General features: G+C 39.4%; 3 protein-coding genes and 1 long non-coding RNA gene across 8 annotated transcripts in view; 3 read left to right on the forward strand and 1 right to left on the reverse strand.

The window, feature by feature from the left end:
- Positions 1 to 22,550, forward strand: part of ccdc28b (coiled-coil domain containing 28B) — a 94,949-nt gene extending 72,399 nt beyond the window's left edge. For 2 of the 3 annotated variants that reach the window (XM_028819083.2, XM_051936351.1), the window contains exons 4-7: positions 9,914 to 10,068; positions 10,164 to 10,186; positions 10,359 to 10,415; positions 21,611 to 22,550. In XM_028819083.2, coding sequence (XP_028674916.1) covers positions 9,914 to 10,068; positions 10,164 to 10,186; positions 10,359 to 10,413 — 233 coding nt within the window. In that variant the 3' untranslated portion in view covers positions 10,414 to 10,415; positions 21,611 to 22,550. Of the gene's footprint in view, positions 1 to 9,913; positions 10,069 to 10,163; positions 10,187 to 10,358; positions 10,416 to 19,199; positions 19,296 to 21,610 lie in introns of all 3 variants that reach the window. The other variant, XR_007936673.1, reaches the window with a different exon arrangement.
- A 9,245-nt stretch (positions 22,551 to 31,795) lies between these two features.
- On the forward strand, positions 31,796 to 34,326 carry LOC127530164 (uncharacterized). Of its 2 annotated transcripts, XR_007936679.1 has the most exons (4): positions 31,796 to 32,205; positions 32,879 to 32,967; positions 33,048 to 33,209; positions 33,679 to 34,314. It is a non-coding gene; the product is annotated as an uncharacterized LOC127530164 (long non-coding RNA). The 2 variants fall into 2 exon arrangements; XR_007936678.1 differs by having other exon boundaries at positions 33,048 to 34,326.
- A 2,121-nt stretch (positions 34,327 to 36,447) lies between these two features.
- Positions 36,448 to 176,127, forward strand: pabpc4 (poly(A) binding protein, cytoplasmic 4 (inducible form)). 2 transcript variants are annotated; one of them, XM_028818810.2, is made up of 14 exons: positions 36,448 to 36,844; positions 88,197 to 88,390; positions 92,581 to 92,696; positions 96,403 to 96,542; positions 129,840 to 129,934; positions 137,130 to 137,267; positions 152,681 to 152,776; positions 152,861 to 153,130; positions 153,325 to 153,412; positions 153,745 to 153,867; positions 166,565 to 166,704; positions 166,808 to 166,901; positions 167,139 to 167,269; positions 175,894 to 176,127. In XM_028818810.2, exons 1-14 carry the CDS (start codon positions 36,649 to 36,651, stop codon positions 175,984 to 175,986), a joined length of 1,914 nt encoding a protein of 637 aa, XP_028674643.1. In that variant the 5' UTR covers positions 36,448 to 36,648; the 3' UTR covers positions 175,987 to 176,127. The 2 variants fall into 2 exon arrangements, with proteins under 2 accessions (XP_028674643.1, XP_051792289.1); XM_051936329.1 differs by lacking the exon at positions 36,448 to 36,844 and adding an exon at positions 85,147 to 85,165.
- Positions 176,128 to 212,681: 36,554 nt separating this feature from the next.
- LOC114664820 (E3 ubiquitin-protein ligase RNF19B-like) lies at positions 212,682 to 229,416 on the reverse strand. Its single transcript, XM_028819105.2, has 2 exons — positions 229,251 to 229,416; positions 212,682 to 214,935 (listed from the first exon to the last, which is right to left on the reverse strand). Exons 1-2 carry the CDS (start codon positions 229,289 to 229,291, stop codon positions 214,521 to 214,523), a joined length of 456 nt encoding a protein of 151 aa, XP_028674938.1. The 5' UTR covers positions 229,292 to 229,416; the 3' UTR covers positions 212,682 to 214,520.
- Positions 229,417 to 230,000: the final 584 nt, after the last annotated feature.

A 230,000-nucleotide genomic window follows, 5' to 3' on the forward strand; every position in this document is an offset into this window, starting at 1 on the left:
TACAAGTAAGACATTTTGTTAGTGAATCAGGGTCATCAGGTGCTATTGATAAATACAGCTGTGTGTCATCAGCATAGCTGTGGTACCTCACGTTGTGCCCCAAGATAATCTGACATAACGTAAGCATGTAGAGTGAGAAAAGCAGCGGACCCAGGATAGAGCCTTGTGGAACACCATATAGGATATCATGTGTCTCTTCGTTAGTTGTGGTAATTACAACTCAAAATTTTCTTCCTGCCAGGTAGGATTCAAACCAATTTACGACACTGCCAGAGAGGCCCACCCATTGACTAAGGTAATTTCTAAGAATGTTGTGATCAATGGTGTCAAGTGCGGCACTCAGATCTGGAAGGATGAGAACAGATAAATGGCCTCTGTCTGCATTTACCCGCAAGTCATTTACTACTTTAACGAGTGCAGTTTCTGTGCTGTGATTTGTTCTAAAACATGACTGAAATTTATCAAGAATAGCATGTTTATTGAGGTGGTCATTTAGCTGCATAATGACTGCCTTCTCTAGAATTTTACTTAAGAAAGGCAGGTTAGAAATGGGTCTAAAACTTTCAAAAGCAGAAGGGTCAAGATTATTTTTCTTGAGTAGGGATTTAACTACAGTAGTTTTAAGACAGTCTGGGAAGACCCCTGTATCTAATGACGAATTTACTATGTCAAGAATATCATCAATTAGCACGCCGATACTTCTTTGAAAAAACTTGTTGGTATTGAGTCAATGACGCAGGTGGAGGGTTTCAATTGAGAAATTATTCTATGTAAATCAGGTAAATCTATCCTGGTGAAAGAATTTAATTTGTTTATAACGGAATACTGGGGCTTAGGAGAATCTGCAGTGTTGGGGAGATATACTATGTTATTTCTAATATCATTAATTTTTTGATTGAAAAATACAGCAATAGCCTCACAGGTTTTACTGGAAGTATTTTGGAGGCATTCCTTTGCGTTACCTGGGTTTAGCAGATGATCAATCGTAGAGAATAAGACTCTGGGATTACTAGCATTGTTATTTATAATCTTAGAGAAAAAGCAGGGCCTCTCAAGACGGACTGTGTTATTGTATTCTGTTATTTTAACCTTCAATATTTCATAGTGGATAGTTAGTTTAGTTTTCCTCCATTTATGCTCAGCTCTACGGCATGTTCTCTTCAAATCAGACACTCTTTGGGTCTTCCATGGTATAACAATGCTAGAAGATTTTTTAACTGTCTTTTCAGGTGCAACTATGTCAACAGCAGCTCTCACCTTAGTATTAAATTTTTCCACCTTACTATTTACATTATCCTCGCTATTGTAGTTAGCACTATAAACGGACTGATTGCTTTGAATGTTTGTAAGTTTTAAAGCTGCTGATGAATCAAAGAAGCGTTTTTTAACAATATGCTTCTCATGAATGTTTTCTATCATTCTTTCTATATTAAATAGTAAAAGAAAATGGTCTAATAGATCAATATCAATGACCTGCTTTACATCAACTTTTAGTCCTTTAGTAATTACTTAGTCTAACGTATGACCTGCTTTATGTGTACGCTGATTAACAAGCTGTCTCAAATCAAAAGAGTCCAGGAGGTTCATGAATTCTTTTACTTTTTGGTCACACTGATTATCGATATGAAAGTTAAAGTCGCCGACTATTAAGAACGTGTCATAGTTTGTAATTAAAATTGACATTAAGTCTGAGAATTCTTCAAAGAAAGATGCGTTAAATTTAGGAGGTCTATACACGGATAATACTAGAACGTGAGAATCTCCATGAATAAAAATGGCGGGATACTCAAAGGTCTTGAATTTACCAAAAACTGACATCTTTACACTTTAACCGGCTCGAGTAAATGTTTGCTAAAACACCACCCTTCTTTCCCTGGCGATACGCACGATTAAAACTGTAATGCGGAGGTGCAGATTCGATTAGAACAGCCGCGCCATTTGAGCTAAGCCATGTTTCACTTAGTGCAATAAAATCAATTTTTCAATCACTAATAAGATCGTTGATAAAAAACGTCTTCTTAGTTAAAGCTCTAACATTTAATAGTGCCATATTTAATGTTTCGGATGGACAGAGCTGAATTCTATGTGCATTATTGGTATTTGGAACAGGAACTTAAGTTATTTTTGATGGCGCCGCTATGTGTGTATTTTTTATTTAATCTATAATCTGTTTTTATAGTTTTAATACATTGTTCATTTAAAGTAGTAATTGTAATTAAATTATTGGTGTTTATGCCACACTGCCCAGATTTCTTTCGTGCATTGAGATTGGTTATTAGAGTATTAATGTTGTGCACTTTTACGTAAGACTTTGTTAAGCAATTATCATGTCCTAGCAAAGCATTAGCATTTCGGAAAGGGTTAAAAGTAGAAATGGACAGTCAGGAGAGACGAATTACTTTAGCGATGTTTTCGGAGAGGACCCGGGCGCCGAATCTATTCGGATGCAGGCCATCACGCTTGAAGAAACATGGCCTTTCCCAGAAGAGGTCCTAGTTGTCAATGAACCCGATGTCTTGATTCTTGCAGATGCCTTTCAACCAGTTGTTTAATCCCAGCAGACGACTGTAGTATTCATTTGATTGTCTAACGAGAGGTAGTACACCCGAAATGAAGATCTTTGCCGATGGGGTCCTCTCCTTTGTGTCTTTAATTAGTGCTGCGAAGTCAGCCTTGAGAATCTCCGATTGTCGGTGCCTCACGTCGTTTATGCCAGCGTATAATACAATGGATCCCACTGCCCTGTTCTTGTGCTTCTCGTAGATTGTCGGCGCACGTCTCCTCACATCTCGGACACAAGCACTGGGAAAACAAGAAACAAAAGATTTCCGATTAGGGCATGCGATATTGAGATTTCTTACAATCGAATCACCTATCATGATTACATCACCCGGGGTTGAAGGCAAACTGGGGACCCGGAGAGGGTCAAACCGGTTCTGGGTCAAGATGCTCGCCTGTGTCGATGGAGGTGTTCTAGCCTTGAACCCCCGCCTGCATACTGAAACACGCCAAGGTCTTCATCGGTGTCGTCGTTGCTCCAACGAGGCGCAGGGGTGAAGCTTACTTGTCCTTGGAGGTGAGCAGCACAACGCGGGGTAGATGTTACTGAAACCTGCCGTGTTACGTCGATTTCAGATGACGAGGATGGTTTTTCCAGAAGCTGAGCCTTCAAATCCCTAAGGTACCTTTGTCTGGACAGGAGTTTCTGGATCTGTTTGTCGAGAGCCTGGAGTTCTTCTATGACGACGGCAAAGCGATTCATTTCACTGTTGGCCATTGTCTGCTTCTGCTTCCGCTTCCGCTTTGTGCCCTAGGAAAGAAAAGAGACGGAGAGGTTATCCCGTCTCCCAGCCACTCGGGTCCCCAACAATGAGGTTCTTACGAGCCGGATCACCCTCGAGGAAATGCCACATGGCCATTGTGCCATAACTGACACTCCATCACAATGCAGGTAATGTGCCTCATTTGGGACTCCATGAGCAACCGCTCATTCAACACAAAGTCAAACCAACAGTACCCAAGGATTTTCTGGAGAGACACTGTACTAAAGGAGTCCAGTCTTTGTCTCATATTGCAAGACAGGAAGCACCAGGATTCTAAAGACTTGGACCTTTTGCATAAATATCGGGAGTGCCACACACCCCTTTCCAGCGACCTCATGACCCCCCAAGCTCTTCAAATCCGTCTACTGACTTCATAGGAAGTGTCACCAGAGACATGAATGTCACTGCCAAGGTAAGTAAACCTCTTGACAAGGTCGACACTCTCTCCGCAAACAGACACAATGCTGATGGCCGTGCCCAAGGGGTCATTAAAGGCCTGTCTCTTGGGTTTTTATCCAGGACACTCGCAAGCACAGAAACTCAGACTTCTCGCTCAGTCTCTCGAGTGCCCCGATAAGAGCCTCCATTGACTCCGCGAGGATCACAGCATCATCAGCAAAGTCAAGATCCGTGAATCTTTCTTCACCAACAGATGCCGCACAGCTGCTTGACCCCACAACCTTGCCCAACACCCAGTTCATACAAGCATTGAACAGAGTAGGAGCAAGAACACACCCCTGATGAACCCCAGAATCAACTGGGAAAAACACAGAGGTTCTGCCTCCACTCTGCAAAGCACTGAGTGCAGCCTGGTCTTGGAGTCTGGCCAAGTCCCGGCTCATTTTCCTAGTAGGTGGTAACCTACTGGACCTAAGCTGGATCCTAAGAGTAGCAAGAACACTGACAGTACCAGTTTACAGGCCGGCCATGATATCTAGCAATCTCGAGGGGATCCCATGAACCCTCAGGATGTCCCACAGGGCAGCTCAATCAACTGAGTTGACCGCTACATGAAAATCGACAAAGGCTACAAAGAAACTCTGCCGATATTTGCGTTTGTGCTCCATGAGAACCCTCAGTGCCAGGATGCAGTCGATGGTAGACTTCTTAGGTGTAAAACTAGACTGTTCCGGTCGCTAGTAGGTGAGTAAGTGATCATGGATCCTATTGAGGACGACCCTAGCAAGGACCTTACCTGGCACTGAGAGCAGTGTTATTCCCCTTTAGTTGCTGTAATCCAGGTGATCACCCTTCCAATTTCCAGATAGTGACGACAAGTCCCGTTTTCCAGTCAGTTGGGATGATGCCAGTCTCCCAAATGGAAGCAAAGTTTGCTTGCAATGCCAGGAGGACAGCCTTAACAACCAGCCTGGAGAAGTTCACCCGGGATGCCACAGATCCCTGACTGCGACTTTCTGAGGAACAGATTCGGATGTGCATAATGCTTTGATTTCTCTGTAAGCAGGACGTGGGTCGCTAGACCACTGGTGGTGTATCGCTTGCTCACAGATTCATCTAACAAACACCTCTTTATCTGCCCTCAGAGCCCTCGCTGCTGTCCTTCTCAGTTCCCGGTACAGACCAGAGTTGCCATGTAGCTGTGCACTGTGATTCCTCTTGATGATATCCAGGGGGCCCTGCGAGATGAAACATCTCCTTCTGGGAACACCGGTAACACCAACACAACCCTCAGCAAGCTTCAGGGTCTTGTCACGGAAGGTCTCCCACATAACATTAGGATCGGCAGTCGTACCCAAATCTGCAAGTTCCTCACACAAACTGCGTGCAGACTCATTAGAAACAGCCTGGTCTTGGAGTCTGGCCAAGTCCTGGCTGATTTTCCTAGTAGGTGGTAACCTACTGGACCTAAGCTGGATCCTAAGAGTAGCAACAACAAGTCTGTGGTCAGAATTCACAAACTGGGCACTTCTGTAAGCCCTGCAGTTTTGCAAGAGCCTCCAGCATTTGCCCACGAGGATGTGATCGATCTCCTTCACCACACCACCAGTATTGGAGTACCAAAGTCAAGGAACATGGAGCCACTTTCACCACGGTCACCAGACCCATGGAGACCGAGACAATCCTCATTGACAGCCCTGTCAGTGCCAGTGGCTACACTGAAGTCACCCATGACCAGAGGAGTGTCACCTCGTGGGCACCCATCAACCACCGAGCGAAGCTGCGAATAAAATGTCTCACTCGCTGAGACATCACTCACCACAGTCGGAGCATACACTGAGACAACAGACAAGGCACCCAAGGAGTGCCGTAATTTGTTGAAAGGAGTGACATCGGACATCATCGGAAGAAGCCAATCCGCTACAGCAACAGCTACTCCCAGCTACAGCTATCATAGCGACCAGACCAATAAAAGGTGTATCCACCTACAGAGATCTGGCCAGTCCTCGGACTGCGCATCTCAGAGAGTGCCACCACTGAAATGCGGAGTTTATGCAGCTCCTCTGACAGCAAAGGAAGATGATCATCTTGCCAGAGAGACAAGACATTTCATGCACCCACCCGTGTGGGCCGCCTCAAATTGGGACCCGAGTGCTGCCATGCAGCGGGCGACACCTCAGCACCACACCAGTTCCTATCCCCAACAGAATGGTTTCGACTCTTCCTGGGATGGGGCTCCTGAGGGCTTTCCCCCATCCCCTTCATGATGCAAGCAGCCTTCCTATGTGCAGCTGCATCAGAGCTTCTCAGAGCTGTTTGAAGTTTTTTTATGGTGGCTGGAGTGCCAATCCTTCCACCAACCCCTAAGATTTTCCTGCAGGTTGGAGGACCGCTTGCAGGGCTGGATGCAGTTCAACGTCATACCCAGGACAAATATTAATTAATATACATATACAGTAGAGTCTCACTTATCCGACATAAACGGGCCGGCAGAACGTCGGATAAGTGAAAATGTCGGATAATGGGAGGTGTTAAGAAAAAGCCTATTAAACGTCAAACTATGTTATAATTTTACACATTACGAGCCTAATACAGTGGAACCTCAGTTCACGAACATCTCTGAACAAGTACAAATCGGGTTATGACCAAAAAGTTTGCCAAACTTTTGCCTCTGTGCACGACCACACACTCGGTATAGGAACAAGCCAGTTTCCCTTTCGGTTTGTGCGCGCCAATGATTTCCGCACGTGTTCAGTCTCTCCCTGTGCATTCCCTGTGCAGCATTAGAGAGAGAGTGCGAAAGAGAGACACAAACAGACACATGCATGCGCAAGAGAGCGAGACATACACGCATGCACACACGAAAGAGAGACACACGCACATACGCATGCACGCACACACGCACACACGCGAGAGAGATGCACGCACACACACACATACACGAGAGAGAGAGAGAGACGCACGCACGCACACACACACACACACACACACGAGAGAGACGCACGCACACACATGTGCACGAGAGAGAGACGCATACGCACACACATACACACACACACATGAGAGAGACACATGTGCACACATGCACACACACACACACACACGTGAGAGACACGCACGCCAGAGAGGAACAGCCACATAATCCACTGTCAATCATGTTTTACAACAAAACAACAGAAAAATGTAACTGAAAAAATGAACTTAGCAACAAAAAATAGACTATACTCATGCTCAGAACTTGCAGTTCTTGCTGCCGATTGATGCGTTTTTTTTTTTGTTTTGTTTTTTTGCGGTGGGACGTCGGATAATACAGAATGTTGGATAAGCGAAGGTTGGATAAGCGAGACTCTACTGTGTATATATATACATTTATTTATATATATATATATATATATATATATATATATATGTGTGTATGTATATATATATGTGTATGTATATATGTGTAAAAATATATGTAAGTTTGTAATCAGGTAATTAAGTGTCACATATTTCCAATGTCATTTTCCAGTTGTTAATCAGTCAGTACTTCCAGTGCTCATCTTAAAAGTATACAGTCAAATATATGTTTATTTTCCATATCAGTTACTGCTTACTTCCTCACTGATGCTAGTTATAAAATGCAAATATCAAGAACAAGTAAATACATGTAACAGGTGACAAATGTGGTGGAATAAAAACCAAAAAAAAAAAAACAACCTTCTAAAGGGGAATAAAGCTTTAAAATTTCTTACACAGTTCTTTAGCATCAACCAAAAAAAAAAGTTTTTCAGAGGAAAATTTGTTTTTTAATTAACTCATAACACAAACCTCTAAGCACTTCCACTTGCAAGGTTGATGTCAACATGTCTCAGTCTTGAATCTCTCACTCCGATATGTATGTGTATAGACATTTTATTTTTGTGTCAGAGCCTGTTGTAAGGAGCCTTTTAATAATAAATATTGTGTCAAATGGAAGCTTTATTGTAAAATTTGAGATTAATTTATAGTTTTGAGCAGAAAAATCAAGGAGGAATATTTTATGTGCAGTCCTCCACAGCTTTGAATGAGAAAAGATCAAGAAAAGATCATTGTGATCAAGCACATCTATTATTTTATTTGTGTGTTTCCAAAAAGTTACTGAAAGCGTGATTTCCAACAGTTGAATTATCGTGTGCAGTATACTTCACAGCCGTCTGTGTTAATCTCTCCTTTTTGTTGGTGAAAAAATGCTCACTGGTTACAAACAGTTATGAAACTGTTGGTGCATGATCTTGACTAATGTTACCTAGTCCAAAGTTTTTTGTTTTTTTTTTTGGGGTCAAGTGGGAGTCAACTGTCAGGGCCTGAGACTCTAGCCAGTATCACTCCAACCAGTTGCTTAATTAGGCTCTGACTCTTGTTGTTAATTAAACCCATTCTTTAATTCCATTCCTTATTGCTGCTCTCATTGTGCAATAGCATACATTTCTGAAATTGTTGATTTTCTCTTTTCTAAGAGCACTGTTAAAATGTTTTGGGGAATGTGGAAGAAAACCCCCCGAAGAAGACAGGACAAGTTCAAACAATTAGATTGTTATTCAGTCACAGATGAGTATCTGGATTCTACGTTGCAAGGCAGAAAAGTAAAGTTACATTTTTTTCTATTGGCTTTTTATAATTTTTTCTTCCTCCCCCTTCCCCTTATTTATAACAAAAAAAACATAATATCATTTACTTAAGCATTTCATTTTATTATGCTAATGGCCATCTGTTCTTATTTTTTTCTCTTGTCAGATAGACCCTAAAGAAGGAAAGGTCATCTTTCCTGTGTCAAATAGACGCGTTCCTAAAGAAACTGGAAATTTTCCTATGTCAGCTTACTGTGCCGTCTTATGACAGACACCTGTATGAATAACCTGCCATTTTAGCAAAACGGCTTTGTCAGCTACGGGGTCTGAGTCTGCAAGAGCAAGTCAAATACAATTAATTCACAAGAAGTTAATTAGGAGCAAAAGCAGGTCACTAATTAAGAAAAGGGTTAGAATGAAAACCTGCAGACACTGAGGCCCTCCAGGACCAGAGTTTGGCACCCTTGGTCTAATAATTTATTAAAACATATGTTAATAATAGAGTTGTAAATTTTATCTGTTTGTACTGCTATGCTATCTGATGACTTAATCACAATTGATTGTAAAAATTACATTATTTTTCAGTTTTTGTTAACATGAACTTGGCATGTTGGCATGAACCTCTGGCATTTTACAATGTACCTTTCTGGTTTTTCAGTGGAGTTGAGCTACTTAAATTTCTGTAAAAACAGTAAAAATGGGTGTGGTCTAAAACACCTGGTAGTGTATATATACAGTGATGTTCAGAAAGTATTCAGACCCTTCACTTTCTGCACATTTTATTGTGTTGTAGATTGAATTTTAAATGGATACATTTGCCATTTTTCCTCACCAATCTACTCTAAATAGCTCATGAAGACAAACTGAAAACATGTTTTCAGAAAGGTTTTCAAATGTATTAATTGATCCTTCCTTATCCTCCCTCCAAAACCGCTACTGCCACTCTGATCTTACATGGCTCCTTCAATTCAGCTCAAGTTATCTTATTTCTTTAACATGCCCTGCCTGCACATTTATATCACTAGTTCTGTCACACACAGCTCAATTGGGGTCAGAGGCACCACTTATTCCAACTCCATGAGGTGAATCCAAGCTAGGGGCAAGAGAATTAAAGCAGCGGGGAGGGGCTCATAAATTCTGTCCTTTAAGTGCTTGATTCTACCAACCCTCCCTTGTCACTCACTTACACTCATATACACAAACACACTGTGCAGCTTCTCAGGAAAGCCTGTCTTGTTCTGCAAGGGTAGCGCTGCCAGGTTCGCATGACAACACCACAATTTTTCTTCCAGAAACACCACTGTTTTAATTATTTATTTACAGTCAATCATAAATGACATCTTGAAGGTTTTTCTGTTTAGGAATGCTCCTTGAAACCATGATTTTGCCTGTTGAATATGACAACCTCCTTATATGAGGAGGAGTTAAATAATAATATTCAACAATCCATTTTGTTCAACCCACTTTTCCTGGGCATAGTCATGGGAAAGCTGGAGCCTATCATGTTCATTGAATTCTGCAGGTAGTTCTTGTGCATTTTTTTCTGTACAGATGGTATCAAAATAGCAAATAATCACCTCTGCCCTATTTTTATTATTCTAGGAAAGGTCTGCTCATTTGAACAGCTGGAGCATGTGAGAGAAATGCAAGAAAAACTTGCCAGATTGCATTTTAGCTTGGACAGTCACATGGAGGAGTTATCTGATGACCAAAAAAAGTCTGCATCAGACCGCAACCTTGAGCATCTGCTGTGTAATGTAAGTTGACTGAATGGGCCTTAAGGTTCCCTTTTTCCATACATAAAGTTGCCTTTCTATTGAATTTACATTGACCTTCTTTGTTTTTTCTTTAGCTGGAAGAGCTTAGTAGTTCAATGTATCCTTTTTCAAGTAAATAATATTTTGATTTAATAACTAATATACATTAAGACTTTACTAAAGGTTGAATTGATTATAATTTAATGATAAAACAAAGTCAGACTTTACTATAAGTTAAGAACAGATATGTAATGCACTTTAAACACATGGCTCCTTAACTTTTATTTCAGTCAGAAACTTCATTTGGCTGAAAACCAGGATCTCTTAAGGGCTTCTGCCAACTAGAGGTAGTTTGAGGGATATAAAGCACTTTGGCAAAAAAGTCCCTCTCTCCAAGCTGTTCACAAGAGTTTTAGAAATAGACTTGGGGATTTAAAAGAAAAACTTGGCAAATGATGATTCCACTGTAATGGAACAAACATGACTGGTACAAGAAATTCAGCTAGAAATATTGATAGTTCAAAAGAGGAAAACATCTGTTTTTTGTACAGTTTCTTGGTAAAAGCAGAGATATCTTTGGAAATGGAAATTATATTAAATATATTAATGTAGCAGGTATTACACATATTTATATATTGTTCATGCTAGTGTCCTTAGGAAACTTGAGAGGAAGCTTTTTTCTTTAAGAATAAAACTTACAGATTTTTTTTTTTTCATTTTGTGTGTCAGCCCATGCACAGTACAGGAATGTAATTGGCATTATATGCAAACCAAGATAATACAAAGTTCCATTATATATCCAAGGCAACTGGTGAAACAAACAAAGCAACATTTTAAATTAAATGGAGCAAAAAATATCACCAATTTTCAGCTACTGTATGGTGGTATAAAATGCCTTCCTACTTCGCTGACTTTGTCAGTGTACTATAAAATAATTAAAGGATTTACAAACAGAATTATGGAATTAACCATGTTTAGTGAACACAAAGTGAACAAGGAAGATCAATTTAGAAGCTTCTTTTGGAAAAGTGGGTTGTTTACTGAATTTGTTAGAACATCTTTTGTATAAATTACAAGTACTATTACAAGTACTATATTCTAAGGTTATATTAATTCAGTCATTTTGCTAAAAATAAAGGTTAATACAGCTTTTTGTTTAATTAGGTGTCACAGACTTTATTTTACTCTTCAGCAGTGAGGTTGATACACTTCTCCAGTACCATTTAATTTTATTTCCTGTTTTTGTTTTAACTTTAAATGTCATCTTTCTTCAGCAAATGTTTAATACATTTTTCATATATTGTAAAAGTTGTGCAAAAAAGCACAATTTCTGATTTTATTACTACATTAATATGCGTAATATAACTATATAGGATAAAGTGTTTTAGCATTGCAGCATGGGCAGTTTCTGATAATAGTGTAACTGAACAGTAATTTAAGTGTTAATTGACTACAACAAAGTGTTATATAAGGGAACTAGGAACCTAATAGCTTCTTCAGGAAGTACAAATGAAACATAGTGTCGATGGTGTTCTGGCCATAGATGGGAAGCTGGTGCATTTTTTTTAAAACAACAAGTTTTAGCAAACAAAGAGGAAAAATTTTGAGGCTGCTCTGAGTCCATAACCACTGCCAAAGCTGTGCTTGGTCAACTAAGATTTGACTTAGATTGACTTAGTTTGTCATGATGGAAATAGGAGTTTCACTTAAATATATATTTAGCTAACACACAAGTATGATGTGTTGGAATGGACCAATGTGCAAGAGGAAACAACACAGATGAAAGAAAAAAGATAAAATTGTTTTCTTATTTTGTTGAAGAGAGTGGTCCTTAGAGAGAATGAAACCTTAACACAGGTAGCAGCTTTTAATAAACATTGCAACTGTATAGTAAATGAGACTGTTCAACGCGACGAAGAAAGCATAGATGATTATGAGTAGGGATTATATATGGCACCAATGAATCTCCCATAAGATAGGGCTTATTAGGTGAAGAATACCTTGCTTTAAAAAATGTACAGATTTGCAGAGCTCTCCTATAAATAATGTAAAAATAATTGAAGGTGCTTCACCGCAAAAAAAAAAAAAAAAATACATGCACACTTGCAACAGACTGTGTGATTCAGTTGGGAAGATACATGCTATAGATAAAACAGCTGTCAAAAGGCAGGCCCAGCATATGACAAAATGTACAAAAAGTGGAATTTTGCTGTAAAATGCAAGTGTAGAACTACTACACTTTATTACAACTGTAGTACTATTTAGCCAGTGAATGTTGTAGTACAAAATTCAGGTAAAGCAAAACAGCCATTTATGTTGATGCTCCAAGAAGAAAAGCTAGTCCTGCTCCAACAAAACTGTGAAACTACTTGTAATATTATTCAGGTTGAGTAATGCTTAGTAGTTCAGTGTACTTGTCATGTATAACAGAAGTATTGTGAAGTGAACTTAAACTGAAAACCCAAAAAACATGGAATTGTATAGACAGAATTTATAGTGGGTGAGGACAAAGCAGTAATGTCTTTGCTGTGAAATAAAGCCATGCAGGTAATGAACTTAGGGAAAGTTCATCTCTAGAATATTCCAGTAATTGGTGACACTGTACAACAAAAGATAAAACTGAAGGACCTTGGAAATGGAAAACATTACAAAGGAATATTCTGATGTATTAAAAGGTGATGACTTGTTTGGAGGGATAATCCAAAACCAAAACTGCCAAAGAGACATGTACCGGTGTCTGTGATGGTTGCACTAGAGATGAAGCATGGGCTGGATCAATAGTTTGGTTCTAGTAAAGAAACTAATTTGGAAACTCTGAATTTGTGTAGATCCAAAACCACTAAACAGAACATTAAAACTAAGACACTTATCACCACCTATAATTATATATAAGGCAAACATTTTTTAAATTTCTGAATTTTGGCATGTGAAACTTGATGACGACTCCAGTTATCTAACCATATTTGCTACTTCATGTGACTGATTCATGCTGCTGAGGATGTCCATGGAACAAGTCCAGCTGGCTCGAAGGTCTGAAGTAATGCATGCAGTATTGGGCAGAATACTCTAAAAGAGTACTTAATTACTGAATACAGCACATAACGTGTTCAGATTTCTATTTTGAATGAATACTCAAAGTGTAATTTATTCTTAATACTTTAATAATACTTTTTGAATACTTTCAAAAAAATTTGTAAAAAAATAAAAATACTATAAGAGCTAACCATATTAAATTAAAATTGTGACCTGAAAATGCACTTCAACAGTCAGAAAACACAGAGGCTCTGTTTTTACTGTTCATCAAAATCAAGGGAAACCAACTTTTTCAGGAAACTTTTATTAACAAAAGTTTAATATTGAAAAAAATAATGACTAAACTTAAAGTGTATTTTAGCCATTTCATATTCTTGAGTTGTATTCTTTTAAAAAGCAAAGTCAGGTTTTGCATACTTCACGTAGCATACTTACTCTTAATTTCTGGTGTCTGCTGTAATAAGAGGTGAGTACGCACATATGTTAACTTCCGGATTTTGTTCCAGAAAGCAGGATAAGTGTTAAATCTGATTAAAGCAAATCCATTCCAGAAAACCAGGATTTAGCCAAGCCCATGTTTCTGGAACAGATTATGTCATAATTATGTCATCCGTGAGGCCAAAGATGCAGATAACTCTCTAATTCTGCTTTTTGGAATGAGAACTATTTAAGAAGCAGGAAAAACTGACAAAATGTTGAATATGTTGTGTCCCTTCCTGAATGAGCAATTGACAAAGGAGCGTAACTCCTTTGGCAAATTCTGTTCAGAGACCTGCCTGGACATTCTGGCATGCCCAGAGAAGTGTTTTCATGAATGTTGTTGTTCTACATCCAAGGCAACCTTCTAAAATGTGGCATGTTAACATGTGTCCTCACATTAATACAAATCATGGATATTTCCATTTTTTTTGGGCAGTTTCTTATGCAGCTAACTTTGATGCAACATCTGCACACACACATGCACATACACAAGGCCTGTTTTCCTGAAACAGAAATAACCACCATTAAAGACGAATTCTATAGATTCACTTGATATATTCAGAAAATCATTCTAATTGCCTGTTTGGCACCCCATAGGCACTGTATAATAGATATATAAAAAAACATCTAAGGGGCTAGATATACAGATAGATAGGAAGGAAAGGCACTATATGATAGGCAGACAGGGAAGCTGCTATATAATAATAAAATTACTGTTATTACTATATAGATAGACAGGGAGTTCTGGCAAGCAGAGCGGCGAAGGTTAAAAAAAAAAAAAAAAAAGCATTTTCTCCCCTGCAGGGATTCGAACTCGGGCCTCTGAGGCACGGCAAGCCTGTTGCGCTCTGAGTCAGCAAATCTTACTGGTACACCATGGAAGCTGTCATATCATTCTTGAACCTTTTGTGAAAGTGTTTATTTGATCTTTGGGCTTCAGGTGTCACACATTTTATAGTTATTGCCTACATTTGGTAACATCTATCTATATATCTAGCCCCTTAGCTGTTTTTTTATATATCTATTATACAGTGCCTATGGGGTGCTAAACAGGCAATTACAATGATTTTCTGAATATATAAAGTCATTCCGGAATATATAAAGTGAAGCTGTCATATCATTTTTTAACCTTTTGTGAAAGTGTATTTGATCTTTGGGCTTCAGGCGTCACACATTTTGTAGTTTATGCCTACATTTTGTAACATTTATTACTAAAATATGAAAAAGTTTCTGTTTTAACAATGTGTTTACACAGATTACTGTAGAAACGGTACACACATGAAATGCGTGTGTTCCAAATAACGATCTATTATTTCCACTCTAAAACTCCACTTCACTCCTAGATAATCTATCAAGGCATGAGCTGGGAGAAGTTCGTGCACGTTCTAAGTCGGTAGGGTGGCCAGAATCATCAGTGTGTCACAAACCATTTTACATTTTCTCTGTGTCTATAGTGCTACTACTTAAAACATCATATAATTACTTAACTGCTACTTGTTAAAGCACAAACAAATATAACACAAAAACAAACACTTTTAGAAAACTGAGTAAAGGGAACAAAACTTAATGAAAGAGTTTAGTTCACCTAAAAAGCAAAGAGAAGAAAAAGCCAAAAGTGGTATGTTGCAAACTGTTATGCATCTACAGTGCTGCTGTTTCCAGTACAAAAGAGAGAGAGATGGAGAGGGAGTGAGCAAGCACTATCCTTACCAATAGAAAACATTAAGTGCCAAATTTCCAAAATGCTTGAATGTGAAATTAACCAGTTACACACACAATACATGTTTCAAATGAACAAGATATGAGACAAACAATGCTAAAACAACGAATGCTGGAGAAACACTGAGGATCTGTAAAATGCTGGGAGGCTATAGCGGGATATGCCATTGCCTACATATCACTTCATTCTCATGCATTCATGCAAACTATTTTTTTTTTTTTTTTTTTTTTTTTTAATATGTTTGATCCACAGTTGATTGAATCTGCGGATACAGAGATGTCCTTTAAAAGTATTCAGTAATCAATTCCATAAAGTAATTATATTCTTGAATACATCTTTAAAACGTATCATGAGCTGAATCCAGAATACCCACCACATATGGGGGTTTAGTACTAACACCAAGGGATTATGCACAAATTGAAAATGAACTATACAATACAATGTAATGTATTTTTGTGTAGCCTAAAATCACACAAGAAGTGCCACAATGGGCTTTAACAGGCGCTGCCATTTGACTGTCCCCCAGCCTTAACTCTCAAAGAAGGCAAGGAAAAATTCCCAAAATAAAACCCTTGTAGGAAAAAAATGGAAGAAACCTTGGGAAAGGCAGTTCAAGAGAGACCCCTTTCCAGGTAGGTTGGGCGTTCAGTGGGTGTCAAAAAAAAAAAAGTGTGTAAACACAATACAATATACAGAACAGAACACAAGTAATCGTCAATACAATATAATAGTACAATAGAAATGTTACAAGTACAGAGCAGAATTCAACAGTAGATGATATCACATAATACAATTTGGATTTGTTCAAAGTCCTGGAGACCTCGGCCATCAAGCTGCTTCCCCCTATTACCCATTCCACAGCTGAGACAGAGCTAGGCCAGCCAATCTGATGAAAGGATGCCTCTACCTGATGATTCCTGCAATCCTCCATCAGAGATGACTTTACCTTAGGCAGGTAAAACAACTGGGCAGTAGAGCAGTGGCTGCAAGTGCCACATTTGAGTACTGAGAAGAGAATCAGAAAAGGTGAGTGTTAGTAACAAATTTTAACTGTCATATTACTTATGCTTTAGTGCTAATGACTAACAACAGAGAATGCAGTATGTACAGTAAATCAGCAGCTTTAGTTAGAATATGCTAAACTGAAGTTGTGTGTATTCAGCTGGGATTTGAAAGCTGAGACTGAAGGGGCATTTCTTATCATAGTAGGCACACCATTCCACAGTTTAGGGGCCCTGTAACTAAAAGCTCAACCTCCCACTGTTATTTTATAAATCCTTGGAATCATAAGCAGACTGACATCCTGATATCTTAATGTATGTTTTGGTTTGTAAGTCATGATAAGTTCAGATAAATAAGCCAGACCTTGGCTATTTAAAACTTTATATGTTAAAAGGAGGATTTTGAAATCTGCCCTAAACTTAACTGGGAGCCAGTGTAAGGATATAAGAACCGGACTTATGTGTTCATATTTTCTTGTTCTGGTAATAATTCTTGAAGCAGCATTTTGGATTAAATGGAAGCTGTATAAAGAACAGTTTGAACATCCAGTGACCACCACATTGCAGTAGTCAATCCTATTAGGAATAAATGCATTAATTAATTTCTCAGTATCCCGCATATTTAGAAAATGCCTTAATTTACTAACATTGTTAAGTTTTGTAATATGTACTTTAAATGACATGCTAGAGTCAAAGATAACAGCTAGATTGTGGGCTGATTCAGTAAAACTAATGTTGATTCCAACTGAGTTAAATAATGATGAAATATTGTTGTGATCAGCATCTTTCCCTCCAATAATTAACATCTCTGTTTTGTCTGCGTTTAAAGACAAGTTGTTCTCATCCACCCACTCCTTTAACTCACCAACACATCTAATTAAAGACAACATTGGAGAAACATTATTTGGTCTAAAAGAAACGTATAACTAGGTGTCATCTGCATACGAGTGAAAAATTAACATTATGTTTTCTAATGACTGATCCCAGTGGAAGCAAGTAAAGTGTAGACCAACTGAAACAGATACACTAAGGTTATAATTCACTAGTACGATATGAAAAGAATGTATAAGAGAGAAATATTTTAAATGTGAATTGTCTCTGTTGCCAATTTGCTTATTAGGGCCCTTAAATTTAGTTATTCCTGGTTTACTGAGGAAAAATTAAAACTTTACATGTGATGTCTGCATTTCAAAAACTGAAGATTTTCCACTCCAGAACAAGACTTTATTTATATGTCTCTGTTACTGGGTTGCATGCATTGCACTCTTTTTCTGATTGGTTGTGGGTTTATGCCTTGCAAAGTACTGGCATACTGTCTACCATTTTTTCTTTTTGCCTTATATCCTTTGCTGCTGCAGTAATCACTGGATCCCTGTGACAAGAAACTGGAGGGGAATAAGTTTTCCCTTCGGCACATGGAGGATTACTTAGAACATCTGTTCAGTTTTTATCAGTTGATTGCTTAACCTCTTCCTCAATAACTATTACTAGTTGACTGGAGCATGTACGTGTATAATGTTGCTCCAACTGCAGCTGGCAATATATTTGTGAAATAACGCAGTGCTTTTTTTAAACCCAGCTCAAGAGGAAAAGGAATTGGAATAAAATAGAACAGAATTTAATTCCAATAAGTTCCATAAAATTCTGCTTGAGTTAATTTGTCTTGATTTGTTAAATATTATACATCAGATTTTATGAATATAGGATGGAGTGGTAGATCTGAGGCTAAGGATATACAGGTTATGCTGGTATCCAGAAGGTTGCCGCTTCGAATCCCCATCACTGCCAAAAGAGATCCTACTCTGCTGGGCCCTTGAGCAAGACCCTTAACCTGTAATTGCTCCAGGGGTGCTGTACAATTGCTGACCCTGCGCTCTGACCCCAAGGGGTATGCAAAAACTAACAAATTCCTAATACAAGAAATTGTATAAAGTGAAATAAAGAACAAAAACAAAAAACAAAACCAACACATTCAGGCATAATGTATGAATTACATGTTATTCAAGATCATTTTTCAAGTCATTTTCATTTCTACAAGAAGGAAATGTAAATGTCTTATTTGCTTTATCTACACTCTGCAATAACTTTCCACAAAAAAAAAAAAAAAAATACTGTTTTTTTAACTTGACTAGAATAATGACCCCTAATATCAGGCAGATATGCTAAGTTCATGATCTTAGAGTTTAAAAATGTCCAACTGGACTGAAGGGGGTCTGAATACTTTCCATACCCACTGTATGTTAAAGGTGTGATACTTGTAATTCACTGTGTGTGTTAGTAAAATCTGATTGCTTGTATTGTGACATTCCCTCTGTTTTGAGGAAGTGATTTGTGTGTGAACTCTGTACAGAAATATTAATATAGAGATTTGGAGTCCCTATTAAATTGAAAGTGGATAAACACTCTGAAATATCTGGAAAGACCACAGTGAAGGATAATTTTAGCGAACCAATTCCAACAACTTCAGTTATGTCTGTAACCATTGTACAATACCTGTACTTTAAAACATTAGGACAATCTCAGACAAGAACAGGCCATTTAGCCCAACAAAGCTCACCAGTCCTGTCCATTTAATTCTTCTAAAATAACACCAAGTCTAGTTTTATTAGTATCTAAAGTCCTACTATGTACCACACTACTTGGTAACGTATTCCATGTGTCTGTGATTCTCTGTGTAAAGAAAAAGTTCCTAAAGTCTGTGCAAAATTTACCCTTAACACATTTCCAACTGTGTCCCTGTACTCTTGATGAACTCATTTTAAAAGTAACAGTCTCGATCCACTGTACTAATTCCCTTCACAATTTTAAACACTTCAGTCATGTCTCCCCTTATATCATTTGCTTAGACTGAAAAGACTCGGCTCTTTTAATCTTTCCTCATTATACATCCCCTATAGCCCTGGAATCAGCCTAGTTCCTCTGCTTTGGACGTTATCCAGCACTGCTATGTCCTTTTTGTAGCCTGGAGACCAAAACTGTACACAGCACTCCAGGTGAGATCTAACCAGTATGTTTTAAAGCTTCAGCATAAACTCTTTGGACTTGTACTCTACACATCATACTATGTAACACATTCTTCAGCCTTCTTAATGGCTTTTGAACACTGTCTGGCAGCTGATAATGTCGAGTCCACTATGACTCCTAAATCCTTCTCATAAGGTGCACTTTGAATGTGAATTCAAACTTAACACTTCTACTTCCTACATATAATGCTTTACAATTACTTACATTAAATTTCATCTGCCAAAAATCTGCCAAGGCCTGTATGCTGTCCAAGTCTCTTTGTAATGATTCAGTGAATTCTAGATTATTTGCCAATCCACCTAGCTTGGTATTATCTGCAAACTTAACAAGTGTGTTACTTATATTCCTATCCAAATCATTTATAAATATTAAAAATAGCAGCTGCCTTTGCGTTCAAGGTAATGGAACACCACTTTTAACATTAGCCAATTCTGATAGTGCTCCTCACACCATAACCCTCTGCTGAGCTAATTTTGCAGTCAACTACAAACATCTCTCTGAACTCCCACTTCTTTTAGTTTGATGCCTGACCTCTCATGCGGCACCTAATCAAATGCTTTCTGAAAGTCAAGGTAAATAATGTCTCATGCTCCACTTTGATCATATCCTTTTGTTACTTCCCCATAGATTTCCAGCATTTTGATAAAACATGACATTTCTCTTCTGAACCCATGCTGTCTGTTCAGTAAAACTCATGTTCATGCTGTGTGCTTTTGAATCTTTTCCTTAATAATTCCTTCCACTAATTTACCTATGATGCACATTGTGCTTACTGCCCTTTAGCTACTTGGATGCACCTGATCACCCTTTTCATATAACAGGATAATATTTGCCATTTTTCAGTTTTTCAGAATTTCCCCAGTGCACAGTCACTTCCTAGAAATATGCGTCAAGGGTTTATATATGTACTCACTAACCTTCTTAAGAATTCTAGAGTAAATATTATCTGGTCCTGGAGATTTGTTTGATTTCAGCCTATTTAATGCTGGGAAGTTATCTATTTCCTCATATGTGAAGACTTTAGAAAAATGTGAGTTTTGAGTATCTCCTGCTAATACTCTGTATTTTTGTTTCACCTTTATTATTCATGATGCACTTCACCTCCTTCTTGACAGTTCTTTTGCTAATAAAATACTGAAAGAATCTCTTTGTGTCATCTTTCTCCTTATCTTCTATATTCCTCTTTAACTGCCTTATAGCTTCCCTAATAATGTTCTTAAAGGTTGCCCTGATCTTCTCATACCCCCTAAAATTCACATTGAAGTTTTTAGTCTTATGCACATTGTATGGCTGTTTGTTCCTTTGCAGCTTCTTTTTCAACTCTATATTAACCCACTGCGAGTTTTTTTTTCTTCTGATTTCAAATATAATAATGTAACTGTCCTGCATTATATGTAAAATGTTAGTCGAGCAGCTATGGAGCAGGTTTACAATCGACACACTTAAAGGCTTATTATCCCAGTCCATCCATCTTAAACTTTGATGTATCTTGTCAAAATGTTCCCTAACAAAGTTTAACTTAATAATTTTGGTCTTTGCATCCGTGCCTTTCCAAAGCACATAGAATTGTACTATATTATGGTCACTTGACCCTATTGGTTCAATCGCCTCTACACCCTCAATTCTATCCTGATTATTACAAAATGCTAAATCTAGACAGGCTTCTCCTTGCATTGGTGCTTTAACATAATGTTAAAAAAAAAAGTCAATAATTACTTCTAAAAATTCCTGTTCTTGTGTGTAGCTATTTGCAAGGTTAGCCCAGCTAATACTCGCATAGTTAAAGTCCTCCACGGCTATAATATTCCCTTGTAAAGTTGCCTTTTTAATATTACTAAAAAGATGTGCATTGAAATTACTGTCTGCATTAGGTAGTCTATAACATACTCTTAACATAAGGTCTGTTTCCCTAATGCCTTTCAGATAAAGCCAGATGTTCCCACTAAGATGGGGGGCTCATCGTCCAATTGAAGCAGACTTGTGTTTAAATTTAATTTGACATAAACAGCAACTCCACTTCATTTTCTGTTCTGGCTGTCTTTCCTTAATAAGTGTATCCCTCTATGTTATACTCATCCACATCCTTGCTATTTAACCAAAGATGTTTCTGTTATTGAAGTAATACCATAATTATGCTCAGCTAAATACAACTTTAACTCACCCATTTTATTTCTGATACTTCTGGCATTATTGCAAGCTATTTTAAATGTTTTGGGTTGTGTATTAGAATTTACATTACTATGTATTTTTATTTTTAAACTGTTGTGTGTTCCTTTATGTACAGTTCTAAACCTGGCCTGCCCACCCTTCCCCAGTCCTAGTTTAAATAATCCTTGAATAACCTACTCATATGCTTCCCTAACACATCTGTTCCAAAAGGAGTCCCAATGTCCCATAAACCTATACCCTATACCAAGATTTGAGGCATACATTAAGCCTTCTGATATCTTCAGTCTCATCTCGTCTGATGTGTGATACAGACAGAACTTCAGAGAAGAATACCTTATCAGTTCTGGTCCTCAGCCTGGCACCTCACTTCTTTAAATTTGGATTGCAGAACTGACAGACTACACATATATATTTAATTTGTTCCAACATGGACAATGACAACTGGATCCACCCCTGCTGTGGCCAAGAGCCTATCAACCCTTCCAGGGAGGTTCCCCACCTGTACACCCGGAAGGCAACACACTGTGCAAGACTCTCTGTCTTTGGAGCAAACCTGCACTTCAATCTAATGACTGAGTCCACAACTATCATAACCTCTATCTTTCTGGGATTGGTTTTTCATGCCTGCCTACCACCTTAGAATTTTCAGAGGCACCATCCAGTTCCTCAAGGACCTGAAAACTGTTTGACTTTTCCATTTCTGGGGTTGGATGGATCCAACAGAGCAATTTCAAACATTAAAAGGCATCTTCAGGTGTGTGCTTGTAGAACTAGACATTTTAAAAATAGAGATTAACACATCTAGACTTTTAATCAGTTTTGTTGTTTGGTTACTTGCAATACAGATAAATTTGTTTCTATAGAATTTTCTTTTTTTGTAGTCATATATTTTATATGATATTGTGTATGAGTCTGGTAAACTTGCATAATTTCAAAGAACATCTCTGGCATTTGTGTTCCACCTTTTCAATGCTGCAAAAACAATTTCCAAAAGTGTGCTTTTCCAGTTGCCATTGTATTGTAGAATGAAAGAATGTAATTTTCTTTAAACATTACTCATATTTTGTGTTAAATTTGTGGAACCTTTTTGACTGCTTCTATCAAGACTAACAATTTTTGAGCCATAAGTATATATGAGTCAGTAACCCATTAATTACAATTGCACCTGTGGAATCATTTTGTGTTGCTGGCAAGATATCTAGGTCTAAGTGAGGCAATTTTAGTGATGTGAAATCTGATGATTGATTACTGTAGTGATGATTTGGTACAATAAAAACTAAAACTACATGAATGAAAAAACATTAATGTATCTGTGAAAGTAACTTATTAGTATTTTATGGTTTGAGACATCATATATCAGAAGGAAGCAAGGCAGTACCAATTAACACCACTTTATTTAGAAGCTTAAATTTATAAAAAAATATATTTTTGTAATTCAGCCACCACTGGGCAGTCTACCTAACATAAATGTATTTGAGCATTGTAAGAAACTTAAGTATCCTTACTGGGTTTTTTTAGGGTTTGTCTTGGATGACTTGTGAGAAGTTGGGGTATATGTTTTCATTCAGATATCACAGGTGGCTATACAGTGCTTTGATCAGACGCTGGTGGTACCACAGAAGATCCGGACTCTCTTCTCTGCAATCAGTTTCTGTTCCTCCCTTACCACATATTCTTATACTTCTAGACCTTTAAGGCCATTTTCTTTCTATGAACCAGTATAAATTCTTACTGTATGTTTGAGTCTACTTGCTTCTAGATGTCTGCATTTTATAATGTAATTCCTTTGGATTTGTCCACATTACAAGTCAATGAAACATTTACCATGTCCATTTGTGCCTGGGATTTATACTTGGGATTTGTGCTGGTAAAACCTTCACAGGAAGACATCTGAACCACCTCATTTGACTCTTTTCAATATGGAGGGTCAGTGTCTCTACTCCAAGCCCCCTGGGATGTCTGCGCTTCTCTTCCTATCTCTAAAAGAGAGCCCAGCCACCCTGCTGAGAAAGCTCATTTTAGCCACTTGTACCTGTGAACTCATTCTTTCAGTCATTACCCAAAGACCATAGGTAAGGGTAGGGATGTAGATAAATTGGTAAATTGAGAGCTTTGCCTTTTGGCTCAGCTCTTTCTTCATCACTACAAATCGGTGTATTGACCACATTACAGATCTTGCCGCCCCAGCCATCTGTTGAATTCAACATCCCTTTTACCCTCCCTCGTGATCAAGATCCTGAGGTACTTAAACTTCTCTACATGAGGCAGTAACTCACCTCTACCTCGCAGAGGACAGTCCACATTTTATCTACTGAAGACCATGACATCCGATTTGGAGGTGCTGATTCTCCAATTAGTCCCTGCCTCTTCACACTCAGTTGCAAATCATCCCAGTGTGTGTTGGAGTTCATAGCCCAATGAAGCCAACAGTATCATGTCATGTACAAAAAGCATTGATGCAATTCTAAGGCCATCTTCCCCTCCGAGACTTGATATCCTGTCCATGAAAATCACAAACAGGATAGGAGACAAAGTACAGCCCTGGCAGAGTCCTACATCCACTGGGGACAGTGCTGATACTTTTCAGAGTATGCAGGCACAGCTCTCACTGTGATTATACAGGGACCAAATATCCCTTATTAAGGGCCCCAGAATCCCATACTCTCCAAGCACCAAAAAGAGAATCCCTCAAAGAACACTGTTATATGCCTTCTCTAAGTCCACAAAACACATGTAGACCAATTTGACATACTCCCATGCCCCCTCTAAGATCCTCATGCTGACCCACTCTTCCACGGCCTAGACAGAATCTGCATTGCTCCTCTAGGATCTGAGGTTCCACAACTGGGCAGAGTCTCCTTTCCAGTACCCTGGCATAAGCTTTTTCAGGGAAGCAGAGGAGTGTTATCCCCCGATAGTTGGAGCACACCCTCTGGTCCCCATTTTTAAAAATGGGGACCACCACACCAGTCTGCCACTCCTTCTGATGACCATGCAGCATTGGAAAAGAGTTTCAGCTATGACACCCCAACAATGTGTTTCTCAGCAGGTCTAATTCAACCCTGGGGCCTTGCCCCTGTGGAGTTGCTTAACTACCTCAGGGGCCCCCTGAGGAAAATGAGCGTTGATCTCCCATTAGCTTTTGGCTCTGTCTCCACCACAGAGGGCATTTCCATCAGGTTCAGGAGCTCCTCAAAGTATTCCTTCCACCACCAAACTACATTATCAGTCCAAGTCAGCACTTCTTGACCCTTGCTGAGAACAGCCTGGGTGAAACTGTATCATCCCTTTTTGAGTCGCTTGATGGTTTGCCAGAACCTCTTTAAGCCTGAGCAATAGTTTTTTCTATGGTCTCTCTGAACTCCTACTACACCTGGGTTTTTTCTTCCCTGAGTAATAGGACTGCAGCCACTTTGGCTCATCGGTATACCTCTGCTGCTTCGAAGGGTCTCTTGTGCTAACCATACACAGCAGACCTCCTTCTGCAACCTGATGGCACCCCTCACCTTCAGTGTTCACCACTGGGTCTTTGTATTGCCACCTTAAGAAGCACCTATAGCCTTCAGGACACAGGTCTTGGCAGCCACTTCCACATTGGGGACTTTGAACAAGGCTTATTCAGGATGCTGGAAAAGCTCTTTCGGAGGTTGAAGATGAAAGTCTTCTGATAAGGGGCCTTCCAGGTTTGTCCAGACACCTCCCCCACCGTGAGACCCAACTCACTACCAGGTGGTGATCAGTTGACAGCTCTGCCCCTCTGTTCATCTGAGTGTCCAGAACATACGGGTGTAAATCTGATGATACAATTATAAAATTGATCATAGATCTTTGACCAAAGGTGATGCTGTACTAAGTATACTTATGTTCAAACATGCTGTTCATTATTAGAACATTAGAACAATCTAGATGAGAACAGGCCATTCAGCCCAACAAAGCTTGCCAGACCTATCCACTTATTTCTTCCAAAAAAACATTAAGTCGAGTTTTGAAAGTTCCTAAACTCTTACTGTCCACCACACTACTTGGCAGCTTATTCCAAGTTTTCTTTGTGTAAAGAAAAACTTCCTGATGTTTGTGTGAAATTTACCCTTAACAAGTTTCCAACTGTGTCCACATGTTCTTGATGAACTCATTTTAAAATAACAGTCTTGATCCACTGTACTAATTCACTTTATAATTTTAAACACTTCAATCATGTCACCTCTTAATCTTCTTTTGCTTAAACTGTATAGGCTCAGCTCTTTTAATCTTTCCTCATAATTCAACCCCTGTAGCCCTGGAATCAGCCTAGACACTCTTCTCTGGACCTTTTCTAGCGCTGCTATGTCCTCTTTTGTAGCCTGGAGACTAAAACTGCACACAGTACTCCACAAGAGGCCTCACCAGTGCATTATAAAGCTTTACTATAACCTCCTTGGACTTGTACTCCACACATTGTGCTATATAACCTAACATTCTGTTAGCCTTCTTTAATGGCTTCTGAACACTGTTGGGAAGTCGATAGCTTAGAGTCCAATATGACTCCTAAATCCTTCTCATAAGGTGTAGTCTCGCTTTTTCTGACCGCCCATTATAAATTCAAACCTAACATTTTTACTTCCTATGTGTAATACTTTACATTTACTGACATTAATCTGCCCACGTCTGTATGCTATCCAAGTCCTTCTTTAATGATATAACGAATTCCAAATTATCTGCTAATACACCTATCTTGGTATCATCTGCAAATTTCACCAGCTTGTTACTTATATTCCTATCTAAATCATATATATATATATATATAGTGGAGTGAAAAACTATTTGCCCCCTTCCTGATTTCTTATTCTTTTGCATGTTTGTCACACAAAATGTTTCTGATCATCAAACACATTTAACCATTAGTCAAATATAACACAAGTAAACACAAAATGCAGTTTTTAAATGATGGTTTTTATTATTTAGGGAGAAAAAAAATTCAAACCTACATGGCCCTGTGAGAAAAAGTAATTGCCCCCTTGTTAAAAAATAACCTAACTGTGGTGTATCACACCTGAGTTCAATTTCCGTAGCCACCCCCAGGCCTGATTACTGCCACACCTGTTTCAATCAAGAAATCACTTAAATAGGAGCTGCCTGACACAGAGAAGTAGACCAAAAGCACCTCAAAAGCTAGACATCATGCCAAGATCCAAAGAAATTCAGGAACAAATGAGAACAGAAGTAATTGAGATCTATCAGTCTGGTAAAGGTTATAAAGCCATTTCTAAAGCTTTGGGACTCCAGCGAACCACAGTGAGAGCCATTATCCACAAATGGCAAAAACATGGAACAGTGATGAACCTTCCCAGGAGTGGCCGGCCGACCAAAATTACCCCAAGAGCGCAGAGACGACTCATCCGAGAGGTCACAAAAGACCCCAGGACAACGTCTAAAGAACTGCAGGCCTCACTTGCCTCAATTAAGGTCAGTGTTCACGACTCCACCATAAGAAAGAGACTGGGCAAAAACAGCCTGCATGGCAGATTTCCAAGACGCAAACCACTGTTAAGCAAAAAGAACATTAGGGCTCGTCTCAATTGTGCTAAGAAACATCCCAATGATTGCCAAGACTTTTGGGAAAATACCTTGTGGACTGATGAGACAAAAGTTGAACTTTTTGGAAGGCAAATGTCCCGTTACATCTGGCGTAAAAGGAACACAGCATTTCAGAAAATGAACATCATACCAACAGTAAAATATGGTGGTGGTAGTGTGATGGTCTGGGGTTGTTTTGCTGCTTCAGGACCTGGAAGGCTTGCTGTGATAGATGGAACCATGAATTCTACTGTCTACCAAAAAATCCTGAAGGAGAATGTCCGGCCATCTGTTCGTCAACTCAAGCTGAAGCGATCTTGGGTGCTGCAACAGGACAATGACCTAAAACACACCAGCAAATCCACCTCTAAATGGCTGAAGAAAAACAAAATGAAGACTTTGGAGTGGCCTAGTCAAAGTCCTGACCTGAATCCAATTGAGATGCTATGGCATGACCTTAAAAAGGCGGTTCATGCTAGAAAACCCTCAAATAAAGCTGAATTACAACAATTTTGCAAAGGTGAGTGGGCCAAAATTCCTCCAGAGCGCTGTAATAGACTCATTGCAAGTTATTGCAAACGCTTGATTGCAGTTATTGCTGCTAAGAGTGGCCCAACCAGTTATTAGGTTCAGGGGGCAATTACTTTTTCACACAGGGCCATGTAGGTTTGGATTTTTATTTCTCCCTAAATAATAAAAACCACCATTTACAAACTGCATTTTGTGTTTACTTGTGTTATATTTGACTAATGGTTAAATGTGTTTGATGATCAGAAGCATTTTGTGTGACAAACATGCAAAAGAATAAGAAATCAGGAAGGGGGCAAATAGTTTTTCACTCCACTGTATATGCCCCCTGTGGAACACCACTCTTAACATCAGCCAATTCTGATGAGGTTCCACGCACCATCACCCTCTGCTTCCTGTGTCTGAGCCAATTCCACACCCATGTAAAAACATTACACTGAACTCCCACTTCTTTTAGTTTGATGCCCAACCTGTCATGTAGCATCTTATCTAATGTTTTCTGAAAGTCAAGATAAATAATATCATATGCTTCACTTTGATCATATCCTTTTGTTGTCTCCTCATAGAATTACAACATATTAGTAAAACATGACCTCCCTCTTCTGAACCCATGCTGACTGTTCAGAATAACTCCTGTCCTTGCCAGGTGTTGCTCAATCTTCTCCTTAATAATTCCTTCCATTAATTTTCCTGTGATGCATGTTAAGCTTACTGGCCTATAGTTGCTTGGATCTGCCCTGCCACCCTCTTTATATAATGGGATGATATTTGCCATTTTCCAGTCCTTTGGAATCTTTCCAGTGTGCAGTGACTTCCTAAAAATATGCGTCAGGGGTTTATATATGTACTTACAAGCCTCCTTAAGAATTTGAGGGTAAATCTTATCTTTTACCTTATCTGCTCTATTCCTCTCCAACTGTCTTTTTGCCTCCCTGATATGCTTCTTAATGGTTGCCCTCATGTCCTCATATGCTCTACGATTCACTTTGCAGTCATTAGTCTTATATGCCGTATAAAGCAGTTTTTTTTCCTGTGCAGCTTCTTTTTTAAATCTTTGTTAATCCACTGTGGAGTTTTTAAAAATTTCCTATTAATTCCAAATTTAGGTATGTATTTGTCCTGCATTACATGTACAACAGTTTTAAACCTGTTCCGCTGCTCCTTGACTGTCACCACACTTTAAAGCTTATCCCAGTCTATCCTACTTAGACTGTCTAACACAGGAGTGCAATAACAAAAGACTGCTATTGATAAGATCAGGTAGGCCGTTCCTCCCAATCTCCGGGGGCCTCGTGTATAAACGGTGCATATGCACAAAAATGTTGCGTACTCCCATTTCCACACTCAAACCGCGATGTATAAAAGCCAAACTTGCCGTAAAGCCACGCACATTTTCACGCTAGCTCAAACCCTGGCATACGCAAGTTCCACGCTCGGTTTTGCAAACTGGCGGAACCCAGCGTCAAAGCAGTGCTTTTGTTCCAGTGTGGTTTCCCTTTCTTTTTTTGATCCACATCCCTGACGTGGTTTTATCAAATACACTGAAATTAACTGCATATTGTTTATTAGTTTGAGGCATCTGATTGTAATTAACCTGTAACAATATAATGGTCCACGGAATGGCCAAACTATTCCAAATACCATAGCTGCTTTAGCATTGTTACTCTCACTGCACCTTCTTCTTCTTCTTCTTTCAGCTGCTCCCGTTAGGAGTTGCCACAGCGGATCATCTTCCATATTACTCTCACTGCACCACTCAGCAGTATTTATATCACTGTATCTGAGTGTGGAATCACAGCTCTACAGCAGCTGATCGGAAAGTGAGTTATCGGTATACAGCATCTAGCACACACTGCCTCATCCATGCTGCCTATTTGAACTGCTTGCATACGGCAAACGCTTCAGAGCCTTTCCTGTACAGACCTCACGGTTCAGAAACAGTTTCATCCCAAGAACTATAAACACACTCAATCAGTCTATCAAGTGCTCCTTGTAGAACTGTTTGTACTTATTAGTACAATCACCTCACTGTAAACTTGCGATACAGTTATAATATTGCACAACCTGAGCCACTTTATAAAGCGCGTATTTACATATGATGACGATATCATTTTTAAGATGAAATGCAGCAAAATATGTTTATTACATTATACAGATAAAATGTTAACATTAGTTAAATAATCTATATTGTTAACAATTAAACATGTGAGGAAACAGTATTGCAGTGCTAGCTAGTTCAGGTATTGTTCCTGCCTCATGCTGTATTATTGCCAGGCCTGGCGCTACACTGGAAGGATAGATGGATAGAATAATTAAACATGTACTACGAAGATATTTCAATGTTCCTTAAATGTTTCAAAGAATTGGCGTTCTAAGCTTACAGATGGCTTAGCATCTATTACAGAGCTGATTGTGTGGCGATTGGTTACTTGAAGAAAGAAAAGGAACGACAGGAATTGGAGGTTAATATGTTTGAAAGAGACAGTACTGCTGCAATAAATTACTTCATCGAAGGTCGTGCACAGCGCAGCAAGCATCTTGCGTGAGGCAGGAACAATCTCTGGACAGGGCACCAGCTCATCACTATCACTGTGCCACAGTGTTCCCATGTTTAATAACATGAAAATGATATCAAGTATACATCTCAGTATTTTAATTATTCAGAGAGCTGTAATATCACGAATGTAATGGATTCTGTGTCCTGTCGGAGGAAGAGAAAGCCCGTTTAAGAATCACATAGTGATTCACACACACAGAGCACATAGAAGAACACATACAAAACAAAGCATTTAACCTGCTAATTTAGTTATGATGGTATTTGAGAAACTAGTAAATTAAATGATTTAAAGATGAAGTTTATGTTGTTCTACTTTAACGACAAAATAAACTACGTGATTAAAATGGAAATTTCGAGATTAAAGTTGACATTTCAAGCTTTTTTCTCACTGTGTCCCTCTTGTTTACTGGGACAAACTCCAACATGCCATTGACCAGACAAGGGCTGAAAAAGAGGTCCACTCCTGTCTACGCCTTTACCCCTGGGCAACTCCTGAGTAAAAGAGATTCCAGACTTTTTCTAGGTGGATATGAGCCCAACTATACCTAGTTGTTACTGCTCTGCCTCACACACCAAACACCCAGTTCGTTCTCTCCAAAACAGGTGTGGACCTTGTCAGGTCAAAACCTAAATGCAGAACCATAAGGAGTCACAGTTTGTCTGTGGAAGAACAGGTCTTCATTGCTGTGTGCTTCTATGCATCTGGATCTTTCTACCAAGTAGTTGGTAATAGTATAGGAGTGGAGAAATCAACTGTGAGTGATGTGGTGAAAGCTGTGTCAATCACTTTGGCCAGCCCGTCCATCAGTTGTTTCATTTCCAAAGGATGATCAGATTCCCCAGACCAAACACAGGTTCTTTCTTTTAGGGAACATTCATATACATATATTGTATTTACTCATTGTATATACAAGCATCTTATGAGAGAGAGTGGGAGTACCTCAATAGAAACTTGTATGTGATGCTGAAGTCATGATCACAAACTGTATTGTGAAGTGGCCTGGATCTGTCTATGATGTGCCTATCCTGAGGGAAAGTGGTCTATACAGACAGCTCCAGACCAACCAATCAGATGGCATAATATTAGGAGACAGCACCTATCCAATCCTACCATGGCCAATGACCCCTTTTCTTGCACCAAACACATCTGAGCAGGCATGCTTCAACATTGCAGAACAAGATGTGCTATTGAGCGTTTAAATGGAGTTCTGAAGAGGTGCTTTGCATGCCTTAACTACCTGCAAGTGGGACCACAAGGAGTGTACAGCATAATTCTTGCGTGTATTGTCTGCACAATATTGCTAACAATTGCAATGTCCCTTTCTGTGATGATGTTTATGAGCCACCTGAGTCTGCTGCAAACTCAGACACACCTCCTGCTTTCTCTCAGAATGGGGGACTGACTGAACATACAATAAGGGATGCTATTGTTAGAAACTATTTTTCGTTTTGTCATTGTAATTAATATAAAGTGTCAAATGAAAGTTCAAATTAAATATTTTTCGTTTGATTTTGACAGCTATTTAAAGGATTATTTTAGGGGAACTAAATGTTTTTTTTTTAAACCTTTCTATACTGAAAGGTGTGTCGCTACCCGATCTGCGGTGCCTACCCGATTTGCGCACGCATGCGCAGAGCTTAACTAGTAGACCCGCACGATCTGCGTTTTTTTTACTTTGCGACATGAGTCCCCATCCGATTTGTCTCGCGCACGCGCTCTCTGCTTAATTAAAATTCATTTCACGACGCTGCCCGATTTGTTCTGCGCATGTCGAATGTTTTACGACACACGAGAAAAAAAGTTACCACGGGATTTTAATTTCTCGGTCTGCATTAACAAATAGAACTTCCGCCATTCGAGTGAGAAGGAGAAAGAAGAACGCTGTAAAGAATAGGAGCATATTGATTTTTTCTCCTGGCAGAAGAATATTTTTCACTTCTTGAAAAAATGAAGACTTTTCAATTTTACAACGATTTGAAAGAATATCTTTTACGGGAAGAATTTAGCAACAATTTAACGGTCAGAGAGCGAAGTGAAATATGACGTGTGTCCGTGAATTTTATGATTAAAGGTACTGTATTTAATGTTTATTGAATGCTTTTCAATTTTTGAGAATATAGTATATACTGTAATATAATCTAGATATATTTAGGATTATCTGACGTTTTGTTTAATAATTGGAATGTTACAAAATTTACCGTTTTAAATAGGCTGTTGATTTCAATGAACGCGCATGAATATTTTGAAATATGCAAAACTTTTAATAAATTGTGTTATTAAAAAAACTGCTCAGGTGGACTTTACTGTTATTTACTGATTTATACTTGATTAATGGATTAGTAGGTTTTCTGTTTTTGGGAATATGAAAAACTGAACTGCCTAGATGTATCTCAGATCAGGTGTCTAAATTTTACAATTCTTTTAAAGAGAGAAGTAAATTGGTATCCACTAACGAATGTTAAAATGTGTTTTTTCTTATGCAACTCCCCAACATTAGACCACAATATCTTAGTCTGTGTGTGAATCCTCGCAATCCCAGTAACTGTTGTGTTTTTCTCATTGTATGAGTTTCAATAGAAACAAAACCAGGCTGTTTCATTTGCAAAATAAAGCACACATTCTTAGGGGTATTATGCTTTGTTACTGGGTAATTGGTGTATGCCTTCACTTATAATGTGATGTGGTCATACTTCAGTTACATGCAAGCAATTTTTGTATTCTGTTTCTTTCTTAATTTTGGATAGTCCATCATCCGTGCCCTGGCTGCTCTACAGGGTGTATCAGGACAGGAGGCAGAAGACTTATTTCTTGGTGGCCCAGAATACAGTATCAGGTAAAAGTCAAGTCTATGAATGTTTGAAGTAAGTGTATAAATATTACTTGTTTATTATATTTATATTTTACTTGCCTTAGTGAAGTGGAAGAATTTAACCGAAAGATAGGGCAGCAATTAAAGAAGGAGGGAATGCTGTGATATCTGTTGGAATAGAAGATGATGCTACTGCCCAGTGCTTCCAGAATCCTTCATTTGAGTCTTGGGTCTGAATCTACTGCGCCATTGCCAAGTATTCTGGGGTAATGTATCTTGTTTTGTTTACATTTTGTTTTTCTCCATATTCCAAGCTCATTTACTTGACCTTAGCTTGAATAAACTGGATGGCTGTCTCCTTCACAATTGATTTTAAAGTACTATACTATTCATTACATAAAAAGCTCTGAACAATTTAGTCCCTTCCAGTATTTGGTACTGTCTCTCCCCCAGCACTCCTCAGTGTAATCTTTAATCCAGAACCACTAATTTGCTTATGAAAGAACTGGTGAAGAAGCTTGCACATGTATACCAAAAATATAGAATGCCGGCTATAAATGAAAAACCTTTCAAAATACTTTTAAAACTCCATTTTTAAACTTCACCTCTGCTTAATTTCCACTTCTATCAGTTTATGATTTACTTCTGGTTTATGAATGGAACTGCATACACTTTGAAAGACTTACACCAGATAATAACCATTGTTTTTTTTGCTGTTTTCTTTTTTTTGTCCAGTGATGCCCTTTGCCATGCACCCTGGTCAAGTCTTGTGCAACTGACTGTGGTGCTGAAGAGAGAAGATTTCTGAAGACCCTCTTGAAGTGGAGCTGCAATTGGATTAACACCACAACAGTATGCTGGCTGAGAATGTCCACAGGGGCCTGGGGAGGCTGTGACCTTGTGACCCTGAGACGTTGTTTTGTCAATCATCCTGAGCAACTAGACCTTTTTTTGTTCTTCAACAGGGCCATCTGATATATTTAAGGAGATGTACTTTTTAATTGCATATATATTTTTTCGCTTTCATAAAGTTATATTTGTTAATCAGTTTAGCAGTTTGGGCTTTATTAGTATTAAAATATGTTAGAGAAGTTATTTGTGGAATAATTTTAATGATCAAAATAGCAAAACAATGTAACTTTAAATTTTCTGTGCTCTGGGTAAAATATGTTAAAGCTATGTGGTGATTTTTTACTTTTTTTTTTTTTTTGTACATTTGACAAATGTTTTTTTTAGATGCATTGTTGTCACATTGTTCACTTTTGTTGTTCTCATAACATTTATTCAATAAAATTTGCATGAAAAGTGTATTTCCTTTTTCATTATTCAGTTATTAACTCACATTTAAGACACTATATGGGTGAATAAAAGCCATTTAAATTTGAGTACAAGACGAGCAATAGTATCACAGAAAATGGTGCTGGGGTTGTGCTTTATGTGGGTTAGACATGAAATGAAGATTTCTTTTTCTTGAAAAAGACTTTATGCAATCCACTAGTATCACCACAATAAAGTTTTGATGCCCTATGACGTGTATTTCATTAATAATAATATGTAAAGTTATTTTTAAAGAGTTTTTCCAGGGATGAAAAGTGCATCAACAGTTCATTTTTACATATATACACACTTATTTTGACTAACTGCATGAAAGCCTGGTACAACAGCTGCACCAAACCTGCCAAAAAAGCCCTGTAGTGGATCATAAAAACATCACAAGACGTTCAATGGAACTGAACTGCCATCACTTGATCATCGATACAAGATTCCTTGTGTAAGAAGGGCTAAAAACATCATCAAGGAGAACACTCATCTTGGACAGAACTTGTCTGAGCTTCTCCCATCTGGCATGCATTTCAGATATATAAATGCAAAGAAGTTATATTATTATCAATCTGTATGCTACAAATACACAAAAAAAAACTTTTTTCCAACTGCTATAAACTTATTGAACTCGTATATCTCCTCAATCTGAAATCGTTTTCATTGATCATGTACAATTAATGTAGTGTAGGTAATCTATACTGCTGTGCATTTATGCAATAATAATCCATCCTGGTTACTTTTAACATTTTATATGGCATCTTGCCAATATTTTGAACATATTTTGTATGATTACTTAGTTTTTAGTTCATACTTTATTTATTGCATAGTTGTATATCTGAACTATTTCACATTGGAATTTAAATGCAACGTGAAGTTGACACGAGTAATTTCGTTGCGTTACTCAATGACAATAAAGTACTTGAATACATCTATTTTTAAAACTGTCATTTATTTTTTATATGTAGACTCTAATAACATATGCAATGGTTAAATACTTCTTTGTACAATGGGAACTGAAAAATGAAGTGCTATGTAAACTAAACGAAGCGATCTCAGTAATAAAGAATTAACGTTTATAACGAGGAGTACGACAAGCTTAATTCAGCCCTGAAAACAGAACGTACAATGAATACTTAATAATATTATCGTTATGGTCAACTACTACGGCATTTAAACGAAAATACTGTACTGCCCGTTGTGTATCGACATGCGCAGTTGAGAGCGATCCGTGCCGTAAAGCGAAAGGTTTAGTATATATTTTTTTTATTATTAAGCGCATGCGGAGTGTGTTATTGCATACGTATTGAACGAAAACGTCATCGCTCACTTTACGTTGCTGCCCAATCTGTTTAACGCATGCGTGAACACTTTACGGCATGCTAGGTTTTCAATACGCCTGCGCGCGCAAATCTGGTAGCCTAATTTCACCTTTAAGTCTTTATCACAGTAATGGTAAAGAAATCAGGTGCAAAATATAAATAAATAAATGTATATATACTACGTGACATACATGTTGTATATTTGACCAATTTAAACTCAATTTAAATTGTATTTTTGTTCCTGAAAGCCACCCTGAATCCATCCAATGTCGAGGATCAAAAATAATCCTGATTTTTTTGGATCAAAATTTCAGAATCCCACTAAAAAAATTGGACAACGCAAATTGAGGGTGTGATCCAGATTAAGAACAACATTAGATTATGTGATCTAATCCGACATCAGGATCCGTTTCCGTTTTTTAACAACCCATTTTCAATATTTGATCCAAAATCCGATCGGTTATATATATATATATATATATATATATATATATATATATATATATATATATATATATATATATATATATATATATAATATAAACATATACAATATTATATTACAAAACATGAATGACATTCCTACTAAGCTTGCACAATATGCTAACTTATTTATGGCTGTATTGTCACGTATAATTCTGCAAAAATAAACCGAAAAAGTGCTCCTCCTCAGCTGCTCAATAGGTGGTGCCGCGCCATCAGCTTCTCATTAGTTTTGGACTTTCGGCTGCTACACGCTGCTGAACCTCGTTGGCTTCTGTTTCCTCCGGCTTCAGTATAAAGTGTCCATGCTTTCCAGGACTGTCCTTTTCTTCCGACGGCAGTGGAGTGGAAAGGACATGATGCAAACTAGCAAAAACCCATGAAAGACTGGCGCTTTAAAAAAAAAAAAAAAAAGGTTCTCGAAAGTCGCAAACGTGAATTGTTCTGTGAACATCAAGTTGGTACACCGAAAAGTTACTACCGGACGCCAAGCATTTTCTCTTATGGTTCGCCTCGCTGCCTAGCAATCTTGATGGAAGCATGAGCGTTCTCGACAAAATCGTCTAAGAAGTTGAGCGTCATGAATTCCACCGCCACTGCCACTTATCCCATGGCCTCCCTGTATGTTGGGGACCTGCACTCCGACATCACAGAGGCCATGCTATACGAGAAGTTCAGCCCCGCCGGCCCAGTGCTTTCTATCCGAGTGTGTCGCGACATGATAACTCGCCGCTCACTCGGCTACGCGTACGTGAACTTCCAGCAGCCAGCTGACGGTGAGGGGGCATGGAGGTTTTGCTTTGTATTGTGAAAGGGAATTAATCCATTCTTATTGTATAGCCGAGTATTAACTCAGAGTTGTGCATGTTTTTAGAGTAGTGCACGGGTTTTCCAAAATCGAACGGATTGGAATTGATGCATCTCACTTTGCTTTGCGTTACCGTTTTATTGTGCATGGACTTACAATATGAGCAGTGGGGAACCACGTGCCGCATCATGTCCGGCACATTTTATGGCAGAAGCTTGGGAAAAATGGGTGCTTTTGGAAATTGCATATGTTTTGTACACACAATTCCTACGTTAGTCTGCAGTAGATGACCAGGAATACATTTTGTTTCCCTGTCAGTAGGCCAACGCGCACCGAATTACAGGTTTGATCTAAAGTATAAAAAGTGGATGTATCTATAGTACAACAACTCTTCGAGATATATCAAACTGCTTTCAGTGCTCAATGGCAGCTAATCTACGAACTGTCAACAAAGATGAAGAATGTTTTGGACTTCAGTTATTTATGTACTTAGAGTTTACAATTCTTTTCAGGGCCTACTTCATCTCAGTACAATTTGTTTTTCCTTATACATTTGATGATAGTTGGATATTGAAAGTGTAGCAAAATGTATTACTAATAATAGATGTGTAAACTTTTAATGTTTTGAACATTTGTAAGTAGCTGCAGGAGACTACATCAAAATCCATGGGTATTAAATAATAATTTTATTTATATAGCGCCTAAATGTTGGTGTTAGGCAGATAGTTACCTCTGTTTAATGTACATTTATGGTTAAAACATTGATTTGAATTGCTTCATTTATGTCATTTTTAGGAAAGAGGTCAGCATTTGACATGTAACATTGGCAGCATAAAGTGTCTCACTCCACATCAGTTCAGCTTTTGAGTTAATAATCTTTAATGCAGTTACTAACCTCTTCATGTCAGGTTCAGTTTTTGAAGGTTACCCTTCTGGCCTCCTGTGTTGATTTTTCCAACTGGCTTGTTAATCAGAATGGCCATTTGAAATATACAGTCCTCAATTTTAGCATACACACCAGAATTAAGTCTCATGGCCATTATGTTTGGGAGGATACTTATTTTGATGGCTTGTTTTAAAGTTCATTTGAGTTAATGTTTCCTGTTAATGTACCTGCGAGTTTGCTTTCTTTTGGCGAAATAGATTAGCTACACCAGTAATCATTTTAGCTTCATCTAAGGCCTCTTGAGCAACACTTAGGATTATTAAGAATTAGCAGTAATTTTGATACTTTGAGAAGATAAGTTTGGTTTATGATATGGTCCTTATAGCATTGCATTGTTCCAACTGGTCATTGTGGTTTTCCTTTGGAGAATGATTTTGTAAGTTCCGTTCTCTGTGTATGCGCTTGTACAGACAAGGCTGACCTGAGTATTTAGACTGGCCCATTTTTGCTAGCCAAGCATGAGGAATATCATCTTTATTTAGCTTTATCTGTTTTTTATTTACTCTTCTAGAAGCATATTACATTCCTGATACAATTAGTGTGTATATGTGTGTATATATATGTTTGTGTGTAATATATATAATATAGTAATGTATATAAAACTTAGCCGATGAGGACTTGCAGTAACTTTTTATTTATTTTTTTTTTTTTCTTTCTTGTAGTATGTATTATTTTTAGAAGTTAAACGTGATGCCTTTTGGAGATGTGGCCTGAACTATCCTTTGATGCATTGTGTGCATTTCACTAAAACCAATGTGAGTGAGTGAGTGAGTGAGTATATATGTATGTGTGTGTGTGTGTGTGTGTGTGTGTGTATATATATGTGTATATGTATGTATGTATGTATGTATATATGTATATATATATATGTGTGTGTGTGTGTGTGTATATGTATGTATGTATGTATGTATGTATGTATGTATGTATGTATGTATATATATATATATATGTGTATATATATATATATAATATTATTAAGCGAGTTTAATTGACCCAACTTTAATTTGTTTATAAAACATGTATATACATGGATTGTAATAGTATCCATATGAAATTGTGTCCAAAATAATAAATTGGGTGTGAGTTGAATGGTTATTGAATCACCTTCAGGGCAGTGCACTGAACAAACAGCCATTTGCTGTATGTGCCCTGTTGATGTCTGCAGGTTATATACAGAGAATTCCATGCTTGTTAAGCATATGTTATAATAGGGATAATTTGTGCTATGATTAATAGTAGCTTTTGGCTACTATTAAAATACGAAGAAAGCATGCATTTAAATAATGCATTACTATTCCAGCTCCGCATTTTGATTGATCTAGTCAGTAGATGTTTTGGCTGACAATTCTGTTGATTAACATGCTATAATATAATATTCACCTCCTGTTTTTGCCAGGAGATGCCTGAGAAGGACCCCTCAATCTTATAAATAGACACAGGTTTCAGGCAGACCATAGCATGCTAGCCTAGAAATAGGTCAATGCCTGACTTACACCTAGAGATGTCACCATTGACCCCCCAGTATTTGGTAGAATACTCTTGGTGTTTTTATTTCAACCATATATATATATATATATATATATATATATATATATATATATATATTTAAAAAAAAAAAAAAAAAAAAAAAAAATCTACCCCAAGAAAAAAATCTTTCAAAAAATAAGTGTAATTAATCATTATTTTCCTAGGTCATCTGGGCCACATGTTCTCAACTGTGGTCATAGGGCTGCTGCAGGCTTAATATAGTGCAGCCAAAAGCTTCTGTAGTCATGGCAGAGGATAAGATTTCATTTTGCTGCAGACTGACTTAACAAATTGTAGGATAATGCAAGCAGTTGGGACAATCTCACTACTGAAATGTAGGATGCTCCGATACATTGCTATGTTTACTTTAAACAGAGCAATTTAATTAATTATGACTGGCCCATTCACATTTATGAGACAGTATTTGTTTTTGGTCAAAATCCTTTAAACATGTTACATGGAAGTTTTGTATGTTAAATCTTTTTGGTAGCCATTTATTTTGTTATAAGGTTCTTGCTCCAACTCCTTTGCAATTTGCTATAGTTTATTTTACTTTATTTACTACTTGCATAAACTAACATTGAAACATTGTATTCATTACCAGCTTGTAACTATAGTATTTTTTAAATTTTGTAAACAAAGTTAACCATTTATACGGTTATCTCGAACTTCTGGGTTAGATTTACTGTAGGCTATATTGTTTTCAAAAGGCACTTTCCATTGGAAAACTGTTTTCAATTTAGTTTTAATTTACAGACAATTGAGAGAAATTGTTTTAAAATTTCAAAGTACCATAACACTTAGTTTTTATTATTAGAGTAATAATTACATCTGATGGTTTTATGAAAAGCTATTTTATTAATTTGAGCAAGATGCCTAAGGCTGAGTTTCTGCTGTTCATAAATAGTGTGGGCAGATGCTCCATATGTTACCCTAAATTATGGAGAAACTATTTGACTGATGGGTAATGCCAAATTGACAGATCTGCCTTGTGTATGTTTACATAATTACATTTGAGCAGTTAAAAGACTGAATAGACACAAGTTTGCAAACAGTTTAGCAAGGAATTAATTGCATTGTTCATTTATGCCTCTTTTTTAAATTTGGATATTCTGTCTAATGGTCATTTTCAAATCATTCTTCTGAAGTGAAGATTTACACAGATGAAAGTGTAACCAAATAAGTAAAAAGAATGTCGTTGTAGTAATTACCAGTGATCAGTAGTTATTTTGATTCCTTTTTAAACTGAATACTAGTCAAGATGACATAGGTAAAGGGCCTGCTGTATACTGTCATATGCTGTAAAATGTCAGGAGTTGTTACTCGTGGAGTGAAATTAAGACAGGTGGTGGTGTTGTTATTTCTCAAATGAGCAGAATGAAACTGGGAGAAGTGTTCCTTCAAATATGGTCATCTGAGGATTGGGATTTATGATGAGCCCAATGTAAATAAGATTAATTAAATCCCAGAATGATTTTGGAAAGTCTTGGTTTGGATGGTATGTGTGATTTCATTTTTTAGCTCAATTAAATAGTGTAACACACTGAAGATGAATTGATTCTATCCATGATACATTTCCATTCATTACCTGAAAATGTAATTAGGTTTGTGTTCCCAGTGCAGCTTCAAATGATGTAGTCATTTTTTTCTTTTCTATTAAAGAGCTGTACTATGCTGTACAATTTGTGAATTACATTCCTTATAGGAATGAGTACTTTGTGGTGAAGCCTTTGTGGTTGATAAAGATGAAAGAGTAGGAAAGTTAATTTTGTTGCTTTGATTAAAATCTTGGACTATAATGGAAGAATCTTTTGTGAGAGGTTATATTTAGAGCATAGTTGTTGAAATGATACAAATATTAACTGTATATGTCAATCATTCTAGATACCAAACGTATCATGAATTTAAATTAAGTATTAAGGGTGTATTAAGGAATGAAGAATAGTCATCCTTTCTCAAGGTGTGACTGAAGGTACACTTTTTTATTTCACTTGGACTAGTACCAGATGTTTAGTGAAGACTGAACCATCAGATTTTAACTTTGTTTACATATTTTGTATATATGGGCATGCAGAGTTTTAAGTTTAAAATTACATTTATACGACTTCCTCTTCAGTTATAAATTTAGATGTAGCCAATCTACATATAAAGGTTTAAAGTTGGCTGGCCAGGAATACTGAAAATTTGTCAAAGCCTCTCCCCCTGCTACAGTAGGTCTCTGAGGAATTTATTTGGATGGATGTTTTTGCATTCTGAATAAACAATGCTATAGAGGCCAGTGCGGGGATGGATTCAGTTGTCATTCTCCATGTTGGAAGAAATGACATACATAAGGATAGTCTGTCAGTTCTGTAATACAAATTTAAAGAGTTGGGAGCCAGGCTGAGGAGCAGAACTAACAAGATAGACTCTGAAGTGCTGCCTGTGCCACGCACCAGTCCAGGTAAGAGTGGGGAGATTATAAGGCTTAACAAATGGCTCAAATCTTGGTGCAGGTTATAAGGGTATAGGTTTATGGGACATAAGGACACCTTTTGGAACATTTCGGAATTGTTCCACCATGACAGGTCACATCTGAACTGGAGGAGCACCAATGTGTTTGGGAGTATGTTAGTCAATGGTTGTTTAAGCTAGGGAATGGAGTGGGGTTTAGGGAGTTCAGGACAGCCAGGATTAGAACTGTACATGGAGAAACAAACAATAGTGTAAAAATAAAAATGCATAGTAATGTAAATTCTAACCCAGTGTTTTAAATGTAAAAGTAAAATGAGTAACAACATTAAAAATTGCTTGCCTTAATTTTAGAAGTATCAAAAATAAAACAAGTGAGTTGAAGTTGAATGTGGAGGAGCATAATTATGATATTATAGCAATAATGGAAACCTGGCTAAATATCAAAGATGGGGATGAGTATACATGGAAGGATACACATTTTTTCGTAAGGGTAGGCTGAACAGAAAAGGAGGTGGGGTTGCTATTCATGTCAAACAGAATTCAAATGCAAGCCCTCTTCAGTTAGATGCTGAGCCTCATCTTAGTGAGGACATGTAGCTTTGCCTGGAAAGTATTAGGGAAAGAGGTCTTATTTTAGAAGTGTGTTATAGACCGCCCCATGCAAACAGTAATTTCGGTGCACATCTTTTTAGTACTATTAAAAGGGCAAGTTTATAGGGGGATAATCGGTCAGGGGGGAGTAACTACCTAAAATATTAATTGGAATAACCTTGCAAATAGCAGAGCAGAAGAGCAGGAGTTTTTAGAAGTAATCGGTGACTGTTTTTTAATACAGTATGTTAAAGCACCAACCTGTGGTGAAGCCTGTCTAGATTGGCTATTTTGTAATAATCAGGATAGAATTGAGGGTGTAGAGGTGATTTAACCACTAGGTTCAAGTGACCTTAATACAGGGTGGCCCGCCTCCACAGAGTGTGCAAAGAGTGTACATGAACATGCTGAAACGGGCACAGAGATGTATTGATGCACTTTCAGCATCTTCTGTAAATGTGAATACCAAATTTGATCACTTTTCTCTTCACCACATAATGCAGTCGTCTTGGTGGAGGCCAGCCACTTTTTCATGAGCCACCCTGTATAATACAATTCTTACTGTTTTGGAAGAGTGCAGATATGACTAAAACTGTAAGTTTAATTTTGGTAGGGTAAATTCTGAGCAGTTATGGCAAATTCTAAGGAGGATAGACTGGGATAAGCGTTTAAGTGCAGAGATAGTTGAGGAGCAGTGGAATAGGTTGTGGAATATGGCCCGGACACAGACAGGCAGACACGTTTAAATCACCCCACACACGTTTATTTTGGGTCTCCATTACACACAAGTTACTCACAATACCCCACAGTCCAGGCCAATCACTAATGCCTTCTCTCTCTGTCTCTTCAGACCGCCTCCTTCTCTCCTTTAAGCAACCTTGTCCTCTCTTCCACCCGACTCAAGTCCATCTCTGAAGGGAGGCGGCCCCTTTAAATAAGCACCCGGATGTGCTCCAGGTATGTTCCCGGCAATCTCCCACCAACACGCCCCAGTGTGGCGGAAGTTCCAGCTGTCTCCCCGGAAGCACTCCGGGTGTCCCTGTTCCTCTTCCCCCCCAGCACTTCCTGGTGTGGCGGAAGTGCTGCGGTCCAGGGTCCTCCAGGTATTGGGGGTCCCCCTGGCGGTGACCACAGGCCCCTACAGGGTCGAGCTTCCCAGCTCTGTACCTGTGGCCCCCAATACAACCAGGGTGGACGCCCTCTCGCGTTCTGGAGGAGGAATGAGCCCTCCTCCTGTCCTCCTGGGTGTCCCAGCCGGGCACCACAAGGTTTAAAAATGTTTATTTTAGCATGTAATGCAGGACAGGTACATGCCTAAATTTGGAATTATTAGGAAATTTAAAAAAGCTCTGCAGTAGGTTAATAGAATTAAAAAAAGAAGCTGCAAAGGAAAAAACCGCTGAATAATGCATATAAGACTAATAACTCCAATGTGAATTGTAGGGCGTATGAGAACATGAGGGCAACAATTAAGAAGGATGTTAGGGAGGCTCAAAGACAGAGAGGAATATAGTATATAAGATGAAAGAAAACCCAAAGGAGATTCTATTAGTATTTTTAGTAGTTAAAGAACAAACAAGGAGGAGGTGAAGTGCATCAGGAATAGTTAAAGGGAATTTAAAAAAAAAATATGGACAGTGAAATGGTGAATACTCCAAACTCGCATTTTTCTGAGGTCTTCACAAGTGAGGAAGTAGATAATCTCACAATGGTAAATGGGAGTACTAAGGAGGTACTGAATGATTTAGAAATTGTGGAGGTAGAGGTACTGCTTAGATCAGGGGTACCCAACTCCAGTCCTGGAGGGCCGCAGTGGATGCAGGTTTTCACTCTAACCCTTTTTTTAATTATTGTCCTGTTTTTGCTGCTAATTAACTTCTTTTGAGTTCATTTTATTTGACTTGCTCTTGAAGACTCAGACCCCTCAATTGTTTCTTTTTCCTTAATTAGCAGCCAAACAATAATGAGATACAAAATGAACCAAAACAGGACCAGCAAACTGTGACCATTATACAATATCTGAAAATAAGGAAAGGTGAAGGTCTCAGGAATGCTGATCTGCTCTTAGAAAAGAGAAAATCCACAATTTCGGAAATGTCTGCTATTGTACAATGAGAGCATGGAATTAAAGAACGGGTTTAATTAACGACCAGTGTTCTCCCCAGAAATTGTTTCTAGCCGGGTGGCATGAAAAAGTAGCCGGATGGGGAAAATTAAATGTGCACTATTTTTATTAGTTATTATTATTTCCAATGTTGAATATGACTTCCTTTTTTAAGGTTTGACACTTCCATCCATTTTCCAACCCGCTGAATCCGAACACAGGGTCACGGGGGTCTGCTGGAGCCAATCCCAGCCAACACAGGGCACAAGGCAGGAAACAATCCTGGGCAGGGTGCCAACCCACCGCAGAGGTTTGACACTTGTGTCAGAATATTTTTTATTAAATTTAAGAAGTATCCAATTCAGGATCCTGCAACCCTAGCAAACATTTTAAATAACAATTGTTATGATATAAACCAAGAGACCCAAGTATTTTCGCTGTTGGGAAGAAAAGTGAAAACAATGAAAAAAATTTAAAAATATTCTTCAAAGCCAACTTGCATATGCAGAAGGTGTCTTCAGTTAAATATTTATTCTTCTTTTCTTCCTAGAAAAGGAACAACCCATTTCTTTACAGCGTTCCAACAGCTTTTCAAACAACGTTGTATGTTGCAGCTAATTTTGTGCCAACCAATACATGGATCTTAAAGCTCCCACAAAGGCATCGCTCTGTAAGTTATTTTAACACAGATAGAAATTTCAATTTGACTGATTCCAGTTTGCTCTAGTACACACTTTCCTAAAAGGTCATCAGAAGACTCAATGTGCGTTTTACTTTTTTCATGGTCCAGCAAGCTTTCTTTTTGAATTCTTGTGCATGGCACGTTCACTCAAGGTAACTCCCTCCTTGGGGGATGTTTGTTTGAATATTTCATGCACAATGAGCACCACATGACATTTTCTTTGATAATTAGCCAATCAAAATCTTTAAACCATTGTTTGTTTATGTCGGATAAGCCGTGCCTAGATTTATCAATTGGCAGAGTGTGTGCTGAAGAGATTTCCCCTGATGGATCAGCTTCTGCAATGTCTTTGTTTGAAATTGCCACATGAGGAGTTGACGCTGCACCTTCATTAGTTTGTGGTGTCTCTTTTCAGAAATAACTGAGCAGTGTTGTTTTCTGAACACTTTTTTTGCTCATGTTGGTAAAACGTTTGGAAAAAATTTAAAGTGCCTATGAATAAGACTTTTGAATGGGAAAGTGAAAGCCTGTTGGATATTCAATGCACACTTGCCCTATGGCAGGGTCACTTTAACAAAACTCCAAAAGCGTATAAATACTATGTCGAGAATAAAGTTGACTTGTTGACTTTATTCTCGACATTTCCACTTTATTCTCGCCATTTATTTTGTCATTAAAGTAGAAAGTCATAAACTAAACTTCATCTTAAAATTGATGTTTAATTTACTAGATTTTCTCAAACCCCGTCACAAGGTAGTGTTGTGCATTAAATGCTTTGTGTTAAGTTTTCCCCGACCGAGTTGTTAATCACTACACACTTCTTAAACGGACTCCCACTTGCACTGAGGAGGCACCGGGAGGGATCGGCGCACAGAATATTCACTTCATGATATTCCTGCTCTCTGAACATTTACAATGCTAAGATGTACTTGATATTTTCATGATGAAATGTATTAAACATGCACGGTAGTGTTGTAGCGGGGCCACATAGTGTTTAAATGTCAGTACTGCGTGCGTCTCGTTTTATTGTCCCGTTTACTGTTTATGTGCATCAGTTAATGCCGTCCCCAAAAAAAGGGGACGGATGATGGAAGGAGACCACAGCCGCAATCCTGGAAAACACCTGTTTTCAATCAATCAATCCCAGCCGTCACGGGACTATATAAGCCAGCAGGAGGAGAAGGAAAGGGAGGAGAGAAGGAGATTTTATTCACCATCACGACCACGAGCAACCTGTACCAGTCATTGTCCACATCGCGCTTGCCAATCCAGTTTGTTTTTCCATCAGCCGGATTTATTTCAAGGACCTCACCACGAGAGACCCCGGGGTAGGACTTAATCATCCACCACACACACAAGGATTCACGGTGAGGCTGTTCCATTTTTTCCGGGGAGAATCAAACATCGCAATATCACTAATTCAGTCATCCGCTTTCAGGACAGTTTCTTTATTACCGGACTCACGTTCTCATTCATTTTCAGTTTGTCCTTCATTGTCGTTATTCGTGTTGTGTGTTTATTTGTTACAGGGACAAGGGAGGGTTTTTTGTTGTGTGTGTGTGTATATATATATATATATATATATATATATATATATATATATATATATATATATATATATATATATATATATATATATAATACAGTGGTGTGAAAAACTATTTGCCCCCTTCCTGATTTCTTATTCTTTTGCATGTTTGTCACACAAAATGTTTCTGATCATCAAACACATTTAACCATTAGTCAAATATAACACAAGTAAACACAAAATGCAGTTTTTAAATGATGGTTTTTATTATTTAGGGAGAAAAAACATCCAAACCTACATGGCCCTGTGTGAAAAAGTAATTGCCCCCTTGTTAAAAAATAACCTAACTGTGGTGTATCACACCTGAGTTCAATTTCCGTAGCCACCCCCAGGCCTGATTACTGCCACACCTGTTTCAATCAAGAAATCACTTAAATAGGAGCTGCCTGACACAGAGAAGTAGACCAAAAGCACCTCAAAAGCTAGACATCATGCCAAGATCCAAAGAAATTCAGGAACAAATGAGAACAGAAGTAATTGAGATCTATCAGTCTGGTAAAGGTTATAAAGCCATTTCTAAAGCTTTGGGACTCCAGCGAACCACAGTGAGAGCCATTATCCACAAATGGCAAAAACATGGAACAGTGGTGAACCTTCCCAGGAGTGGCCGGCCGACCAAAATTACCCCAAGAGCGCAGAGACGACTCATCCGAGAGGTCACAAAAGACCCCAGGACAACGTCTAAAGAACTGCAGGCCTCACTTGCCTCAATTAAGGTCAGTGTTCACGACTCCACCATAAGAAAGAGACTGGGCAAAAACGGCCTGCATGGCAGATGTCCAAGACGCAAACCACTGTTAAGCAAAAAGAACATTAGGGCTCGTCTCAATTTTGCTAAGAAACATCTCAATGATTGCCAAGACTTTTGGGAAAATACCTTGTGGACTGATGAGACAAAAGTTGAACTTTTTGGAAGGCAAATGTCCCGTTACATCTGGCGTAAAAGGAACACAGCATTTCAGAAAAAGAACATCATACCAACAGTAAAATATGGTGGTGGTAGTGTGATGGTCTGGGGTTGTTTTGCTGCTTCAGGACCTGGAAGGCTTGCTGTGATAGATGGAACCATGAATTCTACTGTCTACCAAAAAATCCTGAAGGAGAATGTCCGGCCATCTGTTCGTCAACTCAAGCTGAAGCGATCTTGGGTGCTGCAACAGGACAATGACCCAAAACACACCAGCAAATCCACCTCTGAATGGCTGAAGAAAAACAAAATGAAGACTTTGGAGTGGCCTAGTCAAAGTCCTGACCTGAATCCAATTGAGATGCTATGGCATGACCTTAAAAAGGCGGTTCATGCTAGAAAACCCTCAAATAAAGCTGAATTACAACAATTTTGCAAAGATGAGTGGGCCAAAATTCCTCCAGAGCGCTGTAAAAGACTCATTGCAAGTTATCGCAAACGCTTGATTGCAGTTATTGCTGCTAAGGGTGGCCCAACCAGTTATTAGGTTCAGGGGGCAATTACTTTTTCACACAGGGCCATGTAGGTTTGGATTTTTTTTTCTCCCTAAATAATAAAAACCACCATTTACAAACTGCATTTTGTGTTTACTTGTGTTATATTTGACTAATGGTTAAATGTGTTTGATGATCAGAAACATTTTGTGTGACAAACATGCAAAAGAATAAGAAATCAGGAAGGGGGCAAATAGTTTTTCACACCACTGTATATATGTGTGTGTATATATATATATATATATATATATATATATATATATATATATATATATATATATATATATATATATATATATATATATATATATATATATATATAATATATTTGGTGTCTTGTTATTGCTGGGGTGGAGGGATATTTATATTTATATATGTTTCTATTTCATTTCACTTAATACATATAATCTGTTTAATTTTACATCCTGTTTTTGTGCTCATATTTTTCACCGTCGATTGTGGGGGGGGGGGAAAGTTTAATTGGTAAGAAGTACGGCTTGATAGTTAGATTATTTCTCAGTTAATTATCCAAGCCACTGGTCTTGGAGGTGTAGCTGCCGGCTGGGTAAAAGGGGTCGGCCGTTACATAAAGTGGTGCCCACTCTGAGGAATCTAAATAAATATCTATCGCTGTCTGCCTTTAAACATTTTCCCCATTTAACATGTCTATAGTGCGTGCCGAGCAGGACGACACCATTGCTTCACCGCGGTGTGATGATGGAGTAGCCGGGGCGCGGCACGTCACGGTCAGAGCGTGTTCAGCAGTGCAGGAGGTTTTTCTTCCGGAAGACTATGAATCTGAACTGGAGGACAAGCTGCGATCCATGGTGCAACTGCCTTCGCAATCCATCCGGGACTTCGCCTATGAATATCGGGCTTTGTGTTTGAAGTGGCGGCCGGCTATGTCTGAAGAAGAGGTGGTCCGCCGCATCCTTAATGCCTGTAACCCGCGGTTAGCTGGGGGTCTCGGGGGGTGGGTTGTGGGGTCGGTGGAAGACCTGGTGAAGGTGGGCTCGCAAGTGGAACGGGACTGGGGAAACTCAAAAACGTACTGGAATAAAGTACAAGCCAGTACACGAGAAACCCAGCCCCTAAAACCCCAGCGAGCCAAACCTTGCCGGTCGGAAGCCGATCTCGCCATCATGCAAGCAAGTACGTCCCTCCTGATCGTCCCAGTGAAGCTGCGGGGGTGGCAGGTAGATGCGGTGGTGGATACAGGGAGCCATCACACCTTAATCCGCTCAAGCATGTGGAAGAAGATTAGCCGACCGACAGACAACTTAACATCTGCCCCGTCTGTCCGATTTGTATTGGCAGATGGGAGTGAATACAGAGCCCTGGGCAAAGTCCCCTTGAGGTACAGTGTACTTTCCACCACCTGGGAGATGGATACGTATGTCCTGGATGACCGGCACCTGTCCGTCCCGTTACTCCTTGGGCTGGACTCTTTAACCACCATGAGGATGACCATCCATCTCAGTCCCAGGGGGTATACGGTGCCAGGGGAAGGGGTATGCGACTTCATTCATAAATCCAAAGAAGATCTGGGCTCGGAATTCATTGGCTTCTACGCGGCAGTGAGGAGTGACGTAAGCACCTCGGCGGCAGCCCCTGTGGAGGAACAGCCCGAAGAGGTGAGGCCGGTGCTGAAGAAGTGGGCCGAGGTGTGGACTGAGAAATTAGGAGTCGCCCATGGAGTTACCCACGTGATCCACACCTCGGACGAAGTTCCAATAAGGCACCGAGCTTACCGTGTTTCTCCACTAAAAAAGGGCATAATTAAAGAACATCTTGATCAAATGCTCGCCGAGGGAATAATCGAACCATCTTCCTCCTCCTGGGCGTCCCCTGTGGTCCTCGTGAAGAAGACGGATGACACCTATCGTTTCTGCGTGGACTACAGGGGGGTTAACGGGAAGACGAGCCTGGACGCATATCCCATGCCCCTGGTTCATGAGATTCTGGAGTCACTGCATGGAGCTGCAGTTTTCAGCACACTAGACCTCCGCAGTGGCTATTGGCAGGTGCCGATGGACGAGGGGAGTAAGAAGAAGATGGCAGTCATCACCCCTGAAGGCTTGTTCCAGTTCAAAGTCATGCCTTTTGGGCTTAAAAATGCTGGGGCCACCTTCCAGCGGCTCATGGAGCAAGTCCTGAGGGGGTTGATAGGCAAGATCTGCTTTGTATACATCGACAACGTCATAATTTACTCCCCTTCTATTAAACAACATCTCCAGGACCTGGACACCATCTTCCAACGATTACATCAAGCACACCTTACGCTGAACACGAAGAAGTGTACCTTCATTCAACCCCACATACGCTTCCTCGGGCACATTCTTTCATCTGAGGGGGTCGCTGTAGACCCCGAGAAGACCTTAGCCATCCGAGACTACCCCACGCCCACGGATTTGAAATCTTTGCAACGTTTCCTTGGGTTAGTGGGGTGGTATCACAAGTTCATTCCCCGGATGGCTGATATAGCGGCTCCCTTGAACAACCTAAGAAAAAAAGATGTCCCGTGGGAGTGGACAGCAGAGTGCCAGGACGCGGTCGAGCAACTAAAGAGCCACCTTCAAGAGCCGCCCGTTCTGGCCCAGCCAGATCCGCAGCTCACTTTCCAGGTACAAACCGATGCCAGCAACCTGGGGCTTGGCGCCGTGCTCACTCAGAAAATCCATCAGGCTGAACACGTCATCGCTTACGCCTCTCGAGCCTTGCACGGCGCTGAGCTCAATTATTCGACAGCTGAAAAAGAGTGTTTGGCTGTCGTGTGGGCTGTGGAAAAATGGAGACACTATCTGGAGGGGGTTGAATTTGAAGTGTACACCGACCATCACGCTCTGACCTGGGTATTTAATCACCCGAAGACCTCCTCCCATCTAACCAGGTGGGTGTTACGCCTCCAGAACTTTACTTTCAAGGTGACCTATCGGAAGGGCTGTGGCAATATTGTGCCTGATGCTCTGTCCAGGGTGTCAGAGCCACCGGGGATGGTGTGTTTGGCAGAGGCAAAGAAGATGATCCTCCCTCTGCCAAGAAGCCTGGAAGACCTGGCTCAAGCACAAGCCACCAGTCCGTTCTGCCAGAGCATCAGGGAGGGACTGGAACAGCAGCGTACCGACCGGGTACACTTTGTGGACCTCCAGGGGGTTCTGTACAGGACCACTCCATCCTCCCTTGGGGGGTCTGCAACACCAACTAGTCGTCCCGGAAGGGCTCATCCCCGACTTTTTAACTTACTACCATGACAGTCCTTTAGGTGGTCACCTTGGAAGGACAAAAACTTTATTAAAGATCCTGGGGGTTGTGTGGTGGCCGTCTGTCCGGAAAGACATTTGCCACCACGTGAAGAAGTGCAGCACCTGCCAGCAGCTCAAAAACCCACCTGGTAAACCGGCAGGATTTCTGCAATCGACAATCACGAATGGACCGGGGGAGACTTTGGGAGTCGACCTGATGGGGCCTTTTCCTGTTACCAGCTCGAGGAAGACCGTCCTGATGGTGGTAGTGCTGCTCCCCAGGTGTACATTCAGTGTAGAGAACTTTATGGCAGGTGTGATGAGGCTCCAAAAAACTGGATGTATGAATGGGTTCGTGATCTGGTGGTTGGAGACACGAACACAGAATTCAATGGATGTTCTTCTGAGCGGGCTTTCTTTACTGCATGCGTGCTGTCTCTATCTGACGTACCAAAACCCTAATTCCTATCCTTCCTTTTTCTTTCTCCACATAACCAATAACCACACGATGACACAAAGCATTGCATGAGCTACATAATTTATGACGGGGTTTGAGAAAATCTAGTAAATTAAATATTCATTTTAAGATGTTTAGTTTACGATGTTCTACTTTAACTAGGGGGCTCTACCCCCTGCTCGCTTCGCTCGCCATCCCCTGGTGTTGGGTAATTACAAATAGCGTGATGTAGGTATGAGATATAGCATAGTGTGAAGGTGTAGATGACGCATATAGGAAGCAAAGAATAAAGTGCATGGCACAGTGTAAAGATTTATTAGAAAATTTCCTTGTACACAACATTAGTAGTAAAGATGGTGTCTTGTCCTTGAATGAGTTTTCGTTGGCATGGATCATTTATAACCTTAACTATAACGTCAGATGAACGTCGAACTCGTGAGAAGGCCACATAAAGTTGTCCATGTCCAAAAATGGGCTCAGAGAGGTAGATGCCAACCTTATACATGGTTTGTCCTTGTGATTTTGTTGATGGTCATGGCAAATGCAGGTTTAATGGGGAACTGTCAGCGTTTAAGTGTAAAAGGTAATTCTAGGTCAGAACTTGTAAGGTCAATTCTAGGAATCAGAACAGTATTGTTAGCATGTGATCCTGTAAGAACTTTTGCTTCAATAACATTGTGTGTCATGGTGTTGACGACTAAACGTGTACCATTGCATAAACCTTGTTTAGTGTTAAGGTTTCTTAATAGCATGATTATTGTTCCGATATTAAGGTTAAGATTGTGTTGTGGTAATCTGGCTGGGTTAATAGTGTTCAAATATTGTAAGGGGAAATTAAGATGGTCATTGTCGTCATCAGAGTCAACTTTGTCAGAGCTTAGAAAGCCGTGCCTCTCCAGGAAGTAATGCAATGACTTGGTTATTTATGTGATCAACATTAATATTTTTTGGACATAATATAGTCCGTTGTGTTTAAAAGGGGTATTTGGTCTAATGAGATTGTTGTTCCAAATATCTCCGTAACTAAGTCGTCGCAGATAAAGGCTTGAGGAATTGTAATATCTGGGTGAAGTCCATCTGTATTGGTGAGTGTCCCATCTCCCAGTTGTAATAACCAATTGTTATATTCTGGATCTGGACATCGCATGTTTTGTAGCAATTGTATCTTTTGAAAGCAATGCCAAATGTCTGCGTATTTTAAGGTGGACTGAACAATAGCTGAACGCATGGCATGTGGAACAATAGCTAAGCACTGTCTAAAATCTCCTAATAAAAGTACCTTTCCCCCAAAGGGAATATTATTATTCATCAACTTTTGTAGAAGTTTATCAATGGTGTTGAGTAAGTGACTGGATGCCATTGTACATTCATCTATAATTAACAGTTTTGCAAGACAGATGTCACGTGTATTGTTACTGTTCATTTTCATAGTGGATACTGATGTTTCTGTGATTGGGACCGGTATTTTGAATAAGGAGTGACATGCGTTTTTGGAGCCGAGACATTTTTTCTTCCGCGGTTTCAGAAGCGCGTTGTAGGCGCCGGCGTGTATTGTTTTTTTTTCATGCGGGTTCGTGTTTGTGGTCCCGTTACTCGAGCCGTATCGTTTTGTACCCGTGATCGTGAATTCATGACTTGTTTGTTCTTTATCGTTAGTAATATGGATAAGTAATAAGGAGGATCGCACTCACTGTTAATATGGAGCCTTTTCTGTGGTTGTACGGTTAATAGTGCATCATTGTAATGAGATTCACCTATGCTGTATAGTTTGAACGTGTTTAGATTACGTATGTTTAATACGGACTGTTCGTTTCTTCGTATTATTACCCATCAGGTGTCGCGCCTGTATATGTATTGTAGTCCGGTCTCTTGTTGTTTATGTATGACGTCGTTTGTCGGCGTGTGTCTTTTTAGAAGTGCGTGGAATGTGCTGTATAGTCTGTACGTTGATTTCAGATGCGAGTTGTAGGCGAATGTTTCTATCGTAGTATCTGCCGTTTTCCGAAACACATCTCTTTCTGTAATATGTTGGGTTTGATGTGTGACCCTTTGAGGACTCCGTAGATGGGTGACCGTGTGTGGAGTCCGTAGTCTGTCCCGTTTCACTTTGGGGTGTGTGTCTGACTCCTCATTCTTGTATGATATGGGCGCGTTGCCTCATTTCTTATTTCTGTTAGTGGAGGGGTGCTTTGTGTCTCATTTATGTTAGTGTGAGAAATCCGTAGTCTGTCCCGTTTCGTGTGCTATGGGCTTTGTGTGGCGCTTGCGTGTGACTCCTTGTTTTTGTGTGCTAGGGGCGTGTTGCCTCATTATTTATTTCTGTTAGTGGAGGGGGGCTTTGTGTGTCGTGGGTCTGAATCCTCCTTTTTGTGTACGTCCCGTTTCGTGTGCTATGGGCTTCGTGTGGCGCTGTGTGCCATGGGTTTGTGTGGCGCCTGCATCTGACTCTTTTTGTTTTTTTTGTTTTTTTTTTTTGTGTGCTATGGGCGCGGCGCCTCATTTCTTATTTTCCGTTGCTTGGAGGGGGGCTTTGTGTGGCGCCTGCGCACTACAGTGATCCCTCGCTATATCGCACTTCGCCTTTCGCGGCTTCACTCTATCGCGGATTTTATATGTAAGCATATTTAAATATATATCGCGGATTTTTTGCTGGTTCGCGGATTTCTGCGGACAATGGGTCTTTTAATTTCTGGTACATGCTTCCTCAGTTGGTTTGCCCAGTTGATTTCATACAAGGGACGCTATTGGCAGATGGCTGAGAAGCTACCCAACTTACTTTTCTCTGTCTCTCTCTTGCGCTGACTTTCTCTGATCCTGACGTAGGGGGCGTGAGCAGGGGGGCTGTTTGCACACCTAAACGATACGGACGCTCGTCTAAAAATGCTGAAAGATTATCTTCACGTTGGCTACCTTCTGTGCAGCTGCTTCGTGAAGCGACATGCTGCACGGTGCTTCGCATACTTAAACGCTCGAAGGGCACGTATTTTTTTTTTATCTGTCTCTCTCTCTCTCTCTCTGCTCCTGACGGAGGGGGTGTGAGCTGCCACCTTCAACAGCTTTGTGCCGCGGTGCTTCGCATACTTAAAAGCCAAACAGCCCTATTGATTTGTTTGCTCCTTTGAAGAGGAAGATATGTTTGCACTCTTTTAATTGTGAGACGGAACTGTCATCTGTCTTGTCATGGAGCACAGTTTAAACTTTTGTAAAAGAGACAAATGTTTGTTTGCAGTGTTTGAATAACGTTCCTGTCTCTCTACAACCTCCTGTGTTTCTGCGCAAATCTGTGACCCAAGCATGACAATATAAAAATAACCATATAAACATACGATTTCTACTTCGCGGATTTTCTTATTTCGCGGGTGGCTCTGGAACGCAACCCCCGCGATGGAGGAGGGATTACTGTACGTCTTGCGTCCACGGCCCATGTCCCTGCGTCCATATCCGGTTTACCATTCTCGTTTAGTAATATGGATGACAAACTACGAGAATAAAGTCAACATGTCGACTTTATTCTCGCCGTTTATCTCGAGATTAAAGTGGAAATGTCAACTTTATTCTCGACATAAGTTTAGCAACACTACACAGACTGCACTGACGCTGAGAACAGAGACGTCACTTCCTGACGCCCTTTTTCTGATGTATGACAGGCTGGTTCCACGAGTCTTTTTTTTTTTTTTTTTTTTTATTTTTATTTTATCAGTCCTCTCACCCGCCCACCTCCACATCCTCTTCACTTGTGAAGTGCCGCCCAGCTCCTGCTATTAGCATGTACAGCCTCCTCTCGCCTGCCCACCTCTCCATACTCCTTGCTACTGTAATTAAACTGCACTGCCCCCGCTATTACCATGTACACCCCCCTCTCAAAAGCCCACCTTCCCATACTCTTGGCTTGTAAACTCCGCTCCACCTCGACCCCGCTATTAGCTTTAGCTCAGAGTGATCGGCAACATCCCGTCCCGCGCCTCTCCCCTCGCAACTTGCGATGCTACTTCCAAAATATTTGCCCATACACCCGCTCATCCCTTGCCATCTCTGTGAGATGACAGCCGTAGATCTAATGATCTGCAATGTCATGCGAGATGACAGCCGGGCGCTCAACTAAAGATACTAGGGAGAACACTGACGACCTGTCTCAGTGCCTCATTAAGCAACTGGTTGGGGTGAAATTGGTTGGAGTTTGAGGCCCTGACTTAGCTGGTCTTCTGTTGGCTCACTCACTTCACATTTCACTTCTGTTTTGAGTGACATTTAAGGAAAGAAATTAATCAATTCAGAGGAACGATGAAGAAATTCAGCGAAACATCTCTTAAAAACCAAGTAAATTAAAATTAATTCAAAAGTTAATTAGCAAAAACATCACTAATTAAGAAAAGGGTTTGAATGAAAACCTGCAGCCACTGCGGCCCTCCAGGACTGGAGTTGGGTACCCCTGGCATAGATTAATATGCTGAAATTAAACAAATCTCTAGGACCAGATAATATTTACTATGAGAGACAAAATGAGAAAAAAATCCAGAAAATCACATTGTCTGATTTTAAAGAATTTATTTGCAAATTATGGTGGGAAAAAAAGTATTTGGTCACCTACAAACAAACAAGATTTCTGGCTCTCACAGACCTGTAACGTCTTCTGTAAGAGGCTCCTCTGTCCTCCACCCGTTACCTATATTAATGGCACCTGTTTGAACTCGTTATCAATATAAAAGACACCTGTCCCCAAACTCCACTATGGCCAAGACCAAAGAGCTGTCAAAGGACACCAGAAACAAAATTGTAGACCTGCACCAGGCTGGGAAGACTGAATCTGCAATAGGTAAGCAGCTTGGTGTGAAGAAATCAGCTGTGGGAGCAATTATTAGAAAATGGAAGACATACAAGACCACTGATGATCTCCCTCGATCTGGGGCTCCATGCAAGATCTCACCCCGTGGGATCAAAATGATCACAAGAACGGTGAGCAAAAATCCCAGAACCACACAGGGGGACCAAGTGAATGACCTGCAGAGAGCTGGGACCAAAGTAACAAAGGCTACCATCAGTAACACACTACGCCGCCAGGGACTCAAATCCTGCAGTGCCAGACGTGTCCCCCTGCTTAAGCCAGTACATGTGCAGGCCCGTCTGAAGTTTGCTAGAGAGCATTTGGATGATCCAGAAGAGGATTGTTAGAATGTCATATGGTCAGATGAAAAAAACTCTACTCGTCGTGTTTGGAGGAGAAAGAATGCTGAGTTGCATCCAAAGAACACCATACCTACTGTAAAGCATGGGGGTGGAAACATCATGCTTTGGGGCTGTTTTTCTGCAAAGGGACCAAGACGACTGATCTGTTTAAAGGAAAGAATGAATGGGGCCATGTTTCGTCAGATTTTGAGTGAAAACCTCCTTCCATCAGCAAGGGCATTGAAGATGAAACGTGGCTGGGTCTTTCAGCATGACAATGATCCCAAACACACCGCCCGGGTAACGAAGGAGTGGCTTCGTAAGAAGCATTTCAAGGTCCTGGAGTGGCCTAGCCAGTCTCCAGATCTCAACCCCATAGAAAATCTTTGGAGGGAGTTGAAAGTCCATGTTGCCCAGCGTCAGCCCCAAAACATCACTGCTGTAGAGGAGATCTGCATGGAGGAATGGGCCAAAATACCAGCAACAGTGTGTGAAAACCTTGTGAAGACTTACAGAAAACGTTTGACCTCTGTCATTGCCAACAAAGGGTATATAACAAAGTATTGAGATGAACTTTTGTTATTGACCAAATACTTTTTTCCACCATAATTTGCAAATAAATTCTTCAAAAATCAGACAATGTGATTTTTCTGGATTTTTTTTTTCTCATTTTGTCTCTCATAGTTGAGGTATACCTATGATGAAAATTACAGGCCTCATCTTTTTAAGTGGGACAACTTGCACAATTGGTGGCTGACTAAATACTTTTTTGCCCCACTGTAAATGATTTGGATAGGAATATAAGTAACAAGCTGGTTAAGTTTGCAGATGATACCAAGATAGGTTGAGTGGCAGATAATCTGGAATCTATTGAATCCTTACAGAGAGAGCAAATTTGTGGCAGATGAAATTTTAATGTAAGTAAAGTATTACAGGTAGGAAGTAAAAATGTTTGGTTTGAATACACAATGGCAGGTCTGAAAATCAAGAGTACACCTTATGAGAAGGATTTAGGAGTCATAATGGACTCAACACTATCAACTTCCCAGACAGTGTTCAGAAGCTATTAAGATGTTTAACAATGTTAGGGTATATAGCACAATGTGTATAGTACAAGTCCAAGGAGGTTATGCTCAAGCTTTATAACACACTGGTGAGGCTTCATCTGAAGTACTCTGTACAGTTTTGGTCTCAAGGCTACAAAAAGGACATGGCGGCATCAGCACTAGAAGAAAAAGTCCAGAGAACAGTGACTAGGCTGATTGCAAGGCTTCAGGGGTTGAATTATGAAGAAAGATTAAAAGAGCAAATCCTTGTCAGTTTAAGCAAAAGAAGATTAAGAGGTGGCATGATTGAAGTGTTTAAAGGTATGAAGGGAATTGGTACAGTGGAGAGAGACTGTTTTAAAATGAGTTCATCAAGAACATGGGCACATGGTTAGAAACTTGTTAAGGGCAAATTTCATACAAACATTACAAGGTTTTTCTTATTCCAAGTGTCAGTGATTCTTTGTGTAAAGATACCAAGTAGTGTGGTAGACCGTAGGACGTTAGGGACTTTCAAGACCTGACCTAATGGTTTTTTAATTTTTACTTTTTTCTTTTAGAAGTAAATGGATACTACAGGCTCCGCAATGTTATCTTGTAGAATTTTCTATCAAATAAAAAATATGTATCTACAAATAAATGCACATGAATTTAGGTTTGTTTTGATAATATTGTTTCTTCTAACTAATGCTTTTTTATGATTTCTTTTATTTCTAAACAAATTATTACAACAGAGTACAGCTCAATTAAACAAATGGAAATAACATTGAAAGTACAATATCACGAAGCATTAACTAGCTATAAATTCAGCATTTGACTACCTTCCCATAAAGAAAGCTGCAGTACATTAATAAAGAAGCCAATCTAAAATGTTTTGTGATATACTAGCTTTTTTGATACTCAATTCCAGCAGTGTTCTGGAGCATATGTATTGCTGTTTAAACTGTTCTGCAAATATTAACTCAAAGGTTTACAAACTTGATACGAGACTGTGAAGAACTGTTCAGAGGAAACATATCCATCCATCCATCCATTTTCCAACCCACTGAATCCGAACACAGGGTCACGGGGGTCTGCTGGAGCCAATCCCAGCCAACACAGAGCACAAGGCAGGAACAAATCCTGGGCAGGGTGCCGACCCACTGCAGGGGACACAAACACACCCGCACATCCTAGGGCCAATTTAGAATCGCCAATGCACCTAACCTGCATGTCTTTGGATTCATTTATATTAAAAACATGTGGAAGCCATAATTGAGAGTTAATTATATAAAGCAACATACCATCTGCATAAAGGGATATTTTTTATTTCCATGCCTAAGCAGTCCCAGAATTTCCATCTAATTACAAAAATAAGGGTGTTTGCTCTATTGCAAAGTAGTGGGAAAATCTGGGTTTATATTAATGCAAACCAAGGCTTTCAGGTTAGATTGTAATTTAATAAATGTGGATATACTAAAGCCAAATCAGATCAGTTAAGAGGATACACATGGTCATATGACCTCACGTAATGTATATTCTACATTCTAGAGCAGAACAGCTGAAGATTCTGATGATGAGGAAATATATAAAATAAATTACAGGTCACCAGTTTGAGGTTGATTGTCCATCACTGATTAAACCTGCTTTTATTGTGTCAGATAAGGAAGAATAGTACTTGATCACTCTGTTTGCAAGAACCATGACCAGTACCTTAACTACAGCTTGTAAAAATAGATTGGTGTGTAATATTTAAAGTTTAGATTTGTTTTTTACAATGTAACATTCACATTTATATCACCTAAAGGGACATGTACATCTTTGTGAGTAATAGTTTGCAGTAACATTTTTTTATAACATTAAGTAAATCCATCTAGACGCATAATTTTTGAATTTGGTATAGATGTTATGAGTTTGAGAGTTTGGAGAACAGTTAATCTCATTTAGGGATAACACTAGGCAATACTAAAGAATATAATAAGGTCCAATGGCTGGGAGGACAGGAAAGAAAAACCGCTGCAGTGGTTCCCAAACTCGATCCTGGGGACCCACTGTGGCTGCAGGTTTTTGTTCCAACCAGATTCACAATCGGTGATAGTAATCGATAACAACTGATCCCATTTAATTATCTGGTCTTTTTTACTCTTATTCTGCATTCAGAAAACTACAACAATATGGTTTTTACATTTGGAAGACATCTAGAAATATTTCTGTTTTTTTCTCAAGCTATAAATGCTTAAGTCTCTCTTGTTGTTTTCCTATTATTTTCCACTTTTCCTGTGTAGTTTGCTTCCTTCATTTAACCCTAATAGTGACAATTAACAACCAGCACAGCAGACACCCAGGATAATGAAAGCAGCAATGACTTCAGTGTCAGACTAGCTAATTAGTAAATAATCAATTAAATAACCAGAACACCCGGAAAAGCAGAATGAAAATTAGGTTGTAAATACTGTTAATGACTTAAAAAACCTACATATTCCCCATATAACTGCTTATTGCATTTTAATAAAAATCCACCAAACTTAGTTTCTAATTTTTACATTGACTTCAAAACCCAGAAACTAGGAAATAATGACTCACTTAATTAGGCTAAGAGTCCAATGAAAAACAGAAGTTGGTTGGAACAAAAACCTGCAGACACAGTGGGTCCCCAGGATCGAGTTTGGGAACCCCCTGCTCTACCGGGCTGGAGAAAAAAACAAAATCTGCAGGAGCTACAAGGTCAGGAGACGACCCAGCCCCCACTGAGCATTCTACCTAACATAAATGATCTAAATCAGTCCTCATGGTTTTCAGGCTTCACACAAAAAGAATTTGTTGATAATGGTCATGTGGACATCTGGGGTACTGCCTTCAATCCATCAATGTAGGGACTGCATGGTGCCTTGATCCGGTGGTGATGGTGCAGCTCACCACCACAGGAAAAAACGGAAGAAGTACATCAGAGAAGAGTAGGGATTAGTATGCATTGCAGAGCCATGATAAAAATGATACTGTAATTCAATGCATATATAGTTTATCATGGTAACACTAAAATGTAGCTATGAGAAAGCCATGATAAATTTTAACATAGCAGGTCTCACTACCATCCTGTAGACCTTCCCTTTCACTCTTGCTGATACCTGTCTGTCACAAATTACTCCTGACACTCTTCTCCACCCATTTCACCCTGCCTTCACTCTTTTTCACTTCTCTTCCATAATCCCCATTACTCTGTACTGTTGATCCCAAGTATTTAAACTCATTCACCTTCACTAGCTCTACTCCCTGCATCCTCACCATTCCACTTATCTCCCTCTCATTTACACACATGTATTCTGTCTTGTTCCTACTGACCTTTATTCCTCTCCTATCTAGAGCATATCTACAACTCTCCAGGGTCTCCTCAACCTGTTCCCTACTCTCGCTACAGATCACAATGTCATCAGCAAACATCATAGTCCACAAAGACTCCTGTTTAGTCTCGTATGTCAGCCTCTCCATCACCATTGCTTAGTTCTAATATTATTAATTCTGTCATGTTCAACTGTAATAGTAGAAGACGGGCAACAGCAAGTTCTTAGTAAAGACAATAACACACCTCTCAAGATGTTTTGCAAAGCATCTGGCAAATAAGGTTTTGAACCTTGCAGTAATATAAGAAAATCAACAACCGTACCGGTCTTTCATAGCCTCTGGCCATTTTGCCTCCCCTAATGATATATTGGACAACAATTTAGTGTTCTACCTCGTAATGTGCACAACAATGACAATTCTTATAGTATACCAAAAGTTACAAGTATCACTCTGCTGTTTGTTTCCATTAGTGTTAGCATTTTAGTTATGCTTCCCACTTGTATAATAATTCTAAAACTGATGCATTAAGGCAGTAAGCAATATTGCTGCAAAAAAAAAAAAAAATCAATAATAATAAAAAGTAGGACTGCTGATTAATTGCTATTAACATGTGCGATTAATGCATAGAAGATTTCTTTAATTTTTTTAATGCAACACCTAAATACATCCATTTAGTCCAGTCACTCTGACTGCTTTTGCATATTGTTAATGAAGCAGTGACAAATTAATCCAAGTCTTTTAATAATTGTAGTAGATCACTGGCACTTAATTACTTTCCTTTGTTGTTTTTTGAAAATGATTTTCATAATGATCTACATACACCAGAAGAACCAGCCAGAAAGACAATGTGAATGAATGAAGTATCATCAGAGTCTGAAGATAAGCTACTGATCCCCTTCTCCTCCTCCACTAAATCAGTTGTTGAGTGATAGACTTGAGGATCAAATTGACATTGACTTTTTCCACTACAGTGGTGGAAGTTACAGACGGAAAAGTACCCAGCACTGGCTAATTTAGTTGGAATTTATTTACCACCACCTGCCACTACTGTCCCTTGCAGTGTTGGGGATAATGCAGTAAAAGCTATGTGCATTACATTGATTACTTTTTAAAGTAAAAATAACTTGGCCTCCTTTGCATTAACCCTGAGGGTTACTCTGGCATGGAATTCTTTGCTTACAGTAAATCTTGGGTTGGGCTTGGGGTAAGCCTGAATAACTCTTGGGACAGTTTTCTACTTGCATCTAGTGGATAAAACAACACCTTGCTGCAAAAAAAGTGAATATTTCTATGCTTTTCCACACTTTATGTTAATATGTCACAAAAGCAGTAACTAGCCCAGAGTAGTAGCAGGCTACAGAACTCTTAAGCTTGTGATCAATAATGGATTATAATGATTTACACATGAACCTACTGCCAGTTTGTATTAGAGACGGGTGGTGAGTTCACATTTTAGGTAGTTTGCTAAAAGAACATATTTGAATGTGTGAAAACAGAAAAGTCTCCCCACACACTTGGCTTGAGAAACAGCTGCTGGCAACAAATATTATGGATTGTTTTATAAATATTTTTGTCCATTCATGCATGCATTGGTTTCATAGAATAGTCAGGTGAACATGAGAAAGATTTAAATGAGAACAGGATATTCAACCCAATAGAACTCACCAGTCCTATGCACATAGTTCCTCCAAAATAACATCAAGTTGAGTTTTGATGGCCCCTAAAGTCATACTGTCTACCAAACTACTTAGTAACATATTTTTTTCACTTATTCCATATGTCTGTGGTTCTCTGTGTGAAGGAAAACTTCCTAATTTTTGTGTGAAATAAACTGAATCTGAAAAAGCTTTGACTTGTACTCAAAAAATGTGCTATATAGCTTAACATTTGTGAGCCTTCTTAATGGCTTCCCAACACTGTTGACGTTGATATTGAGGAGTCCAGTATGAATCCTAAATCCTTCTCATAAGATGAGAACCACCCATTGTGTATTTAAATGTAACATGTTTACTTCATACGTGTAATACTTAACATTTACTGACATTACATTTTATCTGCCCAAGGCTGTATGCTGTTCAAGTCCTACTGTAAAGATTCACCGGAATGTAGAATATCTGCCAGTCCTTCTGCCTTGGTATCATCTTCAAACTTAACCACCTTGTTATTTATATTGCTATACAAATAATTTTTATATATTTAAATAATAGTGGCCCTAGCACTGACTCCTGCAGGGACACCAGTCTTAATTTCACCTGATTCTGATAAAGTTCTTCACACCAGCAACCTCTGTTTCCTATGTTTTAGCCATCTACACACAACACCCTGAACTTCCACATCTTTTAGTTTGATGTCCAACCTCTCATGTGGGATCTTCAAGATACTGTAAATAACATTGTATGCTCCACTCTGATTGTATCCTTTTGTTGCTTCCTCATAGAATTCCAGCATGTTAGTAAACCATGACCACCCTCATCTGAACTCATGTTGACTGTTCAGTAAAACCGTCTGCTCTGGCCATGTGTTGCTCAATTTTATCCTTAATGATTCCTTCCATTTAATTGTGATGCCTGTTAAGCTTATTGTCAGACAGTTAACCTGGATCAGCTTGGTCACCCTTTTTTATATTATGAGATACTGTTTGCGATTTTTCAGTAATTTGGAATTTCCCCAGTGTGCAGTAACTTCCTAAAAATGTACATCAAGGGTTTAAATATGCATTCACTTACTTCCTTATAAACTCAAGAATACATATTATCTCGTCAAGATGATATGTTTGATTTCAGTCTATTTAATCTAAGCAGTACTTCTCCCTCCACAATGTCCAAATCATTTAGTAACATCTTCATAGTTCCTGTTACTGCTGGGAGGTTATCTGCGTCCTCACATATGAATACCTGAGAAAAATGCAAGTATAGAACATCTGCTATTGCACTGTCTGTGTATTTTAATTCCCCTTTACTATTCCACATCACATCATCACTTTCGTGACAAGAACCTGAAGGTTGCTGAGGGTTGTGTTGGTGTTACCGGTGTTCCCAGAAGGAGGTGTTTCATCTCACAGGGCACCCTGGATATCATCGAGAAGAGTGGCAGCGCACGGCTAAATGGCAACTCTGGTCTGTACCGGGAACTGAGAAATACGGCTGCGAGGGCAGATAAGGAGGCGTTTGTTAGAGGAATCTGTGAGCAAGTGAGACACCATCTGTGGTCTAGTGACCCACGTCCTGCTTACAGAGGAATTGAAGCATTATGTACATCTGAATCTGTTCCAAAAAAGAGTCGCAGTTAGGATGGCTGATGGAACAGTCCTTACAAATGACACTGCAGTTGTGACCTGCTGGGCTGGCTATTTTGAGCGGTTGTTCAAAGCTGATCCTTCGGCTAGGATGTTGGATATTTCTGGGTCCACAGTTCTTGAAGCTGATCCTCCAGTGAGCTGTGAACCACCCAATCTCACTGAGATTGCACAGGTGGTGAACCAGCTGTGTTATCCGGAGTGAACTTCTCCAGGCTGGTGGTAAGGCTGTCCTCCTGGCATTGCAAGCAATCTTTTATTCCATTTGGGAGACTGACATCATCCCAACTGACTGGAAAATGGGACTTGTCGTCCCTATCTGGCAAATGAAGGGTGATCGCCTGGATTGCATCACACTACAGGGGGATACACTGCTCTCAGTGCTGGGTAAGGTCCTTGCTAGGGTCATCCTCAATAGGATCCATGATCACTTGCTCACCTACCAGCGACCAGAACAGTCTGGTTTTATGCCTAAGAAGTCTACCATCAACTACATCCTGGCACTGAGGGTTCTCATGGAGCGCAAACGCGAAAATTGGCAGAGTTTGCAACCTTTGTTGATTTTCGCAAAGCGTTCAACTCAGTTGATCGAGCTGCCCTGTGGGACATCCTGAGGGTTCGTGGGATCCCCTCGAGGTTGCTGGATATCATGACCGGCTTGTACACTGGTACTGTGAGTGCGGTGCAGAGTGGAGGCAGGACCTCTGCGTTTTTCCCAGTTGATTCTAGGGTTCGTCAGGGGTGTGTTCTTGCTCCTACTCTGTTCAGTGCTTGTATGGACTGCGTGTTGGGTAAGGTTGTGGGGACCAGCGGCTGTAGGGCATCTGTTGGTGAAGAAAGATTCACGGATCTTGACTTTGCTGATGATGCTGTGATCTTCGCGGAGTCAATGGAGGCTCTGATCGGGGTGCTCGAGAGACTGAGTGAGGAGTCTGAGTGTCTGGGCTTGCGAGTGTCCTGGATAAAAACCAAGATCCAGGCCTTTAATGACCTCTTGGGCACAGCCATCAGCAGTGTGTCTGTTTGCGGAGAGAGTGTTGACCTTGTTGAGAGGTTTACTTACCTTGGCAGTGACATTCATGTCTCTGGTGACTATTCCTATGAAGTCAGTAGACGGATTGGGAGAGCATGGGGGGTCTGGGGGTCTTGAGGTCACTGGAAAGAGGTGTGTGGTGCTCCCAATATCTATGCAAAAGGACGAAGGTCCAAGTCTTTAGAGCCCTGGTGCTTCCAGTATTGCTATATGGTTGTGAGACATGGACGCTATCCAGTGACCTGAGACGAAGACTGCACTCCTTTGGTACTGTGTCTTTTTGGAGAATCCTTGGGTACCGTTGGTTTGACTTTGTTTCGAATGAGCAGTTGCTCGTGGAGTCCCGAATGAGGCACATTACCTGCATTGTGAGGGAGTGTCAGTTACGGCACTACGGCCATGTGGCACATGTCCCAGAAGGTGACCTGGCTCGTAAGATCCACATTGTTGGGGACCCGAGTGGCTGGACCAGGCCAAGGGGTCGCCCATATAACACCTGGCTGCAGCAGATAGAGGGTCATTTCCGGAGGGTGGGACTGGACTGGTCTGCCTTGGGGGTTGCAAACCGGGATACCGAGTTGTTTTGTTGTGTAGTGGGCGCAGCAACGCCTTGTACCAGTACATGCTTTCCAACTTGACTTGACTATTCCTGATGCACCTTACCACCTCTTTGGCTGTTCCAATTCTATATATCTGAAATATATAGAATATTATATCTGAAATATTGAAAGAATCTCTTCTGGTCATCTTTTGCCTTATCTGTAATATTTGAAACTGCCTTTTAGCTTCCCTAATATCCTTCTTAATGGTTGGCGTCATGCTGTTATGCACCCTACGATTTGCAATAGAGTTATCAGTCATATAACTTTTTTCCTTTGCAGCTTCTTTTTTATCTCCATTTTTAAACCTCTTCCTCTGCTGCTTAACTGTCTCCACACTTAAAAGCTAAACCCAGTTTAACCCTTGTAGACTTTGATCTGTTCAAAATTTACCCTACCAAAGTTAAACTTAGTTTTAGTCTTTGTATCCACACTCTTCCAAAACACTGAGAGTTGCCTTATATTATGATCACTTTACCCTAGAGGTACAATTCTGTCCTGATTATTACTAAATACTAAAATATTAAATAGACACATATTGAAATTGCTGTCTGCTTTGGGGTGGCTGTGGCACTCTATCCAGATGAATCCAGATGTCCTCACTAAGATGTGGTTTATCATCCAAGTGAAGAAGGCTTCTGCATTACATAAATGAGAGCCCCACCTCTGTTTTTTGTTGTGTCTAACCTTCCTAAAAATGTGTACCTATCTATGTTATACTTATATATTTCTTTGTGACCGAGACCCACCCATCCCTACCTGTCTGGTCTGGAATCTCTTCACATGTAACCATAGAGGTGCAGTGGTTCCCATCCCTTTATATGCCTGCACCTCTAGATAATGTTTGATTTATGTTTGCACCCACTACAAAAGTAATATCACTTTTGAAGCTGAAATCAAATTTCTAATTTTTGAACCACTTAATACAATACAATACAATAAATTTTTGTATAGCCCAAAATCACACAAGAAGTGCCGCAATGGTCTTTAACAGGCCCTGCCTCTTGACAGCCCCTCAGCCTTGACTCTCTAAGAAGACAAGGAAAAATTCCCAAAAAAAACCTTGTAGGGAAAAATGGAAGAAACCTTGGGAAAGGCAGTTCAAAGAGAGACCCCTTTCCAGGTAGGTTGGGCATGCAGTTGGTGTCAAAAGAAGGGGGTCAATACAATACAATACACAGAGCAGAACAAATCCTCAATACAGTATAAAAATAAAAATTTTAGAAGTATGGAGCAGAATTTAACAGACGATGATATCACATAATAATAAGATTTGGATATGTTTAGAGTCCTGGAGAACTCATCCATTAAGCTGCCTCCCCCATTTGGCCATTCCACGGCTGAAACAGCGCTGGGCCAGCCAATCAGATGAAAGGACCCGTCTTTGCCATGATTCCTGCGATCCTCCATCAGGGATGACTTTACCTTAGGCAGGCAAAACAACTTGGCAGGTGGGCCGTGGCCACATTTGAGTACCGAGAAGAGAAACAGAATAGGTGAGGGTTAGTATCCAATTATAACTATCATGTACTAATTATAACTATCATGCACACAGTACTGTGGATAAACAAACTGAACTGAAAAAAAGCTTTTAACTGAATGCATAAAATTTAAATATAATTAAATATAATATAATAGCAATTCACCTCTAGAAATCACAATAATCTTGTAAATGTGTCCGCCGTGAAACGTAGACACTTGATTGATGATCCGTAGTTGGGGTATGCCGCGAAGCATCAAGTGCCACTAGGAAATGACACATGATCAACAATTGAGGGTTTTGGGGAATTGGAGACCCCCATGAAGCAGTGGATGCTGGAGCACCGCTGTGTACTTAAACACAGTCGACTGAGCCTTGTCCAATATTAAAATTCTTTGCTTGTAAATTTTTCTTTACAGTGCAATTGATATATAGTGGTCATGTGAGGAATGACAATTCCACAGAATAAATGCTGGGGAGCCTGCCCGGTTGACCCTGTTTACAATGTCTTTTAAGATAAAACAAAACGGGTGATCAATGGCACAAGTAACAGAAATACGTTTAACAAAATATGCTCTCTTGGACTTACCATGACAAGGGTTTTCTCTCTTTCCTTTGTTCAGCTAGGTAGTTTGGTCGTGCTTGGTCATCTTAATGACCCCTCCTTCCAGCTGAGATTTTATGAGCCGGATATCAAAAGGGGCAGGGTCAATGGCCTTTGCCTTCACTGGGCGTCTTCTATATATATACTTGGGGGTTCTCCCCTGCTCGCTTCCCTTGCCAAACCCCCATCCCCGACCCCCCTGCCAGCAGCCACATCACGTTTCTGCCGTTCGTGTTGTGAAGAGGGGGGCTGATGGCACAACAAGGAAATGTGGTAGCTCCTCTGAAACCCCCTCTTGAACGGTGATACAATGGGAAACAAATACAGTTTTTATTTTTAACTCCTCTTTGCTCAATCAGCTGCTGGATTGCTTCTGCTGCCATGCCGCCTGATTTCCATCTCACACTTCTAACATTTTAAAGCCTGTACAGCAGCTGTCCTACTCTTTGTCTTTTATTTCCGGCCCCAGGTGTGGTTAAATCTGATAGCACAAAGTCTTGTCTCGCAGGACGTGAGTTCTTGATATTTTTTAGTTTATAATTTAAAAACATAATCTGAAAATGTAACAACATTAATTTTCAATAAAGTCTGAAAAGAATGATACCAAACATTAGAACATTAGACCATTAGAACACTCTAGACGAGAACAGTCCATTCAGCCCAACAAAGCTCGCCAGTACTATCCACTTATTTCTTCCAAGAAAACATCAAGTCGAGTTTTGAAAGACCCTAACGTCTTACTGTCTACCACACTACTTGGTAGCTTATTCCAAGTTTCTATCGTTCTTTGTGTAAAGAAAAACTTCCTAATGTTTGTGCGAAATTTACCCTTAACAAGTTTCCAACTGTGTCCCCGTGTTCTTGATGAACTCATTTTAAAATAACAGTCTCGATCCACTGCACTAATTCCCTTCATAATTTTAAACACTTCAATCATGTCACCTCTTAATCTTCTTTTGCTTAAACTGTAAAGGCTCAGCTCTTTTAATCTTTCCTCATAATTCAACCCCTGTAGCCCTGGAATCAGCCTAGTCGCTCTTCTCTAGACCTTTTCTAGCACTGCTATGTCCTTTTTGTAGCCTGGAGACCAAAACTGCACACAGTACTCAAGATGAGGCCTCACCAGTGCATTATAAAGGTTGAGCATAACCTCCTTGGACACATATATGTGTAGGTTTTAAAGTGTTCTTAAGCTTCTAATAAATTATATTTTTTCCCAAAAAATATAGGCTCACAACACAAAAAAAAAAAAAATCCAACCTTTAATTGAAGAGCATTTAATCATTTAGGAACAAAATCCCACATTAAGTAATACATTTTTTACATGAAATCATGTGTGCCACAATTATTGGCACCCCTAACAATTCCTATAAAATACATGTAATTGAAGCATTTTTGTATTTTCTAGTTTAGTTTTTAAAGTTGATCAGATTAAATTGGAACTTTTAATTAGTAATTAATGACTCCCTGTGTCCCTGGGGTATAAATATGACGTGACACAGAGTCCTATTGTTCTTAGCCACTCTTCAACATGGGAAAGACAAGAGAACATGCCGTTCAAGTAAGGCAGATGTGTGTCGACCTTCATAAGTAAGGTAATGGCTACAAGAAAATAGCTACTCGCCTAAACCTGCCTGTATCTACAGTCAGAGGAATAATAAAGAAGAAGAAAACAACGGGAACAGTGACAAACAAGGCTGGACGAGGACCCAAGTTTATCTTGCCACCACGCACAGTGAGGAGGATGGTAAGAGAAGTAAAACATTCTCCAAAGCTCACTGTTAGAGAACTGCACCAAATAGTGGTATCTTGGGGGTCACAAAGTCTCCATGACAACCATAAGACGCTATCTCCATGCCAACAAGCTGTTTGGGAGACATGCAAGGAAAAAGCCTTTTCTCACCTCCAATCACAAACGTAAACGTCTGGAGTTTGCTAAGCGGTACTGGGGCTTCAACTGGGACCGTGTGCTTTGGTCAGATGAGACTAAAATTGAGCTTTTTGGCAACAAACATTCTAAGTGGGTCTGGCGTGAATCCAAGAATGAGTATGCGGAAAAGCACCTCATGCCCACTGTAAAGTATGGTGGAGGATCTGTGATTTTGTGGAGGTATTTCTCTTCCAAAGGACCTGGGAACCTTGTTAGGGTGCATGGCATCATGAACTCCTTGAAATACCAGGACATTTTAAATCAAAGTCTGGTGGCCTCTGCCAGAAAGCTGAAGATGGGTTGTCATTGGGTCTTCCAGCAGGATAATGACCCTAAACATATGGCAAAATCTACACAAAAATGGCTCAGAAAGCACAAAATCAAGCTCCTTCCATGGCCATCTCAGTCCCCAGACCTCAACCCCACTGAAAACCTGTGGGGTGAGCTGAAGAGGAGAGTGCATAAGAAAGAACCCAGGACTCTGGGCGATCTAGAAAGACTGTGCAAAGAGGAATGGTCAAAAATCCCTGTCTCTGTATTCTCCAACCTTGTGAAATGTTATAGGAGAAGATTAGGTGCCGTCTTGTTGACAAAAGGGGGTTGTACGAAATATTAACAGCAAGGGTGCCAATAATTGTGGCACACATAATTTCATGTAAAAAATGTATTTCTTAATGTGGATTTTTTTTTCCCCAATGAATAAACATACTTCAATTAAAGGTTGGATTTTTCTCCTTTTTGTGTTGTGAGCCTTTATTTTTTGGGAAAAAAACACAATTTATTAGAAGCCTAAGAACACATCTTAATCAGGGGTGCCAATAATTGTGGAGGGTGCTATATATATATATATATATATATATATATATATATATATATATATATATATATATATATATATATATATTGTGACAGATAGGGGCCCATGGTGAGGTCTGCGGTAGGAGTGACGGATGCATTCAAGGTGGAGGTAGGATTACATCAGGGATCGGCTCTGAGCCCTTTCTTATTTGCAATGGATGGACAGGTTGACAGACGAGATTGGACAGGAGTCCCCGTGGACTATGATTTTTGCTAATGACATTGTGATCTGTAGCAATAGTAGGGAGCAGGTTGAGGAGACGCTGGAGAGGTGGAGATATGCTCTAGAGAGGAGAGGAATGAAGGTCAGTAGGAACAAGACAGAATACATGTGTGTAAATGAGAGCCAGGTCAGTGGAATGTTGAGGATGCAAGGAGGTGGATGAGTTTAAATACATGGAATCAACAGTACAGAGTAAATGGGATTGTAGAGGCGAGATTGCGTTGGTTTGGACATGTGCAGAGGAGAGATGCTGAGTATATTGGGAGGAGGATGCTAAGGATAGAGATGCCAGGCACGAGGAAAAGAGGAAAGCCTAAGAGAAGGTTTATGGATGTGGTGAGAGAGGACATGCAGCTGATGGGTGTAACAGAACAAGATGCATACATAGAACAGTTCCATTTGTAGCATCAGATGTAGTGTCGGACCCTGAAGGGAGATATGTGATGGTCATGGGCAACTTATATAACAGTAAAATGATTTTAACCCTTTGCGGTCATTAGGCCAGAAAACTGGCCTTAGTAAAAAGTGCGCTATAGGTCGTCAGGCCACCGCTGGTGGCCCTGCAAGTTTCTGACCGATTTTCACAGTCGCCTGGTCGAGAAAAGTAGCCTGTGTTATTCCTACGTGCTTGAAAAAAATAACTGCTGTAATTATTGGCGTTTTTTCAATAATTAATTACGACTAATGTAGCGTGACGTTGAAAATTAAATACGACTGCAAAGGGTTAATAAATGTTTATGCACCCAATGTTGATGATAAGGAATTCATGCAAAATCTATTTGCATCCATTCCCAATGTGAACACTCATAAAATTATAATGCCTGGGGACTTTAATTGTGTTTTAAATCCACTCTTAGATAGGACTCCTGTGACAGGGGGGACGACATCTAATACTGCAAAGATAATTACACAGTTTTTGAATGATCACAACTTATCAGACCCCTGGAGGTTTCTTAACCCAAACTCAAGAACATATTCGTTCTACTCACCAGTGCATTATAGCTACTCAAGAATTGATTATTTTTTTATAGATAATAATTTCCTGCCTACAATTAAATCATGCAAATATGACCCAATTGTTATCTCTGACCATGCCCCTCTAGTCTTGGAGCTAAAATCAATAAGCCCCTCATACTCACCTCGCAGATGGCGTCTTAACCCTCTTTTATTGGCAGACGAGAACTGCACAGAATTTATATCCAAACAAATCAGCTTCTTCCTAGAGACAAACACGTCCATAGAGGTTTCTGCAGGAACACTCTGGGAAACTCTAAAGGCCTTCTTAAGAGGACAGATTATTTCATATCTTTCCCACAGAAATAAATTAGAAACCAAGAAAGTGTCAGAGCTAAGAAATGAAATTACTAGAATAGATGAAGAACAAGCCAGGCGTCCAAATGAAGTTCTCCACAGGAAAAGGCAGGCCCTACATACAGAACTTAACATCTTAACAACTAAAGAAACTGAACAACTTATTTATAAGTCTAGACAGCATTACTATGAACACGGAGAAAAAGCTAATAAGCTTTTAGCTCAACAAATTCATAAACAAGAAGTTCACAATGCAATACCAGTAATCACCAACAAGAATGGAGAAGAAATCATCAACCATAATAAAATAATGCACACATTTAGAGATTACTATAAGTCTTTATATTCCACTGAGCCCAAAGAAGACAACACACAATCTAATGCATTTCTGGATAATTCACAAATACCACAAATAGATGCTTTAAGTACTGAGGAACTGGATAAACCTCTAACGCTAACAGAATTACTAGACGCTATAAAGTCACTACAAAGCGGGAAATCATCAGGCCCTGATGGTTACCCCATAGAGTTTTATAAGAAATTCTCCACTCAGCTAGCTCCACTCTTATTGGCAACATTTACAGAAGCTAGAGACAACCAAATACTACCTCAAACATTTCAACAAGCATTAATCACCGTCTTTCCTAAACAAAATAAGGACTTGTTACAATGTGCATCATATAGACCAGTTTCACTCCTGAATAATGATGTTAAGATACTCTCAAAAATCCTAGCTAGAAGGATGGAGAAAGTGCTGCCCTCGGTAATATCGCAAGATCAAACTGGATTTATTAAAGGCCGACACCTATCTTCAAATCTCCGACGCTTGTTTAATGTTATATATTCACCAACAAAATCAAACACCCCAGAGATATTACTATCATTAGACGCAGAAAAGGCATTTGACATGATCGAATGGAATTACCTTTTCACTGCATTGGAGAAATTTGGGTTTGGCCCGAATATTTGTGCTTGGATCAAACTACTGTATACCAATCCAGAAGCTTCAGTTTGTATTAATAACATTTGCTCAGACTACTTTAAACTAGAACGTGGTACCAGACAAGGATGTCCCTTGTCGCCACTGTTGTTTGCAATCGCTATTGAACCACTGGCGGTTCACTGCCGAAATTCTTATCAGATAAAGGGGATTGTCAGAGAAGGACTGGAACAGAAAATTTCTCTATATGCAGATGATATGGTCTTATATATATCAGACCCAGAAAACACTGTCCCCGCTGTTTTAACAGCACTAACAGAATTTCAAAAGATATCTGGTCTTAGAATTAATCTGAATAAAAGTATTCTCTTTCCAGTGAATTCACAAGCATATAATATTAGATTAGACACCCTACCTTTTACCATAGCAGATCAGTTTAAATACCATGGGGTAAATATCACAAGTAAACATAAAGCTCTTTATCAACAAAATTTTGGCGTCTGTATGGAAAAAATTAAGCAAGACTTGCATAGATGGTCAACCCTTCATCTCACTCTAGCCGGAAGAATTAACATTGTTAAGATGAATATCCTTCCTAAACTTCTCTTTTTATTTCAAAACATTTCAATATATATCAATAAATCGTTTTTTAAACAGTTAGATTCAATAATAACCTCATTCATTTGGAACTCAAAACACCCACGTATCCGAAGAGCAACCCTACAAAGACCTCAGGCAGAAGGTGGCATGGCTTTACCTAATTTTCAGTTTTATTACTGGGCAGCAAACATATAAGCCATAAAAACCTGGACACAAATAAATGAACATACACAGGCATGGTCCGCAATAGAAGTAAAATCCTGTAGTACTTCTTTATATTCTCTGCTCTGCTCTCCAATAAATGCAAGTTATCGCAAATATACTAATAACCCAATTGTGCTTTACTCACTCAGAATATGGAACCAAATTAGGAAGCATTTTAAGATGGAAAATCTTTTATCAGTGGCACCTCTGCAAGAGAACCACCTCTTTCAACCTTCACAAGTATATCCAGTTTTTAATACCTGGAAAAGTTTTGGGATTAAAATGCTCAGAGATCTTTATATAGACAACATATTTACATCTTTTGAACAATTACGTTCAAAATTCAACCTCCCAGCTACACATTTCTTTTACTATCTTCAAATTAGAAATTTTGTTAAACAGAAATTGCCCGATTTCCCCCACCTTGCACCCTCCATAATGCTGGAAAAAATACTGCTCAATTTTGAGGAAACAAACACTATTTCCGCAATATATAAAATCTTATTAGAGTCCCTACCTTTCAAAGATCCAAGAGGACATTGGGAAGAAGATCTCTTAATCAATATATCAGAAAAGGAGTGGAAGGTAGCAAAGCAGAGAATTCACTCGAGTTCTATATGCGCAAAGCATAGAATTATTCAACTAAAAATTATATATCGAGCCCATCTATCTCGCTTAAAACTGTCCAAAATGTTTCCAGGGCAGGATCCAACCTGCGAGCGCTGCAACCAAGCTCCTGCCTCACTGGGTCACATGTTTTGGGCCTGCACTAAACTAACATCATTTTGGACAAAAACTTTTAAGTGCCTCTCCGACAGCCTTGATATCACAATTCCTCCTAACCCATTAACAGCTGTGTTCAGTGTTCTTCCAGATGGACTTGAATTGGAGAAGGACAAGCAAGCTGTGATTGCATTCACTACACTTTTGGCACGCAGACTTATTTTGCTAAATTGGAAGAATCCTAATTCTCCTCTTATAAGTCAGTGGGAAACCGATGTTTTATATTATTTGAAAGTGGAAAAAATCAAATTTTCAGTTAGAGGATCTGTACAACATTTTTTCAAAACATGGCAGGATTTAATCAATATTATTTTAGAATAAGAGAAATAACTATTATTGCATTTAACTCCCTTCTCCATCTCTTATTTACATAGATATTTACTTCTCCCTTTCTTTTGTTTAATGTTGCCTTATTAAAAAGCCTAAAGCAATTTTCCTTTAGCTAAGCTCTCCTTCTCAGGGGTGGGGTTTGATTAGTCTTCAAATTTGTTAGGTTATAAATTGATCCGTTTGTATGGAATGATTACAATGAAAATTAATAAAATAAAAATATAAAAAAAAAAGAACAAGATGCAGAGGACAGAAACATATGGAAGAAGATGATCCGCTGTGGCAACCCCTAACGGGAGCAGCCGAAAGAAGATGAATAATTTGGTGAAAGTGAAATCCACAAACACTAAGTGAAATATCCGAATCTACAATAATCTGTTCGGGTTTGCATCATTCAATGCTCAAAACATAGATTTACACGATTCAGGACCATGTGCTATGAGAATCTGTGGTCCCGCAACAATTAAAGCTACTACAAGTTTAATTTCAAAGAAACCACAATTCGGTCAGGTTTATACTTATGATCATGGAGAAGCGATGCAACATAGAATCAAAAGAGTTAAATGATCGGACATATTAGAAATTCTACAGCCAATAATGGATAAAAATCCATACGTTCAAAAGTATTGCACTTTACACAAAATTTATCTGAAAAACACGGACAAATAATTTTTCTTGGATTTCTATATGAATATGAGAGCTCACGCTCGCATATATAATAAACCAACATTTGACGAGGCGGCACAGTGGCGTAGTGGTAGCACTGCTGCCTTGCAGTAAGGAGACCTGGGTTTACTTCCCGGGTCCTCCCTGCATGGAGTTTGCATGTTCTCCCCGTGTCTGCGTGGGTTTCCTCCCACAGTCCAAAGACATGCAGGTTAGGTGCATTGGTGATCCTAAATTGTCTCTAATGTGTGCTTGGTGTGTGGGTGGGTGTGTGTGTGTGTGTGTGCCCTGCGGTTGGCTGGCACCCTGCCCAGGGATTTGTTCCTGCCTTGTGCCCTGTGTTGGCTGGGTTTGGTTCCAGCAGACCCCCGTCACCCTGTATTAGGATATAGCGGGTTGAATGATGACTGACTGACATTTGATGAATTGTCAGCAATAATAGTTTTGAAAGATGGAGATATCAAAGACAGAGTTGATATTCATGTTTATCCAAAAGCACAGCACGATTCGTTGCAAGTGGCAAATCCGGGAAATGACTAGCACAGGGGTTGGCAAGCAAAGTGAGCAGGGGGCAGAGCCCCCTAGTATATACAGTATATATATAATATATATTTGTCAATCAATATGGCTATAATAACGACAACTCTCGGCAGTTTAACCTAATTTTTCACATTAATTTCAATATAACTGGTCCAGCCTTCTTACCTCCTTTATATTGAGCAGTGCTGAGAGTTCTAAAAGTTAGGTTCGTGTTTTTCACTACATGTACATACTTTAGGGTGTAAGGTTGGTGTTATTAATGTTGATCAGAGTCTGCCCTGTAGAATTTCACATACTATGAATTTTTTCAGCTTCCACAAAGACATGATGTTAACTAGTGACTGTAAATTTGCAATGTGCAAATGCAAGTCTTGGTTTATGGGTGAGTAGATTCTGTCATGGACTGATGCTCTTCCTTGCATCCAGTGCTGTTGGGATAATCTCTGGTTTCATGTGACTTAATTGGATTAAGTATGTTTAAAAATGTTATATAATGGTTACCCAGTGTGCAAAATATAGCTGGCTAAACCTATATACACCTCTTTTTGGAATGTATAAAACTGCATTATTTATCTATTTATTTATCACATTTTCTTTCATTTAAAAACCTCTAGTACAGTGCTGTACCTTCATACAGTACTATGTTGTGACAAGGCATGTTTGTGTTGTTATTAAAAGTGGTTCCATGCTTTGTAATGAATGATATTTTATTTGACGCTTGAGAATGTTAGTGTAATAATGATTACAACGATTTAATGATGATTTTAAAATTCCACTCTGTAGGCTACTGGTTAAATAGCTGGGACAGTTTTGAAAGTTAATCTTTTAGGTAATATTCTGTGTTCATAAGAAATACTTATGACAACTTTAAAATCACTTTTTCCTGACTGATGAGGATGACAAAACCCCCATTATGATATACTTTTCAACTTGTCTTGATTTTTAATTATACAAAACATTGAGCGTTTGTGGGGTTCCTCCCTATTTGTGGCCTTGTTAAATCACTCCAATATCATAAAGAGTAAACCAATAGGTGTCTTCAGCAAAAACTATAAGAAAGATTTAAAGTTGTGCATGCCACATCAGCTGACCCAAGGGGATACGAGGGGATAAAATGACTTATTTTCACAAAACCTCATTATCCCTATTACAGCCACTCCCAGAAGGTTAAAAGTGACAAATTTCAAAAATAACCATGTAGGGTATCATTTTAGACTGTGTCTAGATCACTAATTGTAGCTGTGTTTGAGGAAAGTTTCCAAAAGGTTCAAAATAGTTCAAATGCATCTACCAGACAGACATTCTAGCACTAGTATGATTCGTCATGCAAAAAATACTCCACAGTCCAAGTATCTTCATTTTTACGGATTTTAGTAAAATTCAAAGCAAACGGTTCACATAAAAATCGAGAAAAAGGTTGATAATACACACAAAAGTAAAGTAAAACAGGGTAACTTTATGATATTCTGCTTAAATATCTATGTTAATATTCTTCAGATTTCTATGCATTGTACTATGCATTGGACGGTCATAAAACTATATGCCCTTAATGTCTATATGACCGTTCATGTTTCTTTCTAGTTGTCTAACTTCAATCTATGAGGTATTCTTCTGTCACAAAGAGTTAAGATTACGAACATTCTATTTTCTATATCCTATAAGGGGTTAAACTAAATCTTCCATTATCAGTGTTAAGCTATATTATATTCAAGTTTAAGCTAAGCAAACTTAGGGAAATTTACCATTAACATTAACTTAAAGGATTTGGCTCTTACACTGATTATGAACTTGTTATTTTTCATCCTTGACTAAGGATCCGGGCATCTATGGACCTGTGTCTGAAGGTAAAATTTGACAAATGCCTATTACAATAGACAATATTTAGACTTTAAACATTTAAATTGAAGCTTACACTTTAATAATACTTGAGTATTATAAAATATTTAATGCAACTATTTCTGTTTATTATATACAGTACTTTTACCAAATAATGAAAGTCTTTATACATATTATGAACACACTGATTTAAGGTGACATACACCATTTCAGACTATTATAGCAAAAAAAATTCATTTTGCAAAGTTTGTGCATACAATTGGAATACTATAATTTGTATTATGCAACACAAGTAACATGTTTTTTTTTTCTTTTTTCCATGGGCATTTTTCACATCATTTGCCACTGTTCAGTATTGGCTTCTATATATCATAAACATTATGCATGAAAAGAGAAGATTACAAGCTTTACTTAGCCAATACTACATAATATTCATACAGTAAGTGTTTGCAAAAGACAAATCTTTTTTTCAAACAGAAATAAATTGTTTTAGCCCCTCTGTCCAAAAGCAGATCAGCAATAGCCTGCACGAAAGGCAGCTGCAAGTAACAAATAATAGTGTGTATTGAATATAAATCTGTAGCAAAATATAGATCTAGATGCCACTTCCCCAGTCAAAACTAAGAGGCATATCCCTGCCCAAGAATATCAAATGCAGTATTTTGCATACCTTTCCCAAAAGATTAATAATTAAGGTAGACATGAAACTTTGAAATATATAGGGTTCCCATATCTTCATTTCCAGTTCTATTACAGAAGTATTAACAATGTTGTTTTCCTCAGCTTAATTGTTAACTAGCCATAGTTCAGCAGTTAATTAATAGGCAGAGATTGCTAGACTCCATTTATGTAGTCTTGCTGGTGTCAGGCATATAATATATATACATTTGGAGACAAACATGAGTGAATTTTGTCCCAGGTGGGAACAATTAGATGTCTCGCTGAATGTCACATTTCTGAAAAATCCAATGCCTCATGAAGCTTGCGCTCAGAGAAGGATCAGGGATTTTGACCTGCAAAGAGCAGTAGAGCCCTTGTTAACCTGATCTGATTGAGAACAAGCTTCTGATTATGATAAACTGTTTAAAGTCGAAAAGTCTCCTAAAAAACCCTATTAAATATATAAGTGCATGTCATGTGTACAGAGAGAGCACATTGCATATTTAAAAGTAAACATAACCTGTTGCAAGGAAAAAACCTTTCTATAACATCAGAGTATACATTGGTATTTGAAGACATCAATTGACTTGACAAATGTGAATATGTCATTTCAGGTACTGTGTGTGCTCTCTAATAGCCAGTATCCCTTGGTGGATTATACCCAGCAAAAGAAATGTCTCCATGATTTTTTAGTAAGTTTTTAATCCTTTATTCACCATATACAATTTCTTGTATTAGGAATTGGTCTTTTTTTGCAAACGCCAACTTACTCTCTTATGACACATTGAGCTCTGCCATCAGAGCGTGGGTTCAACTATTTGTACAGTGTCCCTGGAACAATTGCAGGTTAAGGGCTTTATTCAGGGGCCCAACAGCATAGCATTGCTTCTGTCACTAACAAGATTTGAACAAGCATAATAAAGAACGTTTGGCAGAAAGGTTATGCTTTGGGTTTTGATTTCTGTTCCTTCAGTTTCTGTTTTTTGTGCTGTCATCATGTTAGCGTCTCCTGGTGTATTGGAGGTCATAGTAATCCTTGGGACTTTGTTCTTATGAATAATGAAGAGCCACAGGAGATGCAGATTTCAGTACTCAAAACACCCAAATCAACAAATCTGCCTAATGACACCAGTTAAGACCAGCACAGACGAGTTTGTACAGCATACACCTTTTGACTGTATGTCTAAACTAGTAACTAAAGGAGGTTAACATTACTATCTAATTGGAAATGCAAACATGCCATGCCAGAATATAGCCGTAACATTTTACTTCTTCACATGTATACACATAGACCACAATGCTTATCTAAACCAATTTAGTGGTGCAGCAGTCAAAGTAACAGAAAGATATCATAGAAGACAGAAGTTCTTCTCAAATGTGTGAAACCAAATAGCTATAGTGGTCTGCATGTTTGTGTGTGTTTGTGTGTCTCCTCTGTTGCAGCACTCATTACAATGCAAAAATTAATTATTAAGCTTCAGTTACCATGTGCTAATGAGCTCCTAAATGGTTAAAAAGGAATTTTAGCTTTTAATTGTCTCTTAGCATCAAGTCTTTTGTTCATTTTGTTTTTACCTGCTGCCTGAAACCTGAGCGGTTTAAAATGCACAGAGAAATTGGGGGTGTTTTTTTTTAGGAAGAAGGCCCACGGGCATTGCCTTTGCAGTGGCAGATTTCTCTGCTATTCACTGCAAACATTTTAATGTGTTGCCCCCAGACGTGTATTCTTGTTTGAGAAACCATGATTCTGATTTCTTTAACCAGTAATTATAATACATAGATTTTCTCCTGGAACACTTGTAACACTTTCCTTAAAATAGGAACAAAATTACAGTAATAACTATATTAGTGCAGCATACAATATTATGTTTACCTTTGAATATACAGTATGCCCAGTCATTCCCTAAATAAATTACCCTAAAAAGTAAGTAGAACATGCAGGTCTTGAGATCTGAGTCCCACAATTCCCCCTAGGGAAAAAGGCTGCAATACTGTATGTTGCAGATGTTCTAAACAAAATCCCCATTTTGAGTAGACTGAAAATCCCAAAAAGCTGAGATACCGCTACATTGGAGAAGAGCAAAATTTCAATTAATAAAAATTAACTTTAACTTTGTATAAATGCTTTAATGAAAAGATGGCAAAATAAGTGGGTCCATTATTATTGCAAATTAATATTGTGGATTTTTTCCTAAATGGAAACTAATGAATGCATTATGTAACATCTTGTAAGTTTGCAATGTATATTTTAATTTGGTTCAACCCTAAATATCAATGTATCAAATGCCAGATTCTATGAACAATGAACATAATATATCAGCTAATTTAATGCAGTGAAATATGACAAAAACCATGTATATAAAGTAGTATAAAAAGTTATAAAATATTTTACTTTATGGTTAGAAAAAACATTAAAAGTACTGTTTTGTTTTAATTAGTAATTACTACTGCTGAAAGATGTTACTTATTGATTATTTTATTTTTTTGTTAAGAAAACTGTCACACAAAATAAAATTCAGTTCCACTGGTAACTGTTGAAAGATCACCATTGCAGTCATCGTTTTGCATTACTGTTCATATGTTTCGCACCCTAAGCTAACACAAAACTAAATGTACGGTTACAAAGAAAACAAGATGTCCAAGATGGTAATAAGTGGTGGAAAAAAATAAATAACCCAAAAGATGTAAGTTGCACTTTCTGTGACACACAGGCCCTAGCTGACACCATTTGGCTGATTTCCACCTCTCTAAGGTTCTATAAGATCAGAATAGTGCAATCTTAACATCTCTTCCTGGTGTCCCCTTGAACTTAGATCCCATAAGGTTTTTAATCCACCCATGCTTGTGGCAGTACTTAATATAGCTTAATTGAAATCCATTTTATTATAATACTTTAAATGGCATTATTTAAGTATTTACTCAGTACATTTTCCGAGGTAATGTTTTTATTTTTATGTTTATATTGTTTTATTTAAACATATGGACCTGGTTTTGATTTTCTGCTTTCTTCATTCTTTATTTCTCTTTTCTTCATTATGTAAAGCACTTTGAGCTACATTATTTGAATGAAAATGTGCTATATAAATAAATGCTGTTGTTGTTGTTCATATCTTTGTTTAATGTGAATACACCCCTGTCAGATTGTTTTTTAAATATCTTTGCGTCCAGTTTTATTCAGATTTCACACATATGCATGTTAGGGTTATGAAGATACTGGTGTCTCATTGAATTCCTGCCTCTCTATTTGGGGTGCCACATCAAAATCCCTCATCAACAACCCAATATCCTCTACATTATGTGACCCCTCCTGCTCCATTCTGAAAAACTAAATCCCTTAAGTATTGTGTAGTAATCATTTTGTGTTTCAAAAAATAGGACACGGGTTGTAATGAAAGGTCTTGTCATTGCACAAGTAAAATATTACCCAAGATAGTTATTGTAACTAGATAACTCAGACTGTAGTTGCAATTTTTTTTTAATTAATTAAATGAAAAATCATTTCCTATGTTCAGCATTACTGTAAACAATCTGGAAAAAATGCCATGTTTACGCACTACATGGAGGATATTCACAAATGACAAGCTAAAATATCTAATCCACTAATGAGAAAACTAAAGTATTCTTTAATAATATTTAAGTTTATTAGCTTACTACTTATATGTTTCTCATAGGAAACAACACTGTAAATATGTACAGTAAATGCAGTTCTCTATACTCTGATATAAAGGTTCATTTTAAAATTGAGTATCTTGTGTGGCGGACAGCCGGGGCCCTTGCCCGGCCGTGACGCCTCCATGCTGGAAGGACTGGGAGAGGGAGCATATCCAGAGCGCTAACTCCCCCAGAGCACTAGGTGGCAGCCCCCCTGGGTTGCAGCGGTGCCTCAGACTCATGCAGGGCTCCATGGGAGTTGGAGTTGGATACAGCCCTGTTGGGATCTGTGGGCGTCATCAGGGGGTGCTGCAGCAGCTGCTGAGCCCTTATGGGCAGTTCTTCCGCCACACTTGGAAGTGCTGCCAGAAATGCGTCAACGAGCACCAGGAGCACTTCTGGGTGCCTTATAAAAGGAGCCTGCAGCCACTACTCCAAGGGCCAGAGTCAGGAGGAAGAGGACAAAGACTGAGGAGGAGTGGAGGCGGAAGGACTGGCGGCAAGAAGGGACTGTGTTGTGCTTGTGTGCTGGACTGCCTATTCTATAAATAAACCATGTGCTGTGTGTGCTAAACACATCTCTGTGCCTATGTGTGTCGGGTTAGGGTGCCTGTACACACCCTAGGGCAGGGGTGTCGAACTCCGGTCCTGCAGAGCCACAGTGGGTACAGGTTTTCTTTCTAACCATCTCCTTAATTAGTGATCAGTTTTTGCTGCTAATTAACTTCTTATGCCTTTGTTTTAATTGACGTGACTAAGACCCCTTAGTTGTTTCTTTGTCCTTAATTAGCAGCCAAACAATAATGAAACACAAAACAAGCAGCCACATGACCAGCTCCCCTGTGCCCATCACACAATAGATGAAAATAAAGAAGGGTGAAGGTCTCAGTAAAACAGACAATCAACAGTTTTGGAAATGTCTGCTGTGGCAGAACGAGAGCAGCAACAAGCCATGGAATTAAATGATGGGTTCAATTAACAACAAGAATCAGCATCTCATTAAGAAACTAGTTGGAGTTTGAATCCCCAGTTTAATTGGTCATCTGTTGGCTCATTTCACGTCTAATTTCTGTTTGGCTGTCATTTAATGAAGAAAAGAATCAATTTAGTGGACTGAATCCTTAAAACAGGGCTAAAGAAAAGAAGTTAATTAGCAGTGAAAACTGGTCACTTGTTATGAAAAAGGTTAGAATGAAAACCTGCAGCCACTGTGGCCCTCCAGGCCTGGAGTTTGACACCTGTGCCCTAGGGCTTCACACTTGTTTATCCCAAAATAAAATATACAATTATACTGTTTCATACAGTTTCATTTTTAAAATAACAATTTTTAGAAAAGCAAAATAATCATTAAAGTAATGAAAACACTACCTATAAACTCTTGTTCTGTACTCCATTAACTATTGAATCTCTGCCTGTAACTTCTTATACTGTGGGACTTGTCATTTCAAATGGTAATTGTTATACTGATACATACTTAAAATATTCAATGCTAATCTAATCTATTCTAAACAATAAATTCACTGAACTCCCCAAGAAAATATGATCCTCATAATTTAAATACCAGACCATAATGATACCTAACTGATTATACATGAGCTTCAAGATGAATAGGAGGAGCAATGACAGGAGGCTGTTGCAGTGTACGTTACAATGTTCGCAGTCATGTGGATTTACTGGTCAATCTATGTCCCTGTCCTAAACTATGGTCATGAGCTGTGTGTAGTGACTGAAAGAACTAGATCCGCATATACAAGCAGCAAAAATGAGCCTCTTTCACAGCGTAGAGATAGGGTGAGAAGCATAGACATTAAGAAGGAGCTCAAAATAGAGTCTCTGTTCCTCCACTTTGAAAGAAAACAGTTGAGGTAGTTCAGGTATCTGATTAGGGTGTCTCCTGGATGCCTCCCTGGGGTGGTGTTTTAAGCCTGTCCATCTAGTAAGAAACTTCAGGATAGACCCTGGACATGATGAAGAGATTATATGACTTGTCTTGCCTGAAAACACCTCAGCATCCATCTAGAGGATTTGGAGTAGGTGGCAGGGAAAAGGGACCTCTTGGAATCTTTGCTTAGACTGCTGCTCCTGTGACCCAGACCTGGAAAAGTGTCAGAAAATGGATGGATCAAAGGAAAATGTGGAAGGTGTGAAAATCTATTTCCATGAGAAGGTAACTCACATGAAAAAGTCCGCCTTATTTTTAAGATATCCCTCCATGTTATATTTTTGTTCCCTCATATTTTTCCACATGAAACTCTTCCCTCCATTTTTCCCTGCCAAAGTCCTGAGGGATTCCCCCAACCTCACAATCCTCCTCCCAATTTAGTAGTGTTTCTGATCCTTTTGTGATCATTCTCAGTAAAGAAAGAACTAAAAGCTTACTAGTTAACTCAGGAAGATTAATGACAATCTGGTGAGCATTGGTTCTAAAAGGAAGGGTATAGAGCACATATGAAAAGGAGAATCAAACCGTTATGGTATTTAAAGTTGTGTTACGTTACAGATAAAAGTAAGCAGCAAAGAAAGTTTCTTAGGGAAGCAGACAGGCTCAAGGTAAAGTATCGTATGGAAAAAAGCCCTTTCAGCAGGCATCCTAAGTGAGTCAGTAGCAGAGGGGAGAAAGCAGTTTAGCACTGAGAGAATCATGAGAGAACAGTTAATGCAGGGGCTTAATGCAGAAACCTGATTAAATAATAAAGTTGGACAGGAGAGTAACATAGACTGTTGCACATTATTCAGGAAAGGCAGGCAAAACTGAAAAGGTAAGGGAGTAGTCATGTATGTAAAAAACAATGTAAGTGCAAAGCTTCATCAATTAGATAATGAATCACAGTTTAGTGAAGATGTATGGATTTGGCTAGACAGCATTAGAGATTGGGACCTCATATTAAGAATGTGTTATAAACCACCTCATGTAGTTTCAATGTGTATCTTTTTATTAATATTAAAAAGGCAAGTTTAGAGGGAGATGTTATAGCTATGGGGGAATTTAGTTATCCAAATATTAACTGGGCTAGCCTTACAAATAGCAGAGCACAAGAACAGGAGTTTTTCAGTGACTATTTTTTAATGCAGTATGTTAAAGGACAAATGAGGGAAGACCTGTCTAGATTTTGTATTCAGTAACAATCAGGATAGAATTGAAGGGGATAATGCGATTCAACCATTACAATCTAGTGACCATAACATAATATAATGGGATTCACGGTGTGCATATTCTAAAACACAGTTACATTTTAATTTTAGTAGGACAAACTTTGAGTAGATATAACAAAGCCTCAGTAAAATAACTTGGGTTAAGATTTTAAGTGTGGAAAAAGCTGAGGAGATTTGGGGTAGGTTTAAAAGTGTTTTATATATAATGCAGGACAGGTTCATTCCAAAATTTAGAAGCAGTAAGAAATAAAATGAAACTATGAGGTGGATAAATTAGGAGCTAAAAAGGAAGTTACAAAAGCTGTAAAAGTCATATAAGACTAATAATGCCAATGTAAACCATACGGCATACTGTATGAGAGCTATGGTTTAACAGGGTATGAGGAAAGCTAAATGACAGTTGGAGAGAAATGTGTGGAAAAAGTGAAATGTGACCTAAAGAGATTCCTTCAATATTTTCGTAGTAAAAGAACGATCAAGGAGGAGGTGAAGAGTATTAGGAACAGTACAGCTGAACTAGAGTAGACAGAGAGTGAAATAGAAATTGTTTTGAACTTGCACATTTTTTATGTTTATATATGTAGATAAATTGATAATCTGTCAAACATAAAAAGGATGTCTAAGGAGGTACCAGATAACATTTATCCTTGAGTGCTTAAGGAAGTTAGTGAGTACATACAGTGTATAAACACTTGGCACATCCTTTTTGAAAATCTCTGCACACTATGGAAAATCCTAAAGACTGGAAGCTACGTAAATGTTATCCAGTTGTATCAAAATGGAGATCAGACAGAACCAAGTACCTATAATTCAATAAGCTTAACATGTGTCTCAGGTAAATTAATGTAAATTAATGTAAACAATTATTAAGGAAGAGCTTCAGCAGGTCAGGTCAAGTACAATTGTATTAGCAAATACACAACATGGGTTCAGACCAGGAAGGTTGTGATTCACTAATATGCAAGACAAGAATATAATCGATAAGCTGGTTAAGTTTGTAGATGATATCAAACTAGTTGAAAAAGCAGATAATGTAGAATCTAAATTGCTATAGAGGGACTTGGATAGCATATGAGCTTCAGTAAGTACTTTCTTAAGTGCTCTATCTGTGCCTCCACCCGTTTAACATTCTCAGGGTCTGCTGTAATGTCCATCTTCTCCACATAGCCCTGCCTCAAACATTTGTCTGGTCCGGACCATGGATGTTACATATCATATTGGCTCCAGGCCCAAATTTATATAATCCAGTGAATAATCCATTCAACTGTTTTAAAGATTTCATTCTGCATCCAGCATGGTATCAGGAAGTGTGTTGCTGATGGGGTATATTGCCTATTACCTTGAACATAGGTTGAAGGTTTGATAACAATTATCTGCTTTTAATAATACACGGATGCTTATTCTCTGTTTCTGTATTTGTAAAATAATACAGTCAGTATCTGACATAGCCAGTATAGTCAAAAGCTTATGTCAGCAAAAGATCAGAGACACATGAATGCCCCTGTCTGCCTGATGTACACATATCAGACACCCGCAGCCACAGCCAGGTGTCTCTCCCACCGTTCTATAGTCTTCCTTCCATTGATGCTACTATTTGCTAAACTGCACTTAATGAAGGGTTTTTTCTAGTATTACAAGGTTAGACTCAATCTTTTTTGTAGGTCTTCATTAAAAATGTAGTTTTGAAAATGAATGCGTGCATTTTTTGTTATTTCATTATAAATAAGGAATGTATAACATAAGTGTTAAACAAATGAACAGATACAGTATATACTACTGTTTAATTCTTCTTGTAAAAGTTGTTGTCAATTACTATAGTTGTCATCATATAGTCTCATTTTATTGTCATCATGTTGGCACCCGTTTAACTTTCTTTCCAAAAATATCACATTCAAAATGCAGGTTGTTGATATGGTGTTTACGATATTGCACCACCCTAGGTGTGTGGCTTGTTTGAGTCAGAAAATTACTTCATGCTCTTTTATATAAGTGAAATAAGTTATGCTCACTTACTTATATTTACTATGTATCCTTTACCTCCTTAGCTGAGAGAGCCTTGGACACCATGAATTTTGATGTAATCAAAGGCAAACCTATACGGATCATGTGGTCGCAGCGAGATCCCTCCCTCAGAAAATCAGGAGTTGGCAATGTTTTCATCAAAAATCTAGACAAGTCTATTGACAACAAGGCCTTGTATGACACATTCTCTGCTTTTGGCAACATTTTGTCCTGCAAGGTATGTGGCTTGATAGATTCTAGTTGATATCCACCTTCCATCATCCAGAGGTTTATTTCTACCCCATACACTCAGTGGCTGCTTTAATAGGTACACCTGCTTGTTAATGAAAATATTCTCCTCCTCCAAACTGAAATGTGTATAGAATGAATTAATAGCAAAGAGGTTTAGTTTTTGTTCAAGAAAATTACACGTTTAAAATGACTTTTAGCATGGTATGATAGTTGCAGTTTTCAATCACTACAGTCTCTAGAATTTATGGAGAAGTAGAATGAAGTGCAACATCTGAGTGGAAGTTCATTGGGCAAAAACATCTAATTAATGAAAAGGGTTAGATGAAAACCGTTAGACTCTTTTAAGCTATCAGAAAAGCCATAAATGTTCGAAACAGCCCTCTTGAACTGTAGTGTGCAGAAGTGCATCTTTGCACACACAGTAGATCAGACATTGAATCAAGTGAGCTATAGCAGCAGAATACCACACTGGATTTCACTCCAGAAAAAAAGAGCAAGAGGCTACAGTGAGCATGTGATCGCCTAAAAGTGGGTGATTAAAGACTGGAAATATGCCACCTCACCTACTGTAACAAATCTTAATTTCTACTGCAGCATGCTAATGTTAGAACAGTATGGTCAGAATTTGGGATAAACGACATGATCCAAGGATTCCTCCTTCTTTGTGTCAGTGTCCTCTCAGGTCCTCCTCCACTCCTGTCCTCCCAAGCTCTGTCTTCTCCACTCCCGACTCAAGCCATTGAATGGAGGGAGGCAGCCCCTTTTATCCCCACCTGGACGTGCTTCAAGTGCCCCCCGATTAGCTTCCACCGACACTTCCCCAGTGTGGCGGAAGTACCGGCTGCGCACCTGGAAGCATTCCAGGTGTCCCTGGTCTTCTTCCCCCCTGAACTTCTGGGTGTGGAGGAAGTGCTGAGGGCCAGGGCTCCTCAGGCATTGGGGCACACCCTGGCAGTGACCACAGGCCCTATAGGGTTGAGCTTCCAAGCTCAGTTCCCGTGGTCCCCAAAGCAACCAGGGCGGTCACCCCCCGTGGTCTGGAGGAGGCGTGAGCACTCCTCCGGTCCTCCTGGGCATCCTGGCTGGGTATCACCCCCAGTCAGTTGCCACAGTATATATATATATATATATATATATATACACACACAGTAGAGTCACACTTATCCGACATAAACGGGCCGGCAGAACGTCGGATCAGCGAAATTGTCGGATAATGTGAGGTGTTAAGAAAAAGCCTATTAAACATCAAATTATGTTATAATTTTACACATTACGAACCTAATACAGTGGAACCTCGGTTCACAAATGTCTCTGAACATGTACAAATTGGGTTACGACCAAAAAGTTTGCCAAACTTTTGCCTCTGTTCACCACCACACACTCGGTATACGAACAAGCCAGTTTCCCTTTCGGTTTGTGCGCGGCGATGATTTCCACACGTGTTCAGTCTCTCCCTGTGCATTCCCTGTGCAGCGAGAGAGAGAGAGAGAGATACAGCGTGAGAGAGAGACACACACACACACACACACACTCACACTCTCGCACACGCACGCGAGAGAGACAAACAGGCGCGCCCACACATGCGCTAGAGAGACACACGCACACACGAGAAAGGGCTGGCCACATAATCCACCATAATCATGTTTTACAACAAAACAACGGAAAATTATAACTGAAAAAATGAACTTAGCAACAAAAAAAAACCTACGCTCGCAACTTGCAATTCTTGTTGCCAATTGATGCGTTTTTTTTTGTTTTTTGCGGTGGGACATCGAAAAATACGGAATGTCGGATAAACGAAGGTCGGATAAGCGAGACTCTACTGTAATATATATATATATATATATATATATATATATATATATATATATATATATATATATATATATATTAGCTGCATGTGGTCTTTGAGACAAAACACAACCTGAAAACTCAGGTTTTCCTATATTGGTGAACCTGCAGAGGACAGGTTGTATCTTGTCTGAGATGGACGTGTAGTCAAGTGCAGCTGTTGTACGGGACAGACTGGAAGCTGTCTCAGGCAAATGTATCATAGCTCGTTGTGTGAAAGTACAACATGCAAGTACCACAAAGCTGAGTTTGTCTGCTTGGGTTGAATGAGAAGTAAGGTGCATGCAAGCACTGAAAAATGTTAAAGTACATGGATGTACCATCTCACAAAGTGCAAGTCACATTTGCATTAGCTTCTACATCTTCTGTAGAATTCACACCAACTCCCGTGGCTGTGGTTCAGCATTAGCAGAACAGACTGCTCCATATGCACACACACACACACACACGCACACGCACACGCACACCCACACACACATACACACACACACACACGCACACACACACACACACACACACACAGACCTTTCATTTATATATGTCTAACACACACCAATGATATGATGGTGAGACATGTTCAGATGTACCCCGGTTAACATTTAAAGGCATTAACATGTGAATACATCAGGTTGAGCTTGCTGTGCTCACAAAAAGGAACATGTCAATTAGAAGCGTATTCCATCCAAAGTTGCCTGGTTGAAGACACCAGTGTCTAGAATTACTCATCTGTAGAATATTCACAATGGAATGAATCATTTTTGTTGCCAAGTTTAACAATAAGGATCAACAGGATCCCTTTCCTAGTTGGAAACATGGATGATTTCAGACTGAATTTCAAAGTCTGGATTGCACATTTCAGCTTTAATTGTAATGTACTGTATATGCCTTTTTAGTATACAGTATGTTATTCACATAAATCTCCAGACATTCTTCTACTTTTTCTACTTTGTCTGATAATATCAGATGTAACCCAACCAGCATTAAATAGCATCTGAAATAAGAGGTTCATGACATTTCTCTGCAATACCCAAAATGCCACAATATGTGTACTCACCGAAACTCATCATGAGATGTAATGGTGCTTTCATCTTAAAAAGCAATCAAGGTTGGCCAGTTTTGAATCATTTCCACCTTATATTTATCCTTGCTTTGGATCTTCGCACTTGCCATCCCTGGACAAGCTGTTCTTCTGATACATTGTGAACTCCTTTAGTGGTAGTGATCACAGTACTACCAGCGGAGTACAACATCTCTCAAGTTCACAGCTCGTCTGCAAGGGAACTGAGATAAGCTGAAGCTCATGGGAGCAATAATAGCAGCATATCCTCAATTTAAAAAACCACTAACCTTTTTATATATATAAAATCCAATGTCTGTATGTCTGTCCACTGTTCATGAGTGAACTACTTAAAGGATTTAGATCAAGTTTTCATCTATAATTTGCTTGAAAATTCCGGTTGATTTTGCAACTTCTCTCATCACGCTAAGTATTATAATTCGGTTGTGGCACTGATTTATTTGTGCAAATCTGAAAGACTGGCTGCGGGCCAAGAGAAGTGGAAGGCGGAACCTCAGAAGTAGGGAGATGAGCGGAACCAACCTTCATTCAAGTCGTTCTAACTCTCGCCTCTGCTTTGATAGCGATACCTGTTTGTTCAGCAGACATCATCATATGATTGTTAAAGAGTAACGTTTGACGTTGTTGAGAGAGAGATCACAGCTACATGTGTTTTTGAGGGTACCTGCTCATTGGCAGAGATATCACAGCCACATGCTCATCTCCCATACGTGGGGGGCACTCTCCCCTCAGAGCTGAACACGATCAGATACAGTGGCAACATTTGATGTTGGAGCATACCTACCTTTCGCTTGGCCAGATCACAGCTACATTCTCGCCCCTGTTTTTTATAGGGGACAGGTAGTATATATACAGGGTATATAGTGACTTTTAGTAGCAAGCCAGAGGCCAAATCTTAACATTAATAGTTAATTTCCATGGGAGTTTTGCACTATGACTGTGTGGCTAAAAATACTGTAAATCTTTAGGAAATGCACACTATAATTAAATTGCCATGGACCAAAATCCCAAAAGAATCGTACTTGTATCAGTTCTTTGAAGAATTCAGATGTGTCCAGTGAGTCACTGGATATAAATCCCTCATCTCTGTCCAGAAGTGGTGAAATAATGTTTGGGATTCTGGAAAGTTTTTATGGGTGCTGTTTAACGTGTTTAACCTTCTCTTTGAGTTCATTCCTTGTTCTCCTGTCTTCTACTTAAACATAGAGCAGGTTATTCTTAATAGACATTTTTTTCTGTATGTGCAGGTGGTGTGTGATGATAATGGCTCCAAGGGTTATGCCTTTGTTCATTTTGAGACGCAAGAGGCCGCAGACAGGGCAATAGACAAAATGAATGGCATGCTGCTAAATGATCGTAAAGTGTAAGTGTTTCATTGGATGGAAGAACTATCATTAAAACAGAGTAATTTACCATTTCATGCTTTCATTACTTCTGATGCAGCATAAAGTTTACAGGAACATACCTGTAGATAGTTGGAGATAATTTAAAACTGTAAAGTAAATTATAGTTTGTTTTATGAGGTATTCATTTTTCCCCCCTAAATCAGTATATTTGGGGAAGTCTAAAGAGGATCTGTAAACAACATGTACAGCGCAAGAACACTTTTAGATGGGTTCTCGTTGCAATGTAAATTATTTAATTGATTTTATGACTTATAATAACATTCTATCAAAATCTAAGCTAGTTTTCTACTGCTCCTTGCAGTGCAGTTGTTTTGTAATTCAGCAACTCCTTTGCAATTTTGCTGTTTTTTTCAATTTTCTTAGGAGTTGCCTGAGATCATGGTCAGACAACTCCAGCCACTGTTTGTGGCGTATGCTTCCTGTGTTCCTTTCACCACTATGACTATCTGAACAGTCACCATTACTCTTAGATAGATAGATAGATAGATAGATAGATAGATAGATAGATAGATAGATAGATAGATAGATAGATAGATAGATAGATAGATAGATAGATAGATAGATAGATAGATAGATAGATAGATAGATAGATAGATAGATAGATAGATAGATAGATAGATAGATAGATAGATAGATAGATACTTTATTAATCCCAAGGGGAAATTCACATACTCCAGCAGCAGCATACTGATACAAAAAACAATATTAAATTAAAGAATAATAAAAATGCAGGTAAAAATAGACAATAACTTTGAATAATGTTAACGTTTACCCCCCCAATGGGTGGAATTGAAGAGTCGCATAGTTTGGGGGAGGAACGATCTCCTCAGTCTGTCAGTGGAGCAGGACAGTGACAGCAGTCTGTCGCTGAAGCTGCTCCTCTGTCTGGAGATGACACTGTTTAGTGGATGCATTGGATTCTCCATAATTGATAGGAGCCTGCTGAGCGCCCGTCGCTCTGCCACGGATGTCAAACTGACCAGCTCCATGCCTACAATAGAGCCTGCTTTCCTCACCAGTTTGTCCAGGTGTGACGCGTCCTTCTTCTTAATGCTGCCTCCCCAGCACACCACCACGTAGAAGAGGGTGCTCGCTACAACCGTCTGATAGAACATCTGCAGCATCTTATTGTAGATGTTGAAGGATGCCAGTCTTCTTGCACAGAGAATCAGTATTGGCAGTCCAGTCCAATTTATCATCCAGCTGTACTCCCAGGTATTTATAGGTCTGCACCCTCTGCACACAGTCACCTCTGATGATCACAGGGTCCAGGAGGGGCCTGGGCCTCCTAAAATCCACCACCAGCTCTTTGGTTTTGCTGGTGTTCAGGTGTAGGTGGTTTGAGTCGCACCATTTAACAAAGTCCTTGATGAGGTTCCTATACTCCTCCTGCTGCCCACTCCTGATGCAGCCCACAATAGCAGTGTCGTCAGCGAACTTTTGCATGTGGCAGGACTCTGAGTTGTATTGGAAGTGCGATGTACAATGCATCCGGAAAGTATTCACAGCGCATCACTTTTTCCACAGTTTGTTATGTTACAGTCTTATTCCAAAATTGATTAAATTCATTTCTTTCCTCAGAATTCTACACACAACACACCATAATGACAATGTGAAAAAAGTTTACTTGAGATTTTTGCAAATTTATTAAAAATAAAAAAACTGAGAAATCACATGTACATAAGTATTCACAGCCTTTGCTCAATACTTTGTCGATGCACTTTTGGCAGCAATTACATCCTCAAGTCTTTTTGAATATGATGCCAAAAGCTTGGCAAAACTATCCTTGGCCAGTTTCGCCCATTCTTCTTTGCAGCACCTCTCAAGCTCCATCAGGTTGGATGGGAAGCATCGGTGCACAGCCATTTTAAGATCTCTCCAGAGATGTTCAATCGGATTCAAGTCTGGGCTCTGGCTGGGCCACTCAAGGACATTCACAGAGTTGTCCTGAAGCCACTCCTTTCATATCTTGGCTGTGTGCTTAGGGTCGTTTTCCTGCTGAAAGATGAACCGTCGCCCTAGTCTGAGGTCAAGAGCGCTCTGGAGCAGGTTTTTATCCAGGATGTCTCTGTACATTGCTGCAGTCATCTTTCCCTTTATCCTGACTAGTCTCCCAGTCCCTGCCGCTGAAAAATATCCCCACAGCATGATGCTGCCACCACCATGCTTCACTGTAGGGATGGTATTGGCCTGATGATGAGTGGTGCCTGGTTTCCTCCAAACGTGACGCCTGGCATTCACACCAAAGAGTTCAATCTTTGCCTCATCAGACCAGAGAATTTTCTTTCTCATGGTCTGAGAGTCCTTCAGGTGCCTTTTGGCAAACTCCAGGTGGGCTGCCATGTGCATTTTACTAAGGAGTGGCTTCCGTCTGACCACTCTACGATACAGGCCTGATTGGTGGATTGCTGCAGAGATGGTTGTCCTTCTGGAAGGTTCTCCTCTCTCCACAGAGGACCTCTGGAGCTCTGACAGAGTGACCATTGGGTTCTTGGTCACCTCCCTGACTAAGGCCCTTCTTCCCCGATCGCTCAGTTTAGATGGCCGGCCAGCTCTAGGAAGAGTCCTGCTGGTTTTAAACTTCTTCCACTTACGGATGATGGAGGCCACTGTGCTCATTGGGACCTTCAAAGCAGCAGAAATTTTTCTGTAACCTTCCCCAGTTTTGTGCCTCGAGACAATCCTGTCTCGGAGGTCTACAGACAATTCCTTTGATTTCATGCTTGGTTTGTGCTCTAACATGAACTGTCAACTGTGGGACCTTACAGTATATAGACAGGTGTGTGCCTTTCCAAATCATGTCCAATCAACTGAATTTACCATAGGTGGTCTCCAATTAAGCTGCAGAAACATCTCAAAGATCATCAAGGGAAACAGGATGCACCTGAGCTCAATTTTGAGCTTCATGGCAAAGTCTGTGAATACTTATGTACATGTGCTTTCTCAATTTTTTTATTTTTAATAAATTTGCAAAAATCTCAAGTAAACTTTCTTCACATTGTCATTATGGGGTGTTGTGTGTAGAATTCTGAGGTAAAAAATTAATTTAATCCATTTTGGAATAAGGCTGTAACATAAGAAAATGTGGAAAAAGTGATGCGCTGTGAATACTTTCTGGATGCACTGTATATAGGCTGAACAGGACCGGAGAAAGTACAGTCCCCTGCGGCGCTCCTGTGTTGCTGACCACAATGTCAGACCTTCAGTTCCTGAGACGAACATACTGAGGTCTGTCTGTAAGATACTCCAAATCCATGCCACTAGGTATGAATCTACTCCCATCTCTGTCAGCTTGTCCCTAAGGAGCAGAGGTTGGATGGAGTTGAAGGCGCTAGAGAAGTCTAGAAACATAATTCTTGCAGCACCACTGCCTCTGTCCAAGTGGGAGAGTGATCGGTGCAGCATATAGATGATGGCATCCTCTTAAAATAACATACTAATACTGTATCCTATAGTTGTCACTGGATGCTGCTAATGATAATTTCATTTAGGTGTGGGAGTAGATAAGATGTAGTATTCAGATTAACTCATTAATTATAAAGCACAATCTTCTTGTTTGAACTATACTGTCAAAACAGGGCGATTTATACATCACATTTTACATATTAAGAGCATTTTGCTCTTTGGCTTGTTATGATTTTGCTTATTTTCTGCTGATTCAAGGTTTGTTGGAAGGTTCAAATCTCGAAAGGAACGGGAAACAGAGCTGGGAGCAAAAGCCAAGGAGTTCACCAATGTTTACATCAAGAATTTTGGGGAAGATATGGATGACGAGAGGCTGAAAGAACTTTTCAACAAATATGGTAACAATCAAGGCTGTAATAGATTTAGTGTCATTGAGTCCCATATTTAATGGAGATCTGAAAGTACCTTGCAGTTGCAGTTCAAGATATCAGCATTCTTTCAAAATCATAATTTCCAGTTTCAATAAATTTTTGTGTTAACTTTGGAAAGGAAAAGATTTGAGTGATATGTTAGTGATTTTCCTGCATCTAACATTGCAGCATAAAAACTTGTTCTCACTATTATAAATGTTAGTATAAATCTGTCTGTAAGAGTAGGTTACATAATAATTAATGTTTCAGTTAAGAAATATTAATGAGTGAACATGATCATATGACAGTTGTGTTAAAAAAATCAATAGTTATAGTAAGTAAGAAGTACAGCTTTTTGTGGAATGAATAATACCACATATATGAAAAAGAATTATGCCAATATCTTTTTCACTTGAATTAACTTTGCCTTCAATTACAAAGTGAATTAATTGAACAGTAGCTTCAATTCAGGAACATGTGTCAATTTACAGGCATGAACGTGACTTTCTTCAGTTCCTGCCACAACTGCTCGAAGAGGTTTACCTATTGATTTTGACTTGGACACCTATAATACTGCATGTAGTAAGAAAAATAATAGCACTAGATTGTTTAAAATGCATAGCAAAATATGTGGCAAAGGGTACAAAGATGTACATCATTTGCAGTTATCACAAATTCATCCCCATGGAACCCTGAAGTTAAGCCAGCTTGTTAAAATAAATTGTCAGATAAATGTTTGGAAAATACTGAAGTGAAGAACAGATTTCCACCTAATTTAATTCTTTTTTACAACATGCCCAGTATGAAAAGATGTCTTTAAAACTGTATTTGCACAGTTCTTAACTACATGAAAGAGGCAGTTGAAAATGAAACATTTTAATAGTGGCAGAATGCTATAATGTCTCATTAATTCACAAATATGCTGTGATTTGTGTAATTGTTTTCATAGGTGATACTGTAACAGTAACACATTTAACATTTCTGTCTTTTTTATTTATATAAGTTACATACTTTTATTTAGTTCATTTTGAGTTTCATATTTATTTAGCAGTTTTCAACAGTTACTTTATATCATATTAAGTTAGAACTGGCCAAGGGCACTATTTTTAAAATAGTGATTTCAAATTTTTGTTGAAAATGTCATAAATATTTTGAGCACTGAAATTGTATCTATTATAGCCTTCACCAGTAAGGCTCTTCTTTTTTTTCTTGGCAAACTGTTGTTGATATTTTAAAGAATTTGTTCATTACTACTACTTTATTGTTTTATCTAGATCAGTGTGTAGCAGTGCTACCGGGGAGTAAAAACGTAATCTCCCAGCAGTCCCTACAGTGGCTCTGATTGGACGCCTGCCAAGTGTGCAGGGGCTGCTGGGGACAAGAAGGCCAGTGCAAGTTTTAAAAGGAGGCTGGTTATACAGAGAGAGGAGGCTGTGTTGTGTCTGGATTTACCCGTCTGCTTTGTCTTCCTGTTCCTTGCCTTAGGATTGTTGTTCTTGTCCTGGATTATCTCCTATTCGCGCATATGAACTGTCTGGTGTCTGCCTGCTGCGTGAGGACTGAATTGTATTGTTCGCCGACCTTCGTAGAAGGAGTGCTCCGGATCCCATCACTCTTCATCATCAGGATATACCATGTTTATTGTGTATTTGCTAGAAAGGGAACTAGAGTGGGATTGTCTTAGTTTGTGTAGTTAGATTTCATTTGTCATTGTTTGATACATCCATCAATTTCTGTTTTATTGTTGTTTGCTTCTTTGACTGTGTGAGGGAGTGTACGTGAGTCGGGCCAAGGCTAGGTGCATTCTTGGGGTCCCCACTAAAAATAAATAAATCTTAATGCATCCTAGTTGGTCTTTTTCAGATCACTGCAAGTGCTTTCCAAGCTTTTTCAATGATGACCCTCAAGGTCTTGAAAATATCTGATCAAAACCTCAGCATAATTGATCTGTGTATTTACAGATAAATACAGGTGGATTTTAGGGGAAAGCAGAGAAAAAAAATAATTTACAAATGATCTTTTTAATGAAAGACATTCTACAATTAGTGATTCACATATGACTGGTGAACTTTACAAGTTTCTCTGCTGTTAGGTCAAATGTGGGGCATGTTACATTTTATTTCTTCAGCGAGATGTTCTGTGTTATAATGTTTTTATACAGTAATATGTTTCTGAGTTTCTTTTTGTTATTACAATTGCTTTAAATTCACATTTTAAAGAACTTTCAAATGTCAGCAGCAGTGGTTATTTGGCTACCTCAGTCAAAATGCTGTTAACATGCAGCAGTCTTTGTCTTTTGTGGTGTGATGTTTTTTTTTTTTCCTTTAAAAGTTTTTACTTAGGTCTGATATTTTTTTAATGGGTATGGCCATTTTGTACTTTTGTTCCTTTGATGCAGTAACTTTTTGCTGGCGGGGAGTCGTCGTCCTAGAGGTCATGACCCGTGGCATCCCTAGCAGAACAGTATAAAAGTCAGCATGGCAGATACTTCATTGTCCAAAATTCTAAAGGTGTCATTGCAGATGGCATGTTGGTGTTTATCGGTCTCCTGAAACTGCAAAGAATAGTGGGTAAACCTGTCCAAAAATGGTACTGGTTCACAAACCTGTTGTTACAGGCACCCATTTTCGGTAAAGTTATGAGTGAGTGTAATTTTTCACTCATTATAAAATAGCCACATTTCACTAATAACAATTACTTTGAGGAAGCTAATCACCCAACACTGAAATTGCACAAAGAGTAGGATGTATATAAGGCAATCATAAAAAATATGCATAAGGTGTGACAAAAGTCTCAGTAATTTCAAGGGAAAGCTGTTGTAGATACAGTACATTGCATCCACACAGGCATGATTCAGTGTCAAGTTTTACATGCTGTGTAAAGCAAGCTATGGATACATCTACAACTCTTATACTTTAAACCAGTAGAGGGACCAAGTGGGATGACAAGTATAGTCAATACAACATCACTACATCATCTGTGCTGTCACTGGTGGATCTTTAGCCTGACCAAAGTTACTGTATAATGATGGACGATTTATGTACCCTAAACTGAACTGCATGAGATTTTACTTAAAAAAAAAATTGATGCACATGGAACAGTACAACTGAACCGCTGTCACTAATATAGAAGTCACTAAGCCTGGTTCTGTAGTAGGTTATAATAACACAGCGGGCAGTGTTGATCATTCGAGTCAGGTACTGACATTCTACCCTGTATTACAAAAAAATCTTTTGATTCTTTTGATCTTCTGCTCAAGCAGTGCCTGTGTGTGTTGGTGACTGTTTCAAAATATATAACAAGAAACATGTATACTAAATGTACTGTACATCAGCACAGCATTACACTAAACATACCGTTCCTACTGCGAAAATGTTGACAATTTGATATTTACACATTTCTGTTAAACATAATAACATTTTTTCTTGTTGAAAAAAAAATGACACATCTGGCACATTTTTCTGGGGGTAAACATAATTGCTAAGGAGGATAAGAATAATGTTATTATTGTCCTGCAGTGCTATTTGCGAAGTAGTATCATAAAGTAACAGGGTTTTTGCTTGGCAGTGTGTATGTGTGGAATAAAGATCTGCATTGTACTGATTTTTCGGTCCTACTAAATTCAATTCCATTTCCACCCACTCCCTCACACTCCCTCCCAGTCCTGCAAAAGGTTTCATTTCCACTCCTGACTACATTCCCACTTGCCCCTCTGAAAGCCACTTGAAATGGGCCTGTAGCCTAGGTGTATTTATATAATATGAAATACAGAAAAAAAATCCTCACAGATGTAAGTAGGATCTGTTTTTGACCGTTTTTTCATTTTCACAATACAATGAGAGTTGATCTATTAGTAATATAAAAAAATATATACATGAAAACAAATAGGATGACCAATTGTCCTCTTTTTTTTCCTAGCAATGTCTTTTTTTGAAACCTAAAATAGCGGCATGGCTGGTATTTATAAAATCCCTAAAATTGTCCATATATAGGCCACCACTGATTAAATTGCTTAGAGATCTTTATATAGACAACATCTTTGCATCCTATGAACAAATACATTCCAAATTTAATTTTCCAGCCACACATTTCTTTTTTTTTTTTTTTTAATTTTATTTATTAATTTTATTGTAATCATTCCATACAAATAGAGGGTTTCTCCTAATTTACAACACACATAACTGTAATATTAGAATATTTTTGTGTCTTTCTTCTTTTGCTGTTATGGAAGAGAAGCAGCAAATGTACAAGTCCTTAAAACATTTACTAAGTAGTTGAATATAAACTAAGACATTTATATTGATTAAATTGTTAGATTAGAAAAATTAATAAAGATCTATTTTACATAGATGCAAGTTTTGATTATACCCATCTTCCTGGGTCTCTTCTTTGAAAAACAAAATTTGGTCATCCTAATAGATAGATAGGTATACCTAATTTGGTGTGGTGCAACTAACACAAAAATTTTAAATATGCATTATTCATATATGCATCAGGCAAGATGTGATCCAGCCCCAGCACAGCAGAAAAGCAGTACTCCAACTATTAATCGCAATCATGCATTTACCTTACAGCCTTCTAAGCATATGCACCACAATGGCTGGAATAATTCATTTGAAAATTCAGTTTAGAAAAAAAGAAAAAGAACACCACTACATCAGAGACTTGTGCGAGCTATCTATTCTTCTTTATGAACTTTTATAGTGAAATAATATTGATTATAATGTTGATGATACATTTTAATAGTAAAATAACTATTACAGTGTATTTATTAATTTTTCAATAATTTTTCCAGTGGTTCATTTATGCTCTGATCATCCATTTTCAACCACAGAACGAAAGTCTAATCACCAATATCCATTCACTATTGTTAAATATTAGTCTAGTCAATGCAAAATATTAAGCCAGGTGTAAAAGTCTACTGCAATGCAGACTGTTCTGCATGTTTTTTGGTTGTGAATGTTGGAAACGGCACTCAGTAAAAACTTGACCTTCAATTCGTACACATGACCTTCTACTAAAAATAGTAATAATAAAGGAAAAGAAGAAAATAATGGCATGACAAAGATTACCAAACCACCAAAATGTTCAGTTGACAAACTGACAGAACAATTGGATTGGTAGCAACAATATGAGAAACAGGACTCCTACTAAACTCAAAAAATGTTTTGGACATGTGCAGAGGAGTTGTTTGATTTAATACAATTTACAGTGAAGAAAAGAATATTTTCTGAATGTTTTTGTTTACTGAAAAGATAAAAAAGGAGTTTGGTGTAACGCTACAAAAGGTAGATAAGTACTTTTGTCCAAAATGGAATGTAACACATCAGTATGCCTGCTTTCATCAGAGAGTACATGGGGCCAGGTGAGAAGAATGAGACTTAATTTTATGAATTATTGGAGGAGAAAGTAGGGTGAAATTACACCTTTTATTGACTAAAAATAGATTACAAATGCAAGCTTTCGAGGCAGCTAAGGTAACCTTGTCTGATGAAGGGGCCTTAGCTGCCTCGAAAGCTTGCATTTGTAATCTATTTAGTTAGTCAATAAAAGGTGTCATTTCACCCTACTTTCTCCTGTATCAAAGTATGGCTAACATGGTACAAGTACTCTACTGCTATGAATTATTGGAGTAATGTGGCTTTGTTGTGAGTCAATATAAGAATTTATTTCTTGTATACTCCAAAATTACACAAGGGGTGTCTGAATTTGGCTTTAACAGGCTCTGTTTTTTGACAGCCCCCTGTCTTGAAGACAAGAAAAAAAAATACAAACTCTTAATTCTTCTTCCCAAATGGAAGACATATTGAGAAGGGCAATTCAAGGCAGGTTGGGTGTGCAATGGGTGTCAAAAATGGAGTAAATACAATACACATAACAGAACACGAGAAATCTTCTTCACATTGCTAGATGGCCAATTTGTTATTGCCAGCTCAGAAATAAATACAATAGTACAAACTACAAGGCAAAATGCAAGAATAGATTATACCACTCACTAAATTCAGAACTATTCCATATGAGGACACATATTTGTTCAAATACATCAAAGCCAAACTAGAAACTAATTAACATAAATGAAAAACAATAATATCTATCTATCAAAAGAAATCAAGGATAGCCAATGAACAAAGCAAATCTTTAAAAGCAGCAAAGAAGAAACCAATGAACAAAGCAAATCTTTAAAAGCAGCAAGGAAGAAAGAGAATCCTTTTCCCCAATATAGAAGCTTATTCTAAAATGTTGTTGATTAGATCCAGCCATATTTTTAAAAAGTTTTGAACAGTTCACATCTTAGTGAGAATTTGATTTTTTCCAATTTCAAATAGTATAGGACATCAGTTACCCACTGACTTAAAAGTGATGAGGTGGGATTCTTCCAATTGAGCAAGTAAGTCTAAGTGCCAGTAGTGAGGTAAAGGCAATTACAATTTGCTTGTCCTTCTCCACTTTAAGCCAATCTGGGAGTACACCAACAACAACTGTTAATGGGTTAGGAGTGATTGTGACACCAAGACTGTCTGATAAGATCATTTTGGACAAAAATCTTTGAATGCCTAATTTGATGCATGCCCAAACCATGTGGCCCAGTGAGGTTGGAGCTAGATTGCAAGGTTCACAGGTTGAATCTTTCTCTGGAAACATTTTGGATACTTTTAAATGAGTTAAATGCACTCAACAGAAGATTTTAAGTCGAATGACTAAGTGTTTTGAACATATGGAGACAGAGTGTGCTCAGTGCATGGCTGCTTCCACTCCTTTTCTGAAATATTAAGTGAAACTTCAAAATAGTAACAGGTGGTAAAAACAAGTCTGTGATTTAAGAAGACAAGACTGCAGCCTGGATGGTGCTCTTATCAGTCAGTCAGGCATTTTTATTGCCATATTTTGGGATAAAACTAAAGATCTCCTTCCAAAAATTATCACAATTGTTTCCAAAGCCTATGCTTTTATTTGCACACCAGGTTTCTAACCAGCAATGAAGGGAACACAGTCTCCTATAAATCACATCCCCTCTACATAACCTTGGTAAGGGGCCAGACACAATTAAATTCCAACATTCTCTTTTTGTTTTGGTGCATAGAGAGGTGAATTTCCCATTTAATGCCTCAGATTGCTGTAAATAAATATCATTAGAAATAAATATCACTAGATACTTCATCATTGGCCAGAAGATCCAATTTAGCCTCAATGTCAGATACCTTCTCCCATGGGGGGCATTTATCATAAACTGCTGGATTTACATAGTTTGGAATCCTAACATTCTGCACCCTGGAATCACCAATTATGAGCACTTTAGTGTTCTCAGGTTCCACAGGCACGCTGCAAAGTGCTGAGAATCTGTTTGGGTCTAAACTGGTGACCTGGGTGTTGAGGGACTATATTTTGACTTCTTAGACCCCTGTCTCACTGTTACCCTCTTGCCCTGTGACTAAATTAGTGCTGTTGATTTTGCCCGTCCACTGACTACAGTGGCAACTGGAGAGACAAGCTGAATCAGAAGTAGCTGAATTGTCTAAACAAACCAAGCTGATGCAATTTTTGGTTTGCCTGATCACTATCAACTTCCTAAAGCGATTCTCCAAATCACATATTTTCCCAAACAACTCTTCAATTAACTAAGCATTTTTGGCAGGTGAAGCTCTCTGTTTTGGCAGCCCAAAAACCTGAACTGTACAATGCTAGCTGACACACAACATATAAATATGCCCATGGTGAGCAGAGAAAGGATGCAACTGATGTCAGTCAATCAGTCATTCTCCAACCCGCTATATCCTAACACAGGGTCACGGGGGTCTGCTGGAGCCAATCCCAGCCAACGCAAGGCAGGAACAAATCCCTGGGCAGAGCGCCAACCCACCGCAGGGCACACACACACCAAGTACACACTAGGGACAATTTAGGATCGCCAATGCACCTAACCTGCATGTCTTTGGACTGTGGGAGGAAACCAGAGCACCCGGAGGAAACCCACACAGACACGGGGAGAACATGCAAACTCCACACAGGGAAGACCCGGGAAGCAGACCCAGGTCTCCTTACTTTGAGGCAGCAGCGCTACCCTGCAACTAATGTTCAGCTCTGATTTCACCTTTATACCTTTCTGCAGTAGCTTCCATACTTTCTGTGTTTAGATGAATCACCAGGAAACCACAGGTTGTAAGCTTTCACCACATGCTGCGCTCTGTTGGTTACTTCTCCTCATCAGATGTCATCTTTTACTCCAGTTGAAAGTTACTGATGAATTTGAATAGTTTCTTGGCTGTTCTTTCTGGTGCTTGTCAAACACTATATGCGTATATGAGATGCCACTCTCATACTTAATTATCGAGCCTTACTCTCTGTGTACAGATTTTAAAGGGCAATTTTCCTTTCGGCTCAAGTGATAAAGATTTGATGGTTTTAGAAAAATATAAAATAAAATAATGCCTACCAATACAGCCATATTTTCTGAAACATTGCCTATGAAATGCTTATTTTTCCAAGTTAGTCTTACACTTAGACAATTGATATAATTGAACGTACCCCTCAATATTCTGAAATTGTCAAATAACTATTTTGCATTAAACTCCTCCACATCTTGTTCCCTCTAGTTCTGACTGCTCTCTCATATCCTAAGGTTTCTAGGTTCAGATCTGACAATGATTGTCCCATTCAAAGCATCTTTGATCACTAGTGAGCTAATGAATTCAGAGATGTCCTTTACTGTAAACAATTTAAATTCAGCATGCCACTGGAATTGTGGTTGTCTGTTAAAGTTGCTTTATTTTTACTAATTTTGAAGATTGTGCATATATATTGATACACAATCATTTTGGATTTGAATTGCTTGTAATGTTAATTAAAATAGTCAAACAAAATATCAGACATGAGGAAGAAATCAGAACTGAGTCACTTATAACTGCAGTCTGAATGCAGTCTCTGTAGGCTGTATTGAAACAGAGACTCAGATGCAGGTGGTATGTATTTGTGCAACTCATTTTTACCATTGCCCGGACAACTAGATGGTGCCTATTTGTACAGACTTTCATTGGGCCCTCTATGTAACACATATACTGCATTACTTCTATTTATGACCCTGAGGGCTAACAGTATCTAACTGCAGACAAAAGTAAGGAATTATATGCTGTTAGTGTAATAAAGTTTTTGTTCTGGTATATTATCAGACAATATAAGAGAGGAGTTGGCAATCTAAATAGCTTTCTCAACTTAAATGCTTTTTGGGCACAATGCTGAAAAATCAGTAAAGAATGTAACAAAATTAAACTGTTTGCTATGTTTAAACATACAGTGGAAGACCTGATCAGGACTAATGTACATTGTTCACCTATAGAGCACTTTGATGCATCAGGTGTTTGTGTTATTTAGTTAGGAAGGCCAGATTTATGTTTTGGCACCAGGGTGAATGATTTACAGCCAAATTATTGTAAATCTCAGATAACCCTTTTTAATGTATGTTAATTAAGTAATCTTTATCCATAACTACAGTATAGTTCGATATTCCTAAATATTTGCTGCTGTTCACTATCGTTGAGAGTCAGGAGCAGCTATTTTACATACTGGAAATGTTAACTTCAATTTTTACAATTTAATAACTGTTATGGCCAAATTAGACAGTGAAACAAAAAGGACTATTACTATCAGATTCCTTAAAACGTATTATCCTTGGGTTGAAATGTTCAATATAGTAAATTAATATGTATCCAGTGAATTCAGAAAGTATTCAGACCCCTTCACTTTTTTTTTCCATATTTTACTATGATGCAGCCTTCTGCTAAAAATTATCAAGCAACACTCAATACCATAAAATGACAAATCAAAAACTAGATTTTAGTAATTTTTTGCAAATGTACTAAAAATAAAAAAAACTGAAATCTAACAAAGACACATAATATTCAGAGCATTTTCTTGGTACAGAGTTGAAGTGCCTTTGGCAATAATTACAGCCTGGAATCTTCTTGGGTATGATGCAGCAAGTTTCACACACCTGTATTTGGTGATTTTCTACAGTCCTTCTCTGCAGATCCTCCTAAGCTTTGCCGGTTTCATGAATATCATCACTGGACAGATATTTCCAGGTGTCTCTAGAGATACTTAATTGGATTTAAGTCTGGGCTGTGGCTGGGCAACTCAAGAACATTGTCAAAACCACTCAGTGTTGTCCTGTGCTTTGTGCTTATTCTGTTTGAAGGTAAACTCAAGGTACACAATGCGGACCAGGTTTTCATTAAGGATTTTTCTGTACTTTGCTCCTTTTAGCTTTCCCTCAGCCATGTCTAGTCTCCTCGTCCATGCCACTGAAAAACAGCCCGCCAACATGATACTGTCATTAGCATGCTTCACAGTTGTAATAATACTGCACAGGTGTTTTTAATGCCATAATTTTCTTCAGAAATGATGCTAGTTTTGGTTTCATCAGACCAGAGAATCTTGTTTCTTACAGTCTGAGAGTACTTTAGTTGCCATTTTGCAAACTCCAAGCAGACTTCCAGGTATCTTTTTATTTTATTAAATTTAATTTTTAAAATTAAACCTACTACTTGTCCCTAAGACCCAGTGCCAACAAAACTACTAAAAAGCTAAATGGATGTCATTGCAATACCTGTTCTTAGCATTATTAATTGCTCACTAATGATTGGTGTAGTTCTTAATGCAATCAAAGTGTCAATTATGAAACCATTACTTAAAAAGTCAGTCCTAGACCCATGCACACTTAATAATTATATACCCTTTTCAGATTTACCCTTTATGTTTAAAATACCTGAAAAGGTAGTTGCCAGTCAGCTTCAGTCTCAGCTTATTTGAGAAATTCCAATCTAGCTTCTGCACCAGTCATAGTACAGAAACAGCACAAACATATCTTGTTTGCAATATTCTGATATGCTCTAAAAAAGGTAATTATGTTGTTAGATTTAAGCTAAGCATTTGACAACACTGACCATTCTATTTTAATACATAGGCTGGAACTCACATTGGACTTACAGACAATGTCCTTGCCTGGTTTAGTTCATATTTATCATATCAATTCCAGTATGTACAGAAATGTGCTGACAGTACTCCATCATTATACACAGAAATTAGATATTGTGTTCTGCAGTGCTCAGTATTGAGACCTTTACTGTTTTCACTTTACATGCTCCCACTGGTGTTATAGTGTATAAAATCTACAAATTATTCTCTGTATTTTTATTATTATATTTTGCTCAATCCCAACAAGATGAATTCAGATGTAGGAGGCATTATAATAAAAAGGCATATCCTCTTCCCTTACACCTCACTTTTATAACAGTTGTTCACAGCATAGTGCTAAATTGGTATTACAGCCTGGGAAAGGAAGATTGAGCCATGCCTCACACTATTGATTACTTTATGGATGGACATCTGGAACAACAATTTGGTTTACAGCCTGGGAAAGGAGGACATGAGGCAATATCAAAAAACTTTATTATCTGGGAAAAGATAGATTAAAGAGTTTGAGCAAAATTCATCCATCATATTGACAGCCAGCCAATCAGGTGCATGGAACATTCATGTGTTGTGAAACCACGGCATGAAACTTTAGAATAAATATGCCTCGTCTGAGGAGTAAGTAGGGAAGTAAGGACGTAAGGAAGTAAGGAAGGAGGGAGGAAGAAGAACGGACGAAGATGTCACTGGTTGTCAGAAAAGCATCATGTGCAACTACAAGTGCTAGATCAGCAGCCGCCTGTGACATTCATCCTTATCATCTGTAACTTTTTCGTAGGTTTTTCTAAAGACTATATATATCCAAACTTTCCTATCAGTACCTATTTTCTATTATTCTTTGTTCCAGTGGTATTATTATTATTCCTACTAGCAAAATACCCGTGCTTCGCAGTGGAGAAGTAGTGTGTTAAAGAGGTTATGTAAACATATATATACATATACATATATATATATATATATATATATATATATATACACTAGCAAAATACCCGCGCTTCGCAGCGGAGAAGTAGTGTGTTAAAGAGGTTATGTAAACATATATATGCATAAACATATATACTTATATATTCATATCTACATATACACATATCTACATATATACATATATATACATATAGACATCCACATATATATACATACTAGCAAAATACCCGCGCTTCGCAGCGGAGAAGTAGTGTGTTAAAGAGGTTATGTAAACATATATATACATATACATATATACATATATATATACACTAGCAAAATACCCGCGCTTCGCAGCGGAGAAGTAGTGTGTTAAAGAGGTTATGTAAACATATATATGCATAAACATATATACTTATATATACATATCTACATATACACATATCTACATATATACATATATATACATATAGACATCCACATATATATACATACTAGCAAAATACCCGCGCTTCGCAGCGGAGAAGTAATGTGTTAAAGAGGTTATGTAAACATATATATACATATACATATATACATATATATACATATCTACATATACACATATCTACATATACATATATCTATACATTTATACATATATATATACACATATACACATCCACATATATATACATATATATATACACATATCAACATATATATACACATACATATACACACATACATACACACACATATACATATATACATTGTGGAGGATTGCCGGCTTTTTACTCCGGCCCTCACCCCCAGGCTGCCAGGAGAAGCTCTCCCAGCAGCGTGGACGTGCCCTGAGTTCCAGCAGGGCCTCATGGACTATGTAGTTTTTATACACAGCCCTGCTGGATACCTTGGGGGCCACCGGGAGTCGCTGTAGGGGGGCTCGTGGACTCTTATGTGCCCTATAACCCAGGAGTACGTCACGGTCACGTGACAGGAAGGAGCGACGTGCTCCTGGGTTGAAGAAAAGGACTGTTTACCCTGACACGGAAGGAAAAAGGAACTGTGGACTGTTGGACAGGAACACCTCCGGGTCAGGGTGTATAAAAGGACTGTGGGAAAGCCCAGACGCTGAGCTGAGCTGGGTGGAAGGGTGGCAACGCGTCTGGGAGTGGAGGATTGGTTATTGTGTATTATTATTATTATTATTTGAGTATTGTGGAGTGGAGGGTGCTTTGTGCACATTTATCCATCCATCCATCCATCCATTTTCCAACCCGCTGAATCCGAACACAGGGTCACGGGGGTCTTCTGGAGCCAATCCCAGCCAACACAGGGCACAAGGCAGGAAACAATCCTGGGCAGGGTGCCAACCCACCGCAGGTGCACATTTATTATTATTATTATTATTAATAATAATAAATTATTTGGACTTTTATCTGGTGTCTGACGTCTAGTCTGAGGGTTCAAGGGGTCACGGAGACCTTAAACTGTCACAACATATACACATACATACATAGTGCGTTGTAACACGGGCTGTGATTGTTACATGGGAGGGAGACGACAAATCACAGCTTCTCGCTTTCTAATCGGGCCTGTGATTGGTGCTTAGACTGATGCTCAGATCCCACAGTATCTGCCCTTAGGAGAGGCGTTAGGCAAGTGTATTGAATAGCGGTGCTGCAAGTTTAGCTTTACACCTGTTTTTAAGGCTTATTGACTGAAAGGGGCTTTCATGAAAAAAGTTAGGGCTTTGCTACAGGATACACCCTCCACAAGTTAAGGAAGTAAAAATAAAGGTATATATTTCTGTTTTATTTAAACCTTTTAAGTTTGTATGCGGGCGGCATGGTGGCGCAGTGAAAGGTGCCAGTTAGGAGACCCGGGTTCGCTTCCCTGCGTGGAGTTTGAATGTTCTCCCCATGTCTGTCTGGGTTTCCTTCGGGTACTCCGGTTTCCTCCCATAGTCCAAAGACATGCAGGTTAGGTGCATTGGCGATTCTAAATTGTCCCTGGTGTGTGGGTGTGTGCGCCCTGCGGTGGGCTGGCACCTTGCCCGGGGTTTGTTTCCTGCCTTGTGCCCTGTGTTGGCAGGGATTGGCTCCTGTATTTAGGATATAGCGGGTTGGATAATGGATGGATGGACATTTGTATGCATAGCCCCATTTGCCTGTTTTCGTTTTTTTTCTTTCTTCAGTAATATTTCAGCAAACCCGGAGCTTGTCAGTTCAAATCCTGGTACTGACACCACTGTGTGACCCTGAGGAAGTCACTTCACCTGCCTGTGCTGCAAAAAACAAAAGTAATGTAACAAATTGTACCTCAGATGTTGCAAGTTGCTGGAATAAAGGTATAAGTCAAATAGATAAATATGTATTATACACATAGGAACTATTCATTTATTTTCAGGTAAGTCATCTGCAGGAAACCTTTATAAATGAGGGTTTCTCCTTTTTAGATAGTGCAAACTGTTTCTTCTTCATTGAGGTTTTCTCTTGGAGAGCTGGTTATCCTTTTACACTAAAATATTACTACAGAGATACAAAAAAAGTAAAATGCAAATGTTGTTTTTCTTTAAGGAGATTAAATATTACTGAAGAAAGAAAAAAAAAAAAAACTAGAACAGCCAAATGGGGCTATGCATACAAACTTAAAAGGTTTAAATAAAACAGAAATATATACCTTTATTTTTACTTCCTTAACTTGTGGACGGTGTATCCTGTAGCAAACCCCTAACTTTTTTCGTGAAAGCCCGTTTCAGTCAATAAGTCTTAAAAACAGGTGTAAAGATATTGACAATAAGCTACGCAAACCCACCAAGACATGGAATCGTTTAAATCAAGGAGCTGCGCTACCTTCTTCCAGATCGGCCCCAAGGCGTTCATATTTTTCCAAAGCAGTTCTGGTCTATATCGGCATCTGTAGCTGAGTCGAAAAACACCATCCCATACTATTAGTTAACGATTAACACATTTCTATATGTATTGTAAGGATACAATACAACTGATAATATGTTGCACTTATTTATCTGGTGTACCGACATTTTTGCGCATTTAACGGCTGAAATCCAATGTGGTTTGTGACCTTCAGAATGAAAACAGTTTGCATTTAACTTTTTAATAAAAGGCGAGATTTTAAGCCTGAGAAATCACCCCGTAAATGCACACATTTAATTGCACATGTGTTAATATGTATGCTTACACAGTATTAAAAGACACTCAACAATTAACGTCATTTACCTTCGTTCTCGCGTTTGAGTTGTGCTGTAAATTCTTACTGTGAAATATAATTGACAAATAATTTGGTGAACGAACTTGTGAAGAAGGTGGAGCTGGAGTATTACCTCACTTCATTAACGAAAATGCCGTGATGTGCGGAAGGGCGGGGGGAGTGTGGGGGTTGACGGAGAATGTTTTCTTCAGCGCTCTTTGGGGCTCCTCTTTGTTTTCAGTTCACGTGATTACGTAGGAGGCGTGATGATGCGATACGCGATTCCGCTTCCTCCATTAGAGTCTATGGACAAAAAAGAGGTTCCAGTTATGACCATTACGCATAGAATTTCGATATGAAACCTGCCTAACTTTTGTAAGTAATCTGTAAGGAATGAGCCTGCCAAATTTCAGCCTTCCACCTACACGGGAAGTTGGAGAATTAGTGATGAGTGAGTGAATGAGTGAGGGCTTTGCCTTTTATTAGTATAGATAATAAATACCATGCTGCTCTTAACTTTCTATGCTTTGTCTTAATGTCTATAGAGTGATTGAAATAATAAGTTAGATTTCTTTGAGCACCTAGTGCAGCCAGAGATTTGCCATTACCTCTGTGCTGCAAGATTTATTTTGGCTGTAAGTGGGAGCTCCACTCAATAGTAGGGAACAGTGCATAAAGAAAGTATTCTTGGCTGATACATGGCCTATAGTCAAGAGTGCTGAGTCTTTGTATGTTTAAATGTATTTTTGTAGACCAAAAGTAATATATAGGTCTGAGATATCATTAAAACATCATATGTTGTTTGTTCCGATAATAAGTAAGTCTCTTGAAGTACTGAGAGAGTGACAGGCTGGGTTATTCCTAAAGCACTTGTGTGGTTTAAAGTGCTAAAGGTTAATCAGTGTGTGTGTGTGTGTGTCATTCATGGGCAGAGGTGGGTAGTAATGAGTTACATTTACACCATTACATTTACTTGAGTAACTTTTTGAAAAAAGTGTACTTCTAAGAGTAGTTTTACTGCACCATACTTTTTACTTTTACTTGAGTACATTTGTGAAGAAGAAACGTTACTCTTACTCTGCTACACTGGGCAACACTCAACTATTTTTTCCATTTACACATTAGATACGCTTATATTTTTGCCAGAGAGAAGTCGCCAGTGGATCTGCTGCATGACTGTTTCACCAATCAGACGTAGCAACAATAATCACATGACTATGTTTCACCAATCAGACATAGCAACAATAATCACATGACTCCGTTTCACCAATCAGACGTAGCCATGCAGTCACATGACCGCACACAAATTTCCTGCGTCTGCAGCCTGTGAGAGACTTTTAGTCATGTGGGGTTCCTGTTCACTGCTAAACGGTCACAACTTCACTGCAAGAACCTTGAGAACCAACTCCTGCTGAAGCTTAACCATCACTTCTCTGAGTGAAGAACAAGCACATTTTAACCAAACATGCACAGACAGTCATGGTAAAGTGAGACTTCTTGTACGTGCACAAGCTGCCTTGTTCAAATGTTATTTTCTATCAGCTGTGCTATTTGGAGGGCAAGTGTGTGACGATGATGGTCCCCTACAGACTCTTTTCTTGTCTCCTTTTCTTTGATCCCCCCTTCTTTTTTTTTGTGCTGACCCGTATATATACACTCCCGTCCCCATGGGCCTTAATCACACGCCGCAGAAAGCCAATGAAGCAATTGAGAACGATCGCACCCACACGTGCAGGTGTGACTTGCTCCAACTACCTATTAACTCCCCACGGTCGTGCAATTGCACCTACGGAGAGTGACACGGCTTTATGGATTTGAAACTGGACTTTTTTTTACATTTATTTTTTTGAAGCTGCGGACCCCACAAAGTGAATATACAGTATTATACTGTGTCACACACGTGCGATTAGGAGGCAGTCAAAGAGCCTAAAGGTGAGTGAACTATCGCGAGATATGGGTGTCACGTGGTACTTACCTGGATCTCTTCTCTCCACAGAAAACCAGAAGAAAAATAAGTGCCTCCACTTCCGGGCATCAAAATGGCTGCCACTATGTCATTTCCGGCCACCCTTAATGACATCATTTCCAGCTCTCCAAAATCACATCACTTCTGACTCTCCAACATGACGTTATTTCCGGTTCCTGCTTCTAACATCACTTCCTGCCAACAACTTCCTTTTCCCACAATCCTTTCTGTATAAAAAAGACTCATTTCTCAAAGTAAACTGTCAATTGTGCTTTACAAACTTTAAAGTCTTTTGATCTGTTTTTTTTTTTATTAATATTGTCTTAGGGCAATATACGGGGACGGTCCCCAAACCTTTATCTTGTTTTTGACTTGTTTTTTTGGGATATTCCCACAACTGTCACTGTACAGTATATCTTGTCACTGTAAGTAGTTTGCACTGTTCAAACATACATGTTACCTACAGTAGGTATTGGCTTCAAAAGCTTTGTTGTGAAAAACTGAGATTTAGAACTTTATGTTATTTGTGCATCTTTATTTTGTAAAGATGTTATTTATTTTATTTGGAAATAGCAGAATTTACACATTATTTTATATTTTTGTCTGTCTTATTACAACATTTGTAAAAAATGAATCATTTATTATGTTCAAACAGTTACACAGTACTAGAGTAGTCTTTTCACCAAATACTTTTTTACTCTTACTTGAGTAATTTTTTGTTGACTACTTTTTACTTCTACTTGAGTAATATTATTTTGCAGTAACGCTACTCTTACAATTTTTGGCTACTCTACCCACCTCTGTTCATGGGGCACTGTTGTGGTTAGGGTCTGTGTGTATGCGTATAGCTATGTATATGTGTGTTCATCTTAAAGTGCAACAGTAGACCAACCCGATAACAAACTTGATGAGAACACTTACCCTTGAGAGAACAGGTAAAGGGTAAGTAGAGGGAAACAATTTCTTCTGTGGTGCTGAGACTGTGGCACACCCTCCCGGATTACCTGAGAGCCCCACAGTCGATTGATGTTTTTAAACGAGATTTAAAAACTTATCTTTTTAGAAAGATATTTTATTATTGAAGTATTTCATAGGTCTTTTTTTATTACTTTATTTTACTCTGTAGCACTTTGAGATTGTTTATATAAAGTGCAGTATAAATAAAATTTATTATTATTATTAAATACTACGATAATACAATTGGGAACTGTCATTAGGAAATATAGTGTTAATTTTCACTCGTACGCAAATGACACTCAGTTATACGTTTCTTTTAGACCAAATGACATTTCTCCAAATGACAGTTCTCTTAGTGACTTAAAGGAGTTGATAGATGAGAACTACTTTTCTTTGAACACAAAAATGTTAATTATTGCTGATTGCAACAATATTTTGTCATTATTTAACTCAGTTGGAGTCACCATTAGTTTTGCTGAATTAGGCCACAATCCAGGGGCCTTATGTATAACGCCGTGCGTAGAACTCACACTATAACATGGCGTAAGCACAAAAGCGGGAATCTGCGTACGCACAGAAAAATCCAGATGCAGGAATCTGTGCGTACGCAAACTTTCACATTCTTCCACTACATAAATCCCGATCAGCGTGAAAAGTAACACACGTGCACGCGCCTTCTGTCCCGCCCCAACACCTCCCAGAATTATGCCTCTTTGAATATGCAAATCGATATAAATAGCCTTCTGTGAAAAGACAATGGGAAAAGCACGGGGGAAAATATAAGAATTTCAGTGAATATCAAGTGGAGGCAAAGGAAAAACGTACTATTTCTTGGTTTAAACAGTGGTGTAATCAACAAAAGAAAGTTGATCGAGTGACATAGTGTCGGAGAAACTCGAAAGCTCAAGTTCACAAAGTCGCACAGTGCAGCGGACCGTCGGAGTGTCATATGAAAGCTTATTAGGGTACAGAGAAAAAAAATAGGCACACAGTGGGAAAAAAGCACGAAATGTCAACTTTAATCTTGAAATTTACACTTTAATCACGTAGTTTATTTTGTCATTAAAGTAGAACATCATAAACTTCATCTTAAAATCGTTTATTTTACTAGTTTCTCAAGTAGCACGTTAAATGCTTTGTTCTGTGTTTGATCTTCTATGTGCTCTATGTGTGTGAATCACTACGTGGTTCCGTTCTTTCTCTTTCTCCGACAGGACACAGAATCCATTACATTCGTGATATTACAGCTCTCTGAATAATTAAAATACTAAGATGTATACGTGATATCTTTTTCATGATGACAGGAATGAAAGCATGTTATTAAACATGGGAACACGGTGGCGCAGTGATTGTTCATATCTCACGCAAGAGGCTTGCTGAGCCATGTGCGACCTTCGATGAAATAATTTATTTCAGAAGTTCTGTCTCTTTCAAACGTACTAACCTCCAATTCCTGTCCTTACTTTTCTTTCTCCAAATACCCAATCGCCACACAATCAGCTCTGTAATAGACGTTAAGCCATCTGTAAGCTTAGAATGCCGATTCTTCAAAACTTTTAAGGAACACTGAAATATCTTCGTAGTACATGTTTAATTATTCTATCCATCTATCCTTCCAGTGTCGCGTCAGCACCAGCAATAATACAGTGCAAGGCAGGAGCTATCCGTGAACTAGCTAGCGCTGCGGCACTGTGTTCTCACATGTTTAATTATTAACAATACAGATTATTTAAATGAAGTTAAAGTTTTATCTGTATACTATAAGCAACATATTTTGCTGCATTTCATCTTAAAAATGATATCGTCATCATACGCGCTTTATAAAGTGGCGCAGGTTGTGCAATATTATAACTGTAGTGCAAGTTTACAGTGGGGTAATTGTACTTATAAGTACAAACAGTTCTACAAGAAGCACTTGATGGACTGATTGAGTGCGTTTATAGTTCTTGGGATGAAACTGTTTCTGAAACGCAAGGTCCGTACAGGAAAGGCTTTGACGCGTTGTGGCTGAGGTAGTGTGTGCTTGAAACTGTATACCGATAATTCTCTTTCCGATCAGCTGCTGCTGTGATTCCCCACTCAGATACAATGATATAAATACTCCGAGTGGTGCAGTGAGAGTAATATGGAAAAAGATGATCTGCTGTGGCAATCCTTAACAGGAGCAGCTGAAAGAAGAAGAAGATGCAGTGAGCGTAACAATGCTAAAGCAGTTATGGTATTTGGAATACTATGGCTATTCCCTGGACCATTGTATTGCTATAGGTTAATTACAATCAGATACATTACACTAATAAACAATATGCAGGTAATTTCAGTGTATTTATAAAGCCGCGTCAGGAATGTGGGTCTAAGAAAGAAAGGGTGATCACACAGCAACAGTAGCACTGCTTTGATGCTGGGTGCCGCCAGTCTGCAAAACCGAGCAGAGAAATTGCGTACACCAATGCATGAGGTGCCGTGGAAATGTGCATGGCTTTACGCCAAGTTTAGGTTTTATACATCCCGATTTGAGCGTGGAAACGTTCGTACGCAACATTTCTGTGCGTACGCACCGTTTATACATGAGGCCCCAGGTGTTATCTTTGACACTTACATGTCATTTAAAGCGCACATTACAAAACTATCCAAGACATGTGTTTTCCATATTAAAAGTGTTGGAAAATTAAGGTGTTTTCTAAATTTGCAGGATACTGAGACGTTAATTCATGCATTTATTTCTAGTAGGATTGACTGCTGCAATGAGGTGTTAAGTGACTGCTCAAATCATTCTTTACACAGTTTTCACTTAATTGAGAATGCTGCTGCAAGAATTATTACAAGAGCAAGAAAATATGAACACATAACTCCAGTTCTTAAGTCCTTACGCTGTATCCTGGTTAAGTTTCGAGCATATTTCAAAATCCTCCTTTTAATATATAAAGCCTTAAACAGCCAAGGTCCTTCTTACTAATCTGAAAAATTATGGTTGGTTTTTGAGTTACAGGGCCACGAAGATGTTGAATGTGCCTGCTACAATAAGAGGGGCCCCATCAGTCTCAGTTTTTAAATCCAGGCTGAAGACTCACTACGTCAGTTTAGCATACCCTGATGTAGAGTTGCTGATTAGCTGTGCATACTGCATCTCTGTTATTAGTCATTAGTACTGAAATATAAGTAATATGATGTTTATGAACATTTGCAAACCCTTGCCTATTCTGTTTTCCTTCTTGGTATTCTCATGTGGCCAAGTGCCACTGCTCTTCTACTTCCAAGCTGTTTGCCTGCTATGGAAAAATCATCTCAGATAAACAAGCACTTGACTCTTGGGGTAGAAGGACCCTTATAACTGATTCCCATTATCTTACAAAATTTCTTATGCAAGGTTGGGTAACACAGCTGGTAATAAATAAGACAGAACGGAGGCCTGAAAACGTTGACAAAATTGTTACACATAACAACATGAACACCAAATTACAAAATATGTACAACAATGCAATATGGACATGTAAACGTCAAAATCTCCACTTGCTGCAGGGACATCAAACTGTTGGCTGTAAGTCTGTGTCCCTATTACTTGCCCAGACAGTTTGGACACGTCATTGTTTTTATTGTTTACATCCCTCCTCGGATGGACGTGGAGATAGCGGGTGACATCATTCATTCCGCTGTTGCTAAACTACAAACGCAGCACCCCGAGGCGCTTGTGCTAATCGCTGGAGACTTTAACCATGTGACACTGGACAAAACATTACCTGCCTTCTCCCAGTATGTGGATTGTGACACCCGGGGAAATAGGACTATTGACACTACTGTATGCAAACATTAAAGACGCATACAGCGCCACCCCGTTGCCTGCGCTTGAGAAAGCAGATCATAACCTGGTTCTGCTTCAGCCTCACTACAAACCAAAAAAGTGAGGGAGCTACCTACAACCACACGCTCATTCAGGAAGTGGTCCCCTGAGGCAGAGCAGGCTCTGAGAGACTGCTTTGGAACTACGGACTGGGATATCCTGCAGGGATCATATAGTGAGAACATTGAAGAGGATGTTGACTGCACTACTGACTACATCAACTTCTGTATGGACATTGTAGTTCCAGTAAGAACAGTACGCTGCTATGCTAACAACAAGCCATGGATTACAAGTGACATCAAGGGCCTTTTGAACCAGAAGAAAAGGGCTTATAAAGGCGGTGATTAGCATGAGCTCAAGCACGTGCAGAAGGAACTCTGAGTCCAGCCCAGGGCATCGAAGGAGTAGTACAGGAGAAAGTTGGAGCAGAAGTTACAGAATAACAGAATGAAGGAAGTGTGGGATGGGATGAAGATCATCACTGGCTGCAGCTCGAAGCGGGGTGCCACCATCGAGAGAGATGTGGAGAGAGCAAACCAGATGAACAACTTCTTTAACAGGTTTGACCACCCTAACCCACTCTCACCTTGGAGTACTGCACCCTCCACCCATCCTTCTGCTGATACCAGCATAGGAGAGAGTTTCCCCACACCCACAATTACAGCAGCCCAGGTAAGTAGAGAGCTGAGGAGACTTCGTGCCAGCAAAGCAGTGGGTCCAGATGGAGTATTGCCACAACTGCTGAAGGCCTGTACGTTGGAGCTGGGGAGTCCTCTACAGCGCATCTTCAACCTGAGCCTGGAACAGGGGAGAGTCCCGAGGATTTGGAAAACATTTTGCATCACCCCAGTCCCAAAGGTATCACGTCTTAGTGAGCTGAATGACTTCCGGCCTGTCGCTGTGACGTCACATCTAATGAAGACCATGGAGCAGCTGCTGCTTCACCACCTGAGGCCACAGGTCCGCCACGCCCTCGACCCTCGGCATTTCACATACCAGGAGAAGGTGGGAGCGGAGGCTGCCATCATCTATATGCTACACCGATCCCTCTCCCACTTGGACAGAGGCAGTGGTGCTGTAAGAATTATGTTTCTGGACTTCTCTAGCGCCTTCAACACCATCCAACCTCTGCTCCTTAGGGACACGCTGACCGAGATGGGAGTAGATTCATACCTTGTAGCATGGATCATGGACTATCTTACAGACAGACCTCAGTATGTGCATCTCGGGAACTGCAGGTCTGACATTGTGGTCAGCAACACAGGAGCACCGCAGGGGACTATACTTTCTCTGGTCCTGTTCAGCCTATATACATCTGTCTTCCAGTACAACTCGGAGTCCTGCCACGTGCAAAAATTTGCTGACGACGCTGCTATCGTGGGCTGCATCAGGAGTGGGCAGGAGGAGGAGTATAGGAACCTAATCAAGGACTTTGTTAAATGGTGCGACTCAAACCACCTACAACTGAACACCAGCAAAACCAAGGAGCTGATGGTGGATTTTAGGAGGACCAGGCCCCTCATGGACCCCGTGATCATCAGAGGTGACTGTGTGCAGAGGGTGCAGACCTATAAATACCTGGGAGTGCAGCTGGATGATAAATTGGACTGGACTGCCAATACTGATGCTCTATGCAAGAGAGGACTGAGCCGACTATACTTCCTTAGAAGGCTGGTGTCTTTCAACATCTGCAATAAGATGCTGCAGATGTTCTATCAGACAGTTGTGGCGAGCGCCTTCTTCTACGTGGTGGTGTGCTGGGTAGGCAGCATAAAGAAGAGGGACACCACACGCCTGGACAAACTGGTGAGGAAGGCAGGCTCTATTGTAGGCACGGATCTGGACAGTTTGACACCCGTGGCAGAGCGACTGGCGCTGAGCAGGCTCCTGTCAATCATGGAGAATCCACTGCATCCACTAAACAGTATCATCTCCAGACAGAGGAGCAGCTTCAGCAACCGACTGCTGTCTCTGTCCTGCTCCACTGACAGACTAAGGAGATCGTTCCTCCCCCACACTATGCGACTCTTCAATTCCACCCGGGGGGGTAAACATTATCATTATACAAAGTTATTGTCTGTTATACCTGCATTTTTATCAGTCTTTAATATTGTTTTTTATCAGTATGCTGCGGCTGGAGTATGTGATCTATCTATCTATCTATCTATCTATCTATCTATCTATCTATCTATCTATCTATCTATCTATCTATCTATCTATCTATCTATCTATCTATCTATCTATCTATCTATCTATCTATCTATCTATCTATCTATCTATCTAAAACTTAAGAATCCTATCATGAAAGAGCCAAAGGTAAGGTGCATATCCTAACCTGGGGGAAAAACAATAGGCTGTGACTAGAAGCTTCACAATGAGGATATTTTACATATCTCAAAATATGAATAACAGTGTCAATTGTAAAAATATTAATAACAATATCAAAAAAGTAAGTTTAGAATGGAATGTTACAGTAATGCACAACTGTAATTGACCAAATAGTATCTTGGAAAAGCTACGAATAGCAGTTCATACTGTCCTTGACTGTTCTTAACTTGCCAAGTTAAAACTCCCATAAGAGAAGAAAACTGTCTATATTCATTAAAAAGTGTATTATTTTTCAACAATCAGAACAGAATTTAAGGTGTAGAGCTACTTGAACCATTAGGCTCTACTATGGATATAATATGTTTCATGAAATTTTAGACGTGTGTATATAGAGAAACAAAAGCTGCTACATTTAATTTTAGTAAAGTAAATATTAAGCAAATGCAGCAAAATCTAAGACACATACTGGCATAAACATTTAAGTATCAAGACAGGTGATAAATAGTGGAGTATGTTTGGAGCTTGGTGCCAGTGCTGTACTGCCAAGTTGTTTGTCTGCCTATGGGAAAAGTCATCTCAGATAAAGGAGCACTGGAATCATGACCAGCCTGTACACTGGTACTGTGAGTGTTGTGCAGAGTGGAGGTAGAACCTCTGCATTTTTCCCAATTAATTTTGGGGTTTGTCAGGGATGTATTCTTACTCCTACTCTGATCAATGCTTGCATGGACTGGGTGTTGGGCAAGGTCATGGGGTCCTGCAGTTCTAGGGCATCCATTGGTGAAGAAAGATTCACTGACTTTGCTGATGAAGTCGTGATCTTCACAGAGCCAATGGAGGCTCTGATCAGGGCTCTCAAGGGACTGAGCGAGGGGTCTGAGTGTCTGGGCTTGCGAGTGTCCTGAACAAAAACCAAAATCCAGGCCTTTAATGACCTCTTAGGCACAGCTATCAACAGTGTGTCTGTCTGCGGAGAGACTATCGACCTTATCAAGAGGTTTACTTACCTTTGCAGTGACATTCATGTCTCTGGTGACTCTTCCTATGAAGTCAGTAGACGGATTGGGAGAGCATGGCAGGTCATGAGGTCGCTGGAAAGGGGTGTGTGGTGCTCCTGATATCAATGCAAAAGGACAAAGATCCAAGTCCTGGTGCTTCCTGTCTTGCTATGTGGTTGCGAGACATGGACGCTATCCAGTGACCTGACATGAAGACTGCACTCCTTCGGTACTGTGTCTCTTCAGAGAATCCTTGGGTACCACTAGTTTGACTTTGTGTTGAATGAGTGATTACTCATGGAGTCCAGAATGAGGTGCATTACCTGCATTGTGAAGGAGCGTCAGTTACAGCATTTACAGCCATGTGGTGCAAGGACCCAAGTGGCTGAACCAGAGGCCAAGGGGATGCCCACATAACACCTGACTGCAGCAGATAGATAGTCATTTCTGGAGGGTGAGACTGGACCACGTGTCTGCCTGTGGTGTTGCCAACCAAAATCCTGAGCTGTTTTGTCAATGTGCTGTTCCAGTGCATGCTCCCCAACCTGACCTGACCTCACCTGGAATCACTGGGAATAAGGGTCCTTTCATCAGATTGGCTGGCCCAGTACTGACTCAGCTATAGAATAGCCAGCAATAGGGGGGCTTGTCTTACTCCTTTTCTACAATCTAGCAGTGGTTCTACAATTAACTGATGCACAGATATGGTTGTTTATTCATTTTATTAACTCTTTTATGGCGAATGTCTACTTTTGTCAAATTCAGGGGTCGAGAATGGTAATCAGCTGTAATCTATGACAAAACTCGCCATTATATTTTAGTTCGACTCTCCTTAAAGTTATCTTTGTTGATTTGACTGAGATTTCCTGTGCATGCATAAGTAGCAAAGAACAAACAACCCCTCAAATGGCATCAACATCTGGTGAAATACCAAAGCAAATGTGCAAAACAAAATACTCTGTGGACGACATTTTATGTATCATATCGCTGTGTTGGACTCTGAGTTGTCAGATTTTGATGTACGTTAATTAGTTTCTACTTTGGTTTTGATGTATTTGAACAAATGTGTATTCTATTTTGTGATAATTATGTATTTAGTGTGTAACATAATCTATTCTTGCATTTTGCCTTGTAGTTTGTACTGTTGTACAGTATTGCATTTCTGAGATTGCAATGATGGATTGGCCATCTAGCTCTGTGAAGAGGACTTCTTGTGTTCTGTTTTGTGTATTGTATTTACCCCATTTTTGACACCCATTGCATGCCCAACCTACATAGAAGGGACTCTGTCTGAATTGTCTTTCCCAAGATTTCCTTCATTTTGTTTTCTCTACAAGGTTTGAGAGTTTTTCCTTGTCTTCTTAGGGAGTCAAGGCTGGGAGGCAGTCAAAAATTAAGGGTCTGTTAAAGCCCATTGAGACATTCCTTATGTGATTTTGAGTTATACAAGAAATTAATTGTTCTTATTGTTTGACTCGGAAGGGGCCTCTGTCTGGCCTCTCTGTCATAAAGTCCAAATCGTTGGAGTGTTGCAGTGACGGATGTCCTTCTGAAAGGTTGTCCCATTTCTACATATGTTTGCTAGAGCTCAGACAGTGACCAGTGGGTTCTTGGTTACCTTTCTTATCAAGGCCCTTCTCCCACAAATGCTCAGTTCGGCTGGGCTGTCAGAGAGAGTCATGGTTGTTCCGGCTGGGTTGTCAGAGAGAGTCATGGTTGTTCCAAACTTCCCCCACTTAAGAATTGTGAAGTCAGCTGTGCTCTTGGGAACTTTAAGTGCTGCAGGAATTTTTGTACCCTTCCACGGATTTGTGCCTTGTCAAAGGTCAACTGTATAGACAGGTGTGTGCCTTTCAAAATCATGGTCAATTAACTAAACTGATCACAGGTGAACTCCAGACAAGCTATGGAAACATTATCAATAATGACCAATAGAACAAAATGTACTTGAGCAGGATTTCAAATATCATAGCAAAGGTTCTGAATACTTGTGTCAATGTGATATTTCTGTTTTTCTTTTTTATTTCTTATTTTTAATAAATTTTCAAAAATGTCTAAAATCCTCTTTTTGCTTTCTCATTCTTGGATATTAAGCATTACTTGATGTGAAAAAAAAACAATTTTAGCAATTGGCTACAGTATAACAGAATGTGAAACAGTGTAGTATTCTTAACACTTTATGAATCCACTGTATATATAGATTTAAACTTTGTTTTCAACATTTATTTATGTAGTATATTTTCATAAAAAAGTATTGCTCAACATGGTTTACAGAAAGTAAATGTGAAAAATAACAATTACAAAGGAAAAATGTAAATACAAATAAATAAAACTAATAGATAACTAAATAAAAAATACATTAAAAATACTTAATTGCAAATGAATAAACAAATAAGAATGGAAGATTCCTTAAGCATGGTATAAATTACTGTTAGCTAAACTCAGTTTTTAAGTCTCGCATGGTTATAATGGAAAATAAGAGTGTGCAAGTATAGACAGATGGCCATAGAATAGAAAAAAAACAAAACCTCCAGCCGGCTAGATGATGCAAAAAATAAACCTCTAGGAGTTTCATGGACAAAAGACTATATATATAGTATACCTTATATATGCATAGTTGTATTCAAAAAGCATTTCTATAGGACATAAGTAATAAATTTTGCCAACAAAATTTGTTTTCTTTCTTGTTTAGCTTGAGGGAATTTGTTCTGAACGATTCTGCAATATTAGTAAGACACTGGATCAGAAGGCTTAGAGTCTAAGGGTCTATCTATACATATTAATAAAAGGCAAAGCCCTCACTGACTCACTGACTGACTGACTGACTGACTGACTCATCACTAATTCTCCAACTTCCCGTGTAGGTGGAAGGCTGAAATTTGGCAGGCTCATTCCTTACAGCTTACTTACAAAAGTTAGGCAGGTTTCATTTCGAAATTCTATGCGTAATGGTCATAACTGGAACATGTTTTTTGTCCATATACTCTAATGGAGGAGGCGGAGTCACATATCGCGTCATCACGCCTCCTACGTAATCACGTGAACTAAAAACAAGGAAGAGATTTACAGCACGAGTCAAACGCGGGAACGAAGGTAAATGACGTTAATTTTTGAATGTCTTTTAATACTGTGTAAGCATACATATTAACACATGTGCAATTAAACGTGTGCATTTACGGGGTGATTTCTCAGGCTTAAAAGCTCGCCTTTTATCAAACGCGGGAACAAAGGTAAATGACGTTGTTCACTGTCTTTTAATACTGTGTAACCATACATATTAACACATGTGCAATTAAACGTGTGCATTTACGGGGTGATTTCTCAGGCTTAAAAGCTCGCCTTTTACTAAAAAGGTAAATGCAAAACTATTTTCAATCATTCTATGATCTGCTTCTCACAACTGAAGGCACCGTGGCTGATGTTACGTCACTTGCTGTCCAACCATAAGCGTTACCTGGTAGGTAACCAGCCACTCACTTCACTCCCTTACGAGAATCGAACCTCTGAGGTTTTCTTTTGTTCTTAATTAAAATTTAAAAGCAATACTTCACCGCTGCTAAGCCCCTCTAGCGCTGACGTCCGAGGTTCGATTACCGTAAGCAAGTGCAGTGAGTGTGTAATTACATTCACGGCATTCGTAGTCTGATTCACAATCTGATTGTATGGATGGTTACCTACCAGGTAACGCTTATAGTTGGCCACCAAGTCAGGTCGAAGTGATCACTCGAGTAAAGGCAGCTTCACAAAAAAACAGATCCTTAACAAACTGTTATTAGTATATTTTCCCTCAATTTAAAAAGGTTTTATTTTCTTCTTAATAAAAATTTAAAAGCAGTACTTCGCCGGTGTGAAGCGCGTGGATTTGACCGACTGACACATACAGACATATTCATGAGTGCAGGTACTTCGGAAAGAAAGCACCGTGTAAACCTAAAGTTTAAATTAAGTTCATAGACCTACAAAAGGTTGCCATTCATTTGAGGCAAGATTGCTTTTCTTCTGTACAACTATATGTTGCATTCTCAAGAGTGTGCTTGCACGGCTTCGGATATAGATATATATATATATATATATATATATATATATATACAGTGGTGTGAAAAACTATTTGCCCCCTTCCTGATTTCTTATTCTTTTGCATGTTTGTCACACAAAATGTTTCTGATCATCAAACACATTTAACCATTAGTCAAATATAACACAAGTAAACACAAAATGCAGTTTTTAAATGATGATGTTTATTATTTAGGGAGAAAAAAAATCCAAACCTACATGGCCCTGTGTGAAAAAGTAATTGCCCCCTTGTTAAAAAATAACCTAACTGTGGTGTATCACACCTGAGTTCAATTTCCGTAGCCACCCCCAGGCCTGATTACTGCCACACCTGTTTCAATCAAGAAATCACTTAAATAGGAGCTGCCTGACACAGAGAAGTAGACCAAAAGCACCTCAAAAGCTAGACATCATGCCAAGATCCAAAGAAATTCAGGAACAAATGAGAACAGAAGTAAGTGAGATCTATCAGTCTGGTAAAGGTTATAAAGCCATTTCTAAAGCTTTGGGACTCCAGCGAACCACAGTGAGAGCCATTATCCACAAATGGCAAAAACATGGAACAGTGGTGAACCTTCCCAGGAGTGGCCGGCCGACCAAAATTACCCCAAGAGCGCAGAGACGACTCATCCGAGAGGTCACAAAAGACCCCAGGACAACGTCTAAAGAACTGCAGGCCTCACTTGCCTCAATTAAGGTCAGTGTTCACGACTCCACCTTAAGAAAGAGACTGGGCAAAAACGGCCTGCATGGCAGATGTCCAAGACGCAAACCACTGTTAAGCAAAAAGAACATTAGGGCTCGTCTCAATTTTGCTAAGAAACATCTCAATGATTGCCAAGACTTTTGGGAAAATACCTTGTGGACTGATGAGTCAAAAGTTGAACTTTTTGGAAGGCAAATGTCCCGTTACATCTGGCGTAAAAGGAACACAGCATTTCAGAAAAAGAACATCATACCAACAGTAAAATATGGTGGTGGTAGTGTGATGGTCTGGGCTTGTTTTGCTGCTTCAGGACCTGGAAGGCTTGCTGTGATAGATGGAACCATGAATTCTACTGTCTACCAAAAAATCCTGAAGGAGAATGTCCGGCCATCTGTTCGTCAACTCAAGCTGAAGCGATCTTGGGTGCTGCAACAGGACAATGACCCAAAACACACCAGCAAATCCACCTCTGAATGGCTGAAGAAAAACAAAATGAAGACTTTGGAGTGACCTAGTCAAAGTCCTGACCTGAATCCAATTGAGATGCAATGGCATGACCTTAAAAAGGCGGTTCATGCTAGAAAACCCTCAAATAAAGCTGAATTACAACAATTTTGCAAAGATGAGTGGGCCAAAATTCCTCCAGAGCGCTGTAAAAGACTCATTGCAAGTTATCGCAAACGCTTGATTGCAGTTATTGCTGCTAAGGGTGGCCCAACCAGTTATTAGGTTCAGGGGGCAATTACTTTTTCACACAGGGCCATGTAGGTTTGGATTTTTTTTTCTCCCTAAATAATAAAAACCACCATTTACAAACTGCATTTTGTGTATACTTGTGTTATATTTGACTAATGGTTAAATGTGTTTGATGATCAGAAACATTTTGTGTGACAAACATGCAAAAGAATAAGAAATCAGGAAGGGGGCAAATAGTTTTTCACACCACTGTATGTATGTATGTCTATATATAAATATGTAAGCTTATAAGTACTGCCTTACTTCTCTTTAAGAAAGGAAGATGTAATGATACTTGATTTAAACGATTCCATGTCTTCCTGGGTTTGCTTAGCTTATTGTCAATATCTTTACACGTTTTTTTAAGACTTATTGACTGAAACGGGCTTTCACGAAAAAAGTTAGGGCTTTGCTACAGGATACACCCTCCACAAGTTAAGCAAGTAAAAATAAAATATATATTTCTGTTTTATTTAAACCTTTTAAGTTCGTATGCATAGCCCCATTTGGCTGTTTAATTTTTTTTTTTCTTTCTTCAGTAATATTTAATCTCCTTAAAGAAAAAGAACATATCCATTTTACTTTTTTTGTATCTCTTTAGTAATATTTTAGTGTAAAAGGATAACAAGTGTTTAAACCTTTTATGTTACTTTATACATTTATTTTACACAATGTTGAAAAATTAATAAGAAAGCTACATATTTTGGCAGCTACTGCTTTAATTTTCAATGAAATGAAAAAAGCTCTCCAAGAGAAAACGTCAATGAAGAAGAAACAGTTTGCACTATCTAAAAATGAGAAACCCTCATTTATAAAAGTTTGCTGCAGATGACTTAACTGAAAATAAATGAATAGTTCCTATGTGTATAATACATATTTATCTATTTTACTTATGCCTTTATTCCAGCAACTTACAACATCTGAGGTACAATTTGTTACATTACTTTTGTTTTTTGCAGCACAGTCAGGTGAAGTGACTTCCTCAGGGTCACACAGTGGTGTCAGTACCAGGATTTGAACTGACAAGCTCCGGGTTTGCTGAAATATTACTGAAGAAAGAAAAAAAACGAAAACGGGCAAATAGGGCTATGCATACAGATGTCCATCCATCCATTATCCAACCCGCTATATCCTAAATACAGGAGCCAATAAGTAGATATGTATATATACAGTGTATGTATATATATATATATATATATATATATATATATATATATATATATATATATATATATATATGTGAATGTATGTATGTATATATGTATGTCTATATTTATATATATATATGTAGATATGTAAATTTATATATGTATGTATATATATGTATATGTGGATGTGTATATGTATATATACGTATGTATATGTAGATATGTGTATATGTAGATATGTATATATATGTATATTGTATATATATTGTATATATATATATGTTTATGTATATATATAGTTACATAACCTCTTTAACACACTACTTCTCCGCTGCGAAGCGCGGGTATTTTGCTATATGTAGATATCTGTATATGTAGATATGTATATATATGTATATATGTATATATATATATATGACAGCAACACTCATAACAATGACAACACAATTACATATATATATATGTACATATGTATATATATGTGTATATATATCTATATATATATGTTTATGTGTGTGTGTGTGTGTATTATATATATAAAAGACAGCAACACTCATAACAATGACAACACAATTACATTGACAATCATGTTACGTTATTTTTAAAATGTTTCCTTTTTTTTTCATAACCTATTTAACACACTACTTCTCCGCTGCGAAGCGCGGGTATTTTGCTAGTAGATAAATAAAGCTGTGTTAGCAGCATAGGTGTGGTAGTTCACCTTGTGTTTCAAAATAATAGGATTCATTAGGAGCATGTACACTAAGAACAACAGTGGGCCCAGAATTGATTCTTGTGGTAAACCATAGACAATATCATGGATTATTGATAAACAATCACCAAATATAAAATTTTCTGCCATTTATATAAAAATGAAACCAGTTTTAAGGCACTACCAGACAGACCAACCCACTAAGTCGAATAATGATAATGCTATGGTTGAATTTGATTTGCATTCAAATCTAAGAGAAAAGGAACCAATTTATTATTTGCAACTTATTATTAACTACTTTAACCAATGCCATTTTTGTATAATAATCTTGTCTAAAACATGGTTGAAATCTATCAAGAATATAGTTTTTATTCATATAATCAAGTAATATTATTCAGATTGGTCAATTTTGAGTTAAGTCTCAAATTCTCCAAAACAGAAGAATCAGTCTCACATATTTCATTGTATCACCATTTTTTTCATCTATCAGCTTAAATTGTGCATATTCCACTGTTGCGCTATTCTGTTCTTTTTTGTTTTTGTTTTATTTTTTAAATTGTTAATTTGTAAATAAATAGAATAGTTAGGAAGATTTACTTCCAATTGTAGGGTTGTATCAGTTTCTGCAAGCTTTTCCCATTTATGTCAGAAATTTAAGATAAGTGAGATCTAGAACTGCATTATCGACTGGTATAATAGTTATAAACTATAATTCTATTAGTTGTTGTTAAAGTACACATATTCAATTTTTTCTGTGCCAAAATGATGGTTTCTCCTTCTCCTTCAGGCAAAACTCTCAGCGTCAAAGTTATGACCGACCTCACTGGCAAATCAAAAGGCTTTGGATTTGTGAGCTATGAAAATCATGAGGATGCAAATAAGGTAAAACAAATTGTTCATGTATATAATATTGTCAGGTACTGCATATTTTTCTTCACTTAGTGCATGAAAAAGAGGTAACAGTGAAACATTTGACAAAGATTACACAGAGGTAGAAGGAGAGGTAGTAGGGAATCGGGAGAACCTTCACATTTAAAAATGATATTAATGTACTCATCCAACAATGTAAGCCAAGGTCCTTTACAAAAATTAAAGCCAACAGCAATAAAACCAAGACAAAACTTTCTAACTATAGGCATAGGAAACTTTGTAAAAGTATTAATGGAACAGAGTTTTGGAAGTAGTCAATGAATTTTCTAAAGTACAGGGATACAGTTTAGATTCCAGTGCATCTGGACAGATACCCAAAAGACTCTGAAGGCTTATTCCCACAGACTAGATTCAAAGGGCTAACAACATTATTGCTATATGTTCTTGAATTGGTCTTGGAACAGTAAAAGTTACAAGATTGCAATATGAGTCTGCCTATAAGCAATAAATTGATCTGTGATGTACATATAGCAGTTGGCAAAAAGGAAGATGTATCCTAAAATAAATTCTTACTTTAATTTGATGTAAATATAGGGATATTAATACTAGCTTAATATGGTTAGATCTATGTGTTTTGTAAAGTTGTAGACACATTTCCACCTACAAACTATCCTTTGTTTAGAGGCCAACTGACAAAGAGTTACAATAGACAAATTGGAATGATATTAAAGTATGTACGTTTTTCTTCTTGGACAGCTTAAAGACTTTTGCAGATGTCAGCAATATGTCCATGAAATGGCAATAGTTGGTCAAATGTTCAATCAAAACTGATCGCTGGAAAGATATAGTTATAGAAATTGCTGCATAAGTGCTACAGTTTATAATTGTCACTAATCCAATCTAAATGCCATCTAGTTATAGGCACAATTGTTTGAAGAAGATTATAGATAGACTCCTTGTCATATACATTATAGTACAGGGATAAGCTGTGCTGTCATTTGAATTTGTTCATGGGTAACATACACTCAGGGGCCACTTTATCAAGCATACCTACTTAATACTGAGTTAGTCCTCCATTTGTTCTCATAACAGCCTGCATTTTTCAGTACATGAATCCAACAGACTGTTGGCTCTTGTTAACTCCATTATATTCCTTATTTTGTCAAAAACCTGGCAGTGAAACTGTGACCCAAATATATTGTTCTGTATCATCCCATTCATGAGTTGTGATTGTGAAGGTCTCTTTAATTTTTTTAGCCTTACACCACTGAGTGTTGCCTTACAGAAAAAAGAATTTGTAGATTGGTAAATTGTTGCCATGTAGCTTATTTGCAAACAATATTCAGATTGCTCTACTCATATTAAGATACTAGAAAACTCTTTATTAAATTATTTTATATTAGTATGAAAAGACTGCATTGTTAAGACCCAGAGGGACTCATCCATGGATTAATTACCTATTTCTGTGGTATCCTGGCTGTATGAATCAACAGGAACCAGTATTCAGTATACTACATAATAATTTTTGAATCATTCAGAGCTCCGGTATTCATTGACCACTATAATTTCATCCTCTTGCAACTTATTGTATTTCCTGTCATCATCCATACCAGAATGCAAGAAGATGTGTGCTTGTCACCACTGTTACAGTTAATTGTTAGTCCAAATGATATTCTGCACAAGTTATGTCAATTCCTTTCTTTAGATGACTATTTTGGACTAAAATTCTATTGTTAGCATCCATATTACTAACCGAAGGTTGTAAACCGGATATGGACGCAGGGCGCTGGGCGCATCGAAGCGCACGCGCACTGCCACACAATATGGACGAGCCCGCCACAGAGCAAAACAATAGCACAGGGCGCATCAAGGCGCACGCGCACTGCCGCACTGCAACGAGCCCGCCACAGAGCAAAAAAATAAAACCCCGCCACAGAGCAAAAAAATAAAAACGAGCCCGCCACAGAGCAAAAAAATAGCGCAGGGCACATCGAAGCGCACGCGCACTGACGCACTGCAACGAACCTGCCACAGAGCAAAAAAATAAATGAGAGGATTCGACGGTTGTATTACAGTACGGAAACCCCAGAGGTCCACATTACACAGCATATTTGAATCACATTACAGTATTACAGTATGGAATCCCCAAAGGTCCACACTACACAGCATATTGGAATCACATTACAGTATTACAGTAATACATTATTAACAGTCCAGCCACAGAAAACACAGAAACGCCACCAGATGGAAAGAAACAATACACGAGCGCTCCGTATTAAACGTAAGTGCGATTATAATTCTTAACAGTAGACGCCGTATAGCTAACGGAGTCACGGCTCCAAAAACAAACAGCTCAACTAACGGAAATACAAAAACGAGCCCGCATGGATAAACACGATGAACGCAGGCGCCTACAATGCGTTTCTAAAACAGCAGAAGCAAAACAGTCACGGCTGCAAAATGAAACAGCTCAACTAATGGAAATACAAAAACGAGCCCGCATGGATAGACACAATGAACGCAGGCGTCTACAACGCGCTTCTGAAACAGCGAAAGCAAAGGAGTCACGGCTCCCAAAACGAAAGAGCTCAACTAACGGTAATACAAAAACGAGCCCGCATGGATAGACACAATCAACGCAGGCGCCTACAACGCTCTTCTGAAATGCCACAAGCAAAGGAGTCACGTCTCGAAAAAGAAAGAACTCAAGTAACGGAAATACAAGTAACGGAAATACAAAACCGTGCCCGCATGAATAGACACAATGAACGCAGGCTCCTACAGCGCGCTTCGGAAACACTACAAGCCGTGCTTTTAATAAGATTGTTCTTGCCACAGAAGACAACAGCCCGATACCCAAATGCTGCTTTCTTGACGGCCCTGGGGGAAGCGGAAAGACGTACCTTTATGAAACACTTATACATTTCTTTTCTGCAAAACAACAGTTAATTATCTCATCGGCTACAACCGGGATAGCAGCTAATTTGTTAATAAATGGTTGGACATGTCACTCTTTATTCAAGCTTCCAGTTCCAATCACGGAGACATCGGTGTCAACTATGAAAATGGACAGTCACAATGCAAATGAAATCCGTCTTGCAAAACTATTGATTTTAGACGAATGTACAATGGCATCCAGTCATTTACTCAACACCATTGATAAACTTCTACAAGCGTTAATGAATAATAATATTCCATTTGGAGGAAATGTACTTTTATTAGGAGGAGACTTCCGACAGTGCCTGGCTATTGTTCCGCATGCCATGCGTTCAGCGATTGTTCAGTCCAGTTTAAAATACGCAGACAATTGGCATTACTTTGAGAAACTACATTTAGTACAAAACATGCGTTGTACAGGTCCAGAATATTCCAATTGGTTGTTGCAACTAGGAGATGGAAACATTACCAATACATATGAACTTCACCCAGATATTATTCAGATCCCTCAAGCCTTTATTTGCAACGACTTAGTAACAGAGGTGTTTGGTCAAGCAATCTCATTAGACGAAATACCACTTTTAACGCACCGAGCTATATTATGTCCAAAGAATATTGACGTTGATCAGATAAATAACCAAGTCATTGCACTGCTTCCTGGAGAAAGCCGCCTCTTTCTAAGTACTGACAATGTTGATTTTGAAGACGAAACTGAGCATATTAATTCCCCATTAGAATATTTAAACACTATTAACCCGGCCGGGTTACCACAACACAGTCTTAACCTTAAAATGGAGACAATAGTCATGCTATTAAGAAACCTTAATACTAAACAAGGTTTATGCAATGGTACACGATTAGTCGTGAACACCATGACAGACAATGTTATTGAAGCAAAAGTACTTACGGGATTGCATACTAACAATACTGTTTTGATTCCCAGAATTGACCTTACAAGTTCTGACCTGGAATTACCTTTTAAACTTAAACGCCACCAATTTCCCATTAAGGCAGCATTTGCCATGACAATCAACAAATCCCAAGGTCAGACCATGGACAGAATTGGCATTTATCTCTCCGAGCCTGTATTTGGACATGGACAACTTTATGTGTCCTTTTCAAGAGTTCGGCGTTCATGTGACGTTAAAGTTGAAGTTGTAAATACTCCATACCAAGGAACACTCATTCAAGGACAAGACACCATCTTTACTACAAATGTTGTATATAAAGAAGTATTTGATTAAATATCTGTAATCTACCATTGGATTACTTCTTTACTCTCTATGTACTTCATGTACACCTTTACCCTCAAATATATTTCATACATATATGTGCAGTGGCACAACGACATTTTGTACTTAAATGACATAACAATTACATTTCAATTTTAATTTAAACATATTAATTAATATAATTACGGATATATGTATTTAATTAAATCCATACCCTCCCACAACACTCCCACCCTCCATCGTGTGTCAACCCTCCAATGATTATATGGAACACAGAGTGATTGCCAGTCGTTCATTTGCGATTCGTTAGAGAATCGGGGGTTTACTGGAAGACTTATATTGAGCATGAGAGCAACAGTTAAGAAGGGTATTAGGACAGCTAAAAGGCAGCTGGAAAAATATTGCAGAAAAGATGAAAGATGACCCAAGAAACATTTTCAATATTTGATAGTAAAAGAAAAGTAAAGAAGGAATTGAAGTATATTAGGAACAGTAAGTATGAGCTAGAAGATATAGACAGTCAAATAGCAAATGCTTTGAATATGCATATTTCAGAAGTTTACATGGTTTAAAGAATCTCCCAAAAGTAACAGGGTCAGATAGGAGGTTGATAATTATTTGGAAGTTGTAGAGGAAGAAGTACTGCTTAGTTTAAATAGGCTTAAATTTAACAAATCATTAGCTATGATCCATGAGAAAAGATTGAATGAGCTTAGCCTTTTCAGTTTAAGAAAAAGGAAACTGAGACGCAGGATGAGTTTTAAAAAAGTGTTAAAATTATTAAGTTAATTAGTACTGTAGATCTCAGCCGTTTTTCTAAAATAAATTTTTCAAAAGAATATGAGAATATGGTTGGAAACAGATTGAGCATAAAAATGAGAAAGTTTTCCTTCATGCAATGAAGCATAGAAACATGAAATAAATTACCAAGTAGTGTGGTTGAAAATTGGACTTGGGGACCTGCAAATCTTGATTTGATGTTGTTTTGGAGGCTGTAGGTGAATAGGATGGACAAGATTGTAGAGATGAATAACCCCTTCTTATCACAATTGTTCTAGTCTTTTAAAGTTTCACTATTTCTTTTTGAAACCTTCTTTTAAGACATCCCCTTATACTGTCTTTCAGGTTCTCTGATGGTCTTTTATATCACTAAGATCAAAAGACATAATGAGTTACTTTGCAGTGTGGTGGAAAGTAGGATTTTAGGGTCCTTCAAATCTAGACTTGATGTTATTTTAGAAAATTTAGGTGAACTGGCTGCAGTGGGTTGGCACCCTGCCCGGGATTGGTTCCTGCCTTGTGCCCTGTGTTGGCTGGGATTGGCTCCAGCAGACTCCTGTGACCCTGTGTTCGGATTCAGCAGGTTGGAAAATAGATGGATGGATAGGTGAACTGGATAGGTGGTCTTGTTGGACTGAATGGCTTTTTCTTGTCACTATTGTTCTAATGTTCCAGTATTCCAACACTATAGCCAACGAGGACAACTTCCTGTGTTTCCCACCTTTACAGCACAGTTCACATGCATCATCATACACTGTATAAAGTACAGTTTTCTTCTTCTCCCTCTTCTCTTTCCCTCTCTCCTATTCTTTATCTCCACTCCTCCTGACAAGCTTTGTCCACCTCCTCCCGACTTTAGCTCCTCAAGTAGTAGCAGCTGGCTCCTTTTATAGGGCACCAGGAAGTGCTCCAGGTTCTCCATGACTTTCTACCGGCATCTCTTCCAGGTGTGGTGGAAACACTGCCACAAAGGGCTCAGTCGTACCTGCAGCACCCCCTGGCAGTGCCCATGGAACCCAACAGGGCTGCTCAAAATTCCATTTCCCACTGTGCCCTATGGGAATCCGTGGTGCTGCAGCAGTCCAGTGGGGCTGCCCTCTAGTGGCCCGGAGAAGATAATGCCCCAAAGGTGTTCTTCCCCTAGGTCCTTCCACCCAGCCAGGACACCAGCCCCTGGCCATCCATCACATTTTGTTTCATGTAAATAATATAATTTCAAATAAGTAAAGAAATTAAAAGTAATAAAACAGACACTTAATGAAAAATAAAAAGTAAAATGAAATAACTGGTGTAAACAAATTAATTAATACAAGAACTAAAACAATTTGCAAAGAAAAAAGAAAATACTAAACCCAGTTCTGGTTAAAACAGAAATGCAAATGAAGTGCAGTACCAATTATATTATTGCCTTTTAAGTGATGGAATTGGATGGTATGATTGAAAGACTTAAAAACATCATTGAGTTTCAGCAGTGTGAGAAGACTTGGACTCCCAGAATCAATTGCAATAAGAAAGTCATATACTCTCACTATTGCTGTGTTTGTAGTGACTAAGGAGAAAGACTGCTGCAAAATAAGAGTCTAGCAAAATTGTTGTTATGAAATCTAGGAAGCTACCAAACAGTGTTTTTCAACTTTCCCTTTGGTGATTTAAGTGGTATTGATAGAGCAGTTGTCTCCCATGTTGTATCAAGTGTTATCATTAAAGTTACAAGGTCCCCTTGTTGAATTGAGTATGATCATCAGAGAAGTAGTCCCCCTTGTTGAATCGTATACATTCATCAGAATGAGGTTTGGGGATTGAGCACAAACTCTGCACATTCTGTTAGCCTTCTTAGTAGTTTATGAATACTGTCTCGAGGTTTATAGTGACAAGTCCATTAGTATTCCTAAATCCTTCTCATTAGGTGTACTTTCAATTTTCAGACCTCCTTCTATCTATTCAAATCTAATTTGAATTTTCTGTAGAGGATTAATGTTGATAACAAATAAGGAAAAATTGTATGTAGTTGCGGGAGCTGAAGCTGAGAGCTTCTGGTAGTCTACATTGCTACCATTAATTAATCTGTCTGTTCGTCTTGAGTACAGTAATAAAATTATGATGTTTAATTTTCTTTCTAATGAGATCTTCTACCTTTCTGAACATACTTTGTTATATCAATAGTGCACCATCATTGTTTATAATTGTCACCTCAATTTGATTATTAGTATTAAGCTCAATGGAACCATTTTCACTGACTGTTGAACTACATGTTTCAGGCTGTGGAAGACATGAATGGAAAAGAGGTTAATGGGAAATTGTTTTTTGTTGGGCGTGCTCAGAAGAAAGTCGAAAGGCAAGCGGAGCTTAAGCGTAAGTTTGAGCAGCTGAAGCAGGAGCGCCTTAGTCGCTACCAGGTATTTATGAATAGTATAATTAAGATTTGTGCAGGTAGTAACAAAGTGTAATAGCTTCTTTACATTACTGTATGACCCAGACTAATGAACATATAAATTAGGTAGATAGAACTTTATTTCTCCCAAGGGTGGTATTTGGCTGTTTACAGAAGCTCAATAAATAAATAGATAAATACACACATTCATAATTATTATAACAAACAGTTAAATACAAGAATTACCGCAAAGAAAGAAAACTAAAAAGAAAAAACTTCTGACTTAACTAAAGATAAAAGAGTGGTCACAGTCACATTGAGGTGTTATAAAAGTGTATTGCCATATTTATAAAGGAACCCCGTAGCGTTTTTTCCACACATATCTTCTGAATAATTAATTGGCTGAAGGTGCTCAATAAAAGAGTAATTTTAACAAGAATGCTTTGTGGCACAAAAACAAATTCCAAGGATCACAAGACAAAAGGCACAGAAGTTAATGCTTTTATATGGCAATCCCAAAAGTGAACAAAGTCCCAGTCTGAAATCCAAGGAGCAAAGCCACAAAAATAGAGTACAGGTTCAACAACTCCATTAATTCACAAAAGCACAGAAAATCACAAACAAAATTCACCAACTGTGGGTTGTCTCTACCTTTATAGGGCTGAGGAAAGTCCCTTGATAGTGAAGAGCTGGTGGCTCTGCCTCTTGGGGGACTCCCCACAAAACACATGGCACATAATAAAAGATGCTTAAACACAAACAATAATCAACAATGTTAACATACATAATGGACAAAATAGACATAAAAGTGGCATCCACCTCAGTCAGAGCAATATCCCTCGGTGAAATGCAACACAAACTGAATATTCTTTAAACCTCTACTTTCAATTGAAAACCTGTCCATCAAAGCTACAAACAGAGCTGAAAACAGGATGTGCCTTTGTTGGGACTCTTCACTTCTTTTAAATAATTCTGAATTTATGCCAGGTATAAAATACAACTGTTTCTGCACACATACAATAACTGATAGCATACAGCAGGGGCCCAGGGACCACAGAGTCTTACTATGCTTTCCCCAAGAGGTCACAGGATATATAATTATAAGGCATCATCCAAGTATACATAGCATCATTTGCAAAATTCTATAATTACTGCAGTGTATTTGTGAGGGCAATGAGCCATTTTGCTTATCCATGCCAGGGCAGAATACACATTGTTCCTAAGCTGTCATCCAGAATGTCAGTTCCATTACTCTAACACAGACTTTTCCAAGTCTCAAAGGATGTCCCTACAGAATTGAAGAACTGTATTAACCAAATCACACTGATACTATCCAGTTCAACTTCTACTCATCTTCTTTTGCCAATATGCAACATTTTAACCACTGCTATGACCTCAGCTACATACATTCTATCCAATACTTCTATCATTGCAGACATATTCACCAAATTTAGGAGTTAATCAAAGTGCACTTTCACCCTTTTGACAATATACTGAGTTAGTGACATGTTTCTACACTTTTTCAGGCAAAATGACACCTTTTATTGGCTAACTAAAAAGATTGCAATATGCAAGCTTTCGAGGCAACTCAGGCCCCTTCTTCAGGCAAGACATCTTGCCTGAAGAAGGGGCCTGAGTTGCCTCGAAAGCTTGCATATTGTAATCTTTTTAGTTAGCCAATAAAAGGTGTCATTTTGCTTGGCTTTTCTCTACATTCATAATGGCTAACACGGTACAACACCCTAGTACTACAGATACACTTTTTCAGGAAATCCTATATAGCTTTGTGTATCTTTTTAGTCTGAGTCATGAAAAGCTGTTTTAGGCCAACTTAAAGTCAATACCTGCAGCATTATCACACTTCTCACAACATAAAAGTCTTTATTTCAACAATAACTACTGCTTTCTTGGTCTGCCTATTCATATCAGTCAAGTTTGGAAACTGTCCTACAAATAGTGCATGGAAGGCCTGTTGTTTTTTAAAATGCTAGCTTCTCTTGCTATTAATATGCCCCTAGTGGGTTCCAAGGATACTGCCATCACAGGTACATTAATTTCTACTTCATTTATTATTTCATGTGCCCAGCAGATTGAAAGGTTTTGCTTTGCTACTTCTTCTTCTTCTTTTGGCTGCTCCTGGTAGGGGTTGCCACAGCAGATCATCTTCTTCCATATCTTTCTGTCCTCGCATCTTGTTCTGTTACACCCATCACCTGCATGTCCTCTCTCACCACATCCATAAACCTTCGCTTAGGCCTTCCTCTTTTCCTCTTCCCTGGCAGCTCTATCCTTAGCATCCTTCTCACAATATACCCAGCATCTGTCCTTTGCACATGTCCAAACCAACGCAATCTCACCTCTCTGACTCTCTCCCAACCGTTCAACCTGAGCTGACCCTCTAATGTACTCATTTCTAATCCAATCCATCCTCGTCACACCCAGTGCAAATCTTAGCATCTTTAACTCTGCACCTTCAGCTCTATCTCCTGCTTTCTGGTCAGTGCCACCGTCACCAACCCATATAAGATAGCTGGTCTCACTACCGTCCTGTAGACCTTCCCTTTCACTCTTGCTGATACCCGTCTGTCACAAATCACTCCTGACAGTCTTCTCCACCCATTCCACCCTGCCTGCACTCTCTTTTTCACCTCTCTTCCACAATCCCAGTACTCTGTACTGTTGATCCCAAGTATTTAAACTCATCCACCTTCACCAACTCTACTCCCTACATCCTCACCATTCCACTGACCTCCCTTTCATTTACACACATGTATTCTGTCTTGTTCCTACTGACCTTCATTCCTCTCCTCTCTAGAGCATATCTCCACCTCTCCAGGGTCTCCTCAACCTGCTCCCTACTATCGCTACAGATCACAATGTCATCAGCAAACATCATAGTCCATGGGGACTCCTGTCTAATCTCGTCTGTCAACCTGTCCATCACCATTGCAAATAAGAATGGGCTCAGAGCTGATCCCTATTGTTATCCCACCTCCACGTTGACTGCATCCGTCACTCCTACCGCAGACCTCACCACTGTTGCACTTCCCTCGTACATATCCTGTACAACTGTTACGTACTTCTCTGCCACTCCCAACTTCCTCATACAATACCACAGCTCCTCTCGAGGCACCCTGTCATATGATTTCTCCAAGTCCACAAAGACGCAATGCAACTCCTTCTGGCCTTCTCTAAACTTCTCCATCAACATCCTCAGAGCAAACATTGCATCCGTGGTGCTCTTTCTTTCTTCACTAATCATCACCTCACTTCTTAACCTAGCTTCCACTACTCTTTCCCATAACTTCATGCTGTGGCTCATCAATTTTATTCCCCTGTAGTTACTGTAGTCCCGCACATCCCCCTTATTCTTAAATATCGGCACCAGTACACTTCCTCTCCACTCCTCAGGCATCTTCTCACTTTCCAAGATTCCATTAAACAACCTGGTTAAAAACTCCACTGCCATCTCTCCTAAACACCTCCATGCTTCCATAGGTATGTCATCTGGACCAACGGCCTTTCCATTTTTCATCCTCTTCATAGGTCTCCTTACTTCCTCCTTGCTAATCCGTTGCACTTCCTGATTCACTATCTCCACATCATCCAACCACTTCTCTCTCTCATTCTCTTCATTCATCAGCCTCTCAAAGTACTCTTTCCATCTGCTCAACAAACTCTCCTCGCTTTTGAGTATGTTTCCATCTTTATCCCTTATCACCCTAACCTGCTGCACATCTTTCCCAACTCGGTCCCTCTGTCTAGCCAATCGGTACAGGTCCTTTTCTCCCTCCTTAGTATCCAACTTCTCATACAACTCATTATACACTTTTTCTTTAGCCTTCGCCACCTCTCTCTTCACCTTGCGCTTTACTCTTGTCTACTCTTGTCATGTACTCGTCTACTTTCTGCATCTCCCTGACTATCCCACTTCTTCTTTGCCATCCTTTTCCTCTGTATACTCTCCTGTACTTCCTCATTTCACCACCAGGTTTCCTTTTCCTCCTTCATTTTTCCAGATGTCACGCCAAGCACCCTTCTTGCTGTTGCCCTTACTACATCTGCTGTACTTTCCCAGCTGTCTGGTAACTCTTCACTGCCACCCAGTGCCTGTCTCACCTCCTCCCTAAACTCAACCTTGCAGTCTTCCTTTTTCAACTTCCACCATTTGATTGTTGGCTCTGCCCTCACTCTCTTCCTCTTCTTGATCTCCAATGTCATCCTACAGACCACCATCCTATGCTGCTTAACTACACTTTCCCCTGCCACCACTTTGCAGTCTTCAATCTCCTTCAGATCAACTCTTCTGCATAGGATGTAATCTACCTGTGTGCATCTTCCTCACTCTTGTATGTAACCCTATGTTCCTTCATCTTCTTAAAATATGTATTCACCATAGCCATGTCCATCCTTTTGGCAAAATCCACTATCCTCTGACCTTCTTCATTCGTCTCATTGACACCATACCTACCCATCACCTCCTCGTCTCCACTGTTCCCTTCACCAACATGCCCATAGAAATCCGCTCCAATCACCACTTTCTGTCCCTTGGGTATACTGTTCATCGCTTCAGCCAACTCACTCCAAAAATCTTCTTTCCCACCCAACTTGTGGTGCATATGCACTGTGGTGAACGACCGGCATTTCAGTCCGGTTGGGACGTCCCTCCATGGAAGAAAACAGACTTTTCAGGACACTACATCCCCCGGAATGCTAGATGGCAGCTCCCCTGGATAGAAATGGCTCCTCAGATTCCCGCAGGGCAGCAAGGGATATGGAGTCCATATCCTCAGCCCTGTTGGGTGCTGTGGGTGCCGCCAGGGGGAGCTCGCCAAGAACCAGGGGGATATTACGAGGACGTCAACCTGGAAGTGCTTCGGGGTCACGAGGACAGAAGCCCGTAGTACTTCCGGGACGCTTGATAAAGGAAGATGTGATGGTGACCCGGAGAAGAAATACTTCTAGGTCACGAAGTATAAAAGGACTATGGGAAGCCCAGCAGAGTGAGCAGGAGTTAGGTGGGAGTGTGATGGAGCTGCTGGAAGTTGGAGGATTGTATTTGTGTCATTGTGGATTATTATTATTATTATTATTATTATTGAGAATTATGGAGAGTGCGGTGCTTTGAGCACTTTATTGAAGAAATATTAAAGATTATTCTTCTGTGCTTTTACACGTGTGTCTGGGACGTCTGTCTAACGGGTTCAACAAGGCAATAGCGACCCCTAGCGTCCACAGCACTAACAACATTCATCATCACACCTCCAATTTCAAGCTTCATAATCATTACTCTGCCTGACAGTCTTTTCACCTCCAAAACACTCTTGACATTCTGTTCCTTCAGAATAACTCCTACCCGATTTCTCCTCCCATCCACACCATGAATGAACAATTTGAATCCACCTGTGATCCACCTGGCCTTACTCCCCTTCCATTTAGTCTCTTGCACACACAACCTCCCTTCTCTCCATCATATCTGCTAACTCTCTCCCTTACCAGTCATACTGCCAACATTCAAAGTTCCTACCCTCAATTCCACTCTCTTTACTTTCCTCCTCTCCTCCTGCCTCCAGACATATCTTCCCCCTCTTCTTCCCCTTCTTCTTCTTCGGCCAACAGTAGCCCAATTTCCACCAGCACTCTGATGGCTAACAGTACTGGTGGCGGTTGTTGTTAACCCAGGGTTCGACCGATCCGGTATGGAAATTTGTATTGTTGTCCGCATATTGATATGGCAAAATTTTACACCGGATGCCCTTCCTGATGGAACCCTCCCCATTTATCTGGACTTGGGACTGGCATGAAGAAACACACTGGTTTGTGCATCCCCTGTGGCTGGGTTGTTGCTTTGCTTATTACAATTAAATAATTAAGTGATTTTATGAAAAAAGTACTGTGACTTTTGTAAACAATCCTTTTGGGTCCTTCTTGCTCACAGTGGAAAGACTACATTCCAGGTGGAAAGATGCATGCTTGCTAAATTAAAACAAAATTGTGCAAAGTGTCACTGCTTTGCAGGAAAAAGGTGCTCAAAAAAGATGCCAAAATCTTTGCTGACTGCCAATGAGTTTGTAATCAGCTTTAAAGCAGGTAGCAGTTTGCTAATATTGACATATCCACATGAATGTGTTTGCATGGTTGTAAATTTAAAATTATTTACACAAAATAAATAGTTTCTACATCATCTGTTATTTTTTTGTGTCCAACTGATTCAAACGTTATTTTGCTTTTCTCTAGGAAACACTAATAAATACTGCAGAAGTTTTCTGTAGAACAGTAACACAATCCTGGATTTTTTTAATTGAAAATACCTGCAACATTTTATGTTAAAATACATGGAAACAAGAATCTGTGTGCCAATAATTTATTTATTTTTACATTCAGTTAAATGGTTTTAGGCTATCAATGGTTTTTGGTGGTAAGACAGTAGGGGTTTGTGATCAGCATGATGATGTGCCATTAGGGAGAACAACAGAATTTAGATGCTAAATGGTGTAACCAACATGGTTATAGTACTGAAAAAATGTGTGGCAGTCCTAGTGTTCAATTATGAGAATGTTGTGTCAATATGCTGTAAACCCCTAAATCAGTTTCAGGGCTTGCTTCATGTAAGAGACAGTGTTTCCCAATTTTATGTATAATTTTCCTTTTGCTTACATGTACCACTTTCTACATTAACAGCACCTTTAGACTTGTCTCCAGGAATGTATATTTTAGGATAAAATAATTGTAATACTAGCCATAGATAATATTATTCCACAATCTAATTACAAACCTAGGATTTCCCCAAAAATAAACTGGCCCAGTTAAAGTTATTTTTCTTTATCATAGGTAGATATGTATTATTAGTAGTATTAAGGCAGGGTGTTTCTGTCAAAATGTCAATCAAAGATGATTGATGACTTGATGACCCAGACCCCTCTCATGTGATTGGTGAATTCCAACCTTCCCCCTCCCTAACCCCGCCTTATTCCCACTCCCTCCACCTGATTGGTCAGGGTTTGTGTCAAGAGCAGTTTGATGGATGCTGCCTCTGCATTGCCCCGGTCTGTCAACATCTGTTTGTTGGCTGGCACCCCCTTCCCTGCCCCTTCTCCTGAGGCCCTTTATATCAAAAGAACGACCTTGCCATTAACCCAAGGCCTGATCGACATGTGCAGACATGTTCCTCCTCATACCCAGCCGGCCCAAGTCTCTCTTATAGCCACTCCTACATATCCTGTGCTGGAGCATGCCTCTGCATCTATCTATTCTTTTAATATTATCACGAGATTAAAAATATCTATCTAACCTTTGCTTTATAATTTGTAAAAAAGGAACACCTTTTCAATCTAAACCTAAATCTAAATCTTTTAATTGCTCTCTGTAAACTGCAGTTCAAACGAAACAGCTTTCCCATCTCACAGAGAGCCATCTCACAGAAGGGCAAGCTGACAGGTCTTCAGTGAAACAGCTGTCCCATCTCACAGAAGGGCATGTGCAGGACCTGTCAGCCATGTGCCTGCGCGTGCACGGCTCAGTGTGTAGAGAGAGCAGGCACGTGTCTGTTGCTTGAAGCTGGAAGGCACCCTGAGCACGCACAGCCCCTCCTTCACTGAGAAAACAGACACTCATTTTGTGGTTTTTAACTTTTGAAGGTAAAGGATTTTAGGTATTTCGTGTAAAGCACAAGATAACTAGTTCGATATAAGCCTTTTAAAAATCACACAGAGGTAAATAGTATACAGCAGTTCCCTTTTAAATCACGTTTGATATGCTTTAAAATCTATCTGTCTATAGTGCATCCGGAAAGTATTCACAGCACATCACTTTTTCTACATTTTGTTATGTTACAGCCTTATTCCAAAATGGATTAAATTCATTTTTTTCCTCAGAATTCTACACACAACACCCCATAATGACAATGTGAAAAAAGTTTACTTGAGGTTTTTGCAAATTTATTAAAAATAAAAACTGAGAAATCACATGTACATAAGTATTCACCTTCCTTTGCTCAATACTTTGTCGATGCAACTTTGGCAGCAATTACAGCCTCAAGTCTTTTTGAATATGATGCCACAAACTTGGCACACCTATCTTTGGCCAGTTTCGCCCATCCCTCTTTGCAGCACCTCTCAAGCACCATCAGGTTGGATGGGAAGCGTCAGTGCACGTCCATTTTAAGATCTCTCAAGAGATGTTCAATCGGATTCAAGTCTGGGCTCTGGCTGGGCTACTCAAGGACATTCACAGAGTTGTCCTGAAGCCACTCCTTTGATATCTTGGCTGTGTGCTTAGGGTCGTTGTCCTGCTGAAAGATGAACCGTCGCCCCAGTCTGAGGTCAAGAGCGCTCTGGAGCAGGTTTTCATCCAGGATGTCTCTGTACATTGCTGCAGTCATCTTTCCCTTTATCCTGACTAGTCTCCCAGTCTCTGCCGCTGAAAAACATCCCCACAGCATGATGCTGCCACCACCATGCTTCACTGTAGGGATGGTATTGGCCTGGTGATGAGCGGTGCCTGGTTTCCTCCAAACGTGACGCCTGGCATTCACACCAAAGAGTTCAATCTTTGTCTCATCAGACCAGAGAATTTTCTTTCTCATGCTCTGAGAGTCCTTCAGGTGCCTTTTGGCAAACTCCAGGCGGGCTACCATGTGCCTTTTACTAAGGAGTGGCTTCCATCTGGCCACTCTACCATACAGGCCTGATTGGTGGAATGCTGCAGAGATGGTTGTTGTTCTGGAAGGTTCTCCTCTCTCCACAGAGGACCTCTGGAGCTCTGACAGAGTGACCATCGGTTCTTGGTCACCTCCCTGACTAAGGCCCTTCTCCCCCAATCGCTCAGTTTAGATGGCCAGCCAGCTCTAGGAAGAGTCCTGGTGGTTTCAAACTTCTTCCACTTACAGATGATGGAGGCCAATGTGCTCATTGGGAACTTCAAAGCAGCAGAAATTTTTCTGTAACCTTCCCAAAATTTGTGCCTAGAGACAATCCTGTCTCGGAGGTCTACAGACAATTCCTTTGACTTCATGATTGGTTTGTGCTCTGACATGAACTGTCAACTGTGGGACCTTATACAGACAGGTGTGTGCCTTTCCAAATCATGTCCAATCAACTGAATTTACCACAGGTGGACTCCAATTAAGCTGCAGAAACATCTCAAGAATGATCAGGCGAAACAGGATGCACCTGAGCTCAATTTTGAGCTTCATGACAAAGGCTGTGAATACTTATGTACATGTGCTTTCTCAATTTTTTTATTTTTAATAAATTTGCAAAAATCTCAAGTAAACTTTTTTCACATTGTTATTATGGGGTGTTGTGTGTAGAATTCTGAGGAAAAAAATGAATTTAATCCATTTTGGAATAAGGCTGTAACATAACAAAATGTGGAAAAAGTGATGCGATGTGAATACTTGCCAGATGCACTGTATCTAAAACAAACCCTTTTTTATCAAATACACCACATTTTAAATAATCAAGTACATTTATGTATGTATTTTCTGCTGAGCTAAGGATCCACATTGTGGAAGCCTATCTTAATACTTAATAATACTTAATAATTGTGAATTTCCCCTTGGGATTAATGAAGTATCTATCTATCTATCTATCTATCTATCTATCTATCTATCTATCTATCTATCTATCTATCTATCTATCTATCTATCTATCTATCTATCTATCTATCTATCTATCTATCTAAGAGTAATGGTGACTGTTCAGATAGTCATACTCTTTAATTTAATATTGTTTTTTGTATCAGTATGCTGCTGCTGGAGTATGTGAATTTCCCCTTGGGATTAATAAAGTATCTATCTATCTATCTATCTATCTATCTATCTATCTATCTATCTATCTATCTATCTATCTATCTATCTATCTATCTATCTATCTATCTATCTATCTATCTATCTATCTATCTATCTAATACAGAAAATGAAAAACAGAACACATGCAGCACTTGTCCTATCTCTTCTGAAAAACAATAGGTGAATTTTAAACATAATGTACTGTGACTGGTTAACACTGTGGACACATGCACTATATCTCTGTCATATTAACCTTTAAAGAATAAATATTATAGAATCTTATTACAATATCCATAGTACCCTGTAGGAAGTTTGACAATTAAGTGGAGACCATTTAGTTTGTCAGACTCATGTGGGTAGCGAACAGGTACATATGCTAAAATATCTTATCCAGATGAGTCATCTTCTTTTTTAGTTAGCATGTTGGCACTGTTCATTTTCAATATATGTTGTATATTTCCCTGGCCCAAGGGTTTCTTGTCAATAGACAAGACAGACCTATTGCAACAGCAACATTTGTTGTTAAGTGTATAGGTTTGTTTTGCATTCTAATTCTTAAAGCTGTATCAAACTACTGTTAATTTCAAAGCAAAATGCAGCCAGTAATTTTGTTCGTAACTAAATTAAAGAAATAAACCTTATAAAATAGAACACAGTGTTTGATAATACTTAACATTAATTGATATCATTAAATTTTACTTCTGTGTTTTATTCAGTTTTAATATTTAATATTTTTAATTTGACTTTTGCAAGTTTTATTTAAAAATTAACTCTTTAAGACATATTTCCTATTCAGACTATTCCAGACTGCACATGTCAAAAAAACTTATTATTTATTTCAAAAGGTTTCTTTTCATGCTGGTTTGTCACCTATCAATCAGTCAATCTTTTTTATACATCATTGCAGTTTTTCAAATTGTAATAACTCCTTTATAACTCCACTTTTTCATGTGATTATTTACTTCATAATTACCTTTATTTATTTATTTATTTTTTCATTTTGGAACAAATGTCAAATGCCATTACAATCAAGACTACCAGTCTAGTTAATATTCCTAACTCCAATATTTATTGTTCTTCCTGAATCAGGAGGAACACAAGCCCAACTTTTAGTGAAAGACAAGATCATAACAATAGCAAACTAATGTTAATTAGCATAATACTAGAAGATGTTAAATAATGTTTTCCCCAACTCTTTGCAACCCCATGGAACTGGCTAAATAGATGACAGTTTAGCTAATAACATACTGCAGAACACGTAGGTGCAGTTGAAGTGTGCTGTGAGCTTGGGGTGAGCCCTTGTTAATCTGGTCTTAATACAGTGGAACCTTGGGTCACGAACGTCTCAGACCACGTACAAATTGGGTTACGACCAAAATGTTCGCCAGACTTTTGCATCTGTTCACGACCACACACTCAGGTGAGGAACAAGCCAGTGTCCATTCCGGTTTGTATGCGCCGTTGATTTCCGCACATGTTCAGTCTCTCCCTGTGCATTCCCAGTGCAGCGAGAGAGAGCAAGAGAGTGAGCGAGAGAGAGAGAGAGAGAGCGCAAGAGAGAGTGAGCGAGCGACAGAGACAGCTCAAGCAGGGGTGTTTTGGCCGACACTCGGTGGGAGAGAAGGAAGTGGTCACTCCAGCTGAGCGATCAAGGAGCTGGAGTGACCAGAAGAAGTAACTAAACATTTAGTTTACTATTACACTGTGCATTCTATGGTATAATTAACTATTTTTGTGCTTAAAAATCTTAAAAAAATATATATTTACATACAGCTTGTACGGTCCGGAACGGATTAATTGTATTTTCATACAATACTATTGGGGAAATTACTTCGGGTCTCGACCAAATCGGGTTGCGACCAAAGTTTTGGAACGTTTTTTTATTTCCTCTGTGACTTAGTGTTTGTAAATTTAGTTTTTTTACTGTCTTATGTTTGTGATACTTGCTTGATATGGATATGGGCAAGTAAATGTTTCATTTTAGAATAATAATGTTTAGCTTAACTCTGACCTTGACCATGATCACCGCACAAACCCTGGTCCTTTGACTCATATTCAAGAAGAATTCAGACACTTCTTGATTCTTGGAATCACAGCTCAAACTTACATCCCCTTCACCCTGAATGCTACTGCTAGGAGGTACTGGATTTAAAAAAAGAAAGTGAAATCCTGATACTCAATAGGCCCTGACTAGTACCGTGTTAATATATTGGATACTCTGTGCCTGGTGAAGTAGCTTAAATCATACCACAGTAAAACACGCACTCAACCCTCTGCTAAAGAAGCATCGTTGTGTCGTAAAAAAAAACTCTGTGATAAAAAAAATTATCATTAAAAAGAAAAAAACCCTTTTAAATCAGAAAGGAGGATTTCTCTGAGCCCTATTAAGCTCAGACATTCCTTTCATTACTAGTTTAATAGGTTCGAGAGTATAAATATGGAATACACGCGCAAGATGAACCTGGTACCTCGTCAACAAATGGCTCAATTGCAACAGAAAGCCCTGGCTTCCAGCAAGCTTTCAAGCACTACGGAAAGTGAACTGGATAACCAAATGAAATTCATACTTGAACGCGGTGACTTGAGCGCCAATGCAAAAGTAAAACTTTATATGACCATCTTGCAAGGATACCTTACCTTTGTGAAAAAAGCAGATAAAGTAACCGGCACAACAGTGACACGGAATTTGCTCTTCTTCTCCGAGTACAGTCAGAAAAATTTATGGATAAAAACTTTTTAAAATCTGAAGATGTAAATAAAAACAGACAGCCTGGTCGAGACAAAAACTAATTGATTGGAATGTCCGTTTCGGTAACAGAAAAAACTAATATTGCTTGCTTCAGTAATATGAACATTGTATTTGTACATTAATCATCATACACATAGATAGATAGATAGATAGATAGATAGATAGATAGATAGATAGATAGATAGATAGATAGATAGATAGATAGATAGATAGATAGATAGATAGATAGATAGATAGATAGATAGATAGATAGATAGATAGATAGAAAACATTTTTCTAATAACATATTTAAGACGCACCGTTTTGTCTTTCAGCGATATTCGGAGTCATCTTTCAGTATTAACAGCAAGCTGTGTAATGGACCGGTCTGAATGCTTATTTATATCCCGAAAGAGCGGTATTTTTTAAAGCAGACTTTATGATAAGGAGAGTGATTTCTTTTAGCAAATGTGTGCCCTTTGACCCATTTTAAGACCGCTTGATATTTACAACAGGAAGATATGAACTTATGCTAAAGGCCTGTATGTGTGAACCTGTTTCTTGTGTCAGTTGCCCAATTACGCGTATCAAAAAAAAAGCTAATCTTACATACAGTATTTCACATAATGTTTGAGCAGGGCACACAGCTGTGTGAGCTGAGAGTCGCCCCTTCTGGCCTCCCACGTTTGGAAGAGAACATGAATCTCTACCTGTTTTGGAAGGCACTGAATGATCGCAGTTTTCAAAGAGTGGCAAAGAGTGATTAAAACGGCTTTTTCTACCACCAGAATGGCCGAGTGGTTAAGGCATTGGACTTAAGTATGGTTTTGTTATTGTTATTCAAGCATGCCCGTTCACTCTGTGTGTCTGGGTACAACTCTCACCTTTAGAAAGTTAAGCGAAATGCTTCCGCAATGTGGATCCTTAGCTCACCTGAAAATACATACATAAATGTACTTGATTATTTAAAATGTGGTGTATTTGATAAAAAAGGGTTTGTTTTAGATAAACAGATAGATTTTTATACATATCAAACATGATTTAAAAGGGAATTGCTGTATACTATTTACCTCTGTGTGATTTTTAAAAGGCTTATTTCAAACTAGTTATCTCATGCTTTACACACAATACCTAAAATCCTTTACCTTCAAAAGTTAAAAATGATAAAAAAGGGTTTGTTTTCTCAGCGAAGGAGGGGCGGCGCGTGCTCGGGGCGCCTTCAGCTTCAAGCAACAGGCACGTGCCTGCTCTGTCTACACACTGAGCCATGCATGTGCAGGCACATAGCTGACAGGCCCAGCGTGCCCTTCTGTGAGATGGGACAGCTGTTTCACTGCAGACCTGTCAGCTTGCCCATCTGCGAGATGGCTTTCTGTGAGATGGGAAAACTGTTTCATTCGAACTGCGGTTTACAGAGAGCAATTAAAAGCGGTTTAGATAGAAAAGGTTTTCCTTTTTTACAAATTATAAAGCAAAGGTTAGATAGATAGATATTTTTAATCTCGTGATAATATTAAAAGAATAGATAGATGCAGAGGCATGCTCCAGCACAGGATTTGCAGGAGCAGCTATAAGAGAGACCTGGCCAGCTGGGTATGAGCAGGAACATGTCTGCACATGTCGATCAGGCCTTGGGTTAATGGCAAGGTCGTTCTTTTGATATAAAGGGCCTCAGGAGAAGGGGCAGGGAGGGGGGTGCCAGCTAACAAGCAGGTGTTGACAGACTGGGGGCAATGCAGAGGCAGCATCCATCAAACTACTCTTGACACAAACCCTGAACCAATCAGGCGGGTGGGGTGGATTAAGGTGGGATCAACACGCATAAAACTGCTCTTGACACAAACCCTGCCCAGTCTGGCGGGTGGGGTGGGATTAAGCTGGGCGGGATCAACACCCATCAAACTGCTCTTGACACAAACCCTGAACTAATCAGGTGGGTGGGGTGGGATTAAGGTGGGGTCTGGGCGGGACCAATACCCATCAAATGGCTCTTTACACAAACCCTGACCAATCAGGTGGAGGGGGTGGGAATAAGGCGGGGTTAGGGAGTGGCAGGTTGGAATTCACCAATCACATGAGAGGGGGTGGGCCGCATCATTTAAATCCACCAATCAGAGGTAAGGGGCAGGCACATCATTTAAATCCACCAAACACAGGAGAGCAGGTGGGGCCATCAAGTTATTAATCATCTTTGGTTAACATTTTGACAGAAATACCTTGCCTTACTACTACTTATTATTATCTGTAAAAGCAGAGCTTTCATTATTCTGTATCAGGGTTACTAGCTGCATTTTTAAAGTAATATGAGATATTCACACATTGAACACTGTTAGTTACACTCCCAGGTAACGATAAGGTCACTTTGGTGCCCAGTGTACACATATGTGAAATGGATAGAAGAGTGGCTCTTTTCTGTGAGTGTGATGTTGTTGACCACAATGTTACAGGCTTACACATTAAAGTCTACTACAATATTTCAACAGATTAAATTGAAATATAAAATTAGCACTCCTGGCAATAAACATTCCTACTGTTCTGGCCCATTAACATCATAGTAACATTATATTCATTGAAATAGAAAAGAAAATCATACTCTTACTTCTAGTTGGTATGTAAAGTATGTTTAGCCAGCAATACAAAGAAAAAAAATAAATAAATGAAATAATTTGACTTTGGAAAAATCGTAAAGACTCTACTTATGCTTTTGAAATGAATTTCTATAACCCAGTAAGAATATGTTGTATGCTGTCACACCAAGAGCCAAAGAAAAAGTTGTAAATGCTAAAATGTTAGTTCTAGGTTAAGTCATTTCAGATGCTGATTTTTTCTACATCCTGTATACTGATGTGCAGTGGATTTGCATGTGTTTTCTGCTCTATAATTTTGAGGAATTATAATTCTCTAATTTCCTTTTATTTAGGGGGTAAATTTGTATATCAAAAATCTAGATGACACCATTGATGATGAAAAGCTGCGGAAAGAGTTCTCCCCGTTTGGATCTATTACTAGTGCTAAGGTAACCCATAAAAATGGAGTTGGGGCTGCGATTGGGTTTAATATGTTTCTGTATTTTGACCTCCCAATTCATTCTTTTGTGTAGGTTATGTTGGAAGAGGGACGATCAAAAGGTTTTGGATTTGTGTGCTTCTCATCCCCAGAAGAGGCCACCAAGGCAGTGACTGAAATGAATGGGCGAATTGTAGGCACCAAACCACTCTACGTGGCACTAGCACAGCGCAAGGAAGAAAGGAAAGCTCATCTCACAAACCAGTACATGCAGCGCATTGCTGGTATGCGTGCAATGCCTGCTAACACTATTATTAATCAGTTTCAGCCAACTAGTGGATATTTCATGTCAACTTTGCCTCAGGTGAGAAAAGAACATTACATTTTAATACATTTTCTAGACTTCTAGATACTGAGTTAGTAGATTCTAAACGATGCTTAAATAAACTAAAAAGTCAATTGTTTTTAGCTTAATTGGAGGCTGAAAAGAATTTGGTCTAATGATGTAACTTAATTGTGTAATACATTGAAATTTTACTTGTTCTATCTTAATGCCAGGCTCAAGGTAGAGCTACATATTTTGCACCAAACCAGCTTGCACAAATGAGGCCTAATCCTCGCTGGCAGCAGGGTGGGCGACCTCAAGGTGAGATACTCATTTAAAATTATCATTTGATTACTCTTTAGTTAGGGTTTACCAGTCATGTCAACATCTTTTACCATAGACTAGGCTGGTTTATTCTAAAATCTATAAAGCTGGGACTACTCTTTACGTGCATGTATTATTATTATTCTGTATTTACACAGTTTGATATATCTAAGGCTTCTTTGCTGACAAATATAAACTGCATGAGTCAGACAAGACAGACTCCATATGTTAAAATAATTTTTCATTCTAGATGCTTTATCTGACGAATATATTTTAGAGATTAAAACTCTTATTTTTGTTTCCTTTTTGCTTATTCAATTATTATGAAGGCAATTTTCAGTCAATGCCAAATACTGTCAGACAGTCTGGTCCTCGTTCAAATCTCCGGCACTTGACACCCAACTTAAACACCCAGGGACCCCGTTATATTTCATCGGGAGCACAGCGCGTTGGTAAGCAATGCTTTGTTCATATTTTGAACTTGTGTTTGTTTATTAAACACCATGTGTATCTGAATAAAAGATTAGTCTTAAAAGAATGGTATTTGCTGCCCTCTCTTTATCAATATAAATGGCAGACAGCGAACCACAAAGTATGAAAATTAAATCCATGCAGTTACAGTATGCTTTAACAAAGGCTATTTTGGTCTTAATAACACTTATGAAACATCAGATGGTAAAATAACTTGTTAATAGGAAGGATTCTAAATATGTAATATCAAGAGAAATGCGTCTCATTTAAGCCACCTCAGACTACTCCAAAGTGAAGTTTTGTTAGTAGGTCACATTGCTGAGATGAATAAAACCTTTACTGATGCTTTATAACTGTTATGAAGACCCAAAGAGGTCTTGTTAAATAATATTAAATGAATGATATATGCGTTTTTGCAGTATCTAAACTAAAGTGCATGCAAATTTGCATTATGCAGTTATTACCCCAATTAACTCTGTCAGAGGCCTTTTTGGCATACAAGGATAAAAAGAAATCAGAGATTTTATGCTGTTAAAGTATATATCATTTTGAATTTGCATCAAAGATTCCATAAGATTTTTCTTTTAACAAATCCAGTGTGGTCATTTAAAATTAAGTAAGGAAGACTTTTTGTAATTTATTTTTCACAGTACAAAGTAACTTGCCAATAGGATACAAATTCTAAAAGATGTTTGTTTTTCATAGTAAAAGCAATAATTGATGGCTAATACACTGTTTTGGTATCATTTTTATATAAAACTCTGCAAGATATTCTGGACCTGAATTTATAAACATATTTTTATCTCATCAATACACAGTGTCTGGATGTGTGGCATTTTTGTTTTATCAAAAATTTCCATATTAAAGCCCTATTTTATGACATTGCAGCATGTATTGCATTCTATAGTTCTTAAATATGTCACCTATCCATATTACTAAACGAGAATGGTAAACCGGATATGGACGCAGGGACCTGCCCGTGGACGCAAAAGCCCCCCCCCCCCCCAGAGTGAAACGGGAGAGACTATGCACATGCGCAGGCGCCACACAAAGCCCCCCCCCCCGCACCAGAGCAAAACGGGAGAGACTACGAACCGTCAGAGTAGGAAATAAAGTAAAACGACATAAAGAGGTTAAAGAACAGGGACAAACACATGGAGAGCAGGTTACAGAACAAAGCCCCCCTGCCCAGAGTAAAACGAGAAAGACTACGGACCGTCTGACATGCCGCAAGCAGGATAAAGCGAGGTCAGAAATAAAACACAGAGTAAGAAACAAAGTAAAACTCAAAAGTAAACAGCTCAACAACTAACACAGCTTCGACACCAAGCCCGCGTGGACAGATCTAATGAACGTGGACGCCTACAACGCGTGTCTCAAACTGCGTAGGCAAAGCTGGCACGGATTCAACACGACACAGCTCGAGTGACCGAGATACAAACACGCGCCTGCCTGGATATAATTAATGAACGCAGGCGCCTACAACGTGCGTCTGAAATGCCGCAGACCAGGCAGGCACTGCTCCAAAAAGAAAGAGCTCGACTAAACGAGATACGAAGTGAAACGGGAAACACTACAGAGTCCGCAGTGCTCCACAATGCACCGCATAATAGTTCGGAAAGAGCTTCGTAGTAACAGTGGGGAGACCCAGAGTGACACGGGCGAACGCTCCGTATTAAACATATGTCATCCTCACACGTCCAAACTATACAGCATAGGTGAATCATATTACAGTGATACATTATTAACAGTACGATAAACATCACAGTATCGCAAACAAATGAAAATTATTACTCGAAAAAGGGAAAATATATTCACCACGGTCCAGGTGTCATTAAAACAAAACCAGAATAAAGCGAGATCAGAAATGAAAGACAGAGTAGAAAGCAAAATAAAACGTCATAAACAGGTTAAACGAGGGGGCCAAACACATGGACAGCAGGTTACAGATAATGAAGACCGGAATTCGAAAGCTTCAAAAACAAAAGCTCGACTGACCGAGATACAAACTGAAACGGGAAACACTACGGGGTCCACAGTAGTCCACAATGCACCGCATAATAGTACGGACGGAGCTCCGTATTAACAGTGTGGGGCCCCAGAGTGACACGGGTGAACGCTCCGTATTAAACGTGCGTCATCCTCACACGTGGCTGCCCAGCGGGCATGGGTTCAAAACGCCGGGGGTAGGCGAGCGAAGCGAGCAGGGGGCAGAGCCCCCTTGTTTCTGTATATTCAGTGTCATTGGTTTCAACTTCATTATTAATTACAGTGTTTCATACTTCTTTCTTATGTATTTGCTAGGAAACTATGTTTTAAGTCTTTTCTTCTTGTTCATAATACCAAACCTTATTTGTTCATTCAAAAATGTTTGAAGTGCATCACAGAGAGTTCTATTGCATATCTTTAGGTATACATTAGTTTCTACCAAAATATCAATTTTCATGGAAATAGATTTAATAAAATCATCAACAACTATGTGTTAAATTAGTAGTGCTTGATATACTGGGTTCCAGGATGCATGAAGTGTGATCAGAAATAAGAAAGGCATCTGAAAGATCTGACAGAGGGAAACATGCTATTATCAATAAAACAGCAAGTCAATTCATGTGAAATTATAATTCACTGATGAGAAATACTAAAATTTTCTTGGATAATTAAGAGAACACTAACTTTAACTTTCTCATCATTTGTCTTAGCTGCACATATCCATTCATCCATTATCCAACCCGCTATATCCTAACTACAGGGTCACGGGGGTCTGCTGGAGCCAATCACAGCCAACACAGGGCGCAAGGCAGGAAACAAACCCCGGGCAGGGCGCCAGTCCACCACAGGGCACACACACACACACACACCCACACACCAAGCACACACTAGGGACAATTTAGAATCGCCAATCCACCTAACCTGCATGTCTTTGGACTGTGGGAGGAAATCGGAGTACCCGGAGGAAACCCACGCAGACAAGGGGAGAACATGCAAACTCCACGCAGGGAGGACCCAGGAAGCGAACGTGAGTCTCCTAACTGTGAGGCAGCAGCGATACCCACTGCGCCACCGTGCCGCCAGCTGCACATATATCATTCTTAATTAATTTAATTTTCCAATTTCATTTTCTCTGCGTCAGAGATTACCAGAGAAGCTGCGAAGGGAAATGCTTAATGAATTAATACCATAAGAGAAATACCTGTCTGACATATTCTTTCTGTAATCTAGGTTCATTTTTATTATTTAAATGGGTCTCCCATAAAGAAGGCTACATCTGATTTTAGTGAGCTAAAATGTGATAACACCTGTTTTATGTCATGATAAAGGCATTTGTTATTACATTTTATAAAGTTTAATCAATTGTATTTATCCAGATTTTAGGTTATAGAATACATATTTCTTTGTACTATAGTATTTGTCATCTTCTTTAGTTGCTTTTAGAGTTTTACTAAAAAGTTGTGGTTTATCCTGTTTGATTTTAACTACAAAAGAATTTTTACATGGCAAACCCTGCAACCATAACATCTCACAATAACTATGTGGCAAAGGAAAAAAGTACTTCAGAATGTCTCTCTCTCTATTCCTTTCCCATATCACCTCAACCTGCCTCCCCAAACAAAGTTAAGATCGAACATTTCAGAGACCCAGTCTTCTGAAATCCCATTCAGCAAGGTATAATAAAAACAAACAAATCCCACTTTAACAGTGTAAAACAGAAGATCTAGAATAACAGTAGTATTTTTACTTTTGACAGGAAGCCTGTTACAGCTAAATAATAAGATTATATTAATTTCTCAATATTATCCATCCATCCATCCATTTTCCAACCCGCTGAATCCGAACACAGGGTCACAGGGGTCTGCTGGAGCCAATCCCAGCCAACACAGGGCACAAGGCAGGAAACAATCCTGGGCAGGGTGCCAACCCACCGCAGGACACACACAAACACACCCACACACCAAGCACACACTAGGGCCAATTTAGAATCGCCAATCCACCTAACCTGCATGTCTTTGGACTGTGGGAGGAAACCGGAGTGCCCGGAGAAAACCCACGCAGACACAGGGAGAACATGCAAACTCCACACAGGGAGGACCCGGGAATCGAACCCAGGTTCCCAGATCTCCCAACTGCGAGGCAGTGCCGCCCTTTCTCAATATTATAAATAATATAAATAGATGGCAGAACTGTACAGTGTTTGCATAGTATGTATCTATATAATCATCATTCCATACAGTGTGGAATATATTGCCAACTAATATAGCACCAATACAATAAAAAGAATAGAAAGTAAATGCATTAATAATTGTACAGAAATAATAAAAATTGGCTCCACCTAGTCCTAGAATCTTTTTATTGTTTCTGCCATGAAAGAATATCTACAGCTTACTTCGATATGGTGTCACACACGTGCGCATAGGAGGCAACTAAAGGGTCCGAATAGTGACAATTCCATGTCTGACCAGGGGTGGCAAGGTGCACTGACTTTTTCTCTCAATCCTCTGCAGACCATTCATGGGAAATTCCACAGGGTTCCGGTGCCCGTGATGATGCCACTTCCTGCCCCAATGACGTCACCCCCGGTCCTGGCACCCGCAATGACGTTACTTCCAGTTTCAGTGCATGTAGTGATGTCACTTCTGGTTTCAGCGCATAATACATGGGTGGCTGCCCCAAACCTTTTTTATGTCTTCTGTCCTTTCTTGTGACAGTGGCATAGTCAGTAGGATGAGAGGATCCCAGAAGAGAAAGGGACAGGACCTGAAAAATAACCAGGTGGGAAAGTACCGTGGCCTAGTTTCCAAATAGGTGGTTCGTCCCGGGGTTTGGAAAGACCAGGTACAGGCTCTGCTCCCAAAACATAACCTGGCAAACTAAGAAACATGGGGAGTGTATGGGAGGGGCTCACAGGATTGGGCTAGTCCGTAGGGGGGATGCGAAAGGGGCTTATTATGCTCACTTGGAGGAGAGAGCTTTTCTCCCCCGTGAGGCCAAGGCCTCAAGCAAATATGTGGCATCCCCAGACCAGCAGGTGGCTAAGGTGAAGGACTGGCATTTTGACCCAGAGCGGTCGACACAATCACAGGCTTTTGACTTGTGGAACGAAGTAGGGCAGTGGCTAAGGCCATTCCAAAATACTGCCCTACAAATTGTAGAACAGGTAGCCTGCTTCCTGTTACTCACCAGCCTTCCAAACAATTTCACCCAGCCGGTCTGGGGGACATTTAAGGATATGAGAGAGCTCATAGAGCTCATTGAAAGAACTAGGACAGCCTCACAATCTGGGAGGGTAGAACGGCTCTTTAGTGGACGGCAAAAGAATTATGTCCCAAAATCTCTGCCCCTCCCTTACAAGCCGGAGCCTGGTCCAAAGTCCCCGGACTCGTGGGCGCACTGCTTAGTCGGGAATGAGGTGGGATGCAGGTGGAGAGAGAGTGAAGGTTTCTGTGCACTTACAGATCCCCTGACAAGTCCTCATATGGGAGTGGTAGTGGTAAATGGTTTTAAAACAAAGGTCCTCTTTGATTCCGGCAGAAACATTTCCATTGTTGATCGCCGATATGTACTACTGCGGCAATGGATAAAGGCTAAGACCAGTTTAACCTGTACCCATGGAGAAACCCGTAGATATAGGATCGCTGCCTGTTTCATCAGTCACGGAGGATTGCTAAAAAAAATTAGCCAGAACAGTCCTCCCAAATCCACCTTGTCTGGTGATACTGGGGCAGGACTGGTCTAAAAGTAATTGCAGTTTAGTACTTTCCGCTCTTAAGGAAAATTTGGGCCTAATTATAAATGGAGACAATACGTCTCAAGCTGCCTCCATGCCATGTAATCAGCCGGCGGAGAAAAATATGGAACATCGCAAGTGGGATGGGGCGAATCCTGGACCGTCGCAAACAAAAACATCAGCAACCAGTGCCATGACAGAACAGGCTGAAACCCCGCCCTTTGAGGTCAGACTGAACCCCCTCTCTGAATTACAATTTCAATTTAGAGAAACTCTGGCTTCTTTTAAAAGGGAGCAATGGAATGACGACTCCCTAAAATCTGTAAAAAAAAATGCAGTTGTGCTTGTCAATGGCCAACGCACTCATCAGCCCATGCCACAGGGTCCTCACTTTGTGTTGAAGAATAACCTATTGTATTGGGTAGCCTAGCATGAGGGGGAGGTGCGGAAGCTGCTGCTAATACCTGTGGCAGGTCTGTGAATTAGTGCACACCCATTTCCTAGGAGGCCATATAGGCACTGAAAAAACTTTACAGCATATCAAGGTCTGATTTTATTGACCGGGAATTAATGAGGAGGTTTGCCATTTTTGCACATCTTGTCCAGAGTGTCAAATATGACATTCCCCTTCCCCTAATTGATATCCCATTCAAAAGAATCAGGGTCAATATATTAGGACCCCTAGAGCCTTCATCCTGAGGACATAAATATATATTAGTTTTCGTGCATTATGCTACCGATATCCCAAAGCTGTTCCATTGCGCTCAGCCACATCGAAAGCTATCGCTTGGGAATTTGTAGTCTTCTGTCCTTTCTTGGGGTCTTTGCATGAGTCTGCATCCCTAAAGAAGTCCTTATGGAACAAGGGACGCTGTTTGCCTCGGAGATGTTCCGGGAAATGGCCAAGTTACTTAAAATAAAGCACTTAAAGATTGCGGTATATCATCCTCAAAACAATGGTCTAATAGAGAGATTTAATCAAACTCCCTCCACATATATATTAGGATATATTGATCGCAGTTACAACATAGATTTGGAAAAATTCAACCCATTCTTAAAAGTCACATGGAGGAGGTTCAAACAGAACAGGCCCGATATTTTGATCATGGTACATCTCTCTGATAGTTCCAACAAGGAGATCATGCCATGGTCTTAGTTCCTACTTCCTATTTGTTATCTATACTAATAAAAGGCAAAGCCCTCACTGACTGACTGACTCACTCACTCACTGACTCACTCATCACTAATTCTCCAACTACCCGTGTTAGGGTAGAAGGCTGAAATTTGGCAGGCTCATTCCTTACAGCTTACTTGCAAAAGTTACGCAGGTTTCATTTCGAAATTCAAAGCGTAATGGTCATAACTGGAACATATTTTTTGTCCATACACTGTAATGGAGGAGGCGGAGTCACGTATCGCGTCATCACGCCACCTACGTAATCACGTGAACTAAAAACAAGGAAGACATTTACAGCACAAGTCACACGCGGGAACGAAGGTAAATGACGTTAATTTTTGACTGTCTTTTAATACTGTGTAAGCATACATATTAACACATGTGCAATTAAACGTGTGCATTTACGGGGTGATTTCTCAGGCTTAAAAGCTCACCTTTTATCAAACGCGGGAAGAAAGGTAACTGACGTTGTTCACTGTCTTTTAATACTGTGTAACCATACATATTAACACATGTCCAATTAAACGTGTGCATTTACGGGGTGATTTCTCAGGCTTAAAAGCTCGCCTTTTACTAAAAAGGTAAATGCAAAACTATTTTCAATCAGTTTATTGAAACGCTCCCGTTAAGGATTGCAATAACATATTCGCGAGATAAAAGAACGAAGTAGGGGGAAATGGAGGAACAGCCGCAACAGCGAAGAGCAAAAAATTAATTAAACAATTGAGAACGGAGCGAGTTAAGCATACAAGCATGTTCATAAGGGAAACAAAGCACGGTGTAAAACGTAAGTTTAAATTAAGTTTATAGAAACGCTCCCGCTGCGGATTGCAATAACATATTCGCGAGATAAAAGTTTCATGAGAAGACACGAGGTATAAATGAACCACACGCCGTGGCGCAATGTTAGGGGCAACAGTTTCAACCATTCTATGATCTGCTTCTCGCAACTGAAAGACGGCACATGGCGGATGTTAGCCGACTTGCTCACCGCAACGTTAGGGGCTTCAACTATGGCGCTGACGCCACATCTCAGTGCCAACACTTTGCAGACTGTACTTAAAAGACACGCCCTCCTCACTGGACAGTTAAAAAGACCAATCAAACTAACGATGACATCAAGTATTACCCAATCAAAAGTAGGAAAGGAGGCATCTTCATAAAATGCGTGTGGGATGATTTGCATGAGACGCTGCTTTAAAAAAAAAATGATAAAAAAAATACGGGATAAATCACGTCCAGTATTGATTCAAAACGGGACGCGCAATTTCATTCTCAAACGCGGCACGATTCCGTATTTTAAAGGACGGGTGGCAACCCTACAGTGCCAGGTAACCACCCATACAATCAGATTGTGATTCAGACTAGGAATGCAATGAATGTAATTACCCGATCTACATACAAGGCGAAAGTCTTGCAACATTCAAAGATGATGGTTTGGGATAAGTACACCATACAACATAAAAGAGCTTATGAAGCCTTGAACCGAAAAAAGCAAGATCTCAGAGATCGTAAAAAAAAAAATAGGAGGTAATGTCGTTTTACTCGCTGTAGATTTTTGTCAAACATTACCAGTTATTCCACGAGGGAGACCAGCAGATGAACTCAACGCGTGTTTAAAATCCATGCTTCTCCCACGCTCGGTTATATGTCGCGTGTTCTCGGGTAGGTGCACCAAAAAATGTATACATTTAAGCATGTAATGGGCAAAGAAAAAATGAGGTATACCCGAAGGCACTGCAGTAGTACTTAATGTAACTTTACTTCTTAAATGTTAATGTTTTACTGTTTAATAATTTATACGCTTCTTATATGTTGTTCAAATTCTTTTATCAAAATACCACTGACAGCGCAATGCACGATAACATGGAGTGAATACACCATACGCATCCGCCCACGGCTGCCCTGCTGTGCGCAGATAGGAGTTGATTCTACAATAAAATAAAATAAAGATAAAAAGAGTAAAACAATCATCACCCATAAAGCGTGTGTGTGTGTATATATGTGTATATATATATGTTGATATGTGTATATGTATATGTATATATATGTTTATATGTGTGTGTGTGTATTTTATATATATAAAACACAGCAACACTCATAACAATGACAACACAATTACATTGACAATCATGTTACGTTATTTTTAAAATGTTTCCTTTTTTTTTCATAACCTCTTTAACACACTACTTCTCCGCTGCGAAGCGCGGGTATTTTGCTAGTGGTGTATAAAATCTGTACATTTTGGTTTCCATTATATTTTGTTCGAGACAAGACAACAGATGAACTAAGACAGATCAAAGCAGGTTTTCTTACACCTCACTTTCAAACAGCTGTTTCCTACATTGAAAGGAAGACATTCTGGGGGCTCAATTATTTTACAACCTGGGAAAGGATGCTGAACTGACACCTCAGGCTATTGATTACTTTAACACTTGAGTTTATGGCCTAGGAAAGAGAAACTGAGGCAATATCAAAGAACTTTATTATCTGGGAAAGAATTTGAGCAAAATTCATCAATCACATTGACAGCCAGCCAATCAGGTGCATGTGTTGTGAAACCAAGGCGTGATATTTCATAATGAATATGCCTTGGTTTGGAAGAGGAGCAGAAGGAGGAGAAGAAGAAGAGGAGAAGGAGGAAGAGAAGAAGGAGAAGAAGAGAAACAGACGAAGACGGCATTGGTCGTCAGAAAGGCATCATGAACATCGATTGCTAAATCAAACGCCTCCCTGGGACATTCATCCTTGTCATCTGTAACTTTTTCGTAAGCTTTTCCTAAAGACTATATATATTCAGACTTTTCTATCAGTACCTATTTTCTATTATTCTTTGTTCCAGTGGTATTATTATTATTCTTGTAATAAATACCATGCTGCTTTTAACTTTCTATGCTTTGTCTTAATGTCTAGAGTGATTGAATTAATAAGTTAGATTTCTTTGAGCACCTGGTGTAGCCAGATTTTTGCCATTATTTCTGTGCTGCAAGGTTTATAAGGCTGAGAGCGAGGGTGCCGCTCAAAAGAAGGGACAGTACGATAAAAAGAAGGTATTCTTGGCTGATAAATGGCCTATAGTCAAGAGTGCTGAGTCTTTGTATGTTTAAATGTATTCTTGTAGACCAAAAGTGAGATATCACTAAAACACTAAAACATTGTATGTTGTTCGTGCCGATAATAAGTAAGTCTCTTGAAGTGCTGAGTGACAGGCTGATGTGTGGTTTAAAGTGCTAAGGGTTAATCAGCGTGTGTGTGTCATTCATGGGGCACTGTTGTGGTTAGGGTCTGTGTGTGTGTGTTTATCTATGTGTGTGTGTGTTCATTTTAAAATGCAACAGTAGACCAACCCGATAACGAACCTGACGAGAACATTTACCCTTGAGAAAACAGGTAAAGGGTAAGTAGAGGGAAATACTATGATAATACACTATTCTAAATTACTAGCCCATTGGCAAAGTCCATATGAAGTTAAGGAGAGATAAGGACTCCTCAACTATTTGGTGAAACAACCCAATCGTCGACCAAGTGAGCGGATATGTCACGTAAATCTGCTGAAGCCGTGGAAGGAAAGAGATCCCGATCCCCCCTCTGTTCAGCCCCGCTCATTCTTTGCTCATAAAAATGCCTTTTAACTTTGGTCCTGAATTAAACCCCAAACAGAAACGGGAGCTTGAAGAAGTTATCCTTTCTGTTCCGGAGGTAGTGAGCGAAGGACCTCACTGATTGTTCACGACATTGCGACTGAACCTGGGTTTATAGTCTGCAAATGCCCTTATCATCTCCCCGAAACAAAAGAGCGGAAGTGTAGCTTGAAATCAAGCGTATGCTGGAACTAGGAGTGATAGAGGAAAGTTATAGCCCCCTGGTCCAGTCCAATAGTCTTGGTTAGTAAACCTGATGGAAGTTGGAAGTTTTGCAATGACTTCCGTCAGCTTAATCAAGTCTCCCAATTCGTTGCCTATCCAATGTCCTGAGTGGACGACCTCCTCGAGAGGCTGACAGGCAAAATACTTGACCACACTTGAAATGACGAATTTTACTGGCAGGTTCCTTTAATGGACTCAGCTAAGGTCAAGGCTGCATTTAGCACCCCTAGTGGCCACTGGCAGTATCGTGTCCTTCCATTTGGGTTATAAAAAAATGTTTCTTTGGGTTGAAACAAGTTAAATATTTAGGCTACCTGGCGGGTTGGGGTATCATGAAACCACAGTGGTCTAAGGTAGATGCCATATTGAATTGGCCCCATCTGAGAACCAAGCGGCAAGTCCAAGCCTTTCTCAGCTTAGCTGGGTGCTACCATTGGTTTGTACCTCGGTTTTCTGAGAGAGCAGCGCCCTTGACGGATTTAACAAAGAAAGGGCTCCAAAAAATATGGTATGGACAGACAAGACGGACGATGCATTTAGTGACTTAAAGCAGGCCCTTACATCAGCACCTGTATTGAAAGTGCCTAACTTTTCATTGCCTTTCATTCTTTAGACGGATCCTTCGTACACAGGCCTAGGAGCCGTGCTGAGCCAGAGTGTCGATGGTGTTGAACATCCCATCATGTTCCTGAGCCAGAAACTGTTGGATTGAGAGACCAGGTATGGAAAGGGAAGCCCTTGCTATCAAGTGGGTGATTACGCAGCTGCGGTACTACCCTTGTTACAGATCATGCACCCCTGCAGCGGATGGCCCTATACAACGAGTCAAATCCGCAGATCACCGTGTGGTTTCTTGACCTTCCAAGAAGTTTTCGCTCATTCATCGTGAGGGCTCTCTCCATTCCAATGCCAATGCACTTTCTTGGGTTCACGACCTCTCAGTCAGATCCTTCCAACCCAATGGTGGGCATGGGAGGCAGCTAAAGGGTCCAAATAGTGACAATTCCATGTCTGACCAGGGGGTGGCGAGGTGCACTGACTTTTTCTCTCAATCCTCTGCAGACCATTCACAGGAAATTCCACAGGGTTTCGGTGCCTGTGATGATGTCACTTCCTGCCCGATGATGTCACTTGCAGTTTTGATCCCCGTGATGACATCACTTCCTAACCTGACACCTTTGATGCCATCACTTCTGGTTCCGGTGCCCATGATGATGTAACTTCCTGTCCCGATGACATCACTTCCACTCCAGACCTTTAAAGCCACCATTTTTGCCACATGTCATCAGTTCTGTTTTGAACATTGAACAAGACACAACTCAACAAAAACTAACCCTTTTGCAGCCAGGGCATAATACATGGGTGGCTGCCCCAAACCTTTTTTATGTCTTCTGTCCTTTCTTGTGAAAATAGCTATTCATTCTTCACAGTTTTCAATCTTGAAGATGTGCTTATAGGGTATTTTAAACCTTCTCTGGTGTGGTGTCAAATGTAGATATTCAATCTATAGCTGTTATCAAGTCAGGCTGGTAAATACAGGTGGTGGACAAAACATGAGAAACAGAACATGAAAAAGAAGTTCAACATGTAATAAATAAATCACAATGATGATAGATTTCTTTTTGTTGTTGTCTCTCCCAGTCCATACGTGCCAGCTGTAGAACCTGTCTCTGACTGGTCTCTTTCAGCTCAGGACAACTGAGGTACAGAGAATCCTGCAGGCTTATGGTTTTATTGATATTGCTGGAGGTTCTGGCCATATTGGAATGTGGCCCAGTTATTGCATGTCTATACACGGTTCTGTCAGCACAAGCAAAACATAGAAGTAGCTCTTTTAAAAAAAATTATACAACCTTCATTACAGAGTGGTGTGCTTCATAATTATTTTGCTGTTTGATTTTCTGTTCTACCAGGTGGTGTTGGAACAGGGCAGACCTTAGGACCTCGTTCATTCTTAGCTACGTCGTCTCCTCGCATTGGACCCCCCTACAAGTATGCCAGTACAATCAAAAACACACAACCAACGGCCACACAGCCAATCACTGTGCAACAGGTAGAGGCAAATAAAAGAAGGAAGCATAGCTTTGAGTGTTAGTGTGATGCAAATTCAGAATTGTACTCTTTTCCTATAACAACTTCAATTCGAAATTCACTAGGGTGCTTCCCATGCTGTACATGTCCAAGGACAAGAGCCACTTACTGCCTCTATGTTGGCTGCAGCTCCTCCTCAGGAACAGAAACAAATGCTTGGTAAGTAAGAATCATGGTAAGTACTTTTATACCACTCTTATGATGAACCTTATTATGAAAAATGTAATTGTATGAATAGTTTAGATATGATTATTATGATCTGTGTGACAGCCATTTAACGATTGGTGGGTTTGCATGGCAGCCATAAAGTTTTTAGTTGGTGTTTAAAAAACAAACATTTAAAAATGAGTCTGTAAGAGGAACCAGAATTCAATGAGGTGTCTGCCTGCTCCACAGGTGAACGCCTTTTTCCTTTGATTCAGACTATGCATCCCAGTTTGGCTGGTAAAATCACCGGAATGCTACTGGAGATCGACAATTCAGAGCTGCTTCATATGCTTGAGTCTCACGAGTCCCTTCGCTCAAAGGTAAAACCCATAAATATTATGCATGATGTCTGAATATGATAGAAACTCATGAATTACTTTTCCTAAGTTAAAGTTTAATAAAACTATAATCAGAAGAATTGGCCCTAGTTTTTAAAATGGCTTTGGATATTTATATATTATATACAATTATTAGTTATTTAGTGTTGGCACTATTCATGACAGGTTTGTCCACACTGGTGTGGGCAAAGCGACCGTCCAAGCCGGGTTTAGCCAGGCAGGAGAAAACGTCCACATTGGTGTGTGCAGCCCCGGGACAGTGGTGAACATCAAAAGCAAACTCCTGTAAACTAATAGACCACCGAGTGAGTGGGCATTCATATCCTTTTCCTTGTACAGCCATTGTAGCATGGCATGATCAGTCGCCAGGGTAAACCGTTGCCCTCAGAGAGTAACAGAGGGTCTCCACCGCCCACTTAATTGCCAAGCACTCCTATTCAGTAGCTGAGTAATTGTGCTCCCTGGGTAGCAGCTTTCTGCTGAGAAAAGTGATGGGGTGTTCTTCCCCCTCAAAACATTTTGAGAGCACTGCACCCAAACCAAAAGAGCTAGCATCTGTTTGTAGAATAAATTCCTTTGAAAAGTCAGGATTGTGCAGACCGGAAATGATGATAAACGACTTTTAGGTCCGCGAAAGCTCTCTCACAGGCGTCGGTCCAGACAACACTATGATTCTTTCTGCCCTTTGTCAAGTCTGTAAAGGGGGTGGCCCGATGTGCAAAATTGAGAATGAGCCACCTGTAGTATCCTGCAAGCCAGAGGAAGGCACAAACTTGCCTCTGTGTTTTGGGAGGGGGATATGCAATTTTCTCTCCCACCTTGTCCATTTGAGGCTTGAGCAAACCTTTCCCCATGGAATATCCCAGATAACGGGTTTCTGACATATCCAGCTTGCACTTCTTGGGGTTGGCCGTCAACCCCACCAGCTGTAAAATGTCAAGCACCGCCTGAAGGCAGACGAGATGAGATTCCCAATCATTACTGAAAGTGACCACATCGTCAAGATAGGCACCCACGGACATGGATTGGGGACACAGGATCTGGTCCATCATTTGCTGAAAGGTCAGCGGTGAGCCATGGAGACCAAAGGGAGTGCCGTAAACTCAAACAACCAGTCCAGAGTGGCGAATGCAGTCTTTTCACAACTAGTCTCCTCCAAGGTGACCTGCCAGTAACCCTTAGTGAGATCAAGGTTGGAGATATATGAAGCCTGCCCTTGCTGTTCTAACAGCTCATCCATACACAGCTTCGGATATGCATCAAACCTGGAAATCTTATTCAAACGCCTAAAATCAATACAGAACCAAACTGTCAGACTTTGAGACAAGTACGATTGGGCTTTGCCATTCACTTCTGCTGTGCCGAATAATGTCTAATTGGAGCATCTGTTTGACTTCCTTGTGTATCACCTTCCTTATTGCCTCTGGTAGGCGATATGGGGCACCTTTATAGTAACACCGGGTGGAGTGACAATCTTGTGTTCTGCAATCGTCGTCCAGCCAGGCGTTGCCGAGAAGACGTCCGAGTTCCCCTTGATCAGCGATAGCCATTCTGCTTTCTGAGTGTCAGTTAAATCATCCCCAACAGTGACCTCTGGGGGACCGCTGAAATCGTGACTAGGACTTTGTGACGGTCGTGCCACTCCTTTAAAAGATTAATATGCAAAATTTGTACAGGTGTCCTCCGCTCAGGAATTCTGACTTTATAATTTACTGGGGACATACACTCGTCTATCACTGCCGGCCCTTGCCATTCAGCCCAAAATTTATGTGGATCGGATGGGATCAACACCAGCACACAATCCCCCTTCTTAAACTCACGGAATTTGTCATATATATATACGTTTTTGTGCCTCCTGCTCGTGCTGCTGATGTTCCACCGCAATAGAGGACAATCTGGCAACCTGTTCTTGCAGTGAAACAACTCCATCAACAAACCTCCCCCCAGGTGGTGTTTCACGAGTCCCCATCCAAAAAAAAATGTCCAACACCCCGCGCGGTCACCAGCTAAATAATAGTTAGAAAGGGCTTATCCTAATGGAGGCTTGCGGTGCTTCCCAAACATCAAACAGGAGGAAAGGTACCACAGTATCCCAGGAAGTTGGATCATCCTCTAGTAACAGTCATTTGCAACATCGGCTTGTCTGAATGCAAAATCCAAGTTGTTTTAGGCTCATTGTGGGCAGGCAAACTCTATCTGGATGCCAGTCTCTGCTTCCTCCATGTCTGATGCAGAGTCGCCCTCGCCTCCGACTGCTACCGTGTCCGATGCAGCATCGCACTCACCTCCCATTGCTATTTCATTTTCGTCTGTATCCATATTGAGTCTCCAGTCTGGGAGGCTGTTGGTGCGTGTGACGATGCAGAAAAGTTTGCTAGCTGTCCCGGCACTTCACTTGAGGATTCATCCTCCCATCTCGCTGGACAATTCCAGTTCAATTTCAAACCCATCTCCTTGACTGACATAATCTGCGGTGAGACCCTCTCTATCCACTATGTGTAGTAGGTGTTCTGCAGGTGGCCAAGACCCATGGAAAGAGGGCATTCCTTTTTCCTATTAGGAATGGCCAGAGTGAGAACCTTAAAGTTCTTCCCTTTAAATTTCAGGGGGAGTAATATAGTCTTGTACGTTTTAATGTCCCCATGGACACAGCAGATGTTCACTTTGTTTGTGGCCTTATATGGGGTCTGCCAGAGCAGGTCACGGCAGACTACGCAGAGGTCGCTACCAGAGTCCAATAGTGACAAGAATTCCCGTCCAACCAATGTTATAGAGACCTTAAAATTGTCCTCCTTTAATATTCTGGGGGAAACTTGCAAGCCGCATATCTGGGCCAGACCGATAGCCATTGTTTACACAGGTGGGAGGTGACACTCCTGAGCCAGGTGCCTCAGTTGATCACAGCAAAGCAGCTTTGTTTAGTTCACATTATGGCAGCTATATAAATTTAATGAATTATTATTACTATTATTATTATTCACACTCTGGCATCTTCTCATGGCGCTGGTGACCCTGAAGGTCTGTGCTGTCTGGATCAAAATCTGGGTAGCCCCATTATTTCCAGGTGGCTTGTGTAGTCGGTGGGTCAGATCCAGTAACAAGAGGACATCATTCTGTAGCATTTCATCACAAAGTCTCTCATCTATCCTTGACAGGACTGCATCAATAGTGAGTTTCTCCACATACACTCAAAAGGGTCTCCGCGGATCCACTTTTGAATCAGGTTCACTAAGCCTTGGATCTGTCCTCGTACAGGGTGATACAGATCAATATGCCACAGCCGAAACTGGCATCCCTTGACCACCGGGTTCACAGCTGTGCGGAGGAGGTTCTGTTGTTTCAGGTAGCCATAATCATCAAGCCTTTCGGGAAGGAGATTCTGTATGGCTTGGAGGGCTTCTCCAGTTACAAACAGTGCTAAAATAGCTACATAGGCTCCCCTGTCCCAGCGTATACATTCAAAGCAGATTAGGAAACATTCTGGGTCCTCTGAGGGAGCCATCTCTGGCAGCATGGCCGTGGCCGTAGCGGTGGCCGTGCCAAAGCAGCAACAGCTGCCAGAGCCTCATCTTGCTCTGGGTTTTGCTGGATTTTTTTGGGGATCCATCGGTGCAAGAGCCCAAATCTTGGGACCATGTGATGTGTGACTCCCTGTCTTGCACCCCAAAACATGAGGCTGAGTCTGAGTACTTCAGCAAAACCAGCTTTATTCAACTTGAAACAGAAACAGTACGATAATTTATTGTAGCGGAATATACCACTCTCCTATACACAGACACAGCAAACAGGCAGGGTCGTGACCAGGTTAATGCCCAAGTAATACTGTTCCCTGCATTTACAATACTCCTTGCATCACCCATCGACAGCAGGGCGCTCATAGCGCAACCTTGATCTTTTAGGATTTGTTTTCATGGTAAACTGCTACATTTGTGGGAGCCTGCGGTTGCTTCGGCAACCGATGGGCTGTCTTCCACAGACGCTGCAATCGCACCTTGGGATGCTCACCTCATTGTGAACCACATTCTTCCTCACCTCCGGTGTCTGATATGGGTGCATTTGCATTTTAATACCGTTACGATTTTATGCTCAGCAAGTTTAGTGAAGCCAGGCAATGGGCAAAATATATCAGTGTTTCTTTTGATCAAAGACAGCAATTCCATTTTCTGAGTGTCCATCATATCATCACCAATAGTAACATCAGTCTAAGAGACTGCTGCCACGGAGGTTAACACCTTGTCCGGTTCATGCCATTTTTTCAAGAGATTAAGTAAAATTTGACTGGGTTTTTGATGGCCTAGTATTTTAACCTTATAATTTACAGGACCCATCCACTCTTCTACTACAGCAGGACCCTGCAATTTCGCCAGGAACTTAGGTGGGCCAGATGGAATCAGAACAAGCACCTGATCGCCCTTTTTGAATTCATGGAATTTGCTTTTCTTATCATAATTACATTTCTACACCTCCTGCTTGCGCTGCTGAAATTTGTACCTGCAGTGAAACGACCCAACATACATCTTTCAAACCCCGAGCATCAGTCTGTGCACCCGTCCATTCTTCACAAATAATATACAAGACACCTCACAGATGCCTACCAAACTGTAACTCAAATGGACTTAAGCTGGTAGAAGCCTGAGGGGATTTACGAACTGCAAACATAAGGAATAGCAATACATTCTCCCTGGATGTTCTGTCGTCATGAGCCACACATCTAATCATCTGCTTTAAAGTCTTGTTAAGTTGCTCTGTCAGGCCATTCGTCTGTGGATGGTAAACAGTGGTGCCTTCACATAACCGTTTCATTACCTGGGAAGTAAATGGCGTACCTTGGTCAGTTAAAATTTCACAAGGGATGCCAATATGAGTAAAGCTCTCACAAAAAGCCCTTGCAATGACCTTCTGCAGAGCAGTCACTTCAGGATATCATGTCATATAATTGACCAGCATGAGTATATACTAATAACCATTCTTACTCTTAGAGAGTGGGCTGACAATATCCAACTCAACATACTGGAAGGGGACGTCTAAAATAGGCATTGGCAAAAGGGGAGCCCTAAGAGGTCTGTGAGCAGAGATGACCTGACAGTTGGGGCAAGACTTACAGAAATGCTCGACATCTCTGCCCATATTCAGCCAGTAGTTCTGTTTCAAGTAGCGGCCCTAGTTTTCTCAGCACCGAGGTGACCTCACAAGATGTGTGCATGAGTAATTTTCAATACAAGCTCTCTATGATCCACTAGGATGACCAGCTGTTTGATCAGACCGCCACCTATGCTATCTGAAATCACCTGATATAGGAAATTCTTTTTAAGTGAAATGTTTTGAAGCTGGGGGCCTCACATTCCTTATAGTAGTAATCATTCGCAGCATGACATTGGTTATATACAAACTGTAGAGAGCTTTCAGCTCATTGCAAGCGCACAAACTCCATCTGTTTGCCAGTCAGAGCAACAGCTCCGTCTAAAGAGGTTGAAGGAGCAAGTGAATACTGTAAAGGACCGGTCCACTATACCAGGGAATCCAATGAGGAACCAACCCCATCCTCACTAGAGGAAATCGGGTTCAATTTCCTATCTGGTTTCCTGACTGATTCTGGCAGCTACAAGCCCCTGGGAATAATGGGAGCAACCAATGAACCGAAAAATGTACTAAAGAATGTAAAAGAACATAAATTAAAAAAAGATATATATACATACACACACATAGTGTACACAGTGTTCCACATTTTGCCACAGTATTAACAGTGATTACGTAGAGAAATGGGGTATACCAGATTATGCAACAAAAAAAAAAAAAGGCCATCTGTAGAAGGAAAATTTGGTAAAGCTCAATGAAGTCACTTTTAGTAACAGTGATATAAAGCTCAAGTGCTTGCCAGGCATTGTAGCTGTGAGTGTAGTCAATTTTGTGCAACTGATCCAGTCAGAGAGGTATATATTATATATTTCCATCCCCCATCATCTTATCTGTAACCTTGTGACAGATGTTGATGTGGGGACTAAAATTCCCATAAGCCTTTGCACTGCTCCAGATGATTACATCAGAAGTCACAAAGTTTAAATAAGAGCATCGACAAAAGTGGCATGTCATCAAAGGTAACAACTTCTGCATTTTTTTCTCACTTTTCCCCCGTTTATTTTAATCTGAACACTTCCTGAAAGGTGTTGCCAAAACCAATGCGAAAACCTTGAAGAACAATCTTCCTTTCTTTCCTTTTACACCACCCACCAAAAACCCTTAAACTCTAAAACCCAAATGCATTTTTAGAATATTTCACTATTGCAGATGCAAAGGCAAAACATAATGTATTTGAAAGGAAACTTGGCTGTTTTGCTTATTATTATATATTGTGATGTCATATTTGACATAATCTACGATGCAAGATTTGGGCAGATGGACAGTGGTGGCATCATGCAGTTGGCCAAATGTGTACTTCATTTAAACTGTGTACACCATATGTGACAATAAATCTGAGGTAAACTGATTTCACTACATTATTTTTAATAAGTGCACAGCCTAGCATTTTTTAAAAAGCCAACATTGTTGTCCACTTGCATATTGTCATAAAGTCTGCAATACCAATCAATTATCAGCATTAAGCACTTTTTCAAGTTACAAGAACAAGATGGTTCTTTTGAGTGAGTAAAAATAATTAGAAACCTTATTTTTTTTTGTTGATAGACCCACTGTATACTGAGGCAGTACTAATTTTAGGCTTTGATGCTAATGAAGGATCAAGATTTTTAGCAGTTTTATAACACTGTCTGGTACATCCTAATTAACCAACATCTCTATAACTGAGGCACATTGTCTTAGAATATTTCCTGGGTGAAACTAGGTCACACAGCTAGTTTATTTAAAAGTGTAAATTTAGGTATGGTTCATATTGTTACTATAACCTGTTTGGAACTTTCATGAATTGGACATCAACACTGTAAATAAGAGAAGGATAGCTATTCCAGGAATATTATTTGGCAGCATGGATGCCTATTGCTCTACACACCAACTCTTGCCTTATGTTATCAGGCCTCTGCAGGATTTCATGTACCTTGATGTAAAGGATTACAGAACTACTATAGTAGAATGGCATCAGGAGTTTTCCAGGGCAGTGGATTTTAAATGTTGCCCATGGTGCCGTAGCTGGTGAAATTTGCATTTACAAAAAAAATCAAGCTTAACATAAGTTAAATTTTTAAATCATGCTGTATAGCTTAGTAAAACAAATAAGCATTCTCAACATGATTGTAAGCTAAAGATGAAAACACATAATTAAAGTGTTTAAGATGTATTTTAGTAGTGAAAGTGTTTGGTAAATGTATGAAGTCATAATAATAAGGAGAAGAAAAGGAAATGTTTTAAAAACGGTGCTTATTAAACAATTTGACAAAATAGTGACTGCAGAAAGAATTTCTTTCTAGAGTCAAATGAAGTATAAAACAATGACAAAATGTTTGAAAGAAGAAGACAATTGATTTTAAATTGTCTTATTTTTAGTAAAAGAATGAAAGACAATAGCTAAATCTTTGTGACAGTGCTACAAGTACAAATAAATTGATCTTTCATTATTTATTCATTAATTGTGCATTGGATGATATATATTGGTAATATACATTATATACTCATATAATTTAATATTGTTAGATTGCAACTCGGAGAGTGCTGAAATACATTTTAAAAAAATTTGTTTTCATTAAACTGGCCTAGCCTGTACCTTTTTCTTTCCTCAGATGTTTAAAAATTAGATTCAGAAATGGTAGCCTAGAGGTTTCATTAAAGAGCATCACAAGAAACCCATACTTTCTAAGCCTGATCACTAAATTGAATGTCAAATCTGCATCTAGAGTTCTCACCTCAATGCCTAGGAAAGGGAAACAAATAACCTGCAGGTCTATCCAGCTGGCTTTTAGATACAATGATAAATTAGTGCCGTCTACCTGGATGACGCAGTCATTTATTTCGGCATGTCGGAAGAACACGTACAGCAGTTCAAAGCGGTACTCCGAACAGTAGCAGAAGCTTGACTCCGTATCAACTCGGGCTATCTAGTCGGCACGGGTACCATCAAACCTCAGTGCTCCAAAGACCATACCATAGTAAACTGGCCCCATCCGAAGACTAAACGACAGGTTCAACCCTTCCTGGATTTAGCGGTGGCGCTTCCGTGGGCGGCACGGTGGCGCAGTGGTAGCGCTGCTGCCTCGCAGTTAGGAGACCTGGGTTCACTTCCCGGGTCCTCCCTGCGTGGAGTTTGCATGTTCTCCCTGTGTCTGCATGGATTTCCTCCGGGTACTCCAGTTTCCTCCCACAGTCCAAAGACATGCAGGTTAGGTGGATTGGCGATTCTAAATTGGCCCTGGTGTGTGCTTGGTGTGTGTGTGGGTGGGTGTGTGTGTGTGTCCTGTGGTGGGTTGGCACCCTGCCCCGGATTGGTTCCCTGCCTTGCGCCCTGTGTTGGCTGGGATTGGCTCCAGCAGACCCCCGTGACCCTGTGTTCGGATTCAGTGGATTGGAAAATGGATGGATGGATGGATGGATAAATTAGCTGAAGCTGCTACAATGTATAGACATACTGGTTTTGCACAAACTACTTATTTCTCATCCTGCAGGTCGAAGAAGCTGTTGCCGTTTTGCAGGCTCACCAAGCTAAGAAGGATGCTGCTCATAAAGTAGGGACTGTAAGTCCAGTGGTGACCTCATAAAGTAAGATGAAAGGTAATGAGAGCATGTGGTGTATAATCTTGTCTGACTCATTAATTCAGTTAAGAGGGAATTTAAGATAAAGGAACTGTGACAGAAGGCATATAAGAGCACAATAAAGCGACTAAAAAGGAAGATAAATGTACATTTAGTTTGGGCACCCTTGCTTAAAATGTCTGTTAATGTAAATAGTTATATGAGCAGGAGATGAACTGATCACTAAAAGGCACAAAGTTAAAGATGTCACATTTCTTTTCAGCATTTTGTGCAAGATTAGTGTATTGTTTTTGTTTTGTACAATTTTTCAGTAAAAAAGGAAAGGAGCACCATGCAAATGTTTGGGCACCCCAAGATGTTTGAAGTCTCAGATGACATTTACCAAGGTCTCAGACTTTAATTAGCTCATTAGGGCTATGGTTTGTTCACATTCATCATTAAGAAGCCCCAGGTGATGCAAAGTGCAAAGCTGTATGTAAAGATATACAAAGAAGGCAGGAAAAGGTTTGGGGAATATATATTGTACAGCATACAAAGCAAAAGAATTCAAAGTTTTAACAAATGGCTCCAGAGCAGTGTCTGGTTCCATGTCCAAAACAGGGACAACTAAACACAAAAGAGGTTGGGTTTTTTTAATAGCCAGGGAGGAGGAGGTGGGGTCCAATAATTGAGGCCTGAAGTGACCTTGGTAGGTGGTGTGGTTAGGCAAAGGAAGCAGGAAGTATTCTGTGTTGGTTTTCCTTCAGGGGATCTATAGGAGAAGGAGAGAAAAGGTTAGTGCACTTCAATAAAACCTTTTGTTTCCACCCTTAGTTAAGCCCTTAGTCTGCCTCCCATGCGCACGGGTGTGACACAACCCCCTCAGCCCAGACCTGTCAGGTCGGGTGCCCCAAAGCAAAAGGTTGTGAGTGTGAGAAAGGTCGTCAGTGTTCGACTGAAGAGAATTCTTGCGATAAAGGACAGTGAAGCGATATGGCTGTAGATTCAAAAAACCACATTGTGACTTGTGGGTTCTATTCCTAATGTAGAGCCATCCACTGAAGAGCACTATGGTAAGTGACAAGGGTAAACTTACGTCCCAGAAAGTAGTATCTCAGCTGTGTCACTGCCAATTTGATCACCAGAGCTTCCCTCTCGACCACGGCATACCTGGTCTCCCGGTCCAACAGTTTTCGGCTTAGGTACTAGCACAACTCCTAGTCCTGTGTCTGAAGTGTCCGTCTGGAGAATAAAAGGCAACGAGAAATCAGGTGTTTTTAGTATGGGTGCTGATGTAAGGGCCTACTTGAGGTCGCTGAATGCAGCGTCTGTCTTATCATCCCATACCACTAGATAAGGAGCATGCTTCTTTGTGAGATTCGTTAATGTCGTGGCCCTCTCTGAGAAACAAGGCACGAACCAGCGGTAGTACCCCGCTAAGCCCAGGAAGGGTTGAACCTGCCGTTTAGTCTTCGGATGGGACCAGTTTACTATGGTATGGTCTTTGGAGCACTGAGGTTTGATGGTACCCGTGCCGACTAGATAGCCCAATTTTTTGGCTTCGGTCAAGGATTTCTTTGGGTTGATACGGAGTCAAGCTTCTGCTAGTGTTCGGAGTACAGCTTTGAGCTGCTGTACGTGTTCTTCCGACATGCCGAAATAAATGACTGCGTCATCCAGGTAAATGGCACTGTAGGCGTTGTGGGGCTGGAGCACTTTATCCACCAGATGCTGAAAGGTCGCGGGGGTCCCGTGCAAGCCAAAAGGAAGGACACGGTACTGCCAGTGCCCGCTAAGGGTGCTGAACACAGTCTTTACTTTTGCAGATTCCGTTAAAGGAATTTGCCAGTACCCCTTTGTCATGTCAAGGGTGGTCAAGTATTGTGCCTTTCCTAACCGCTCAAGGAGATTGTCTTCTCGGAGCATCAGATAGGCATCAAATTGTGAGACCTGATAACAACAAAATGTAGACATGAAGTGTATAATGTGTGAAGACTGAAGTCCAAATCTCAAATAAACACTTTCACAAAAGGTATAAATATAACAGAACAAGTGTGCTTTTATTCAAGACTTTAACCCAGGGGTAGGCAATGTCAGTCCTGGTGAGCCGCAGTGGCTACAGGTTTTCATTCCAACCCAATTGCTTAATTAGAAACCAATCATTGCCAATCTCAAACCATTTTTAATTTTATGGCTTGTTAGTCTGTGCAATGTAAGGCTCTTATATCGTAGATTTTTTTCCTGGATGGACCAACAAATTCTGGAAGCAAACATTACACCATCTATAAAAAATCAAATACATACCAACACATTCTGGAACCAAACATTACACCATCTGTAAAAAAAAAACGTTGAAGTTAAAAATGAGATGGGTCCTCCATCCATCCATCCATCCATTGTCTCCTGCTTATCCGAGGTCGGGTCGCGGGGGCAGCAGCTTGAGCAGAGATGCCCAGACTTCCCTCTCCCCGGCCACTTCTTCTAGCTCTTCCGGGAGAATCCCAAGGCGTTCCCAGGCCAGTCGAGAGACATAGTCCCTCCAACGAGTCCTGGGTCTTCCCCGGGGCCTCCTCCCGGTTAGACGTGCCCGGAACACCTCACCAGGGAGGCGTCCAGGAGGCATCCTGATCAGATGCCCGAGCCACCTCATCGGACTCCTCTCAATGCGGAGGAGCAGCGGCTCTACTCTGAGCCCCTCCCGGATGACTGAGCTTCTCACCCTATCTTTAAGGGAAAGCCCAGACACCCTGCGGAGGAAACTCATTTCAGCCGCTTGTATTCGCAATCTCGTTCTTTCGGTCACTACCCATAGTTCATGACCATAGGTGAGGGTAGGAACATAGATCAACTGGTAAATTGAGAGCTTCGCCTTGCGGTTCAGCTCCTTTTTCACCACGACAGACCGATGCAGAGCCCGCATTACTGCGGATGCCGCACCGATCCGCCTGTCGATCTCACACTCCATTCTTCCCTCACTCGTAAACAAGACCCCGAGATACTTGAACTCCTCCACTTGGGGCAGGATCTCGCTACCAACCCTGAGAGGGCACTCCACCCTTTTCCGGCTGAGGACCATGGTCTCGGATTTGGAGGTGCTGATTCTCATCCCAGCCGCTTCACACTCGGCTGCAAGCTGATCCAGAGAGAGCTGAAGATCACGGCCTGATGAAGCAAACAGGACAACATCATCTGCAAAAAGCAGTGACCCAATCCTGAGCCCACCAAACTGGACCCCCTCAACGCCCTGGCTGCGCCTAGAAATTCTGTCCATAAAAGTTATGAACAGAATCGGTGACAAAGGGCAGCCCTGGCGGAGTCCAACTATCACTGGAAACGGGTTCGACTTACTGCCGGCAATGCGGACCAAGCTCTGGCACCGATCGTACAGGGACCGAACAGCCCTTATCAGGGGGGCCGGTACCCCATACTCTCGGAGTACCCCCCACAGGATTCCCCGAGGGACACGGTCGAATGCCTTTTCCAAGTCCACAAAACACATGTAGACTGGTTGGGCAAACTCCCATGCACCCTCCAGGACCCTGCTAAGGGTACAGAGCTGGTCCACTGTTCTGCGACCAGGACGAAAACCACACTGTTCCTCCTGAATCCGAGGCTTGACTATCCGACGGATCCTCCTCTCCAGGACCCCTGAATAGACTTTTCCAGGGAGGCTGAGGAGTGTGATCCCTCTGTAGTTGGAACACACCCTCCGATCCCCCTTCTTAAAGAGGGGGGACTACCACCCCGGTCTGCCAATCCAGAGGCACTGTCCCTGATGTCCATGCGATGTTGCAGAGGCGTGTCAACCAAGACAGTCCTACAACATCCAGAGCCTTGAGGAACTCCGGGCGTATCTCATCCACTCCCGGAGCCCTGCCACCAAGGAGTTTTTTGACCACCTCGGTGACCTCAGTCCCAGAGATGGGGGAGCCCACCTCTGAGTCCCCAGACTCTGCTTCCTCATTGGAAGGCATGTTAATGGGATTGAGGAGGTCTTCGAAGTACTCCCCCCACCGACCCACAACGTCCCGAGTCGAGGTCAGCAGCGCACCATCCCCACCATATACAGTGTTGACACTGCACTGCTTCCCCTTTCTGAGACGCCGGATGGTGGACCAGAATCTCTTCGAAGCCGTCCGAAAGTCGTTCTCCATGGCCTCCCCAAACTCCTCCCATGCCCAAGTTTTTGCCTCAGCAACCACCAAAGCCGCATTCCGCTTGGCCTGCCGGTACCTATCATGAGATGGGTCCTACAACAAGATAATGATCTGAAATACACCTCAAAATCTACACTGGATTACATCAAGTGGCTGAAGCTAACAGTTTTGCCATGGCCCTCACAGAGCCCTGACCTAAACATAACTGAACATTTGTGAATAGATCTAAAAAGATCATGCAAGGACGTGCAAGACAGCCCAAGAATCTTGCAGAATTAGAAGCCTTTTACAAGGATGAATGGGCAAAAATAAGCAGTGACACTTGCCAAAAGGGGGTGTTACTAAGAACTGACTATGTCAGGTGCCCAAACTTAAACTCTTTTACATTTTTTAAGTATTTTGTACTTGTGAATGATGTAAATAAAAATGTTATCTTATTTAAAATATTAAAGAAATGTGTCATCTTTAACTTTATGCCTTTTGGTGATCAGTTAATGTTCTGCTCCCTTAACTATTCACAGTAACAGACATTTTAAGCAAGTGTGTCCAAACTTTTGCATGCCATTATATAGGTAAAATATCTTCATTTGATGATAAGTAGTGCATATTTATACATAGTACAGTTGTGACCAGAGGTTAATTATTTGTCTTTATGCATAAATATTGGTGCTAGAAAATATTTTTATAATATTCACTTAAATTTGTATTGTTTTCAGACTTAACTTTTATTGTTAACAGTAGTATGAAAAACAGAAAAGATATTTCAAGTTGTTCTTTTGTTCAAAATGCAAATATACTGTAAATGATCCTCTGTGAGTTAAAATAAAGTAAATATTTATTAACAGCATATCAAAGCATCTAAAATCTCCAATACAAATTAAATGCTACACAATCATTTCACAAAGATTTTCCCCAGGGTGAAAGCCAGTAGGCACTAATCACTGATTTTTGTTCTATTTTATCTTTAACCTACAGTATATTGTTATAAGTTATTTTCAGATGATATATTGGAGATTAAATTTTGTTCATACAGTGCAATAAATTTAATAATTGAAATGATCTTTAAAAATAAAAAAAAAATGAATATTTAAAATAAACCACAATAACAAAGTATTTTGTACTTCATTTTGTACTTCAATACAAAGTAGCGTACTTTGTATTTCATTTCCAGTTTAGGTTATGTTATACAAAAAAAAAATGCATTCTATTTAAACATATGTAGTGGTTTTATGCTCAACCTGTATTAGGAATTTTGTAAGGTATTTTGATACCTTTCAAAATTAGACCCATATGCATCTAAGCACACAAAAATAAAGTATTAGATATAGTGAAAAAGAATAAATAAAACAAATCTTTTCTAAACTACTGATCCTGGTTAGAATTGCAAAGGGGTAGATCTCTTGTGCTAGCAGCAGGAACAAGGTATAACTTAACTCTCAATAAAAGACTGATACAAACTTTTTCTATTAAGAAAAAAATATATAATGTACAGACGGATCCTGTACTTTCAAAGAAAAATTCTTTAGGATATCCAGTTCTACTTAACCAAACATATGATAAAGCTGGTTAAAAATGAAAGTTCAGACTCAGGATAATGGTTAACTTTAATCTGTAGAGGAAGTATTAAATTCAAAAGATAATTTATTAAAAAGCTATGACTTTCTAAAAATAAATATATCAGAGGAATACTGACTAGACAATTTGGAGAAAGCATGTACTGTATCATTCGGCTTGCTTAACCTATTTTAACAATACAACAGAAATCTAGGCACATGAATGTATTTATCATTACAAAAACCTTGTTTGAGGAATAAATTCTTACTCGGTTCAACACTGTTCTTAACAGCAGTTATTTTTGACTAACCAATTATCATCAATCTCTACACATCATACTTAATTACTCTGTTTTAGGGTGAATAAATATTACCCTTACATAAATTAACCAACAAATATATTCTATAATTGTTATGTTAATGACTACAAAGCACATTTTTGTCCATGGATATGAAACAGTAGAGATCTAAACCTATTAAAGTAATGTCTAGACTTCACTGTGGAGAGGTAAACAATGAAAAAACAGTTCTTCACTACCCTTAGCAGTGTTAAACTGATAAGTTGCTTGTCCACAGCATGAACAAAGGTTTAGCAGTATACAATAGGTTTCATTATACAAATACATCATTTTGAGAACTCTATCCCCCGCCTCCACCACTCCAATGAGATCAACAAAGCATCTATCTATCTAGCAGCTACCAATTGTACTACCTCCTCTGTATGTTGGGATGGGCCTGTCTAAAATGTCTAATAGCATTGTTCTCTTTGTGTGTGGTAAAGAGAATTTGGTCTAACACAGTCTCTACAGATGTGTCTTTTCAAACAGTTAAGACCAAGCATAATTTGTTTTCTATTTATATCTGCCTGCTTTCAAATATTCAATTCCTTTTCTAGGTAAAAGACTAAAACAGAACTGAACTGTATCCAGATTGGACTATGTCAATATGTCCTCTAAGAAGAATGGCTAAGCATTTTCACACTTAACTGTGGTGAATGGGAAGTTTAGGATATCCTTCCAAGACTGTTTTTTAAAACTAGTTTTATGAAGCAATATATTTATGTTGTATTAGACCTAAGAAAAAATAAATTACAAAATGCAAGAAGCAGCTAGAGGTTTATTTTTTTTAGCTATTTATACCTCAGTGGCCTTTAATTGTTTCAAGATTTTTTGTTTACATGTTTATCCACAACAGTACAACAAAAATGTGTTGCCAACAGACCAACTGTGGTTTTGCAGTATTATCAGTTTATTCTTCTGCACTGTTTCTAAAAATAATGCTGACCTGAGTCTTGAAAGACCCAAAAATGCAATCTTCATTTTCATTACTTTTAAAGTTGTTAGCATTGAAGATGGTGTTATGTATGTGGTTTTCTACCATACTTTACACAATTTTAGGTTTCTGGTATGCGTAAGCTCTTTGTAAATATATCTATTTATTTATTAAGCTTGTTAGTTCTTTCTTTGAATAAAAATGTTCTATACATATAAATCTACTTCCCTTTAAATTTACATTTTACAGTCTAGAAAGTAAGTTGAAAAATATTCAACAAACATTTATCTCATTAAGATTAAGTCCTGTAAAGAATGCTAGGAAACCTTGATTTATTGCTCAATATGTTTGATAATCCATTCCATTTAAATGGCTTTGAAAAGTGTGGCAATGCAGTCACTGAAGATTTTTCAGAAGGATTTTGCAGCTCAACAACCTATGTAGTTTCTAAATAGAAAACTACTTTTTGCATAGTTTGAAACACCTAACCCCAACCAGTGAATAGCACCATACATAAGTAGAACTAAATTTAATAAAGGGCTTTATGGGTATTTTATGAAGCAAAAACAATTTAATATATTGCAGCCAATAGACAGTAGTTCCCAAATAATAAAAAAAAAAAAATCAACTAAAATGTATCTGTTTTTTTACAATGAACACGCCTATGTAATAGAAGGACCCCAGGGTAACATGGGAGTTGAAGTTTGGAACGGCCCTGTTGGGTTCTGTGGGTGCTGCCAAAGGCTGCTGCAGGAACTGCAGAGCCTTTTATTGCAGCATTTCCGCCACACCTGAAAGTGCTACTGCAAGGAGATTACAGGACACCTGGAGTTACTACCAGGTACATTTCTATAAAAGGAGCCACTCCATTCAGGAAGCCAGAGTCAGGAGGAAGGAAGATGAAGTTTGCCGGGAGGAGTGGAGGTGGAAACAAAGAGAAGCAAAACGGCAAAGGCAAAGTGTTATATTTATTGGATTATTGGTGCTTTCTGTACTGTGCTGAGTAGGTGGGAAATGAGTGAAAGTGTTTTCCACAGAAAAAATTAAAAATGAGTGTGCTGAAATTGTCTCCTGCGTCTGTTTGTGTCAGGTTTGGGGAGCTTTGAGCCCCCTGCAGGCCACACACTGTACTCTGCCTGTATATTTATTTCTTAATAATTCATGCATAGATTCCTTGTTTGCAGTACTTTATTTCCACAATCATTTTCATTCTTGTTCATTCCGTTAACAGTTACTTTAACAACATACTTTCCAGGATCTAATTAATAATTAATTCTAATTATTATCCTTAGCTATGAACTGTGTTGGTGTCAGAGATCACAGTCTAATAAGGCTAGTTAAACAACACCATCTGCAAACTGAGGATGTGCAAACTTTAGTTTCCCAAACTCACCAGCTTTGACTACACTTAAATAAACTGTCCATTAAAATAATTAACGAGAAAATTCGTTAAAAAAAAAACACAAATCTCTCCACACAAACACAAGGAATGGTCTTGAGACACCTTCCAACCTTGCATAACTGTACTAAGGGGTGCATGGCCATAAGATCACTACAAGTTCAAAAACACATGTAGACAAGACTGTCAAATGTCCCTCCCCCCAAAACAGGTATTCTGCACAAAAAACCTAGCATTTACTGTACATATTCGAGTCTATACCTCCCTCTTTATTTCACACCCATTCCCTCTGTTAGCTACTGGCTCTTTACCCATAAGGAATAATAATGGAATTAAATTTGGAAGTTAAGAAATATCAAAATTTCAAGATTGCTGTAATTGAAGAACAAAAAACCTTCCTTTTCTTCAATAAAATGATCTTACTCCTAAGATCACCAGTACATAGTGTACTAAACATTGAGGCAGTTGGTGGTGGTTACAAACAATACTCATCAATTTGTAAAGGTATAATTGTGGAACCTATTGAGAATGAATATTGAAATAGTTGCAAAAAGCTAATGGATGAGAGTGAACTTATAACTTTACTCCATTAATGTTCCTTCATTTGATGTTGAAGTTGGAAGCAACTGCGGATGAAGTAATCTATAAAACAATGGAAAATGGCTTTGCAGAATTTGCTAGCACTAAGCCCCAGACAATTTTAAATGGTGTGTATACTGTAAAACCCCCCAAGAAACAACCACGTAGTCTTTAATTAAATTAATGCCAAGCTCACCACATCTGCCACCAATCATAAAACAGTCAAAGTTCCTTATTCTACATGTCTTGCCCATTCTAATATTTAGTCACAGAACATGTAGACCTTTTGGCCATATCTGTAATTTATATGCATACTGAGTTGCAGCATTTTAATTGACTGCTTGAAGGTGTATCTGATAAAGTGACAACTGAATGTTTATTGTTTCAATGCTAATATCTTCTTCTTCTTCCAGCTTCACCTGTTAGAGGTCGCCACAGCGGATCATCTTTTTCCATGTCTTCCTACAGACCCTCACAACACGTTTGGGCCTACCAGGCCTGACCGACATCCTCCCCCACCATCGAAGCCTACTCACCACCAGGTGGTGATCAGTTGACAGCTCCGCCCCTCTCTTCACCCGAGTGTCCAAGACATGTGGCCGCAGGTCCGACGACACGACCACAAAGTCGATCATCGAACTGAGGCTTAGGGTGTCCTGGTGCCAAGTGCACATATGAACACCCCTATGCTTGAACATGGTGTTCATTATGGACAATCCGTGACGAGCACAGAAGTCCAATAACGAAACACCACTTGGGTTCAGATCAGGGGGGCCATTCCTCCCAATCACGCCCTTCCAGGTCTCACTGTCATTGCCCACGTGATCAATGAAGTCTCCCAGCAGAACGAGGGAGTCTCCAGAAGGTATGCCCTCTAGCACCCCCTCCAGGGACTCCAAAAAGGGTGGATACTCCAAACTGCTGTTCGGCACATACGCACAAACAACAGTTAGGAACCCCCCCCCCAAAGGCGGAGGGAGGCTACCCTCTCGTCCACCAGGGTAAACCCCAATGAACAGGCTCCAAGTAGGGGGGCAATAAGTATGCCCACATCCGCTCGGCGCCTCTCACCGGGGGCAACTCCAGAGTGGTAGAGAGTCCAGCCCCTCTCAAGGAGATTGGTTCCAGAGTCCAAGCTGTGCATCGAGGTGAGCCTGACTATATCTAGCCGGAACCTCTCGACCTCGCGCCCTACCTCAGGCTCCTTCCCCTTCAGAGAGGTGACATTCCACGTCCCAAGTGCTAGCTTCTGTAGCCGAGGATCGGACCGCCAAGGTCCCCGCCTTCGGCCACCACCCAACTCACACTGCACCCGACCTCCTTGGCCCCTCCCATAGGTGGTGAGCCCATGGGAAGGGGAACCCACATTGTCTCTTCGGGCTGTGCCCGGCCGAGCCCCATGGGTGCAGGCCCGGCCACCAGGCGCTCGCCATCGAGCCCCACCTCCAGGCCTGACTCCAGAGGGGGGCCCCGGTGACCCGCGTCCGGGCAAGGGAAAACGTTGTCCAAAGGTTTGATTCATCAATGGAGGTTCGTTGAACCGCTCTTTGTCTCATCCCTCACCTAGGACCAGTTTGCCTTGGGTGGCCCTACTAGGGGCATAAAGCCCTGGACAACAGAGCTCCTAGGATCATTGGGACATGCAAACCCCTCCACCATGATAAGGTAGCAGTTCAAGGAGGGTACACTCTAGACAAAGTATTAAAAAGATGTTTAATGAAAATATTCAAATCTCTGTAAAAAATGTGATTTTAAAGTCATTAATCTCCTAATACCCTGAATAGGGCTACTTTCTGCCTTTCTCTCAGAGCTGTCAAAACATAATCTGACCCCTGTGAACCTTTATTGGATTAAACAAATTTGAGAGTGATTGACTGACTGGCTGAGATGCTAACATTAGATATACTATCAAACATTGCAAACAACTTTGAATGGAAACTGTTTGAAAAAAACAATTTACTTCAAAAATGTATTTTTAAAGTGCATATCATTATCAGAAGCTTAGGACAATAATTTATTTTTCATGTATAATTTGCTGTACAGGTATTACTAGCTCACCTTGTTTAAAAGCAAATCTTTGACCTAGTCTAGGTGAAGGTGCATTTTTAAAATGCTACGGCTTTGAACAACACCATATTTTACCATATGTCACCAAGGGTCTTATTTGATTGATTTAATTAAATTAATTAACTAATTATTTTGCAATGTATGTGTTTAACTTTGCTGTGTTTCTGTTCAACAAATTTCAATATATTAACAAATATGTCAGTGCCTGTGAATGGAATAATGTACATATGTGTATCAGACAAACCAAATGATTATTACTGATTCACTGAACCATAAATTGCAATTAGAGCAATAAGGATGAGCAGATTGATATTGAAGGATTGATGCTTCTGATCCATTTGTTTCCTCATAGTCTCACTGAGTCAGATGTATAATACAGTATATACATCTGGAAAACAACTATGAGGTAATTTTGCTTAAAACTGGGTGGGGACAATTAAATGGCTCACTCAGTGTCATATTTCCAAATCATTCCGGTGCCTCATTAAGGTTGTGCTTAAAGTAGGGGCAGTGATTCTGAAAGAGTAATGGTGCTCTTGCTAACCTGCTCCGACAGAGAGGAAGACTCTGATTACAATGAACTGTCAACAGCTAAAAACACTCCTAAAACACTTCTATTAAGCATATTAATATTTGTCAAGTATGTAGGTGACATATTTCACATGTTAAAAATAACTATAACCAGTTACAACAAAAAACTTTTATCCAACATCAGAGTATACATTGGCATTCGATTATATCAGTGGATTAGTGGTAAAAGTGAGCAATACTTTGTAAAAGATAACAAAGGAGACAAAAACATGTATGGGTGTGGTGATATGGGTCCACAGCTCTTCCTACAAAGGCTGTTTTGTTTTAAATAAATAATCACCGCGCTCGCAGCTTAGCAAGGGGGTGTGGTGGCTGTAGTGTTTCAGGGTGATCTGTGGTGTGGGCGTTTCTCACCTAAGTGCACAGGTGAGAGACTGCCCACATCCGTGATTGTTCCTGGGGCTAATGTGCTGCAGCTGCCATGTCCTCTCTGCATATATAGAGAAGCCCGAGACGGTTAGGGAGGAGGAAGAAAAAGAGAATGAGGTGAAAGAAAGAAAGAAAGAAAGAAAGAAAGAAAGAAAGAAAGAAAGAAAGAAAGAAAGAAAGAAAGAAAGAAAGAAAGAAAGAAAGAAAGAAAGAAAGAAAGACAGAGGTTACGGGAGCAAGCAAGTGAGAGAGAGCGAGCGAGCGAGCGAGAGCAGGCTCACGGCACCTGAGCAGACAGCCTGGGTGTTAGGCTGACACCCAGGATGTAGTAGTTGTTGTCGCTCCCGCAGAGTTTGTTGCAGAAAGTACGGGAGTGACATGGGGCCGCGGATGGCAGCGGGAGTCAGGATTTGGTATATGGTGTCCTCCATGTGAGAGCCTTGGCCGTGTGAGGAAGTCCCAAGTCGCTGTCAGGGGGAACCGACCACAGCCAAGGATCGGAAAGGTGACTGACAGTAGTATCTGGAGGAGTAGGCAGAAGGTCAGCTGCATTGAGAGCGTCTCGCCTGTTGCAGGGCTCGCATGGGAGAAGCAGGTGAGGCGCTAACGCTAACAGGAAAGAAGCACCGGGCTTGTCATCTGTTCTTAAAGACTGCTTCCTGATAAACGTTTTAACCTCGTTTTAAAGGATTGTTGTTTTTGTGTATTTTTAACCTCCACACGTTTCTTTTATGGATTATTTATTTATTGAAGACTTTTGAATGAACTGTACAGCACTTTATTAGAACACTGATTGTTTTGATTGTCTTTTAATAAAAGCACTTTTCACATTTTTGAACCATCCCCTTGCTTCATTGTTATTGCCTCACTGTCTAGCTCATCGGTGACATTACCAACGGTGTTGGGTTCAAGGGCTCCCTAACAGCCGATGGGAACATGGAGCCGAACCCGCATCGTCACAATGGGGTAGTCACTCCATATACTTGGAACAGATGCAAAAAAAAAAAAAAACAATCAAAGGTCTTCACAGACTGAGTTCAACACAGAACTGCCTTAATGGCAACAACATGGCATTTATATAGTTGGGTTGTAGGAAGTGGTCATTAATAATAATAATACATTTTATTTATATAGCACCTTTCCCATGCTCAAGGCGCTCCAGAGTCCTAGGAAAAAAAACAGCAGGGTATATGTAACATCGGATAAAAATGTTTTCCTGAATAGAACAATGAAACAGATAACAAGGCATTAAATAAAATAAAGGACAATAAACCAGAGTAAAATAGTAAATTTAATACTAAAAGAAAAACCTAATTTGTGATATAACAGACACACAAATTATCCTGAGTACCTGGATAGAGAGGTAAACTGAAAAGTGTTGCCGACGGATAATCCAGATGTGCAGATCAGGTCCAGTATATGACCACCAGAGTGGGTGGGAAAATCAACATGCCACACCAAGTCAAAACAGTCCAGTAAGGATAGGAATTAATTTCTCTATTTACATGTAATAATGTCAATATGGATGTTGAAATCGCCAAGAAGAATGACTCTCTGGGAAAGTGAACTTAAGTGGGTTAATAATTCAGTCAGATCAGATAAAAAAGACGCATTGTATTTTTGGGGACAATAGACAACAATAAGTGAGACAGGACCAGATTTTGTTATTAGCTTAAGAACCAGACACTCGAAAGACAATGAACCGTCAATGGGGATTTTTTTTATATTTAACTTCGATCTAACAATTACTGCGACTCCTCCACCTTGTCTTGAGCTGTGAGGCTCCATGAAGTGAATGTATCCGGGCGGGGTCACCTCCGTGACAGATATAAAAGCCTTTGGTTTTTGCCAAGTTTCTGTTAAGCATAGCAAGTAAAGGTTTGGGTCTGTAATGAATTCTGATAGCACCAGTGCTTTACCATTAAGAGATCTTGAGTTAAACTGTGCAATATCAGCCAATGTGGGTTCATTGTGCGCCGGTCCATGACCAGAGTTTATTTTAACATATTGCAGATTTGGCACACTGACACTCCTATTTCCAAAGCCATGAGTAGGATGGCATATTCCTGAGCAAATGCTGCCGGTGAACTTTTCATTCGCAATCCAGCTGTGGCTGCGACCTGACCCACAATGCAAATATTTTGGGTGTCGCACAATACCATTGTCTGTTAGGACATTCCAGTCTGACCATTTGCTCTGGACAGACTTTAATATTAGAGAGTTTGTCATAAGAGTATTTTAGCATAGTAGAGAGCATTACTTATCCGATAATAGCAGAGAAGCAGCACAGCGGAGAAGGTAAGACGGGTGGATTGGGTGGCGCAGATGAGCGGCAAACAGCTGGAAAAGCATGGTAGGAGATATTACAAAATGCACATGAAGATACCAAGATTTGGAGGTTCCAACATACAGCCACATACATATAACACTGGGTATTACAGGTGGGATCGCCCAGAGCCGCATCCAGCTGGGTGTAAACCTCAGATCATTTCTTAGTCATTAAGCACATGTAGAAGGAATCGAGAGCAATCCAGTGTATAAATTATAATCAAGAAGACAGACCACTCCTGGCTCATAGATCATCACGGTGCAAAGAAATGTCCATAAGGCTCGCCCAGTGTGCCACAGGAAGATTCAGTTGTCCCAGAGGCTGCAAACCCATTCAAGGCAAAGTCAATATAAGTAAATCCAAATCAATACAGTTCGAGTCAACTGCATCCATGAACAATACATACAATCAAAAGAAAGTGAACAATTGCAAAAAGTTTGTTTAACATGAATTTTAACGAAAAGTGTTGATAACAGGGAAGACCGGCAGCAACATGCGTGCACCAGTGTCCCCTCCACTATTATGTGGCCTGAACCAGAAGTTATGTCACTTGGGCCGGAAGTGATGTTGACAGGCCTAGGCAGGATTTCCCTCGGGTGATCTGCAGGAGAAAGAGAGAAAGGGTTGGTGCACACTACCAACCCCTAGTCCAGTTTAAAATCTATCAAGCCCATTGGCTGCCTCTTATTCGTATGTGTGTGATAATATAGATAGACCACAAACTTTGCTTGGTGTTGTTATGCTATAGTGATATAATGGTCAAAATGACAGAAAGATAATGTAGCAGACAGAAGCACAACACAAATGCTTGGAGCCAACTATTTGCAGTGGTCTATGTGTTTGTGTCTGTTTGCCTGTCTCTTTTGTTGCTGCACTCTTCACAATGTACAAATTAATCATTAAAAACTTCTGTTACCTTGTGCTACTGAGCTCCTAAATGAATAAAAGTAATTTTATATTTCTGTTTTCTCTCAACATCAAGGTTTTTGCTCAGTTTCTTTTGCTGTCTCCCTGAAACCCTGGTAGATTAAAGTGCATGGAGTGAAGGACTAGTGGATGGGTGTTTTAGGAAGAAGCCCTATGAATGTAGCCTTTTTCGCTATTCACTACAAACTTAACAAGTTTCCCCCAAAAGTGTATTCTCATTTGAGAATCACGTCTGGTCCTGCACAACTATGACCCTTGCATCAAAGGACTGATACCATGTGTTTTCCTTTACCAGTAATTTGCCTTGTAAAACTTACCCTAAAATAGGAGCAAAATTACAGCAATATCAATAGTTGTATTTAGAAAAAAAATCATCACCCTATGCATTTGATCAAACCCCTCCCCACCTGTATTTAGCTTCAGAAATAATTTGATATGAAGAATTGGAAATATTTACAGAGTATATTTCAAAAGTGCTAAAAAAGTCAATCACATTTGCAATGACATAACCATCATGATAATACATATAATACACCACCCGTATGTCTCAGTCCTTTTTATACAATGACAAAAGCAAGAAAATAATATAAGCTGCTGGCTCAATCCTACATCCTGGATTCATCATAGCTTTAGTACAAATATTCCAATGTCTATGGACTTAAAAAAATCAGTTTAGTCTTACCCGTCCGGTCAGAGGCAACCGTTGCTGGACTTCCTCATCTTTTGATAACTCGCCAGCTCCTGGCAATCACGCGCTCTGTCTTTTGAGTTGACCACACTCACTGTCCAACAATCCAGCTATTATTTGAATGTCTCTAAGTTAGATGCATGTCTAACTGCTTTGCCCACTGAGGTTACTTCTCTCACCTTCTCACCTCCAGTTTTCTAGTTAACCATTTTCTTTCTTCCTTTTCATTTTCCTGCAAATTCAATTTATTTCCTGTTTTGGCAAGCCATTGTCAAGACAACACTAACAACACTGACTGAAACCCAGAACATCACATAGAAAGAAAGGGTCCTTAATGCTTTAGCTAGTGCTAAAGCCTCCACAGACAACAAACATCACATATAAAAACTGGGAGATGACAGACATTAAATTGAAAAGCTAACCAGACAGACAGTATGTGGCAGTGTTACACACTAGCATGCTTAAAAACATAGTCTGTCAAGCCATGAGAGAACACAGGTGCCAGTATTAGAACATTAGAGAAATTGAATGAGAACATGCCATTCAGCCCAACATTCCAGTCTATCCTATTTACCTAGATCAGGGGTGGGCAATGTCAATATATTTCAATGGTTTATATAGGTACTCACGTCCTTAGGAACTCAAGGATAAATGTTTTCTGGTCCTGGTATTTTGTTAGATTTCAGCCTCTTTAATGCAATACAAAACAATACAACTTATTTTATTTATAGCACTCTTCACTGAATGCAGACTTCTCATTAAATGCAAGTGTAGATTATTCTAATTACTAAATACAGAACTGGTACAAGTATAAAAGCAGATTTGATAAAGCACATAGAGAACACGGCAGAATCTGGTTAAACATAAATTGAAAACAACAATTAATTAAGTGATTGATGAACTATGGACAGTTGATGACAGAAGAGCTTAAAATTATAAAAGCGAAAGTCTTGGAGAACTGACCACCTATCTCCTCCTGGGTTTTCTCTAGCAGTCTGTTCTGGTCATCCATTCTGATGATATAATCTTTCCATCTGATGACTCAAATGCCCCTTTATGCAAGACGATTTTTCCATTTGCAGAAGAAACGGCCTTGTAGTAGAGCCATTCCACTTCCAGATACCAAGAAGAGAAACTGAAGAGCGGAGGTTTAGTAACGGTTTTAAAATATTGTGATGTGTTATATTTCTTTACAAATGACTAACACACACAAATGCAGGATGCACAGCTAATCAGTAATTCTACTCTGGGTATTTAGACTAAAGGATTAAGTCTTCCACCTGGATTTAATTAGCAGGCAAATCATTCCAAAGCATCTTGAAACTGTAGCTAATAGCACTACCTCCCACTGTTATTTTATTAATCCTTGGAATCTTAAGTAGGACCAGCATCTTGAGATCTTAATGTGCGCTCTCATTTGTGGGTAATGGTAAGTTCAGATAAGTAAGCAGGGCCTTGGCTATTAAATGTTTTATAGGTGAAAAGGAGGATTTTGAAAACAGCCTTAAGCTTACCTGGAAGACAGTGTAAGGACTTGAAAACAGGAGATATATGTTGTATTTTCTGTTTTGTGTAATAATTCTTGCAGCAGCATTCTGAATTAACCGAAAGCTGCATAAATAATGAATAGAACAGCCAGTGAATAATGCATTACTACAGTTAATACTAAAAGAAATAAACACAAGGATTCATTTTTCATTATCTTGTATATTTAGAAAACGTCCTAATCTTTCAATGTTTTTATGATGGAAAAAACATGTTTTGTATAGTTTTGTAATAGATGTTTTAAATGACATGCTAGTGTCAGAAATAACACCTAAATTGTGTGATGATTCAGTAAAACTAATGGTAATTTCAATGGAGTTAAACAGTGCCGAACATTGTTGCGGCCAGCATCATTCTCTCCAATAACTAACATTTGTTTTTTTCTGCATTTAGAGAAACCAATATTTCTTATCCATCCACTCCTTTAACTCACTGACACAGTTAATTAAGGACAGTATCGAAGAACTCTCATTTAGTCTAAAAGAAAGGTATAAGTGGGTGTCATCTGCATATGAGTGAAAATTAATATATTTTCTAATGATAGTTCCCAATGGAAGTAAGCAGTACTTTTCCCTTTACAATTTCCAAGTCACTAAGTACCTCTTCGGGAGTCCCTGTTCTTTTTGGGAGTTTTTTGTGTTTTTCACATGTATAAACCTCAGAAAAATGCAAGTTTAACTTACTGCCTACTTTACTGTCTGTATATTGTAGCTCACCTCCCTGTTCTGTATTATCATGTACATTCCTCACATACAATATACTACAATGTTATTGTTATACTATGGTGTGTGTGTGTGTATGAATGTTAAGTATGTCTTTTTTATAGTGCCCCACATTTGCAGCTTTATCTGGAAATGAACTGCTGACATAAGCAAACTGAGACTTTTGTGTAGCTGCTTTATAGTTTCCTATGTGTACAGCTATATCTTCACAGCTGCCTCAAGCAGAGATACTTACTAGCTTTAAGCAGACCAAATGGTTTCCCCCAGACATGAGACTCATTCAACACCTGTGTCACTTGCCAGAGTAGGTGCCTTCTCACTGCACTGCTCCTTGTTGATGGAGTCCCTTCTTAACTGCTAATCCCTGCTAGAATATGGCTGTTACGCACACTAGGTGCTTGTAACACTATACCTTGGCCCAACCAAACAATATTAAATCACATTTGAAATGAAGCAAAATAATAAAACATAGTAAAACCAATAGCAGCAAAATTGTATTGGAAAAGAATCTTTGGCCATAAAATTTCCTGAGAAAGTGAGAGTTAATTGGAGGCATCAGAAGTACTATGTAAGATAATGAATACTTTTCTATATGTAATATTTGTTTTCTTTGGGTTCCCCCCAGCCCCCACTGAGGCAAATACTAGTTCACTGGAGCTGCTTACTCTTGAATAGGCTACAAGTACTTACAATTGTACATTAGCAAAACATTCTTGTTGTAGATCAATTCTTGCTTTTCTAGTTACTTGGTTTTTGTTGAATGTCATTGCAAAACACAGCTTTAGAGGAATCTGTTTTCTATTGAATTTAAACAGGTAATTAGTGCAAATAATGAAAGAATGAGAGAAACAGTCAGTACACTCCGACACCCTGTCTGATGTAGCATTACCATTACTCAAGCCCTTTAGCTGCCTCCTATTTGCATGTGTGTCACAACAGATAAGAACAGGTGAAAAGAAATAATATTGTGAACTATGTATAATTTCCACCTACTCTGTGTTCTATCCATGAGAATACCCCGTTACTAAGCAGCAAAAGCATTTAAACTAACCAAAGCATGCTGTTGTTCCCAGCTTGTGTTACAGCCAGGGCTTGAAATAGATACGCTTCACTGACAGCTGCCCATTACTGCTTTGCAAACCAGAGCATAGCGGCACGTTGCAGTCCATCTTCAAAGGGGACACCTTAGATCTCTGTAATACTACATGTATTTTACCACCAAATTCACCCTCCAATCCTTGTTTCTTAGAAGTATATGTATATAAAAGCACTTGACAGTCCAGTCCAGCTTGAATTTGTATTTTGTTTATCCTGTGAAGTAAGAAGAAGCAGACAGAATAGGTAGTACTGCATGTACCCAAGGAGGTCAGTTGTTAACCACATCTTCTTTGAGTTTTGACTAACTTTTCTTCGTCCATTTTATATCTCATTTTCTGAAAAACATTACCAAATTTCAATCAAATCTATTAAAGTATTATTGAGATTCTGGAGTATTTAGTTTTTTTATTGTAGGTTTTTTCCCCCATAAAAATCGATTTATCGAAATGTCTCTAATGTCTCTATTAGCAGGTCCCTACTGGACTAGATGTACCATCTGCCAAATTTCAGCTTTTTAACTAAACGGGAAATAATGTTTTTGTATATTCAATTGATAGATAGATACTTCTGTAGGGATACAAATAATGACAAGGATGACTTCCTTCAAGCCTGGGTGAATAGCTGCTAAAAAGTTTCTTCAGTCTATAGAGGTCCTTTATCTTTCCAATTTCAGAAGAAATACAGATGTCTCATTTATGATGAAGACCTTCTCTCATTCTGTGTACCATGATACCCAAATATACAGACCTATCTCCTTGTGGAGTTAACAACGATTACATAAGTGATTGATAATGGTAAACCACTGTCATATGTATATTGCAAAATTCTATTCTTTACCAGACTGATCACCAAGCTTCCTATCTATCTCAGGCTAATACATAATGTTTTGTTTGTAAATTTTTAAAATAATAACTGATATATCTAGCTGTTTGTAAATCAATACCTAGCAGTTTACATTACTATCAGTTAAAAATATAAAATATCTAATAAATAATTTCAATAGGTAAAACTGAAGTAGAGATTGTTTGAACAAAAAACAGTGTATGTATATTGTAGCTAGTTAATCAGTTCACAATTCAAACATGGTTCTTAATTTTGTAGCAGTAAGTTAATCAGTTCCTTTATTTTTGTTAAAGTTCTAATTTTATTGTATTTAATTCACAGTTCAGTATAATGAGTTTGAACATTTATTAGTCTTCATTATGGCAAGTTTCCATCATCATGCATGTTCCTGATACTCTTCAACTATTCTGTTACTATTAGAATATTGAGCAAATCGTTTTGGATCATCTTTTGCCTTTTTTGGATTAATTTCTATTAGTTTTTGAACATACACTCTACGAAACACTGTGAAATATACCCTCACTGGACACTTCATTAGGTATTGTTGAACTGCTTGTTAATGCAAATATCCAATCAGACAATTACATGGGTGCAACGTAATGCATTTAGGCATGTAGACATTGTCCTGACGACCTGCTGAAGTTCAAACCAGGCATCAGAATGGGGAAGAAGGGTGATTTAAGTGACTTTGAACATAGCATGGTTGTTTGTGTCAGATGGGCTTGTCAGAGTACTTTAGAAACTGCTGATCTACTGGGATTTTCATGCACAACCATTTCTAGGTTTACAGAAAATTGTCTGAAAAAGGAAAAATATCCAGTATGTGGCAGTTGTATAGGCAAAAATGTGGGTTGATGCCAGAGATCAGAGGAGAATGGCCAGACGAGTTCAAGCTGAAAGAAAGGCAACAGTATCTCAACCACTCATTACAACCAAAGTATGCAGATGAAAATCTCTGAATGTACAACACATCAGACTTTGAAGCAGATGGGCTACAACTTCATGGAGCCACATCAGGTGCAACACCTCTCAGCTAAGAATAGGCCACTGAGGCTACAATTCTTATAGGCTTACCAAAATTGGACAACAGAAGACTGGAAAAACATGGCCTGCTCTGAGGAGTCTCAATTTCTGCTGCAACATTCAGATAGTAGGGTCAGAATTTGGTGTCAACAACATGAAAGGATGGATCCATCCTGCCTTGTATCAACGGTTCAAGCTGGTGGTGTAATGTAGTTGGGGATATTTTCTTGACACACTTTGGGCCCCTTAGTACCAATTGAGCATTGTTTAAATGCTACAGCCTGAGTATTATTGCTAATCATGTCCATCCCTTTATGACTGCAGTGTACCCATCCTCTGATGGCTACTTTCAGTAGCATAATGCACCAGGTCACAAAACTCAAATCATCTCAAACTGGTTTCTTGAATATCACAATAATTTCACTATACTCATATGTCCTCCACAGCTACCAGATTTCAATCCAGCACCTTTGGGATGTGGTGGAATGGGAGATTCACATCACCCTGTTGAATCTATGCCACTAGAAATCATGGCATTTCTGAAGGCAAAAAGTGGTCCAACTTGGTACTAGCAAGTTGTACCTCATAAAGGAGCCAGTGAGTGTATGTGTGTGTGTTTGTGTGTGTATATACATATCGCCAAAAGTATTGGGACACCTCTACAAATCATTGAATTCAGGTGTTCCAATCACTTCCATGGCCACAGCTGTATACAATCAAGCACTTAGGCATGCAGACCGCATCTACAAACATTTGTGAAATAATGGGTTGCTCTCAGGAGCCCAGTAAATTCAAGCATGGTACCATGATAGGATGCTACCTGTGCAATAAGTCCATTTGTGAAATATTCTCACTACTAAATATTCCATGATCAACTGTTAGTGGTATTATAACAAATTGGAAGCAATTGGGAACAACAGCAACTCAGCCACGACATGGAAGGCCATGTAAAATCATGGAGCAGGGACAGCTCATGCTGAGGTGCACAGTGTGTAGAAGTTGCCAACTTTCTGCAGAGTCAATAACCATAGATCAGCAAAAGCTCAAGAACATTGGCGTAGAGAGCTTCATGGAATTGGTTTCCATGGCTGAGCAGCTGCATCCAAGCCATGCATCACCAAGTGCAATGCAAACCAGTGGATGCAGTGGTGTAAAGCACACCGCCACTGGACTCCAGAGCAGTGGAGACGTGTCCTCTGGAATGATGAATCACACTTCTCAGTCTCGCAATCCAATGGACTAGTCTGGGATTGGTGTTGCCAGGAGAATGGTATTTGCTTGACTGCATTGTGCCAAGTTTGGTGGAGTGGGGGATAATGGTGTGGGGTTGTTTTTCAGGGGTTGGGCTTGGCCCCTTAGTTCCAGTGAAAGGAACTCTTAAAGCCTCAGCAAACAAAGCCAGTTTGGACAATTTCATGCTCCCAACTTTATGTTAACAGTTTGGGGATGCCCCCTTCTTGTTCCAGCATGACTGCGCACCAGTACACAAAGCAAGGTCTAAATAGAAATGGATGAGTAAGTTTGGTGTGGAAGAACTTGACTGGCCTGCACAGAGCACTGACCTCAACCCAACAGAACACCTTTGGGATGAACTACAGTGGACACTGTGAGCTAGTCCTTCTCATCCAACATCAGTTGCCTTCTATCCAGGGTATCTAAAAGACATTCTGCTAAGATTATTACACACTTAGCCAATCTGCACAGCTGTTTTTCTTGCTCCTGCCTTCTGGCAAATAGTAATAATAATAATAATTCTTTACATTTATATAGTGCTTTTCTCACTACTCAAAGCACTCTCCACACAGGGAGGACCTGGGAAGTGAACCCACAATCTCCTTACTGCAAAGCAGCAGCGCTACCACTGCGCCACTTGTGAGGAACCAGTGGCCTTCAGTATGGCTTCAGAGAAAGTGTTTAGTTGTGGAGTTACTGAACATCCAATCGTAATAACAAACATTGTAATATAAAGACTATGTATAAATATTTGAAATATATCTGAATATATATCTATACTGTATATTGTATTCTATGTATATTTTTTGTGTTTTATTATATTATCACTGTTCTGGAGAGACATGTAAGTAACAATATCATTCTACTGTATGTACAATAAATACTGTATGTTTAATGATGAGATCACCTCGGGATGTTTCCCTGCTGAATGCCCACTGCAACTGACCCACTATATTTATTATTATTAGTAGTAGTAATAGTATTTGATGTTTATCAAAAATAAAAAAGACGACGACTCAAAGAAAGATTGTTTTTATGTTGATCTAAATTAGGTCTTTGTGATCTACTTAAATGTTGCATGAAAAAGGTTTAAGAACAATCAAGATTGTCTCAAACTCAAAAGTTATTCAAAAATGTAAAATTTCTTGGCTGTCACATACCGTTCAATTGATATGGACATGACATACAGTATTTCACATATACAGCTTTTATTAATGAAAATGTTGATGCATCAAATCAATAAATAAATGACTGTTTCCTAAAATGTTTCCCAGTCAATTTTAAAACCAATTTTATATGTAGCACTGCTTTTTAACCCTTTTAAAAATTAATTTAAAATTGTTTCACATGATTATAATTTGCTAGTGGGAATATGAAATACATTTATAGATTGAAAGTCTCTATGTATGAGTTTCATGAGGTACATTCTGTTTGAAACACTAAATGGTAATAAGATTTGTTACTTTTACTATAATGTAACGGTTCAGGAGAAAATGTAATGAACAAGCATTCAAAATAGTAAAAAAAAAACAAACTACTTTATATCTGGATGATAAATTAGACTGGACTACCAATACTGATGCGCTGTGTAAGAACGGACAGAGCCGGCTATACTTCCTTAGAAGGCTGGCGTCCTTCAACATCTGCAATAAGATGCTGCAGATGTTCTATCAGACAGTTGTGGCGAGCGCCCTCTTCTACGCGGTGGTGCTGGGGAGGCAGCATTAAGAGGAAAGACGCCTCACGCCTGGACAAACTGGTGAGGAAGGCAGGCTCTATTGTTGGCATGGAGCTGGACAGTTTAACATCTGTGGCAGAGCGAAGGGCGCTCAACAGGCTCCTATCAATTATGGAGAATCCACTGCATCCACTAAATAGTATCATTTCCAGACTGAAGAGCAGCTTCAGCGACAGACTGCTGTCACTGTCCTGCTCCACTGACAGATTGAGGAGATCGTTCCTCCCCCAAACTATGCGACTCTTCAATTCCACCCGGGGGGGGTAAACGTTAACTTTTAACATTATACAAAGTTATTGTCTGTTTTTCACCTGCATTATTATCATTCTTTAATTTAATATTATTTATTGTATCAGTATGCTGCTGCTGGAGAATGTGAATTTCCCATTGGGATTAATAAAGTATCTATCTATCTATCTATCTATCTATCTATCTATCTATCTATCTATCTATCTATCTATCTATCTATCTATCTATCTATCTATCTATCTATCTATCTATCTATCTATCAGCAAAGTGTTTAGAATGGTTGGATATATGTAAGTATGAGACTGGAAGTCATTTATGTTTGTCCAAATAGAAACTGTTGTAATTTGTACGACTGCAGCATACTGTGCAACGAGCGTGTCAATACTGTCTCGCAGTGGGCATGATGAGAATGACGTTGAGAAAGGGCATTATGATAAATCACGTCATTACATGAAGTGCGCTGTCAAGGGCATTCCGTGACTGACGCTATGGGCATTCCGTGATATGGAGGGCGTTCCGTATCTGATATCAGAGGTATTGCGGGGTGCAGCTTCACTCTGTTGGAACAGGGGGAGGCCACTGACATTTTTGCTTTTCCTCTTTTCTGACTGTTTTTTCACTAGTTTTGCATTTGGCTACAGTCAGGACTGGTATCTGCTCCTTTGGGCAAGGAAGATCAGGATGAGCACTGCCAGAGCCCTACAAAATGACCTCCAGCAGGCCACTGGTGTGAATGTCTCTGACCAAACAATAAAAAACAGACTTCATGAGGGTGGCCTGAGGGCCCAACGTCCTCTAGTGGGCCTTGTGCTCACTGCCCAGCACAGTGGAGCTCAACTGGCATTTGCCACAGAATACCAGAATTGGCAAGTCCACCACTGGTGCCCTGTGCTTTTCACAGATGAGAGCAGGTTCACCCTGAGCACATGTGACAGACGTGAAAGTGGAGAAGCCGTGGAGAACATTATGCTGCCTGTAACATTGTTCAGCATGACTGGTTTGGTGGTGGATCAGTGATGGTCTGGGGAGGCATATCCATGGAGGGATGCACAGACCTCTACAGGCTAGACAATGGAACCTTAACTGCCATTAGATATCAGGATAAAATCCTTGGACCCATTGTCAGACCCTATGCTGGTGCAGTGGGCCCTGGGTTTCTCCTGGTGCACGACAATGCCCAGCCTCATGTGGCGAGAGTATGCAGGCAGTTCCTGGAGAATGAAGGAATTGATACCATTGACTGGCCCCCACGCTCGCCTGACCTAAATCTAATAGAACACCTCTGGGACATTATGTTTCACTCCATTTGACACCACCAGGTTGCACCTCAGACTGTACAGGAGGTCAGTGATGCCCTTGTCCAGATCTGGGAGGAGATTCTCCAGGACACCATCCGTCGTCTCATTAGGAGCATGACCCAACATTGTCAGGCATGTATTCAAGCACATGGGGGCCCTACAAACTACTGAGTACGATCTTGAGTTGCTGCAATGAAATTTCGGCAAAATGGAGTAGCCTGCCGCGTTATTTTTTCACTTTGATTTTCAGGGTCTTTGAATTCAGCCCTCTGTAGGCTGATAATTTTCATTTCCATTAAACAATGTGGCATCCTTTCGTTCCTAACACATTACCCAGTCCATATCAGTATAGATATCCAGCAAGATTTTTTTCCCCATTGAGATCTGATATGTTTTCAAAGTTTTCCTTTAATGTTTTTGAGCAGTTTATTATACTACTTATATTTTAGTGCTAAAGACAAAGATGCAGTAGGCACAGCGTATCAGCAGCTCCACTCAAGGAATGGTAAACTGAAGATTTGAGTTTAAGCTGGGATTTGATATCTGAGACTGAAAGGGCATTCCTTATAATAGCAGGCAGACCATGCCACAGCTTCCGGGCCTTGTAACTAAAAGCTCGACCTCCCACTGTTAGATTATTAATTGTTGGAATCATAAACAGACCAGCATCTTAAGATCTTAAAGTGCGCTCTGGTTCTTAAGTAATGATAAGCACAAAAAATAATGCAGACCTTGGCCATTTCAGGCTTTATATGTTTAAAGTAGGATTTTGAAATCTGCCCTAAACTTTAGTGGGAGCCAGTATAATGATGAAAGAACTGGAGTTATGTGTTCGTATTTTCTTGTTCTTGTAATAATTCTTACAGCAGCATTTTGGATTAACTGGAAGCTGTATAAAGAACAATGATTGTTCATGATCAGCAACCTTGAAATAGCATAAAACTACACTCCATTTGCCTATATTACTTATCCGATTCAAGTTTGGTGAAAAGGGGTAACTTTACATTCCATCTCATCATTTCCCATTGGGGGTGAACCCTTTGCGTTGATTGATGTGGCATGCACAATTTCAAGCCCTTCTGATTATTTTTGCTGTAGACACATTTGGTTTACTCTTTATCATAAAGGTGTACTTTCCTGCACAAAATATGGTTAAAAAATGGATTAAAAATGAGTGCTCTTTGGGTCTAGGGGGACAAAAATAGGGGGAACCCCCAAACATCTCAATGTCTTCCATAACTAGACATCAAGACAAGGCAAACAGTATATTATATTGCAGAGGATTTTGTGTGCTGATGGGTCAGCAGAAAAAAAATTGAGTGGTTTAAAAGTATTTTAAAATAGTTCTTACAAACACGAAAAGTGTCTGCAATGGCTTACATCTTTAGGAAACAACTTAGCTGGATTTAAAAGGAAAGACTCTCAATGTTCATGGGCATCTTTATTGGTTTAAGGGAAGTCTGTGAATTTCATGACTGCTTAAGGTGAATTACATGATATGAAGCTTGAGTTGTTCAGGCTATGCTTTAATCCCATTTAACTCCTAGTGCTTGATATGTCTGGTTTCCCTGTAAATAAACTTACATAGGTTTAGATGAAATAACATTTATTATTATCACACTGAAAATACCTTGGCGGCACGGTGGCGCAGTGGGTAGCGCTGCTGCCTCGCAGTTGGGAGACCTGGGGACCTGGGTTCGCTTCCCGGGTCCTCCCTGCGTGGAGTTTGCATGTTCTCCCCGTGTCTGCGTGGGTTTCTCCCGGGCGCTCCGGTTTCCTCCCACAGTCCAAAGACATAGTGGATTGGCGATTCAACATTGGCCATAGTGTGTGCTTGGTGTGTGGGTGTGTTTGTGTGTGTCCTGCGGTGGGTTGGCACCCTGCCCGGGATTGTTTCCTGCCTTGTGCCCTGTGTTGGCTGGGATTGGCTCCAGCAGACCCCTGTGACCCTGTGTTCGGATTCAGCGGGTTGGAAAATGGATGGATGAAAATACCTTGTGTTTATTGATACTAGTGATCACTTTGACATTGTTAGTCCTCTCAGTGGTGGGAAAACTAGGAGCAGAGGTTTCCAGGGTTGAGTATTGTGGGCTTTTACTTTAAAAACAAGGTTAATAAACTAAAGTGCAGTATAGGGACATTTTCTTTTGTTCACCAACAGAAAATAACTTAGGAAGCTAGTATTGTGCATTTTAAGCACAGTTTTCATGAATGAACAGTGTCATCATTTGATTTAAATGATGTCAATTTTGCAAATCTAAATTTTACATCTAACAATTATAATTTGCATATTTTGATGCATCTTGGCAGTATGGGTTCGCTTCCCGGGTCCTCCCTGTGTGGAGTTTGCATGTTGTCCCCATGTCTGTGTGGGTTTCCTCCGGGTACGCCGGTTTCCTCCCACTGTCCAAATACATGCAGGTTAGGTGCATTGGCGATTCTAAATTGTCCCTAGTGTGTGCTTGGTGTGTGGGTGTGTGTGTGTGTGGGCACCCTGCCCGGGGTTTGTTTCCTGCCTTGCACCCTGTTGTTGGCTGGGATTGGCTCCAGCAGACCCCCGTGACCCTGTAGTTAGGATATAGCGGGTTGGATAATGGATGGATGGATGCATCTTTCCGCAGATATGTCATGACGTATAAAGAAGTAAGTATCATAAACTGAATTGGAGCTCCTGATCCTTTGTCTTTAATAACTTGGTGCTGTGATTAGTAGATCAGGTTTACAAATTACTCCTGACAAATCAAAGAGGTTTTTGCATGCTAGGTTTTTTTGTTTCTCGGTGAGTCTGGACAGCACATGTCCCCAAAACAACAACAGTCCATTTTTACTATCAATTGCTTTAAAAGTTGCATGTAGCCGTAAAACACAAGCTATCTATATCTAATGTCTTCTCAGACTGTTAAATCTACCCATCTTCTGGTACTGGTCAAATTAATTGTGTTTATACAATACACTTTATTTTCATATAGCCCAAAATCACACAAGACGTGCCACAATGGGCTTTAACAGGCCCTGCCTTTTGACAGCCCCCAGCCTTGACTCTTTAAGAAGATAAGAAAAATTCCTTAAAAACCCTTGTAGGGAAAAAAAATGGAAGAAACCTTGGGAAAGAGAGACCCCTTTCCAGGTAGGTTGGGTGTGCAGTGGGTGTCAAAAAAAAAGGGAGTAAATACAATACACAGAACAGAACACAAGTAATCCTCAATACAGTGTAATACTGCAATAGAAATATTACAAGTACAGAGCAGAATTCAACAGTAAATGATATCACATAATATGATTTGGATTTGTTCAGAGTCCTGGGGCCTTATGTGGAACGGCCTCATGTGTAACGGCGTGCGTAGAATTCACAGTATAACATGGCGTACGGACAAAACCAGAAATGTGCTTATGCACAAAAAAATCCAGATGCATAAATCTGTGCGAATGCCTACTTCCATATTCTTCCGCTACATAAATCCCGGTCAGCGTGAAAAGTAACGCACATGCACGTGCCTGCTGTCCCGCCCCAACTCCTCCCAGAATTACACCTCTTTGCATATGCAAATCAATATAAATAGCCCTTAAGCTCAGCCTTCTGTGAAAAGACAACTGGCAAAAGGACAGGGGAAAATAAAAGAATTAAAGCAAATACCAAGTGGAGGCAAGAAAAATCTTACTATTTGTTGGTTTAAAGAGTGATATAATCAACAAAAGGAAGTTGATCGAGTGACATAGAGTGTCGGAGAAACTCAAAAGTTCAAGTTCACAAAGTCGCACAGGGCCCGAAATAAAAAAGAAGCGGTCAGATGTCAAAGTTGCCATTAAAAGGTGAGTTGTAGCCCACTGTCTGAGTGTCATATGAAAGCTTATTAGGGTACAGAGAAAAAAAATAGGCACACAGTTGGAAAAAAGCACGAAATGTCAACTTTAATCTTGAAATTTCCACTTTAATCACGTAGTTTCATTTCTCATTAAAGTAGAACATTATAAACTTCATCTTTAAATCATTTAATTTACTAGTTTCTCAAATCCCATCATAACTAGAGTAGCACGTTAAATGCTTTGTGCTCTATGTGTGTGAATCACTACGTGCTTCTTAAACGGGCTTTCTCTTCCTCCAACAGGACACGAAATCCATTACATTTGTAATATTACAGCTCTTTGAATAATTAAAATACTGAGATGTATACTTGATATCATTTTCATGACGATAGGAGTTAAAGCATGTTATTAATCATGGGAACACGGTGGCGCAGTGATAGTGTCAAGCAGGTGCCTCGTCCACAGATTGTTCCGGCCTCCCGCAAGATGCTTGCTGCACCGTGTGGGACCTTCGATGAAATAATTTGCAGCAGTACTGTCTTTTTCAAACGTACTAACCCTCAATTCCTGTCCTTCCATTTTCTTTCTCCAAGTAACCAATCACCACACAATCAGCTCTGTAATAGATGTTAAGCCATCTGTAAGCTTAGAACGCCAATTCTTCAAAACTTTTAAGGAACATTGAAATATCTTCGTAGTACATGTTTAATTATTCTATCCATCTGTCTTTCCGCAGTGTCGTGCCAGTCCCAACAAGAATACAGCACGAGGCAAGAATAATCGGGGCGCCAGCTCGTAGCTAGCGCTGCAACACCGTGTCCTCACATGTTTAATTATTAACAATATAGATTATTTAAATGATTTTAACATTTTATCTGTATAATGTAATAAACATATTTTGCTGCATTTCATCTTAAAAATGATATCGTCATCATATGTAAATAGGCACTTTATAAAGTGGCGCAGGTTGTGCAATATTATAACTGTATCGCTTGAGGTAATTGTACTTGAATGTACAAACAGTTCTATAAGGAGCACTTGATGGACTGATTGAGTGCGTTTATAGTTCTTGGGATGAAACTGTTTCTGAACCGCGAGGTCCGTACAGGAAAGGCTCTGAAGCGTTTGTCGGATGAGAGCAGTTCAAATAGCGAATGGCTGAGGCAGCATGTGCCTGATTCTGTATACCAATAATTCTCTTTCCGATCAGCTGCTCCAAGTGGTGCAGTGAGAGTAACAACACTAAAGCAGCTATGGTATTTAGATAGATAGATAGATAGATAGATAGATAGATAGATAGATAGATAGATAGATAGATAGATAGATAGATACTTTATTAATTCCAAGGGGAAATTCACATACTTCAGCAGCATACTGATAAAGAAAATATTAAATTAAAGAGTGATAACAATGCAGGTATACAGACATACAATAACTTTGATAATGTTAACGTTTACCCCCCCAGGTGGAATTGAAGAGTCGCATAGTGTAGGGGAGGAACGATCTCCTCAGTCTGTCAGTGGAGCAGGACAGTGACAGCAGTCTGTTGCTGAAGCTGCTTCTCTGTCTGGAGATGATACTGTTTAGTGGATGCAGTGGATTCTCCATGATTGATAGGAGCCTGCTCAGTGCCTGTCACTCTGCCATGGATGTCAAACTGTCCAGCTCCATGCCTACAATAGAGCCTGCCTTCCTCACCAGTTTGTCCAGGCGTGAGGAGTCCCTCTTCTTTATGCTGCCTCCCCAGCAAACCACCTCGTAGAAGCTCGCCACAACTGTCTGACAGAACATCTGCAGCATCTTATTGCAGATGTTGAAGGATGCCAGCCTTCTAAGGAAGTATAGTCTGCTCTGTCCTTTCTTACACAGAGCATCAGTATTGGCAATCCAGTCCAATTTATCATCCAGCTGCACTCCCAGGTATTTATAGGTCTGCACCCTCATGCATACAGTCACTGTTTGGAATAGTTTGACCATTCCGTGGACCATTATATTGTTACTGGTTAATTACAATCAGATGCCTTAAACTAATAAATAATAAGTGGTTAATTTCAGTGTATTTATAAAGCCGCGTCAGGGATGTGGATCTAAAAAAGAATGGGAAACCACACTGGAGCAAAAGCACTGCTTTGACGCTGGGTGCCGCCAGTTTGCAAAGACAAGCGAAGAACTTGCATATGCCAGGGTATGAGCTACTGTGGAAATGTGCGTGGCTTTATGCCAAGTTTAGGTTTTATACATCGCGATTTGAGAGTGGAAACGGGCTTACGCAACATTTTTGTGCGTACGCACAGTTTATACATGAGGCCCCGGGAGACCTTGGCCATCAAGCTACCTCCCCCTATTGGCCATTGCACAGCTGAGTCAGTGCTGGGCCAGCCAATCCAATGAAAGGACAAATCTACCCAATGATTCATGCGATCCTCCATCAGAGATGACTTTACCTTAGGCAGGCAAAACAACTTGGCAGTAGGGCAGTGGCACCAAGTGCCACATTTGAGTACTGATAAAAGAAACAGAATAGGTGAGGGTTAGTAACAAATTATAACTATCATATTACTTATGTTTTAGTGCTAATGTCTAACAACAGAGATACAGACTGTACAGTTAATCATCAACTCTAGTCAGGATATGCTAAACTGAAGCAGTGAGTCTTCAACCGGGATTTAAAAGCTGAGACCGAAGTGGCATCTCTTTTAGTAGCAGGCAAACCATTCCACAGTTTAAGGGCGCTGTAACTAACAGCTCGACCTCCCACTGTTATTTTTATTAATTCTTGGAATCATAAGCAGACCGGCATCTTGAGATCTTAATGTACGTTCCGGTTTGTAAGTCATGATATCTTCAGATGAGTAAGCCGGACCCTGACCATTTAAGGCTTTATATGTTAAAAGGAGGATTTTGAAATCTGTCCTAAACTTAACCGGGAGCCAGTGTAAGGATTTAAGAACTGGAGTTATGTGTTCATATTTTCTTGTTCTTGTAATAATTCTTGCAGCAGCATTTTGGATTAACTGAAAGCTGTATAAAGAACAATTTGAACATCCAGTGAACACCAAATTGCAGTGGTCAATCCTACTAGAAATAAATGCATGAATTAATTTCTCAGAATCCCACTTATTTAGAAAATGCCTTCATTTCCCAACATTTTTAAGATGGAAGAAACATGATTTAGACAACTTTGTAATGTGCACTTTAAATGACATGCTAGTAATCAAAAATAATTCCTAGATTGCAGGCTGATTCAGTAAAATTAATGGTGATTCCAACTGAGTGAAGTGATAACAAAATATTGTTGCAATCAGCATCATTCCCTCCAATAATTAACATCTGTTTTATCTGTGTTTAAAGACAAGTAGTTCTCATCCATCCACTCCTTTAATTCACTAACGCGACTAATTAAAGACAACATGGTTCTAAATGAAAGGCATAACTGGGTGTCATCTGCATAAGAGTGAAAATTAACATTATGTTTTCTAATGATAGATCCCAGTGGAAGCATGTAAAGTGAAAACAGTAAAGGTCCCAGTACTGAGCCTTGTGGGACACCATATCTCAGTTCTGCATATAATGATGGAGTACTGTCAGCACATTTCTGTAAATACTAGAGTCAATTTGATAAATAAGAACTAAACCAGGCAAGGATGGTGCCTGTAAGCCCAACATAATTTTTCAGCCTGTGCAATAAAATAGAATGGTTAATGGTGTCACACGCTGAGCATAAGTCCAACAACATAATTACAGTGGAGTTTCCTTCATCAGAGGATATCAGAATGTCATTTACAACATGTGTTAGTGCCGTTTCTGTACTATGACCAGTGCGGAAAACAGATTGGAAATTCTCAAGTAAATCGTGATGCGTAAGGTGTGACTGAAGCTGATTAAAATACTTGAAAAAGTAGTCGCCAGACAGAAAGGGTAAATTTGAAATGGGTCTATAATTATTAAGTATATGTCGGTCTAGGTCTGACTTTTTAAGTAATAGTTTGATAACTGAGACTTTTAGTGCATTAGGTACTTGCCATGCAATAATAATAATGGTAAGAATAGGCACTGCAAGAATATCCATTGCACTTTTTACTAGTTTTGTTTGCACTGGGTCTAGGGAACAAGTAGTAGGTTTCATTTCAGAATTTAAATCAAGGCTTCTTGCTCAGTTACAGGATTAAAATTTCTAAAGTGTTGAATGCAATGTAAGACAGGGTCTTCCAAGCTAATATGTGGTTTGCATTATGATGTTGAGATCTGGGATCTTATATTCTTAATGTTCTCATTAAAGAAGTTCATAAAGTCTGTACTGCTAATGTCTGTTGGTATTTTACACTGTAGATCTGAATTCCCTTTTGTTAAATTAGCCACTGTTCTAAACAGTACATGAGGATTTTTATTATTGCTGTCATTATTTTAGAATAGCAATCTGAGCAAGCTTTAAAGAGAGCTTTTTAATAATTTTTTTTTTAACACTCTGTTCATGCAATTTGGAAGACATGCAGCTTTGTTGTACTCCATCTGCACTCCAGTTTTCAACACTCTAATTTAAGAGCCCGAGTGTTCTCATTAAGCCAGGGAGAGTTTCTGTGTGCTTTGATCACTTTTGTTTTTAGGGGAGCCACTGCGTCCAGAGCATCTCTCAAGGTCATATTATAATGTGATGTTAGCTGATCTAAATTGTTTTCCATGTTTACTGATCTAAATGGTTTTCCACAATTACACTTGAACTACTCAACGTATCTATAATCTGTTTTAATCCGTGAGTGTATTGGTAAGGGAAGAACCAAATCAAACATAATTAAGTAGTGACTAGAAATAACTTCATGGTATAATATTTAAATTTTCAGTTTCAGCTTTGTCAGTTATAAATCTAATGTGTGGTTATAATTATGAGTTGAACTTTTGACAATCTGACAAAAATCCTACTGAATGTAACAAGTTAAACATTTGCTAAGTGTATACATTAAAATCCCCCATCAATACTACGGGATCATAATTTATAGCCAAATCAGATAAAAGTTTGCCAAATGCAGTCATGAACAATGAATATAGCCCTGGTGGTCTGTAGATTGGCACTACAATTGTGTTGGAATCTGTTTTAATATTTAAAATGAATGCCTCAAACGATAAGTCACCTACATTTTTAGAAGTGATTTGCATTTTGTTACAATGAATTATTCCAAGGCCTCCTCCTCAACTAGAATCTTTAGATTTATGAAGGAATGTGTATCCATCTGGTATTGCTTTAGCTAGGGGAACAGTATCACAATTACTGAGCCAGGTTTTAGTGAGAAGAATCAGATCAGATTTTCTACTTAATATAATATCATTTACCAAAACAGAATTTACTTCAAAGAGAGCGAATGTTCAATAAGCAGAATTTAAAACTGCATACTTCTTTCTGAACTGGTGATATATTTTTTGTTTTAATATGAACTGTTTTTATTACAGGTGCCCCTGGTGGAGGGTCTGGTTTGATCCTTGAGCATGGGAAAGGCACTATATAAATAAAATGTATTATTATTATTGTTATTATCCTTCTCTCCAATTATACACCTTATTTTTTGGTTATCAAGTAATTTAAGGTCTGCATCATGACTAAATTTACTGGATGCCCCATAACAGGGATTATGGGTAGCAGCTTCTGGAAAGAAACAGGTGGGATAAACAATAGCCTGTGATTTATGATCACATGACTGTGGCCTTGAGGGTGCTCTAATCAGTATCTTGCAATACCTATAGTAAAGAACTGGATATAAACAAAATAAGGTCCAGTGAACTCTGCCTCAATGTCCATAACCAAATTTGTTACTGGAATACAATTTTTAGAAGCACACATATGTGTTTCAAAAACAGCAATTATCCATTTACCAAATTTCTTTGGTTACATTGAAGTCCCGTTAAAATTTTTGCCATTGGGCTTTTACATGATGCATCATTCCACTCCTATTCCCTAGGTCGCCTTGGTACTATATTCAAATGTACTGGAGTTATCACCCTTTCTTTATGTCTGCATTTTGCCTTACACTTCTTTATAAATTTTCAAGATTTGCTTCCATCCTCATGTTTGAATTTTACTGAATTTTGTTTAGCATGGTAGTACAGTGCTTGGTGCTGGGAAGTCAAAACTACTGGACTAACTTCTTCCATAATGCCACTCTCATTAGTTTAAAACATGTATGTACCTCAATACTTTCTTTTAATATTTATTTTCATGTTTTATTTGTACCATGAATAATAGGGCACAGGATGTGATTATGTCAAATTTCTGACAAATGCTGCAAATTCAAATCAAGCAAAACAGGAAATGATGGCAACCTGACATTTTTTTTCTTATGAGAGATCATAGTTAAATTATGAAATGGATTTACAGAAGATGCCAATGAAAATGTAAAAAAAAGGACAATAATGAGAATGGCATAATATATTCCACATTATCAGAATTACACTTACTGTATCACAGTTCTACTCAATATAATGTTTAGTTTTCTTGAAAGGGCTGCTAGATTGCAAAGCTTGAGAAAAAAAAAAACATTCACTGTACACCTCAAATATAAGAAAGTTAAATGTATTTGTTGCAACATAAGGAAAAACATGCTATATTATTTTTAAAATATTTTCTTTTGTGGCACCCGCTGCAAAGACACCATTTATCAGCAAATGTGTACACATATTACAAGTTGTAATATTTGCAATGCTTCCAATGTAAAGAAAAGTTTAGATTCTTCCATACTATTAGTTAAAAGAGTTGTAACACAAGCCAGCTCGACTCCAACACCTTGCAGAGCAAAGTTTTACCATAGAAAAGTGAAGATTAGGTAAGAACAAAGTAGAATTACAAGTGCTATGGTCTTTTGACTATTTTACAATTACAATAAATAATTTAGAATAATAAAAAGAACCAATAAAAACTAAGTGTAAACTTTTTCTTTTTTTTTTTTAAACAGTTCTTTCTTTAATATTTAACTTTCCCAAGTGTGTAACAGAAACAACACATTGACAGAAGACTAACTTCCTCAGTCCTAATTCAGAAAATAAAATAAGTTTAACTGCATATGATAAATCTTTTATGACCTTGCCAATTATAAGCATACTACAAGCGGCATCAAAGCATTTTAAGGCAGAGATTGAGGTCGACAAACACCTTCAGGAGACAGAAGAAGCTATCAGGTACATCATTAAAGTGTTTAATGATGTCTGGGTGGCTGAAAGTGTGTTTAATGCACATAACACTACTGCAATCATGTATATTGTATTACTTGTTTATTAGCATTAGCTTGTTTGTTGCAAAGTTAAACAAACTTAACCAATATTTCTCAATATCCAACAATTTTTCCCTTCAATAAAAACAATCATCCAATTTAGAGTGAGGACAAAAAGTCTTTGTGCACTTTTCCCAGTTATCAATACACAGTTGTACACCAACCCCACTACTAAAGCACCAAGAAGTGCTGTTGCCCTGACAGCACATTAAGCATATTTGCTTTCAGGTTTGAAATGTGCTATTACATCCGCAGAGAGGTAGGCACATGAAGTACGTTCAAGCCCTTGGCCTCAGTGAATAGCAGATGAATATATACAACAACATGGAGCAAACATGCTAGAATACTTTATTACTAACAATCTTAGAAGGTGAAAATATTCATAGACCATGTTTTCATAGCACTTTATTCTTTGAAGACTGCAGTTATAGGCAGTTGAAGAGAGAAATATTATGAAGGATTCATCATCTTCAGGGTCTCAAAACTGCCAAAACATAAATGTCCAATAGTTCTTGTTTAATACCTTGTGTACTGAACACCAGGACATAAATAACATCCCAATATGTTAACATAAAATTTGAATTTCCCCTTACACAGAACATTTCACTATGTGAATACATTCATTTACCTTATACAAAAGAGTTCTTTCTCATATTTCGGTGCAGCAAATATCCCAAGATGGGAAAGGCCACAGTCTAGAATCAACAGATAATGTCCATGGGACAGGGTAGTTGAAGGCTGGGGACATTTGGACTTGTGTGGTTTACCCATTGAATATGCAAGCTGCTGTGTTTTCAGTAAGATATCACTGAATTTCATTCTTCGTATAAATCATGCTGAGCTAATGGGTTTCTGTGTAAACTGATTTTAATTTTTAGATTGCAAGAATGCAATCATAACATTTGGCCTGGTAAATTATCCTTGACATCTCTAGCACAACACACACCTCATCACTAGATTATGGCTGTTTAATACATTCTTTTCAAGCAAGGCTTCCTCATGTAGATCTGTAGCAAATAATAAAGCTTAAAACATAAGTCATCTAAGAAATACATATAATAATCTTTTTATTCAACAAAATATGGATATATTCTGCTTCTCTGACATCTGTAGTTGAAATAACTGCACACAAACAAAAAATAAATATTAATGTCAATCACAACAGGGGTGCCAATATTATCTACACACCCTATAATGATTAAATTGCACAATAATGCACATTTACTTTACAATATGCCTGCATGAGCCCTGTATTCCCTGCATTACCTCAACTTAGAAGAACACTTTTATTAGCTGTATTTTTGTTCCCTAAATTACAATCACATCTGTACACAATGTGAATTTTTAGGAACTTAGTAGGATCTTTATAATGACATGTATGCTTCCATGGATGAAAGCAAAGTTATACAGGTTAAAGGGAAGCCTCTCCGGTAGATTAACCACTCTACTACATGCCATTTCATTTATACTGATCAGGCAGATGGAGCAGTTCTTCAAACACACAGTTGGTTGTCAAGATATGCAGTCATGCAAAAACAACACTGCTTATTGAAATCAAATAGTCAGAATAAAAATGCAGACAGGATTTCCTCTAAAATAACTTAGAGGAATCACCCGAAAAAACAGCTTGATACTACCTATACACTCACACTCAGTTCACACACCTACACTGTAAATGTGTCAGTCATTAAATATATAAACAGGAATAACCCTTCTGACAGATTACAGTTTTAGGCTCAAAGAAGTAAAGATGTCTCTTAATTTGGTTACTCTCTGCCTGTACATACATTGATAGTCAAAAGGCAAATTTTGGTTTTTGAGTATCACCGATAAAGAATACTGTTTTCAGAGTTGTGCAGACTGTGACAGTCCAGAGTCGGGGTGCACATTTTAGGTGCTCTGGGAAGTGTATTCCAGCATGCTCTGGGATAAGTCACATCACATTCATCTGAAGTAAGATCTGGAATATCATCTGATTGAGTATCCGAGGTCTCTAGGTCACTGCGGATGCTCTCAGGTTGTGCTAAAGTAACATCTCCAGGTTGGTGGATAGAGCAATCTTTGCCATGATCCATTCCTCCTGCAGAACCAGCATCTCCTAGTTCAAATCCTGCATTAAGAGCCATGGCAAGTAATGGGCGGGTCTGTGTCAGATCTTCAATGCTACTTCCACTAGCCAACCGCAAATGGCTTGGTTTTGTCTCAATATCCACTTGAATTTCCAGATTAGTGCAGTCTCTGAAAAGAAAAGCAAAGATATCCTTCAGGTTGAATTCTGAATGCACAAGTTAACTGAAAAAAGTTTGTATTCAATTAGACTAACTTTGTAATCAAAGGCAGATGAAACTGTCAATAACAATAAAACAAATGGTTGTCAGCAGTCTTGCTTACAGCCATCTTATGTGAGCAGAACTACAATATTAAAATAACTCCGCTAAACAGCACCAGTAGTGAAGGCATGTTGAATTACAGGTACTGAAATGTTAACTGTCACCGAAAGGGGGATTAAAACTTTCATGAATGAGGCATTTTAATTTAAATCAAGGTTTATGGAGCTAATATTATAAAAAATATAATGTCACATCTTCAACATGTACTAAATAATTGCTATCACCTACTAGAAAATCTGGGATGGATGCACGCATTAAAAACATTTTTAGCTATCAAATTTTAAATTCTAAATGGAAAAAATGATGCTTAAAATAAGGCCACTAGCTTCTAAATTTTCAAAGCAAATAATTTTAATGTGCAAACTAAAATCACTTATACCTAGAAAAAAGGGAATAAAATAGCATTAAAGATGGTTATGCAGATGCTAGATTCATTATTTGATATTAAAGGTAGTCCCCGAGTTATGGACAACCGACATACGAACGGGGCCGCAGCTGCTTCTTCATCTGTCTGGGGGACACGACACAAGTTGCTCAGTAACTGCTGCTCAGTCATGTTCGACCTGGGGACACTGTATGTGATGGCTGGAGGGGGGCAATTTCTCTGCTCACGCAGCGTAGTGTCCCTCGGGCGGCTCCAGTTGATGAATGAGGCTGTGGGGGCTGCACCCCATTCATTCTCAGCGGGCGGTTGGGTGTGCGGCAAGCGGGGACCCGGGGTCACAGCAGGCAGTGTCCCTCGAAAGGCTGCCCCGTTCGTTCTCGGTGGGCGGCTGGTGATGCTGCAAGCAGTGACCCGGTTGTGGCTGAATGGAGGCCATTGAGGGTCAATGGGGCAGTGGGGGGCAGCATTGTAGTGTGCCTTGGGTGGCTGCCTGTTGAATGTGGGCGGTGGTAGGCGAATCACTACCCGCCTTTGGCTGCACCCTGTTCATTCTTGGTGGGCAGACGCTGCAGCCAGCATACTGTATGCAAGTGGAGGTGACTGTGTGGTGGGCGGGTGGTGAACCGCCCCCCATTCATTCTCAATAGCAAGCCTGCTTGTACTGTTATGTACAAAGCAGGAAGTTGTCTCTCGTCAGTACACCAGACATGCTGAGGGGTGCCTTCCCTGTTGTGATAGCGTGTACAGTGCTGTGCAGAAGAGCTCATCTTAACCTTTTGTTTTCCCCCTTCAACAATGTCTCTGAAACACAAATCTGATGCAAGTGCTGGTGATGCAGTAAAGAGAAAAACCATTACCATGGAAAATAAAGTAGAAATAATAAAAAGGTCAGAGAGAGGTGAAACTCCATCATTCATTGGCAGAGCACTTGGTTACAGTCAGTCAACAATAGCATTTATTAAAATAATGTACCTGTTCCTACTTACATACAAATTCAACTTAAGAACAAACCTACAGTCCCTATCTCGTACATAACCTGGGGACTGCCTGTACCGAAACTTGTAGCCTTAGAAGTGAAAGCAACATCTCTCATCTTTTCAAAAGAACGGGCTACAGTCATGGCCGAAATTATCTGCACCCCTGGAATTTTCCCAGAAAATGCACCATTTCTCCCAGAAAATTGTTGCAATTACAAATGTTTTTGTATATACATGTTTATTTCCTTTATGTGCATTGGAACAACACAAAAAAACAGAGAAAAAAAAAAGCCAAATCTGACATCATGTCACACAGAACTCCAAAAATGGGCCGGACAAAATTATTGGCACCTTTTCAAAATTGTGGGTAAATCGTTTTATTTCAAGCATATGATGCTCATTTGAACTCACCTGTGGCAAGAAACAGGTGTTGGCAATATAGCAATCACACCTGAAGCCAGTTAAAATGGAGAAAAGTTGACTCAACCTTTTTGTTATGTGTCTGAGTGTGCCACACTAAGCATGGAGAACAGAAAGAAGAACAGAGAATCGTCTGAGGACTTGAGAACAAAAATTGTGGAAAAATATCAACAATCTCAAGGCTACAAGTCCATCTCCAGAGATCTTCATGTTCCTTTGTCCACTGTGCGCAACATAATCAAGAAGTTCACAACACATAGCACTGTAGCTGATCTCCCTGGACGTAGACGGAAGAGAAAAATTAATAAAAGACTGCAACGAAGGATAGTCCGAATGGTGGATAAACAGCCTCAATCAACTTCAAAACATATTCAAGCTGTTCTGCAGACTCAGGGTGCAACAGTGTCATATCGAACTATCCGTCAAAATCTGAACGAAATGAAACGCTATGGCAGGAGAGCCAGGAGGACCCCACTGCTGACACAGAAACATAAAAAAGCCAGACTGGAGTTTGCCAAAATGTACTTGAGGAAGCCAAAATCCTTCTGGGCAAACGTCTTGCGGACAGATGAGACCAAGGTAGAGCTTTTTGGTAAAACTCATCATTCTACTGTTTACAGAAAACGGAATGAGGCCTACGAAGAAAAGAACACAGTACCTACAGTCAAACATGGTGGAGGTTCTAAGATGTTTTGGGAATGTTTTTCTGCCTCTGGTACTGGATGCCTTGACTGTGTGCAAGGCATCATGAAATCTGAAGACTACCAAAAGATATTGGGGCGCAATGTAGGGCCCAGTGTCAGAAAGCTGGGTCTGCGTCAGAGGTCATGGGTGCTCCAGCAGGACAATGACCCCAAACATACCTCTAAAAGCACCCAGAAATGGTTGAAGACAAAGCGTTGGAGAGTTCTGAAGTGGCCAGCAATGAGTCCGGATCTAAATCCGATTGAACACTTATGGAGAGATCACAAAATTGCTGTTGGCAGAAGGCGCCCTTCAAATCTGAGAGACCTTGCGCAGTTTGCAAAAGAAGAGCGGTCGGAAATTCCAGTTGAGAGGTGTAACAAGCTTGTTGATGGTTATAGTAAGCGCTTGATTTCAATTATTCTTTTCCAAAGGGCGTGTGACCAAATATTAAGTTGAGGGTGCCAATAATTTTGTCCAGCCTAGTTTTTGAGTTTTGTGTGAAATGATGTCAGATTTAGCTTTTTTTTCTTTGTTTTTTTGTGTTGTTCCAATGCACATAAAGGAAATAAACGTGTATACCAAAACATTTGTAATTGCAACAATTTTCTGGGAGAAATGGTGCATTTTCTGGGAAAATTCCAGGGGTGCCAATAATTTCGGCCATGACTGTATGGATAAAAACGTCTACTTTATGTTCGCGATTAGAACTTTAGTATGGCTGTAATGGTAACAGACCATTCGGCCCAACAAGCTTATCCTTTCTATTTGCCTAGATGTTCCAAAACATCATCGAGATTTGAAGATCCATACTCCTACTCTCCACTGCACTACTTAGTAATCTATTCCATGTGTCTATGATTCTCCCATTGTGTATTCAAATCTAACATTTCTACTTTCTACATATAATACCTAAACTTACTCATATTAAATTTCATCTGCAACAAATCTACCCAAAGTCTACTGTCAAAGTCCTTCTGTAACAATTTAGCCGATTCTACATTTTCTGCCCCTCCAGCTAGCTTGGTATCACTTGCAAACACAACCAGCATACTGATTATAATCTTGTCCAGTGACTGTGAAAAAACCAGTCCTCTAGTGGAAATACGTATGGTAATACATGTAAATTTAATAAATTATACAGTCAAAACTCTGCACTAAAATCCGCTGAAACTTGAGTCTTTTATATAAGATGGTGTAGCATTTGCTTATAACTAGCACTAACAATTCCACAAATTTCATCTTCTTTCTGCTTTATTGTGTGAATGCTTAATGCCTGCCACTTTTCAGAACATCTAAGATTTTATTTTTTCATTGGAAAATAACACTTTATATTTCCTCTTAGCCTTTGAGCTTGGAATTATTAATTCCCTGCACACTGTGCACACCACTTATAACTACTACCAATTTTATGGTTTAGTGAGGTCCCCAGAATGGCACTGCATAATCACTCACAGCCTCTGGCAGAGCGCCAAGAAGACATCAAACTTAACATGTCAAGTTTAAATGGGCCCTTACTGTGTCTTGGGGGCGAGAGTGGAAGGCTAGCACATCTGCTCAAACCTGTATCTAATCGCTGGTGTACCACAGGGCATTCCTGCATATCGCTTTGTTCACATATACTCAGTGTGGTGCTCCGCACATGGCAAATTCAAGTTTTGTTTTTTGGAATTTTCTGTAAATTTTTTTCCCAAATATTTTTGATCTGCGGTTGGTTGAACCCGTGGTTTGCGAAAAGCCGACTGTAGACATGAACATGCAGATGGTCTCCAGTGCTGATTTTTATGAAAATTTGAGAACTGCTACTTGGGCTAATTACTTTTTTCATAAAATTTACATTTAATACAAACATTATTTAAAACACTGAAACAATTATATTTTCTGACTTATAAATCATCAAGGGACCATAACATATAACATTCATGCACCTTTAAAGACTCATAATAACCTTTTATTTTGGCCCTCTGGGACAGTCTAATATCTTGGATTCAAAGCTGTTGGCAGAACTATATAACTCACCAGTACGTTATGCTTCACAGCAGAATAATTAGGATATGCATAAATACAATTCACTGTTATTTTACTGGTCAATACTGCCCTCAGACACTCATACTGGGCATTGGCTTCAAAATAGGCATTTTCCAAAGAATGGGGCGAGTATCTGGCCATGAAATGAAACAGTAAGAATGTTTAATAAATATAAATAAATAGAGGCCTAGTCCAAAATGCAAGAAGTGATCCCTATTACCTACATGACATTCTTATTGCAGATAATTTAAATCTGTGTTGGACCAGAATATTAGCCTTTATATTAAAGAAAATGGAATAATAAACTGAGAAAAGGGAATTGAGGAGTCATCCTGTTCAATAGACAAATGACATGAAAAGATGCTTTAATGAACTCAGACCTTTTTATTTTGTTCTTTAATTAAACATGAATACTGCTAATCTAAGTTTAGACAGTAAGCAAGCTTGTAGTTAAGTACAGCAGCTTAAATTTTCTAAAAAAGAAAAAGTCGAGATAATGAAGAATTTGAATTTGCTGATTAGTAAAACAATAGGCTTGTTGCCTTAACAGCAATATGTGTGTATTTTACTTGTAAACTTGTCAAGTATGTTAGCATTGGATTTTTTTAATAAACATCTCATGAACATTTTATAGATTTGCAGCTTTTCAAAGGTTTGTTCAATGTTTTTTATTTGTATGTGTCATATAGTATACGTTTTGGTAAGAAACAAAATACTGTATAATTAAAATGGTAATCCATACTTACAATTGCACCTCAAGAATTAGGACTGTCTAGCTGGTAAAAAGGAACAGGAAAAAAGCTGTAGTGCAGTTAATGATTTAAAATGATTAAAACCTGCAAGTGCCTGTGTTTAACTGGCAATAACAATTAATTGAATTAATGTGTGAAAAAGTATTTTTTTTGTTAGATAAATGTTGAAAACTATTTTTTTTAAATTAAGCTTTCATATAAGTACTTTACAGAAGAAATTAATATGACAGATCATAATTATGAGGTGCATTTTATTTTCTTTTGCTATGTATACAATGTATAAATATTTTCTTTACGTATATTATTTAAAAAGTGCTGTACATATTTTAAAGGAATTTTACTTTAGTACTTGAACGTGTGGAAGAATAATTTTGGGGTAGCATTGCAGTCATCTTAAAATAGCATAAAGGGTTAAAAAATGTCAGAAACCTTTGCAGGGATATCAGGAAACCATATAAAGTGAACAACACAATGTACTGAAAGATGGCTAAGAAAAAAACGCAGATATCCTGTAAAACAACCAGAATGGACAGTTGTTATATGCACAGAAATTTCAAGAGAGATGGCTCAACTCAAAAGGTATAAGAACCACCAGAATATAAGACTTTTATTTTAAAGAAGTAATTTGGGTGTAAACCAACGAACCAACCAGAGTAAAATGTATGCACTGATTGATACTGTATGTAAATTCAATAGTTTATAATATTAACCTCTATTCTTTGTTTCTCTGATCATTCTGACCATGCTGTAACAGACTGATTTTGAAGAATGCTCCCTCTATGGTATTTTACCCGATTTCTTTCTTTAATAAGATGTTAAATTTCTACCACAAAGGTCATTGAACAATATGCTTACAGAATTTCACAATTAAAAAATGAATAGGTAACACTTGTAGTCTATAGTTTAATTACAAAAATACCAATGTTAACAATTTAATATAGAAAGTAAGGCTTCTCTGCATCTGGTTATGCAGGAGCTTAGTGTAAAAGTTAACACCAGAATCCCTGAAGTCTACGAAAAAAGTTATAATCCTGGGCCACCTTAAATTCCTTTGCATCTCTTCATCAGTGTTTTTTGTTTTGCAAATGTGTCCATCAGCACAAGCAGCCTGCTATCCCATCCCGCACCACTGAAGCTGAAGTCAGTCTCAAAATTCTCAGAGCTCATGTGTGTTTATCTGGGTGTGAGGTGCCTGAAGTTGTATAGGGTAAATAATTTATTGTTATTTGGAACACATGCATTTCATGTGTGTTCCGTGTTTACAACGATCTGTGTAAATGTAGGATGATGGGAAATGCGCGGCAAGAAATGCTGAACACATACTTAAAAGAGAAACTTTTTTCATGTTATACTAATAATGATGTGAAGTGCATAATGTGTGAAGACTTTATCCAAATATCCAATGTATTCTTGGATGGTGTAGAGGTAAGAACTGCCGTCTTATAACCAAAAGGTTCCGGGTTTGAGTACAGGCACTCTGCATGTTGAGTAGTGAGCTGTTATTATTATTGCTATAATATAATAAAAACATACAGTTGTGGTTGAAAGTTTGTGAACCCTTTAGAATCTTGTATATTTCTGCATAAATATGACCTAAAACATCGTCAGATTTTCACTCAAGTCCTAAAAGTAGATAAAGAGAAACCAGTTAAACAAATGAGACAAAAATATTATACTTGGTCATTTATTTATTAAGGAAAATGACTGAATATTACATATTTGTGAGTGGCAGAAGTATGTGAACCTTTGATTTCAGTATCTGGTGTGACCCCCCTTTGCAGCAATAACTGCAACTAAACGTTTCTGGTAACTGTTGATCAGTCCTGCACACCGGCTTGGAGGAATTTTAGCCCATTCCTCCGTACAGAACAGCTTCAACTCTGGGATGTTGGTGGGTTTCCTCACATTAACTGTTCGCCTTAGGTCCTTCCACAACATTTCGATTGGATTAAGGTCATGACTTTGACTTTGCCATTCCAAAACATTAACTTTATTCTTCTTTAACCATTCTTTGGTGGAACGACTTGTGTGCTTAGGGTCGTTGTCTTGCTGCATGACCCATCTTCTCTTGAGATTCAGTTCATGGACAGATGTCCTAACATTTTCCTTTAGAATTCTCTGATATAATTCAGAATTCATTGTTCCATCAATTAAGGCAAGCCGTCCTGGCCCAAATGCAGCAAAACAGGCCCAAACCATGATACTACCATCACCATGTTTCACAGATGGGATAAGGTTCTTATGCAGTGTTTTCCTTTCTCCAAACATAACACTTTTCATTTAAACCAAAAAGTTCTATTTTGGTCTCATCCGTCCACAAAACATTCTTCCAATAGCCTTCTGGTTTGTCCACGTGATCTTTAGCAAACTGCAGACGAGCAGCAATGTTTTTTTTTTGGAGAACAGTGGCTTTCTCTTTGCAACCCTGCCATGCACACCATTGTTGTTCAGTGTTCTCCTGGTGGTGGACTCATGAACATGAACATTAGCCAATGTGAGAGAGGCATTCAGTTGCTTAGAAGTTACCCTGGGGTCCTTTGTGACCTCGCCGACTATTACACGCCTTACTCTTGGAGTGATCTTTGTTGGTCGACCACTCCTGGGGAGGGTAACAATGGTCTTGAATTTCCTCCATTTGTACACAATCTGTCTGACTGTGGATTGGTGGAGTCCAAACTCTTTACAGATGGTTTTGTAACCTTTTCCAGCCTGATGAGCATCAACAACTCTTTTTCTGAGGTCCTCAGAAATCTCCTTTGTTCGTGCCATGATACACTTCCACAAACATGTGTTGTGAATAGCAGACTTTGATAGATCCCTGTTCTTTAAATAACACAGGGTGCCCACTCACACCTGATTGTCATCCCATTGATTAACAACACCTGATTTCACTAATTTCACTTTCAAACTAACTGCTAATCCTAGAGGTTCACATGCTTTTGCCACTCAAAAATATGTAATATTCGATCATTTTCCTCAATAAATAAATGACCAAGTATAATATTTTTGTCTCATTTGTTTACCTGGTTTCTCTTTATCTACATTTAGGACTTGAGTGAAAATCTGACGATGTTTTAGGTCATATTTATGCAGAAATATACAAAATTCTAAAGGGTTCACAAACTTTCAAGCAGAACTGTACATTTGATTTGAGTATGTAACACCCAATGCAAATTTTGGCTACTTGTAAAAGTTAGCGCTTTTTTTTTTTTTATTCAGTTTTATTCTGTCAGTGATGTTCACGTGGTACAAAGAACTTGCCTCTCCCTCTCTGAGTTGATGGCGTTTATCTCTATTACTTTCACAAGAGCAGCAATGACCACAGTTTGTGCTGTGGTTGATGCCTGCTCAGAACTATTTGTGTACAAGCAATCTGGCAACGTTTGGTTGAGAACTGTGTTTTGAGTTACAACCTAGAGCAACATATTACTGTTGATGAGCACCTGCTTCCAACCAAGGATCTGTTCTCCTTTCTTGCAAAACATCTCAACCAAGCCTGACAAATTTTGCATAAAGTTTTGGATTGAGTCACATTTGGAGATAAAGTACTTGTGCAATGCTACTCCTTATTTAGGAAATGGTCCCAGTCATCCCACAGGAGAAAGACTTTCCGAGACTATGGTTATAAAGCCGTTTCTGGACAAAGGTAGAACCGTAACAACACACAACTTTCACTACCTAATAAACTGCTGCACTGCAACACAACTCTGCTTGGCACCATAAATAAAGTGGGATGACAACTTCCAACACCATCTAAAGTCACTTCAATACATGGGCAATTCTCCATACTAGTGTTTAGATCTGGCAGTGCCATGCAGATGGTGTATGCGCCCAAAAAGAAGTCTGTCTGTCTGCATTCTCAGTACAATATACCATAAACGCAGAGATTGGGCAAGATTGGGGGAAAAAAAAAAGTTCAAATGACAACTCATGTTCAAATGACATGCCGTTTTCATGCAAAGATGAGTGTGTGCATGTGTGAGAGAGGCAGAGATAGATTTGATGTCACTTAAGTGGTTACTGAAATATAAAATAAACACTTTTGCAAAGGTATAATGAAACAAGTGTGCTTTTATTCAAGAATAAAACTGAACAAACAAAAAAAAAAAAAACTCAAGTTAACAACAAGATACCAAGACGACATGATTCACCAGCGTTTTTGCATTTGCTTATATCCCTTCAGCAATATCTTTTACAAGTAGCAAAACTTTACACTGGCTATTACAGACTCAAATCAAATGTATGCTTTTATTATGTAACTAGATGTGTAAGCCCGTGCTGTAAAAAGCCCAGGGTCCTAGAAGCTATTGAAATCGTCAGAAAAAAATTTAAATGTAGAGATGTCAGGTAATTGAAAGGAACTACTCTGGCATCTCTCTCCTAAGAGGATTCATTTTGCCAACGTGCTCAACCTTGCTTGTGTATTAGCGGCGGGAGGAAAAGTAAAAGGATACCGTTTTGCCAATGTTAGCGGCTAAGCGACTTTGTCTTTCTTCAGAGGGTTTGTTTTGCTGACGTGCTTGCTTCGCTTGTGTTATCAGCGGCTAAGCAAGTTTTCTGTCACCTCAGAGGCAGAGCCCTTGCCCCGACTCCACCTTTCACTTTTTGGCCGGACAGACACACACACTTCCACGTGTAGACTTTTATATATAAGATAGTAATAATAACAGCAGCTGACTACTCAAAACAGTAAATGCGGGGAGGATCTGGGCTTGAACGCACAGCCAAGTATTTGTATAGATTGATATCTGGGCTTTGGTTTTTATACACTGACAACAATATGTAAATTGCATAATTTCTTTTTCTCCAGTTATATTCTTGAATAAAAGAGCACTCATTTTGTTATATCTTTTGTGAAAGTGTTTATTTGATGTTACGACTTTAGTCTTCACACATTATACACTTCACGTCAAAATTTTGTCAATTATTACTATAACATGAAAAAAGGTTCAGTTTTAGTTATGTGTTCATCATTTCTTGCCTTGCATTTCCTGTCATCCTACATTTACACAGATTGTTGTAGACACGGAATGCACATGAAATGTATGTATTCCAAATAACGATATATTAATTACCCTATACAATTCCAGACACCTCACAACCAGATAAACAGACGAGCTCTGAGAATTTTGCGTCTGACTTTAGCTGTGTCAGTGGGAGATTGGATAGCAGGCTGCTTGCTGCCAGTGCGGATTGACACATTTGCAAAAACAAAGATGCTGATGAAGAGGTACAACGGAATTTAAGGTGGCCTGGCATTACAACTTTTTTATTAGGGTTCAGGGATTCTAGTGTTAAGAGATGTTATTTACACATCAAAACAAAACCATGTATTTAGAATAAAACTGCTTTTCATATGTGCATAAAACATCCAAACATCATTTCAAAACAACAAATATGTTCCAAGGGCTGTAAACATTAGTATTTTTCCAAATAGTATTCAAATTGAAAAGTTACCAAAATAGCAGGAGGCATACAGAAATGCCAGTTTGGTGCAATTTAAGTGCCCAACTGTGCATTAATTACTATAAAAGAGCCAGTGTCACTTATTATGGGTGTTCTTATCATATTGTAAACAAGCTTTGTACAGTATCACATTGACACACTTTACCATAATGCTTGCAAAATTTTTATTTATCTAATTTAATTCAGAGTGTAAATATAAAGTGTTGGAGATTTCAGACTGATTTGCGGTAGTGCATCAGAAGCCCTAGATAATGAACATTTAGCACTAGAATTACCAGAGCCTACGAAAAAACTTGTAGATCCGTCCCACCTTAAATCGCTTCACACTTCTCCATCAGCATCTTTTGTCCTGTAAATGTGTCGATAAGGAGCAAACAGCAAGTAGCCTACTATCACATCCTCCACTGGCGCACAGTTTTCTCAGCTCAAATCTGTTTACCTGTGTGTCAGTAGCTTGGAGTTGTATAGTGTGAGAAGTCAAGCAAAATGACACCTTTTACAAATACTATATCGTTATTTGGAACACATGCATTTCATGTGTGTTCCGTGTCTACAACGATCTATGTAAACACATCGTTAAAACAGAAACGTTTTTCATGTTTTAGTAATAATTGACAAAATGTAGACATGAAGTGTATAATGTGTGAAGCCTGAATTCCAAATATCAAAGAAACACTTTCACAAAAGGTACAAATATAACAGAACAAATGCGCTTTTATTGAAAAATATAACTGCAGAAAAACAACCCGCGTTTACCTGCGACATTGACACGCAATTGGAATGAGATATTCGGTAGCGCAACGCTATCAGCTGCTGACTTGTAATCAAAGCTTCGTGGGTTCGATCCCGGGCGAGTCCGTTTTGAGAACTGAGCTGCTCGTATTCCTATTATTTTAGAATGAAAACATACATTTAATTCCAGTCTGTAACAGCCGGTGCAATTTATGATACTTGTAAATGTTAGCTTTGTTTTTTTCTATTCTGTTATTCTCTCAGCTCGTTCACGTTCCCAACTCCCCGCGCCCCCCTCCACGCATTTGACACTGCTGTTTTCACATAGACACGCTATAACAGAGGTTCACTCAACTCATGCCGACGATTCTACATCAGATCAAGAATGCACTTTTGCCATCGCTGCACTTTGTATATGTACATGGGAAGCTCTGCACTCGTGACTTTACGCTGTAGATCTGGCTCTTACATACAAAGGACGTCAGATCTACAGCACAAAGTCACAAGTGAACTGCAGAGCTTCCTGTTTGATCGTCAAAGGCATGCTCACAAATTACACGTGTAATGTCACGAAAAATACCTGCTGACACTTTAGTACGCGAGCAATGGTATGAGAATGCAGTTAGACTTTTTTTTGGGCACATACACCACGCTAGTGTTTAGATCTGGAAGGTAAATAACGATATAGTATTTATAAAAGGTGTCATTTTGCTTAACTTCTCACTCTATACAACTCCAAGCAACTGACACACAGGAAAACAGATTTGAGCTGAGAAAACTGTGCGGCAGTGGGGGATGTGATAGTAGGCTGCTTGCTGCTTATCAACACATTTACAGGACAAAAGACGCTGATGGAGAAGTGTGAAGCGATTTAAGGTGGGACGGATCTACGAGTTTTTTCGTAGGCTCTGGTAATTCTAGTGTTAAGAGACAGAAAAACATATTCCTGTACTGACTCCTTATAGTAGGTGCTAGTATGAATGAATATGCACTTTAAAATGTGTATATTTTCCAATACAAAAACTAATCAAAACAAATATTTACATATCTATTGGTTGCTAATATCTACCTTATTATATTGATTATAAAATGTATGTATGTGGCTAATGATCAAAACCTTGGATTTAGTCAAAGCAAAGTATTTTCTCTCCCTATGAGCTAATGGGCTTACTCTGCCTATGAGAGTGAAAAGCTTGGGAGAGTCTATTAACACTAGAATCCCTGAAGCCTAAGAAAAAATCCTGGCCCACGTTAAATTCATGGCACTGCTGGATCTAAACAGTAGGGTGGCGAATTGCTCGTGTACTGAAATTACTTTAGCTGCAGGTGGAAGTTCCATTTTACTTTATGGTGCCAAGCAGACTTGCGTTGTGGTGCAGCAGTCTATTAGCCGGCAAAAGCGCTGTGAAGAAGCTGTCTGTTGTTACGGTCCTGCCTTTGTCCAGTCTGATAGTGGTCACGGGACATCGTATCTTTGATTGCCGGTACAACAAACAGTTCTGAGCAGGCATCAGTCACAGTGCTGTTCTTGTAAAAAGAAAGGAGACAAATCAACTCAGAAAGGGAGTTTGTTGTACCACATGAACGTCACTGAGAGAATAAAACTGAATAATAAAAAACAAGCTTTAACATTTACAAATAGCCAAAATTTACACCGGGTGTTACAGACTCGGGCGGCACGGTGGCACAGTGGGTAGCGCTGCTGCCTCGCAGTTGGGAGATCTGGGGACCTGGGTTCGATTCCCGGGTCCTCCCTGCGTGGAGTTTGCATGTTCTCCCCGTGTCTGCGTGGGTTTCCTCCGGGCGCTCCGGTTTCCTCCCACAGTCCAAAGACATGCAGGTTAGGTGGATTGGCGATTCTAAATTGGCCCTAGTGTGTGCTTGGTGTGTGGGTGTGTTTGTGTGTGTCCTGCGGTGGGTTGGCACCCTGCCCAGGATTGTTTCCTGCCTTGTGCCCTGTGTTGGCTGGGATTGGCTCCAGCAGACCCCCCGTGACCCTGTGTTCGGATTCAGCGGGTTGGAAAATGGATGGATGGATGTTACAGACTCTTATCAACTTCCTGTCAATTGACACTTGAGCTTACAAATCGAATGCTTTTATCTTCTTTGTTAATATTCTTGAATATGCACGTGTTAATTTGATATTTGGACTGAAGTCTTCACAGATTATACACTTCACACCATTATTAGTATAACATGGAAAACGTTTCTACTTTATGTATATGTTCAACATTTCTTGCCTCGCATTTCCTTTCATCCTACATTTACCCAGATCTTTGTAGACACGGAACACACATGAAATGCATGTATTCCAAATAACGATATACTGTATTATTTACCCTATACAACTCCAGGCACCTCACACGCAGATAAGGAGCCTTGGCTTGAACTGGGAGAACGTTTTGCCTGAGTTGCACTCCATCAAGAGAGGGATGGGATAGCGGGCTGCTTGCTGCTTCTGCTGATAGACATATTTACAAAACAAAAGACGCTGATGGAGAGGTGCAAAGGAATTTAAGGTGTGCCGGGATTACGAGTTTTTTCATAGGCTTCAGAGATTCTAGCGTTAATTGTCATTGCTGCTGCTGACTAAGTCAAAATTATTGGTTCAATATCTCATGAAACTGAATTTTGGAATTGTGCCAGGGATAGTCTTTTGTTTCTAGTGCGCTCTTTTGTTTCATAGGTGTTAGGTGGTAGAATCAACAAAGCATCTTACCTTTCGTGAGGGTTGTAAGAGCTGATGATGGATCCTGCCATTGCACGAGTGCTTGCATTATCACTGATGGTACTCAGACTTACAGTGTCTTTATGGAAGGTTTCTTTCTGGAAATCTGCCTGCACCTCTAGCCTGCAAAAGAACAAATAAATAAAAAATTAACAGTTCAGCAGCTTTTTTGGTGTATTGTGTGCTAAGATGATTTGAAACTCTACCAAAGCAAAATATAAAACAAACCTAACTACATCTTTGGATTTTAGTCTCATAGTCTCAGTGTTCTTCATTTTATAAAAGTAACTTCACACACACACACACATATATTATAATAGATATATCTATACTAATAAAAGGCAGAGCCCTCGATGACTCACTGATCACTAATTCTCCAACTTCCCATGTAGGTAGAAGGCTGAAATTTGGCAGGCTCATTCCTTACAGCTTACTTACAAAAGTTAAGCAGGTTTCATTTCGAAATTCTACGCGTAACGGTCATAATGGTCGACAACGTCCTCCATTTTAAACTTTCTTATTTATGGCCCCATTTTCACGAAATTTGATAGGCGGCTTCCCTGCGCTAACCGAAACCGATGTACATACTTATTTCAGTGGTATGACGCCACTGTCGGCCGCCATATTGAACTTTCCAACGGCCTTTGTTACTTATGGGCCCATCTTTAAGAGATTTGGTACATGGGTTCCCAACGCCAACTGAATCCTACTTACGTACATATATACGTCCATAGCCTGCAG

The sequence above is a fragment of the Erpetoichthys calabaricus genome, chromosome 14 (assembly GCF_900747795.2).
Source record: "Erpetoichthys calabaricus chromosome 14, fErpCal1.3, whole genome shotgun sequence".
Taxonomy (NCBI): Eukaryota; Metazoa; Chordata; class Cladistia; order Polypteriformes; family Polypteridae; genus Erpetoichthys; species Erpetoichthys calabaricus.

Coding starts and splice junctions, on each gene's coding strand:
- pabpc4 (XM_028818810.2), top strand. CDS start 36,649: ATGAATTCCACCGCCACTGCCACTTATCCCATGGCCTCCCTGTATGTT. Junction 36,845..88,196: donor CTTCCAGCAGCCAGCTGACG/GTGAGGGGGCAT, acceptor TTACCTCCTTAG/CTGAGAGAGCCTTGGACACC. Junction 167,270..175,893: donor ACGAGTCCCTTCGCTCAAAG/GTAAAACCCATA, acceptor CTCATCCTGCAG/GTCGAAGAAGCTGTTGCCGT.
- LOC114664820 (XM_028819105.2), bottom strand. CDS start 229,291: ATGGCAGGATCCATCATCAGCTCTTACAACCCTCACGAAAG. Junction 214,936..229,250: donor TCTTACAACCCTCACGAAAG/GTAAGATGCTTT, acceptor TTTTCTTTTCAG/AGACTGCACTAATCTGGAAA.